This window comes from Culex quinquefasciatus, chromosome 2, assembly GCF_015732765.1.
Source record: "Culex quinquefasciatus strain JHB chromosome 2, VPISU_Cqui_1.0_pri_paternal, whole genome shotgun sequence".
Taxonomy (NCBI): domain Eukaryota; kingdom Metazoa; phylum Arthropoda; class Insecta; order Diptera; family Culicidae; genus Culex; species Culex quinquefasciatus.
This window is the reverse complement of record NC_051862.1, coordinates 68,886,382-69,174,739: the sequence shown is the minus strand read 5'-3', so window position 1 is coordinate 69,174,739 and position 288,358 is coordinate 68,886,382. Positions and strand designations below refer to the sequence as shown.

The 288,358-nt window shown below is 34.3% G+C and overlaps 1 protein-coding gene across 1 annotated transcript; it reads right to left on the bottom strand.

The window, feature by feature from the left end:
• Nucleotides 1-232,187: 232,187 nt before the first annotated feature.
• LOC6032389 (phospholipase A2) lies at nt 232,188-232,968 on the bottom strand. Its single transcript, XM_001842944.2, has 3 exons — nt 232,788-232,968; nt 232,420-232,729; nt 232,188-232,353 (listed from the first exon to the last, which is right to left on the bottom strand). The coding sequence occupies exons 1-3, from the start codon at nt 232,966-232,968 to the stop codon at nt 232,242-232,244; spliced, it is 603 nt and encodes a 200-aa protein (XP_001842996.2). The 3' UTR covers nt 232,188-232,241.
• Nucleotides 232,969-288,358: the final 55,390 nt, after the last annotated feature.

Here is a 288,358-nt window from a genome sequence, read left to right as displayed (position 1 = left end):
TGATACCCATATTGCCCCAACTCTTATGGTTCCGCAAATGTCCCCCCATCGGAACATCCGCGGGGCCTCCGGCCACTCCGGATTGTGGCCACTACTGCCGAAATGACAAATTTCATATCCAGTATCAAAAACCCTAAAGCTTGATACCCATATTGCCCCAACTCTTATGGTTCCGCAAATGTCCCCCCATCGGAACATCCGCGGGGCCTCCGGCCACTCCGGATTGTGGCCACTACTGCCGAAATGTCAAATTTCATATCCAGTATCAAAAACCCTAAAGTTTGATACCCATATTGCCCCAACTCTTATGGTTCCGCAAATGTCCCCTATCGGAACATCCGCGGCCTCCGGCCACTCCGGATTGTGGCCACTACTGCCGAAATGTCAAATTTCATATCCAGTATCGAAAACCCTAAAGTTTGATACCCATATTGCCCCAACTCTTATGGTTCCGCAAATGTCCCCCCATCGGAACATCCGCGGGGCCTCCGGCCACTCCGGATTGTGGCCACTACTGCCGAAATGACAAATTTCATATCCAGTATCAAAAACCTAAAGTTTGATACCCATATTGCCCCAACTCTTATGGTTCCGCAAATGTCCCCCATCGGAACATCCGCGGGGCCTCCGGCCACTCCGGATTGTGGCCACTACTGCCGAAATGACAAATTTCATATCCAGTATCAAAAACCCTAAAGCTTGATACCCATATTGCCCCAACTCTTATGGTTCCGCAAATGTCCCCCCATCGGAACATCCGCGGGCCTCCGGCCACTCCGGATTGTGGCCACTACTGCCGAAATGTCAAATTTCATATCCAGTATCAAAAACCCTAAAGTTTGATACCCATATTGCCCCAACTCTTATGGTTCGGATGTCCCCCCATCGGAACATCCGCGGGGGACTCCGGCCACTCCAAGTGGTGGCCAATTCCAATTCCCGCTCATGCCGGCTGGCATGTCTTGGCGTGTCCAAGCCTCCAGGCTATCTGCTCCCGGGCCTCCAGGCCGTCTGCAAATGGGCCTCCAGGCCGTCTGCTCCTGATGTGTTCTCGTCGACGTCCAGCAACAGAATGAATTTTCGGGACCGACCGAGCCGAGTTTTGTTAATTTAGATCGGGGACGTATGCCCCGCCTTTTTGCACCCATTCTCCTACATCTCCTTATTCGCTTTTTGCCGCGTCGACGATCCGAAAATTATGAGGTAGAGTGGGGGTGATTTTAGATACATCAATCTCACGTCTCTATATTGACTGATTGGGAAACGTTTGTTCAACCAACCAGCGTGTACCAAAAAGAGGGGAAATTTGCCGAGAGGGGAATTCGTTACGTAACGTTTTCGCTTCGCGAAAATTTTGGATTGACACCCCGTATAGAATCCTTAGGACAAAGTTCTTTGTCAAAATTGTTTTTAAAAAAATCATAACTTTTGTCCCTAAAATATTTCAATAATTCTGAATTACGGATTGTGAGAAATTGAATTTTGTAACAAAAAGTCAGCAAATCAGCAAAACAAAAAATACGAGTACCTACGTTTCATTTTAATTTGGACAGCCTTGTGGACAGCTGTAAAAATTGTAAGGAGTGTTGTATGGTTGAACCAATGACACAAAATGACTTCTTTTGGTTTGAATTTTTACACACGTTTCTGAATGCTGCTTGTTCAATGATATACATCTGTCCTCTGTGGTTCAATCGTTTCAGCACCACGAGCTTCTACACAGAAAAAAATCAATTCTCGAAACCGTGAAGTCAGTTCACGATTATGAGAACCACGAAGGAATATATTCACGTTTATGGTGCAAATGCACCATACTCATGAATAAATTCCTTCGTGGATCTCACATTCGTGAACTCAATTCACGATTACGGGAATTGATTTTTTTCTGTGTACAATCGGTAGTCTAGGTGTCATCGCTGGAAATTTTTGTTATTTTATTATTCCCGAATTTAACTTTTTTTCGATTCTCTTAGGCAATTGATTTAAATTACTCCTTTTCAATATTTCTTTAAATCCCTAATTGGACCGTTGTAAATTTCCAAACCCCATCAACACCAAATATCATATACGTTTACACACACACACATAGCCAAAACTCAATTGATTGCGGTTTGTCACATCGTAAATCCCACCGCGCTGGGCAAAGCGACAAGCTCGCGCGAAATTGGAACCAATTTTCGATTTCACCCAATTGGCCACCAGATGGCAGTCACACTATCGCGGCTCGCGAATTGTGCGTGTATATGTTTGATGATTGTCGTCACCCACGTATCAACTGACACAAGGAAGAGGAAATATGAAGGTTTAATAAAAACATGTGTGAAAATACTTGATTAACCCTCTACTGCCCAAATTTTTTTTTCGAGAATTTTTATTTTTCCCGTGTTCAGGAGGTCATTTTGAGCAACTTTTGTTCTACGAAAAACTTTACTTCTCTTGTTTTATGTTTTTCTTGTTTCATTTTTAGTATTTTAATTTGCATTTATCTTGTTTAGTTTATGTTTGTTTTTGGTAGTATTTAGCCTACTCTACCACCTCCTATCATTACATTTCGCCTATCTAATTTTTTCATGTTTTTACAGTAATTTTTTAAATTTTTTGCATGTTTTTCACATTTTCTGCTATAAAATGGAACCATTATCATTTAAATTGTAAATAAATGCGTAGAGGCATAGTCTGGGGCACTAGAAAAATTACTGCATACTTCTTTTTACTTAAAAGATAGGAAATGTTAGTAAAAAACACAGCCAAAGTTGACCCCTACACCCAACCGGCGGTCGCATGATTTTGATGCATGGCAGCATGAAAGTATATCAGAATCTGCATGAAAACTGTCCTCATGCATTTTTTGCGATATAGGGGTATGACATTTTTGCCCGTTACCGACAATTATCGACATTACCGACGGCAGATTGATTGTATTGCAGAAAAAAAATCTTAACAGAACAAGGATTGAACCATCAACTTCTAGGTTGCTAATCCGACACGCTACCACCGCGCCATGGACGCTTGATGATTGGTGAGGGACAGAGCGCGAACATAATGTTCTCTCTATAGTGTTGCTCGAAGACGCGCCAGCATTCTATGTGTTGGTGAGAACTGCAGATCGCTGACGTGTTTACACGCGGGCAAAAATGCTCTATGGGCTTGCTGCAAAAAATGTAATAAAATATAACATTTTCTGCAGCAAATCCACTGTTGCAGATTTTGAGATATATTTTTCGTTTGGGTGTAAAAAAATAACATTTTTAAAAACATTGGCAAAGTCACATAAAATAAGTCAAACTTCAAACCCTAAAATTTTCCAAAATTTTAAAAGTTCTTCTTTCCAATGCTTTTTGAAGATCAAAAATTGGTTGAAAAATGGATTTTTGGCGATTTTTTAAATCGAAGCCCGTCTAGAGGCGGGGTTGGGTTGTAGAGGGTTAAAATTAAAAAAAAAAACTCGACCAGAATCTTCAAATTACTATCAATATTTTCAATTTTTTCAGAAAGTAATTGTTTCGCAGCAAGATATTCGTGTTATTTTTGAAAAAAAATGTGTTCAAAAACAGCATAAAATATAATAAATATAATAAAATTTCAACTGCAGTTGATTCGTTTTTTAAATAAAATTATTAAGAAGAACAATAAACAATATGAAAGAGGCCATCAAGAAGAACCATTCTTTCATTCACAAACATCTCTATAATCCACAACCTGGTTCAAATTCCGTTCTCTAAACCAACTCTATCGTGTAGCAAACTCGCACACTTACACGCTTAGCTGATGATGATCAAAAACTCATAACCGATGACTGGCGCGATGACGACGCCACTGATTGTTAGAGATCGCGGTCGTTGAACTTACGAAATTTTTCGCGAATTTCTTTTCAACCACGCACACACACCGCGCCAAATTTCACCTTTTTTTCGCGCCCACCACCACCACAGTCGTAGCAACCTTAGCGCGACTTAGATGATGATCTAAATTTTTTCGACCTCTCTTTCGCTCTCTCTTTCCGAGCGTTCCCGAATGTTGTTTATGTTTTGATGTTGGTGTTGTTGTTGCGGTTAACGTACCGTTAATTCCGAGATTTTTTTACGCAACTTTTGTTGTGCGTCGGTTCCCGCTGACACACCTCCGCACGCACTTTTACTCTTCTTTGGCGGGGTTTCTGTTATTTATTTTTAAAAAATCTTTGGGAGGTGTACCTATTTTCGTCTTATTGAAGTTTGTTTCAATCTCTTTTTGGCTGTTTTGACAGTTAGTCGACTTAACAAATACAAAATAATGCGTTGACACTTTTGACATTCAACTTACAAACTATCAAACAAAGCGTACCTTACCTTAAGCGATAAAGCCGCGATGACGAATAGAGCCGTTTTTTTTTTGCGTGCAAAATTTTTCAGCTTTTCAAGGTTCTTTGCGTGAACTATGGCTCGTCGGAGTCAGCTTCCTCTTAATGTTTCTCTGCTGGTATTTGTGTGGAATGAGTTTTAGTGGATGGACTAGACAAGAAGATGACTGAAGAGTTGGCGCGGAGGAACGAACGCGCGCGCGAAAAAAACGGGAACGGCGTGTTTTGCGAAACGCGCAATATCTTGTCAAGGGCGTGCGTTGAACTCGTTTTCGTACACGTTAGAAGATTGTTTGGAGGTTCGTGTGAGTGTGTGTGATGTTGAGGGTGAGCATAGCTTTTTTTGTGGGTTTTTGCTGCGAATCACTTGTGTGCTGCCAAACTGTACGTCTTGTTCTTGGGTTTCAAGAATATTCGCGTCTTGATGGATGAAGTTTTAGTTTTGATGATGCTGTAAGAGTAAGTTATGATTTCTTTGTTGATGGGATCAGGAATTCGGCGTAATAGAGCATGGTATATTTTTGATTTTATTACTGAAATATGGAAGAAATTTAGCACAGAAATATTAGCGACAAAAATATGTTCTGGACTTTTTGAAGTATTTAACGAAAAAACTTGACACAATGTTTAATGTTTAATGTTTAATGTTTAATGTTTAATGTTTAATGTTTAATGTTTAATGTTTAATGTTTAATGTTTAATGTTTAATGTTTAATGTTTAATGTTTAATGTTTAATGTTTAATGTTTAATGTTTAATGTTTAATGTTTAATGTTTAATGTTTAATGTTTAATGTTTAATGTTTAATGTTTAATGTTTAATGTTTAATGTTTAATGTTTAAAGTTTAATGTTTAAAGTTTAATGTTTAATGTTTAATGTTTAATGTTTAATGTTTAATGTTTAATGTTTAATGTTTAATGTTTAATGTTTAATGTTTAATGTTTAATGTTTAATGTTTAATGTTTAATGTTTAATGTTTAATGTTTAATGTTTAATGTTTAATGCTTAATGTTTAATGTTTAATGTTTAATGTTTAATGTTTAATGTTTAATGTTTAATGTTTAATGTTTAATGTTTAATGTTTAATGTTTAATGTTTAATGTTTAATGTTTAATGTTTAATGTTTAATGTTTAATGTTTAATGTTTAATGTTTAATGTTTAATGTTTAATGTTTAATGTTTAATGTTTAATGTTTAATGTTTAATGTTTAATGTTTAATGTTTAATGTTTAATGTTTAATGTTTAATGTTTAATGTTTAATGTTTAATGTTTAATGTTTAATGTTTAATGTTTAATGTTTAATGTTTAATGTTTAATGTTTAATGTTTAATGTTTAATGTTTAATGTTTAATGTTTAATGTTTAATGTTTAATGTTTAATGTTTAATGTTTAATGTTTAATGTTTAATGTTTAATGTTTAATGTTTAATGTTTAATGTTTAATGTTTAATGTTTAATGTTTAATGTTTAATGTTTAATGTTTAATGTTTAATGTTTAATGTTTAATGTTTAATGTTTAATGTTTAATGTTTAATGTTTAATGTTTAATGTTTAATGTTTAATGTTTAATGTTTAATGTTTAATGTTTAATGTTTAATGTTTAATGTTTAATGTTTAATGTTTAATGTTTAATGTTTAATGTTTAATGTTTAATGTTTAATGTTTAATGTTTAATGTTTAATGTTTAATGTTTAATGTTTAAAGTTTAATGTTTAATGTTTAATGTTTAAAGTTTAATGTTTAATGTTTAATGTTTAATGTTTAATGTTTAATGTTTAATGTTTAATGTTTAATGTTTAATGTTTAATGTTTAATGTTTAATGTTTAATGTTTAATGTTTAATGTTTAATGTTTAATGTTTAATGTTTAATGTTTAATGTTTAATGTTTAATGCTTAATGTTTAATGTTTAATGTTTAATGTTTAATGTTTAATGTTTAATGTTTAATGTTTAATGTTTAATGTTTAATGTTTAATGTTTAATGTTTAATGTTTAATGTTTAATGTTTAATGTTTAATGTTTAATGTTTAATGTTTAATGTTTAATGTTTAATGTTTAATGTTTAATGTTTAATGTTTAATGTTTAATGTTTAATGTTTAATGTTTAATGTTTAATGTTTAATGTTTAATGTTTAATGTTTAATGTTTAATGTTAAATGTTTATTTTTAGAACAACTCATCTGTAGAAAAAAAAACTAGATCCCATTACCGCGCTAAGACTGCTTTCAAGAACGATTCATCAACGGGCACAAGCGTACCAGCTGAGCGCGCTCGTGACTGGTGAACTTGATTAGCGAACTGATATAATTAACAGAAATTTGTATTCATTGAATTTTAAGATCAGCCCCGCCAGATAGTCCTCCCTTAAGGGGAGCATTTCGTCAGTCAGCCGAAAACAGCCCAATCAGAGGGAGTGAAAGAGAGAGCGAACATCATTCAAGCTTTCGGAGTGCGAAAAGAGGAATGTGTCTGCCAAAGCACTAATTTCTATTCGTCTTTTAACAGACCAATAAATTCCGTCTTCGTTTTGTTCAACTGGATTAGATTGGAAGTCGGCAGGAGAGAGAGAGAGAGTGGGGTGCTGACTCTCCAAATCATAAACCAACTTGGAACGTGATGAATTTCGTGTGCTCGTGAGTGAATGAGAGAGAGAAAAAGAATGAATCTAGACTAGAACAAAATTGAGTAAGAAAAAAATGCCATAAAAATCCGAAAAATGCGGTCTTATCTCGGTAATTAGTTGCGACGGACGGAAAGTCAATTGAAGAAAGCATAACAACACTAGAAAAATAGAAGAACATAAAAAAGTGGCGCGAAATAGAGCAGTGAGTGTTGGAACAGAAGTAGCAAATTCTCTGGTGAAACGAAATTTCCCTCCGGTTCTTTTAATAGACTTTGAGAGGTTGAAAATTTATTGTGCAAATGATAACTGCGATTTGAATAAATTCAAACAGATATTCATAGAATAATAAAAGCTTAGTAGAGAGGTGTCCAAAGTACTTTAATAGGCACTTTCAGCAAATGTTGATATGTTTTGAAAGCAAGTTAACTGTTATTGCAAAACAGTTGTCAAAAAACATTATTTTGACTGACTGATTTTTGTTACTAGACAGATTGGATTAGTTTCTTAGGATAAGTTTTAAGTGTTTTTGATACAAAACATGAACAAATTGAAAGAGATTTTCAGTTTCTCAAATTAAATTGCCAATTAATTGCCAATGCTAACCATAATTTTCTTGGAAAAATTAATGATGAAAAATGCACTAAATTGCAACTTTTGTTAATTTTGCCTTTTATATAAATAATTGTTTATTAAAAGTTTATTGCTTGTTTTCAATGTCACTCAGGTTTATGGTACTTTATAATTAATTATGTTTTTTCTGACGTTTTACCTGTTGCTAATACCCAATATAAGATTTATTTCAACCCTCTTCTACACTTTTTTCAGTATTCAGTGTGTTATTCTGAGTAACAATATGTTTAATATCTATTTAAAACAATGTTTTTTTTTCTAGATTTATGATTATCTTATTTAACATCCCAAGTAACATTTTTTGTTGCGGATCCTTAAATGCAACTATTTCGTAACTCCCAAAATGTGCTATCACAACATAGTTAGAACCAGCCATGCCAGATATACAGATAAATCTGTATTATACAGATTTTTTGATCCCAAAAATCACAAAAATCTGTATATACAGATTTTGTAAAAATGATTTAATTTAAAAATTTTAATAATTTAGTAATTGAATTATGCTTTAATATGATCAAAAAGCTTAAATCTGTTGTGAAAAGTCTAAAAAAATCTTCTATGGCTTCGAATTTGACATAATACAGATAAAATACAGATTTATTTTTAAGAAAATACAGATTTCCTTAAAAATAATCTGGCAACGTTGGTTAGAACACTCGTGGTGCCCTAAAAAGCGCACGAAAATTTTGTGTTGGCAACATTTAGCCGTTTGTTTCAACTTTGTTACGACGAAGTTCCAGAAACAATTTGTTTGTCTAAATATGTCGGTAAAGTAGTTTGTTGTGTTGTCATGATGTTGCCATTATGTTGTCGTTTAATTTGCGCGAAACAAAAAAAAATCTATTTGAACAAAAAAACTAAAGTGCCCTTGTCGGGATTCTGGACTGGTACCTTTAGATCTTCACACCTTGCCTTTACCACTGAGCCACGGATGAATTGATGAAAGGGCATATGGTTGGGCTGAACTGTATCTGAGGATTTTTGATTTCAATATTATTCTTAGCACACAAATCGGGCTAAGTCACATGTTGCAACAATGGAACCAATAAGTTTTCAATATGTTTCGATTACAAAACGAAATGGATTGTTGCAAAGTTGTTTTCAGCTCGAAACGTTTGCAACATTGCAACGTATTGTTGCTAAAATGTCATTTTTATGTTTCTACAGCAAAACAAAACAAAAACTGGACTTAGTCAAATTTATCATGTTGCCAAATGCTACTTGGGATCTATCAATTTTTATATTTTCTGGTATTACTATAGTATCCTCCTCTTAAAATCATCCTTTGCCACTGCTTATGAAGTAGTTTTGATTTGCAATTCAAAATTTTTGAAAATATTGTATTCGAAAAGATCGGAAAATTTCACGAATGTTTCATGTTTTATAACATAGAAAATCGAACCCAAATCGAACCATTACACAGTGGTCGGAAACGCAAATTTAGCAGGAATAATTTATTTCCGCTTCAGGGATGCATTTTCGAGCTTCGGTGTCTAAGAAGCATTTGTTTTAAGAATAAAATTCTACATCTTTTGTTCAAAACAATGTTAGGTTGGTCCAACAATTTCTAATAAACAACTTTGTCGCAGACACCAAATCTCTATTTCTTAATCTGATCATTCTACAGCATTTTATATGAAAAGCAGTAGGGTGGCCCATCAAAAAAGTGTTTTTATTGCGTATCTTTTGCCTTCCTCACTCAGGTAAAACTATAATCCTGCTCGAAAATTGAACTTTTGAAAAACAGCTTGTAGACCTATATTTATGTATACCTATCGACTCAGAATCGAAAACTGAACAAATGTCTGTGTGTGTGTATGTGTGTGTGTGTATGTATGTATGTGTTCAAAATTCTTGCCAAGTTTTCTCAGCACTGGCTCGACCGATTTTGATCAAACCGGTTGCATTCAACTTGGTTTAGGGTCCCATACATCGCTATTGAATTGTTTGAAGTTTCGATAAGTAGTTCAAAAGTAATATATATAAATGTGTTTTCACATTTAACCGGATCTCACTTATATGCATGAAAACTATGTCCGGATCCACCATCCAACCCATCGTTGGTTAGGTAATCAAAAGACCTTTCCAACGAGTTCAAACATTGAATATCTGGCAACCCTGTCTCGAGATATAACCACTTAAGTAATATTTATGTACTTTTTGGAAGCCGGATCTCACTTAAATGTATGTAAACTATGTCCGGATCCACCATCCGACCCATCGTTGGTTAGGTTATCAAAAAACCTTTCCAACAAGTCCAAAATATTGAAGATCTGGCAACCCTGTCTCGAGATATGGCCACTTAAGTAATATTTATGTACTTTTTGGAAGCCGGATCCCACTTAAATGTATGTAAACTATGTCCGGATCCACCATCCAACCCATCGTTGGTTAGGTAATCAAAAGACCTTTCCAACGAGTTCAAACATTGAATATCTGGCAACCCTGTCTCGAGATATAACCACTTAAGTAATATTTATGTACTTTTTGGAAGCCGGATCTCACTTAAATGTATGTAAACTATGTCCGGATCCACCATCCGACCCATCGTTGGTTAGGTTATCAAAAAACCTTTCCAACAAGTCCAAAATATTGAAGATCTGGCAACCCTGTCTCGAGATATGGCCACTTAAGTAATATTTATGTACTTTTTGGAAGCCGGATCCCACTTAAATGTATGTAAACTATGTCCGGATCCACCATCCGACCCATCGTTGGTTAGGTTATCAAAAAACCTTTCCAACGAGTCCAAAATATTGAAGATCTGGCAACCCTGTCTCGAGATATGGCCACTTAAGTAATATTTATGTACTTTTTGGAAGCCGGATCCCACTTAAATGTATGTAAACTATGTCCGGATCCACCATCCGACCCATCGTTGGTTAGGTTATCAAAAAACCTTTCCAACGAGTCCAAAATATTGAAGATCTGGCAACCCTGTCTCGAGATATGGCCACTTAAGTAATATTTATGTACTTTTTGGAAGCCGGATCCCACTTAAATGTATGTAAACTATGTCCGGATCCACCATCCGACCCATCGTTGGTTAGGTTATCAAAAAACCTTTCCAACGAGTCCAAAATATTGAAGATCTGGCAACCCTGTCTCGAGATATGGCCACTTAAGTAATATTTATGTACTTTTTGGAAGCCGGATCCCACTTAAATGTATGTAAACTATGTCCGGATCCACCATCCGACCCATCGTTGGTTAGGTTATCAAAAAACCTTTCCAACGAGTCCAAAATATTGAAGATCTGGCAACCCTGTCTCGAGATATGGCCACTTAAGTAATATTTATGTACTTTTTGGAAGCCGGATCCCACTTAAATGTATGTAAACTATGTCCGGATCCACCATCCGACCCATCGTTGGTTAGGTTATCAAAAAACCTTTCCAACGAGTCCAAAATATTGAAGATCTGGCAACCCTGTCTCGAGATATGGCCACTTAAGTAATATTTATGTACTTTTTGGAAGCCGGATCCCACTTAAATGTATGTAAACTATGTCCGGATCCACCATCCGACCCATCGTTGGTTAGGTTATCAAAAAACCTTTCCAACGAGTCCAAAATATTGAAGATCTGGCAACCCTGTCTCGAGATATGGCCACTTAAGTAATATTTATGTACTTTTTGGAAGCCGGATCCCACTTAAATGTACAGTAAACCGGGGTGACTTTGATAGGATTGCAATTTGTTTTTTGAATATTTTTCAACAGGTAAGGTTTTACTCAAGATAATTATTTTTAAAACTTGTACTGGCGCAGGCCACACAAAGTCCATGCACTATTTTGGAAAAAAGTTTTTTGAATAGTGTTTAGAAAAATAGTTACGTTAAAAATTCTTAGTTTAAACTCCGGGGTGACTTTGATAGTCATAGTTTTTGTTGTTAAAATAATATTTAAGATGTTCAAACTTTATGTGTACGTTAAATGTACCATCACTGAAGTTGCTGGTATTGTTTTAAAGAAAAAAAAAATAATGTTTATATTTAGATATTTATGTTTATAAACTTTTTAACAAAATAAATATAAATTTTAGGTAAAATTGTTAAAAAGTCGGAATTTTTCCTGAAATTTGTAAAAACTAGTTTTGTTTATAAAATTATCGATTTATATTGCATTTTATACTGAATTCGAAGCACTAATCACAAATTTTCGCATTTTACATGAAATTTGTTCAACTGAAATTGCCTATAAATTTGGAGATTTTGTTAAATTGTGTTTCAAAAACACATATTATTTATTATTTACAAACTTATTTTACCTTCTCCTAGTGGAAAATTGTCCAAAGAATCCTAAAATGCATTCCGTTTTCCGATTCAAAATCATGTTCATTGAGAAAATCATGACACTTTGAGAAGTTTAAAATAATTACTTTTATCAACATTTTCTTAACTATAGTTCACTAACTTTTTAAAGTTTCCAAAATTTTATGAAAAGTTCTTTTTGAGGTTCTTTGAACACTTCTCTACCATAGTCAGAATGATTCTAAACAATTCCGTACGGCGTCATCCATAAAGTACGTACGCTCTTAGGGGAGGGGGGGTTATCGTAGGTGTGACAAGATGTGACGAAGGGGGGATGGGGGGTTTGCGAGACTGTGACGTCACGCTAGGTTTTTTTTATGATTACATAATATTAATTCGAAATGTACACAAATTAATTAAATCCTCTTTTCTAAAATTGTTTGCCTATTATTATTCAGATGTTTCACATTATAATTTTTTATATAGGCACATTTTTTTTATTCAGCTGGAACATCAATATATTTTGAAAATTCTTGCTCGATAAAAATAAATGCTTTGAAAGCAGGGTGTTAATAAAAAAAAACTCCTATAAATGGTTGGAACTTATTAGATACAAAGCTGTGAAAAACAGTTTTCAAGATTTTTTAAATACTTGAATGTTATACCAGGTCTTCTGATTTTTTAAAGATACAAAACTGTTTTTTTATACCGCATTGTTTATTCTAAATAATGAATGGTTAGAACACTTATTCTTTTTTTCATATTAAAATTGGCAAAAATACCAAAATTATGAGAGTCTAAAGAAATAAAAACTATCAAAAATCCCATCGAAAACAAGGGGGTCTGGTAAAATGTGACGTACTTTTTAGGGGGGGTTTGACCTTGCGTGACAAAGTGTGACATAGGGGGGAGGGGGGGTTAATTTTGGCCGGTTTTTGCGTGACATACTTTATGGATGACACCTACGTATTTTAATTATACTCTTCATTTTGCGGAAAAATCGCGAACCTATCAAAGTCACCCCGTTTTACGGTATGTAAACGATGTCCGGATCCATCATCTGACCCATCGTTGGTTAGGTAATCGAAAAACCTTTCTAACGAGCTCACAACATTGTTGATCTGGCAACCTTGTCTCGAGTTATGATGACTTAAGTTATATGTGTGTACGTATTTTTCTGGATCTAAAAAAAAATAGCTGAAATATGTATATAAACCACTCATATTACCCATTGTTGGCAAAAAGTGAGGAAGGCATCGACCACGTAGGTGGGTTAAGTTAGTTTTTTGTATTATTTTTGGCAATTTAAAACATAAAAATACGCGTCTTTTGAAATGTCATCGAAGTCGTTAGGTAAAAATTTTGGTAAAAAGTTACAGCGTTTTTAAAGTTTTTAATAGGCCTTTTTCAAATGTTTGTATCTTTTCGAGGGGGACACAAAAAAATACACTCCGCGATGCATCTGAAAGCTCAAAACTTCTTCTTTAATATGAATATAACATCTCAAAGGGTTTTCTTAAACCCAAGTTACAGCGATTTAAAAATGGTAATTTTATGAGATTTTGTACCATGCTTTATGAGAAAATTTACATGAATGTCGCATTAATCAGTATCAAAACTGCTCTTAGTGAGCTCAAATGCAGGTAAAATTGGTTTGTGGACAAACGTGGTCGAACCTGGGTTTTATGGCAACTAGGGTGGTCTTAGATGACCTAGGGTGGTTCATATTCGTTCACTCTTATATGATTTGATTTTTTTTAATTCGCATAGAAAGAAAAATAAAAAAAAAAAAAAACATTTAAACAAAATTAAAATACATAACCTGTTTTAAGCAGTAAAGCAGCTGAGGGTATGATATCTGTGGCTCATAGTCGATCACCTGTGGCTCAAATTAATTAGAAAATAAAAAGATTAAAGATTTTATTATTTCTCTACGTTTTCGTAAATCGACTGTGTGCATTAGTTGCTGAGAAATCGATATTAGAAAAGGGTGGCTTGTTTGTTTAAAATACATCAAATTTCCTGTTTCTTTTTCTTTATGCCGCTGTATCTCAGCAACCACAGGTCCAATCTTCAATGTCTTTTAGATAATTTTATAGACAATTTTCTGAACTTTTTAAATAACATATTTTTTAGAAATGGTCACTCATGGTCACTTTTTTTAAAAATCGAAAAACTGCAAATATTTCGCCAAAATCAAACTTTCGGTGGCAATATCTTGAAAACGGAGCTCTTTATCAAAAAATCTGTAAAGTACTTTTCGATTGCAAATTCAATTTTACATACATTTACTTTAAAAAAGATTTATATGAAACAAGCTCTTCCCGGCAAACTTCGTCTTGCCCTTTTTGGTTTCCTGACGTTTCCTGCTTGTTTGCTTCTTTAGCCTCCTGTGATCAAATTTTGATTTTACGTAACTTTTTCCATACTATCTGCAGATTTGCCGGAATCGGTTCCAGAGTGGCTAAATTTGTAACTTTTTGGTGTAAGAATCTTCCTTGGGCTTATACGAACCCAACGCAACAAAAAGCACCTCGATCCGACCTTCCGTGTTGAATTGATTCGCGTTCGAACAAAACCGTCGAATTTTTTTATATATATAGATTTCGATTTTTTCCAAAAATCACTTTTAAAAAAAAATCACATCTCGGCGGCGGATTTTTTACCATGCTTCTCTATGGCTCAAAAGTTGCGGATTTTTGTCCTCTTAAACATATCAAAAAATCTCGAAAATCAAAAAATAAGAAATTGAGTTTTTGTGAAAAAAAATAATGAAAAAATTGGTAAATTATTTTGTCCGTGTATCTTTTTTTTTCTCAATAGTCCTCAAAAATACCTACAACTTTGCCGAAGACACCAAATTGGTCAGAAAATTCTTTCGTATAATTTTTGTATAGACAGCTGTCAAAATTGTATGGAGACTTGTATGGGTGAACCAGTGACACAAAATAGTTTCTTTGATCATAGGCCAGTTCAGTTTGGAATGCTTAACAACTCTACAGAAAAAAAAAAACCGGTGAAATTTGCCCGGAAAATGGTAAATTTTTTACTTTTATGATAATCTCCTTATAAAATCCGGGTTTCGTGCTAACTATTTTGACAGCAGGAAAATCCCGCCTTACCTTATCTAATCTACATACCTTGGGTGTAATATTACATAATATTTTATATAATAATGCAAAATATATTTAACACGCTGTTACACGCTGATTCTTGACATTACCAAAACAATCCTGGAGTATTTTACTACTGTCACTACAAAAGTGTTCATCATAATTGTTTATCTTAGCAAGTATTTTATTTGAAATTTTTGAATGAGCCATTCCAATAAATAATTTCAAAGAAATTTACAACGCAATTCAATTATTTTATGTCATTAGGACAACATAAATTTAATTTGATGTTTAAATCTCCTCCACCATCAAAATTCTCTAAAAAAAAACATTGGGCCTGCAAAATAATTTTATAAACAGTTTAAATCAGTTTGGCAGTGCGTGGCCGAATGGTTACGCTGTCCGCTTTGTAAGCGGATGATTCTGGGTTCGATTACCATCTGCTGCAACCTTCCATCGGATGAGGAAGTAAAATGTCGGTCCCGGCCTTGGTTGTTAGGCCGTTAAGTCATTCGAGGTGTAGGAGTCGTCTCCATGCCATAAGTACAAACAACACACCAAAACCAAGCCTACTCCGGTGGAATCGCTGGCGGCGGTTGGACTCGCAATCCAAAGGTCGTCAGTTCAAACACTGGGGTGGAAGGTTCCTTGGAGTAGAAAGAGGTTTGGGTGCTCTCCCCATTCAAGCCTTCGGACTCATAGGTTCGAGCAGACACTTGCAATAGAGACCACAAAAGACCCGGGGGTCGTTAATGTGGATGGTTTGATTTTGATTTGATTTTTAAATCAAATAATAACCTGATTTGTTGAAGAATTCTCAAGAATGAAGAAAATCATATTTCCAGAGTGCGACCGCGCGGAGTACTGGCAATTAAACGTGAACGCAAATGTATACACTTTCAGGAGGGCAGCAACTGGAAAGAATTTCTGGCCCTGGGACATCCGTTTCGTTTTCCGGTGGCCTCGCCGCATAAGTCACGAAGCGTTGCAGCAAAAAAACGCTTGAATGAAGGATGGATGGATGATGATGATGCGGGAAATCAGCAGAAATGGCAGTTTTATGATCGCGTTTAGAGTTTTTCCCCCTTGCTTCCCCCCTTTTTGCGGATTTTCTTTTTGGGGTGGTTAGCCACATTTACACCGAGAGCAGGTGGAGATGGGGAGGTACTTGATAGAATTGGTACTTGACGAGCGGGAAATGAGTAAAACTTTGGGTGGAAATCAAGTGGAAATTATTGCCTCGAGGAGCTATCAGGCGTTGCTATCTAGCCGATATTGGATAATTGTTCTAGCGGTTTTATTGACGAACAATTATATTTTATGAGCGCGGTAATGATTTGCTTAGGTGAGCCAACCATAAATTTCAATATTCGTTATTATTTTGATAGCTTTTCGATCATGTATTTTTTAACCTTTCAGTCTTAGCATGTTTTAATATGATTTGAACAACATTAGTAAAACACTTATTTCAAAAGTAAATAACTTAACAAGAAAAACTACTTCTTCAAGAACACCAACTTCAAACACAAAAAAAAAATTGCAGAAACCCATTTCTCAAATCGTTCCAACTTAGTAATTTAGCTGTCTTTTTCCGGGAAAGTTTTGTTGCACCACACTTGCAGCAATTCTCGCGTCCCACCATTCCAGGCGAGTAAGTTCCTCCCCGCGCGTAGTTATAGTTGAACCGAATGTGGATTATTTGTTTTTCGTGCTTAATGGCCGCCACCGTCGCGTTCCCCGCAGACCAACGGTTGGACAACTTGGCCACTCTCTGACTGTTAATTCCACACACCACGCAGCAGTCAGGAGGAACTGCCGCAGCACGAACTGAAATAGTTCCGAAATTCTTTAAGGTCCAAAAACTTTTCCCCGCGCGAAAGTCCACGAAACCGGAAAGAAAGGCCTTTTTCCTCGGGAGCTGCACACCGGACCGGAGTGAGTAATTTAGTTTTGGGTTGGCTACTAGCTTCTAGCGCTAGTACAGTGCCCATTTCCGGGTGGAAATAAAATAAGGAAAAATCTACCATTACCTGGGAAACACATTAAAAAGAAATTTTAATTGTATACTTTCCGTTGTGGTTTACTGTACAACTTTTGAGTTAGTACTGGCAGTTCTTTTGATGATTTTTCTGGTCAAATTCTAAGTTCCTCTGGTCATGAGACAACCTAGTATCATCAAACACTATTATTCTAACAAGAAACCAAGCTTGTAGTGCTGTATGCACTGCCTACGAATTCTTCAAATAAAATTTGCTTAAAACCAACCCAATAATCAATAACTCATAAACGCTGTAATCCAAGCAACAAAACGATTTTACGCTACTTCAATTACCACAATCGCTATACTCAATTTCGTGGTAATTCGTGAGTGTGGCCAATTTGGGTATCGCGTCGCACTGCTAATTGGGCCGAAATTTTCGATAACTGCCATCAAAATACGGTTCATAAAACAACAATCTCCGCTGAACAGCGGCACCAGCGTAAAAGTGCCCATTCCGGGGATTATAAATTTATCGGCGTAACCGGAAAACTAATCGTGGCAAATTAATTTCTCTCCTCTCGAAAATCCACGCTCGTAAAAAAAACCTTAGGACGAGCGATTCGTTAGTTGTTACTTTGGATTGTTGGATGCTGACTTTTTAAATGCTTGAAAATGTTCTGAGAATGAAATGATTTTTAAACTAGTATTTTGCAGATTTTTCAAAGGTGATAAAAAAGGAGTTATTAGTTATTTATTCAAAACTGGGATCTTAAAATTCAAAAAATGGAATAATGAATTCTACAAAACATATGTCAATTATTTTTCATTCCATTGTACGTACAAATTTTAGTAGTGATGTGTACTTTCACATACAAGTTATTGGTATGATTTCATGGTATTTTACCATATATTGCTGAGCAACCAAAAGCACATTTTGGTCGCCGTTATTCCTAAAAAAACGGAAAAAAAATCTTTAAATCGAAAATGAAATAAAAAAGTTTCTTATGCAACAGAAACATATACACAGAAAAAAATAAATTCCCGTAATCGTGAATTGTGTTCATGAATTTGAGAACCATGAAGGAATTTATTCATGAGTATGGTTGCACTATAAACGTGAATACATTCCTTCGTGGTTCTCAAATTCATGAACACAATTCACGATTTCGAGAATTGACTTTTTTTCCGTGTACTCACTTGATGCTTGTCTTTAAATATATCCGATCGAATTCATCTGAATTGATGAACGACATTATTAAAATTTCTTTTTTTTCATCAAATACTTGTTTCAGGCTGGCATTATATTAATTATGACCCATCAGCATCAATTTAATTTTTGTTAAGAGATCTGGAAAATAAATCACGACGTGTTTTCTGGGCAACCTTAAGGAGAAAAATTAATCATCGCTACTTTCAAAAGTGTCTAATAGGAAATTTTCTCAGCTTTCCAATGCTTCTAAGAAATGTTTCATCGAGAAATTTCTGAGATATCTGCCAAATATCTGCAATTTAAAGTTTTTTGTTTTAAAATCCTTCTTCATTTAATGGAAACTTTTAAATAACAGTCCAGGAAACTTGTCAAATTATGTGATTAATGTGTCATTATCAAATGTTCAAAATAAGTCAAGAAACAACTTTGTAGAAGGTTGCAATTCGCTAAACATTTTAAAAATGAAGTTTTTACCGAATTTGTGAAGATTTGAGATTTATTCAAAAATTAAAATCATGAAACCGTATGGAAATATGATTTTTACAAGTTTTATAAATCTCATATTTTTAAAAATGTTTTACAAATACCTTGATTTTTGTTAAAATAGTTTGGAATAGAAGTTTCTTTTTTTTTGTTAAAATAATATTTAATATTTGTTAGAACAAAAAAAAGTTTGTAACAGTGTTTTCACCATTCTGAGTTGAAACACTCGAGTTTCATTGCTACTTTTAAGTGCATTTTCAACAGTAAACATAAAAAAAATTATCTTCAATTCATGCTCATGAAAATATGACTTTAAAAGCTTGCAACAGTAATATGTAAAACATTTTCGATTTTAAAACATGTTTGTATTTATGTTCCTGGTAAATGTTTGCTAAAGAAAATATCAAATATATTCATCAAAATCCAATAATACCACTAAAATACGCCGTGAAATAGTTCCGAAAAATATCAACATTTGAATTTTGAACAAATTTTGAATTCTACAAATTTCATAACGGTGTTATGAAGTAATAAATAAATCAAATTGAAATTTTTAATTTCGAGTAAAATTATTAGTTTTGAGATGCATTTGATGTAAATTTTATGGTCCTGTCAAAGAATTTCCATGGTTCCGGTGGAATTCTGAAATAAACTCCAAGCTTCGAAAGTTTTTGAAATTTTCCAATATCAGACTATTTTTTATTTAATTCGCGGTAGAAAGGTATTATATTGCAATTACCTTGTTATTTACCCGGAGCAGAATTTAGCTTTAAGCTTTCATAGAAATTTGGAAGAACTATTCCCTCGATAAATTTTGCACATAGATAACTACAATGAATACTGAATAGTCAAAATCGGTTTAATCAGTAAAAAAGGAATAACATTAAGGAGATTCCATGAGCAATTTTATTGATTTGTTTTCATTTCCCTCTCCCTGATTGGCCACTACAATTTGTTGTCAACTAAAAAAAATGTTATTCGATTTTAAAAATAGTGTTCATATCTTTCACTTGTTTTCGAAAAGTTGAGAAAATTCACCATAGTCAAACCCTGTTGGTTTGACACCAACTGTTGTCAAACGAACGGGGTCTCTTTTTAGTTTGACACCCCTTTTGCATTGAGTTCACACATACTACCAAACCTTTGATTTGATAGTGTGCGTGAGCGCCGTGTAAAAAGTGACAGTTCGTCACTTTTTAGTTTGACTTTGACCAACCAACGGGGTACAAACTAAAAAAGTGTCTAACGAAAAAGTGGCCAACCACCAGGGGTTGAGTGTAATTGTCCAATAAACATTGAAGAATAAACTTCTGGTTACTGAGGTACAGCGAATAAAAAAAGGTAACAGGAAAATTCTTGAAAAAATTAAGTTTTGTAAGTAATACCCAAATAGTTCCCTTTTGACAAAGAACTTTGTCCTAAGGTTTCTATACGGGGTGTCAATCCAAAATTTTCGCGAAGCGAAAACGTTACGTGACGAATTCCCCTCTCGGCAAATTTTCCCTCTTTTTGGTGCACGCTGGTTGGTTGAACAAACGTTTCCCAATCAGTCAATATAGAGACGTGAGATTGATGTATCTAAAATCTCCCCCACTCTACCTCATAATTTTCGAATCGTCGACGCGGCAAAAAGCGAATAAGGAGATGTAGGAGAATGGGTGCAAAAAGGCGGGGCATACGTCCCCGATCTAAATTAACAAAACTCGGCTCGGTCGGTCCCGAAAATTCAGTCTGTTGCTGGCCGTCGACGAGAACACATCAGGAGCAGATGGCCTGGTGGCCCGTTTGCAGACGGCCTGGAGGCCCGGGAGCAGATAGCCAAGACATGCCAGCCGGCATGAGCGGGAATTGGAATTGGCCACCACTTGGAGTGGCCGGAGTCCCCGGCGGGTGTTCCGATAGGGGGACTTTTCCCGAACCATAAGAGTTGGGGCAATTTGGGTATCAAACTTTAAGGTTTTTGATACTGAACATGAAATTTGACATTTCAGCAGTAGTGGCCACAATCCGGAGGGCCCCGCGGATGTTCCGATGGGGGGACATTTGCGGAACCATAAAAGTTGGGGCAATATGGGTATCAAACTTTAGGGTTTTTGATACTGGACATGAAATTTGACATTTTGGCAGTAGTGGCCACCACCTGGAGTGGCCGGAGGCCCCGGGGATGTTCCGATGGGGGGACATTTGCCGAACCATAAGAGTTGGGGCAATATGGGTATCAAACTTTAGGGTTTTTGATACTGCACATGAAATTTGACATTTTGGCAGTAGTGGCCACCACCTGGAGTGGCCGGAGGCCCCGGATGTTCCGATGGGGGGACATTTGCGGAACCATAAGAGTTGGGGCAATATGGGTATCAAACTTTAGGGTTTTTGATACTGGACATGAAATTTGACATTTTGGCAGTAGTGGCCACCACCTGGAGTGGCCGGAGGCCCCGGGGATGTTCCGATGGGGGGACATTTGCCGAACCATAAGAGTTGGGGCAATATGGGTATCAAACTTTAGGGTTTTTGATACTGCACATGAAATTTGACATTTTGGCAGTAGTGGCCACCACCTGGAGTGGCCGGAGGCCCCGGGGATGTTCCGATGGGGGGACATTTGCCGAACCATAAGAGTTGGGGCAATATGGGTATCAAACTGTAGGGTTTTTGATACTGCACATGAAATTTGACATTTCGGCAGTAGTGGCCACAATCCGGAGTGGCCGGAGGCCCCGCGGATGTTCCGATGGGGGGACATTTGCCGAACCATAAGAGTTGGGGCAATATGGGTATCAAACTGTAGGGTTTTTGATACTGCACATGAAATTTGACATTTTGGCAGTAGTGGCCACCACCTGGAGTGGCCGGAGGCCCCGGGGATGTTCCGATGGGGGGACATTTGCCGAACCATAAGAGTTGGGGCATTATGGGTATCAAACTTTAAGGTTTTTGATACTGAACATGAAATTTGACATTTCAGCAGTAGTGGCCACAATCCGGAGGGCCCCGCGGATGTTCCGATGGGGGGACATTTGCGGAACCATAAGAGTTGGGGCAATATGGGTATCAAACTGTAGGGTTTTTGATACTGGATATGAAATTTGACATTTCGGCAGTAGTGGCCACAATACGGAGTGGCCGAAGGCCCCGCGGATGTTCCGATGGGGGGACATTTGCGGAACCATAAGAGTTGGGGCAATATGGGTATCAAACTTTAAGGTTTTTGATACTGAACATGAAATTTGACATTTCGGCAGTAGTGGCCGGAGGCCCCGCGGATGTTCCAATGGGGGGACATTTGCGGAACCATAAGAGTTGGGGCAATATGGGTATTAAACTTTATGGATTTTGATACTGCACATGAAATTTGAAATTTCGGCAGTAGTGGCCACACTCCGAAGTGGCCGGAGGCCTCGGGGATGTTCCGATGGGGGGACATTTGCCGAACCATAAGAGTTGGGGAAAAATGACTGTTAAACTTCTGAAATCTGTTTCTGGAAATTTAGAATAACTATTTCGTAATCAATTAGAGCCCTGAATAGGGCAGTTCAGCTCCACTTGCAATTTTCATCCCCTTAGTTCGATAGGACGTTGATATTATGTCTTAAAACTTTACAAATCAAACAGCCTGTTTCAGAGCCACGAAATAGACCACAAAAGAGTTGTCTTGTGTAATTATAAGGGAATCATGGGGAAATTTGAATCGGACGTTCTAATCGAAAATTTCAACAATCATCTAGCAAAGTTCTTTGTCATACTGGTCATGTGTAACATAACCACCTGCACCTTTTTTCTTAAAAAAAATAACTCAAGGCAAACATTTCAAACGGGCCAACAAAAATAAATATTACGCCATTTAAAAAATAATACTTCATTTCAAAACTTTCAAATATATTTTTTTAATGAAACACTAAATTTCACAAATGTTTCATTTTTTAACAATCAAAATTGGACCATTAGTTGCTTAGATATTGACACTAGAGAATTGGGGGCCGTTTATGTAAGACTTACAAAACGTCAATTGTCCAGCAACTTTCCTGTGCCCTTTTAATTTTTATGCTGTATCTCAGTAATCAAAGTTTTAATCTGCAATGTTTATTAGACATTTTCATAGTTAATTTTATGAACTTTTCGCAAAAAGAAAGAAATAGACACTCATGGATACTATTTAAAAAATAAAAAAACTGAAATTTTTAAGCTAAAATCAAAGAGGAGGATAAAAAAACTGAACCTTTCGAATAACATATTTTTATAAATGGTCACTCATGGACACTATTTATAACAATCGAAAAACAAAACAGCGCACTTTATTGGAATTTCTACAAATACTTTTCGATTGCAAATTTGATTTTACATTAATAACTGAAGTAGGAAAAAAACATCTTTGCCGAAGACACCAAATTGATCTGAAATTGCTTCTTTGGTCACCCCTTGTGTATGGCCTTTTTAGAAGAATGCAAGGATAAATAGAAAAATGGAAAAAATAGTCAAGTTTGTAGAATAAAAAGTCGAATTTTGCTTGAACTAATTATATATTTTTGAGAAAATCTTATAACACAATTCATATTTTTTTGTTATAAATTGGCTGCCCGTGATAAAAAATTAAATAAAAATAGCACAATTTGCCAAAGTTTCACGAAGACACCAGATCAAAAAGAATCCTAATCAGTCCCTAAACAACTTCAAAAAACGCAATCTTCGCTCGCATCCATAAACCATATTGAACTTTACTCGTTCATTTCTAGGTCATCACCACACTCTCGCGCGCGTCAAAATTTGCGCACAAACCGAGCGTGCAAATAAAACAAAGTTTGCCACCAATTTCGGCTCCAACTTCAAGGTCTTTAAATATATACAGCCAAAAACACACGCAGCGAAAAAAAAAAGAACCCCGCAAATTGTGTGTACATTCGTACCCATGAAATGTTTCAAACACATGTGCAAATTTGGAGCTGCTTCCAAAGGCTTGTTAAGGTGGTGGTGGTGTTGGTGTGTGCGTTGTTTATTAACGCATCGAACGACGACGACTGTGTGTATGACCGTGTAAAATTTGGGCTATTTCTTGGGCCACCGCCGCCGACGAGCAGATCCACGAAAAGATAGAGCAAACAGTTTTTTTTCTTCTTTTTGGTTGCTCTGTGTTTGTGCACTTGTGGTGAGCCTCTCGTGGATGCCCTCATCGAACTCGCGAAATTTCAAGGTCTTTAAATTTAGCTTCAATTGAACGCGGTGGTGTTCTGCCATTTTTGCAGCCTAGTTGAGCAGTCGATATATGTGTTTGATATTTGCCAATTTTAGAGAGTTAGTTTAATGCTAAATCTAACAATCGTGTATAAAAAAGTAGCAACAAGTAGAATGTTTATGTTGGGCGTTTGGAACCACATATTGGATAATTGCAAATAGCTTACGGTATCATAACTGCAATCATTTTACTTTCAACAATGTATGATAATTTATTTTTTTTCAAAAACGTCAAAAATCTTAAAAAGGCTATAACTTTGGCAAAATTCAATTTAATTTCAAAATTCAAAATGCATCTGAAAGGGCTTAAAAAAAGCAACAAAATGCAGGGTAGAGCATCCCAATTGGTTAAATCTAAAGGGAGTTATTGGCATCTTAGTAAAAAAATAGCATAATTTTCAAACTCGAATAAAAAGTGTTCCATCCAGATATCAACTCGCTTCGATCTGCAGCTTGTAGGGGACATCTGGGATTACCATCTGAGACTGAGAACGCTTTGGGTAAGGCAGTTTAACATATTAAATAGACACCTTTACTTTTAGTAAATTTTTTGGTTGTAAATTTTTGCTCGGGAGACCCCTTAGATCCCATTTTCTGGTGATAATTTTATCATATTCGTGTTTCTGAGACAATTTCACATAAGAAACATGCATAAAAGTTGTTATTTTCATCAATTTTAATCATTTAAAAAATACAAGTTAAAAAAATCTTCGATTCACATTTATTGAAAATCAAGTTCGTTTCCAAGGATACTAGATGTCACCAGAAAAAAAGCAGCTTCTTATTTTTTTTGTCTTTCATTTTTTAAATGATTAAAATTGATGAAAATAACATGCATGTTTCTTATGTGAAATTGTCTCAGGAACACGAATATGATAAAATTATCACCAGAAAATGGGATCTAAGGGGTCTCCCGAGCAAAAATTTACAACCAAAAAATTTACTAAAAGTAAAGGTGTCTATTTAATATGTTAAACTGCCTTACCCAAAGCGTTCTCAGTCTCAGATGGTAGTCAGATGTCCCCTACAAGCTGCAGATCGAGCGAGTTGATATTTGGAACACTTTTAATTCGAGTTTGAAAATTATGCTATTTTTCATAATGCCAATAACTCCCTTTAGATTTAACCAATTGGGATGCTCTACCCTGCATTTTGTTGCTTTTTTAAGCCCTTTCAGATTTTTGAATTTTGGTCCTTTTTTTTAAGATTTTTGACGGTACTGGGACCTGGTTGGGACCTGGTTAGTCGGCGGCTTTTGTAATTACATTTGGCTTAATAATTACAGAGGATCTTGTGTGTAAATGTTAGTGGGAGGGGAGCCGATTACCCGCGGCCTACTCGGGGTTAGTAGGGAAGGGATTGATGTTAAAGACAAGGCGTGGGATGGGAAGGGGGATTGTGTAGGGGTCTTGGTTGGCTCTGCTGGCCTTTGCTTGTGTCCTCAGCCGCAACTCGGTGTCCAGCTGCTGGGGCGTTCTTGCTTTGCTTCCGGTGCAATCCAGAAACGACGGCTTTGTGTGAAGGCGAGTTATACTAACTGAAGGAAAACTAACTGAAGGAAAACTAACTGGAAGAAAACTAAATGGATATTTTGGAATCTACGAGGAACTGATAGATCGGATAGAGAACATCAAGGTCTAGTTGAGATAACGCGTCTCGCATCGGGATTTCTGGTGGTCTTCCTCGGGCCCTGAGGGTATCTTTCAACTTAATTCTGTGAGCCTGGTGATCTGGACACGCCCATACGAGATGGTCGATGTCCTGATAACCCTGCCCACAGTCGCATAAGTTTGTATCACTCATGTTGATACGGTAAAGATGAGCCTTGGACGAGTAATGGTTCGACATAAGGCGGGACATCGTTCTGATGAATCCACGCGTCAAGTCCATTCCCTTGAACCAGGCTTTTCTTTGCACCTTAGGTCGTATGGAATACATCCAACGTCCCTTGGTGTCGTCGTCCCATTGTTTTTGCCAATCCAGGAGCGTACGCTGCCTCGGCAAACCGTAGCATTCTTGTAGGCTAATTGGCCTTTCAAAAATGTCTCCACTCTCAGCACCCTTCTTGGCGAGCAAGTCCGCTTTCTCATTACCCGGAATCGAGCAATGAGCGCGGACCCACACCACCGTGATGCTGAAGGACTGAGCCGCCAGGTTGTTTAAAGTCTTGCGTATTTCCGTGAGGAAAAACGCAGACTCCCTGGTCGGCTTCAGAGACCGGATAGCCTCAACAGAGCTAAAGCTATCGGTGAAGATGAAGTAGTGGTCAGGTGGCATGGTCTCGATGATTCGCAGTGCGCAGTAAACCGCGGCTAACTCTGCGACGTAAACCGAACTCGGGTCCTTCAGCTTAAGAACAGCTGATAAGATTCATGATAAACACCGAAGCCCGTACAGCCGTCGAGCTTGGAGCCATCGGTGAAGAATCTGTTGTTTGGAGGAACATGGTTGTACTTTGATGCGAAGATCGACGGTACAACTCCCGCAGAAGATGGTTTGGGATACCGCGAGTATCGGCTTTCATGGACGTGTCGAAGCCAATCATGGTGCTGTTGGTTAACGGAGGCGTGCGCTGTACCGTTGTGCTCGGGCTCCACTCCCACGATGACATAAAGTCATAGTAAAGAAGCATGCGCCGAGACTCAACGTGAAGGTTCAGCAACGTTTCAAAGTTGTCAATTACCAGTTTATTCCTGTAATCACACCGGATCAGGAACCGGTAAGACAGTTCGTAGTAACGAGTTCGCAGAGGAATCATACATTGTTGAAAGTAAAATGATTGCAGTTATGATACCGTAAGCTATTTGCAATTATCCAATATGTGGTTCCAAACGCCCAACATAAACATTCTACTTGTGTCTGCATTTTGTTGCTTTTTTTAAGCCCTTTCAGATGCATTTTGAATTTTGAAATTAAATTGAATTTTGCCAAAGTTATAGCCTTTTTAAGATTTTTGACGTTTTTGAACCTTCAAACTTTGTGTCCCGATTTGCCCCACTTCCCGTTGACCTAGAGTGCTCATATTTTGGCGAGATGCTAGTTTTATATGTACAAACAACTCCTGAAAATTTCAGGCAGATTGGTGAGGTCCAAACGACGTCCCATACAAAGGGGTATGCCCTGTTCGTGGACTCGCTCTTAAGTTATGATTTTTTGAAAAAAAAAATGGAAATAAATCTAAAGTACTATCAAACAAAAACAACAAAAGAAAAAATCAAATTTGTTATTGAAAATTACTTTACACATTTTACGATAATGTGTACCGTTTTCAAGGGAAAGCAGCATTTTCAAAAGTCTAAGAAAATTTTCTACAATTTTCCTTTTATGACTTTGTTGATCGGACTGCTATTTGTTGTGATAAAGTACCAATTTCGCAAAAAAAGTTTTTCTTTGTAATCTAATTAGCCCTTTTCGCAACTTGCGTTATCTCGGATATCAGAAACTATTTGGTTTGAATTTTAATGTTGAAAATTGTATTTTTTGTTAAATTTGGTGCTCTTTTCTAAAAGAAATATTGTGAACTCTATCCAAAATTGGAAAATAAGTTTAAAGGAACACGATGGTGACGTCAAATTTCAAATTAAAATGTGAGGACTGAGAGTAATTAGCATTGCATGTTTTCATTAGCACAACACAGCTTGGAAACTAATTTTGATTAAAAAATTGATTGTATCGATCGATTGTTTGAAGAATTTTCTTTGAAATGATTCGGATTCTGGGATATCGCAAAATTTAAATGGAGATTTTTCATTTTACAAATTCACGAAAACGGCAAGTCTTTATTATTTTTTCTATTTTAATTTGCTTTTATCTTGTTTAGTTTATGTTTGTTTTGGTAGCATCTTTATTATTCTACCACCTTCAATCATTACATTTTGCCTATCTAATTTTTCATGTTTTTACAGTAACTTTTTCAATTTTTTGCATGTTTTCCACATTTTCTGCTATAAAATGGCACCATTATCATTGAGATTGTAAAAAATGCATAGAGGCATAGTCTGGGACACTACAAAAATTACTGCATACTTCTTTTCACCTTAAATATAGAAAATTTTAGTAAAAAAAAACACAGCCCCTAAAAAAATTTTTTTGAAAATTTTAGCAAAGTCACATAAAATAGTCAAACTTCGAACACGAAATTTTCTAAAATTTTAAGAGTTCTTCTTTCCAATGCTTTTAAAGATCTGAAATTTGTTGGAATATTGATTTCTGACGATTTTTTTTAGATCGAAGCCCGTCTAGAGGCGTGGGTAGGTTTGTAGAGGGTTGAAAAAATTGAATCTCTTTCAATTCACTATTAATTCGTCACATAGATCTAGGGTTTTTTTTCCCAAAATTTATTTTCCTTAAAAAAGCACTTAGCTAGCATAATCTAAACTTAGAAACAGGTCCCCTCCCTGTAAAGACTTATGAATTGATCTCAGTTGAAAGGTTCTCCAAATCTCTGAATTGCAAATGTAACATCCTGGAGCAGGACTGTTAAATTCTAATAAACACTAATTGAAATTGAAATCAAACTATTAATTCGTTTTGATTTCAGTTTAATAATTAGTACAAAACAGCTTTTTGAAAACAAATAGCTGAATTGTTATAGAAAATTAGTTAAAACAAGATTACTATCAAAAATCAAACATAAGGTCCCACTTTTCTGCGTAAAACATTTACCAAAGAGCAAATAGAAAGCCTTTTCCAAATAGTTTTCAGCGTTCCACAAACTCTGTGACTCTTTGCCCAAAGAGAGAGAAAGAGAGTGCAATAAAGCTAACGACGGTTGATTTACGACTTTGCTCCGCAATTGGAAGACCTTTTAGTCAATGAATGGGACACAGTCACAGTGTGACAGGAGTGCCGCCGCACAGGAAAATGGAACTTTTTCCTCTGTGGTGGTACCACACACACACACAAATAGTTGGAATAAACAATGCAACGCACTAATGTTTGTGCACGAAAAACCAGGCGAGTTGTGTGTAGTCAAATGAATCCTTGTAAACTATTGGTCTTGGGTGTGTGTGCGCTGTGCAGAGTTGTATTTCTTTGCTTTTGGGGCGGAAAAGTGCTTCTAAACAAAAAGTTGTACATATTTTTGTGGAAGCTTTTGGCAAGCGAATGCCTTTTTGTGAGTTTTTGCGAGAGAGAAAAAATATGTGCTTTGAATGGAGGCCAAAAAGGTTAAATAAAACTGAAGAATATCAATTTACGGATGAAGTACGCATTTGTAAGAAGATTTTGAATAACTAGGAATGACGATAGATAAAACTCTTTCAAATTTATTTAAAATGTCTACGTAATGTCTGATAATTAATTATCTTAGACTAGAGTCTTGATTTTTTTACATTTTTGAATTTTGATTTTGAATGTATTTTTATGAGAAAAAAAACTGCCAAGACTAGACATCATATGACAGTGTTGCCAGCTCTATAAAAAAAAGAAAAAAAATAATACTCCCAACCTGCCAACAAAATCATTCAAGTAGAACCAATCAATGGCACATTTCTGCGGACTCCCAGTCCCGCTGCTTCGCCTCAACTCATTGAAGTTCGACTCTCTCAAGGAAGTGATTCTTCTGCGCAGTAATTATACTTCAAATCCACGCAAAATGGTTATGCTACAGCCGAAAAGTATGAAGGCAGCAACATTTTTGGTGGGCTTACACAACTGTCGGAGAGCAACTGCTGCGTGATGATGGTCGTCGATAATCGCAAAAATGTGTGTGCGAATCGAGCATAAGGTAGAAGTTGACTTCAGCAGTAGAAGAGAAAAAAATCGAGATCTATTCGCGAATTGTGCGCTTTGTTGGTGGAAACCTTGAACGTTCACGTGGAGTTGGACGGAGAATCATGATCGTCGTTGGATGAGACTTTGTCGTATAGTTTTGGAGTTCAATCGTGAACAATTTTACTTATTTTTGGACTATTTAAATTCAATAATTTAAGTTGAATATCAAAATAAAACTTTTATCAACAAAATTCAATAAAACAAACCATGGGGGTACATTCGAAATGGCTTGTGGGGTAATTTGGACATACCTGAAAGACTTTCTGTCAGGCAGGAAAAAAAGTGTCTTTTCTGGTTGGTTTTAGACGAGTAAACAATCAAAAAGGAATAGGAGCAATGAGAACTTACACAAAACCCATAACTTTCTTTATTTAGATACATTTATTCTAATATCCAAATGGTTGAAAAACTGGATTACTGCACATTTAGCGTTGAACTTGACTCGAATATTGATTGTTTTGAATTATGAAATTGCTATGAAATTTCTATTTGTGATTTTAAATAATATTTTATTTACAGGGCTACTGATTTGAAAAAAAAATCGATCTTTTCAGGTTGACTACTTCTTTTAAAGACCTGTTCTTGAGTTTTAATAGAAATTTGTTTAGATAAATCAAAACTAACACTCAGAACTATAAATCTAGAGTTTTTTTTTTCAGAGAACCTATAAGCTATTGTCTATCAAATGTTTATAGGCCCTTATAAAAAAAACTCTAGAAATGAGCCAGATCAAGAATTAAAATGTTTAAATCATTTTAGAAATATGAATGTCTAAAATATTAATACTACACTGAACATTTTTTTATCCTCCTATTAAAATATAACTCTTTCACAAAGTCTTTATTTAAACACATGATGAAATGGTGTGATAAAAAAAATACAAAGCAGAAATCAATTTTTTCATTAACTACAAGACTCACTACAAGATGAATTCCCGTAATCGGTTTGCGAAATTTTTTAATTTTTGTTATGGGACCCAAAAAGACATCACCATAATTTATTTAAAACTGGATCAAATTTGCTGGATCAGACTTTTTCTTAATAAAAATTAAGCTATAACCAATTTTTGAGTATTTATTTTCGATTTTTCTCAAAAAAAAAGCACATATTTTAAAAAGGCTGAGAAATTTTCCAATCATTTTTTATCTGAGATTTTGGAAATTATACAATTAATTTCTGAAAATCGATGAGAATGAGCTTTTTTGATTGTCACCTAATTAGCCTGTAATTTTCAACTGACGAGATCTCAGAAATTATCGGTTCGATTTTTAATGATAAAAAATGAAAATTTTGCGAAATTTTCTGATCTTTCCAATAAAAATAATATTAAAATCAAAATTTTAAAATTAGGCGTTATTTTCTGAAAGGGTCTTAAAAAAAGATTATTTTCCTTTTTCATATTTCAAACCAATTTTTTTATATTTCAAAAGAATTTTGATTGAAAATAATAAAAGAATAAAATATATAAATGTAATAAGAGATTTTTTAACCATTAAAATTTTTAACCAAATGCTTACGCGATATTGCCAGTTGAAAATTACAGGCTATTTAAGTGACACTTTAAAAACACTATTTTTCATCGATTCCCATGCTATCTCAGAAACAAATTGTCCAATTTTAATAATCAATGAGAGATAGTTTTAGACATTTTCTCAGCTAATATCTTTTTGAAGGTAAATTATAACATAAAGTGATTATAACGCCAAAATAGTACACTTATCAAAAATTCGGTAAAGTAAGGTAGAGCAGTCATCAATGAGACACTTATGGGTTGAGCAATTCTCTACAAAATCGGTCTTTTTTCTTCAATTTTAATTTTTGTATTTTTTAATCCGGCTGAAACTTTTTTGGTGCCTTTGGTATGCCCAAACAAGCCATTTTGCATCATTAGTTTGTCCATATAATTTCAATGTTAAATTCAATGTCGATATCTCAGCAACTAATGGTCCGATTTTCAATGTTAAAATATGAAACATTCGTAAAATTTTCCGATCTTTTAAAACAAAATATTTTTAAAAATTTTAAACCAAGACTAACATTTGACTTGAAATTTTGAAAATATTGTTCTCGAAAAGATCGGAAAATTTCACAAATATTTCATATTTTAACATTGAAAATCGGATCATTATTTGCTAGATATTTGGAGATATCGACATTAGAAAATGATGGATTTTTTTAGTGAGACTTAGGAAACATCAATTTTCCTGTTTTGAAACCTTTGCATGGCAATATCTCAGCAACTAAGGGTCGTATCAACAAAGTTCAAAAAAGCAAAATTTAGAGAATTTTCTCAGCTTTTCAAAAATATTTTTTTCAAAGGTGGGTAAACTTGTGTACTCATTTTAAAAAATGAATAACTGCGACTATTTCCAAAAAAGTCACCTAAAAATGGATTTAACTTGAAAACGGTGCAGTTTATCAAAATTTCACTAAAGTACTTTTTGGTTGCAACTTTGAATTACATCGAAAAATACAGTTGAAATATTGTTTCGATTGTTTGAAAAAAATTGTATTGATTCAAAAATTCATAACTCGCTCAAAGATTTTTTGCACAATCTGGAAATTTCTGAAAAGTTGGCATTTTATGTCCTCTAAAACATGTATAAAAAAAATTAAAAATAGTGTTTTTTTTGCAAATCAAGTTTTAGTGACAAAAAGTGAAATTAAAAATCACCAAAAAAATTTTACCATGTATCATTTTTTTTTTCAGTGTAGTCCATATCCATACCTACAACTTTGCCGAATACATCAAATCGATCAAAAAATTCCTTCAAAAATTACAGATTTTTGAATTTTCACATATCATTTTTGTATGGACAGTTGCCAATTTTGTATGGAAAATTATATGAACGAACTAATGATGCAAAATGGCTTCTTTGAGCATACCAAAGGCACCAAAAAAGTTTCAGCCGGATTAAAAAATACAAAAAAAAACATCGAATGACCGAAATCTCAGAGAATTACTCAAATTTAAAAACCCTCGAAATAGTTTGTGAACAACACATTTCTGAATTTACAGGGGAGAAAGAAAAGTGGGGATCCCCCGATCACGTTTCTGTTTGTTAGAGCGATTAATAACCATGTTAAAATGGTGCTTCGGAATCCTCCGGGATGGGACATAGTATTTCGACAAATGCCATGGGAATTTTCAGTATTTTTTTTTTGTAATCTTCTATTGTAATTTAAAAATAATTCTTAACAGCAAAAAAGTTCTTAAACATTTTTTTTTTTGCTACACCAACCTAATTCTAGCAAGAAATAAACAACCCAATTCGGCTAATCCATCACCATCATCCACCTTTTTGAAACCATGTGACCACCAAGTCGTTGACAATACTCTTCACGCGCCAATTTACGAAGTCGATCAACGTTTGCGGACAAACATTGCTATTAGTAACGGATCGCCCTGGCTGGCTCTCTGGTCAGCTGTGTGAACGCGTTACCCAAATGTGTCAGCGCCGAGTTTGAAGGTAGATTCGCGTGTGACGCACGTCGTCACAAGCGAGTTTTTGCAAAACCGTGTGAGCTTTCTTTGGAGACACCTTTCTTCGTCACATATTTTGCTACTGGAGTCACTTTTTGAAAGGTCACATTTTTTGATGTTTTTTATTGATAGTTAATTTTTAATAAATTTCAACCCGAAATGTTATTTTTTGTTAATTTCATAAGCCCTTTTGAAAACATCACAACAAATCTGCAAGTTGTTTATCTGCCTGTAACTATCAGTTGGAAATCTATTTCTCAGAGGTTCCCTCCACTGACAAAGTCCTACGTGCGAACACAAAATATGTCACACAAGACAGTAGTAGGCAGGCGCGCAGTATCGTTGAACCTGTCTGACTTGAATTCCGTAGTAGGCTGGCCTGGCCATTGCAATCTCTGGGGCCGGTGGTGGACACTTGCCGGATACATACCCGTTACTAGCGCCATTTGGGGCGAAGACCCGGGCACATTCCTGCGAAGGTAGTTCAATGAATGAGGGAGTTGTTGCAATTGTTGGACTGAGTATTGTAGGAAAGAAAGTTGATTTGGAATTAATTCTTGGTCAAACACTCTGTCACTTACCCTATTCAGGTTGTTTTGTTTTCGATCACAACTTATTTGCAAACCGGCAACTTGATAATAGTTGCAACATTGTTGCAAACAGTGTAACGTAGAGATTTTTTCTATTTTTTTTTTTTCAAAGATCATGTGGTAGCCAAACCACTAAAGACTGAACAAAGTGACGTCCTTTTCTCAATTCAGTCTTAAATACACTTGTGACAAGATAGCACTACACTCAATTCCTAGTGGTTGGTAACTTTTTTGTTTGACACTCCGTTGGTCGGTCAAAGTCAAACTAAAAAGTGACAAACTGTCACTCCACAGATTCCCAAAAATCTATTTTGATCCTAAGATATCCAATAAAACCAAAAAACTCCATAAATTGTCATCACTCTTCATATGACACAAGTCTTGACACTCCCTGAAAATTGCTGCAACAACTGGACAAAGGGATTTCAGATCAGAACGCTTTTGACACACGTAGATGCCCGACTACCGTAAACATTTGTAATTACACGCAGAAAAATGTTTAGTAGATTCAGCCTGTATGAGGTTTGTTTCAACAAAAAATTTGTTGAATATAATCAACGCCGATTGTGCGTTGAAACAAACCTTGATTTTCTCAATTCCACAAAAATCTTTTGTTGTTTTGAAAAAGTTGCTTTGACGTTTAGCGTTGATTCAACAAAAATGTTGATTTTCAAATCAACAAAATGTTTTGTTGATTCAAATATGCCTTATTTTTCTACGTGTATAACTCGGGACTCCAAATTCAACCAAACTTCGGGACAAAGCACAGAATGGTCAGCCAAACAAAACTTGTTTGTTATTGTTTACATTGCGTGCTATCGTTTTTGTTTGTTCAAGGTCAAACATTAAAACGCACTATTCTTGGAACGTCAAAAAGCGACATGCGACAAGTTAGCACGACAACGTCGAAGTCACGTTTGTGTTGTCAAGCCTAACCTAATCTACATTTAGTACATAGTGCCAAAATTTCACTGATTCATTCAAAATATTCCATGTAAATTTTCCATAGTTAATCTCCACCAAAATGACGTAATGTCTAGCCACGTCAGCCAAGGATCTGCACACGCCAACTCGAAAAGCTCAGAATCGCCGGGTGGGATCATTCGACTTGCAAAGGATGTTTGTCCTTCAAGTGTCCCCTCGTTCGAGGTTCCCGGAGAGCGCCACCAGAGCTGACTCTTGATTTGGCGACGATGTCCAGAAATAATCCGCTGTCGCCGGACGCCGGTGATCGCTAGAACTCAGGAATAACTCAGGAGGAGGTGAATTATTGATCGATCGATCGTGTCTAGGCACTCGATTATTCATACAACGCCGCTCTGTGGGATTGGGATTCTATATCGGGAATATCGCGCGAATGTGTGGTGATTAATTCGGTTTGCGAGGATCACTGGATGCTCTTTGGACTCTCCGGTGAAGAAAGCTGCCTTTCAAGGACAACTTTGACATGATTGGATTGGATTATTTGGATGGCAACTGAGTGGGAATACATTTGCCGGTACCGCAAGATGATTAATAAAAACGTGCATTGGCAAAGTTCTGTTTTGATGAATATTGAAAGGTTTGGCTGAGCACTTTGAGTGAAATGTTCTTGCATCAAAAGCAAAACAAAAAACAATAAAATAAAACCAAAAAACAAAAGAAACAAGAAACAAGAAACAAGAAACAAGAAACAAGAAACAAGAAACAAGAAACAAGAAACAAGAAACAAGAAACAAGAAACAAGAAACAAGAAACAAGAAACAAGAAACAAGAAACAAGAAACAAGAAACAAGAAACAAGAAACAAGAAACAAGAAACAAGAAACAAGAAACAAGAAACAAGAAACAAGAAACAAGAAACAAGAAACAAGAAACAAGAAACAAGAAACAAGAAACAAGAAACAAGAAACAAGAAACAAGAAACAAGAAACAAGAAACAAGAAACAAGAAACAAGAAACAAGAAACAAGAAACAAGAAACAAGAAACAAGAAACAAGAAACAAGAAACAAGAAACAAGAAACAAGAAACAAGAAACAAGAAACAAGAAACAAGAAACAAGAAACAAGAAACAAGAAACAAGAAACAAGAAACAAGAAACAAGAAACAAGAAACAAGAAACAAGAAACAAGAAACAAGAAACAAGAAACAAGAAACAAGAAACAAGAAACAAGAAACAAGAAACAAGAAACAAGAAACAAGAAACAAGAAACAAGAAACAAGAAACAAGAAACAAGAAACAAGAAACAAGAAACAAGAAACAAGAAACAAGAAACAAGAAACAAGAAACAAGAAACAAGAAACAAGAAACAAGAAACAAGAAACAAGAAACAAGAAACAAGAAACAAGAAACAAGAAACAAGAAACAAGAAACAAGAAACAAGAAACAAGAAACAAGAAACAAGAAACAAGAAACAAGAAACAAGAAACAAGAAACAAGAAACAAGAAACAAGAAACAAGAAACAAGAAACAAGAAACAAGAAACAAGAAACAAGAAACAAGAAACAAGAAACAAGAAACAAGAAACAAGAAACACAAAAGAATCATTCAAATTATCATCTTTATGAACGAGCTATCCAAAAAAAATCGTTTTTGTAAAATTTGGTCCAGCTGAGGTGGTCTCTTTTCCTCTTTTTGGATAATATTCATAGAAAATGAAATCTTTTTTGGGTGGACAATCGCTGAATTTATTAAACCACTGCACCAAAGCTTTACGATCAGTAAATTTATAAGGACACCGCGCTGCCGAAACCCAATAAACAATCCATCAATAATTAATCGAAATCGTATTGCAGCTTTCCGTTAAACGTGCTCATCACGCGCAATAAACACACACGAAAATTGCAAGCAAGAACATAAAAATATTACATAAAACGCACAATCACACTCCACCCCAAAGGTCCCGCGATCGAATCCAACCATCATCGGCTTCCTTTTTTGCCGCCTCAGAGCTCTTCCGTCTGATACGCGCCGTGTTCGTCCTTCCGTACGCTGCCAGGGCGAGAGAGAGAGAGAGAGAGTGAGAAAAGGATTGGGGCAGAAGGTTCGCGGAAGCGGGAGAGGCGCAAAAATTTCGCTCACCTTCTCGCTCACACCACAAGCACGCGTCGCTCAAAAGTCATAAATCTTTCGCTTTTCGCTGCAGATATCGCCCCCCATCCCGTCCACCTTCTGCCACACCGTTTTTCCAACCCATCCACCCAAATGACGATGATGACAAGCCTTTTGCACACTCTTTCTCCTTGTTGAGTCGGTTGAACACTCTCTCTCGTTCGTGAGTGACCCGAGTTGGGGGTTCGGTTCTGTTCGGTACCACCGAAAATTGACGACTCCAAGTTCGGGGAGACACGCATGATGCCGAAGGTTTTCTTCGATGATGATGATGATGATTCGGGAGTATAAAAGGATGATGGCTCCTCCTGGAAGATGGAGTTCGTTAGGGATGGTCTAATGATATTCTTGTTTTCGTTGATAGGTTTAGAAACGTTTATCTCAAATCTGGAGTTTTTTTTTGAAAAGGTCCAATGAAACAAATTTCCAGTTTTTGCTTTTTGGGTGTTTTTGAAACCGCCGTGAGTCAGGGGTATTAAAAAACACCCAAAAAGCAAAATCTGAAATTGGACCTTTTCAAAAAAAAGTTGAAGTTGACATTAATCCAAAGGTCCAAACTCCAAGTCGTGAAAGTTTTGAACAATTTGTCGTCTGAATTCCCAATAATGTAATTGTAAACCATATTTTTCTATGGCTCAAAAGTTGCAGGATTTGGTCCCCTGAAACCTTGCCTAAAACATAGAAAAAAAAACTTGAAAATCATTAAATAAGTATTTTGAGTATTTAGTTTTTGTGAAAAAAGTTAATTTCAAAAATCGGCAAAAAAAATTCAACTATCTATTTTTTCTCAATAGTTCTCAACAATATCTACAACTTTGCCGAAGACACCAAATTGAAAAGAAAATTCACCCAAAAGATAGAGATTTTTGAATATTAACGTACAATTTTTGTATGGACAGCTGCCAAAATTGTATGGAGACTTGTATGGGTGAATCAATGAATACAAAATAAAAGTCCCCACAAAGTTTGAGCCAAATAAAAAAATACAAAAAATAAAAATGGTTGAAATCGGCCTATTTCGTCGAAAATTGCTCTACTTTAACATGCTGTCAATGAAATATGACGACTTCCTGGATCAACATGAATACATAACTTTATTGTTAGGACTCCTAACTATGATTTAAAGCAAGGGTGACCAAAGTATGGCGGTGGTATTTTGTGGCCCGAGGACTCATTTTTAATGATCATGTAAAATGGCCCGTTGACCACTTGTGAAGTGATTTAATACATTTTCAAAATTAAGGTTTATTTTAAACTTTTATATCTTTTTTTTTTTAATTTTTTGTTAATACATAAAACTTATTATTTATTAATATTTTGATTCCTACTTTAGGATACAAATAATTTGCTCAAAAAAATTTAGAATTAAAACAATTTTACATGTTTCAATGTGAGTGAAACTAGTAAATATCGTCAAAACTTTAATCAAACATTTTTGGAAATATTTACAAGTTTAAGTTTGACTTAGGTAGAATTCTGTAATAGCACTTCTTTCGGGATTCGAACTCATTACAGTTAGATAACGAATCTGATTGACTACCAACTGATTCAGGCAGACAAAATGTGGAAATCGGAGGATCAAGTTGGTTGCAAATATTTTACATGCCTTTTCAAAAAACTTCAAAAAATGAAATTTAAGTGCAATCAGCTGAATTTAATTAAATATGCATTCCTTTGCATTTAGAATCATTTGAGCATATTTGTGTTTATTAAAAATAATTTGACTTTAGTGAATTTTCGATGAAATAAATAAATGTTTTTTCGCTAAAATGTTTTTTTTTGTCAAATTTTATTTTTTTAAATAATGTTTGCAGTTCAACTATACGGAAGCTTTAAAAAATTTCTAACATTTTTTTCATTGAAATGTTGAAATTATGGCTCTCAACGATTTTTTATTAGCCACATATAACTTATAGATAAAATTACGCCTTTAGAAGAATTGTTCATTATGTAACCATTTTCGTAATAATAATTAATTTTTTTTTGAATACACAAGTACATTCAGCAAGACATTCAGCTAAAAAACTTTTTTTTTTCAAATACCTTAACAATAAAATCAACAATACCGATAGAAAACCGTTATTTTGTGGTTTCTATTATTTTGAAATGATTAAAAAAAATAACAGAAATTGAATCTTTTAAATTAAAATAACGTAATTTTTTAAATAACCTTGTTTCGTAAATTTGGCCTGCAAGCTCATTTGAGCTTCAAATTTGGCCCGGCCTCCAAAAACATTGAGCACCCCTGATTTAAAGTGAAATACGGGGCAAGTTGATCGTTTTTTCAAGGTTTTTGAAAAAAATATGATATTTTGTTATGAAAACAGACAATTTTCAGCAAAAGTTTAAAATATTTATGATCGATCCCAGACATGCTTAATATGATTTTAAGGCTCTGGAAGGCATCATCCCCGATCGGCCATTTGGAGGCCATGTTTGTTTTAGAAAAACATTCAAATCTTGATTCAGAATGTTTCAATACAAAAAATGGGTTTCTTTGTGTTGTTTGTAGAACCATTTTACATATAGTGATTATTTTTTCATTTCAATTTACTGTTTCTGGACCCTGAATACAGACATCATTGACAGTCATTGCCCCAAAAGTGAAAGACACCATCACCACCTTAAACACAAGAAAATGCATTTCTAATTGTTTTAAGTTGGTTAGACTTCTATTTCCTTTAAGAGCGAGTCCACGAGCAAAGCATACCCATCTCGCATCGACCTCACCAATCTGCCTGAAATTTTCAGGGACTGTTTGTACATATAAAACTAGCATCTGGCCAAAATATGAGCACTCTAGGTCAACGGGAAGTGGGGCAAATCGGGACACAAAGGTTTGAAGGATCAAAAACGTCAAAAATCTTAAAAAGGCTATAACTTTGGCAAAATTCAATTTAATTTTAAAATTCAAAATGCATCTGAAAAGGCTTACAAAATGCAACAAAATGCAGGGTAGAGCATCCCAATTGGTTAAATCTAAAGGGAGTTATTGGCTTTTGAGTGAAAAAATAGCAAAATTTTCAAACTCAAATAAAAAAGTGTTCCATCCAGATATCAACTCGGTTCGACCTGCAGCTTGTAGGGGACATCTGGGACTACCATCTGAGACCGAGAACGCTTTGGTAAGGCAGTTTAACATATTAAATAGACACTTTTACTTTTAGTGAATTTTTTGGTCGTAAATTTTTGCTCAGGGGACCCCTTAGATCCCATTTTCTGGTGATAATTTTATCATATTCGTGTTCCTGAGACAATTTCACAATAGAAACATGCATAAAAATGTTTATTTTGGTCCGTTTTAACCCTTTAAAAAATAAAAGTTAAAAAAAATCTACGATTCACATTCATTGAAAATCTAGTTCGTTTCCAAGGATACTAGATGACACCAGAAAAAAGCAGCTTCTTAATTTTTTTTTAACTTTCATTTTTCAAAGGGTTAAAATGGATGAAAATAAATTATTTTATGCATGTTTCTATTGTGAAATTGTCTCAGGAACACGAATATGATAAAATTATCACCAGGAAATGAGATCTAAGGGGTCCCCCGAGCAAAAAATTACAACCAAAAAATTCACTAAAAGTAAAAGTGTCTATGTAATATGTTAAACTGCCTTACCCAAAGCGTTCTCAGTCTCAGATGGTGCTATGCTATTTTTTCACTAAAAAGCCAATAACTCCCTTTAGATTTTTACCAATTGGGATGCTCTACCCTGCATTTTGTTGCATTTTTTAAGCCTTTTCAGATGCATTTTGAACTTTAAAATTAAATTTAATTTTGCCAAAGTTATAGCCTTTTTAAGATTTTTGACGTTTTTCAACCTTCAAACTTTGTGTCCCGATTTGCCCCATTTCCCGTTGACCTAGAGTGCTCATATTTTGACCAGATGCTAGTTTTATATGTACAAACAACCCCTGAAAATTTCAGGCAGATTGGTGAGGTCCAAACGACGTCCCATGCAAAGGGTATGCCCCGTTCGTGGACTCGCTCTTAAAATTATAATGCTTAAAAAAACATATTTTTTGCGTCCTGATTTTTCGAACTAATTAAACTATAAAAACGCTCCAAAAAAGAAGTTCTTAATTCAACTTCCTAAACGCACCTTGGCGTATACAAATTGCCTCAGAATCAAATTCTAAGCAAATATCTCTGCATTTTTACCAGCATGTTTTAATGAGCTTTTTGTTGCATTTAATATATTTTTATGTGTTCTAACATTGACCAAAATATGAGGTCGATCTTACTTCTACAGCCAGATTTATTCAACTGTCTCATTATAGACGCACTTGGCAGGAACAATGAGACAGTTGGGGAACAATGAGACACTCTACAAAAATCAATTCTTTTCTAGTAAACCATCATGTTTTTATATTTTTCCATTTCGGGTGACTTGCTTTGAACATTTCCAAGAAATTTTGTCAACACGAAACTTCAATTAACAAAAGTTATACTAAAAAGTATATAAATTTTGTGAAATTCATAAATTTTACCAAATAACTTAATATTTTTAGTAAAATAGAGTTAAAACTCAATGAATATTCCAACAATCACTTTCAATTCATGTTTTGAAAGATTTACATAGATTTTGAAAAGTTTAATGAAGAAAAATCAAAGTGTCTCATTGTTACACATGGGATGAATGAAGTGGGGAACAATGAGACAGCCCTAGATTCTGGGTAAATTCTTAATTTTGGTCAAACCTAATAAAAGGACATTGTAGCCCAACTTATTCCGTATGGACAGTTGAAAGAGAAACAGTGTAAGATTTTATTGAGCTGGAATCGATGACCGATTCAAAGTTGGGGTAAACAAATCTCAAGAAACTGGAGTCTGAGTCGTTAAAAACGTTTGACCAACCTTGTAACACCCCTGGCACCAAGATCATCATCACCAAGCTCTCACGCAGAAGCCATCATCATCATCGATCCCGAACTATATTTTTCGCGAACCGCTCGGCTCCTTGGATCTAAACGTGCTGTTCAACTCTATCGACCGCGTGTGCGTTCCGTTCCGCTCTCTTGGCGCGCTTATTCTCTCTCTCAATCTTCTCTGGAGAAGCGAAACGCTGCTCTTGAAGGTTGTGCGAATTTTTGGCAATTTGGCAGATGAAGAGGTCGATGATGATGATGACAGATAATGAGTGACCAGCGAGCGAGACAGTGCGAGTGAGTGAGTGAGAGAGAGTGCCTAGTCGGCGCAGGGTCGCGGTGCCGGTGCGGTCAGGTCGCGGATCTCGGAATCGTTCGGGGGCCACCCGACTACTCGACTTGTCTCGTCGGACATAGTGTGGGTCTACCAGTGGCAGTGGCCAGACCATCGCCGGCAGTCGCGCTCCGTCCGTGAAACAGTCTGGTAGTCTTGTCTCCAGGGCTTTTCCAGAGGTTTGGGAGAAGACTTTGAGAAGGCTTTTTGGGAAAGAAGTTAATCAACTTGAGAACACTTGTGCGCGGTTGAGGTGTGTGAAGTCTGGTTCTATTGTACCACCCAAGTGTAGTGTGTTGGTGTAGAAGAGTCGCTACAAGAAGAACAATGCGAAGCGAAGGTTGGAAATTGGCGAAAATTTGCGCGAGGCCATCTCCAGCAGTGTGAGTGAGTGTGTGCGAATAGTTGAGAACGTGTATTACAATAGTTCGCACGGTGTACTCTTTTTTTTCGGGGGCTCTTTTCGGGTGTAGAGACAAGTGTAGACAGGCCTGCCTGCCACAATCCGGACAGCCTTCGGTTCTTCAGTTGTGTTCGTGCGCGCGTTCGTTTGCGTGTTCCTTGCGTTACGTTCAGTTCGGTTTAGTTTTTTTGGGTTAAGTTTTTTTTTGTGTTGGAGTATTAGACAAGGCTGACTTCAGAGGCTAGACGTGCTGGCGAGAACCCGGAAGCGACAAGCTGGTTCTTTTGACGCATCGGCTTAACCACTCAAGCAATCTCCAGACATGGAGTTGGGACAACCAGCTTATCAACGCGGCCACGTAGAAAAATGGGGCACCGATTTTGGCAGAATGTCGCAAGTCCTGATAACGACCCCCCTCATATCAAACCAACCCACACAACCAAGTCTTCCAAGACAGTTGCGAATACTTAAGCCACCTAACCTTCAAACACGGTCCAAGATGAAGAGCAAATATTTGGCAACACCAACACCACCACCGAAACCCAGCTGGTTAGGAGAACCCCCCCAAAAAAAGAGGTCACGCACACAACTCTACACGCAGTAGTGTGTGCGCGCCTGCGATAAGTGACTTGGCTCATCTGGTTCCTCGCGAATTCTTCTACTTCTTGATCTTGAACCGGGTCTTCGACTTGTTCGGCGATTTTTTGCCCGAAATTGGCGCGGCCGCCGTTCGAGACTGTTCGAGTCGACTACGCAATCATCTAGCGAATTATTATAGCAAACTTTTTTTTGCTACGCTACGCTCCATTGGAGGAGGACGCAGAGATCCGGCTAACGACGAGTTGGACAACCAGCAAACTATTCAAGGAAGTCAGAGCAAAGTTTTTTTTTCTTCTATCCTTCAACGGCATCCGCTGCGCGAACTTTTCGAAACATTGTTGATTTTTGTATCCATTAGTTTTGGTTCAACAACTATCTCCCGTTCTCTGCAGAAAGCAAAAGAAACGTTGCAACAATGTCTGCAGATAGGACAAATCCCGGACAAAACTTAGTTTTCACTTAGTTTGTTGTGCGATGAAACGTGACCGAACTTTTTTTTTGTTGCGAATTGAGATCGATTGGCCTCGTGGATAGCGTTCGGTGAAGCTGTAGACGAGTGGGCACCTCAAGGAGACGATGAGAGGTAAGTTGACCCCCCTTAGAACAAAACGAAATCCGATTAAATTGCCATTCATCATCGAGTTACGGTAGCTCAGCAGGCATATCTGCAATGCGTTAAGAGTCGTTGACCTTTTGGGGTGTCTGTTGGGTGGGGTTGGGTTGTGGGAAGAGGTCCGGAAACCGGAGACCGAATGAACCAGTTCCCTCCCAGCCGGTTTCCGGGTGACATGCGCACCACCAGTTATGGCAAGCAGGGTGAGTTGACAAGCTAGCGAGCTGGAAGTGGGTGCGCATGATGGTAAAAGTTAGTCCAGCTGGATGTAGGATATGTATGTGGAAATTACCACACCATTTTAACTTTAATCTTTTTTTCATTTTTTTCTAATTATGTTTGGCAAAATCTTCAACAACGTGATATCTGCCCAAATTGTAAAAAGTTCTTATATTTAACAAAATTCAGATATAAGACAGTTAATTGTTAAACAATACGTTGATTCAGTGTAATTTTATGTAGCATTACATCCTACACTTTTAAGTATCATTTCTAGTTAGTTAAAAACGATACTGCATGTTATTTCAATTATAAGTGTCTTTTCAAACTGAATCGTAGCAAAAATGATTATTTAGACTATCTTTTATCTGAAGTCCACTTTTATTCTTTTTTTTCCATGTAATTTTTTCATGTATTTGATGGTTAATTTCAAACTTACGTATGAAAACAAAAACATTTTTGTGAAGTTTGAAAAGTTTAAAATATCGCTTTATTTGATATTATGATTTATACTACCTTAAACTGAGTCGAATCGGAACCACTGATTCGCCCCTTTATGCCAGTATATATTTTTTTCGATTGTATTTAGCTTAGTTGTAAGAATTAATCAGTAAGTGTCAGTTTTCAAACTTACATGAAGTAAGACAAACTATAATCCCATACTACTATTTAAAATAATAATAAAAGTGTGAAAATTTTCTTTTAATACTTTTCAAAGAAGTGATTTATAGAAATTACAAAGTTTAATATTAATATTGTTTTAATTTGAACGGTAAATTGAAGAAATGGAGCTCATTTGGAGTGGTTTCAGTTTTGAATTTAAATTTGTATTGATTTATTTTTTGATAATCGTTTAACTCAACTAATGATATTATTCTCAAGGTAGGTAGGTTTGATCCGGAAATAACTTTGTAGAACATGCAAAAGCGTTGGGAATCGATCCTGTAAAAATACCGGCTGTTTTTTTTAAAGTTTTTTTATATTTCCTTAAGGGTCTGCAAGGCACAAATTTCTCAATCTACATTTCGCTCTTTTGATTATACCAAAATATAAATTTTACAAACTTTAAATTAACTTTTTTCCGCAAATACCGTATGGGGAAAAATGCCGCCAAGTTCTTTTTATACTCTCAAATGTTCAATATTACGCCCTTTTGAATTATGAGTCATGATACAACATTTTAAGATTTTTTTTTCATAATACCATTTTTTTTATAAATGTTTAACTTTTCAACATCGAAAATTTGACAATTAGTTTTAATTGGTTCATTTGACAAGAGTCACTTAAGTTTAAAATAGTTGTGCAAAACTGTCGTTATTCAATCCTTGAAATTGTTTTCAATGCAGCAAAGCACGAATTCAACATTGTGTAGCTAATTGGATGCCGGGATTGTTTTTCGTTTTTACCGGAGGCAAATTACTGCCAACTACAAAGCACCTGCTCAACAATTCCAATCAGTCAAATATTGCCAAAAAGCAAACTGACACCCGGCGATCCAAATCGACTAGATTGGTTCAATCCAAGTCAATCAAGTTATTTTTTTGTCTTTTTTTGCTGCTCTCTTCTCACCCTTCTGTCTGATTATCCTGGGTGAATCTGCCCCCATCGATTGACCCACCTTTCCTGGTCCTGGTGGCGACCTCTCTCTAACAAACACTTCCCCCCTCCACAAATCCCCTTCCTCCTGCTAACTGAGGAGAGTGCACAAATTGCCTCACCCACCCCCACCCTCGTCGATTGAATTCGTGACATGCGATTGAACAACGCGGACATGACTAAAATTTTCAAATTGGATTCATCCTGACAAACACCTCCGCCGCCATATTGGATCGTGGTTCTTGTGAACGAAAACAACGCGCGGGCCTGGCCTTTCCTGCTGAATATATGACGAGACGACGTCATTTGAGCCCCCTGGAAGTGAATAGTGACGCAGAGAGTCATAGACAAGTGGAGGATTTGCTCAGTGGGAAAAGTAAATGGGTGATAGAATAAAGTATCATTTGATGATTCTTGCACCGAAACATCAAAAGGAGAGCGACCGTCACTGTAGCTTGTGAGTTCTCTTCTTTTATCTCGTGTTTGCCAGCAAGTGTGGTCTCTTCCTATCACTTCTTCTCTTTTCCTCATTCACGCACACTCGCCGAAGATTCTTTTGTTTTCTCACAGACCCGCAATGAATAATCGCGAGATGGGGATTGGGAACCGTTCACGTATTTCAACCCGTTGGCGAATTTTGTTTTGTGGCTATGTTCTGTTGAGAATCTCGCGACGGAAAGAAAAAAAACGAAGTTGACTTTATAGCTGTCGGCCACCATTGCTAGTACCAACCACTAGTGTCTTCCTTTTTATCTACAAGGACTTCGCCGCCCTGGGCTCCTAAGTGTATGAAAGTATGGCACGGAGCGACGGCGCCGAATACCCATACCCGCGACGGAAAGAAGTACAGTGAAAATTGAAAAATGAAATTTCGGGCCTGATTATTGTAGTCGCTGCAAACCAGTGTTGAAAATCCGACGACTATGATTAATTTGGCGATTAATCGCTGCCTGTTACACCTCACGAATAAGACTGCTGAGAATAATCTTTATTCTCAAATTGCCACGACTAGCTGTCATTCGTCAAGCGAGCAGACGATGATTGTAACAACCCATGACTGCTGGTGTTAAATGGGGAAAATTATAATCAGATCGCAGCAAGTTGACGACTAAACCCAATCATTGAAATTTTTATTCGTCTATGCCACAGCCAGCGATCAAGTGTCAGTCGGGAAAGAAACGATCAAAGCATACTCAGAGGGCCTTTCTTCAGGCAATCGTTATTCGCTCGAAGTGATTTTTTTTCAACCTTGCTGCAAACTGAATGTTGGATATTTTTAGAACACTGGCTATGACAGAAAGTGTCCCATCTGGGCAAATCCGCAATAACTTTTCAAAAGGTTACGCCCATTTGGGACATTATTATGTTATTTAAGATATCAATACAAAAAATGATAAAGCACAAGATTCAGGTCAGTCTAGTGAAAGCATGAATAGAAGAACAAAACAATTTTTTTTAACTTTTTTCATGTATCCATAAGTTTGAAATTTAATTTCTTTTAATACGAAAAGAAACATTTAGATCAAACATTTTCTTCGTTTCGGTTTTTTTAAATTATTTATTTTTCCAAATAAAACAATAAGTAAAGTTTTTTGTATCCAGAAACAAAAAACAAACTAAATTTAAATATGTACCAATCACTCAATAATTTGCTTTTTCACTGCTACGAGCAATGCGTTTTGAAAACATTTTTAAATTTAAATTTAAGTGTTTAGTGAGAAAGCCTATTTTTATAAGATTCATGTCTGAATTGAAAATGTAACAGATTTAAAAGAAAACCTTACTATAGTATGGCCCATAAAAAATGCGACATGTGCATTTTTTCACAGAAGAAGTGATGCCATTCTTAATAGTAGTTTATGCAACAAGTTGCAAAAAGAGGATTTTTTCAGCACGAGTCGTACATTTATCCAACGAGGTTCACCGAGTTGGATAAATACGAAGAGTGCTGAAAAAATCAAGTTTTGCAACGAGTTCCATACAACATTTTTTGCAATTCCGAAAAACACTCATAGAGTGAAATTTTAGGTCAAATTTTCATGTATTTTGTCAATAGATCGTTTAAATCAAAAAAATGTTGAAAAGTGTTACTTTTCGAAACAAGTGCTGAAAAGTTCAACTTTTCAGCACCCATTTCAGTGCTGAAAAGTAGAACTTTTCAGCATTTATTTTGAAAAGTGTTGCTATTCGATTCTGTTATTATTGGTACAGAAAAGTAGGCTATTTCATCGTTCAAGAATGACAGGAAAAGTAAGTAGTTTCACGACGGAATTGCAAAAATTTATTTAACAATCTGATTTTTTATGTATTATAGTGTTAGTTTAGTATGTTTTGAAGATATCGTCATGATAGTTTTTTGCAGTTCACCAAAACTGTGTACATGCGGACTACAATTATGAATGTATTTTTGGAACAATATTTAACCTAATTAAATATTTTATTTTTCAAAACCGAAACAGTTTAAAATATCCAACAATGTGCCGAAAGCATAATTAGAAGTCCTTCTTAAATACGCCCAATCAACGAAGTTTTTTAATTTTGTTTAAATTGGTAATTTGTGTGAAAAATGCCATTTTGGTTATTATTTTGTGTGATTCTGTCAAAATAAATCAATAACTTAAAACCGTTGTCGATGGCTCAAAAGCGTGCCCAGCGGCTCTATATTTTTAAAAGTCGCATCAGAGCATCTGTTAGTATCAATTACCATCATTAAAAGCATTTGTTTTTTTCGTTGAAACATTGCAGGCTCCAAAAAATCACAAAAATTGATGCATTTTCAGAATCGGGATATTTTTGAAAAGTTCACTATTTTACTATAACTGGTAAATATAATGTGTAAAATTCGGTGGAACTAACTCTTACAACTCTCAAAAACAGTAATCTTGAAGGCTGTATACTTTTTAGTCCATAAAAATACCATAATAGGCTATCCAGATCGACCAACATGAAAAAAGTATGTTTTTCTTTATATGGCCTGGGCGTAGAGCAAATTGGGAAAATTATAAATTTCAATGAGCTGTAACTTATTGTATGCTAAGGGAATGGTTTTAAAGGCCTTGATTGTTTGTTTTGAACCTATTTAACATGTACCGTAAACTGGGGTGACTTTGATAGCCCGGGGTGACTTTGATAGGTTTTTCAAATGCCCGTCAAATTAATATCTAAACATTTTTGAGAATTTTGAGTATGTAAACATTAAGGGATAGCATATTATCGAACATATATGCAAAAATGAGACTGTTACATCGGATGTATCAAAATTAGTGGCCAAATCAAATTTCTATCAATGTCACCCCGGGCTATCAAAGTCACCCCAGTTTACGGTACACATGCTACATACATCATAAATAGTAAAAATAGTCCCGATTTACACCTAATAACAATGTCGCATTTTTTATGGGCCATACTGTAGATCTCATATCTATGACAGGAGGATCCCATCGAGGCAAATTCTACTTTAAAACCGCAATGAATGAAAGCAAATAATAGAAAGAAAAATTGAAATCATAAAAAAGCTCCACCCAAACCACCCCCAACTTTACCAATCCACAAAACGAAGCCATTTACTGGCGCAAAAGTTTGACTGAGCGCGCGAACGCCATCGTCGTCGTCGTCGTGTTTCTGACATTATTTTATAGGACTTCTTTTACTTATTTCTTTTTTTTTTCCTCCTGCCTTGCATTGTCGTTTCACAAACTGGCTTAAATAACTGTCAGTTTGTGGTGCTGGTGTGCAGGCGGCCAAGCCAAAATAGCCAAACTTGGAGCCGCAGTGAAAACATCCTCGTGTCCCACCCACCCACACACTCACACACACCCACCACATGCTTACAAGAGCGGTTTAAAATATGATCTAATAACACGAAAATTTCATATCACATGACTCAGATGTCGCGTTTCGTGGCCGGTTTCTGACGGGGTTTTCGTTTGTTGTGAAGAGAGGGATGTCATTGTACCTGCAGGTGTGTGTGTTGGTGTGAGGTTGTGTTGGATCCCGAATATGGGAAACAGACTGTTGGAAAGTTTGGAATCGACTACAGCTGTAATATGTCATCCGGGTACTAATGTGACAGGGTTGAACGATTGTTAGGCAGACATATTTTGAATGTATTATGTCAACTTCTAATATTAATGAAATTACTTTGTTTGCCTTAGATATCTATTCACGGTTTTGAACATCTGAATCATCTGAATCATCATCACCTCCTCCCTTCATTATCTCATTTAAGTACATGCTCATAATCATATATCAAAATCTAAATTTAATTTTCACTAACTGACTATAAAATATGGTCAAAATTTGCACTAACATCCCAATTCTTGCCAAATGGCATCTAAACACAGATAAGCGATGCTTTGTGTTAGATAAAATTAACCTACTCCCATCAGTGTCTTGCGAACCTTCGTGGTGAACGGACACTAGAGCTGCGGTATTTTTTACTACCTAAGCTCAGAGTTATTTCAAACAAAATTCACAGTCTTTTTAAAGACTACCTGAGTTACTTTCCAAAATTCTAAACAGTCTTTTCAAGACTAACCCCACCTGAAATTTTGTTGTATTTTACAAACGAAGCCATCTTTTAAAGAGAACTTTGCTTGCAAAATGCGTCAAAACAAAGGTAAACGCAAATCTTCTGAAGATTTGGTCGTTACGTCGGTGAAGCGTTTGAACGCTAAATCGGCTAACGGAAACAGAAAAAGAAAACAGCCTCATCCGAGGTCTGATTCTGATTCTGAAAGTGAGGTCAATCCTCCAATTCCATTGGCAAACAGTTTCGGTGTTTTATCCGAAACTGTGACAAGGATCCTTCTCCTCGTACTGAGCCTTCTGCCGTCGAGAAACGAGTAAAGGCTCCGCCAATTGTAGTGACTTCCGTCTCCGATTTGGCCAGCTTTCGAACGCAACTGAAGAATTGCAAGGAAACTTGCAATTTGAAGGTTTCGTTCCAGCTTGTCGAAGAGGAGAATGTCGCTTGTTGACGGAATCTTTACAAGATCACCAAACTTTTGTTGGTTATTTGAAAAACCACAAACACAATTTCTACACGTATGAGACCAAGAATGCTCGTCCATTCAAGGCGGTCCTGAAAGGTCTCTCCAACGACTTGTCGGTGGATGAGATCAAAAACGAACTTAAGGTGTTGCTTGGCTTTGCCCCATCCCAAGTAATACCAATGAAGAAAAAATCAAACGGGAATATTTCTCGCTTTGGTTTGACTTCACAATTTTATCTGATTCATTTCAACAGAAATGAAATCAACAATTTGAAACTTTTGGACAAAGTTCAGTTTTTGTTCCATGTACGGGTAAAGTGGGAGCATTTTAAGAAACATGGCGGTAATGGCCAGAATCTGACCCAGTGCCGGCGTTGCCAGGCATTCGGTCACGGTACTGATCATTGCGCCATGGTTCCAAAATGCATGGTTTGCGGGGATTCTTCTCACGACAAGGACAATTGTCCCGTGAAAGAAGTCACCCAATTTAAATGTGCAAATTGTGGTGGAAATCACAAATCAAATTTCTGGGATTGCCCCATCAGAAAAAGGTTTTGGATTCTCGTGCTAAGCATCAGCCGAAATCCAAACCGAAATTTTCTCAAAGTCAGGTTGTACCTGCATCTTTAAATCAAACGTTCGTGCTGTCTCACTCGAACAATACCCCTACCGTGGAAAAGTTAGGTAACAGCAATGGCATTTCTTATGCCAACGTCGTTTCGGGTTCGGGTTCATCCACGAATTTTAAATCCTCTACCAATTTTCAAATTGGGCAGGTACCTCAAATTTCATTTGAAAATTTTTCTGCTGGCAACGCTTTGGGATCTTCTGATCTCGGCGATGTTACGTTTGAAAAAATGACTTTTTTGCAAAACTCACTGTTTGGTTTGATTCAAACAATGAGTAATGCTACATCCATGATGGAAGCAATCCAGATTGGATTAAAATTTGCGAATGATGTTGTTCTTACCCTGAAGTTTAATCATGGATCTAAGTAATTCCATCAATATTATGAATTTTAATGCTCGCTCTTTAAAAGCGAAAGAAAATGAATTTTTCAACTTTTACGAGTTCATAACGTGCATGTTGCTGTTATAACCGAAACATTTTTAAAAACTGGCACTTATTTGAAAAGTGATCCAGATTATAAAGTTATAACCAATAACAGAATGAATCGAAATGGCGGTGGAGTTGCAATAGTTATCCACCGTAGTATGACTTATAGCACGTTACGTGACTTTAAGTTAAAAGTTATTGAAAGTTTGGGCATTGAACTTGAAACTTCTTTTGGGAAAATTATGATTGCAGCTGCATATTTGCCTTTCAATGCACTGGGGAAAATAAAAATTATTTCAAAGGGGATTTGAATAAACTTACTCGGCATAGATCTCGATTTTTGATCATCGGTGATTTTAATGCCAAACACCAATCTTGGAATAATTCAAAAGTAAATTCCAATGGTAAAATTCTATTCAGAGATTGCACTTCTGGTCTTTATTCGGTTTTATACCCGAATGGGCCAACTTGCTTTTCTTCTGTTAGAAATCCATCAACAATTGATTTGGTTTTGACAAATCAAAGTCAGTATTGTGGTCCTTTAGTGACTCATGCTGATTTTGATTCTGATCACCTTCCAGTAACTTTTTCACTTTCTCATGAAGCAGTTACCAGACCCAATAGTTCTGTGTTTAATTACCACAAAGCTAATTGGGACAGGTATCAGCATCATATTGAGAATAATTTAAATCATGATTTTGTTTTAGAAACCAAAGCTGATATTGATTCAGCCTTGGAATCTTTAACTAATGCAATTTTGGATGCTAGGAATATTGCTATTCCTAAAGTCCAAGTCAAATTTGATTCTCCCATTATTGATGACGATCTTCAGCTTCTGATTCGTCTGAAAATGTTCGCCGAAGACAGTATCAACGTTCTCGTGATCCTGCACTGAAGCGAATTCAAAAGATTTGCAAAAGGTTATTGACCACAGATTCACTCTCCTGCGAAATGAAAAGTTCGCAAGAGATGTCGAACAAATTAAACCTTATTCCAAACCTTTTGGAAACTTTCAAAGGTTCTTAAGAAACCTCAAAACCAATCCCTTCTTTAAAAGATGGTGATAATATTCTATTAACTAATGGGGAGAAAGCTCAAAACTTGCTCAGCAGTTTGAGAGTGCTCATAATTTCAACTTAAATGTTTTGAGTCCTATTGAAAATCAAATTTCAATAGAATTTCAGAATATTGTTGAACAAGAATTTTCATCAGATGAAGTTTTTAATACGGATCTGAATGAAATAAAATCTATTATCAAAAATTTAAAAATATGAAAGCCCTGGTGAGGATGGCATTTTTACATTTTAATTAAAAATTACCAGAAGCAACTTTAAGTAGCTTGGTCAAAATTTTCAACAAATGTTTTGATTTGGCATATTTTCCCAGTAGTTGGAAAAATGCCAAAGTAGTTCCGATTTTGAAACCGGATAAAAATCCTGCTGAAGCCTCAAGCTATCGGCCCATTAGTTTGCTTTCATCTATTAGTAAATTATTCGAAAGAATAATTCTTAATAGAATGATGACGCACATTAATGAAAATTCAATTTTCGCTGATGAGCAGTTTGGATTTCGCCTTGGGCATTCAACTACTCATCAGTTGTTGAGAGTTTCAAATTTAATTCGAAGCAACAAATCTGAGGGCTATTCTACTGGCGCTGCTCTTCTAGACATAGAAAAAGCATTTGACAGTGTTTGGCATAAAGGTTTGATTGCGAAATTGAAAAGGTTTAATTTTCCGATTTATATCGTGAAAATTATTCAAAATTATTTGACGGATCGTACTCTGCAGGTATGTTATCAGAATAGCAAATCTGATCAACTACCTGTACGTGCTGGCGTCCCTCAAGGAAGCATTTTGGGTCCAATTTTATACAATATTTTTACTTCTGACTTGCCTGATTTGCCCCCAGGATGTCAGAAATCACTTTTGCTGATGATACAAGCATCTCCGCCAAAGGTAGAAGCCTTCGTGTCATCACAAGAAGATTACAAAAAGCTTGGATATTTTCAATTCTTATTTGAAAGAATGGAAAATTACTCCAAATGCTGCAAAACTCAACTTATTATTTTCCCTCACAAACCAAGGGCTGATTTTCTTAAACCAAAAAGTCATCACATTATAAAGATGAATGAGGTAAATTTAAAGTGGGAGGATCAAGTGAAATATCTTGGACTTGCTTTTGACAAAAACCTTACTTACAAGGATCACATTGAAAGTATCCAGGTTAAATGTAACAAATATATTAAATGTTTGTATCCACTTATAAACAGGAATTCTAGACTTTGTCTCAAGAATAAACTGTTAATTTATAAACAAATTTTCAGACCTGCCATGCTTTATGCTGTGCCGATCTGGACAAGCTGTTGCTTAACCAGGAAGAAAAACTTCAGAGGATTCAGAACAAAATTCTGAAAATGATTCTGAAACTTCCTCCCTGGTTCAGCACCAGTGAACTTCATCAATTAGCCGAAGTTGACACTTTGGATGTTATGTCCAATAAGATAATTGATGCATTTCGACAAAAATCATTGCAGTCTTCAGCTGCATTGATCCGCTCTTTATATAGTTTATAAGTTAGTTTTAAGGTATCCCTTTTCCCTTTTGTACATGTAGGACCTCCTACATTTGAAATCACTGAATAGCGAAAGCTACAATATTTCATGAATAAATGAAAGTTGCTAGTATTTAAAATTGAGGTGAAAAGTCATCGATTGTGATTGGACACTCAATAATATTTTAACTGAATGAATGTACATGGAAAAGAAAAACTGAATAAATATAAATAAAAAAAAAAAAAAACCTACTCCCAAGTACAGAGTAGGGATGAGCCTGGGAAGTCCAACTAATTAACGCGTTCCCCCTGAACGAGCATTCCAGCGGTGTTTGAACACTTGTTTTTGCTGCACTTTACAGGTCATGTTGGGTTTAATTCCACAAGCTCAATAAAAGTTATCTTGTTTCGGTCAATTTAAACTAAAATTAGTTGTGACTGAAACTGGACAAAAATTGGCCCTTCTACCCTAATTTAGTTCCATAAACGAGCATGTTCGTGGGCGTGTTGGCTCCAGTGAGCAATTACCAATTCAGCGAGAGCTTATTTAATGTTGATTAAATTTATGTTCTGGCACTCACCTTTTTTGTGATAAGCAACTGCCCGAGAGCGCAAATTAGACAAGATTATATTCATTGAACCCCCGGCAAACACTTTAATGCCAAATCACGTGCGCCAACGTGAATTGGATTAGTTTTGAGCAGCAGCCGCTTGAATCAATTAATTAAGGGCTTGGAAATGAGGTGAAAATTGGCTCAGCAAAATCTGCATACGTGCCCGATGATCCGTGGGTGACACGTGTGTGAGCGGTCGTCGTTTATCAATTTGTTGTGTAATGGTTTTCTTTTTTTTTTGGTTCGTTTGTGGTTTAATTGGCAATTTCTGGAGAAGGCTTCCAGGGGAGGTTTACATAAGATGCACTCGAGCGGTGATTATTTAATCAATTTGTGTTCAATTATTGGCAGGTTTTCTGGAAGTGAGCACAGCGATTGCTCTTAATCGGGTGAAGAGCTGATTGACAGTTGAAATGTATTGTTTTAAGTTGAGATCATCTTGAAAAGCTGCAATTTTTCAATAATGAAGAACAGCTGATTCCCACTTATCATTAAGAAGTTATAAGAATAATTGTATTATAATTATATATGGAACTGAATTGACTCAATTTTCTTCGATTCAATTATTAATCTGTTACGATTTTTTTTGCAAATTGTCACGATAATTTCAAATTAGAAAAAATAATCAAATGGCAATTTTGAAAACCTTAGGTAAAATTTATATGCTAGCAGCAAATATAAACTTCATGCTCTTGAATGCAAATTCGATTCAAAGTTGATTTAATTCTGCAATACAATAATGTTTTAAATTGTGATTTCAGGATTACTAAAACCAAAAATTTAAAAACTAGCAATACATAGTCGGCAACTCATGAAAATTTAAAACATTGTGGGGATCTCCAAAAATCCTCCAAAAAGTCTTTTTCAATCGCTTTAGTTTCTCCAGCAAAGTTGTAGGTAACAATTAAGTCAACTTAAAACAATGCTTTAATGAATTCTTTTGTTATATTTAATATTTTTTTCTTGGTTCTAAATTCAAAACCTTTATTCATATTTTGAAGACCCTATTTATAAAAACTGGAAAAATTGAGAAAGTTCACCTCTAATTTTGATTTCACCTTCATACGAATTAAAAAATTTTCTTTTAACGTTTCCAAATGGCCCTTTATTTTTCAGCAGATTTCAACTGTAAAAACTGAAATCTTTTTGTAACTTTCAAATCTCTACAAATATTTTGAAAATTCCAAAGCCTGCCAAACCATTTGAAAAGGTGAAAACCCCCAGATTATTTCCTTTTTTTTAAATGCTTGGGCTGATTTTGAAGGTTTTAGAATATGTTCACAGATTGAAAAAAAATCACATAGATTTTCATGTAAATCAGTCAAAAAATCATCCATAGATTTCGTTTCATGAGCAATTCTCTGAGATTTTGGTCATTCGATTTTTTTTTTGTATTTTTTAATCCGGTTGAAACTTTTTTGGTGCCTTCGGTATGCCCAAAGAAGCCATTTTACATCATTAATTTGTCCATATAAGATAACTTTCCATACAAATTTGGCAGCTGTCCATACAAAAATGAAATGTGAAAATTCAAAAATCTGTATCTTTTGAAGGAACGTTTTGATCGATTTTGGTGTCTTCGGCAAAGTTGTAGGTAAGGACTACACTGAAAACAAATGATACACGGTACATTTTTTTTGTGATTTTTAATTTCACGTTTTGTCATCAAAACTTGATTTGCAAAAAAACACTATTTTTATTTTTTTTTATTTTCTGATATGTTTTAGAGGACATCAAATGCCAACTTTTCAGAAATTTCCAGAATGGGCAGAAAAATTTTGACCAAGTTATGATTTTTTGAATCATACAATTTTTCGAAATATTCGTCGCAAAAAATTTTCAATTTCGTTTTTCGATGTAAAATTGAATTTGCAATCAAAAAGTACTGAAATTTTGATGAAGTGCACCGGTCCCGTCCGTGTGGATCAATCGGACCGCGCACTGGACTCACCATCCAGAGGTCACTGGTTCGAATCCCGCGGCGGGCGCTCTAAAATTCTTTGTGTAAATATGGGTATTCGGTGCCGTCGCTCCGTGCCATACTCTCGTACACTTAGGAGCCCAGGGCGGCGAAGTCCTTGTAGATAAAAAGGAAGACACTAGTGGTTGGTACTAGCAATGGTGGCCGACAGCTATAAAGTCAACTTCGTTTTCGCACCGTTTTCAAGTTATAGCCATTTTTATGTAACTTTTTTTCAAAATAGTCACTGTTATTGATTTTTTTGAAGTAGTGCTCATGTTTGCCCACTTCTGAAAAAAATATTTTTGAAAATCTGAGAAAATTCTTTATATTTTATTTTTTTTAAATGGCAGAGTTTAAAAAATGGTGTTTTTTTCCGATGAAAAATACGCTTTTTTTTTTAATTTTGAGTACGCCATCAAATCGGGCTTCCAATTTTAAACACAATCAAATCAAAAAACTTTTCATGAAATTTTCAAGGATAAAAAGCCCTACAGAACTATGCTTTCTTTTCTAATTTTGTAATTTTGTTTATTTTTTTAGTTTCAATTTCGCCTTAAAAATTCTTTTCAACTGCCATAATTTGTCACGAACCTATTAAAAATCAATCGATCAAGCACCTTCGCACCTGTTTAAGTACTCATCAAGCACCCTTCACCTGACCACTCCATAATCTGCGGTGGCCACCAACAATCCGGATTTATGGCACCCTCCCTCCCGCGAGACGTTAATTGCCTCCGCCAAGACGGATCACACTTCAAAAGTTCTTCAACAGCTCGTACAGCCCCGCCTGAGTTTGCAGTTTTGCTCGCGGAAAATCGGCTGAAAAAATGCGAGCAAGCACAACCTGACCAAGATTGATTCATCTACCTGGGTTGCGAGGGAGGGGTGCGGATTTATTGCTCTCAAGGATCAAAATGATTACGCAAGACAATTTTCGTTTCGAGGTGTGTGCCAAAAGGGGCCATAAATTTTATTGATGGATCATCAAGTTTGAACAACTCTTGTCGAAACAAGGCAGGTCGAACTTTTTTTTTCACTTGAGCCTTGGGAAATGTTTGAAAAATTTATATTTCGACACGTGTGCACGTGGAACAGTGGTTTTGAAGAACCCTCAAAAACACACACACCCACACTTTTTTCTTCTCCGTTTTCGCGGGAATATCTGTTATTTTTTGTTGTTTTCTGAGGGTTGAACTTTTTCGCGAAACCTTGCGCCAATAAAAAACGACGTTCAAAAGTTTTGAGCGCAAATACACGCGTTCAAACACACCTGCCCAGCTGTCCAAAGTGGGGGCGCGCCATTAAATTCAAAGTTTTTCACGCCACCCAGGGGGGGGGGATGTTTTTCCAGCACCGGAAACACAAACCAAACCACCACCGCGAGTCCGGAGGGGGCGTTTTGGCGTGCGGTTGACGTTGAGGCTACTCCACTAAGAGGAAAAAGAAATATTTACACCTCAAATAAACCATGATTGCCCCCGAGAGGACAACGACGGTGTCCGACGGTGGTGGTCAGCGTAGACCAGGTCCAGGACATGCTTCAATAATTATGCTAAACAAAATTTCAATGTCCTGTGTGGTGGAATTCTTGGTTGAAGGTGGGCGGAATCTGGACGGTATGAAATTAAATTTTAATCAAAGGGAATGAGATAAAGTTTTTTTCTACCTTCGGGTGCAATATCTTCAAACCACCAGGTGAGCATAATTGGATGACCCTGTTTAGAAAAATTGTGAAATTGAGTGATTTGTCATTGATGCGTGAAACTAATAAAACGGAAAGTGGTTTCCTGTGAAATAATCTAAGATAGGATCCTGTACAATTTAGGCAACTGCACCAAAATCGGATTTTATTTATATAATATAAAATTGGAATTTGTAATTTTGAAAGTTTGAATATTATCTCTTTTATGATGTAATTTTACCTCAATTTAGACTGAAAAAGTGACATTACACCGGAAAGTGGTAAAATTACACATTTCCAGAGGTTAAATTACAACTTTCTCTGACATAAAAGATGTACCCCTTCCCAGATGTAATATTACCATGATTTTTTATTTCTGTTTTTCTTATGACCAACAAAGCCATTTTGTGTCATTGGTTCACCCATACAAGGCTTCATACGATTTTGGCAGCTGATCAAACAAAAATGGTACGTAAATATTCGAAAATCAGTAACTTTTGAAGGAATTTTCTGATCGGTTTGGTGTCTTCGGCAAAGTTGTAGGTATTGATAAGGAATATTTAGAAAAAAAAGTTCACCGACAAAAAAATATTTGGCGATATTTTAATTAACTTATTTTACAAAAAAGCATAATTTCCCAAAATCTTTATTTTATATTTTATGATTTTTATTTCGAAGAGTTGAGAAAATTTCAAATAAAATTGCATATGAGCAATTCTCTACCAAAACCGGAAATGGATTTTATTTGTATTTTTTTATTTGGCTCAAACTTTGTGGGGGCCTTCCCTATGACCAAAGAAGCCATTTTGCATCATTAGTTTGTCCATATAAATTTCCATACAAATTTGGCAGCTGTTCATACAAAAATGGTACGTATATATTCGAAAATCTGTAACTTTTGAAGGAATTTTTTGATCAATTTGGTGTCTTCGGCAAAGTTGTAGGTATTGTTAAGGACTATTTAGAAAAAAATAGGTACACGGAAAAAAAATTCCCGATTTTTTTATTAACTTTTTTTTCACAAAAACTCAAATTCCCAAAATACGTATTTTTTGATTTTCGAGATTTTTTGATATGTTTTAGGGGACAAAAATCCGCAACTTTTGAGCTATAGAGAAACATGGTCAAAAAATCTGCCGCCGAGTTATGATTTTTTGAAAAACTGGTGATTTTGGAAAAATCGAAATTTCATACATAAAATTTTTGACCTCATTTTTAATGCAAAATTTAATTTGCAATCGAAAAGTACTTTACAGATTTTTTGAAAAGGGCTCCGTTTTCAAGATATAGCCACCGAAAGTTTGATTTCAGCGAAATATTTGCAGTTTTTCGATTTTTAAAAATAGTGACCATGAGTGACCATTTCTAAAAATATTTTTTTTGAAAAGTTCAGAAAATTTGCTATAAAATTGTCTAAGAGACATTGAAGATTGGACCTCTGGTTGTTGAGATACAGCGGCTTAAAGAAAAAGAAACACGAAAATTGAAGTTTTCTGAGTCTCACACAATCAGCCCACCATTTTCTAATGACGATATCTCAGCAATTAATGGTCCGATTTTCAATGTTAATACATGAAACATTCGTGAAATTTTCCGATCTTTTAGAAAAAAATATTTTGAAAAAAATTAAATCAATACTAGCATTTTTAATGTTCATAATATTCAAAGTTTGGCCCTTTTAAAATGTTAGTCTTGATTTAATTTTTTTCAAAATATTTTTTTCGAAAAGATCGGAAAATTTCACGAATGTTTCATGTATTAACATTGAAAATCGGACCATTAATTGCTGAGATATCGTCATTAGAAAATGGTGGGCTGTTTGGGTGAGACTTAGAAAACTTCAATTTTCGTGTTTCTTTTTCTTTAAGCCGCTGTATCTCAGCAACCAGCGGTCTAATCTTCAATGTCTCTTAGACAATTTTATAGCAAATTTTCTGAACTTTTCAAAACAAATATTTTTAGAAATGGTCACTCATGGTCACTATTTTTAAAAATTGAAAAACTGCAAATATTTCGCTAAAATCAAACTTTCGGTGGCTATATCTTGAAAACGGAGCCCTTTATCAAAAAATCAGTAAAGTACTTTTCGATTGCAAATTCAATTTTGCATTAAAAAATGAGGATAAAAAAATTTTATGTATGAAATTTCGATTTTTTCCAAAAATCACCAGTTTTTCAAAAAATCATAACTCGGCGGCAGATTTTTTGACCATGTTTCTCTATAGCTCAAAAGTTGCGGTTTTTTGTCCCCTAAAACATATCAAAAAATCTAGAAAATCAAAAAATAAGTATTTTGGGAATTTGAGTTTTTGTGAAAAAAAAAGTTAATAAAAAAATCGGGAAATTTTTTTTTTCCGTGTACCTATTTTTTTCTAAATAGTCCTTAACAATACCTACAACTTTGCCGAAGACATCAAATCAAAAAATTCCTTCAAAAGTTACAGATTTTCGAATATTTACGTACCATTTTTGTATGAACAGCTGCCAAATTTGTATGGAAATTTATATGGACAAACTAATGATGCAAAATGGCTTCTTTGGTCATAGGGAAGGCCCCCACAAAGTTTGAGCCAAATAAAAAAATACAAAAAATAAAAATGGTCGAAATCGGCCGGTTTTGTAGAGAATTGCTCATATGAGACAAAATTGAAGATTGGATCTCTTTCTGGTTGCTGAAATACAGCGCATAAAATTGAAAGAAACAAGAAAAATTGAGTTTTCTTAGTCTCATCCAAACAGATTTTAAATGTTTAGTACCAATATCTCTTTTTCAATAAAAAAAATGGAACATTTGTGAAATAAAAAAATAGAGTTATTCTTTTTCGATTTAAGACTTCTAAAAGGCCTCAGAACATATTGTCAACTGCACAAAAACTATGAAATTGCGTTGAGTTATTGTAATATATTTTAAACTTTCCTGCAATGCAATATGCTTTTATTTAATCTTGAGAAAAAGCAACATGACTTATATTTTAAAAATTCCATTCCATTCATCCACTTAAAACAAGATTGTCCCCCTTCGTTTTGCATTCCTTCCGCAACCAAAAATGCTCCCCATTCATTCAACTTTTCCCCAATGTTCCCACTTCCTGACTGCAGCAGCAGCAGCAACAGAAGCCCACTTTAGAGACGTTTCTTCCTTCACCGCAAGCCCGGCATAATCGTACAGTCGTTAATTTTAATTTGCGCACGATATCTTCGCCCCTGCGCCGCCCAGCAGACCTCGGACCCAATTCCCCAAACTATTCGTTATACTTATGTTGAGGAAAACTTTGTACACTCTGCGAACGTGAGGCCGGAATTTTCTTATTGTCAAGGGGGTAGGGGGGAACCCCCCCTAGGGAGGGGGAGGAAACATTGCGGCAAATTAGCCAACTTTAATGAGGATTGGATTTGATTTATTCGCTGGGTTCGATTGCACCATGTGCGAGTGTGGGCTAGAAGTTTTGTTTTAAAATTGTTCGGAGAAAATACTTTTTTCCCACTTTTAAAGTTTCTCGGAAGAAGTCCAACCTCTAACCGGTTCTCTCTCTCTCGCTCTCGAAAAACACCAGGGAAAACCCGCAGCAATTCCCCACGCCAAATACCTATAATTAAGTTATGAAAACGTTGTTTCATTCATAAAAGGAAGCAGCAGCAGCAGCAGCAACCAGTTGAGACGCCTCCTCTACTGGAAGCGAACATTTTAAGCACGCTCCTCTGCGCATCGTTCTTCTTCTTATCAGGCAAAGGAGTGAAAGAGCTGCCGCAGACCAGGGTTGCAAGTTTTGGGGTTATGTCACTCGAAAACTATAAAAAATTTAAGAGCTTTTGACGTTTGTCTCAAACATTTGAAGACGTAAAAAGCGTTCAGTGACGTTCGAAATGATACGCTTTCGACTTGAATTTGGAAATAATAACTCTGGAATAACTGAAAATAATAATTAATAACTCTACCATTATTTCTAAATCGAACCAACAGATTCCGAGTTATAGTTCTTTATCGAGATAACTTCTTTTTTCTCAACATTTAAGCTGTAAGAGGCTGTATCTCGTATGAGAAGAAACTTGCAACAGAGACCACAAAAGACCCGAGAGTCGTCAAAGTGGATTACTTTGGTTTTTTTGTATCTCGTCAAACAGCAATCCGATCAACAAAGTCTAAAGAAAAAAAAAGTTGGAAGTTCTACCCTTCAATTTTTTTTGCATGGGTGCTTTCTTTGATGAAATAAAATTCAATAAAACTAAACCTTTTTTGAAAAAAAATAACCTTAAATTGTCATGTAACTTGAACGGTACAATTAGAGGGTGACGAGTGGTAATTCCCGGGAAATCGACCATTTTTACTTCTCGATACCCAGGAAATCCGGTCGAGCCTCTCGGGAAATTTTAAACTTGAAAAATTCTAAATTATGTAGAACAATAAGTAATTTTGTGTTTCATGTCAACTTCAATATTCAATTATATTTTGGAAAAAAAACTTTTGCTATCTTTGTAAATTTAAGGTCCACAAATTTTAAACATTCGGGTTTCCTGATAACTGTAAATAAAAAAAAACAAGTTTTAATTGCTGTTTAGAATCGTTATTTATCATATTGCATAAATCCCGATACTTGAAAATTTATCAAAATATGCGTCGGGCTAAAAAAAATTATTGCTTAAATTTTGTTTGACAATATTTAAGATTTTTTTTCAAAAATTTGTAGCATCGGTACCAGATTTTGTACCGTCCTAAACTCTAGCGCAAAAGATTTAATTTTTATTCCCTCAAATCATAAAAAAAATCGAAAGTTAAAAATACGTACCGTAAACCGGGGAGACTTTAATAGGATTTCAATTTATTTTTTTATATTTTCCCACTGGTAATGTACTGTACTGGGGTAGCTCACACAAGGTCCATACACCGTTTTTGAAAAAAAGTTTTTTTTAAATAGTGTTTAAAAAAATAGTTTCGTTAAAAATTCTCAGTTTCAATTCCGGAAAACTTTGATAGTCTTAATTTTTCTTGTAAGAATCAGATTAAAGGTGATCAAACTTTATTTTTACGTTAAATGTACCATTACTAAGGTTGCTAATATAGGTTTCAAGGAAAAAAATCAATGTTTATATTTAGTTAACTTAGTTTATAAGCCTTTAACGGTACACATCAACCATAGCTTTTGCACCCAGATTCCTGTTACATGCATTTTAGTATCTTCAATACAACGGGAACTATCGATATAATTTTTTATTCATCCCCTAAATTACTGTCTTCGTAGTTATTTACAACAAAGTTTGACTATTTTTACAATCAGATTCCTGCAGGATTGGGTCCGTAAGTTTAACAATTTTGGAATAAGAAGATAACAACTTCCTTGGTTGCTGTGTACCCTTAAACCAAATACATATAAATTTTAGGCAAAATTTTGTAAGTGTCAAAATTCTGCTTCAAATTCGTTAAAACTAGTTTTGTTTATAAAATTATCGATTAATATTGCATTTAACGTGAAGACTTCCATCATTGACATGATTTTTCTTTCAAAGATATAAATTTTGCGTCGCTATCAATATTTTGACAAAATTCCTTCCAAATTCCTTCTACAAGTTGTTTAGAATAGTGCCCTACACATGCTGATTCCTTTTGGTAACGATTCTCCCATTCCTTGCAAAGTTATGGAAATCGTCATTAATCAATGATTGCCAACTAGGACGTCAATGATTGTACCACAAAATTATATAAATTTTGAAACACATTTGATTTAGACCAAAAATTCTTTCAGTGGCTTCAAGAAGGCAAAAACCGGCACATCGTCGCCATCCTGCTAACTTGTCGTACGTGCATTTTGGACCAAATTGAGTTAAGAACGCCATTTTGTGCAGCTCACAATGCCACTATCTTTTGACCTTCACAGATCCCCAATATTCGATTTCAATCCTGAGATAATCAAAGAAAACAAAAAAAAGCTCCGAAAATTTTTGTCACTTTTTATATGAAAGTAGTTTCAATCTTGTCGTGCTATCTTGTCACTCCCTGAAAATTGATGTAAGTGCGACAAAGGGCAAAGGGATTTCAGGTCAGGATGCGTTTGACGCACGTACAAGTGAGACTACCGTAAACATTTGTAATTATAACTCGGGACTCCGGCAACCAAATACATCCAAACTTCGGGGCAATGCACAGAATGGTCAACCAAACAAAACGTGTTTATTATTGTTTACAATGCGTGCTCTCGTTTTTGTTTATTCAAGGTCAAACATTAAAACGCGTTTTTCTCGGAACGTCAAAATGGCGGGTGCGACATGATAGCACGACGACGTCGACATGCTGATTCATTTTGGTGCAGAAATTCGTTAAACTGAATTCAATACAGAGCATTTTAGAGTGATGATCAATTTTCTTCGAAAATGATCAACGGCTTCACCTTTAAACTGAATTAGAAGCAAAAATCGAAAGTTTTTATATTTTATATTAAATTTGTTCAAAATGCCTAAATATTTGGAGATTTTTTTTTATTATGTTTTAAAAACAAATAATATTTATTATTTACAAACTACATTATCCTTATGGAAAATTGTCCAAAGAATCCGAAAATGCATTCCGTTTTCCGATTCAAAATCATGTTCGTTGAGAAAAACTTGACATTTTGAGAAGATTTAAATAATGCTTTTCATCAAAATTTTCTCAGTTATAGTTAACTAACTTTTTGAACTTTTCAAAATTTCATAAAAAGTTATCCTTGAGGTACTTTGAACACTTCTCTAACATGGTCAGTATGATTCAATACCATTCACTACGTATTTAATTTGTACTCTTCATTTTGCGGAAAAATCTCAACCCAATCAAAGTCACCCCGACTTTCAAAGGACTTTATGGTATTTAATAAATTAAATTCTAGAGTTTTTTTAATAGGTCCTATAAACATATGAAAGATAATAGTTTATAGGTCGTTTTCAAAATACAATCTGGAATTGACTTTTTATGTTAAATAAAAAGGACAGTTTTTTTCTTTGTGCTTTTTATAATCCTAATCAAAAATACAGCTTTAAGGAAAACCCAAACCTTCAGAAAATTCTTTCTCAAGATACCGTTTGTCGAGTATTCACAGGCCAAAAAATTGCATGGAAAAACAATTTATGCAAAATTGTATCTTTTGCCAAAAGGAAGTCAAAAGTTTCAACTAAATCCAAAGATGTAAAATTTAAAATCACAAAATAAAAAAAAAACTATTAAAATATTTAAAAAAAAAATTTGAGAATGGATTTTTGGATCTATTTGGTATCTTCGGCAAAGTTGTAGCTATTTCTTAAAAAGAAAATAGATAGTGCAAAACAAACACTGATAGATATAATTAAGATAACAAAAAATGTATTCATTTATTTTCGACCATATTAAATGTTACAGTTAATCTGAAGTTATTTGAATATTTTTATTCCAAAGCTTGAAAAAAACTCGTTTTTCTTGTGTGATTTCCTTTCGGAGGTTGTATCTCAGCAAAGGGTTGTTCAAATATATCACATTCAAATATTTTCGGGATTTTAAAACCCCCTCCTCCTCCCTCCTAAACAGACTAAATTTTAAAATATTAGTAAATTGAAAGCGCTTGGAAACATTAGATACTTAAGGACTTGATAATTCTCATTGATTCAGGAATGACTGATTGAACTTGCATCTTAAAACTATTCTTCCGAATTGATACCATTTTCAACAATCCCACAAAACTGGCAACCCTGGCCACCATATTGCCAGGCAAGTTTCCTCTCAACGGTATGCTTTTCTCTACCCTCTCGACCAAACTTAAGCGCCACTTTTGTGGCTCTATCGCTGAAACACCACAGCACAACCCACCCACCCACACAACCCTTTTTCCTCACAAATATCCAAATTTCGTCATTTTAGCCTGTAGGACGACAGCTTATCGAAACGAGTGGGATGTGCTCTAGCTTTTTTTCGCTCGACGAAAATCAAATTAAAAATCTGTCCCAAACTCTGGCTGCTCTGCAGTCGTTGTCTTAACGTTATAGTTTTTTTTGCCTTGGTCATAAAGTGAAGGGGGTTGGGAAAAATAAATTCTGGATAGTTTTCACTGTTTGCCTGTTTCGAGCAGACAGGAAGGATTTTTGGGTGGGTTGTCAGTGATGGCAGTTGAAGGAAAATAGTGCTTCTGCGGTGGTCATTTTGGGAGAGTTTGCCTTTTCGTTATCTTACTGTCGTTGGTTTGGCCTGGTAACTTATATCTTGCAGTTTAACTTTAATGGCACATGACAATAATTATTGTAAAACTTTTGCAACTGGCAAGTGGCTAAACCAAAATCGGAATGAATTCAAATTATATAAATAATAAAACTGAGTGCACACAAGTTTTTAATTCAGGTATTTTTTTCTATTTTCAGCTCTTAATCTAATCAAGCATGTTCCTTAAGGTAAATAAAAATAAATCGGCTATTTTCTTTATAAAATCATATTGTGTTTAGCTATAACATAACTTTTAACTAAATGTGATGAAAATTGTGTGTGTGTGTGTGTGTGTGTGTGTGTGTGTGTGTGTGTGTGTGTGTGTGTGTGTGCAACCAACCAAACGGGACCACGCGGCAACTTCTTACAAATTGAGTTGTTTCCATGTATTTTTAGATCTTCATTCTATACATGCAAATAACTCGCATAGGCATTTGGAAGGTGTTAGCTCTGCCGAGCTTCGGTGACCCATTTCTACGCTGGCTAGCCGAGCGCGAGGTACTTCAGCTTTATCGACAAGCCCCGCCCTGAAGAACGTTTGCACCAATCGGGTTCAAACGTTATTTAGAACTTCCGAACCCTTGTCATATGGACAAGGACCCAGCGCGTATATAGTTGATAGTAACAGTATACCTAATTCCAGTCGTAGCTTACCAAGTCGTGATGGCCTAGTGGTTAGCATTTTAGCTTACCAATCCAAAGGACGGGGGATCGAACCCCGTCTCGGGCGACTTTGATTTTTTGTTCATGTTCAGAGTTTCAAGATTAAAATTTCCTATACTTTCTCGTTGGGAGCAGATGGGAATCGAACCCAAGACCATTCGCTTAGAAAGCGAACACCGTAACCAGTCAGCCACGGCCGCTCCAACTAAATGTGATGAAAATTGTTGCGAAAAATTAATTGTACAACCTTGTTGGCATAAAAAAAAGATAGTGGACATTTTCCCCAAGATTGAGGCCTTTTTATAATTTCAATTAATTTTAATAGAGAAAAAAAAGTCTCAATATCCGATGCAAATATTTTCAAAAGTTTATTTCTAAGAACACTGGCAGAAGTCGAGAACATAAACTTTGAAATATATTTGCAAAAGTCTAGAAAACCAAAAAAAAAAATAGTTGAAAATTTGCTTTGAACTAATTCTTAGAATACTTTCATAATTGTTCGACCAAGTAATGCGTGTTTTATATTGTCATTGTAAAAATACAATTGTGATGCCAAACAAAATAACATAAATATGCTCAGTGGATTGTATCAAACCTGAAAACGGCCGAAAACGAAAGGAATCAAAGCTTTTTTTTATGTTTCATATCTCAAGAAATCAACAAGAAAATGTTGTTAAATCAAAGCATCTGGTGACCTCACATTATTTTACAAATAAATTTGTTCTGTTTGTTCTGCTATCAAAATAAACTTAATTTTACGATTTATGATGGATTTTGATTTGATTATGATTTAAACATATAGAGCAATTCCAGCCCAAAACAGGAATTTTTCAGGTACTTTTTTCTCGACCCTCTCCGATTTTAATGAAACTTTGTAGACATGTTATCCTACGCTTATATAAGCCATTTTTGTGTATATGGAGCCAGTTCCACTCGATAATGACATTTGAGAAGGGCGTAAGTGTTTTAAATATTTATGTAATTCGGAATTTAAAAACAGCAACTCACCTAAAAAAATACAAAATCATTTACTGAAACTGTTTTTTTGAAAAGTGCTCTAAACGCCAAAATTTTCACAAACCGATAGTGGGAATCGATTCTCCAGACAATTTTACATAAAAGTCTCCATATTGACTACTGTCCTAAGTCCAATCCTTGTGAAGTTACAGCGGTTTTAAAATTAAAAATGTTGAAAAAATAGGTTTTTTGATGGTTTTTTGCAATTTCTATGTGACAGACTTAATTTTTCGGTCTCGAAAATATTTTTACCGGAAAGCTCGTCCAATTTCCCATAAGTTTGTCTTTGACTACTTTTCAAAATAACTCATTTTTTGATGATTTAAGCTAATTTTACTATCTAGGTTACTATACTACACTGAAAAAATATTATGTTTTAAGTTATGAGCAATGTAATTAGCTTATATCTGTAAGCCCATACATCTAATTGAAATGTGGTCAACGACAAACTTATGGGAAATTGGACGAGCTTTCCGGTAAAAATATTTTCGAGACCGAAAAATTAAGTCTGTCACATAGAAATTGCAAAAAACCATCAAAAAACCTATTTTTTCAACATTTTTATTTTTAAAACCGCTGTAACTTCACAAGGATTGGACTTAGGACAGTAGTCAATATGGAGACTTTTATGTAAAATTGTCTGGAGAATCGATTCCCACTATCGGTTTGTGAAAATTTTGGCGTTTAGAGCACTTTTCAAAAACAGTTTCAGTAAATGATTTTTGTATTTTTTAGGTGAGTTGCTCCATCCTGCATTTTCGTGAGTCTTTTTGTAACATCTTAGGCTATCTTCACAAAAATTTTGAGCGAAAAAAAATCGTGGGCTCCCCCTCAAATTTGACTTTTAAACTTAAAAATCGAAAAATCTCGTAAAAGTAGAGTGTTTTTTTCTTTCAGTGTATTTTTTTCGAAAAGCCCGTCAAATTTCCTACAAGTTTGTCTCTGACTACTTTTTGATACGATGCAACGGCTTCGAGATACAGAATTTTTTAAATTCCGAATTACATAAATATTTAAAACACTTACGCCCTTCTCAAATGTCATTATCGAGTGGAACTGGCTCCATATACACAAAAATGGCTTATATAAGCGTAGGATAACATGTCTACAAAGTTTCATTGAAATCGGAGAGGGTCGGGTACAACCGATTCCCTATTTGGCATGGAATTGCTCTATAAGGCTAACTGATTTTCTCGAAGCTTTGAATGAGTTGAATGAATTTTAATTAGAATGAATTGCTGATATTTGGTTCATTTTACGGAGTCTTTGAACATTATGTGTATATTCTTCATTCCATTTCAGAGAGTTTTGATCTATTTGCAATTAAAATCTGGTGTTTATTATGTTGTGTTAAAATTGATAGAGAAAATATCTCGACTTTTTTTGATAAGGTCCTATAAAAAATTGAAAAACAATAGGTTATAGGACCTTTAAAAAAAACTCAACTTCGGTTCAACATATTTTTAACTGTAACTATAGTTGTTTATTAGCTTTTTTTCTATTCATAGCCTGATACAATATGTTGTAACTTTAAAAACTAATGACAAATATATAACGCAAAAATAAGCTTTTTATCGATTTTTGATTTTTTGTCATTTATATCCCCTTCATAATCGTCTGACATTTTTTCATAACTGTAAGAATAATTTTTAAATTGAGCAATTCCAGCCCAAAACAGGAATTTTTCAGGTACTTTTTTCTCGACCCTCTCCGATTTTAATGAAACTTTGTAGACATGTTATCCTACGCTTATATAAGCCATTTTTGTGTATATGGAGCCAGTTCCACTCGATAATGACATTTGAGAAGGGCGTAAGTGTTTTAAATATTTATGTAATTCGGAATTTAAAAAACAGCAACTCACCTAAAAAAAATACAAAAATCATTTACTGAAACTGTTTTTTTGAAAAGTGCTCTAAACGCCAAAATTTTCACAAACCGATAGTGGGAATCGATTCTCCAGACAATTTTACATAAAAGTCTCCATATTGACTACTGTCCTAAGTCCAATCCTTGTGAAGTTACAGCGGTTTTAAAATTAAAAATGTTGAAAAAATAGGTTTTTTGATGGTTTTTTGCAATTTCTATGTGACAGACTTAATTTTTCGGTCTCGAAAATATTTTTACCGGAAAGCTCGTCCAATTTCCCATAAGTTTGTCTTTGACTACTTTTCAAAATAACTCATTTTTTTGATGATTTAAGCTAATTTTACTATCTAGGTTACTATACTACACTGAAAAAATATTATGTTTTAAGTTATGAGCAATGTAATTAGCTTATATCTGTAAGCCCATACATCTAATTGAAATGTGGTCAACGACAAACTTATGGGAAATTGGACGAGCTTTCCGGTAAAAATATTTTCGAGACCGAAAATTAAGTCTGTCACATAGAAATTGCAAAAACCATCAAAAACCTATTTTTCAACATTTTTATTTTTAAAACCGCTGTAACTTCACAAGGATTGGACTTAGGACAGTAGTCAATATGGAGACTTTTATGTAAAATTGTCTGGAGAATCGATTCCCACTATCGGTTTGTGAAAATTTTGGCGTTTAGAGCACTTTTCAAAAAAACAGTTTCAGTAAATGATTTTTGTATTTTTTTAGGTGAGTTGCTCCATCCTGCATTTTTCGTGAGTCTTTTTGTAACATCTTAGGCTATCTTCATAAAAATTTTGAGCGAAAAAAAATCGTGGGCTCCCCCTCAAATTTGACTTTTAAACTTAAAAATCGAAAAATCTCGTAAAAGTAGAGTGTTTTTTTCTTTCAGTGTATTTTTTTCGAAAAGCCCGTCAAATTTCCTACAAGTTTGTCTCTGACTACTTTTTGATACGATGCAACGGCTTCGAGATACAGAATTTTTTAAATTCCGAATTACATAAATATTTAAAACACTTACGCCCTTCTCAAATGTCATTATCGAGTGGAACTGGCTCCATATACACAAAAATGGCTTATATAAGCGTAGGATAACATGTCTACAAAGTTTCATTGAAATCGGAGAGGGTCGGGTACAACCGATTCCCTATTTGGCATGGAATTGCTCAATTGTTTTTTTTCGATAAGCAAATAAATTTGTTTCTTTTTCAAAAATCTAATAAATCGTGTTTTTTATCATTTTTCCTTCTTTGACTCGTGTTCTGTTATCTATTTCTAACAAAATTATTTATATTATCAAGTTAAAAAAACTATTGTGCAATTCTCTACGAAATTGGCCGATTGTGCCTTTAAATGTATTGTATTATTAAATTTGGCTCAAACTTTGATTCACTATGACCAAACAAGTGATTTTGTGTTTTGTGGTTCACCACAAGGCTGCATAAAATTTTGGCAGCGCTTTTTATTAAAAAAAATCTGTGATGTCCTTTGCGATTAAAAATTTGACTTTTTTTTTGTAGTCAACAATACAACTCTAGGATTAGTTTTCAAAAAGCCGTAAGAGCCACCGTGACCTCTGACACTAATTTTCGTTTTTCTCGAAAATGAAACAAAATTTCATTTATTTTGAGTTAGGGGCACTTGAAGGACGAAACGAAACGAAACTATTGGCACTACGCCCCCCGGGGCATGGCCTTCCTCTAACGTGGGATTTCTGCTCCAGCGCCTCTGACGAGACAGGAGAAACCGGGACCGACGTTTTACTTCACCATCCGATAGAAGCTCAGTGGATAAGGCGGGAATCGAACCCGCGTCTCATAGCATCATCGGGATCGGCAGCCGAAGCCGCTACCCCTGCGCCACGAGACCCACAAAGGAAGGACGAGTAGATGTATAATCTCGAGCATTTCGATATTGGTTTTTCGAAAGTAGGTCGAATACCGATGCAAAAAAGGACTTTGTTTACCAATGGCTCTTACGACTTTTTGAAAACTAATCCTAGAGTTGTATTGTTGACTACAAAAAAAAAATCAAATTTTCAATCGAAAAGGACATCACAGATTTTTTTTAAATAAAAAGCGCCGTTTTCAAAATATAGTTAATATTTTTTATCACTACCGAAAAAAAATGTTTTCCTTCTTTTAAAAATAGTGTCCATAAGTGTCCACATCTAAACCAATTTTTTTTAAGTTTAGAAAATTTAGAATTTAGAAAAAAGGTCAAATAAACAAAAAAACACAATAGCTTATGGGACCTTTTTGCCTTCCTCACTGAGGTAAGGCTATAATCCTGCTCTAAAAATGAACTTTTTATTAAAAGCTCAAAGACCCACCTTCATGTATACATATCGACTCAGAATTGAAAACTGAACAAATGTCTGTGTGTGTGTATGTGTGTGTGTATGTGTGTGTGTATGTGTGTGTATGTATGTATGTGACCAAAATTCTCACTGAGTTTTCTCAGCACTGGCTGAACCGATTCTGACCAAACCAGTTGCATTCGACTTGGTTTAGGGTCCCATACATCGCTATTGAATTGTTTGAAGTTTCGATAACTAGTTCAAAAGTTATGTATAAAAATGTGTTTTCACATATATCCGGATCTCATTAAAATGCATGTAAACGATGTCCGGATCCATCATCCGACCCATCGTTGATTAGGTAATCGAGAGACCTTTCCAAAGAGTCCACAACATTGAAGATCTGGCAACCCTGTCTTGAGTTATGACCACTTAAGTGATATTTATGTACTTTTTTGAAGCCGGATCTCACTTATGTCCATGCAAACGATGTCCGGATCCATCATCCGACCCATCGTTTGTTAGGTAATCGAGAGACCTTTCCAAAGAGTCCACAACATTGAAGATCTGGCAACCCTGTCTCGAGTTATGACCACTTAAGTTATATCTGTGTACTTATTTTTCTGGATCTTAAAAAATAGCTGAAATATGTGTCCAAACCACTCATATTACCCATTGTTGGTAAAAAGTGAGGAAGGCATCAACCACATAGGTGGATTAAGTTAGTTTTTTTTTAAAAAAAAACTCTAGAATTGTAAAATGTTTTTTTAATATAGGAAATTTTCTCTGAAAAAGTATGGTAAACATTTATCAAAGTTTTATTGCAAAGTAAAATATTTTTACCAAATTCCACCAATACCAATTTTATTAATTTTCTTGGTGGAAATTCTATAATTCATCTGAAGATAATGCCTTGGATTAGTACAATGTAATGCAAATTCAAGATGCCTCTCATCCTCGAATATCCTCTCAACTTCCAAACAATAACCTTCTTCAACCACAATCAATAAAGAGACAAAATAACACAACAATGACGCGACGGATCGCTGATGATGACGATGACCCCAGGCAGGGGACGAGTCGAGGTAAAACGCTTTTCCAACCGATTGAAGTGACAAGACGAACGAAACACAGATTGACGAGTCCGGCGTTCCGTGACCACGTAATCCGTCCCCCGATGTCATTTTCCAGAGGAAGGAAGGATGGAAAAAAAATCTCCGCGCAGCCACCGGAACCAAACCACGAACCCGTGAAGACCCCTCGATATTGGAAATCAATTTTCCATTTTCCGATACCCTGTCCCACCCAACTAAGTGCTTAGGGGGATGATGATTTCGTGAAATCTGCTTCACGTTTTTGCTCGCGCGGGGGGAAAAGCGGAAAATCGCTGCCAATATCTTTGAATCATTATTTGTCTTCAATTTAGTTTCAATTAAGTTAGCTTAGGTTTTTTTCCCCCAGCTTCTTCCGCCAAACCACAAGTTCTGACTCAAAGTGATGATGATCGGGCAGGATCCCGACGAGCGAAACTCATTTGTTCAAACGCTAATTGATTTGTATTTGGATTCGATTATCGGATTTGGTGCGGTTTCGCTCAACTTATCCCTCCGCCAGCGGACAGACAGTTTGGCGAAAAAGCTGAGCAGACTGAGGAAAACTCTGCCGCCGCCGCTCTCGTGTTAAGTAATGAGATTTTCTCACGTTTTTCGACCATCGGCGCGTGGGTGGTTGGGGAGGGATGAAAATCTATGCTCTAGCGTGGCAGCTGCTAAGTGGGTTGTTGTGGTTAGTCAAGGAAAAAAAAAGTTGTTCTACGGTGGACCTGGTTAACCGATGGAATGGGGTGAATTCGAATATGGGTGCACTTAAAGTTGCTCCTTACTTCAATTTGCAAGCTGGATCGACTGGGAGTCATTAACGAGGTTGAATATCTGGCAGTTTAGAAACTTTGATAAATAGAAAAGTGATGAGTTTGGGGAACTGGCAATGATGCATTTTGCATTGAATTATACAACCAAGAAACATGATCTGACTGTATCAATGGTAGCCATTTTACATCATTAGTTTTTCCATACAGAGTTCCATACAATTTTGTGGGCTGATCGTACAAAATTGGCATGTGAAAATTAAAATATTTGTATCTTGAAAAGCGATTTCTTATCGATGTATTATTATTATTATTATTGGTACCTTTATCATTGTAGGTTATAATTAGGACTTTTCAGAAAAAATATTTCTCTATTTTTCTTTTCATCACTTAAAGTTCAAGTTTTCCTTTTTTTCATTTAAAAAATATTTTTTTTTGCGCTCAAATTTAGGATGGTGCAAAATCTGGTACGGGAGTTATAATTTTTGAAGATAAAATTGTTTTTTGGAAAAAAAATCGAAAATCTTGTCAAACTGAATTTCAATCATATTTTTTGAACTTAAATCAAATTTCAAATTGAACATTACACATTTTTTGATAAAGTGCACCATTTTCAAGATAAAAGCATAAGAGGGTATTTTTTTTGAAAAATGTTTAGCTTTTTTTGGAATTTAAAAATAGTTCACCCCTGTAAAAAAATCGATCAGCTGAAAAAAATTAAAAATCAAAATGTTTTTTCATAGTTCAAAAGTGTTCAATATGAATAAAAATGATTTTTTAAATTTATTTATCCTTATAATTTACAATCGGTTGTACAAATTTTCTATTATTTTTTTTATCATTTGCTACCCCCTGATTATTTGAACAAAATGTTAGAAATAAATTTATACATTTTTGGGTTTTGATTCAATAAGCGATGCAAAATGTCATTACAGTCCAGACTCGATTATTTGAATCCCAGATAACAAATTAAAAAAAAAAATCACTTTAAAGCATTTTTGTGGACTCAACGACCCAAAATAAAACAACGAAAAAATAATCTAGAATTTTAATTGAAAAGGTTTTATATACGTAGGATTACTCAAGGATAACTTATAGGAACAATAAAAAAAACTATAGAATTTTCATGATTTAATCATCCGAAGTATTTTTTTTTTATATAATCGACTAAAATAAATCAAAAAAACAAATTGGGATCACTTTTTTAATTTTTGTTTTGTTTTTTTTTTACATTCTAGCAAAACATTAAATTATCAGCTTTAAAGTTGTAGCAAATTGCAAACCGGTAGAGGATTTTATTTAGAAACACGTTTTGATTGTGTTTTTTTTTCGAAATTTCTGACAACAAAATAAAAAAAATACTAAGGGTGAGGATTTAAAAAAAAATAAGTATTACAAAACGGTTTAGCCATAATTAAAGAACAGTACGATCAACAAATTTAAAAATATTTAGGATTTTTTTTGTATCTATTTTTTTTGTTTTTTCTGACCCATTTTTATTTTCAATTGCCAAAAAGTGTCAATTTAAATTGGTAAAAATCTAAATTGTTGAAAGTAGATAGTAGAAGTTCTCAACAAAATCTAAAAAATTCAAAATCATTTTTATGCCAATCTGTTGTTTAATCTGTTATTTAACTCTAAATTTGTATTTGGGTCAATTCCAAGTATGTCATTAGCAAACTTGATAAGAAACATTTTCCGTTCAAACATTTTAAATGACACGCTGAAAATAAAAACAACAGCCTCATAATTGCGACAGTTATTATTATTGCTTCTTAAAGTAGACGGCTTTCGCCGTACTTTAAACCCCACGATAAGACAAAAGTAAGCCCATTATAAGAGGCACGAATTCGGGAAACAAATTACAACTTTGTCATTTTCGTACACGCGCTAATCTAATTCCTATTTAGGCACACACACACAGTTTCAGTTCTGAGCAGACACAGCTGAATTCGGCGTACATTAACATAATACACACTCACGTTATGTCGGTTAGGAAGGAGTACCTAAGGGAAAGGAAGAATCGCGGAAAGGGGGGAAGAAATTAAATTAGCACATTTACATCCGCGAAATAAAGCGATGATAGCGGGGGTCACGCTGGTGTGAGTGAGTGTGCAAATTGGTTTTGTTTGCCTGTTCGTGACCGAAACACCTTGTCGTGAACCGTTGAGTTACGGTCCAGATGATTTGTGTTAACGATTTTTATCAAGAAAAATAAGTTAGAATGTTTCAAAATATCAACATATTAACCATCCTTGTCTCAACTTTTAAGAGTTTATATTAATTTTAATTATTCTTGAATTACTCTTTTAGAAATATTTTTCATGCAAACTTATTTTAAAAAAAATTAAAATACTTGTACTTTCACATGAAGGTGTCGACATGTCACATTAACGGCGACGGTGGCTGGTGACGGGCCCTCTGCCTCCAGACATCATCGTCGAGGCTGGATTATCTTGCTCATTGCCCGTATCACGACCCATTCGCGACTAGTACGAGCTGCTAGACACGTACGACTCGGCTGTGGAGCGTAGAGTGTGTATTTGAGCTGGTCTAACATTCTACTCTGTGCTGAAATTATACATTTTTCAAGGAGGGAGAGGTTAGGGTGCAACGGGGAAGAAGGAGGGTTAGCAAAATTTGCAATTTTATGTCGTTATGTAGAACATTTTAAACCGATAGCAATCAGCACCTACTTTAAATCACTTTTAACATGTGTAGAATTGAGTGAAAGCAGAAGCATCATTTTCATGTGTTTGACTGCACAGAAAACTTCATGACTCTGTAATTTAAAATTTTGAACTTTATAATAAAACATAACATATAAAATATGTAATTTTTTTTATTTCCAAGAAGCAAAATGGGTTATCAGATTTTGCGAAAAATATAGATAAAATTAAAACAAAAATGTTCAACACTCTTGTTAAATGTCCTAAACTCTCAATATTCACAACATTTATGCCAAATTTAGTATCCAGTTACTAATGCATTGTATATAACTACAAAACAGTATTTTTATCTTTTATTACATTCCACCGCGTAAGTAATGACAGCATTGAAAATATTTCTCGCACAATATTTTATTGCAGCATACAATGTTTTATTTTATCTTTCAAAACCAATAGACAGAAATGAAAAGGTAGCCATATCAATTGAATAAAATATTTTAAATGAAAATGATGGTTGATAAATTTAATGATTTTTCATTGAAACACTCTCTATTTATTTTTCTTTTTATGGTATTTATGTAAGTAAAATAATTGTAAAAAAAACCATGAATTTCCTGTTCTTTAATTTTTACTATCAAAAGCTTAAAATAAATCAATTTTGAAATGCTTTATATTTTGTACTAAACTAATTCGTTCAAAAAATAGTTCTGCATGATTTTTTAAAAATTATTAAAAATCCCCTAAAAGAGCACTCAGCTAGCAAAATCTAAACATAGAAATATGTACCTTCCCTGCAAATGCTTATGAATTAATCTCAGTTGAAAGGTTCTCCAAATCTCTGAATTGCAAGTGTAACATCCTGGAACAAAACTGCTAAATTCTAATAAAAACACTAATTGAATTTAATAAAAATCCCCCAAAATTCAAGGAGCAAAAAAATATAGCTGAAAATGAAAATTTATATTGAAAATCTTTTAACAATTGATTTGTAGTTTTGCTCAAATATGACCCTTATAGTTTTTTTTTGCAGATTTTGAATTTTTGCATCACAGGAAAAAACACATCAAACTTTAAAAAAAATTAAAAAAATAAAAAAAATGATATTTTGCAAATGGTTGTATCATAACAGTTAATAAAAAAAGCATTTTATGAAAGTTTTTGCTTAAATTTTTAAAAAATTGTGCAAAAAAATTTAGATAAAGTATTCATTTTTGACCTGAACCGAGGGAGAACAACTTTCGTTAAAATTTGTATAAAATAAATTGGGTTGCACTTGGGAAATTTTTTTTTTCTTCATTTTTATTCCTTGCAAGGCTGCAATAAGCATTCGGATCAATAACGTAAAAATAGTCTAGAATTTTCACAGCTAATCTTTTTCTTAGAGACGGACACTACAAATATCATGGATGGATACTTCTTTTAAAATGTTGAAAAAGACTAATTATTCGAAAAACCCAAAAAATGGTTTTAAATTAACAAAGGAGCAGTTTACCAAAATTTCATCAAAACACTCATGGATTCCTAGCTCAATTTTACATCAAATAATGATTTTGGAATATTCTTTTATTTTCTTCAAGACTTAAAAAAACTTTTAAAAAATCGTGACTTGGCCAAGATAGAAATGTCTGTCTTGTAAAACATAAATTTAATAAGAAAAAAGGGGCAAATATTTTCAAAATCGAGTTTGGGAAACAAAAATGTAAAATAAAAAAAACTGTTTTTTCAGCGCTCTTTTTGTTTAACCAAATCTACAATTTTGCCGAAGATACCAAATCCATCAGAAATTTCCTTCTTAAGATACTGAATTTCGAACGTTTCTAAGCACTCTTGTATGGACAGCTCCCAAGTTTGCATGGAGACATGTAATGATGAAAATGGTTAATTTGGATAAAGGTTCTGCCAAATAAAAAAAAAATCAAAATTAAAGTTTCTTAACAGTGGTAGAAAGATAGAGAATTATTCTATGGTAACTTATAATAAAAATAAATTATTTTTAATGTAATCAAGTTTTCTTGTTGCTTTGATGATTTAATACATTTGTCGATATTTTTGACATTTAAAGTAAAACTACCATTAAAAGTTTTGCAAAGGAAACAAATTTTGGGTTTTCAAAAAATCCATTTTCAAAAAATCCTTAACATTTTGGTTTTTGTTAGGAAGGCAAACACATTTTTTTTGCAAAAAATACCCTCCCTCAAACTGCCACACAAATTCAAACTAATCAGCACCGAATGACTTGCACTTCCTACCGGAAGTTTCCCATCACCTTTCTCCAGTGTGCTGCAATAAGTAAAACAAATGACCAAAAATGATACCCGCACCCGACAAAAATTTGCATTCCACCCACCAAAAAAACGCGATCTCAAAATTACACTAGCAAGAGAGCCCGAGTGTCAAAAATGGGGTTCCCTCTAAAGTATCGCCATAATTAATCATTTGTTCTGTGACCGGGTTTTTCCACGCTGATGGCAACCGTAGCATCGGGCTGATGATGGGGTCCATTATTATTAAAGGTGTTTGCCGGTCTTAGTCGGAGAACGGGGAAGCAAATAGGGTCTTCCGTCAAACGCCTTGGACGTGAGGTGCAGGTGAAATTGCTGGCGGAATTTGTCATTTTCGTTAGGTTGGAGAGCGTGATGAAGGCAGTGTTGCCAGACAAAGGGGGTGACTTGACAAAGCTTGAGTCTTTTTGCTAATTTATTTGAGTCTTTAAAATCAAGTTCAAGTCACGATTTCAAGTCAGAAGTTCTTGTCAAAAGTTTAAGTCTTGAATCTAAGTCATGTGATCTTGTCAAGAGTTCAAGTCAAGAATTTAAGTCACGAGTTCAAGTCAAGAATTTAAATCAAGAATTCAAATCAAGAGTTCAAGTCAAGAGTTCAAGTCAAGAGTTCAAGTCAAGAGTTCAAGTCAAGGGTTCAAGTCAAGAGTTCAAATCAAGAGTTCAAGTTAAGAGTTCAATTCATTGATTCAAGTCAAATGTTTAAGTCAAGAATTCAAATTCAAGCCCTTCTATTAGTCACAGTCGCGATGAAATAACCGTTCCATGACTTCCAGCCCAGTTGGCAACCCTGCCCAAAGGTACGCCCTAGCCCAAAAGGACGGCGCTAACCGTTTTTCACGTGTCATCAAACAAGCTTCCACTGGCCGGGGTCGTCCGCCTGTCAGAGGCCAATCTGTCGACCAGTTCCGGGTGGCAAGTCCTCCACCTCCTCCACAACTTGACGAACGGTTGACGCGCCAGTGTGTGTTGCCAATCTGGCCGGGGTTTCCAATTAATTTCGATTCAAATGAAAGACAAATTATGACGACGTGTGTGTGTGGGGAGCCCCCATCGTCATCCAAAAATGTATCATGTTTTCGAGAGTGACCGCCGCCACGGAGCCCGGAATGCAATTGCGGATTCCGGAATTCCGGAAGTGTGTTTATGCTGTTATGTGATGCGCACAAACATAAACAGAACTACACGCACTCACACGGTTAGTGGGAGGCACTCACCTACCACACTCAGTTAAATATCAATCAATGGGGCTGTTGATGAGGAGCGTTTTGTGTACGGACACACACAAACACACTTAAGCGAACACAGCCGTATCACATGAGGGCAATTTGCTTTGCACTATAGAGTGAGTGTGTGGTGATTTAGGAGCGAAAATAGAATAATGATTAATTCAGCCCGGCTAATGTGTATTTAAACGAGGCTTAAGTGTGATGGAGAAGAATTGCAGCGAATTGATGTTTAAATGTTTGAACTAAAATATAATTTAACAGTGCTGAAAAGGAAGCAATCAATTACATCTTAATATTATTCAGATTGTTCTTTTTTCCAGTATTATTTATGATTCTTACATTAATGTCAAAATTTAGTTAAAAACTTTAAGACAAGAACCATTGACTTGAACTCCTGACTCAAATTCTTGATTTGAACACTTGACTTAAAATCTTGACTTGAACTCTTCACAAGAACACATGACTTGAATTCTTTATCTGAACCCTTAACTTGGATTCAAAACTTGATTTTTTGACAGGAACCTCTGACTTGAACTCTTGACTTAAACTCTTGACGTAAACTCTTGACTTGAACTCTTGACTTAAATTCTTGACTTAATTCTTGACATGAACTCTTGACTTAAATTCTTGACTTGTACTCTAGACTTAAACTCTTGAATTAAATTCTTGACTTGAACTTTTGTTAGGAACACAAGACTTCTATTCAAGACTTGAATTTTTGACAAGAACTCTTGACTTAAATTCTTGACTTGAACTCTTGACTTGAACTCTTCACTTAATTCTTGACATGAACTCTTGACTTATAAATTCTTGACTTGAACTCTTGATAGGAACACAATACATGGATTCAAGACTTGAACTTTTGACAAGAACTCCTGACTTGAACTCTTAACTTAAATTTTTGACTTGAACTCTTGACTTAAATTCTTGACTTGAACTCTTGACTTGAACTCTTGACTTAATTCTTGACATGAACTCTTGACTTGAAATCTTGACTTGAACTCTTGACTTGAACTCTTGACTTAAACTATTGACTTGAACTCCTGACATAAATTCTTGACTTGAACTCTTGATAGGAACACAAGACTTGGATTCAAGACTTGAACTTTTGACAAGAACTTCTGACTTGAACTCTTAACATAAATTCTTGACTTGAACTCTTGACTTACATTCTTGACTTGAACTCTTGACTTAAACATTTGACTTGAACTCTTGACTTGAACTCTTGACGTAAAGTCTTGACTTGAATTCTTGACTTAAATTCTTGACTTGAACTCTTGACGAGAACACATGACTTGGATTCAAGACTTGAACTTTTGACAAGAACTTTTGACTTGAACTCTTAACTTAAATTCTTGACAAGAACACATAACTTGAATTCTTTTTCTGAACCCTGGAGTCCCTTGAATTGGATTCAAGACTTGAATTTTTGACAGGGACCGACTTGAACTTTTAACTTGAAATCATAACTTTGTTTCCTGTTTTGAACAAACAAATCAAAACAATTAACACAACTTTTTTAAGTTGTATCAGTAAACCCTTCCGTTCAGTAAACCACCCGAGTAACATTTTTAAACCAACTAGCCACCACCTAGTTTTACTGAGGTTTTATGGTAGCATCTTGATTGCTTGTAAGTTTTATGCTGGCTTTCACAGCAACCAATAAACATGAGCTGATGTAATGGTTCTAAGAAGGTTTTATGCCTCGGAAATAAAACCTGGTGGCAATAAAAGCCAAATGGCTTTCAATAAGGTTTTATGAAAGTTTTAAGAGAGTTTTGATAACCCGATGGCAATGTCATGCCTAATGGTTTTATCTCACGCTTCTTTAAAACCAAGGGTGTTGTAGCTGTCAATTGCCTTTAGGCATGCAAAAAGCTTACTTAAAACCATAAGCTCCTAAAAAAGTTTTTAGCGCGGCCAAATAGCAATGCATAAATATGGCGATAAGCGCGTGGTTTGATTGATTGTGATTGACCGCCATCTTGGTAGAAAAAGTTGGAAAAGCAATAAATTTGATTAAAAATTGTAATCACAAAAGAATTGTTTTTGATGAAGCGAGTTGATTTTTTTGGCTCTATCATCCCCACATTTATCGATAAAATTTTAACCACAGTTGAAATTAAATCACCAACTGCGAAAAATAATCTTTCAAATTATTATAATTACCTCCAATATATATTATTTCATCATCGCCATTTTCGCAAATCATCTCCATTATATCATTTGGCAAGACCAAGACTATTTTTTCCAGAATAAAACTGTCTTGCATAAGACGTTTGAAGACGTATGAAATGTCATTTTCCATAACTCCTAACTGGGTTTTAACAAAGGTTTTATTAAGGCTTTGAGGAGGTTATTAGGATTCAATGTTAAAGCCTTGAACTCCTATGTAGGTTTTATAAACACATAAAAAATCATGTAAATTTGGAAGGTGTAATTTTGGAAAGTTTAATATTACTACTTTTATGATGTAATTTTACCTCAATTTAGACTGAAAAAGTGACATTAAACAAGAAAAGTGGTAAAATTACTAAATTTCAGAGATAAAATTACACATTTTTTCTGACATAAAAAATGTACCCCTTCCCAGATGTAATATTACCATGATTTTTTTTACTGTGAATAGGCCGTGACAACCTTTTGCGGAGGTCCTTTTGGGTTTTAATAGAGACTGTTACGACTTAGTGGTTTTAATGTTGGTTTTGGCTTATAGGCTTTATAGCGGTTGTGACAGCCTTGATAAAGCTTAAAATGTTACTTGGGCATTCCGTTTCATCAAGGTATGATATATAGATTTGGGCTTCCTGAACACGCTCTAATCGCCAGAATTTAATTTGAGTTAATTTCTTACGAATGAATAATGTTGTAAATTTCGAGTATAAATCTACAAAATTTCGAGATTTGTAATTATATCTGATCTAGGTTTTTAAATCCAATTCAATACAAAAAAAAACAAAACATGTCTAAATTAAACGGAAAAATCTCAGCACAAAGAATAAAAATAATCCAAAAACTTTCCCTCAGGAAATTCCAATACTTCACTCTGGACAAATCTCCGTTTCCTCGCTCGCTCGGAAAAGCTGCGAGATTTATTTTAATTTCCTTCGTTTTCCCGAGGAAAACCAAGCCATCGTGTCGCTTTCAATATTTTTTCTCCGTTTGGCAGGCCCGGAAATCCATGCTTGAGAATAACGAGTGAGGATTTTCCGTTTTGTATCCATTGCTTTTCCCACCGAGGGATGAGAGTTTCCAAGCACTTGAAGGCTGAAGTTGTGTAAGAGGGAAAAACTCGCTTCGCACAATGGCATCATCATCGGCGTCATTGGTGACGGCGTCGTCATGTGAAAGTTGACACGACCAGGAATCGTAAACATATGTTGTGAAAGAGGAGGACTTTTTTTTTTGCTGCTCTGAAAAACTCTCCGTCAGTCACAGGCTGTTTGGCGTATATTGGGAAAGTTTTTTTTGTCCTTCCCCGCTTCGAATGGTTGAGTATTTTCTATTCTTGGAATGTTGGAAAATCGGTCAAAACATAACTGGTTGTTGAAACTAGGGCAAAATCTGGTCTTTGTTAAAATTTTAAATTGAAGTCCATATCATAACCAATTTTTTGAAACATTTTGAGACAAAACTATTTAGGTCGAAAATCAACATAAAAAAAGAACAAGATAACTGCTTCATACATTCAGCCTATAGAGCATTTATCCAACTTTTCCTATTATTCCTAACGGAATTACCCCCAACGAGTATCCTTTATTGCTACCGGCAGTCACACTACTAACATTCCCACCCAGGAACTTCCCCCTCATCTCCAGTCAAACTGGCCACCAGTCTGTGCTGCTGCTGCTGTTTTGATATTTATTATTCAATGAATAAATGAATTATCATGCAGAGCTTCTCTCTTTCCCTCTCTCTCTCTCTCGACTTTGAGCAAAAGTTGCTCCAAACTCTTTTGGAATTATGTTATGTTATTTTCCTGCTGATGTCCTTCCTCCCGCAAAAACCGGAGGAATGTTGTTGCGGCATCAAATTTTCCTTTCGGTCATTCAAAGAGAACGAGAGTGAGTCCTTTACGGTTCTAGGATTTCCCCCCCCAACATCCGCCCTGGTGGGAGCAATCATGATTGTTTGCTGGGTGGGTTTGTATTTGTGTGTGCTGGTAAGAGTGAAAGATGTGACAGTGTGAGGGTTTGGGGGGAAATCCTTGACATTCCGGGTCGGTCGTTGGCTTTGGTGCTGGCCAACGCTCCGCATGTCTGAAGTCCTTGAAGGAAGATTGTCCATAAACGAGGCATTAAACTTGAATGATGATCAATTTTGAGAGAGCAAGAAGCGAGACCTGGGACTGACTGGGGAAGATTGGGCAGGTCATGTTTCATGTTTTCAGAGGGGCGAGGGAGGAGTTCGTTAATTATTCAGTGTATCGTAAATTGGCGTTTGTGATCTGGTTAGCAATGGTTAGGGGTGGAACCATATCGTTTGGAAGGTACGGGGTCGGAATGGTAGAGCTTTTGATTAGCATGATGGGAAAGGTTTTTCCTTTTAGAGACTTTAAATCTTGATTAGGGGAAAGAATAAGCTTTGGGACTGTGTTCAGAAAGTTGGCATATGAAACTTTTGACTTCATCTTGTCTTAACAGATTATTATAGGAATTATCTGACATTAAAACCTACAAGTAAACATATGAATTTTTGATAATGGGAATCGTTGAAGGCACATAATAGTAGTTTATGCAAACAAGTTGCAAAAAAAGATTTTTTCAGCACTAGTCGTACATTTATAATATTTATAATAAATACGACGAGTGCTGAAAAACCCGCTTCGCAAAGCGTTGCATACAACATTTTTTGCAATTCCTAGAAACACCCTTAGAATGGAATTTTAAGTCAAATGCCCATGTGTTTTGTCAATTCTCCGTTCAAATTAGAACAATATTGAAAAGTATTACTTTTTGTTACAAGTGCTCAAAAGTTTAACTTTCAGGACCTATTTCAGTTCTGAAAAGTTAACTTTTCAGCCCTTGTATCAGAGAGTATTACTTTTCGTTTCGGTTGTTTTTGGTTAATACAAGTAGGCTGTTTATCGTTCGAGAGCGACAGGAAAAGTTAGTAGTTATACTACGGAATTTTTGACGGAATTGCAAAAAAATATATTTTTAAGTTTAAATGAAAATATGTGAAAAGTTCTCAAAAAATCTTAATCTTAACTGAAAAATTATTAAAAACAACAAAAAAAGAAAATAGTTGAAGTTTGAAGTATAGACCCTAATGTTTCAATAGAAATCAAATAATTAGGCTTAGTGATTTTTCACGCTCATAAATAACAAATTTCACGGGGACCTTAATTTCAAAACTCCAAATTCCGCGAAATTTCGCGAAACGTGAAAAATATTAAAGTACTTTGAAAATCTTTATTGTAAATCATTTTTTATTAAAATAAAAAAAAAATCTTAACTTAATTTGAACGTGACAAATTTTTTTTTACTAATTTCATTAAAAAAGCCACTTGGTTTATGGATATAGAGCCCATATATTTTGAAACCAAAATGTAGAGTATACGTATTGTCATTTATAGAGCTGTTTTTTTAAGTTCGATTAATATAGCTAAAATGTTTTTGCTGATTTGCTTCTATTTTATCTTTTTTATATTTTATTGAATATCATCTAAATATCATATATTAGCCAAATTTAACAAAGCAATCTAACAGTTAAAATGACTTTTTTTGCGAAATTTTGCCCAGAAAAAAATGTTTTAAGGTTTTCATTTTACTTTTCAAATACTAAAATAAAATTAATATGTTTCAATTTCTTTTAACATTATATTCTCCAAATTTCAAATTTAATAATAGTTAAATAATTGTTATTACGGAGAATATTTTTTTTGCTAAATTCAGTTCCTAAGAAAAATTGATAAACTATTATTTAGAGTATCTAGAAAATAGAAATAAATTTTCTCATCATTTTTCTTCACTCGGATGGAATTAAATTTTTCAATATTTTTTTTTTTGCTTTTCCGGTTATATTATTGACCAGCGGAAAATGGAAAGACTACTATTTTCACTGAATGTTACTTTTATATGAATGTTTGCTTTTAGTTGATTTCTAAAAATAAATCAATACAATTAAAAAAATCTGTGCAATCTTTAACAATTTTTCAAATGGTTCATATCACCCTTTTCAATTGAAAACTAATAAAATTTACCTCAAAAGTCTTAATGAATGAAATATTTATTATTTTGTTATTTTACGGAATTGATTTGATAAAATTTATAAATTTCACGGGATTTCACGGATATCTTCAAATTTCACGAATTTCACGCTGTCCGCGAAATCGTGAAAATTCACTAACCCTACAAATAATGAATAAGATTTAATATAACTTTTATCATAATTGAACGGAATGTCAAAACTCTACTGAGCAATTCTCCACCAAAACCAAAATTTCTATTTCGAAAAGGTCGGAAAATTTTACGAGTGTTTCATTTGTATCATTGAAAATTAGGACAAATAGATGTTAGGATATTGGTGCTTGATAAAGAGATATGTTTATAGATGATAGACAACATCAATTATTTCATTTATTTTTGTTTTTATGCGTGTTTCAGCAATCAGATCTCAAATTTTCAGTACCGTACACCGGGGTGACTTTGATAGGTTTGAATTTTTTCCGCAAAGTGAAAAGTACAAATTAATAACGCACGGAATGAATGAAAAATTACTGACCGTGTCAGAGAAGTATCCAAAGTACTTCAAAAAAAGTTTTCATAAAGTTTTGAAAAGTTAGTTAACTATAATTAAGAAAATGTTGATGAATTGCATTCTTTTTTATATTCTCAAAGTATCATAATTTTCTGAATGAAAATGATTTCGAATCGGAAAACGGAAAGCATTTTCGGATTCATTGGACTATTTTTCACTAGGAGAAGGTCAAATATGTTTGTAAATAATAAATATTGTGTGTTTTTGAAAAATAATAAAAATCAATCTCAAAATGTATAGATAGTTCCACAAACAAAACTAGTTTCAACAATTTTTATTGGCAACATTTTGACTTTTTAACAATTTTATCTGAAATTTATATAATTTTATGATAAAAAGCTTACATACTCAGTTAATTAACTGTAAACATTGGCTTTTTTTCTGAGTTGCTTTGGAGAATTTGAACGTTGCGCGTCGCGGTCAACACGCCGGATTTTCGTTGCCGTTTCCGTCTTTGTTTTCCCCCCGATTGTTTGTATCTCGACCCGGACGATTTCGCGTTTTCGCATTTTATTTGGTTTTATCTTTCCACAGCCGGCTGTCTAAGATTGAATCATTTATGCTAAACTCAACACCAAATAACCGGGAATAGTCTCATCCGCATACTCCGACTGTTTGCCTTGAGAATGCATAATACATCACATCATTAAACAAAATTTATTGATTATTGGGTCACATCATCATCCTCTATGATGAATCCTGGCCATTACCCTTTCCCACTAACAAAATCCCAAGTAGAAGTAGTTTTCCGGCACACGTGGGGTGTGGATATCGTATAGAACCCACCCTTTGTAGCAACCTGTGCTAACTAACATTCCCGTCCCACTCCCCTCGAGATCTACAAACTGACATGGCGGGCGCCGTTGGTGGCCAATGACTGTTACCTATTTGCTTCAGATCTAGTTTTAATGATCTTGATGTTTTATCTTTTCAACGCATTCATACATGCTGTTGATAAGGGAAACACCATTAGATCGTTTAAGCGTATGGTCAGTTGTATTGATAGGATATTACGGCCCTGTTCAGCAACGGAGAAGGACAACCATGGGTGGTCTCTCATGCTCATGCTCATGCTCATGCTCATGTAAACATTGGCTTTTTTTTCTCAAAAATTATATCAACAACCTAAGTTATGGTTAATGGTATCTCTTATGCATATTGATTGAAAATTTTCCGATCTTTTTGATGAAAATATTTTCAGGTATGGACAATCATGAACACTATTTAAAAAAATTGAAAAAAAGCAAGAATTTTTAGATTAAATCAAACCTTAAGTGGCTAGAACTTGAAAACGATGCACTTGATCAAGAAATATGTAATATACTTTTCAATTGCCACTTTGATATTCCAATAAAAAGATAATAATTTATCTTAGTAAAATTCCTATTTTTTCCATAAAACACCACCTTAAAAAAAATGGTTAAACATTTTTTACATGCTTTTCTATACCTCAAAAGGTGCCGTTTTTTGTCCTTTAAAACATATGAAAAAATCTAAAATAAAAAACTGAGTTTTGTAAAAAAATGTTTTTGTGAAAAAAATATAATTTCAAAATCGGCTATTTTGCTGAATAGTACAACTTTGTCTAAGACACAAAATCGATCAAAAAATTTAAAATTTTTCGAATATTTATGCACCAAATAAAAAAATTACAAAAAATAAAAATGGTCGAAATCGGCCGATTTCGAAAAGAATTGCTCTATAAGGTCACAAAAATACGAAATTGTGGATGAATCGTTTTATTATGAAATTAATTAACTTGAATTTTATTTGAATTGTAATTGAACAAGAAAAAATCCTATAAAAAATAAAAACATAAAACAAGAGAAGTTAAGTTTTTCGAGACCAAAAATGCTCAAAATAACCTTTTGAACAACGTTGAAATGAAAAATCGAGACAAATTGTTTGTTTTTTTTGTTTTAAATAGATCAAATATTTTTAATAGATATTTCGGATGCTATCACTAAATTTTTGTTAACAGACTGACTCCAGACTGATTTTTATTTCAACTTATTTTTGAGAAATTATCAGATCAGTCTTCTTTTTACTGAAGTATTTATTTAGAGCTAATGAGTCTAGCTAAAAATAACAGTAACAAATTCTGCTCTGTATTCGTGCCTCGCTACAATATTTAGTAGCATTGTTTAACAAAACTCTGTGAACAAAGCCATTATTCTGCTCTAAAGCAGCACCGGTGGTCACACACAGCTAATCAGCCCCGCAAATTTATTGAAAAACATAAATCTGTCGTCAAAGCCCACCGCTACTAGCAGCAGCAGTTTTCCCATTTTCTCCCTAATTTTTCCCCAGCTCTAAAACGCCAGAGCTGCTCCCCGTGATAACACACGTTTTCCCGTTGCTTAAACATTCTGAAAAGTGGTTTGCGCGCGTGGACCTGCCATTTTTCAACAGCCAGAAGGGGGGCATTTTCCGTGAAAAACTGCCACGAATTAATAAAGTTTTTCCACGAGTGCACGCGCGCGTGCACGTGCAATTTGCATTACAATCAAACAAGTTTTCAGGCGAAAATAATTAAAGTTTCGACGAAAAAAGGAGGCTTGTCACGTGAGCTGCGAGTAGTTTGAAGGGAATTTTAAAGATTCGATATTTTTCTGACGAGAACGTTTCAAGAGGGTTAAACCCTCGTAATTATTCGATTTCATGTAGCAGCGTTTTTCAGCTATATAATCAGAACCAAAGAAGGTTCAAACTGTAAAGAACATGCCAAGATCCACCCACACAACCCAAAATGCTACCTCCTCTTCACGTCAGTTTTCCCAGGTGCAAAGCCCAGACTTGAACCTCACTAGCTACACACTACCACACTATCGCGCGCGTCAAGTCGTCTGCATAATTGAGTCTCTTCTGAGCTGAGCTGCTAAGCCTTCAACGACATGGTCATAAGAGTCTCGTCGGTTCTCCCGGTCTTATGTAATACGTAGCAAGTTGCAAGAGGTGAGCTACCTACCACCAAGAACCATGAAGGAAGTTCTTTATTCGCTCTTTTCGTGTCGTGCGAAAAATGACTCCGGTGTGTAGTAATTTTATATGTAATTTGCATTTTCGGTGTGCAATTACCGAGGACGGGTGCTGCTGCTGAGCTGGCTGGCTGACTGGCTGGGTTGGAAGTTACGTTGCACGTGAGATTTTAAATTTCTTCAGTTTTACATGGAGTTCTAATGTCAGTGAAAAAATGTTTTCGATCAATATTTTTAAGATGCATTCTGATTCCAAAGACAGATATGCTTGGACTTCTTTGTTAAAAGATTCAATATAATGTTTCCATTCTCCTTAAACGAATTGTAAACGTTCACAATTCAATCAAAGAATGTGTAAAACGTTTAGCTTGAAATACCACTGCGACCATAAATCAAAAACCTTCCTCCTGAATCTAACCCACAAATCGTACAGATCTGCTGCCAACGAGATAACTGCTCACCTCGTTGCATTGCTACTTCCTTCAACGGGATAATAGTTTAAACTGAATTCAATTAAAGTTCCAATGTTGGGAAAAGCTCACAACCAACAGACCGACCCGACCCGAGTGACCACAAACCTCCTAACTCAAACAATTTGCTCTATTATCTCAACGTAAAGCTCAAGCTCTTTGTACGTACGTGTGTGATGTATGTGTGCCGTCTGCCAAAAATCCCTTCGGATGGGCCCAGACTTGGCCTTCTGCTGTGGCATCACCGAAAACCCCAAAACTTTTTCCGGATCATGTTCACACACGTGTTCCTCGTTTTTCCCTGGACCAGGACTGGGCCCAGCCGGGACGACGAGCCCTGGCTCGGTAAACCGAAAATTTGAAATTAATTTATAGTGGACCTCGGACCCGGGGACGGACCGGGGCCATTTTTTTCAAAACCCCCCTTTCAGCTAGTTTTTTTTTAAGAGGGGAAGAGCGTTTTGTTGGCACAGAAGAGGACACGTTGTGCCGATAGTTTTGTGATAAATCATGATGATGCAGTATGGTGTTTGGAAGGACTAGACTGGACTGGACTTTTGAGCTGGAGAGAGGTGATGCTTTAGCGCTGTATCATTGGGATCATTTTTAGAATTTTTAAGCTTGATGAAATTTAAAGGGTGAAAACAGCAAGTGATTTCTAACGACTTGTTCTATCATTTAGCATGTTTATTTGAGGCCGCTAACACACAAACATTGAAAAATATGCTCATCGAAAATAAATTAACAATTATATAAAATACTTTCAATTTGTAGCCAGAAAAAACTGATTTAAACAGATTTCATATAAAATCGGGTGGTCCGAACCCGAGCTGCCTCGGTTGTTCGGTTCTTACCATTTCTTAGATGTAGAACATGCATTAAATGTACACGGAGAAAAAAGAGTTCCCAAATTCGTGAACAAGCGTTCATGAAAATGGGAACCTCGAACAAAGTGTTCAAATCCCATGGTACGATTTTGAAAAACGTACCATGAAATTTGAACACTTTGTTCGTGGTTCCCATTTTCATGAACGCTTGTTCACGATTTTGGGAACTCTTTTTTCTCCGTGTAGAACAACTTTCCTCGAGACACCATATTTTAAAGGATTTTTTCCCGCAAAGTTATAAGCGCCCAAAACTGACCATTTGAGAGTGGCCACATTTTTTGAATAGATTTTAACTGAATTATAATTTTTATTGTAAAATACTTAAATTTTCACTTATTTTAAATACTCGTATTTTAAAACACTCAACCCCCGGTGGTTGGTCACTTTTTCGTTTGACACTTTTTAGTTTGTACCCCGTTGGTTGGTCAAAGTCAAACTAAAAAGTGATGAACTGTCACTTTTTACACGGCGCTCACGAATACTATCAACACAAACATTTGGTAGTGTGTGTGAACTCCGTGTAAAAGGGGTGGTGTCAAACTATCGGGGTTTGAGTGTAGTAGTATTTTCACCAATATTGAGTTTTTTTTAGTTTTTTTTACTAAAACATCCAAACATCCAAGCTTTGTAATACTATTTTCAAAAGTCGCAAAATCTGGTGAAGTTTTTAGTTTAAAATATTCAAATTTTTATAAAGTGAATAATTTAGTTTAAAATAAGCAAAAAAAAAAAATTCGAACGACGCCAAATTTTGTATGGATTTTTACAGTTTATTTGATTTAAAGTCTAAAATTTACTCAAAATACTAAAATTTTCATGATTTGCCACACAGCAAAAAAAAGTTGAATTTTGGAAGGTTGAAAATTTGGTAGGTTGAATATTCCTTATTTTTTGAGTAATATTACATAAAAAATGTGTAAAAATGTGAACCTGATGAATATTCATCAAAAACTGATGAAAATTCATCAATTCCTGATGTAATATTACACATTTTTTTCGCCACAAAATCTGTCACCATTTCTTGATGAATATTACCATCATTTTTCTTTCTGTGCACATGGTAATCAAACAACGATTTTTGGTGTGTTAACATTCACTGCATTTTAATGAAAATTCTAATCTTCAGATATCGAAAAATACTACAGTTTTTAAAGTGTTAGTTAAGTGTTTAAAAAAAAGTAATTTTATTTAAAAAAATTAAAAAAAGCCAATCTATTGAAAATACATGCAAAATTTGCGTCATTTGATAAAAAAAAACAAACTTTTGATATTTGGCAGAATTGAGAATTCCAAAAAAGTGTCCAAGAGGTTTGTGGATGGTCCCTAACAACATTAGACAATATTCTTTTTTATTTTTATTGGTTTTAAAAATTTTAGAGCTGATTTCAAATAAGGATAAATTCTTGAATTTTTTAAGCAATAATTTTACAAACCATTTTTGAAAAATATAGACTATTGGATTAATAGAGACTAAAAGAGGTAAAATATTTCAAAAATAAATTACTATAACTTCATTAATAACTTTTATAAGTTACATCTGTCAAATATATCAATTTTGGTAACCAAGTCAAGTACGTTTCAACGAATTTATTCGAAGAACTAGTCTCCAAAAAATCGTAGCACTACTGGACAAAATATACAACTTATTGGATGTAATAAAGACTCCATTTTTTTTAAAATAAAGTTAGATAAAATAAAAATAAACACGCATAATTATACTTGATTAGACACATTTAAGCTTGAAAAAGTTTTTTAGTGGCAAACAATCAGCCATGTAGTCAGAATCATGCAGTGTTACATATTGGGTTGGCTTTTGTATGATCAAATAATTCACAAGAGGGTTGGAATATCCAAAAAAAAAAGCCCACACGTTTTTGGTGGATGATCCTTTGGGTGCCAAGAATATGGGACTTTTTCTCAAAATTTCGCTCCACAAGCTGCATATTATTCCTTGAGCTATTTTGGGACTCTGGGCTAAAGTGAGCAAAATCGGTCTACATTATGGGAAATTAAAAAAAAAAAAACGTATGGAAAACCCAATTTTCTTACGGTTTGGTCATTTTTGCATGATTTTTTTTTTCACCGGCTTTAGGCTCGGAAATCAATGGGTGTTAATATCAACCAATTGATTTGATTTTATGATTTGATTTGATGGGATAACCAACAGGGCCACAAGGATGACCTATGTAGCGGTTGCCTAGAACTACAGTGGCTCAGACTAATATCAACCAATTTCACAGAAAATTTGCACAGATGTTTAAATTAACCCAAAAACCCGGACCCATAAACTTGACAACTCCATAGCTTATAACACTTAAAAAAAAGAGAGATCAAAGAAGCATCGAAATACAATCGATTTTCTATTATTCAATATTGGATTGGATTTCTTTCGTCAATATATTCTTTTATCCATTTAAATTTCCTTTAAAACACAATATACCGTTATGAAAGTTTAAAATTGTTTTTCAAGCCGATTTTTTTAGTTTCCAAAGAGGCAGCAGAGTGCTGGAATCCGTAAGCTCATCTTAAGTAAAAAAATCTATTAAATTGCAGAAAAAATATCAAGAACGGCGTCCTCTTCAAATCCATCATCACCCTCCCAAAACCCACAAGCACATTGTGTTTGCCGCAGAACTTGTCCTGTCAGAACCAACCAAGCCCCCCTTTCACCGCTGTGTTCAACTTTTTACCAATGACAAATTACCAATTGACCTGACCACCACCCCATCATCGACATCTGCACACAAAAGCTGATGCCAAACCAAAACAGCTCTTTTTTCATCTTTTTTAAAAACGACCTCCTGGTATTGTCTCTTCCAGTTGGCAGTTTCTGACCGATCTAAAGTCCGCTTTTTAGGTTTTTGAAAGATGGGTCTATCTATCGGTCAAAATACTTGAGCTCGGTTGTCATAAATTTGCTGGAGTAGCTTCAGCTCAGGTTGAAAAATTTCCGAAAAACCGATAAAGGAAAGCCAAAGCCAAATCCTGTGGCATTGCACCGGATGTTCACAAAGACACACACATGCTCCAAACTGGAGAGTGTGTTTCAAGTGTGCTAAATTATAATCAGCTGCTGCTGCAGCTACTGAAATTCAGTGTGTTTGTATGTGTGGGGGTGGAAATCCGGAAGATAACTAGTGCCCAAAAAAGTAGGGGGAAATTAATGTGAGAAAAGCTTAAAAGTTGGTCTATCGTTCAGCCAGATTGGAGTGCCAAAGTGGAATTAATTGGTGCAATTGTGTGGGCGTGTGTGGAATCAGTGTGCTGGCGATGCAGCTGTTTCGCTCGACCAACTTTTGAGAGATGGCTTTTGAATGAGTAATTATGCACTGCTTGGATAATCGAGATAGTGAGGGAGGATCAAGAACTTTGAAGAAGTTTTTTTTCCAACAATTAGAATCAATTGAAGAGCATTGATATCGCTAGCTTAACAAAACTTTAAACTAATCATGTTTAATTTTCTTTCCTTACAGGTAACTAATGCTGCAGCAATTTTTGGAAACACAACTCAAGGTGATGACGCATCTTCTAACAAGTTTATGTTGATAGGCTCTAAACTCAATCTAGGAACAACTTGGTAAAATAATTATCCGAAAATATTAATTACAAAATCCTTCCTGGGCTTCTCACATTCTCCTACTCGCACACACCCACACATCTGTCGAATGATTACCTAATTTGGAAAACTTTACAAAACATCTGCCCTTTTCCCTCAAACCCCACTCTTTCACCCCCTTTAAAAACTTCACGTGTACGAAGGACTTGATTAGATTTTGCTTTTTCCGTTTGGCAGCCAGCAACTCTGGCAACACTTCCTCACATCACTGGTTCTGCTTCTGGGTTGGTTGGTGGTGATTCGGCTGCTCATCTTTCCCAGGAGGGATGAAAAGTTTTTGATCACATTTGTGTGCTGCGTGCCTTCCCAACCCTTCTTCTGGGCTACATTTTAATTGCCCACACGAACGCACACCCACACGCCGAGGGAAAAGTCATGAAAAGTGCGACGTCGAACATGAGATGTGTTGCGTCGCGCGCGTTGGTTTTTCCTCAGAGAAAGTTCTGAGAAAACGCGGCGGTAACGAGACTTTAGGATGACGGTCGGTGGTTACGAGCCGTTGATATGGTAACTCGTTCTCGAGAGAAAATCGACACACAGACACACGTGGAATTTGGGGTAGAATTCAGTCTGTTGTTGTGCCTGGTTGTGCATAACCAACCTGACAACGGAGGACCGAATTTGATCGGGTTAGGTAACGGGAGGGTTGTTCTTGGAAGGTTTTTATTTTCAATAATTATAATTAATTTTTAATTCTAAACGAATTTTGACAGCTGATTTCTTCAAACAACGTCCTTCAAAGTTATATGAGAAAATCAGTTGTTGTTTTAAATTTTTCGACTATGAATAACCAACTTTGAATTATTTCTTCAAATTTTCAAATCAAATAAAATGTTTCCTGGTTTGTTTTTTCTTTGAATCTTTGAAATTTTAGGTCATTACACAATTATGTGAATTCTTGTAAAACATTTTTTTCTAATATTAAATCCTTTTCAACATTCTACTGTCACTTTTTATTTTTTTACCTTTCCCATGTTCATTAGGTCAACTACTTTTGTTTTATGAAAAACCCTACCTTAGCGGATTTATGTTGTCTTGTTCAGTTTTTTGTTTTATATTGGTAGTTTTAGACCTTTTCTACAGACTCCAGTTATTATCTTTTGCCTTTTTGTTTTTTTGTTAATAATTTTCCTGTCACTTTTTTGATATTTTGGGTGATTTCCCATTTCTTATTTTATCGCATTAAAGTGTGTCAAAATATAATTTGGGACTTGGCAAAGATTACTGCATACTTATTATGACTTATAAAATTTGATATTTGTTTAAAACACGGCCAAGGTTGAACCCTGAAAAATGTCATAACATTGACAAAACTAGTAAAATCGTCATAAGAGTTGTCCTTTCCAATGCTTTTTGAAAATTATAAATTGGTTTTTGAAATGAATGTTTTGGCGAATTTGTGGATCAAAGATCGACTAGAGGCTGGACTAGGGTCTTGGAGAGTTGAGCCAATCCCAGCATCCAGTAGGTGGTCAACAAAATCTCTGATTTCCAAGCAAGCTATTTAAGAAAGCGCTTTTTCTGAAAATAATATCCAAATATTATAGAATAAGTGACTCAAAACAATCAATTTAACAGAAAATTGGTAGACTTAATCAACATATATCAACAAAATTATAAAAAAAATCGACAATATCTTTCAAAAAAAATCACCCTGGCACGAACATTTGCGAAGGCAATTTGCTTACTGAATATTTTTACAACATTTTATATCCCATTTTTATATGTGTTCGGAATTGGAGGTGTTAAGTCAGAAAAATATTTGAAAACATTAAATAAATATATAAAAAATCGGCATACAAAAATATCTCAAATATAAAAAGTGGAATTCTATTCATTCAAAATTTCATCTAAATAGTTGCATATTCTAAAAAAAAGCTAAAAAGTAAAAAAAAATCCAACTATCATTGATGTCAATTCATAATTTTGATCATTCAAAGTGTTTTGAATGATCGACAGTTCATAAATCAAAAGATTAAAATAATTTGGAAAACTTAAAGGAATAGTTTTTCAGGAGACATTTTAATTTTAGTTTTATTTGCCTAATTCAATTGAAATTTTATTACTCTTTTGAAACTAAAAGTTTCCTAACTATTAAGTTGCAATTTAACATAAATTTTCTAGACGGAAATATTTTCAATTGAAGAAATTTAACAATAATATAATTTTATGATAAATCCAACACTAATTATACTTTTCTTTTTTTTTTTTCATTGATCCAAAAAATCATGATTTTAATGTATTTGCATACGCCATATTGGAAACCATTTTGCTAAGACCAATTATTTATTTAAACAACCCAATAATCATATTGACAATTACGTATTTTCTGAAAAATACTCAAAACTTCAGATTTTTCCATGTTGTAAAAATCTGAAGTATCAAATGATCGAGATTTTTTTTACATTTCGATGGTAACATTTTTTTTTGTGGAAATACTCAAAATTTTCACATAACTACGAATTTTCTGAAAATTCTCAAAATTTCAGTTTCTTACATTATAGATATTAAATGATCGGGATTTTTTCATACATTTCGAAAGCTTTAACACAAATTTTTGAAAACACTCAAAATTTTACCAAAACTACGTATTGCAATGGGTCTCGTGGCGCAGGGGTAGCGGCTTCGGCTGCCGATCCCGATGATGCTATGAGACGCGGGTTCGATTCCCGCCTTATCCACTGAGCTTCTATCGGATGGTGAAGTAAAACGTCGGTCCCGGTTTCTCCTGTCTCGTCAGAGGCGCTGGAGCAGAAATCCCACGTTAGAGGAAGGCCATGCCCCGGGGGGCGTAGTGCCAATAGTTTCGTTTTTTACGTATTGCAAAAAAAAATACTAAAAAATTTTAGTTTTTTACAAACAAAAGTCCGATTATATTATACCCATATAATAAAACCTGAAATTTTTAGTTTTTTTTTCAAAAGTACGTAAATCTGTGAAAATTTTCATTATTTACTAAAAAATTCTATCGAAATGTATGAAAAATTTTCGATCATTTTATACTCACTTTAAAAAAAATAATTTTTTTTCAAAAATTTCTTAGCTATGTGGAAAAATTTGAGTATTTCACAGAAAATTTTATTATTATCAAAATGCAAGAAAAAATCCCGATCATTTGATACCCATATTGTTAAAACTGTGTTTTTTTTTGTATTTTTCCGAAAAAAACGTAGTTTTGTGAAAATTTTGAGTACCGTAATCTGGGGTGAATCGGGACTACAGTCTGAATAGGGACAGCAGTTTTTAGAGCACTTAAAGCTTTTAAATTTGGAAATGGACGTACACATTATGTTGGCCTGAGTCTGTTCTAACCGAAACCAACCAGAAAAATCAAAATATTGTGCTCCAACATGGATAAAACTGCTGTCCCAATTCGCCCCATGTGTCCCGATTGACCCCAGTTTACGGTATTTTTAAACATGTGTGTTACAAGCATCGAAATGTATGAAAAAATCCCGATTATTTGAAACCCATGTAGCAAAAACAAGAATTTAGAGTTTTTTTTCGAGAAAAATTGCATTTTCAAAATACAAGAAAAATACGTATTTTTGTAAAAAAAAATCATGTAAATATAATTGCAATGGATAACTGACATCAACCCGATTCCGAAACAATATAATTTTTTGAAGTTTGGATGATTTTTCATAGGATTATAGCCAATGTCTCCCATATAGCCTAAATTTCATATGCTCTGCGTCTCAGTTATGCACGCCCCATTCCCCATATACGGTGCTAAACCGAGGCATGACTGTATAGCTTAAAAATGTTTACAGAAGTCGAGCGTGTACGTGTGTCAAACGCGTTCTGACTAAAATCCCTTTGGTCAATTGTCGCACTTGCAACAAGTTTCGGGGTGTGTCAAGATAGCACGACAAGATTGAAACTTCTTTCATGTTAAGAGTGACAACAATGCATTGAGTTTTCCAGGATTTATTGAAAATCTCAGGATTGGATAAAATGGCGTTCTTAACTCAATTTCGCCCAAAATCGACGAGCGACAAGATAACACGATCATGACGGAACGGTAAACAAGTAAACTAGGATGACTGCCGAAAGGAGCTCTACCATAAGCTATGAAAAATCTCTTTTTGTAATCTAAGTATATCTCATGAAAAGCAGAACAGAAAAAAACATCTTCTTTAAATAGGAAATTTTCAGAAGATAAGAGTTTTAACAAGAATAAAATTCTTCGCAGAACCACCTCACAATTTCAATCCCCAGAAAACCGCAAAAGTTGTGTTGTCCCCAGCTTCGAGTCGTCATGATGGAGAAAGGAGTTTTCACCAGAAACCTTGGCGAGAAGAAGGGAGGAGGGGATTATTTTCCCAGGTGTTTCGCCAGGAAAACACGGAAAACATGCCACACCGCTCACACACATAAACCCACACAGAGTTCCATTCACTGCAGCAAAATTGTGTACGTGTGACTGTGTGTTGTGTAGAACGAGTCAATGAAAATTTGAAGATTGAAGTCGTGTTCATTTCTGTGAAAACTGCCAAGGAAGGGAAAGGGGAGGGTGCGGTGGCATCCACGTGTCCTTTTTTCGATAAATTGAGGAAACTTGGTGAACGAGACACATTGGACGGATAGGATAACACAACCAACTTTTCACACGTGCTATCAATTTCGAACTGAAACTAGATGTCAGTTGGGGATTTGCTGTCGGGTTTGGAGTTTTTTTTTGGTGAGGGGACGAAATTGTGTCATTCTGACTGATTTGAATTTGAGAACTTTTCACGATAAAAAAACGGGGATGAAAAGCAATTTCAATAACTATTTTGATTCGGTTAGATGATTTCACCGAAATAGCAACCAAATATCCTACAATTTGTCAACTAACGTGTACATCAAAGGTTTGCTTTGAAATCGTAACTTGCCAATTTGGCTTGATTCAAAATTGAAAATGCCCAGTCAAACGTTTACTGAATTTCACAAAAGCAGAGACGCAGAATGGCCACATTTCCATCGAACCATGATTGCAATATCCAAATTCAATCAAAATGTCCCGAAAGCTCGTTACGTCAATCGATTTCCTGCGCCGAAAATCGGCCACATTTCAGGCCCAAACTGGGAGCTTTCAACAGATTGCACATTCCGATACAAAACACACAAACGCACACAATTCTAAGGGTCCTTTTTTCCGAGGAATGTGTGAATGTGTGGCCACGTGGTGGGAGGACCCACCCCATCCCCTCCCAGGCTTCAAAAAACGGGTTTAACTTCCGGTACCACTTCATCAGAGGCTCGGCAAAAGGCATTCCTAAAAGGATGGCTGACGCGTGGGCGGTGGATGCCTGAAAGTGTTTCGGGCTTTGGCTGGCAGTCAAAACGTTAAAACGTTTTCTAGCACATACCACCGCCGCCAAAAGGTCACGTCACGAGCTGTTTTTGGCGGGAAATGTTGTAAAATGGGGTTGGTTTGAATGAAAAAAATATAATGTTGGAAATATTTTAGGATTTACAAATACGTTCCAAAACATTTTGTCTGCAAATCCCAAAACTATAAAATGTTGAAAAATAGAAAAATCAAAGCAAAAAAAAATCAATTCCATTGCACATAGTTGTCAAACTGTCACGGTTATCAAAAATATCTGATATTTCAAAAAATCAACAGATGTAAACATTGTTTAATTTGAGAAAATTTATTTGCACACATCCAATTTGAATCGTGTTTTTTTTTGCTAAATCATCAAATAACTTAATAACCTTTTCAAAAGGAAACAACTTTTCACTTAACTGAGAAATTTTAAATTTTTTTGACTTTTTAACCCTTTACTGCCCAAATTTTTCTTCGAATATTTTTATTTTTCCCGTATTTAGGAGTTTATTTTGAACAACTTTCGTTCTACGAAAAACTTGACTTCTCTTGTTTTTTGATTTCTTGTTTTATATTTAGTATTTTAATTTGTCTTTATCTTGTTCAGTTTATGTATGTTTTAAGTAGTATTTGGCCTATTCTACCACCTTCTATAATTACATTTTGCCTATCTAATTTTTTCATGTTTTTACAGTCACTTTTTCAATTTTTTGCCTGTTTTTCACACTTTCTGCTATAAAATGGCACCATTATCATTTAATTTGTAACAAAATGCGTAGAGGCATAGTCTGGGACACTAGAAAAATTACTGCATACTTCTTTTTACTTAAAATAAAGGAAATGTTAGTAAAAAACACAGCCAAACTCGACCCCTAAAAAAATCACATTTTCCAACCCATAAATTTTCTAAAATTTTAAGAGTTCTTCTTTGCTTTTTAAAGATCAAAAATTGGTTGAAAATTTGATTTTTGGTGATTTTTTAAATCGAAGCCCGTCTAAAGACAGGGTTGGGTTGAAGAGGGTTAAAAAAATTCAAAGTAAAAAGTATAAAACGGATCAAAATTAAAAAAAAAAATAAATAAATTAAATGTCAAAATCTATGTTGCACAATTTCTTTCAATATATTTGACTGAAAACTATTTTTTTATATAAAATAATAAATTTCTTTATTATTTGCCCTTTGCTCGCGATTTTCAGATAAATTTGAAGGGATTTAGAGAAATATGGCAAAAAAATTCTTATTAGTGCTCAATAAATCGAAATTTCATACCACAACAAGTAATTTGTAATTCCGAAAAACACTTTTGTATATGATTTTTCAGCGAATCTTTTGTTTCCTCGCTAAAACTTGGCGTTCGTTAACTAGAAAATGAAATCAGTGTCTAAAAATTTAACTATTCGAAGCACGTGCTGAAAATTTAAACTTTTCAGCATTATTATTTTTTTGATGATGAGTAGGCCAGTTCGTCACAGTAAAAAGCAAAGAAAAGTAAATATTCTACACAGCGGATTAGCAAAAAGAATAACAAAGAATTACTTTTTTTACATTTTAGTTGAATATAATCTACAACTATGTGCAATAGAGTTGAACATGTCATTGATTTCATGATAAAAATCATTTTAATTAAAAAAATAACTTCAAATCTGTTTACAGCAATTTATTTTTTTCAGGTTCAAAATTCAATTGAATACGTACATTCACTAAGATTCTTCTAGAAAGAGAATTAATGACTCCAAATCACTGCCAATAACAGTTATCTGACATACAAAAGGCTTCAAAATCTCTTGTGTGTGTAACGGTGTTTTGTGCAATTTCCTAATCTGGCCAGACCATGCGTTGAAATCGTCGTCTCCGGGTGGGATCAAACATTTGGAACCAATTCTCACCGAATCGGAAGTCAGCTTAGGGATGTCATTTAAATTTTTTAAGGGAATTCTGAATAATTTAATGAAAATTTTAAATTAAAAGCATCAAACTGAAATAATCTGAATAAAAATAAAATGGAAAAATAAATTTGATCACCCCGATTTCCAAAACCTTCACACCAAACAACTTTTTATCGAACTTTGCGCCCTGCAAATACCGAAAAACAAATCGGAAGTGCGAGTGCCTTTTAGGTGGTGCTCACTATTTGGGAGGCCATTATTGGATCGTTTTGGACGCCGTTGTTGCATCAGTAGGACGTCGGAATGGACCGGAACCAAGGTTCCATCGATTTCCATCGCGCTGGCAGCAGGCGCGAGCCGTGAATGGTGTGAATTTGGAGAATTTTGCGCCGAACATCACCAAACACCTGATGGTGTGAACACATATGCCCAAGTGGGAATGTGTGTGGTGATGTTGTTGTTGTTTGTATGTGTGAATGGTTTGTTCCGGCACCCCGTGCTGCAATTGATGCGTGAGAACGTTTGATTTATTGCCATTTAGATTTGATTATGAATGGGTTTGTAGGAGGGGGTGAAAAATCCTGTTTTTGGAGGGGCTTTTACCAGGTGATGAGCAGCGTATGATAGATTAAAATTATTTTATTAGGTCCTTTTCGTTACTGGGACCTGGTTAGGACCGAGTCAGCTATTGTATTTACATTTTTCTTAAAGCTAAAAGTAATTACAGAGGATCTTGTGTGTAAATGTTAGTGGGAAGGGAGCCGATTACCCGCGGCAATCTAAAAAGAGTTATTCCTAGAGTTATTCTCAATTGAATTTTCCACTTCAGTATTTTGATTCGAAATTTGATGCCAAATTTAATGATTTGATTTCATAACAGAAATTTGAATCACGAATACTTTTAAATCTTTCGGACAAATTTCAATTAAAAAAACGGGCTAACTCACTCAAAATCGGAAAAAGTTGCCCATGCCATTTCAATAACAAATACTGTTAAAATCACACAAAGTGATATGAAATCTTCTTGAAAAATCCATTTTTGCATAAGAGTTAAATAAAAGTTTATGTTATCATAACAAAATTTGTTATTGGTCTGATATTGGTAGAAAGCCAAAACAACTTTGGAATAACATATTTTGTTATGGAAGAATAACTCCAACTTTTATTGGGATGATCGGATTAGCTGTTAAAATAACAAAAAATAATAACAAAGATTTGTTCGAAGAATAACTAAAAGTGTTATTAGTCTGTTATAATAATAACAATCCAATAACAAAAAAAATCAAAGTGACGAATAACAAATCTTGTTCTAAATAACATAAAATGTTATTGGTCTAGTATTTTCAAATATCAAAAAATGTTATTCTAAAGTTATTTCCGTCTGCTCGGAATGCCATTTAATGTTAAATATAAGAACTTTTCAAATGAGCAATAGCCTCGAAATGTATTTTTTATTTAAAACAAATATCATTTTAAAATTACGCGTAACAAAAACTTGGCAAGCATAATTATTAGATTATATCAATGTTTTACTAAGTTTCAGAGAAGACAATTACAAAAATACTGATGTTGAAACATTAGGGGGTTTCATGTATTCTTAACGAATTATCTGAATTTTACAATAAGGTTTTTTTTTTAAAGTGACGATTTTGACAATTTTTATCAGTTTTTCAAATTTTTAACCCCTAAAACTCAACTGTGTGCTTTTGAAAGTATTTTTTCGAAAAGTTTTGCAAAATAATGATCCTTTGTCGTTTCTTGTGGCTTTTGCATTGCAAGAATGACAGGATTTTTTTTCTATAAAACTTATTTTAAGATAATCGGCAGTATCTGCGTAGTATCTTTATTTTAGAAAAATCCCCACTTTCAAGCTTTGCACGAGACACATTATATAACCGAACGGTCATACTTATGCAAAAAAAATATAAAACCTATAATTGCTTTTTTACTTCAAATAAATATAACATCTTATGCTTAAAAAGCTTCAAAACAAAAATTGAGATAACAGATCCAATAAATAAAAAAATAAATAATTAAGTCAATTTGAAAAAAAAGAAACTGAAAGTCGATTAAAAAAATCGTTAATAATCAATTTTTAAATCAGTTTTTGATCTTCAAAAAGCATTTTAAATAAGAAATCTTCTTTTTTATAGAAAATGTAAGGTTTGATTTTACTCATTTCACATTTACAGTCCAGACTCAATAATCCGAAGTTTCGATTATCTGAAAGTTTGTATGAGTTTTGGGGTCAAACTTAAGATCGACAATCAAAAATATGACAACAGATATTTTTTTTGTGATTCGATTATCCGAAGTGAATTTTTTCCAAGGATTCGGATACTGTGCTACAAAAAAATGCCCCTAGTTTTCATGACAATATAAGTGTGCAGTAACTTTGGTTGTGTCTAATATTTTGTTCAAAGTTATATTAAATTATTCGACTTAAAAGCTAATGGTTTAAATTTTTATCAAAAAACTTAATAACTACTGGGAAATTAGAAAAGTAACTGGAAAATATTTAAAAGCAGCAAAAAGCCGAAAAGATTTTTTGAAATAAATTAGCCTAAAACAACCAATTCAAAACAAAAACTTAACAAAATAAATGCATTTGTAAAGCCGTTGCAAATATTTTTTGAAGTTTATGTCTCTCGACTCTGACCAAATACCAAAAGGGGGCAAAAAAATAAAAAAAAAGTTAAAAAAAATTAAATTACAGGCCACGGATTCAACATGTGAATGGAAAAAGTGTTTTGAGATGCATTATACACCTGTCCAGTTGTTTTGCAATCATAAGTTTTCATAATTTTTAAGTATTGACGAAAATTTTATTTTTGTGAGAAAAACAAGTTTTTGAGGTGCTGCTCATTGTAATTTCACAAAAGTTCAAAATATTTTCAAACCAACTAAATATGCTAATCAATGCAGAAAACGGCATTTCAGAATGTTTTGAGTTGATTAGGTTTATATTTCCATTGTCATTTTTCAGTCCATGAAAAAAAAATTTTGCCCCCTGATTTTTCGAACCTATTTTGAAGGAGGGGGGCGACCAAAGCTTTGAAAAATATTTGCAACGGCCTTAAAAAAAAAACAGAGGGCAATAAAGGGTTAATATATTCATACCAACAAAAGAATCATTGTTTATATGGACCTAGGAGAGTCGCTTATTCCTCTCCCCTGAAATGACTACTATTACATTTTTAGACTCTCTATAGATAGCACTCTTTTTTCAACATTAAACATTTTTATAAAGAACAAGTTGCAATTTTTGTAGTCAAGCTTTAATGTTTAGTCTGTAACCTCTTTGATTCATAACCAAGAATGTGGGGACGAGTTAACTTTCCTTTTTTTCATGTATATTTGTTGTAAATTTTTTGCTAAACGATATTTTTCAGGAAGAAAAAAACTCCTAAACATGTTTGATAATTTGTTTTATAAAACATTTCTTTTTTTTCGGGAAACCAAAAACTTTGAAAAAGATTTAATTTGAACACTACATATTTAAATATTTGATTAAAGAAATGTGAACTCATTCAAAATTGAATTGTTAATGTATATTTTCCAATATCTTAAATCCAACGAAGAATGGAATTGGAACTTGTACTTTATTTCACTGTGTGTGAGTATGTGCTTCTCTTCTCCGCTGTAAACACTCGGCAAGAGTTCAATTCTTTCCATTTTCCACAATAAATTTTATTGCCCGTTGGCAAATAAATTTTCGCATGTACTTTCCCCGTCTTGTCGGTTGCAGCTTTGGCAGCTCTTCCTTTTAAAGGCACACTGGAAAGGCTCCTCCTCCCAGCACTAGAATTTTCTCCCCCATAATGCTAGTGTAGTGCTACTGCTGAACTATTTTCATTTTTTTTCTACCAGCGACTGTTGGTTGTACCAAAAAACGAAAGTTGTGCAAAACTATTTTTTTCCTCCTGAAGAAAAAAATACTTGTCCAACAAAACTACCACCACGTGTGTAGCTGTTTGTTTGAGTGTGCACGTGTGCAAATTGGTGTGTGTATGTGTCGGCATTTTGTCTGAAACATGAAACAACAACGACTACGACGAAGGCTTGGGGAGGGGGGTTCTAACTGTGTTCAAATAGTGGGTTGAGGGGAATTCTCTATTTTGCATTCTATTATTTTACCCAGCAAAATGCGCGTGCGAATGCACGTGGTTATGACATGTTTGTGTGAGTGTGTGACTGTGTCTGTGTGTGTTTTCTCGTTGTTTGCAAGTGTATGCGAATAAATTGAAAACGCGAATTGCAAAAGTGTCGTTTGATAAATGGTTGGGATTATTTATTGGTTGTAAATATTACAGTTGCCGAACTGTTTGAAATCGGTGGCGGCTGTTTTTGTGTTTTTAGAGCTGATATTTATAATTTATTAGAAATAGAGACAGTTAAATTGAAGGATTAGAAAGCTGAGTGTTGTTGGTTTGGTTTTACTAGAACCTCGAAACAAACAATATTTTTTTTCAATAAAACTCTCACTAACTTTAATGATCAAAGCCTTTATCTTTGCTTCTGTTTCCTTGCTTTTTTTTCAAAATCATGGACACTAGCAAAAAACAATCTATTTTTAGCGATTTGATTTTCAATTCCAGAGTTTTTTTAAAGTTCAACACAATGGTTTATAGGACCTTTTAAAAATAAAAGTAAAGAATTTGTTTTAGATCAAAATTTAATATTTTCTTGTGTATTCTCCCCTTTAAACTTTTTTTCTCAAAATTTCCATGCAATCAAAAATAAAGCCATTCCAGTGCCACGGTCACGTTTTCCCAAATGGGACACTCATGGCACTCTTACCGGCGCGGAAGGCACGACCCGCCCTCCCCCGAATCGAATTTAAATTTTCTATTTGCACTTTTCCTTCGGGGTTCCGAGAGCTGCCATGTTTTAGACAAATTCCAGGTGTGTGTGTTCCTCTGGCAGCAGCAAATGTTTGCAGTCGGTAGAGGAAAGTGGTGCACAACGATGGTAAACCAGATTACGGTAGTTCCGACCTCCTCGTACTCTTGATCCCTTTTCCAAGGGGGGAGTGTTTGCCGAGGGTACAACAAATAGCCAAAGTGAGAGTAAACACTACACCTGGAGTGGTAGTTCTGGAGTCCACGTGGTCTAAATATAGGAACGTGGGTTCCTGGAGCAGCTTTATTTTTTGCTTCTTTTTCGACCAGGAAGTTGTACTAGAAGTAGTGCAGCTACCGGTGCTGCTACCCAGGGTTTCACAAGTTAGGTCCAAAGCGGTACAAAAAATAAACGGTGGACGAAGCCTTCCCACGTGGCGTTGCAATGGTCGTGTGCACATTTGTATAAAACGCAAAAATCAGGTTGTAACTGCATTACAGCAGTCCAGCAGCAGAAATGGGCCAAATGTTACAGCTGCAGGGTCACTTCGTAGTGTCAAATTGTTCATATTTTTTCTCAATCTGCATTTCTAAAAGTTTAAAGATCGCAAAATGCTTCAGGCATGACTGCCATAACATTAGAGAACCTCTTAGAAATCATTTAAAAAAAAAACATGTTTCTTCCTTAAGTTTTTCGTAATATTCTGATCCCAGTTACACATTTCAATCAAAAAATCCTGTTATAACTGTTGAAAGCGAGAGAAGCAATTCTCCACCAAAACTGCAAATGGATTTAATTTATATATTTTTTTAATTTTGTTCAAACTTTGTGGAGTCCTTCTCTATGACCAAAGAAGCCATTTTGTGTCATTGGTTCTCCCATTCAAGTCTCCATACAATATTCAGAAAAATTAGGAACATAAAATCAATTTCACGAAAATCGGATGTTTTAATTTAAAATTTAAATTTTAACTATTTGATGAGATTTAGAAGTCAAAAATTGCAACTTTTAAGGCATAGATAAGTATGAACAAAAATTTAGAATCCGAGCTATGATTTTTTTTAAATGTGTTTTTTGAAAGGAAAAAATAGAAATTGTAGTCCAAAAATTTAGATATTTTGATAAACAGCACCGTTTTGAAGATAAAACAACTTAAGGTTAAATGTTTATCTGAAATATTCCCATTTTTATTTTTTTATTAGTTTTTGTGATTATTCATCCCTAAATTTTTTTTTCAAATTCTGAAAATTTCCAGTACAAATTGGCGTAATATTGAATGTTTGTCCTTTTTAAAATGCTAGCCTTGTTTTCAAAAAATCAAAATATTTTTTTCGTAAAGTTCAAAAAATTTCCATTAAATGGTGTAATATTGAATGATTTGCCCTTTTTAAATTGTTATTCTCGATTCCAAAATTTTCTAAAATTTTTTAATCGTAAAGTTCCGAAAATTTTCAACATAGTTGGCGTAATGGGCTTAATATGGAATGTTTGTCCCTTTTAAAAAGTTAGTCTTGAATCCAAAATTTTCAAAATCTTTTTTTATCGCAAAATTCCGAAAATTTACAACAAAATTGGCGTAATGGGCGTTATATTGAATGTTTGTCCCTTTTAAAATGTTAGTCTTGATTCCAAAATTTTCAAAATATTTTTTTTTATCGTAAAGCTCCGAAAATTTTCAACTAAATTCCAAAGTTTTCAAATATTTTTTTCGTAAAGTTTACAAAATTTCCAATAAAATTTGCGTAATATTGAATGATTCCGAAATATTTTTTTATAGTAAAGTTCCGAAAATGTACAGCAAAATTGACGTAACGGGCAACATAGTAAATGATTGGCCCTTTTAAAATGTTAGACACGATTCCAACATTTTCATAATATTTTTTTTATTATAGAGTTCCAAAATTCACAACAAAATTGATGTAATGGGCGTATTATTGAATGTTTGTCCCTTAAAAAATGTTAATCTTGATTTCAAAATCTTCAAAATATTTTTTTCGAAAACTTCAGGAAATTTCCAATTAAATTTGCGTAATATTGAATGATTGGCCCTTTTATAATGTAAGTCTTGATTCTAAATTTTCAAAATATTTCTTTTGAAATGTTCAGAAATTTCCAATAAAATTAGCGTAATGGGCGGAATAGTGAATGTTTGTCCCTTTTAAAATGTTAGTCTCGATTCCAAAATTGTCAAAATATTTTTTTGGAAATGTACAGAAAATTTCCTATAAAATTGGCGTAATGGGCGTAACATTGAACGTTTGAACCTTTTAAAATGTTTGTCTTGATTACAATATTTTGAAATTATTTTTTTATCGTAAAGTTCCGAAAATTTCCAATAAATTGGCATAATGGGCGTATTATTGGATGTTTGTCCCTTTTAGAATGTTATGATGTCTGGGTTTGTCTGGATTCAAAAATTTTCAAAATATTTTTTTTCGAGAAGTTCAGAAAATTTCCGATAAAATTGGCGAAATATTGAAAGATTGGTTGGAAAAAGTCCAACAAAATCGAAGTAATATTGAATGTTTGGTCATTTTGAAATATTAGTCTTGATTCCAGAATTTTCATAATATTTTTTTCGGAAAGATCATACAATTTAACAAATGTTTAATTATTCAACATTGAAAGTTGAAACATTAGTTGCTGAGAAAATGTAAATTTTACTGTTTCTTTTTCTTTTATTCTCTGTTTACCAGAGGTCCAATCTTAAATGTTTTTTAACACTATTTGAAAAAAATCGAAAATCGGTTTCAGTATAAATTAAATTTTAAATGGATTTATCTTGAAAAGGGTGGATTTTATCAAAAATTGTGTAAAGTACTTTTCGATTGCAAAATTGATTTTTCATTAAAAACTGAAGTCATAAAAATTTTCTGAATAATCCTCATCAATACCTACAACTTTGCCGAAGGCATCAAATAAATCAGGTAATTTTTTCAAAAGTTTTCAAAATATTTTCGAATTTTTACGTACCATTTTTGTATGGACAGCTACCACAATTGTACGTAGATTTGTATGGGTAAACCGATGACATAAAATGGCTTCTTTGGTCATAGGGAAGGCCTCCACCGAGTTTGAATCAATTAAAAAAATGAAAAATTGGAAGCTTATAAATCTAAAAAAAAAGTGTGAAAATTCTCCCAATAAGAACAGCATATTACAAGTGGTGCAACGCTAACCAGAACAAACCCCCGAACGATGCGTCTGCAAGGCAACCTGGCCTTTTGGTGCACTAACCTAAATACAATTGTAGCATTAATATAAATTTAAACTGGCGAACCCACCCCCCAGGACCGTGCTCTTTCTGGGATGGATGGTGCTCAACAAGACCCGCACCCCTGGCGAAATGTTTTTTGAGCACAGCAGTGTTGCCATCCATCGCGTCGGTCAGCTTTTTGCGTTCCGAGAGTAAAATGTAATAAGGCTTCTGAGCGGGTGCCCCATTTATTACATTCGACCTGGCTGAAGTGTTCTGGCGATGGAGTAGTAGTGAAACAAAGATTTATTTTGTCCGGAAATGGGGAAACATTGCACCAAAGCTGCTGGTACAACACGCTTATTTTCACTAGATTGTTGGTGTTGTGAGGGATGAGCCCCCGGTCGTGTTGCGAGTGATAGAGAATTTAGTGCTTGTCAAGGCGCCGGGAATTAATAAAGCTCTGCGGGTGCACGGTTGTGAGTGACAATGTAGAGAGGGCATCAGTCTTGAACAAGAGATAGCTACTTTGAAATGATGAACATGGTATTATCAAATAAAAAATAGCACTTCCTTAAACCAGTGGTTTTCAACCTTTTCTTGGCTGTGTACCCCTTTTCGTTTTAATTTAGCTGCTGGTAGCCCTTCCCTTAGTATTCTAGTATTTCATTGAATTTTTGTTTTCATTCGTTAGATAATGACTTTCGAAAAAATATCTTTTAAAATTCCCTCGGTCCAACTAAGGGTGATTGTAAAGTTTTATTAAGTTATTTAAAAGTTATGATAAAAAACTATATGACTATAACCGCTTTAAAAAGGGGTGTTTTTCAACATAACCTCAAAAAATTCGAACTCAAAGCTTTTTTCTTGGTAGGCTTTTTGCATGTATTCAGGCGCAATCATACAATCAGCAATTAATTTGTTAGGAAGGCATCAATCACTTTGGTGATACAATTTTTTTTAAATTGGATTTTCTTTGCATAGATTTTTTGATTTTTAGAAACTTTTCTGTCGTCATTTTTTTTTTCATATGTTTTCCTCGAATTAAATTGCAAACCAATATCAATAGTGTTTGATCAACGATTGCTATGAATTTTTGAAACAGTTTTTTTTAATAAATAAAATCAAAGTGCTAAGAAAATTCTACTATCTTTTTTAAACATTTTTGATCAATTTTTTCGTTACTGAGATACCAGGCTACGAATAATATTTCAAAAGAGTGTATTGTTTAAAAATTTTGAAGAAAAGTCTTGATCCTAATGTTTAGAAAAAATGTTGTTTCTGTAACATTAAAAATAGGATCCATTAATTCCAAGAAAATTAACGATCATTTAGGAAAAAAAATATCCGTTCACTAAATAAAACCGGGATTTTAGAATAATAATTATCTTGGAATTAATGGATCTTATTTTTAATGTTGCAGAAACAACAATGTTGCGATTTTTTCTAAACATTAGGACCAAGACTTTTCTTCAAAATTTTAAAACAATACAAATTTGTTTAGAAAACATAATAGATCATGAAAAAAATATTTTAAAATCAGTTCTTTCTTGACAGGAAAGGTTCTTCATGACATCAAAAATCCTACTTTTTAATGGTGGCCAAAATCCCGATGCATTTTGTTACTTTGTAGGCAATCAATTATTCAAATTTGAATAAAATGAGGTTGCAGAACTCGAATTTGATGTTAAAAGTTATAAAATATGGGTAATTCTCCGCCAACTCACACAGCAGTTGCCCCGACCCCTCTTCGATTTGCGTGAAACTTTGTCTTAAGGGGTAACTTTTGTCCCTGATCACGAATCCGAGGTCCGTTTTTTGATATCTCGTGACGGAGGGCGGTATGACCCTTCCATTTTGAACATGCGAAAAAGAGGTGTTTTCAATAATTTGCAGCCTGAAACGGTGATGAGATAGAAATTTGGTATCAAAGGGACTTTTATGTAAAATTAGACGCCCGATTTGATGGCGTACTCAGAATTCTGAAAAACGTATTTTTCATCGAAAAAAACACTAAAAAAGTTTTAAAAATTCTCCCATTTTCCGTTACTCGACTGTAAAAATTTTTGGAACATGTCATTTTATGGGAAATTTAATGTACTTTTCGAATCTACATTGTTCCAGAAGGGTCATTTTTTCATTTAGAACAAAATTTTTCATTTTAAAATTTTGTGTTTTTTCTAACTTTGCAGGGTTATTTTTTATGGTGTAACAATGTTCTACAAAGTTGTAGAGCAGACAACTACAAAAATTTTGATATATAGACATAAGGGGTTTGCTTATAAACATCACGAGTTATCGCGATTTTACGAAAAAAAAGTTTTGAAAAAGTTGGTCGTCATCGATCATGGCCGTTCATGGTCACCCGCGACAGACACGGACGACGAAACAAAGAGAAACGCAAAAAGTAACTTTTTCAAAACCTTTTTTCGTAAAATCGCGATAACTTGTGATGTTTATAAGCAAACCCCTTATGTCTATATATCAAAATTTTTGTAATTGTCTGCTCTACAACTTTGTAGAACATTGTTACACTCTAAAAAATATCCCTGCAAAGTTAGAAAAAACATGAAATTTTAAAATGAAAAAATTTGTTCTAAATGAAAAAATGACCCTTCTGGGACAATGTAGATTCGAAAAGTACATTAAATTTCCCATAAAATGACATGTTCCAAAAATTTTACAGTCGAGTAACGGAAAATGGGAGAATTTTTAAAACTTTTTAGTGTTTTTTTCGATGAAAATACGTTTTTCGGAATTCTGAGTACGCCATCAAATTGGGCGTCTAATTTTACATAAAAGTCCCTTTGACACCAAATTTCTATCTCATCACCGTTTCAGGCTGCAAATTATTGAAAACACCTCTTTTTCGCATGTTCAAAAATGGAAGGGTCGTACCGCCCTCCGTCACAAGATATCAAAAACGGACCTCGGATTCGTGATCAGGGACAAAAGTTACCCCTTAGGACAAAGTTTCACGCAAATCGAAGAGGGGTCGGGGCAACTTTTCCCGATTTCGTGTGAGTTGGTAGAGAATTACCCATATACAATTTCTTAATTTCATTTTCTGCAAAACTAATATTTCAGAAAGGTTGGATTAACAATAATCAAGAAAATAACATTTTGAATTGATTTAAAAGATGGCAGTTTGGCTAAAAAAATCTCTAAAACACTGCACTTTATTCAAATTCATCAATTTTTTCGAAAATTTTCTGAGTGTTTTGTCGATACTTTAAAAAAATCTTTTTTTTAGAAAAAAGGCCTATAACAATTCACTAGTCATTCACCATCACAAGGTAAAGATTTTTGAATAATTTCTTGAACTCAATACTGCAAAATAGCTTATTTGATTATAAGAAATCAATATACAAAGTTTCATACAAATGAAAATCGATTTGAAAAAACGAAGAGAGTTGAATACTTTGTTGAACATAAATGATGGGTTTATTTGCTTGCTTTAAATTAGTTTGTTGGGTTTTGTCTCAAATATTTTATTTAAAGTATTTTTCAAATGTACGCCATTACGGGGCTGTAAGCCATCTTGAACCATATTATAAATGTTTTGTATTCAAGAATCATCAGCTGTTGAAAACATGCTCAATTTTGGTTTAACTATAAATATGTTAAGCTTTATTTTTTTATGAAAGCTTAATAAGTTTTGAACATAAAAAAAAAAAATTAATACTTAGTAAATTAATAGAAGATTAGTTTTACTTGATATGATACACTATGAAATTAAAGAGTAAAATATCTTCTTCATAATTAATCACATGTTTATATTTTTATAATTTATATTTATACCAGTAAAAAAATGTGCATCTTTTTATCCTTTTTTCTTCTGTCATTACAATACAAGTTCCAAATCCAATATTTATACTTTGATTCATATGAAGAAACATCACACAAGAAAAACTTTCATGCATCATGATTATTGCCAAATGTACTTATTATGTATTGTATCAGTACGATTATAATTTAGTTAACTATGCTTTTAATTGTTTTTTTTTATTATTGTGTTTTCTAAAGCTCATTATTGCGGTTTGCAGGGAGAATCTACAAATAAAATCATGAAACTGTTACATCTGGAATATGAAATATTGCCTTAATAAAAAAAAGGGCGCTAATCCTGAAAAATCATCTGCAAAAAAAAAGTCAGGCATTTTTTATCTATCAAATTATTTCAAGATTGGGTTTAAAAATCTAGCAATTTTGGAAGATTGATTTCTATCAGAATAATTATGTTTGAAACTCGAAATGTACAAAACATCTGTCTCCTACGCCTACGAATTTCAAGTTTGACACTTTGATGAATATCTTTACTAATTTATCAACTCATCAAAAAGTAAACCCATTAACCTAACATCACACTTCCTCCCATCAATCAACAAGCATCCATTTTATTATTGAAGAGAAGAACAACACCTCCGCCATACATCAACTTTTGTCCTCCATCGTCGCAGCATCACTCTAAATCTCATCACCACAAATCTGTTTATGGGCCCCCACCCAACCAACCCTTTCTGCCAGCTCGACACCCAAGAAAACCTTGACGAAAAAGCCCCCATCAAGCGTATCTTCAACACCCGACGCAACCTGTTTGGTTCATTTTCTCACCCCCGAAAGAAATTCTTGAGAAAAGCAACCCCTCCAACCTCAGGACCACCAACTTTCAAGCGATCTAATTATGTTCTGTTTATATTTCCACCACGTCGTCGTCGTCGTGGGCGCCAGTGGGCTTGGGGTTGATTCCATCAACATTATCGTTGGCACGAGACACCGAGGACCATGTCGAGCGTTTGGAGCTCGTGGTTTTTGGGCACCTTCAGGGCAGTGTCAGAAGTTGGGGTTGAGCAAGAACTGCTTCTTCTTTAAATCAATTATTTTAATTAAAAATTTTAGCGCATTTGCACACAATTTAAAAAAAAAATATAAAATTTCTGTCAATTTAAAAAAATGGCATTTTAAAAAAAAAAATCAAAATACCAAATTTCATCACTTTACCCTAATCAAACCCCCCGCACAGGATGTAACTTCTGGCCAGAAGGAAGCAGTTTCGGCCGGTTGGAGAGGGCGTTGTAAAGTGATAATGGCGGTAGTTTGGCGTTTCTGGCCCGTTTAAGTGGCTGCCCTTGTAATGCCACCAACGTCGCCACCGTTTCCGTGTTACTACAGGAAGGACGCGCAGACCAACAGAGAACAACAGAGCGATGGTCTCAGAAAGGACCAGGATGTGTGGCGTTTTGATAGTGGTGCCAGGCAGCAATGTTACCAATTTAGCAAAGTTCTAGGGTGAAGAAGTAGTTCTAGGGTGGGGATGAGTAAAGACTTCCGTTGGACCGCGGTGAAATGTTTGGTGGTCAGAAGTTTTAGATGAAACACGGAAAAATGTTTGTTACTAATTTTGTTTTCTGAATTTATAAGACATGTTTAAGCAACTTCGTTTTTCAAATCAAATGAAAATTTAATCAATAGTCAATAGTCATCAATTATGAAATATTAAAAATATATTCCAATTTGTTACAAATTATTTTTATGAACAGATTAAACAATTTGATTTATTCAAGAATATTTTAAATTTTGGTGATGTTTTAATATACAATACTGAAACAAGATTTTTTGCATTATATTTTTTGGTTAAATTTATATTATAGAAAATTAATATTTACTTGGCAAATTGTATCGTAAATAATGCTCAGTTTAACCGGCTCTTGTTCCATATGTTGAAAGTGAATCTAGGAAACTTAATAATATATTTGTCCCCAACATCCTCGATCTCACTCATAGCAAAGGAACAAAAATTTCAACAAAATAATCAATTTTGCAACATTTTTTAAACCATTCGATTGCAAAAAAATTTTTTTTTTAAAAAGAGTTTCTTTTAATGAAGTGTCAGTTAAAATTATATTTTGTGACTATATAAAATGTACTGGCAATTAATTTGAGCTCCCGAGCCAAACCAGCGGTAATGGTTGAAAAGTTCGGACATAATGACTAAGCAAGTTTGAGCTCAATCTCCCTATAAATTCTATAAATTCATTCCTTGATATTTTTCCACGGTGAAATTAAAACTGTCTTTTATTTGGAAAATTAAAAACTAACGTTTGAAAAAATGAAAAATTGAAAATAAGATTTAAAAAAAAATTTGGTATCTTTTCCTGATTATTTTGTTTGAATCATCACCATAACATTAACTTAACATAAATAGAAGTAAAATTAAATAAAAAAAAAATATATCTGATCCAAAAAAACGTGAATTTTCAACGAACTCATAAAAAAACCCTTTTTATTCGTTTTGTAGCGATCAGTGATCCCAAATCTCAAACGGAGTCGTTATTTAATAATAATTAATCATGAGTTTTTCTCAGTGTTATCTAACTACACCCAAAATTCCGAGTCGAGAGAATCGTTCCCTCAAAATTTATTGAGGGCTCAGCGCCAAAATCGAGAGAATAGTTCTACCAACGCACACCACCATAACAAATGAGTTCACCAAAAAAGCAGTATACAACCGATTGAACCTGAGCCAAGCAGCAGTAAAAGCAACAACAGTAAACCAGAACAAAATGCAATGGAAAAAAGTGCAATCGACGAAGAAGACAACGATGGATTCGAGACCGTGCTTTCTAAGCACACTCGCAAATCCCGGAAGCGCTTACAGGCATATTTGGATGCGGATGACAAATTGACAACAAATCGACGAGAGATGGCTGAAGAAGAAACAACAGATGAAGAAGATGAAGATGTCATTAAAGCGAAATATTATAAGAAAAAGTGTTGTGAAATAACTTCTAAATCCCTGGAAGAAGAGGACGAAGATAAACTTGAAGAACTTGATAATTCACTCTCTAAATACTCCGCTAAATATTGGAAACATAGACAGAAATGGTTAGAAAAAAAAGCACCATGCAATGATCAATAATTATTGAAAGTGATTTTAAACTCTGTAATCTTTCCTCTTTCACTATCCACCTTGAAGAGATGAATGCACAATGGTGTAAAGTCTCTATAATAAAAAAAAAAAAAAATCTCCAACAAGTGCCATACATTGACATCTGACCACTCCTTGTTCACCAAGTTGTGGTGGCCGAGGCAGTTAAGTCATTGAGTTAGTGTGTCAAAGGTCTCTGGTTCGATTCCCGTAGTCGACACTTTTGGTTTTTTGTTTTGACGGATGAACTTTTTTTTGCAAATGAACCTCGATAGAATAATTCTCTCGCCAATCTCGAGCTGTGTTCTCTGTGTCCGTGAATGGTACCACTATTCTCTCGACTCGAGGCCATTATTCTCTCGGACAAGCGATGCCCAGTTTTGGGTGTACTCAACATTCTTTCAACTCGCGATACCTCGGTAACTATTGGTTCAATTTAAAATGCTAAAAAATGAAAATTTTGTGAAATTTCTTGCTCTTTTCTGAAAAAATAATTCTTAATTTTATAAAAAATAATGCTAAAAGACCTACATTTAACCCCTTCCCGCCCAGAGCAAAATAGAGATTTTTACGTTTTTCACCATTACTCGTAACTGGATCGACAAAATTGTATGATTTTTTTTTGGTTAAAAGCTAACATTCTATATAAACTAACGCAGCTTGAACCAAGTTGAAAAATTGCATGGCTGCAGAAAAAAATAATTTTTGAGACAAAAAATAGTAGTGCCCTGGAGTAACCATGGGCGTTAGAGGGTTAAAAAATGAATTTCGAAAATATGGCGCCTTCAAAACGTTACTCTTGATTTTTAAGATCAACATTAGCAAGAAATTTTACCAAATTTTGATTTTTCACATTGATGATTGAACTAATAGTTACCGAAGTGAAGCGAGTTGAAAAACGAAAGCTATTTATAAATACTTAGTTTTTACTAAATTATACAAAAGTTTCATTTGTCTATGAAATTTTACAAACATTTAAAAACGAACCTATAGTTTCCGGGATGTCTGCGAGTTGAAGCATTTGGTCTAATAAGATAAAACTGAGAAAAAAGGCTGTAATTCGGCAACGAGCAGTCGGGCCAATCAAGTCCAAAAAAGAAACCAGTAAAAAGTTATCAGCTTTAGAAAATATTTTTTGGTGTGGTGCATTTCCTTCATGAATTTTTTTAAAATAGCAAATAAAAATATGTTTTTCCAAATATGTACCTAAAAGATTTTATAAACTTAAAAACGGCGCTCTTTATCGAAAAAAAGTGAAAACTCATTTTCGATTTCAAATTTGATGTTGAATCTAATCATTAAAAAATAACATCATTATCCAAAAGTCGTTCTTTTTTTAAATATGTAGAACATTGGTACCGTAAAATGGAGTAACTTTAATAGGTTTAAGATTTTTCCACAAAATAAGTACAAATAAGAAGTAGAGAAGTGCCCAAAGTACATCAAGAAGGACTTTCATTTAATTTTGAAAAGTTGAAAATGTTAGTTAACTATAATGAAGAGAGTGTTGATAAATAGCGTTATTTTAATCTTCTTAAAAGGTCATGATTTTTTCAATGAACATAATTTTGAATCGGAAAACAAAAGCATTTTCGGATTCTTCGGACAATTTTTTATTATTCCATAATAAATTTTATGTGTTTGCTAACTTGAAGTATCTTTGAAAGATATTCAAGTAATTTTTACAATTTTGGTGACAAAAACATGTTTTGAAATAATGTTTTTCGTAAACGGATAATATTTTTTTTTCTGAGTTATTTTTAAGTTCAATTTGCAAGCATTTTAGCCCTAGTTTAGCCTATCAAAATGAATATACAAACTTTGAGTCCTTTATTTATATTACACGGACATTGAGGAGCGTGTTCAACATTTGCATAAATTTCTCAATATGTATATTTAATTTTCTTCATTTCTGATAATCCAAAATAATTCTTAATTTCTCCTTTAAACTGTCATCAAACTGTTTTTCTCCATAATTATATTTAGCGGAGTTTCGTTAATTAATTTACCCCTGCTATCAATTTATGTTGTCCTGTCCAAATTAAATTCAACAAAAAAAAATCAAAAAATATTGAAAATTTTTAAAATCTAAGAAATACTTATTCATGAAATTGAAACAATTACTAATAATTCATTTTTCTTTTTAATTTCAGATCAATCTTGGAGTAATCAAAGCTACAATCAGTCAAAGGTACGTCAATTCCACAAAAAAAAAAAACAAAGTTCCAACTTTCTGTGTTTCCCTAACAAGTAAGCAGCACCATGTAATGAGACTTCCATGTGCGGCTTGCGGTTTTCCTGGCCGGGCGATCCAAATTGTTTACGTAAACAAACCACACTCGCTCACAACTCCCAAGCTTACTCCAGTATAGTAAACTAAACTGCCAGTCCTCGAGGGAGTACGGTCGCGAAAACCACGTGGCTTCTGGTTAGTGGGGTACTTCCCCTCCATTTCGGACGTGTTTGGCGATGACAGGCTCAGGGAAAGCTTTTTACGGGTTGTTTGTCTTGGACTTGGCCCACGGGGAGGAAGATTTATTTGTTTGTGCGAGCCGGCGAAGTGCGCTTCCTGGAAATTTCGGTGTGTGATTTCCAAACGTGGGTTATCTTCATCCTTGAACGAAAGTGAAAAGTGTTAATAAACATGCTTGCTATGGGTGTTAAGTTTTTGATGCATTCTTGGAGTGGTTTCTTCCGGCACGCCGGAAATGCACCGTCATCCAACCGTGCAAGATATCCGGTGATGAGGTGCTTAAAAACTTTGTCTGGAAATAGTTGGAAGTGTTTTGACTCCTTGAGGTTAAACGCAGTTTTTGGTTAACGATGATAGAGCAGGAAATAAGCTGTTTGTTTGAGTTGTTGTTACGAATCAAGTTTTGCAGAAAAGTTTAAACTTTGTTACGTAAAATGGTGTGATAAAAATTACATTAAAATGCTTACAGCTATTTTAACATAATACCTCGTTATAATTTTCCCACACACCCATTTGTCTCGAAATCCCGCCACCTCACGCACGCACGATGATAATCATTTTCCATTTGATAAATTGGGTCACACCTGTCCGGTCCGGTCCGTTCACTTCTTCCGCATCCGACCAGCGACGACCTGTCCGAAAAGCGGGCACAGGCCAAAACCCAAACCAACCTTCCAAACAAACAGCTTGGTCACGCAACCTCCACGGCAGCAGCGCAATTTTCCGGGGGTAGATTTTCCGAAGCCTACGGGGAAAAGCACCGACTGCAGACTATAATTAGTCCCTCTATTCATAAAACATTTTCGCCTCAGCAGAGTTCGTCGTCCCTCGGGGAGGACCGTCCTCCACGTCCGTGGGACGGAACGCAGAATCACGTACAATTTTTTTTTTATTTTTCAGCCATGAATTATTTTGCGAGCGGGGTCCCCCTCACTTTGTGGCCATTCTCGCAAAACATTATTGTGTCCTTTGGGGAGATTTGGCTGCCGTTGGAGCATCGGAACAAAAGACGCAGCGTAGGACATCTTGGTCCCACAAGAACCTGGTACCTCCTCTGGGGTCACAGCGCAAAACGACATTAGTCTAATGAGAAACCAACCTAGCGGAGGCTGGCCGGCGAGCGGTGATTAATCATTGAGGGAGAAAAACAACCTTGCATCTCCTCCGTTGGAGAAATGAACGGTTCGGGCCAAGCAAATTAACTTCAGAAATGGGGCATCTTCTGTAAGTTGAGTGGAGGAAAGGACAGGTTTAGTGCAGTGGGAAGTTTCTCTTTGAAAATGAATTAGGAACTTCTAACTGTTTTTTTTTAACAGAAATAGGAGTTTCTAACTTTTGTTTTAGAAATTTAATTCAAATGGAGAAGGATCTCTAAATCCCTCTACTGGACAATTTATTATATTATTTTTATTTATATTTTCATCATCACTCACTGATAACATACTGGAAATTAAAAACTATTTAATTACGTTGATTTTTTTTTTAATTTTTATCAATTCAATCTCTAAACATTGTTTGATTACCTAGAATTTAAATTTATCTGGATTACCTTTGGAATGCTGATTAGCAAGATTTCTGTAATTTTTTTTATAATTTTCAAGTACAGCCCAACTCGATTACATTTTATTTTCTTAATTTTAACATCATATTACAATATTTCGACCCTATTTTAGTCAAGGCTTGATTGCTAGGGCTATTGATTTTTCGCGATTTCGCGGATGAAGTTCGATAAATAAAGTGAAACGCCTTGAAATTTAAAATATTAAATTGATGAATCGCTGCTCTGTGCGTCTAAGTTTTATTTTTTTTTTATTTAAAAACTTCACAAGATTTTGAACAAGCATTTTGGAAGCAATTTTTAAAATAAATAAAATTTGCAAGTCTTTTTCAAGGCATACAGCGATTTTTTTTGCCTTGCAAAAACACTAGGCCGAGTATCCTGACGGGAGCCGGCATGTATCCGGTAGAATAATATCATATATCTCCCACATCTGACAGTAAAACATATGGAAAATTGGAATCTTTTGCTACACAGAAATGATGGTAATATTCATCAGGAAATTGTGACAGATTTTGCATAAAAAAATGTATAATATTACATCAGAAACTAGGGGACCATCCACAAACCACGTGGACACTTTTTTAGAAATCTCAACCCCCAACCCTTTCCATAACAAATAAAATCTTTTTTGTACAATCTTTATTAAAAAATATTAAATACTTGAGCATTACACAGTAAAATATCATATAAATATTACATCTACAGGCGGGGGGATTTTATTTCTGAAAAAAAATTATTTTACTTCTAAAAATATGTAATTTTACCACATTGCTGGTGTAATGTTACATTTTCAGTCTAAATTGAGATAAAACTACATCACAAAAGAGGTAATATTCAACCATCCCAAATTACGCCTGAGCAGTTCTCTAAGATTTCGGTCATCGATTTTTTTTTGTATTTTTTAATCCGGCTGAAACTTTTTTGATGCCTTCGGTATGCCAAAAGAAGCCATTTTGCATCATTAGTTTGTCCATATAATTTTTCATACAAATTTGGCAGCTGTCCATACCAAAATGAGGTGGGAAAAGTTATCCCGCAGATGGTTATCCCGGGAATAATTTATGGCGCTATGGCGGCCATCTTTATGGCATGTGGGATAACTTGTCATGGTTATCCCAGGAACAATTTTTAAGAGAGATTCCAAAACTTTAAAAAAACGAACAATTAAAATAACCTGGACCTGTTTCTTGGCAAATCTTGTTGCCCTTCATATCTGAGAGCAAAACATATCTCATAAGGCCATGTGGATGAAAAATTCCAGAAATATTTAAACATCAGTTATTTTAATTCAATATTTAATAAATTTAAAATTTCCAGGATGGGATTCTGAGTCATTTCTGGACATGTATCTTGACATACTTGTTGCCCTACATTTCGGAGCATAAAAAATACAACTTGCATAGCCATGTGGATGAAAAAATTCCAGAAATATGTAAACATCAGTTATTTTAATTCAAATAATTAATAAATTTAAAATTTTCCAGGATGGGACTCTGGATCATTTCTGACATGTATCTGACATACTTGTTGCCCTTATTTCTGAGCATAAAATATACTTACATAAGGCCATGAATGAAATTCCAGAAATATTTAAACATCAGTTATTTTAATTCAAATAATTAATAAATTTAAAATCCTTCTAGGATGGGACTCTGATCATTTCCTGACATGTATTTATTCAAAACTTGTTGCCCTACATTCCTGAGCATAAAATATTTGCATGGCATAAGGCCATATGGATGAAAAATTCCAGAAATATTTAAACATCAGTTATTTAAATTAAATAATTAATAAATTTAAAATTCATTCAGGATGGGATTTGAGTCATTTCCTGACATGTATTTGACATAACTTGTTGCCCTACATTTCTGGAGCATAAAAATACAACTTATAGCCATGTGTGGAAAAATCCAGAAATATTTAAACATCAGTTATTTTAATTCAAATAATTAATAAATTTAAAACTTCCAGGATGGGACTCTGTCATTTCCTGACATGTATCTTGACAAAACTTGTTGCCCTACATTCCTGGAGAATAAAAATAACTTGGCATAAGGCCATATGGATGAAAATTCCAGAAATATTTAAACATCAGTTATTTAAATTCAAAATTAATAAATTTAAAATCCTTCCAGGATGGGACTCTGATCATTTCTGACATGTATCTTGACATAACTTGTTGCCTATTATTTGGAGCATAAAAATACAACTTGGCATAAGGCCATATGAATGAAAATTCCAGAAATATTTAAACATCAGTTATTTTAATTAAATAATTAATAAATTTAAAATCCCTAGAATGGGACTCTGGGTCAATTCCTGGACATGTATTTAGGCAAAACTTGTTGCCCTACATTCCTGGAGCATAAAAATATAACATGGCCTCATGCCAAGTTGTATTTTTATGCTCCAGGAATGTAGGGCAACAAGTTTTGCCTAAATACATGTCCAGGAAATGACCCAGAGTCCCATTCTAGAAGGATTTTTTAATTTATTAATTATTTGATTTAAAATAACTGATGTTTAAATATTTCTGGAATTTTGTAGTTGTATTTTTATGCTCCAGGAATGTAGGGCAACAAGTTTTGTCAAGATACATGTCCAGGAAATGACTCAGAGTCCCATCCTGGAAGGATTTTTAAATTTATTAACTATTTGAATTAAAATAACTGATGTTTAAATATTTCTGGAATTTTTTTCATCCACATGGCCTTATGCCAAGTTGTATTTTTATGCTCCAGGAATGTAGGGCAACAAGTTTTGTCAAGATACATGTCCAGGAAATGACTCAGAGTCCCATCCTGGAAGGATTTTTAAATTTATTAATTATTTGAATTAAAATAACTGATGTTTAAATATTTCTGGAATTTGTTTCATCCACATGGCCTTATGCCAAAATGTATTTTTATGCTCCAGAAATGTAGGGCAACAAGTTTTGTCAAGATACATGTCCAGGAAATGACTCAGAGTCCCATCCTGGAAGGATTTTTAAATTTATTAATTATTTGAATTAAAATAACTGATGTTTAAATATTTCTGGAATTTTTTTCATCCATATGGCCTTATGCCAAGTTGTATTTCTATGCTCCAGGAATGTAGGGCAACAAGTTATGTCAAGATACATGTCCAGGAAATGATCCAGAGTCCCATCCTGGAAGGATTTTTAAATTTATTAATTATTTGAATTAAAATAACTGATGTTTAAATATTTCTGGAATTTTTTTCATCCACATGGCCTTATGCCAAGTTATATTTTTATGCTCCAGGAATGTAGGGCAACAAGTTTTGTCAAGATACATGTCCAGGAAATGACTCAGAGTCCCATCCTGGAAGGATTTTTAAATTTATTAATTATTTGAATTAAAATAACTGATGTTTAAATATTTCTGGATTTTTTTTCATCCACATGGCCTTATGAAAAGTTGTATTTTTATGCTCCAGGAATGTAGGGCAACAAGTTTTGTCAAGATACATGTCCAGGAAATGACTCAGAGTCCCATCCTGGATGGATTTTTAAATTTATTAAATATTTGAATTAAAATAACTGATGTTTAAATATTTCTGGATTTTTTTTCATCCACATGGCCTTATGCCAAGTTATATTTTTATTCTCCAGGAATGTAGGGCAACAAGATTTGCCAAGAAACCTGTCCAGGAAATGACTCAGAGTCCCATCCTGGAAGGATTTTTAAATTTATTAAATATTTGAATTAAAATAACTGATGTTTAAATATTTCTGGAATTTTTTTCATCCACATGGCCTTATGCCAAAATGTATTTTTATGCTCCAGAAATGTAGGGCAACAAGTTTTGTCAAGATACATGTCCAGGAAATGATCCAGAGTCCCATCCTGGAAGGATTTTTAAATTTATTAATTATTTGAATTAAAATAACTGATGTTTAAATATTTCTGGATTTTTTTCATCCATATGGCCTTATGCCAAGTTGTATTTCTATGCTCCAGGAATGTAGGGCAACAAGTTATGTCAAGATACATGTCCAGGAAATGATCAGAGTCCCATCCTGGAAGGATTTTTAAATTTATTAATTATTTGAATTAAAATAACTGATGTTTAAATATTTCTGGAATTTTTTTCATCCACATGGCCTTATGCCAAGTTATATTTTTATGCTCCAGGAATGTAGGGCAACAAGTTTTGTCAAGATACATGTCCAGGAAATGACTCAGAGTCCCATCCTGGATGGATTTTTAAATTTATTAATTATTTGAATTAAAATAACTGATGTTTAAATATTTCTGGATTTTTTTTCATCCACATGGCCTTATGAAAAGTTGTATTTTTATGCTCCAGGAATGTAGGGCAACAAGTTTTGTCAAGATACATGTCCAGGAAATGACTCAGAGTCCCATCCTGGATGGATTTTTAAATTTATTAAATATTTGAATTAAAATAACTGATGTTTAAATATTTCTGGATTTTTTTTCATCCACATGGCCTTATGCCAAGTTATATTTTTATGCTCCAGATATGAAGGGCAACAAGATTTGCCAAGAAACATGTCAGGAAATGACTCAGAGTCCCATCCTGGAAGGATTTTAAAATTTATTTATTATTTGAATTAAAATAACTGATGTTTAAATATTTCTGGAATTTGTTTCATCCATATGGCCTTATGCCAAGTTGTATTTCTATGCTCCAGGAATGTAGGGCAACAAGTTATGTCAAGATACATGTCCAGGAAATGATCCAGAGTCCCATCCTGGAAGGATTTTTAAATTTATTAATTATTTGAATTAAAATAACTGATGTTTAAATATTTCTGGATTTTTTTCATCCATATGGCCTTATGCCAAGTTGTATTTCTATGCTCCAGGAATGTAGGGCAACAAGTTATGTCAAGATACATGTCCAGGAAATGATCCAGAGTCCCATCCTGGAAGGATTTTTAAATTTATTAATTATTTGAATTAAAATAACTGATGTTTAAATATTTCTGGAATTTTTTCATCCACATGGCCTTATGCCAAGTTATATTTTTATGCTCCAGGAATGTAGGGCAACAAGTTTTGTCAAGATACATGTCCAGGAAATGACTCAGAGTCCCATCCTGGATGGATTTTTAAATTTATTAATTATTTGAATTAAAATAACTGATGTTTAAATATTTCTGGATTTTTTTTCATCCACATGGCCTTATGAAAAGTTGTATTTTTATGCTCCAGGAATGTAGGGCAACAAGTTTTGTCAAGATACATGTCCAGGAAATGACTCAGAGTCCCATCCTGGATGGATTTTTAAATTTATTAAATATTTGAATTAAAATAACTGATGTTTAAATATTTCTGGATTTTTTTTCATCCACATGGCCTTATGCCAAGTTATATTTTTATTCTCCAGGAATGTAGGGCAACAAGATTTGCCAAGAAACATGTCCAGGAAATGACTCAGAGTCCCATCCTGGAAGGATTTTAAAATTTATTAATTATTTGAATTAAAATAACTGATGTTTAAATATTTCTGGATTTTTTTTCATCCACATGGCTTTGTGAAAAGTTGTATTTTTATGCTCCAGGAATGTAGGGCAACAAGTTTTGTCAAGATACATGTCCAGGAAATGACTCAGAGTCCCATCCTGGAAGGATTTTTAAATTTATTAAATATTTGAATTAAAATAACTGATGTTTAAATATTTCTGGATTTTTTTTCATCCACATGGCCTTATGCCAAGTTGTATTTCTATGCTCCAGGAATGTAGGGCAACAAGTTATGTCAAGATACATGTCCAGGAAATGATCCAGAGTCCCATCCTGGAAGGATTTTTAAATTTATTAATTATTTGAATTAAAATAACTGATGTTTAAATATTTCTGGATTTTTTTTCATCCACATGGCTTTGTGAAAAGTTGTATTTTTATGCTCCAGGAATGTAGGGCAACAAGTTATGTCAAGATACATGTCCAGGAAATGACTCAGAGTCCCATCCTGGAAGGATTTTTAAATTTATTAATTATTTGAATTAAAATAACTGATGTTTAAATATTTCTGGATTTTTTTTCATCCACATGGCCTTATGAAAAGTTGTATTTTTATGCTCCAGGAATGTAGGGCAACAAGTTTTGTCAAGATACATGTCCAGGAAATGACTCAGAGTCCCATCCTGGAAGGATTTTTAAATTTATTAATTATTTGAATTAAAATAACTGATGTTTAAATATTTCTGGATTTTTTTCATCCACATGGCCTTATGCCAAGTTGTATTTCTATGCTCCAGGAATGTAGGGCAACAAGTTATGTCAAGATACATGTCCAGGAAATGATCCAGAGTCCCATCCTGGAAGGATTTTTAAATTTATTAATTATTTGAATTAAAATAACTGATGTTTAAATATTTCTGGATTTTTTTTCATCCACATGGCCTTATGCCAAGTTGTATTTTTATGCTCCAGGAATGTAGGGCAACAAGTTATGTCAAGATACATGTCCAGGAAATGATCCAGAGTCCCATCCTGGAAGGATTTTTAAATTTATTAATTATTTGAATTAAAATAACTGATGTTTAAATATTTCTGGAATTTTTTTCATCCACATGGCCTTATGCCAAGTTATATTTTTATGCTCCAGGAATGTAGGGCAACAAGTTTTGTCAAGATACATGTCCAGGAAATGACTCAGAGTCCCATCCTGGAAGGATTTTTAAATTTATTAATTATTTGAATTAAAATAACTGATGTTTAAATATTTCTGGATTTTTTTTCATCCACATGGCCTTATGAAAAGTTGTATTTTTATGCTCCAGGAATGTAGGGCAACAAGTTTTGTCAAGATACATGTCCAGGAAATGACTCAGAGTCCCATCCTGGAAGGATTTTTAAATTTATTAAATATTTGAATTAAAATAACTGATGTTTAAATATTTCTGGATTTTTTTTCATCCACATGGCCTTATGCCAAGTTGTATTTTTATGCTCCAGGAATGTAGGGCAACAAGTTTTGTCAAGATACATGTCCAGGAAATGACTCAGAGTCCCATCCTGGAAGGATTTTTAAATTTATTAATTATTTGAATTAAAATAACTGATGTTTAAATATTTCTGGATTTTTTTTCATCCACATGGCCTTATGAAAAGTTGTATTTTTATGCTCCAGGAATGTAGGGCAACAAGTTTTGTCAAGATACATGTCCAGGAAATGACTCAGAGTCCCATCCTGGAAGGATTTTTAAATTTATTAAATATTTGAATTAAAATAACTGATGTTTAAATATTTCTGGAATTTTTTTCATCCACATGGCCTTATGCCAAGTTGTATTTTTATGCTCCAGGAATGTAGGGCAACAAGTTATGTCAAGATACATGTCCAGGAAATGACTCAGAGTCCCATCCTGGAAGGATTTTTAAATTTATTAATTATTTGAATTAAAATAACTGATGTTTAAATATTTCTGGATTTTTTCATCCACATGGCCTTATGAAAAGTTGTATTTTTATGCTCCAGGAATGTAGGGCAACAAGTTATGTCAAGATACATGTCCAGGAAATGACTCAGAGTCCCATCCTGGAAGGATTTTTAAATTTATTAATTATTTGAATTAAAATAACTGATGTTTAAATATTTCTGGATTTTTTTCATCCACATGGCCTTATGAAAAGTTGTATTTTTATGCTCCAGGAATGTAGGGCAACAAGTTTTGTCAAGATACATGTCCAGGAAATGACTCAGAGTCCCATCCTGGAAGGATTTTTAAATTTATTAATTATTTGAATTAAAATAACTGATGTTTAAATATTTCTGGATTTTTTTTCATCCACATGGCCTTATGCCAAGTTGTATTTTTATGCTCCAGATATGAAGGGCAACAAGATTTGCCAAGAAACATGTCCAGGAAATGACTCAGAGTCCCATCCTGGAAGGATTTTTAAATTTATTAATTATTTGAATTAAAATAACTGATGTTTAAATATTTCTGGATTTTTTTCATCCACATGGCCTTATGAAAAGTTGTATTTTTATGCTCCAGGAATGTAGGGCAACAAGTTTTGTCAAGATACATGTCCAGGAAATGACTCAGAGTCCCATCCTGGAAGGATTTTTAAATTTATTAATTATTTGAATTAAAATAACTGATGTTTAAATATTTCTGGATTTTTTTTCATCCACATGGCCTTATGCCAAGTTGTATTTTTATGCTCCAGATATGAAGGGCAACAAGATTTGCCAAGAAACATGTCCAGGAAATGACTCAGAGTCCCATCCTGGAAGGATTTTTAAATTTATTAATTATTTGAATTAAAATAACTGATGTTTAAATATTTCTGGATTTTTTTTCATCCACATGGCCTTATGCCAAGTTATATTTTTATGCTCCAGATATGAAGGGCAACAAGATTTGCCAAGAAACATGTCCAGGAAATGACTCAGAGTCCCATCCTGGAAGGATTTTTAAATTTATTAATTATTTGAATTAAAATAACTGATGTTTAAATATTTCTGGATTTTTTTTCATCCACATGGCCTTATGAAAAGTTGTATTTTTATGCTCCAGGAATGTAGGGCAACAAGTTTTGTCAAGATACATGTCCAGGAAATGACTCAGAGTCCCATCCTGGAAGGATTTTTAAATTTATTAAATATTTGAATTAAAATAACTGATGTTTAAATATTTCTGGATTTTTTTTCATCCACATGGCCTTATGCCAAGTTGTATTTTTATGCTCCAGATATGAAGGGCAACAAGTTTTGTCAAGATACATGTCCAGGAAATGACTCAGAGTCCCATCCTGGAAGGATTTTTAAATTTATTAATTATTTGAATTAAAATAACTGATGTTTAAATATTTCTGGATTTTTTTTCATCCACATGGCCTTATGAAAAGTTGTATTTTTATGCTCCAGGAATGTAGGGCAACAAGTTTTGTCAAGATACATGTCCAGGAAATGACTCAGAGTCCCATCCTGGAAGGATTTTTAAATTTATTAATTATTTGAATTAAAATAACTGATGTTTAAATATTTCTGGATTTTTTTTCATCCACATGGCCTTATGAAAAGTTGTATTTTTATGCTCCAGGAATGTAGGGCAACAAGTTTTGTCAAGATACATGTCCAGGAAATGACTCAGAGTCCCATCCTGGAAGGATTTTTAAATTTATTAATTATTTGAATTAAAATAACTGATGTTTAAATATTTCTGGAATTTTTTTCATCCACATGGCCTTATGCCAAGTTATATTTTTATGCTCCAGATATGAAGGGCAACAAGATTTGCCAAGAAACATGTCCAGGAAATGACTCAGAGTCCCATCCTGGAAGGATTTTTAAATTTATTAATTATTTGAATTAAAATAACTGATGTTTAAATATTTCTGGATTTTTTTTCATCCACATGGCCTTATGAAAAGTTGTATTTTTATGCTCCAGGAATGTAGGGCAACAAGTTTTGTCAAGATACATGTCCAGGAAATGACTCAGAGTCCCATCCTGGAAGGATTTTTAAATTTATTAATTATTTGAATTAAAATAACTGATGTTTAAATATTTCTGGAATTTTTTTCATCCACATGGCCTTATGCCAAGTTGTATTTTTATGCTCCAGGAATGTAGGGCAACAAGTTTTGTCAAGATACATGTCCAGGAAATGACTCAGAGTCCCATCCTGGAAGGATTTTTAAATTTATTAATTATTTGAATTAAAATAACTGATGTTTAAATATTTCTGGATTTTTTTTCATCCACATGGCCTTATGAAAGTTGTATTTTTATGCTCCAGGAATGTAGGGCAACAAGTTTTGTCAAGATACATGTCCAGGAAATGACTCAGAGTCCCATCCTGGAAGGATTTTTAAATTTATTAATTATTTGAATTAAAATAACTGATGTTTAAATATTTCTGGATTTTTTCATCCACATGGCCTTATGAAAAGTTGTATTTTATGCTCCAGGAATGTAGGGCAACAAGTTTGTCAAGATACATGTCCAGGAAATGACTCAGAGTCCCATCCTGGAAGGATTTTTAAATTTATTAATTATTTGAATTAAAATAACTGATGTTTAAATATTTCTGGATTTTTTTTCATCCACATGGCCTTATGAAAAGTTGTATTTTTATGCTCCAGGAATGTAGGGCAACAAGTTTTGTCAAGATACATGTCCAGGAAATGACTCAGAGTCCCATCCTGGAAGGATTTTTAAATTTATTAATTATTTGAATTAAAATAACTGATGTTTAAATATTTCTGGATTTTTTCATCCACATGGCCTTATGCCAAGTTGTATTTTTATGCTCCAGGAATGTAGGGCAACAAGTTTTGTCAAGATACATGTCCAGGAAATGACTCAGAGTCCCATCCTGGAAGGATTTTTAAATTTATTAATTATTTGAATTAAAATAACTGATGTTTAAATATTTCTGGATTTTTTTTCATCCACATGGCCTTATGAAAAGTTGTATTTTTATGCTCCAGGAATGTAGGGCAACAAGTTTTGTCAAGATACATGTCCAGGAAATGACTCAGAGTCCCATCCTGGAAGGATTTTTAAATTTATTAATTATTTGAATTAAAATAACTGATGTTTAAATATTTCTGGATTTTTTTTCATCCACATGGCCTTATGAAAAGTTGTATTTTATGCTCCAGGAATGTAGGGCAACAAGTTTTGTCAAGATACATGTCCAGGAAATGACTCAGAGTCCCATCCTGGAAGGATTTTTAAATTTATTAATTATTTGAATTAAAATAACTGATGTTTAAATATTTCTGGATTTTTTTTCATCCACATGGCCTTATGAAAAGTTGTATTTTTATGCTCCAGGAATGTAGGGCAACAAGTTTTGTCAAGATACATGTCCAGGAAATGACTCAGAGTCCCATCCTGGAAGGATTTTTAAATTTATTAATTATTTGAATTAAAATAACTGATGTTTAAATATTTCTGGATTTTTTTTCATCCACATGGCCTTATGCCAAGTTGTATTTTTATGCTCCAGATATGAAGGGCAACAAGATTTGCCAAGAAACATGTCCAGGAAATGACTCAGAGTCCCATCCTGGAAGGATTTTTAAATTTATTAATTATTTGAATTAAAATAACTGATGTTTAAATATTTCTGGATTTTTTTTCATCCACATGGCCTTATGAAAAGTTGTATTTTTATGCTCCAGGAATGTAGGGCAACAAGTTTTGTCAAGATACATGTCCAGGAAATGACTCAGAGTCCCATCCTGGAAGGATTTTTAAATTTATTAATTATTTGAATTAAAATAACTGATGTTTAAATATTTCTGGATTTTTTTTCATCCACATGGCCTTATGCCAAGTTGTATTTTTATGCTCCAGGAATGTAGGGCAACAAGATTTGTCAAGATACATGTCCAGGAAATGACTCAGAGTCCCATCCTGGAAGGATTTTTAAATTTATTAATTATTTGAATTAAAATAACTGATGTTTAAATATTTCTGGATTTTTTCATCCACATGGCCTTATGCCAAGTTGTATTTTTATGCTCCAGGAATGTAGGGCAACAAGTTTTGTCAAGATACATGTCCAGGAAATGACTCAGAGTCCCATCCTGGAAGGATTTTTAAATTTATTAATTATTTGAATTAAAATAACTGATGTTTAAATATTTCTGGATTTTTTTCATCCACATGGCCTTATGCCAAGTTGTATTTTTATGCTCCAGGAATGTAGGGCAACAAGATTTGTCAAGATACATGTCCAGGAAATGACTCAGAGTCCCATCCTGGAAGGATTTTTAAATTTATTAATTATTTGAATTAAAATAACTGATGTTTAAATATTTCTGGATTTTTTTCATCCACATGGCCTTATGCCAAGTTGTATTTTATGCTCCAGGAATGTAGGGCAACAAGTTTTGTCAAGATACATGTCCAGGAAATGACTCAGAGTCCCATCCTGGAAGGATTTTTAAATTTATTAATTATTTGAATTAAAATAACTGATGTTTAAATATTTCTGGATTTTTTTCATCCACATGGCCTTATGCCAAGTTGTATTTTTATGCTCCAGGAATGTAGGGCAACAAGTTTTGTCAAGATACATGTCCAGGAAATGACTCAGAGTCCCATCCTGGAAGGATTTTTAAATTTATTAATTATTTGAATTAAAATAACTGATGTTTAAATATTTCTGGATTTTTTTTCATCCACATGGCCTTATGCCAAGTTGTATTTTTATGCTCCAGGAATGTAGGGCAACAAGTTTTGTCAAGATACATGTCCAGGAAATGACTCAGAGTCCCATCCTGGAAGGATTTTTAAATTTATTAATTATTTGAATTAAAATAACTGATGTTTAAATATTTCTGGATTTTTTTTCATCCACATGGCCTTATGAAAAGTTGTATTTTTATGCTCCAGGAATGTAGGGCAACAAGTTTTGTCAAGATACATGTCCAGGAAATGACTCAGAGTCCCATCCTGGAAGGATTTTTAAATTTATTAATTATTTGAATTAAAATAACTGATGTTTAAATATTTCTGGATTTTTTTTCATCCACATGGCCTTATGCCAAGTTGTATTTTTATGCTCCAGGAATGTAGGGCAACAAGTTTTGTCAAGATACATGTCCAGGAAATGACTCAGAGTCCCATCCTGGAAGGATTTTTAAATTTATTAATTATTTGAATTAAAATAACTGATGTTTAAATATTTCTGGATTTTTTTCATCCACATGGCCTTATGCCAAGTTGTATTTTTATGCTCCAGGAATGTAGGGCAACAAGTTTTGTCAAGATACATGTCCAGGAAATGACTCAGAGTCCCATCCTGGAAGGATTTTTAAATTTATTAATTATTTGAATTAAAATAACTGATGTTTAAATATTTCTGGATTTTTTTTCATCCACATGGCCTTATGAAAAGTTGTATTTTTATGCTCCAGGAATGTAGGGCAACAAGTTTTGTCAAGATACATGTCCAGGAAATGACTCAGAGTCCCATCCTGGAAGGATTTTTAAATTTATTAATTATTTGAATTAAAATAACTGATGTTTAAATATTTCTGGATTTTTTTCATCCACATGGCCTTATGCCAAGTTGTATTTTTATGCTCCAGGAATGTAGGGCAACAAGTTTTGTCAAGATACATGTCCAGGAAATGACTCAGAGTCCCATCCTGGAAGGATTTTTAAATTTATTAATTATTTGAATTAAAATAACTGATGTTTAAATATTTCTGGATTTTTTTCATCCACATGGCCTTATGCCAAGTTGTATTTTTATGCTCCAGGAATGTAGGGCAACAAGTTATGTCAAGATACATGTCCAGGAAATGACTCAGAGTCCCATCCTGGAAGGATTTTTAAATTTATTAATTATTTGAATTAAAATAACTGATGTTTAAATATTTCTGGATTTTTTTTCATCCACATGGCCTTATGAAAGTTGTATTTTTATGCTCCAGGAATGTAGGGCAACAAGTTTTGTCAAGATACATGTCCAGGAAATGACTCAGAGTCCCATCCTGGAAGGATTTTTAAATTTATTAATTATTTGAATTAAAATAACTGATGTTTAAATATTTCTGGATTTTTTTCATCCACATGGCCTTATGCCAAGTTGTATTTTTATGCTCCAGGAATGTAGGGCAACAAGTTTGTCAAGATACATGTCCAGGAAATGACTCAGAGTCCCATCCTGGAAGGATTTTTAAATTTATTAATTATTTGAATTAAAATAACTGATGTTTAAATATTTCTGGATTTTTTTTCATCCACATGGCCTTATGAAAAGTTGTATTTTTATGCTCCAGGAATGTAGGGCAACAAGTTTTGTCAAGATACATGTCCAGGAAATGACTCAGAGTCCCATCCTGGAAGGATTTTTAAATTTATTAATTATTTGAATTAAAATAACTGATGTTTAAATATTTCTGGATTTTTTTCATCCACATGGCCTTATGCCAAGTTGTATTTTTATGCTCCAGGAATGTAGGGCAACAAGTTTTGTCAAGATACATGTCCAGGAAATGACTCAGAGTCCCATCCTGGAAGGATTTTTAAATTTATTAATTATTTGAATTAAAATAACTGATGTTTAAATATTTCTGGATTTTTTCATCCACATGGCCTTATGCCAAGTTGTATTTTTATGCTCCAGGAATGTAGGGCAACAAGTTTGTCAAGATACATGTCCAGGAAATGACTCAGAGTCCCATCCTGGAAGGATTTTTAAATTTATTAATTATTTGAATTAAAATAACTGATGTTTAAATATTTCTGGATTTTTTTTCATCCACATGGCCTTATGAAAAGTTGTATTTTTATGCTCCAGGAATGTAGGGCAACAAGTTTTGTCAAGATACATGTCCAGGAAATGACTCAGAGTCCCATCCTGGAAGGATTTTTAAATTTATTAATTATTTGAATTAAAATAACTGATGTTTAAATATTTCTGGATTTTTTTTCATCCACATGGCCTTATGAAAAGTTGTATTTTTATGCTCCAGGAATGTAGGGCAACAAGTTATGTCAAGATACATGTCCAGGAAATGACTCAGAGTCCCATCCTGGAAGGATTTTTAAATTTATTAATTATTTGAATTAAAATAACTGATGTTTAAATATTTCTGGATTTTTTTTCATCCACATGGCCTTATGAAAAGTTGTATTTTTATGCTCCAGGAATGTAGGGCAACAAGTTTTGTCAAGATACATGTCCAGGAAATGACTCAGAGTCCCATCCTGGAAGGATTTTTAAATTTATTAATTATTTGAATTAAAATAACTGATGTTTAAATATTTCTGGATTTTTTTTCATCCACATGGCCTTATGAAAAGTTGTATTTTTATGCTCCAGGAATGTAGGGCAACAAGTTTTGTCAAGATACATGTCCAGGAAATGACTCAGAGTCCCATCCTGGAAGGATTTTTAAATTTATTAATTATTTGAATTAAAATAACTGATGTTTAAATATTTCTGGATTTTTTTTCATCCACATGGCCTTATGAAAAGTTGTATTTTTATGCTCCAGGAATGTAGGGCAACAAGTTTTGTCAAGATACATGTCCAGGAAATGACTCAGAGTCCCATCCTGGAAGGATTTTTAAATTTATTAATTATTTGAATTAAAATAACTGATGTTTAAATATTTCTGGATTTTTTTCATCCACATGGCCTTATGCCAAGTTGTATTTTTATGCTCCAGGAATGTAGGGCAACAAGTTTTGTCAAGATACATGTCCAGGAAATGACTCAGAGTCCCATCCTGGAAGGATTTTTAAATTTATTAATTATTTGAATTAAAATAACTGATGTTTAAATATTTCTGGATTTTTTTTCATCCACATGGCCTTATGCCAAGTTGTATTTTTATGCTCCAGGAATGTAGGGCAACAAGTTTTGTCAAGATACATGTCCAGGAAATGACTCAGAGTCCCATCCTGGAAGGATTTTTAAATTTATTAATTATTTGAATTAAAATAACTGATGTTTAAATATTTCTGGATTTTTTCATCCACATGGCCTTATGCCAAGTTGTATTTTTATGCTCCAGGAATGTAGGGCAACAAGTTTGTCAAGATACATGTCCAGGAAATGACTCAGAGTCCCATCCTGGAAGGATTTTTAAATTTATTAATTATTTGAATTAAAATAACTGATGTTTAAATATTTCTGGATTTTTTTTCATCCACATGGCCTTATGAAAAGTTGTATTTTTATGCTCCAGGAATGTAGGGCAACAAGTTTTGTCAAGATACATGTCCAGGAAATGACTCAGAGTCCCATCCTGGAAGGATTTTTAAATTTATTAATTATTTGAATTAAAATAACTGATGTTTAAATATTTCTGGATTTTTTTTCATCCACATGGCCTTATGAAAAGTTGTATTTTTATGCTCCAGGAATGTAGGGCAACAAGTTTTGTCAAGATACATGTCCAGGAAATGACTCAGAGTCCCATCCTGGAAGGATTTTTAAATTTATTAATTATTTGAATTAAAATAACTGATGTTTAAATATTTCTGGATTTTTTTTCATCCACATGGCCTTATGAAAAGTTGTATTTTTATGCTCCAGGAATGTAGGGCAACAAGTTTGTCAAGATACATGTCCAGGAAATGACTCAGAGTCCCATCCTGGAAGGATTTTTAAATTTATTAATTATTTGAATTAAAATAACTGATGTTTAAATATTTCTGGATTTTTTTCATCCACATGGCCTTATGCCAAGTTGTATTTTTATGCTCCAGAATGTAGGGCAACAAGATTTGTCAAGATACATGTCCAGGAAATGACTCAGAGTCCCATCCTGGAAGGATTTTTAAATTTATTAATTATTTGAATTAAAATAACTGATGTTTAAATATTTCTGGATTTTTTTCATCCACATGGCCTTATGCCAAGTTGTATTTTTATGCTCCAGGAATGTAGGGCAACAAGTTTTGTCAAGATACATGTCCAGGAAATGACTCAGAGTCCCATCCTGGAAGGATTTTTAAATTTATTAATTATTTGAATTAAAATAACTGATGTTTAAATATTTCTGGATTTTTTTTCATCCACATGGCCTTATGAAAAGTTGTATTTTTATGCTCCAGGAATGTAGGGCAACAAGTTTTGTCAAGATACATGTCCAGGAAATGACTCAGAGTCCCATCCTGGAAGGATTTTTAAATTTATTAATTATTTGAATTAAAATAACTGATGTTTAAATATTTCTGGATTTTTTTCATCCACATGGCCTTATGCCAAGTTGTATTTTTATGCTCCAGGAATGTAGGGCAACAAGTTTTGTCAAGATACATGTCCAGGAAATGACTCAGAGTCCCATCCTGGAAGGATTTTTAAATTTATTAATTATTTGAATTAAAATAACTGATGTTTAAATATTTCTGGATTTTTTTTCATCCACATGGCCTTATGCCAAGTTGTATTTTTATGCTCCAGGAATGTAGGGCAACAAGTTTTGTCAAGATACATGTCCAGGAAATGACTCAGAGTCCCATCCTGGAAGGATTTTTAAATTTATTAATTATTTGAATTAAAATAACTGATGTTTAAATATTTCTGGATTTTTTTTCATCCACATGGCCTTATGCCAAGTTGTATTTTTATGCTCCAGGAATGTAGGGCAACAAGTTTTGTCAAGATACATGTCCAGGAAATGACTCAGAGTCCCATCCTGGAAGGATTTTTAAATTTATTAATTATTTGAATTAAAATAACTGATGTTTAAATATTTCTGGATTTTTTTCATCCACATGGCCTTATGCCAAGTTGTATTTTTATGCTCCAGGAATGTAGGGCAACAAGTTTGTCAAGATACATGTCCAGGAAATGACTCAGAGTCCCATCCTGGAAGGATTTTTAAATTTATTAATTATTTGAATTAAAATAACTGATGTTTAAATATTTCTGGATTTTTTTTCATCCACATGGCCTTATGAAAAGTTGTATTTTTATGCTCCAGGAATGTAGGGCAACAAGTTTTGTCAAGATACATGTCCAGGAAATGACTCAGAGTCCCATCCTGGAAGGATTTTTAAATTTATTAATTATTTGAATTAAAATAACTGATGTTTAAATATTTCTGGATTTTTTTCATCCACATGGCCTTATGCCAAGTTGTATTTTTATGCTCCAGGAATGTAGGGCAACAAGTTTGTCAAGATACATGTCCAGGAAATGACTCAGAGTCCCATCCTGGAAGGATTTTTAAATTTATTAATTATTTGAATTAAAATAACTGATGTTTAAATATTTCTGGATTTTTTTTCATCCACATGGCCTTATGCCAAGTTGTATTTTTATGCTCCAGGAATGTAGGGCAACAAGTTTTGTCAAGATACATGTCCAGGAAATGACTCAGAGTCCCATCCTGGAAGGATTTTTAAATTTATTAATTATTTGAATTAAAATAACTGATGTTTAAATATTTCTGGATTTTTTTTCATCCACATGGCCTTATGCCAAGTTGTATTTTTATGCTCCAGGAATGTAGGGCAACAAGTTTTGTCAAGATACATGTCCAGGAAATGACTCAGAGTCCCATCCTGGAAGGATTTTTAAATTTATTAATTATTTGAATTAAAATAACTGATGTTTAAATATTTCTGGATTTTTTTCATCCACATGGCCTTATGCCAAGTTGTATTTTTATGCTCCAGGAATGTAGGGCAACAAGTTTTGTCAAGATACATGTCCAGGAAATGACTCAGAGTCCCATCCTGGAAGGATTTTTAAATTTATTAATTATTTGAATTAAAATAACTGATGTTTAAATATTTCTGGATTTTTTTCATCCACATGGCCTTATGCCAAGTTGTATTTTTATGCTCCAGGAATGTAGGGCAACAAGTTTGTCAAGATACATGTCCAGGAAATGACTCAGAGTCCCATCCTGGAAGGATTTTTAAATTTATTAATTATTTGAATTAAAATAACTGATGTTTAAATATTTCTGGATTTTTTTCATCCACATGGCCTTATGCCAAGTTGTATTTTTATGCTCCAGGAATGTAGGGCAACAAGTTTTGTCAAGATACATGTCCAGGAAATGACTCAGAGTCCCATCCTGGAAGGATTTTTAAATTTATTAATTATTTGAATTAAAATAACTGATGTTTAAATATTTCTGGATTTTTTTCATCCACATGGCCTTATGCCAAGTTGTATTTTTATGCTCCAGGAATGTAGGGCAACAAGTTTTGTCAAGATACATGTCCAGGAAATGACTCAGAGTCCCATCCTGGAAGGATTTTTAAATTTATTAATTATTTGAATTAAAATAACTGATGTTTAAATATTTCTGGATTTTTTTTCATCCACATGGCCTTATGCCAAGTTGTATTTTTATGCTCCAGGAATGTAGGGCAACAAGTTTTGTCAAGATACATGTCCAGGAAATGACTCAGAGTCCCATCCTGGAAGGATTTTTAAATTTATTAATTATTTGAATTAAAATAACTGATGTTTAAATATTTCTGGATTTTTTTCATCCACATGGCCTTATGCCAAGTTGTATTTTTATGCTCCAGGAATGTAGGGCAACAAGTTTTGTCAAGATACATGTCCAGGAAATGACTCAGAGTCCCATCCTGGAAGGATTTTTAAATTTATTAATTATTTGAATTAAAATAACTGATGTTTAAATATTTCTGGATTTTTTTCATCCACATGGCCTTATGCCAAGTTGTATTTTTATGCTCCAGGAATGTAGGGCAACAAGTTTTGTCAAGATACATGTCCAGGAAATGACTCAGAGTCCCATCCTGGAAGGATTTTTAAATTTATTAATTATTTGAATTAAAATAACTGATGTTTAAATATTTCTGGATTTTTTTTCATCCACATGGCCTTATGAAAAGTTGTATTTTTATGCTCCAGGAATGTAGGGCAACAAGTTTTGTCAAGATACATGTCCAGGAAATGACTCAGAGTCCCATCCTGGAAGGATTTTTAAATTTATTAATTATTTGAATTAAAATAACTGATGTTTAAATATTTCTGGATTTTTTTCATCCACATGGCCTTATGCCAAGTTGTATTTTTATGCTCCAGGAATGTAGGGCAACAAGTTTTGTCAAGATACATGTCCAGGAAATGACTCAGAGTCCCATCCTGGAAGGATTTTTAAATTTATTAATTATTTGAATTAAAATAACTGATGTTTAAATATTTCTGGATTTTTTTCATCCACATGGCCTTATGCCAAGTTGTATTTTTATGCTCCAGGAATGTAGGGCAACAAGTTTTGTCAAGATACATGTCCAGGAAATGACTCAGAGTCCCATCCTGGAAGGATTTTTAAATTTATTAATTATTTGAATTAAAATAACTGATGTTTAAATATTTCTGGATTTTTTTCATCCACATGGCCTTATGCCAAGTTGTATTTTTATGCTCCAGGAATGTAGGGCAACAAGTTTTGTCAAGATACATGTCCAGGAAATGACTCAGAGTCCCATCCTGGAAGGATTTTTAAATTTATTAATTATTTGAATTAAAATAACTGATGTTTAAATATTTCTGGATTTTTTTCATCCACATGGCCTTATGCCAAGTTGTATTTTTATGCTCCAGGAATGTAGGGCAACAAGTTTTGTCAAGATACATGTCCAGGAAATGACTCAGAGTCCCATCCTGGAAGGATTTTTAAATTTATTAATTATTTGAATTAAAATAACTGATGTTTAAATATTTCTGGATTTTTTTTCATCCACATGGCCTTATGAAAAGTTGTATTTTTATGCTCCAGGAATGTAGGGCAACAAGTTTTGTCAAGATACATGTCCAGGAAATGACTCAGAGTCCCATCCTGGAAGGATTTTTAAATTTATTAATTATTTGAATTAAAATAACTGATGTTTAAATATTTCTGGATTTTTTTTCATCCACATGGCCTTATGCCAAGTTGTATTTTTATGCTCCAGGAATGTAGGGCAACAAGTTTGTCAAGATACATGTCCAGGAAATGACTCAGAGTCCCATCCTGGAAGGATTTTTAAATTTATTAATTATTTGAATTAAAATAACTGATGTTTAAATATTTCTGGATTTTTTTCATCCACATGGCCTTATGCCAAGTTGTATTTTTATGCTCCAGGAATGTAGGGCAACAAGTTTTGTCAAGATACATGTCCAGGAAATGACTCAGAGTCCCATCCTGGAAGGATTTTTAAATTTATTAATTATTTGAATTAAAATAACTGATGTTTAAATATTTCTGGATTTTTTTCATCCACATGGCCTTATGCCAAGTTGTATTTTTATGCTCCAGGAATGTAGGGCAACAAGTTTTGTCAAGATACATGTCCAGGAAATGACTCAGAGTCCCATCCTGGAAGGATTTTTAAATTTATTAATTATTTGAATTAAAATAACTGATGTTTAAATATTTCTGGATTTTTTTCATCCACATGGCCTTATGCCAAGTTGTATTTTTATGCTCCAGGAATGTAGGGCAACAAGTTATGTCAAGATACATGTCCAGGAAATGACTCAGAGTCCCATCCTGGAAGGATTTTTAAATTTATTAATTATTTGAATTAAAATAACTGATGTTTAAATATTTCTGGATTTTTTTTCATCCACATGGCCTTATGAAAAGTTGTATTTTTATGCTCCAGGAATGTAGGGCAACAAGTTTTGTCAAGATACATGTCCAGGAAATGACTCAGAGTCCCATCCTGGAAGGATTTTTAAATTTATTAATTATTTGAATTAAAATAACTGATGTTTAAATATTTCTGGATTTTTTTCATCCACATGGCCTTATGCCAAGTTGTATTTTTATGCTCCAGGAATGTAGGGCAACAAGTTTTGTCAAGATACATGTCCAGGAAATGACTCAGAGTCCCATCCTGGAAGGATTTTTAAATTTATTAATTATTTGAATTAAAATAACTGATGTTTAAATATTTCTGGATTTTTTTCATCCACATGGCCTTATGCCAAGTTGTATTTTTATGCTCCAGGAATGTAGGGCAACAAGTTTGTCAAGATACATGTCCAGGAAATGACTCAGAGTCCCATCCTGGAAGGATTTTTAAATTTATTAATTATTTGAATTAAAATAACTGATGTTTAAATATTTCTGGATTTTTTTTCATCCACATGGCCTTATGAAAAGTTGTATTTTTATGCTCCAGGAATGTAGGGCAACAAGTTTTGTCAAGATACATGTCCAGGAAATGACTCAGAGTCCCATCCTGGAAGGATTTTTAAATTTATTAATTATTTGAATTAAAATAACTGATGTTTAAATATTTCTGGATTTTTTTCATCCACATGGCCTTATGCCAAGTTGTATTTTTATGCTCCAGGAATGTAGGGCAACAAGTTTGTCAAGATACATGTCCAGGAAATGACTCAGAGTCCCATCCTGGAAGGATTTTTAAATTTATTAATTATTTGAATTAAAATAACTGATGTTTAAATATTTCTGGATTTTTTTCATCCACATGGCCTTATGCCAAGTTGTATTTTTATGCTCCAGGAATGTAGGGCAACAAGTTTTGTCAAGATACATGTCCAGGAAATGACTCAGAGTCCCATCCTGGAAGGATTTTTAAATTTATTAATTATTTGAATTAAAATAACTGATGTTTAAATATTTCTGGATTTTTTTCATCCACATGGCCTTATGCCAAGTTGTATTTTTATGCTCCAGGAATGTAGGGCAACAAGTTTTGTCAAGATACATGTCCAGGAAATGACTCAGAGTCCCATCCTGGAAGGATTTTTAAATTTATTAATTATTTGAATTAAAATAACTGATGTTTAAATATTTCTGGATTTTTTTCATCCACATGGCCTTATGCCAAGTTGTATTTTTATGCTCCAGGAATGTAGGGCAACAAGTTTTGTCAAGATACATGTCCAGGAAATGACTCAGAGTCCCATCCTGGAAGGATTTTTAAATTTATTAATTATTTGAATTAAAATAACTGATGTTTAAATATTTCTGGATTTTTTTTCATCCACATGGCCTTATGAAAAGTTGTATTTTTATGCTCCAGGAATGTAGGGCAACAAGTTTTGTCAAGATACATGTCCAGGAAATGACTCAGAGTCCCATCCTGGAAGGATTTTTAAATTTATTAATTATTTGAATTAAAATAACTGATGTTTAAATATTTCTGGATTTTTTTCATCCACATGGCCTTATGCCAAGTTGTATTTTTATGCTCCAGGAATGTAGGGCAACAAGTTTTGTCAAGATACATGTCCAGGAAATGACTCAGAGTCCCATCCTGGAAGGATTTTTAAATTTATTAATTATTTGAATTAAAATAACTGATGTTTAAATATTTCTGGATTTTTTTCATCCACATGGCCTTATGCCAAGTTGTATTTTTATGCTCCAGGAATGTAGGGCAACAAGTTTTGTCAAGATACATGTCCAGGAAATGACTCAGAGTCCCATCCTGGAAGGATTTTTAAATTTATTAATTATTTGAATTAAAATAACTGATGTTTAAATATTTCTGGATTTTTTTTCATCCACATGGCCTTATGAAAAGTTGTATTTTTATGCTCCAGGAATGTAGGGCAACAAGTTTTGTCAAGATACATGTCCAGGAAATGACTCAGAGTCCCATCCTGGAAGGATTTTTAAATTTATTAATTATTTGAATTAAAATAACTGATGTTTAAATATTTCTGGATTTTTTTCATCCACATGGCCTTATGCCAAGTTGTATTTTTATGCTCCAGGAATGTAGGGCAACAAGTTTTGTCAAGATACATGTCCAGGAAATGACTCAGAGTCCCATCCTGGAAGGATTTTTAAATTTATTAATTATTTGAATTAAAATAACTGATGTTTAAATATTTCTGGATTTTTTTTCATCCACATGGCCTTATGCCAAGTTGTATTTTTATGCTCCAGGAATGTAGGGCAACAAGTTTTGTCAAGATACATGTCCAGGAAATGACTCAGAGTCCCATCCTGGAAGGATTTTTAAATTTATTAATTATTTGAATTAAAATAACTGATGTTTAAATATTTCTGGATTTTTTTTCATCCACATGGCCTTATGCCAAGTTGTATTTTTATGCTCCAGGAATGTAGGGCAACAAGTTTTGTCAAGATACATGTCCAGGAAATGACTCAGAGTCCCATCCTGGAAGGATTTTTAAATTTATTAATTATTTGAATTAAAATAACTGATGTTTAAATATTTCTGGATTTTTTTTCATCCACATGGCCTTATGAAAAGTTGTATTTTTATGCTCCAGGAATGTAGGGCAACAAGTTTTGTCAAGATACATGTCCAGGAAATGACTCAGAGTCCCATCCTGGAAGGATTTTTAAATTTATTAATTATTTGAATTAAAATAACTGATGTTTAAATATTTCTGGATTTTTTTCATCCACATGGCCTTATGCCAAGTTGTATTTTTATGCTCCAGGAATGTAGGGCAACAAGTTTGTCAAGATACATGTCCAGGAAATGACTCAGAGTCCCATCCTGGAAGGATTTTTAAATTTATTAATTATTTGAATTAAAATAACTGATGTTTAAATATTTCTGGATTTTTTTCATCCACATGGCCTTATGCCAAGTTGTATTTTTATGCTCCAGGAATGTAGGGCAACAAGTTTTGTCAAGATACATGTCCAGGAAATGACTCAGAGTCCCATCCTGGAAGGATTTTTAAATTTATTAATTATTTGAATTAAAATAACTGATGTTTAAATATTTCTGGATTTTTTTTCATCCACATGGCCTTATGAAAAGTTGTATTTTTATGCTCCAGGAATGTAGGGCAACAAGTTTTGTCAAGATACATGTCCAGGAAATGACTCAGAGTCCCATCCTGGAAGGATTTTTAAATTTATTAATTATTTGAATTAAAATAACTGATGTTTAAATATTTCTGGATTTTTTTCATCCACATGGCCTTATGCCAAGTTGTATTTTTATGCTCCAGGAATGTAGGGCAACAAGTTTTGTCAAGATACATGTCCAGGAAATGACTCAGAGTCCCATCCTGGAAGGATTTTTAAATTTATTAATTATTTGAATTAAAATAACTGATGTTTAAATATTTCTGGATTTTTTTCATCCACATGGCCTTATGCCAAGTTGTATTTTTATGCTCCAGGAATGTAGGGCAACAAGTTTTGTCAAGATACATGTCCAGGAAATGACTCAGAGTCCCATCCTGGAAGGATTTTTAAATTTATTAATTATTTGAATTAAAATAACTGATGTTTAAATATTTCTGGATTTTTTTCATCCACATGGCCTTATGCCAAGTTGTATTTTTATGCTCCAGGAATGTAGGGCAACAAGTTTTGTCAAGATACATGTCCAGGAAATGACTCAGAGTCCCATCCTGGAAGGATTTTTAAATTTATTAATTATTTGAATTAAAATAACTGATGTTTAAATATTTCTGGATTTTTTTCATCCACATGGCCTTATGCCAAGTTGTATTTTTATGCTCCAGGAATGTAGGGCAACAAGTTTGTCAAGATACATGTCCAGGAAATGACTCAGAGTCCCATCCTGGAAGGATTTTTAAATTTATTAATTATTTGAATTAAAATAACTGATGTTTAAATATTTCTGGATTTTTTTCATCCACATGGCCTTATGCCAAGTTGTATTTTTATGCTCCAGGAATGTAGGGCAACAAGTTTGTCAAGATACATGTCCAGGAAATGACTCAGAGTCCCATCCTGGAAGGATTTTTAAATTTATTAATTATTTGAATTAAAATAACTGATGTTTAAATATTTCTGGATTTTTTTCATCCACATGGCCTTATGCCAAGTTGTATTTTTATGCTCCAGGAATGTAGGGCAACAAGTTTTGTCAAGATACATGTCCAGGAAATGACTCAGAGTCCCATCCTGGAAGGATTTTTAAATTTATTAATTATTTGAATTAAAATAACTGATGTTTAAATATTTCTGGATTTTTTTTCATCCACATGGCCTTATGAAAAGTTGTATTTTTATGCTCCAGGAATGTAGGGCAACAAGTTTTGTCAAGATACATGTCCAGGAAATGACTCAGAGTCCCATCCTGGAAGGATTTTTAAATTTATTAATTATTTGAATTAAAATAACTGATGTTTAAATATTTCTGGATTTTTTTCATCCACATGGCCTTATGCCAAGTTGTATTTTTATGCTCCAGGAATGTAGGGCAACAAGTTTTGTCAAGATACATGTCCAGGAAATGACTCAGAGTCCCATCCTGGAAGGATTTTTAAATTTATTAATTATTTGAATTAAAATAACTGATGTTTAAATATTTCTGGATTTTTTTTCATCCACATGGCCTTATGAAAAGTTGTATTTTTATGCTCCAGGAATGTAGGGCAACAAGTTTTGTCAAGATACATGTCCAGGAAATGACTCAGAGTCCCATCCTGGAAGGATTTTTAAATTTATTAATTATTTGAATTAAAATAACTGATGTTTAAATATTTCTGGATTTTTTTTCATCCACATGGCCTTATGAAAAGTTGTATTTTTATGCTCCAGGAATGTAGGGCAACAAGTTTTGTCAAGATACATGTCCAGGAAATGACTCAGAGTCCCATCCTGGAAGGATTTTTAAATTTATTAATTATTTGAATTAAAATAACTGATGTTTAAATATTTCTGGATTTTTTTCATCCACATGGCCTTATGCCAAGTTGTATTTTTATGCTCCAGGAATGTAGGGCAACAAGTTTGTCAAGATACATGTCCAGGAAATGACTCAGAGTCCCATCCTGGAAGGATTTTTAAATTTATTAATTATTTGAATTAAAATAACTGATGTTTAAATATTTCTGGATTTTTTTCATCCACATGGCCTTATGCCAAGTTGTATTTTTATGCTCCAGGAATGTAGGGCAACAAGTTTGTCAAGATACATGTCCAGGAAATGACTCAGAGTCCCATCCTGGAAGGATTTTTAAATTTATTAATTATTTGAATTAAAATAACTGATGTTTAAATATTTCTGGATTTTTTTCATCCACATGGCCTTATGCCAAGTTGTATTTTTATGCTCCAGGAATGTAGGGCAACAAGTTTTGTCAAGATACATGTCCAGGAAATGACTCAGAGTCCCATCCTGGAAGGATTTTTAAATTTATTAATTATTTGAATTAAAATAACTGATGTTTAAATATTTCTGGATTTTTTTCATCCACATGGCCTTATGCCAAGTTGTATTTTTATGCTCCAGGAATGTAGGGCAACAAGTTTTGTCAAGATACATGTCCAGGAAATGACTCAGAGTCCCATCCTGGAAGGATTTTTAAATTTATTAATTATTTGAATTAAAATAACTGATGTTTAAATATTTCTGGATTTTTTTTCATCCACATGGCCTTATGAAAAGTTGTATTTTTATGCTCCAGGAATGTAGGGCAACAAGTTTTGTCAAGATACATGTCCAGGAAATGACTCAGAGTCCCATCCTGGAAGGATTTTTAAATTTATTAATTATTTGAATTAAAATAACTGATGTTTAAATATTTCTGGATTTTTTTCATCCACATGGCCTTATGCCAAGTTGTATTTTTATGCTCCAGGAATGTAGGGCAACAAGTTTTGTCAAGATACATGTCCAGGAAATGACTCAGAGTCCCATCCTGGAAGGATTTTTAAATTTATTAATTATTTGAATTAAAATAACTGATGTTTAAATATTTCTGGATTTTTTTCATCCACATGGCCTTATGCCAAGTTGTATTTTTATGCTCCAGGAATGTAGGGCAACAAGTTTTGTCAAGATACATGTCCAGGAAATGACTCAGAGTCCCATCCTGGAAGGATTTTTAAATTTATTAATTATTTGAATTAAAATAACTGATGTTTAAATATTTCTGGATTTTTTTCATCCACATGGCCTTATGCCAAGTTGTATTTTTATGCTCCAGGAATGTAGGGCAACAAGTTTTGTCAAGATACATGTCCAGGAAATGACTCAGAGTCCCATCCTGGAAGGATTTTTAAATTTATTAATTATTTGAATTAAAATAACTGATGTTTAAATATTTCTGGATTTTTTTTCATCCACATGGCCTTATGCCAAGTTGTATTTTTATGCTCCAGGAATGTAGGGCAACAAGTTTTGTCAAGATACATGTCCAGGAAATGACTCAGAGTCCCATCCTGGAAGGATTTTTAAATTTATTAATTATTTGAATTAAAATAACTGATGTTTAAATATTTCTGGATTTTTTTTCATCCACATGGCCTTATGCCAAGTTGTATTTTTATGCTCCAGGAATGTAGGGCAACAAGTTTTGTCAAGATACATGTCCAGGAAATGACTCAGAGTCCCATCCTGGAAGGATTTTTAAATTTATTAATTATTTGAATTAAAATAACTGATGTTTAAATATTTCTGGATTTTTTTCATCCACATGGCCTTATGCCAAGTTGTATTTTTATGCTCCAGGAATGTAGGGCAACAAGTTTGTCAAGATACATGTCCAGGAAATGACTCAGAGTCCCATCCTGGAAGGATTTTTAAATTTATTAATTATTTGAATTAAAATAACTGATGTTTAAATATTTCTGGATTTTTTTCATCCACATGGCCTTATGCCAAGTTGTATTTTTATGCTCCAGGAATGTAGGGCAACAAGTTTTGTCAAGATACATGTCCAGGAAATGACTCAGAGTCCCATCCTGGAAGGATTTTTAAATTTATTAATTATTTGAATTAAAATAACTGATGTTTAAATATTTCTGGATTTTTTTCATCCACATGGCCTTATGCCAAGTTGTATTTTTATGCTCCAGGAATGTAGGGCAACAAGTTTTGTCAAGATACATGTCCAGGAAATGACTCAGAGTCCCATCCTGGAAGGATTTTTAAATTTATTAATTATTTGAATTAAAATAACTGATGTTTAAATATTTCTGGATTTTTTTCATCCACATGGCCTTATGCCAAGTTGTATTTTTATGCTCCAGGAATGTAGGGCAACAAGTTTTGTCAAGATACATGTCCAGGAAATGACTCAGAGTCCCATCCTGGAAGGATTTTTAAATTTATTAATTATTTGAATTAAAATAACTGATGTTTAAATATTTCTGGATTTTTTTCATCCACATGGCCTTATGCCAAGTTGTATTTTTATGCTCCAGAATGTAGGGCAACAAGTTTTGTCAAGATACATGTCCAGGAAATGACTCAGAGTCCCATCCTGGAAGGATTTTTAAATTTATTAATTATTTGAATTAAAATAACTGATGTTTAAATATTTCTGGATTTTTTTCATCCACATGGCCTTATGCCAAGTTGTATTTTTATGCTCCAGGAATGTAGGGCAACAAGTTTTGTCAAGATACATGTCCAGGAAATGACTCAGAGTCCCATCCTGGAAGGATTTTTAAATTTATTAATTATTTGAATTAAAATAACTGATGTTTAAATATTTCTGGATTTTTTTCATCCACATGGCCTTATGCCAAGTTGTATTTTTATGCTCCAGGAATGTAGGGCAACAAGTTTTGTCAAGATACATGTCCAGGAAATGACTCAGAGTCCCATCCTGGAAGGATTTTTAAATTTATTAATTATTTGAATTAAAATAACTGATGTTTAAATATTTCTGGATTTTTTTTCATCCACATGGCCTTATGCCAAGTTGTATTTTTATGCTCCAGGAATGTAGGGCAACAAGTTTTGTCAAGATACATGTCCAGGAAATGACTCAGAGTCCCATCCTGGAAGGATTTTTAAATTTATTAATTATTTGAATTAAAATAACTGATGTTTAAATATTTCTGGATTTTTTTCATCCACATGGCCTTATGCCAAGTTGTATTTTTATGCTCCAGGAATGTAGGGCAACAAGTTTGTCAAGATACATGTCCAGGAAATGACTCAGAGTCCCATCCTGGAAGGATTTTTAAATTTATTAATTATTTGAATTAAAATAACTGATGTTTAAATATTTCTGGAATTTTTTTCATCCACATGGCCTTATGCCAAGTTGTATTTTTATGCTCCAGGAATGTAGGGCAACAAGTTATGTCAAGATACATGTCCAGGAAATGACTCAGAGTCCCATCCTGGAAGGATTTTTAAATTTATTAAATATTTGAATTAAAATAACTGATGTTTAAATATTTCTGGATTTTTTTCATCCACATGGCCTTATGCCAAGTTGTATTTTTATGCTCCAGGAATGTAGGGCAACAAGTTTGTCAAGATACATGTCCAGGAAATGACTCAGAGTCCCATCCTGGAAGGATTTTTAAATTTATTAATTATTTGAATTAAAATAACTGATGTTTAAATATTTCTGGATTTTTTTCATCCACATGGCCTTATGCCAAGTTGTATTTTTATGCTCCAGGAATGTAGGGCAACAAGTTTTGTCAAGATACATGTCCAGGAAATGACTCAGAGTCCCATCCTGGAAGGATTTTTAAATTTATTAATTATTTGAATTAAAATAACTGATGTTTAAATATTTCTGGATTTTTTTCATCCACATGGCCTTATGCCAAGTTGTATTTTTATGCTCCAGGAATGTAGGGCAACAAGTTTTGTCAAGATACATGTCCAGGAAATGACTCAGAGTCCCATCCTGGAAGGATTTTTAAATTTATTAATTATTTGAATTAAAATAACTGATGTTTAAATATTTCTGGATTTTTTTTCATCCACATGGCCTTATGCCAAGTTGTATTTTTATGCTCCAGGAATGTAGGGCAACAAGTTTGTCAAGATACATGTCCAGGAAATGACTCAGAGTCCCATCCTGGAAGGATTTTTAAATTTATTAATTATTTGAATTAAAATAACTGATGTTTAAATATTTCTGGATTTTTTTCATCCACATGGCCTTATGCCAAGTTGTATTTTTATGCTCCAGGAATGTAGGGCAACAAGTTTTGTCAAGATACATGTCCAGGAAATGACTCAGAGTCCCATCCTGGAAGGATTTTTAAATTTATTAATTATTTGAATTAAAATAACTGATGTTTAAATATTTCTGGATTTTTTTTCATCCACATGGCCTTATGAAAAGTTGTATTTTTATGCTCCAGGAATGTAGGGCAACAAGTTATGTCAAGATACATGTCCAGGAAATGACTCAGAGTCCCATCCTGGAAGGATTTTTAAATTTATTAATTATTTGAATTAAAATAACTGATGTTTAAATATTTCTGGATTTTTTTTCATCCACATGGCCTTATGCCAAGTTGTATTTTTATGCTCCAGGAATGTAGGGCAACAAGTTTTGTCAAGATACATGTCCAGGAAATGACTCAGAGTCCCATCCTGGAAGGATTTTTAAATTTATTAATTATTTGAATTAAAATAACTGATGTTTAAATATTTCTGGATTTTTTTTCATCCACATGGCCTTATGCCAAGTTGTATTTTTATGCTCCAGGAATGTAGGGCAACAAGTTTTGTCAAGATACATGTCCAGGAAATGACTCAGAGTCCCATCCTGGAAGGATTTTTAAATTTATTAATTATTTGAATTAAAATAACTGATGTTTAAATATTTCTGGATTTTTTTTCATCCACATGGCCTTATGCCAAGTTGTATTTTTATGCTCCAGGAATGTAGGGCAACAAGTTTTGTCAAGATACATGTCCAGGAAATGACTCAGAGTCCCATCCTGGAAGGATTTTTAAATTTATTAATTATTTGAATTAAAATAACTGATGTTTAAATATTTCTGGATTTTTTTCATCCACATGGCCTTATGCCAAGTTGTATTTTTATGCTCCAGGAATGTAGGGCAACAAGTTTTGTCAAGATACATGTCCAGGAAATGACTCAGAGTCCCATCCTGGAAGGATTTTTAAATTTATTAATTATTTGAATTAAAATAACTGATGTTTAAATATTTCTGGATTTTTTTTCATCCACATGGCCTTATGAAAAGTTGTATTTTTATGCTCCAGGAATGTAGGGCAACAAGTTTTGTCAAGATACATGTCCAGGAAATGACTCAGAGTCCCATCCTGGAAGGATTTTTAAATTTATTAATTATTTGAATTAAAATAACTGATGTTTAAATATTTCTGGATTTTTTTCATCCACATGGCCTTATGCCAAGTTGTATTTTTATGCTCCAGGAATGTAGGGCAACAAGTTTGTCAAGATACATGTCCAGGAAATGACTCAGAGTCCCATCCTGGAAGGATTTTTAAATTTATTAATTATTTGAATTAAAATAACTGATGTTTAAATATTTCTGGATTTTTTTCATCCACATGGCCTTATGCCAAGTTGTATTTTTATGCTCCAGGAATGTAGGGCAACAAGTTTTGTCAAGATACATGTCCAGGAAATGACTCAGAGTCCCATCCTGGAAGGATTTTTAAATTTATTAATTATTTGAATTAAAATAACTGATGTTTAAATATTTCTGGATTTTTTCATCCACATGGCCTTATGCCAAGTTGTATTTTTATGCTCCAGGAATGTAGGGCAACAAGTTTTGTCAAGATACATGTCCAGGAAATGACTCAGAGTCCCATCCTGGAAGGATTTTTAAATTTATTAATTATTTGAATTAAAATAACTGATGTTTAAATATTTCTGGATTTTTTTCATCCACATGGCCTTATGCCAAGTTGTATTTTTATGCTCCAGGAATGTAGGGCAACAAGTTTTGTCAAGATACATGTCCAGGAAATGACTCAGAGTCCCATCCTGGAAGGATTTTTAAATTTATTAATTATTTGAATTAAAATAACTGATGTTTAAATATTTCTGGATTTTTTTCATCCACATGGCCTTATGCCAAGTTGTATTTTTATGCTCCAGAATGTAGGGCAACAAGTTTTGTCAAGATACATGTCCAGGAAATGACTCAGAGTCCCATCCTGGAAGGATTTTTAAATTTATTAATTATTTGAATTAAAATAACTGATGTTTAAATATTTCTGGATTTTTTTCATCCACATGGCCTTATGCCAAGTTGTATTTTTATGCTCCAGGAATGTAGGGCAACAAGTTATGTCAAGATACATGTCCAGGAAATGACTCAGAGTCCCATCCTGGAAGGATTTTTAAATTTATTAATTATTTGAATTAAAATAACTGATGTTTAAATATTTCTGGATTTTTTTCATCCACATGGCCTTATGCCAAGTTGTATTTTTATGCTCCAGGAATGTAGGGCAACAAGTTTTGTCAAGATACATGTCCAGGAAATGACTCAGAGTCCCATCCTGGAAGGATTTTTAAATTTATTAATTATTTGAATTAAAATAACTGATGTTTAAATATTTCTGGATTTTTTTCATCCACATGGCCTTATGCCAAGTTGTATTTTTATGCTCCAGGAATGTAGGGCAACAAGTTTTGTCAAGATACATGTCCAGGAAATGACTCAGAGTCCCATCCTGGAAGGATTTTTAAATTTATTAATTATTTGAATTAAAATAACTGATGTTTAAATATTTCTGGATTTTTTTCATCCACATGGCCTTATGCCAAGTTGTATTTTTATGCTCCAGAATGTAGGGCAACAAGTTTTGTCAAGATACATGTCCAGGAAATGACTCAGAGTCCCATCCTGGAAGGATTTTTAAATTTATTAATTATTTGAATTAAAATAACTGATGTTTAAATATTTCTGGATTTTTTTCATCCACATGGCCTTATGCCAAGTTGTATTTTTATGCTCCAGGAATGTAGGGCAACAAGTTTTGTCAAGATACATGTCCAGGAAATGACTCAGAGTCCCATCCTGGAAGGATTTTTAAATTTATTAATTATTTGAATTAAAATAACTGATGTTTAAATATTTCTGGATTTTTTTTCATCCACATGGCCTTATGAAAAGTTGTATTTTTATGCTCCAGGAATGTAGGGCAACAAGTTTTGTCAAGATACATGTCCAGGAAATGACTCAGAGTCCCATCCTGGAAGGATTTTTAAATTTATTAATTATTTGAATTAAAATAACTGATGTTTAAATATTTCTGGATTTTTTTTCATCCACATGGCCTTATGAAAAGTTGTATTTTTATGCTCCAGGAATGTAGGGCAACAAGTTTTGTCAAGATACATGTCCAGGAAATGACTCAGAGTCCCATCCTGGAAGGATTTTTAAATTTATTAATTATTTGAATTAAAATAACTGATGTTTAAATATTTCTGGATTTTTTTCATCCACATGGCCTTATGCCAAGTTGTATTTTTATGCTCCAGGAATGTAGGGCAACAAGTTATGTCAAGATACATGTCCAGGAAATGACTCAGAGTCCCATCCTGGAAGGATTTTTAAATTTATTAATTATTTGAATTAAAATAACTGATGTTTAAATATTTCTGGATTTTTTTTCATCCACATGGCCTTATGAAAAGTTGTATTTTTATGCTCCAGGAATGTAGGGCAACAAGTTTTGTCAAGATACATGTCCAGGAAATGACTCAGAGTCCCATCCTGGAAGGATTTTTAAATTTATTAATTATTTGAATTAAAATAACTGATGTTTAAATATTTCTGGATTTTTTTTCATCCACATGGCCTTATGAAAAGTTGTATTTTTATGCTCCAGGAATGTAGGGCAACAAGTTTTGTCAAGATACATGTCCAGGAAATGACTCAGAGTCCCATCCTGGAAGGATTTTTAAATTTATTAATTATTTGAATTAAAATAACTGATGTTTAAATATTTCTGGATTTTTTTCATCCACATGGCCTTATGCCAAGTTGTATTTTTATGCTCCAGAAATGTAGGGCAACAAGTTATGTCAAGATACATGTCCAGGAAATGACTCAGAGTCCCATCCTGGAAGGATTTTTAAATTTATTAATTATTTGAATTAAAATAACTGATGTTTAAATATTTCTGGATTTTTTTTCATCCACATGGCCTTATGAAAAGTTGTATTTTTATGCTCCAGGAATGTAGGGCAACAAGTTTTGTCAAGATACATGTCCAGGAAATGACTCAGAGTCCCATCCTGGAAGGATTTTTAAATTTATTAATTATTTGAATTAAAATAACTGATGTTTAAATATTTCTGGATTTTTTTTCATCCACATGGCCTTATGAAAAGTTGTATTTTTATGCTCCAGGAATGTAGGGCAACAAGTTTTGTCAAGATACATGTCCAGGAAATGACTCAGAGTCCCATCCTGGAAGGATTTTTAAATTTATTAATTATTTGAATTAAAATAACTGATGTTTAAATATTTCTGGAATTTTTTCATCCACATGGCCTTATGCCAAGTTGTATTTTTATGCTCCAGGAATGTAGGGCAACAAGTTTTGTCAAGATACATGTCCAGGAAATGACTCAGAGTCCCATCCTGGAAGGATTTTTAAATTTATTAATTATTTGAATTAAAATAACTGATGTTTAAATATTTCTGGATTTTTTTTCATCCACATGGCCTTATGAAAAGTTGTATTTTTATGCTCCAGGAATGTAGGGCAACAAGTTTTGTCAAGATACATGTCCAGGAAATGACTCAGAGTCCCATCCTGGAAGGATTTTTAAATTTATTAATTATTTGAATTAAAATAACTGATGTTTAAATATTTCTGGATTTTTTTTCATCCACATGGCCTTATGAAAAGTTGTATTTTTATGCTCCAGGAATGTAGGGCAACAAGTTTTGTCAAGATACATGTCCAGGAAATGACTCAGAGTCCCATCCTGGAAGGATTTTTAAATTTATTAATTATTTGAATTAAAATAACTGATGTTTAAATATTTCTGGATTTTTTTTCATCCACATGGCCTTATGAAAAGTTGTATTTTTATGCTCCAGGAATGTAGGGCAACAAGTTTTGTCAAGATACATGTCCAGGAAATGACTCAGAGTCCCATCCTGGAAGGATTTTTAAATTTATTAATTATTTGAATTAAAATAACTGATGTTTAAATATTTCTGGATTTTTTTTCATCCACATGGCCTTATGAAAAGTTGTATTTTTATGCTCCAGGAATGTAGGGCAACAAGTTTTGTCAAGATACATGTCCAGGAAATGACTCAGAGTCCCATCCTGGAAGGATTTTTAAATTTATTAATTATTTGAATTAAAATAACTGATGTTTAAATATTTCTGGATTTTTTTTCATCCACATGGCCTTATGAAAAGTTGTATTTTTATGCTCCAGGAATGTAGGGCAACAAGTTTTGTCAAGATACATGTCCAGGAAATGACTCAGAGTCCCATCCTGGAAGGATTTTTAAATTTATTAATTATTTGAATTAAAATAACTGATGTTTAAATATTTCTGGAATTTGTTTCATCCACATGGCCTTATGCCAAGTTGTATTTTTATGCTCCAGAAATGTAGGGCAACAAGTTATGTCAAGATACATGTCCAGGAAATGATCCAGAGTCCCATCCTGGAAGGATTTTTAAATTTATTAATTATTTGAATTAAAATAACTGATGTTTAAATATTTCTGGATTTTTTTTCATCCACATGGCCTTATGAAAAGTTGTATTTTTATGCTCCAGGAATGTAGGGCAACAAGTTTTGTCAAGATACATGTCCAGGAAATGACTCAGAGTCCCATCCTGGAAGGATTTTTAAATTTATTAATTATTTGAATTAAAATAACTGATGTTTAAATATTTCTGGATTTTTTTTCATCCACATGGCCTTATGAAAAGTTGTATTTTTATGCTCCAGGAATGTAGGGCAACAAGTTTTGTCAAGATACATGTCCAGGAAATGACTCAGAGTCCCATCCTGGAAGGATTTTTAAATTTATTAATTATTTGAATTAAAATAACTGATGTTTAAATATTTCTGGAATTTGTTTCATCCACATGGCCTTATGCCAAGTTGTATTTTTATGCTCCAGAAATGTAGGGCAACAAGTTATGTCAAGATACATGTCCAGGAAATGACTCAGAGTCCCATCCTGGAAGGATTTTTAAATTTATTAATTATTTGAATTAAAATAACTGATGTTTAAATATTTCTGGAATTTTTTTCATCCACATGGCCTTATGAAAAGTTATATTTTTATGCTCCAGGAATGTAGGGCAACAAGTTTTGTCAAGATACATGTCCAGGAAATGACTCAGAGTCCCATCCTGGAAGGATTTTTAAATTTATTAATTATTTGAATTAAAATAACTGATGTTTAAATATTTCTGGAATTTTTTTCATCCACATGGCCTTATGAAAAGTTATATTTTTATGCTCCAGGAATGTAGGGCAACAAGTTTTGTCAAGAAACATGTCCAGGAAATGACTCAGAGTCCCATCCTGGAAGGATTTTTAAATTTATTAAATATTTGAATTAAAATAACTGATGTTTAAATATTTCTGGAATTTTTTTCATCCACATGGCCTTATGCCAAGTTGTATTTTTATGCTCCAGGAATGTAGGGCAACAAGTTTTGTCAAGATACATGTCCAGGAAATGACTCAGAGTCCCATCCTGGAAGGATTTTTAAATTTATTAATTATTTGAATTAAAATAACTGATGTTTAAATATTTCTGGATTTTTTTTCATCCACATGGCCTTATGAAAAGTTGTATTTTTATGCTCCAGGAATGTAGGGCAACAAGTTTTGTCAAGATACATGTCCAGGAAATGACTCAGAGTCCCATCCTGGAAGGATTTTTAAATTTATTAATTATTTGAATTAAAATAACTGATGTTTAAATATTTCTGGATTTTTTTTCATCCACATGGCCTTATGAAAAGTTGTATTTTTATGCTCCAGGAATGTAGGGCAACAAGTTTTGTCAAGATACATGTCCAGGAAATGACTCAGAGTCCCATCCTGGAAGGATTTTTAAATTTATTAATTATTTGAATTAAAATAACTGATGTTTAAATATTTCTGGATTTTTTTTCATCCACATGGCCTTATGAAAAGTTGTATTTTTATGCTCCAGGAATGTAGGGCAACAAGTTTTGTCAAGATACATGTCCAGGAAATGACTCAGAGTCCCATCCTGGAAGGATTTTTAAATTTATTAATTATTTGAATTAAAATAACTGATGTTTAAATATTTCTGGAATTTGTTTCATCCACATGGCCTTATGCCAAGTTGTATTTTTATGCTCCAGAAATGTAGGGCAACAAGTTATGTCAAGATACATGTCCAGGAAATGATCCAGAGTCCCATCCTGGAAGGATTTTTAAATTTATTAATTATTTGAATTAAAATAACTGATGTTTAAATATTTCTGGATTTTTTTTCATCCACATGGCCTTATGAAAAGTTGTATTTTTATGCTCCAGGAATGTAGGGCAACAAGTTTTGTCAAGATACATGTCCAGGAAATGACTCAGAGTCCCATCCTGGAAGGATTTTTAAATTTATTAATTATTTGAATTAAAATAACTGATGTTTAAATATTTCTGGATTTTTTTTCATCCACATGGCCTTATGAAAAGTTGTATTTTTATGCTCCAGGAATGTAGGGCAACAAGTTTTGTCAAGATACATGTCCAGGAAATGACTCAGAGTCCCATCCTGGAAGGATTTTTAAATTTATTAATTATTTGAATTAAAATAACTGATGTTTAAATATTTCTGGATTTTTTTCATCCACATGGCCTTATGCCAAGTTATATTTTTATGCTCCAGATATGAAGGGCAACAAGATTTGCCAAGAAACAGGTCCAGGTTATTTTAATTGTTCGTTTTTTTAATGTTTTGGAATCTCTCTAAAAATTGTTCCTGGGATAACCATGACAAGTTATCCCATATGCCATAAAGATGGCCGCCATAGCGCCATAAATTATTCCCGGGATAACCATCTGCGGGATAACTTTTCCCACCTACCAAAATGATGTATAAAAATTAAAAAAAAATATGTATCTTTTGAAGGAAGTTTTTGATCGATTTGGTGTCTTGAGCAAAGTTGTAGGTATGGATCGGACTACACTGAAAAAAATGATACACGGTAAAAAAAATTAGTGATTTTTTATATAACTTTTTGTCACTAAAACATGATTTGCAAAAAGCACTATTTTTTTTTATTTTTTTTAATGTTTTAGAGGACATTTAATGTCAACTTTTCCGAAATTTCCAGGCTGTGCAAAAAAATTTTTACCGAGTTATGAATTTTTGAATCAAAAATGATTTTTTCAAAAAATCGAAATATTGGTAGCAACATTTTTTCAGCTTCATTTTTCGATGTAAAATCAAATTTGCAATCAAAAAGTACTTTAGTGAAATTTTGATAAAGTGCACCGTTTTCAAGTCAAATCCAGTTTTAGGTGACTTTTTTGAAAATGGTCGTAGTTTTTTATTATTGAGTAGTGCGGTGCCTGTGTGGACGCGCAGTCCTGTTTTTTCGTGTTATTTTCCGTATCTTTTGTGTCAATGTTCGAGTGCATGGGGTGATTGGTCATTATAATTAAATAATAGCATCATTAGTGTGGTGCTTTTCGGGACGCGCAGTTCTGTTTTTTTAGCTTATTCTTTTTTTTCATTGTTTTTTTTTCACTCGCGTTCGTTGGCCGATGAGTTTTTTTCGTGTTGTTCTCTTTTTATAGTTTTCTATAAAAACGTACCTATTTTTTTGAGACTAGCAAGTCGTATTGCTGGATTAAGTCCTTTCTATATCATCGATGATTGGAAGGCACGCCGTCGAATATTTTTTAAGGCTTATGATATAAAATCATTTCAATTAATGAAGCCCTTCCTACATCACCGTTGATCGGAAGGCACGCCGACGGAGAATTTCTGGAGAATCGCGGTCGAATTAATACTATATTTAAATCCCTAGATAGCTATCTTTCCGCAGCCGGCTGCCTAAGATTTTTAAAATTTCAACCGATAATTAAATTGCTTATGGTCGCATCACCTACCACAGTGAATCCTGACCTCATACCCATCTTACTAACCCCTCAAAACTCATGTGATACTTTGTCGGAGACGCAGCTGATTTAGCGGTCCCATCACTCAAGAATCGGCTAACATTCCCATCCACTTCCCCGTGTCTTACCTCTGGTCGTGGCCGGCGTCGGTATTGATCAGCACGATAGGGACCTTTGAAAATTGCGAAGGGGTGATGATTGGTTCCTACTTTTCATCTGTGGTCCACGGAGCAATGTTTGGGGGTCCTGGTCAATAACGAAGTAGCAGCTACGGGTAGACACCAATGCTATGCTATGCTATGCTATGCTATGCTAATGGTCGTAGTTTTTTATTATTTAAAATTAATGCACATGTTTGCCCACTTTAAAAAAAATATGTTTGAAAAGCTAAAAAAATTCTCTATATTTTGCTTTTTTGAACTTTGTTGATATGACCTTTAGTTGCTGAGATATTACCATGCAAAGGTTTAAAAAAAGGAAAATTGATGTTTTCTAAGTCTCACCCAAACAACCCACCATTTTCTAATGTCGATATCTCAGCAACTAATGGTCCGATTTTCAATGTTAAAATATGAAACATTCGTAAAATTTTCCGATCTTTTCGAAAAAAATATTTTCAAAGTTTTTAAAAGGGCGTAATCTTGAATGTTTGGCCCTTTTGAAATGTTAGTCACCTTCCAAAGTCTTCACAATTTTTGACAATGTAATTAACCTAGCATTTTTTATTTTGTTTCAAATGAAACATTTTTGAATAGAAAGTATGGTTTCATCATAAATTTGAATCCAAGTTCTAAAGTTTGTAAAAAGGTAATTCTTGAAAACCTATTTCAAGTAGAACAACCACTACCATCAGTACAGTTGCTTTGACTCAAACACTTGAAAAGGACAGAACCTCAAATGCAGTGGCATCAGCAAAAGTGGAAAAACTACCCCCTGAAGGACGACAACCGAACACAGGACAGCTCAGAACCGGCTCAGACGATAATGGGTGCAATTTTACGGATCTTAAATTAATTACCACTCTCGCTTAAATTTAATTCACACTCGAGCAGAAGGAGAAAAACGAGGGAGGGTTGGGAAAAGCTGCACCAAATTATACGGTTATTGGGAGTCGGAAAATTCGGGTGTTTTGAAAAGCTGTCCGGAATTCTTTCGTTCGGCCCGAAGAAAAGGATGCCAAAATGACTTCTCCATTAGTAGGGGCAGGAGGTGTTCAGGGGGCGGAATGCCAAGAAGTGAGTAAATATGAGATTGGACGGACAATAAACCACTGTTTAAGATTGGCTTGGCTCCTTCTTGGCTGTTGACTGTCTTCGAAGGGGGGGGGGAGGATCTTTGCCCCTTCTTGGAAACACTTATCAGAAGTGCCTTTTGCTGAAATGTTGGAACGAGACGAAAACCAATGAAGATATCCGACCAAGCGTTGGGTTTAAGATTTTTGTTGGTTTCTGCAAAGCATTAAATTGTTGGTTAAAAATATTGGGATTTTCGATAATCTTGATGTTTGATTGAAGCAATAAATTTCTGATTCGCCATTGTTTTGTGCACATGGATTTAGCATATTAAATTATTAAAATTAAAAAATTACATTTATTTTGAGAAGGTATTTTCTTGTTGATTGATACTTACAGAAAAGTTTTGAAAACCAGCTTTCAATTTACCACCGGATTTGCATTAAACGTGACACCTACACCTGTTTTCCCCGTACAAAAAAAACTGTCACAAAGCACCTATTTCATTACAGTATCAACAAAAAAAGCCCACAAAAACAAACCAACAAGTCATCCTCGGAGAACAACCCACCTCCGGTGGTGGCCACAACCAACCAGCAAACGAGTAAAGCTTTCCCACAGGAAACAACACAATAAAAACCAGTTATTCCCTCTCCCTCCAGCTGGTGTAATGTTGGTAGAAAACTCCTCTGAAAAAAAAACCCTCACCAGAATGCACCTGCAGCGAAATTCTTGGCATCGAGCAGCATTCATGCTGGAATGTCCAACGACAAACGAGAGTACGTGCTTCGACCACGGTCAAAGTACCATCATAATCAATAATAATCACAGAGAGAAAATCCCCCTTATTCTTGTCCACGACGTGGGTTTGTTGATCTTGGGGCAACAAAAGTGCAGTGCGGCGCGTTTCTCGGGGTATACGAAGTAAGCGATAACCGAGCTGGTAGTGTACACAAGAACCGGCGAACCAGGTGAAAACCAAACAGAAAGTGGCGAAAAAGAGCTGCAACAGCTGTGCGGTTCTACCGGGAAGCGGACTCAGCGTTTCGACAAACAGTTGGAGGTTCCGAGAGTTGTGAACACTGGGTTGCAAAATAATCATTTTGCAGAAAAACAAAACAATACAACAACAGAACAACAGAACAACAGAACAACAGAACAACAGAACAACAGAACAACAGAACATCAGAACAACAGAACAACAGAACAACAGAACAACAGAACAACAGAACAACAGAACAACACAACAACAGATTTTGTTGTTCTTCAACAGAACAACAGAACAACAGATTTTGTTGTTCTGTTGTTTTTTTCTTATGTTGTTCCGTTGTTCTGTTGTTCCGTTGTTCCGTTGTTCTGTTGTTCTGTTGTTCCGTTGTTCTGTTGTTCTGTTGTTCTGTTGTTCTGTTGTTCTGTTGTTCTGTTGTTCTGTTGTTCTGTTGTTTTGTTGTTCTGTTGTTCTGTTGTTCTGTTGTTCTGTTGTTCTGTTGTTCTGTTGTTCTGTTGTTCTGTTGTTGTATTGTTTTGTTGTTCTGTTGTTCCGTTGTTCTGTTGTTCTGTTGTTCTGTTGTTCTGTTGTTCTGTTGTTCTGTTGTTCTGTTGTTCTGTTGTTCTGTTGTTCTGTTGTTCTGTTGTTCTGTTGTTCTGTTGTTCTGTTGTTCTGTTGTTCTGTTGTTCTGTTGTTCTGTTGTTCTGTTGTTCTGTTGTTCTGTTGTTCTGTTGTTCTGTTGTTCTGTTGTTCTGTTGTTCTGTTGTTCTGTTGTTCTGTTGTTCTGTTGTTCTGTTGTTCTGTTGTTCTGTTGTTCCGTTGTTCCGTTGTTCTTTTGTTCTGTTTTTCTGTTGTTCTGTTGTTCTGTTGTTCTGTTCTTTTTTCTCTTATTTTTTCCTGAAACATTCAGTAACTTTTGCAACCCAGTGTAAACCAGCATCCAAGGGAGGTGACGATGACGTGAAGCCTTACTGAGAAACTTAATTCAGTTTGCAGCTCGGCTTTTTCCCTTTGCTTGCTGATGTGCTTTGCACGGTACACAGCAGACAGTTGCAAACGTCACGTAAGTGCATCCATCACCACCCACATCTCGACCCGGCCTGTGGCGGCATTTCACAACATTGTGTCTCAAGTCAGGTCCACACTTGGGGGATGTTTGCTGTTTGTAACTTGTGATGGTGATAACTTCAGGCTCGAGTGACAAAACAGGAAGATGGACAAGATTTGTGGACATTTTACAAACAGGGATGAGCGTCAATTGTGGTGCGATCTGGTGAAAACAATTAAAAGTTGAGCAATTGACGAACTTCTCCGAGATGATTGTTCTTTGTGATGGATAGACCGGGCCATAGATGTCAGATTAAGTTTGTGTTCTTCCGACAGAATGATGGAAACTATTTTGATGCGATTATTTCTAATGGGAAAACGGATTACACAGGATAATGGGAAGCAATTAATAACGTAATTGAATTTATTCTTGTCCAGATTAGGTTGTGACTGATGCCTACAAGGTATATTGTTGTTACTTCTTTGTTACAAGGAAGTTATTCTTGCATTGTAATTGAAAATAAAAAAAAATATATAAGTGATTTTTTTTGAGCAAGGAAACAATTTTAATTTTAATATCTATTAGTTTCAAAATAAATTCAAATGTTGTTCTTTCAAAAAGCCTTCTAAAGAAAATTTACGACGAAGTAATCTCCAACTCTTAAGCCAAATTTTAACTTCAATCTCCTCAATCCTGCCTTTAAAAATGTCACTCCTGTCTATTGACCAATTAAAGTTTCCTTCTGGCAGCAAATAATCCCTCATTAGTTAAATCGACCTTTTCCAACAGAGCAACATCTCCCCAACATACCAGAAATCCTGCGGTCTGCCATCAGAAAATCCCTTTGCTGCTGTCTTTTTCGCAAACGATTTCTCGATCTCGTCTGCTGCTGCTGCTGCTGCCGGAAAAAGCTCGTCTAATAATCTTCAATTTTGTGGAAAATATTCTTCAAAGTGAGCGGGCCCCAAACCAGACTCGAGCAAATCCCAATTCATCGTGTAAATCCGACTTGAGCTTACATGAAAAGTTGAATTTTCCCCCTCTGCCAGATGGCACAGATGACGCGACGAAATGGTTATGATTAAAATCATCGCCGTAATTTAAGTAGAATCGCGCGATGATCCCCAAATTGCAGGAGTTTCTCGTTTTGCTTGGTATCGATAAGCTTGAAGTGTTCTGCAGGAAAATCCTAACCCCCTCAAAACCTTAGAGTCAGTGTGTGTGCTTTCTTCCCGGGGGCAATATCAATTATCGTTACCATTACTAGGGGGCTTTGTGTCAATGTGTGTGTGTGTGTGTGGGGGAGGGGGGGGCAAAAGTGTACAATTTCTGCCAAGAGTATGAATATTCATGCTAAACTCTGTCGTCTTTAGTTTCACCCAGAGGGAGAGAGTGTCTCATTTTCATACAATCTTAATATTTACCCCCTTTTTTGCTCGTTCGGTTTTGGCGAGGTAAGTTTAATGTGTAAACAAAGTGGTAAGTTTTCGTTTCTACGAGAGCTTGAGGAAGCAAAAGTGTGGATGGCTCCTGCTGTTCAGGAAAAGCTTTGAGATTAGTAAGGGTACACAAATGCGCTATACAAAAAAATATCATCAGACAATTCGTCGCCGTCGTGCTAACTTGTCATAGGTGCATTTTGGGCCAATTTGAGTTACAAACGCCGTTTTATGCAGCTTTTGAAATTCACAGATCCCTAAAATTCGATTTCAATCCTGAGATATTCAATAAAAATCAAAAAACTCCATGAATTGTTGTCACTTTTCATATGAAAGAAGTTTCAATCTTGTCGTGCTATCTTGACAAAGCCTGAAAATTGATGTAAGTGTGACAATTGGTCGAAGGGATTCCAGGTCAGAACGCGCTTGACACAAGTATGAGCTCGACTACCGTAAACATTTTCAATTATAACTCTGAACTCCAGCAACCAACTTCAACCAAACTTCGGGGCAATGCACATAATGGTCAACCAAACAAAATGTGTTTGTTTTTGTTTACATTGCGTGCCCTTGTGTTTGTTTATTCAAGGTCAAACATTAAAATGCGTTTTTCTCGAAACAGCAAAAACCGACGTACGACAAGATAGCACGACATCTTCGAATTCTTAAAAACATAAACGGAAGAAAGCAAATCCCGAAATCGTAAATTATGTTCAGAAAGTTAAGAATATCGAAGGATTCACATTTGCAGTGAAAATGTATTTATAAGTTTCTGCGTAGTTCTCAAATTCAGGAACAATAATTCACGATTACAGGGTTTTTTTTTCTGTATAGATCAAAAATAAATTTCTGTTTGCAAATCTTTCTTGCAAGGCTGTGAAGAAGGAGCCTAAGTTAGGTCTTTTTGAGGACCCGGAGTTGGAGTCGTCAAATTCTGAAAAGCTAGAAGCGGAGTCCCGAATTCTTCAAATGCTGGAGTCGAAGTCGACTATAGTTATTTTTTTATTCGGATGGTAGTTACTATGGGAGTCAGCCTCAGAGTCGGTGGAGTCGATTTTGTAGAGAGTCGGTGTTGGGGTCGGATTTGCTAATAATTTTTATCTTGATCTTTGATACAAACTATACTTTAGTATAACTTCGCCGGCTAGCGGCTTAAGAATTGGAACAAACACACACTGTCGTCAAATTTGTTTTTTTTTTTTGTAAGAATCCGTGTCACATCACTTTCTTTAAGAAATTTTAAAATGCTCTTAAAACCATACCTAGGGTTTTTTTTTTTTGAAAAAAAGGTCCAATCAACCACATTTTGATTGTTTGCTTTTTGGGGTGTTTTGGAATACCCCTAACTCTTTGCGATTCCAAAAACACCCCAAAAACCCAAATATAAATATTGTTTATTCGACCTTTCAAAAAACTAAAAATAATATCTTTTTGATTTAGGCTTCATCCATTAAGTACGTCACGCTAAAATCAGCCAAAATTTACCCCCTCCCCCCCCTCTTGTCACGCTTTTCACACTTGCTCAGACACCCCCTCCCCCCCTAGAGCTTGACATAGTTTATGGATGACGCCTTACAACTTAGAAGAGATTAATATACAGAAAATGACCTTGTTGAATTATTTTAATAAATCATCAAAAAATGCATCAAAATTGTGAAAAATATTCTAAATCTAAGCTTAATAATACTCCAAATTAGCTTAAATAAATAAATTTCAAAGCAATTGTAGACAGTTGCGTAAGTACACATATTTTTTAAAGCTTGTTTTCGAATGATTTTTCAACAAATTTTTTTTTTTTTTTTTAATGGACTTTGATGTTTTAAAATGCATTACAGTGGACTCTCTGGCTGACGATCTTCTCGATATCAATATTGCTCCAGCTGTCAATTGAATTTTCAGTCCATTCAAAAAGATTGCTTCGATTTTCCGTTCTATATTTGATAACTTCCTCTCCTGACGGTCCCTTCAATATCAACAACAAGAGAGTCTTCTGTAATATTAAAAATTTCGTTTTATTTCGAATCACTTTATGGGACGTTTAATTCAAAATCACCATTAAGTCATAAATTGAAATGGGTTAACAACATCTTAAAATAAAATTATTTAAACCCTGCAATGCCCAACTTTTTGGAATGCATTTTTGATAAATTTCAGTTGATTGCACTTTAATTTCCATAAAAAATTTTACTAAATAACTGTTTAGTTGCATAAAACTAAATCAAGAATTGATTTTGAACGTAACATAAGATGCTGCTTCCTTATTTTGACATTTATAGCTAAGAATATTATTAAAAATTAGTCCAAAGATGACATCGAAAAAAATACTTTTTTGTGAGAACATTGGCAAAATCACACGATACAAGTAAAATAATCAAACCCATGTTCAAAAAAAAAAAAGTTTCCTTTCCAATTTAAGGAGAAAGATTCAAACTTGGCTTTATGTTTTTTTTCTTATTATTAAAAAAACTTGAAAATTTTGAAAATAAATGTTTAACTCACTTGCACCTATCTCAATATATGGATTTAGTTGGTATCTATATCATTTATATTTAAATTTGTTTTGTCGTTGTAAATTTTTCCTGAATTATTATTTCAAATTAAACTCAAACGACCTTATTTTTTTAAACGATTACCTTTTATTGTTCTCTTAAAAAAATAAACCGAAATCAGCTGGATGATCCACACTACCAGCAGGACTTCCCTTTGCCAAACAAAAAATCAGAGTGAAAGAGAAAGAGAGCTGAACAAATACAGCCGAATATTTGTTTTAATTATAATGGCTTAACGGGCAAACAAAACGGGCCAAATGTGGCGAAATGAGAAACATCGTGGGTGGAAATTCTGGGAGTTGAGAGGAGGGCGCGAAAATATGATGGCTTAACTTGTGCTAGTAGCAGCCACTAGCGTCGTCGGTTGGTGTTGACTTTCCCAGACCAAGTAGCTGAGATTACCCCCCCCCCCTTCGAAGAAAGGGATCATGGCAGAGTTCACGACGACGTTGCATGCGATTACCATATTGAACGACAAAATGTATATTTGTATGCTGGGAGGTGTAGCAGTAGTAATACCGGCGCGTGGTTAATTTGGGGTTAATTTGAAAGTCAATTGGGTGATGCTTTTGAATACTTATTGAGATTAGTTTCGCGTTATTGTGCGAGGCTGTAATTGGAGGATCTACCTTTATGGTTGAGATGTTTATGGAGTAGCTTCAAAAGATTTTCAAATGCTTTTTATGTGATTCGGATGATCCTTTACTTCGAGACAAAATATATAATTCATGTAATTTCAACCTATGTACAAATAATGTAATTTTCTATATTTTATTCTTTTTACAGATTTCAATTGAAGAACACAAAACATGGATAACTTTGTGATAAAGAGGTAAGTGATAAATAATACAAAGCTTTTTGTGAAACTATTATAAATATTAAGAATTTTATAGACTAAGGTTATCTTCTGGAAATTATCAAAAAATCTAAACATCTCTTGTTGAATTTTGAAAGGCTGAAAATTGTATGGTTGAATATTGCCTCTTTATTTTTTTTTATAAAAGAGAAGTACATTCGATGCAACATGATAAATCTATTGAGATACGAAATCTGTGAGCTACTACTAATCATTCAAATTAATCAAAGAAAATACATTTTATGTAATCTTCAAAATTATAATAATCATTCGTCTTGTTTTCTTCCCAAAATCTAACATATAAATGTTTAGTAAACATTGTTTACATCTCAAATAACCTCAAAAACCCTCCTCACTCCCTAGAAAAACTTTGCCAAGATCCCTCTCAAAATAGATTAATCTCACTTGGGTGTCCTTCCTTGAAAAATACACCCATTAAAATGATAATTAGTCTCTGTTTAACCTCAGAAGGAAGGGGAAAAAACTTAGTAAAAAAAACCACCCTCTTTAAGCGTGCAAAAAAAAACCCCGACCCCAACTTTTCCCCAAAGTAGCTCTTCCACCACGGCAGGCATATTAGAATAATTTTAATTCCCACTTCCTTCCCGGCAATCTCCTGTGCAACTTCCGGCTGCTGCTCCCTTCGTCTTCGACAACCAGCAAAACCACACGCGATACACCGTGATGAATTTATTGTCTTGCCCAGACTTCCGCTTATTGTTCCTTTGAGGGTGGCGGATTCCCCCCTCTCAAACCATACTTTTCTTTTATTTTCACTTTTCCTTTGTCTGATGGGCCTATTTGAGAGAGAGAGAGGGGAAGAATAAAAATGGAAAGAAAAGCTTCTTTTTCTTTGCTGGGTGCCGCCTTCAGCCAGCACACAAAGGTTGATGGAGGGTGGGATGGTCGTGGGAAAAATGGTTGCCTCCAGGGTTCGTCGTTGCTCTTGTTCGCCCGGAAAGAATTGCCTCCCAGGGAAATTGTGCCAAGTAAGGAGGAAACTCGAATAAAGTACTCGAAAGCTTCGAGAAAGGAGTCTCGTTTCGGGATGGGGGAAAAGTGGGGTGAAATGAGACTTTAAAATTATTTATCTCAATATATTTTTTTTTGCAAAAATCAGCGTTGTAAGATATTTTGTCGCTCTTTTAAAAAAAATCATCTGAAATCCAGTTACTATTTTGAAAAATTTCTTTTAAAAATATTTCAATAACAACTCTGAGGTTTCGGTCATTCCATACAAAAATGATATATGAAAATTTAAAAATCTATATGGGTAATTCTCCGCCAACTCACACAGCAGTTGCCCCGACCCCTCTTCGATTTCCGTGAAACTTTGTCCTAAGGGGTAACTTTTGTCCCTGATCACGAATCCGAGGTCCGTTTTTTGATATCTCGTGACGGAGGGGCGGTACGACCCCCTCCATTTTTGAAGATGCGAAAAAAGAGGTGTTTTTCTTCCAATTTGCAGCCTGAAACGGTGTCAAAGGGACTTTTATGTAAAATAAGATGCCCGATTTGATGGCGTACTCAGAATTCCAAAAAAAACGTATTTTTCATCGAAAAAAACACTAAAAAAGTTTTTAAAATTCTCCCATTTTCCGTTACTTGACTGTAAAAAATTTTGGAACTTGTCATTTTATGGGAAATTTAATGTACTTTTCGAATCTACATTGTCCCAGAAGGGTCATTTTTTCATTTAGAACAAAATTTTTCATTTTAAAATTTCGTGTTTTTTCTAACTTTGCAGGGTAATTTTTTAGAGTGTAACAATGTTCTACAAAGTTGTTATCGGGATTTTACGAAAAAAAGTTTTGAAAAAGTTACTTTTTGCGTTTCTCTTCGTTTCGTCGTCCGTGTCTTTCGCGGGTGACCATGAACGGCCATGATCGATGACGACCAACTTTTTCAAAACTTTTTTTCGTAAAATCGCGATAACTCGTGATGTTTATAAGCAAACATCTTATGTCTATATATCAAAATTTTTGTAATTGTCTGCTCTACAACTTTGTAGAACATTGTTACACTCAAAAAAATAACCCTGCAAAGTTAGAAAAAACACGAAATTTTAAAATGAAAAATTTTGTTCTAAATGAAAAAATGACCCTTCTGGGACAATGTAGATTCGAAAAGTACATTAAATTTCCCATAAAATGACATGTTCCAAAAAAAATTTACAGTCAAGTAACGGAAAATGGGAGAATTTAAAAAAAAAAATTAGTGTTTTTTTCGATGAAAAATACGTTTTTTTCGGAATTCTGAGTACGCCATCAAATCGGGCGTCTAATTTTACATAAAAGTCCCTTTGACACCAAATTTCTATCTCATCACCGTTTCAGGCTGCAAATTATTGAAAAACACCTCTTTTTCGCATGTTCAAAATGGAAGGGGTCGTACCGCCCTCCGTCACGAGATATCAAAAAACGGACCTCGGATTCGTGATCAGGGACAAAAATTACCCCTTAGGACAAAGTTTCACGCAAATCGAAGAGGGGTCGGGGCAACTTTTCCCGATTTCGTGTGAGTTGGTAGAGAATTACCCATATTTTTTGAAGGATTTTTTATCGCTTTGGTGTCTTCAGCAAAGTTGTAGGTATGGATAAGGACTACATTGAAAAAAAATGATACACGGTAAAAAAATGATTGGTGATTTTTAATTTCACTTTTTGTCACTAAAACTTGGTTTGCAAAAACCACTATTTTTATTTTTTTTTATTTTCTGACATGATTTATGGCCATATGAAATAGGTTGAAATATGGCCAAACATTCAATATTACGCCCTTTTGAAATGATAGTCTTGATTCAAAAAAATGAAACTATGTTTTTCGAAGTGATCAGAAAATTTCACGAATGTTTCATATTTTAACATTGAAAATCGAACCATTAGTTGTTGAGAAATCGACATTAGAAAATGGTGGGTATCATTTTTCCTGTTTGTAAATCTTTGCATGACAATATCTCAGCAACTAAGGGTCGTATCAACAAAGTTCAAAAAAGCAAAGTATAGAGAATTTTCTCTTTTTTCAAAAATATTTTTTTCAAGAGTGGGCAAACATGGGCACTAATTTTAAAAAATAAATAACTGCTACTATTTTCAAAAAAAGTTACCTAAAACTGGCTATAACTTGAAAACGGTGCATTTTATCAAAGTTTCACTAAAGTACTTTTTGATTGCAAATTCGATTTTACATCGAAAAATTTAGTTGATATTTTTTTGCCGCCAGTATTTTGATTTTTTGAAAAAATCGGTATTGATTCAAAAATTCATAACTCGGTCAAAGACTTTTTGCCCATTCTAGAAATTTCTGAAAAGTTGGCATTTGATGTCCCCTAAAACATATCAGAATATAAAAAAATTAAAAATAGTGTTTTTTTTTTTTGCAAATCAAGTTTAAGAGACAAAAAGTGAGATTAAAACTCACCAACATTTTTTTTTACCGTGTATCATATTTTTTCAGTGTAGTCCATATCCATACCTACAACTTTGCCCAAAACACCAAATCGATAGAAAAATTCCTTAAAAAGATACAGATTTTTGAATTTTCATAAATCATTTTTGTATGGACAGCTGCCAAATTTGTATGGAAAAGTATATGGACAATAGGGTGGGTACGTTTTTCAAAAAGTTCTCGGATCAAGTTTTAGTATGGTTCCCCTTGTAGGGCATGCCCATAGGGACTTTCATGCCAAATATCAGCTCATTTGGTTGTAAACTGGCTGCGCGCATCAGTGTTAAAGTTTACATGGGAATTACTATGGGAAAATTGACTTTTGTTCAAACGCTCCTACAGGTCTGGGAAAATAACGCGCTTCTGGTATGGTCAGGCCTATGGGGAATGGTCTGGAGAACACTTTTCCCGAAGAGAGCATATGGATTCGTTGTCCCTAGACCTGGCGCATCGGCAAACAATCCGATGTCTCCGGAATCAACGGTTTTCCCTCAAAAAGCATCAAATTTCCTTAGCATGCTATGAAAGCTCGATGCACACGGCGACGCCATACGTCAGGCACCTACCACGTGGTTGAAATATTTGCAAAAAAATGCAAATTTGCTATGCAAACATTCTGAATTCGACTTAATAATATCAGGATTGCTTGAAATGATCATTTTCTAGTTAAAAGAAGGTTTGCAATTAAATATTCCAGCCGTTTTTCACCCACGTGGTAGCTGCCTGACGTATGGCGTCGCCGTGTGCATCGAGCTTTCATAGCATGCTAAGGAAATTTGATGCTTTTTGAGGGAAAACCGTTGATTCCGGAGACATCGGATTGTTTGCCGATGCGCCAGGTCTAGGGACAACGAATCCATATGCTCTCTTCGGGAAAAGTGTTCTCCAGACCATTCCCCATAGGCCTGACCATACCAGAAGTTGGCGCGTTATTTTCCCAGACCTGTAGGAGCGTTTGAACAAAAAGTCCAATTTTCCCATAGTAATTCCCATGTAAACTTTAACACTGATGCGCGCAGCCAGTTTACAACCAAATGAGCTGATATTTGGCATGAAAGTCCCTATGGGCATGCCCTACAAGGGGAACCATACTAAAACTTGATCCGAGAACTTTATGAAAAACGTACCCACCCTAATGGACAAACTAATGATGCAAAATGGCTTCTTTGGGCATACCAAAGGAACCAAAAAAGTTTTAGCCTGATGAAAAAAAAAACAAAAAATTAAAATTAATAAAAAAAGACCGATTTCGTAGAGAATTGCTTCAAGATAAATTCAAATCAAAATACTAAAAATTAAACAACATAATCATAAAACAAGAGAAGTTATGTTTTTAGTTGAACAAAAGAGGCTCAAAATGACCTCCTAAACAAGGGAAAAATAAATATTCTGGAAAAAAATTTGGGCAGTTGAAAGTTAACCGTAAAAATGGTCTAGAATTAATGTCTCCATTTTTCGAAAAATCCATTTAATCCCACTCTTCCCTTAACAATACATTACGCAAGAGCTAACGCAGGTGGTGGTTTTGTAAGCCGAACTAAATTTATTAACCTTCGCCAGACTCAGACTGAATGACTCCACTCCACTCTCATTGAACTCGAGCAATAATAAGAGAAAAAAAAACGCAGAAGAAGCCGTCATCCTTACATGTGATGCCTTTATTTTCCCAACTTTCTGTTTGACTGGCTTGCGCTTCTTAAAAAGTCTACCAAACGCACCCCACTCAAAAAGAAAGCCCCCTCCAGCTCTTTGCCATCTTCAATGAAATAGGTTGAAAAATTGCTCCAACGTGAAACTGAACGTTGATGCGTGCGGCGCTGCGCTGTCTTCGTGTCTTTCTAAGAAAAGCTTTCGAAAATGTGCTAACCGTCTTTTCCTTATTTCTTGACATTTTTCTCTCTTCGGGAAGAGGAGAAAATCCGCCGCCGCCAGAGGGTCGACCGTGTGCGTGACGAACTTGATGAAAAGCCTATCGACACGGACGAGATCTTAATTTTTCACGGTGAAAATGTGATGGAAAGGGGTGTGAAGGGGAGAAAAGCTCGTGCGCGATTTTCTCCTGGAAAGGAAATTTGCTGAATGGGTAGCATTTTGTTTGATTGAGCTGCTCGTCGTGAGCCTGCATGCATTATAAATGAAGTTTGATTTTTCTGAAGGTTGCCGAAAGGGATCTCTTGGAAAAGGAGAAAATGGTTCCTGGAAGTATTAGCTAGGAAAAGATTCTATTCAGGGGGCACTAAATGTTAATCAATTTACCAGGAATTACAAGATCAATTTACCAGGAATTACAACATTTGTCAAAAAGAAAAACATGCATCAAAAAGAGGATAATCTGCATCCTGCGAAAAGTCAACAAATCACCATCGCAAAAACAGCCATTTTCCATAACACAAACTGTCACTCGATTAAGTAATTGAAATATCTTTTTGTTCCGCTTTCCAGCTTTCCCGATCCCAGTCCAAGTTGGACAACCAATAAATATAATCGCGAGCACTTGTCCCCCCCCGCCACTTGGCAGAGCGCTCGCGGAAAAGCGATGAAAAAACTTAAAGAGTTGATCCTTTTCGCAAACTTTAGCGCTCAGCGACGATTTCTCATCCAAGAGGAGACAGAAAAATTGAGGATTGGAAAGAGGGATTGGGGGAGGGATTGTAAGTTGATTCATATGCAGCGCAAGTTTGTCGTATTTCATCAGCGGTGAGGATACGGAAATACTAACGATGAAGATCCGCGTTTTTTTAGTTTCAGCAAAAAACACGCCAATGCCTTCTGAGTTTGATGAAAAACTTCATCTGTTTTTCTTCTGGTTTTCATGTTTGTTCATGTTTGTCTTTTTACTTCGGTGAAAGTCTAGGTAGCGATTTGTTTTTTATGCTAAGTGCTAAAATTATTGAATTTAAGATTTAAAAATGCAAAAACTTGTGAATAAAACATTTTACTGAATCGGTCATTCCATGTTCTACCCGGTTGACTCGACCTTCACCGATATGGACCAAACTTGGAGGAAAGTTTCCGGAAAATCCAAGTTTGGACCAACCCCTATTTTTGGAGCTGCCCAATTTTTTGCGTTTTTTATTCTAAAAAACGATTTTTTCTTCCAAGGAATCCGCTTAAAATAAAATTTTAACCCACAAATGCACCCCAATCTTATTTTTTAACACTTTAAGTTTTAAACTGTGGTTTTGACTAATTCCATTAACGAGAAACAGCGATTTTAATGTAAAACGATTGGTTGTGCGTAATAAATCTGATTTTGACATTCTTCTTTCGTTCGTTTCACACACAAACGAATGAGTGCTACGCAAAGTCACTCACAAAGTCATTGACCTCCCTCTAGAAATAAATTTGCTCAGAGAACGGTCGACCGACATTTTACCGAGAGTCCGATCATCTCTCCCATGATCGCATTCATATGACTTCTGTCACCCCGCATCAAACTCAACGAAGAGAGAGACGAAAACGAGAGAAAAAGAAAGAGCACGTTGTCTCGATCGGGCGACTGCTTGAGTGGTGCTCATTTTTTGTTCGTTTTGGCTTTGTGTTTAAATTCTCCGACCGTCACCAAGCAAGCGTGATATGCGCAGAGTGTGAGCGATCAAATTTCGTTTTCGGAAATGATCGCTAAAGTTCTTTCAAATATCGAGCAATCCCATTCAGCGACAGATCTCTTTTCGAGCATTGTTTGGCTCTGCTCTATTTTTGCGTATTTCTAAAAAGAGTTTTTTCTTTTCATCATTTTATTATTATCATATTCATCATTTCAGTCATTAGGTAATTTGGTCGTTACATTGTAAGAAAATCTCAATTTTTCATGAAATGCTATAAAAATATCTTTTACATTGAAAAGAAGACATCAATAAAGCGATCGAAGGCCTAATTTTCCCAAATTGAACATTAATACGGTTCAAAACGACTCAAAATGAAAATATTTCTAATTATGAGCTGTTTCAAATTTAACTTATATTTTTTCTTAATTTTTTTAATGTTGGGGCGAGTTAAAAATTAATAATAATAAGAAAGCAATATAAAGCAATTTTTGTGCAACAAACTGTATCCTTGAATTGCAATTGTTTAACAATCAAACTTTTCAATAAAAATTTAGACGAAAATTTCTTCAAATATAGGTTTATTTTATTTTTGTATTTTTTGCATAATTTTATAAAAGTATATGAAATAAATAATGAACATTCTAGGTATACCATAAAACGAGATTTATATTTTCAGTAAACTTTGAAACTTTTTTAAAGTACTATTTCCGTTTGTAGAAAAAATTTAAGTTATGTCTTGCGACTCAAAAACTAACAGTTTAATTTATATTTAAGAAAGTGAATACACTCAAAAATCGGAAAAGTGACTAGAAAATTTAAAAAACGGAAAATTTTGCAAAATTTATTAACAGTTTTGGGAATTATTGTGGGAATAAATAACAAGCCATATTTTTTAATATTTGGTTGAAAAAAGTCCTTTAAATTTATTTTTTTACTGATTCAGTTATTTTGCAATCAAACAAAACTTTTTGCGGTACTGTTCATTGAAAATTTACAAAATTCAAAAGATTTGTGAATACACCCAAACATGCTTTAAAATGATTATTGACGCAGAGGAAGCATTTTGAACTGAATTCAGCGGATTGCATTTCTCTTCGAAATTTTTAGGTTTGTTGAAAACACATTTTTTGTCCCTGAGTTTTTCTCGGGCCTCTTTTGAAGAAAAAACTTTTGAAAATATTTGCAACAGACTAAGCAAAAGATAATAATTGGAGATTGAAGAATAGGCACTAAATTTGAAATAAAATACATCATAACCTTAACAAGATGTATTAAAAAATAATAAAAATGAATGATGAAATCATTAAACAAGAGAAGTAAAGTTTGTCTAAGTACAAAGTTGCATAAAATACGGGGAAATTGAACTTTTCGAAAAAATAGGCAGCAGAGGGTTCATTAAACGACAGTTCTTAATGAAATTTAAAAGTCCAAATTTTAAAATGGATCAAGGTCAAATGTAGGTTTTTCTTGGTCCAAATAATTGAACGCGATGTTTTTTATTTGTCCCTTATGGTGGTTCTAGGCAAGTCAGGATGATTCCATTTTTTTTAAATCCTAATTCTATGTAAAATAAGGTACGATTTTGGCAAAAATACAATTATTTAGTTATTTTGAATCAGCACCATCAGAAATTAAAAGTTATTTAAAGTGTTTGAGTTTTCTTCATACAAAAATGTATGGATCTTTTAGTGCGCACTTTCACCCCGCAAATTTTTTTATAGGAAAATGATAGTAAAAAATAAGAAGAAGAGGAATATCAAAAAAATTTCAAGCTTTAGGAAGATAATTTTCTAGTCTAAACACTAGTTAAAAGGTTACAAAAAATTCGTAAACCTGAAGTTTTGCAAAGTTAAAATATTAGATCAAAATGGCCCAAAAGTGACTTTTCCCAACAACTTTCACAAACTTAAATTTTGAGCTTTACTTAATAAATACATAAATTTAACAATAAAACAAGTCAAAACCCCAAATATGAGCTTTCTAGGTTAAAATTAAGTATTAAAAAGGGAAATTCATATCTGTGATAACTAAAATTTATAAAGAGTGTCCACGTGGTTTATGGAAGGTTTCTAAACAAAAAAAAAATTTCTGATATCGAAAGTGAGAAAAAATTCAACATAAACATAAAAAGCCAAACTTCCAAAATGGTATAGAAAACGGCATCATTTTGTAACAAAATCATCTAGAATTATTTTCAATAACTTTTGTCTCATTTTTTTTAATAATTCAAATTCAAGAAATATATTTTAATTTAATTTAATTTTTGTTTTGATTTGGGCACACAACTTTTATTTTCTCTCAACAGAAAGTAACACTTTTCTGCTTTCATGTTTGCCAACTTCCAACCGGTCCGCGACGCAAATCTTGACGACGGGGTGCCATGACAGATTCTTTTAAAGTGTCCTCTTTTACAGCACTCATCAGCGGTTATTCGTTCGTCAAGTTGGCTCGCTGGCTTTTCCTTTCTGGGTGGCTGCTTTCGCCGGAAAATCTTATCCTTGTCGCGGCGGAGAGTGGCTTTCGGATGTTTCTCACTTTTTTTGTGGTGAAGTTGGGGTACTGTTGTGTAGGGAAATCTCTTTCAGTTAATCTGTGAGATTTTTACATTTTATCATAAATTTTAGAGCCATTCGAAATTATGTATTTTGCACAATTTCGACTAAAAAAATTGCATTTTTCAATTTCACCTCCTTAAAAAACAACCTGAAGGACTTGACACACTTCAACACTTTTCAAGAAGCTCGCAAGTCGTCCCCCAAGTCAACCCAAGTCATCGCTGATAACGACAGTTGATGTTATCCTTTGGAGGGGTTTTTCCTTCTCCTTCTTTTTCCGCTCAACTCCTTGGATACTGCTGGCTTCAGCAGATCTGGAAGCCCAAAGCCCCGGGCTTCAGTTTCAATTTTAAGACCCTTTTCTGATATTCTACGCCCGTTCCGAGATTGCCGGCGGTGGTGGCGCCAATATGGCGAAAATGACTGCGGAAAAATTTTGCTCTTCCGTTGCACAAATCTTGAACTTCAACAGGACGACTTCACGAGTGATGAGGGTTAAAAATTGAAGATTTTTCTTTTTTTCTTTTGACTCGAGCTCGAGGTGACTTGGGTTTGGGAAACACAATTTTTCCTTCTCTCCTTCTGATGATTGTTATTCCGATGGCGATCGAAAAATAATTGTGGCCAACAGCGTCGTGAGAAAACTGTTTTATTGGTGGCCATTTGGCTGGCAGCAGATGGTCCATGACTTCTGGTCGTCGTAGTCGTTTTTGGTCAGTTCCGAGGCAGCCAATAGATGGTTTTGTGGGAGAGGTCAGATGGTCACAACGATGGTGGTGACCGGCGTCTGTTGCGATGATAGCACATGCTTTATGAAGTTAGTTGAGCTAAACGAGTTACTAGCGGAAGGAATTTGTTCTTTTATTCACTCCGCTGGGATTCCGTGACAAATTGAATTGCATTATTACGATAGTAAATCGGATTCCTCAGAAGAATAGGGCTTATTTAGTCAGAGTGATATTGAGAATAGATTTTGAAAAAAAGAAGAAAAGTATTAAGAAGAACAAACAAAAGCAACACAAAACATTCAAAAATCATGGTAATATTACATCTGTACATCTTTTTTTGTCAGCAAATCTCTCAGATTTCGGAAATTCGATTTTTTTTGTAATTTTTAATTCGGCTGAAACTTTTTTGGTGCCTTTGGTATGCCCAAAGAAGCCATTTTGCATCATTAGTTTGTCCATGTAATTTTCCATACAAATTTGGCAGATGTCCATACAAAAATGATATATGAAAATTCAAAAATTTGTATCTTTTGAAGGAATTTTTTGATTGATTTGTTGTTTTCGGAAAAGTTGTAGGTCCATATCCATGACTACACTGAAAAAAATGACACACGGTAAAAAATTTTTTGGTGATTTTTTATTTCACTTTTTGTCACTAAAACTTGATTTGCAAAAAACACTTTTTTTTTTTTTTTGATATGTTTTAGAGGACATCAAATGCCAACTTTTTCAGAAATTTGCAGAATGGGCAAAAAATCTTTGTCGAAGAATTTTTGAATCAATTCTGATTTTTTTTAAATCGAAATATTGGTCGCAAAAAATTTTCAAATTCATTTTTCGATGTATAATTGAATTTGCAATGAAAAAGTACTTTAGTGAAATTTTGATAACGTGCACCGTTTTCAAGTTACAGCCATTTTTGTAACTTTTTTGAAAAAAGTTGCAGTTATTCATTTTTTAAAATAAGTGCCCATGTTTGCCCACTTTTGAAAAAAAAAATATTTTTAAGAAGCTTAGAAAATTCTCTATATTTTGCTTTATTCAACTTTGTTGATACGACCCTCAGTTGCTGAGATATTGCCATGCAAAGGTTTATTCAATTCAATTCAATTGTGTTTTTATTAGAATTTAACAGTTCTGCTCCAGGATGTTACATTTGCAATTCAGAGATTTGGAGAACCTTTCAACTGAGATCAATTCATAAGCCTTTGCAGGGAGGATACATATTTCTAAGTTTAGAGTTTGCTAATTGGGTGTTCTTGTAGGGAAAATAAATTTTGAGAAAAAAAAACCCTAGATCTATGATGCAAAGGTTTAAAAACAGGAAAATTGATGTTTTCTAAGTCTCACCCGAACAACCCACCATTTTCTAACGTCGATAACTATCTCAGCAATTATTGGTCCGATTTACAATGTTAAAATATGAAACATTCGTGAAATTTTTCGATCTTTTCGAAAACAATGTTTTCAAAAATTTTGAATCAAGACTTCAAAAGGGCCAAACATTCAATATAACGCTCTTTTGAACTGTAAGTCTTGATAAAAAAAATGAAAATATTTTTTTTTCGAAAAGGTCGGAAAATGTCATGGATGTTTCATAATTTAACATTGAATATCGACATTACAAAATGGTGAGTTGTTTGGGTGAGACTTAGAAAACATAAAAAAAATTTAAAGGTGGGCAAACGAGTGCACTATTTAAAAAAATTAAAAACTGCTACTATTTTCTAAAAAGTTACAAAAAAATGGCTTTAACTTCAAAACGGTGCACTTTATCAAAATTTCACTAGAGTATTTCTTGATTGCAAATTTGATTTTACATCGAAAAATGTTTTTTTTCGAAAAAAAAGATTTTTTGCACAACCTGCAAATTTCTAAAAAGTTGGCATTTTATGTCCCCTAAACGATATCATAAAATGAAAAAAAAAATAAAAATAGTGTTTTGTTTTTGTAAATCAAGTTTAAGTGACAAAAACTTTAATTAAAAATCACCATTTTTTTTCGTGTATAATTTTTATCAGTGTAGTCCTTATCCATACCTACAACTTTGCCGAAGACACCAAATCGATCAAAAAATTCCTTCAAAAGATACAGATTTTTAAATTTTCTTATATCATTTTTGTATGGACAGCTGCCAAATTTGTATAGAAAATCATATGGACAAACTAATGTTGCAAAATGGCTTTTTTGGGCATACCAAAGGAACCAAAACAGTTTCAGTCGGATTAAAAAATACAAAAAATCGAATTACCGAAATCTGAGAGAATTGCTCTTGTAGTAAATCTTTCAAATACCTAAGTTTTTTCATAAATGATTTGAAACTTAACTAAACTTTCGCTCCATTTAATGCATTGACCATTACAACGATTTTCATAATATGCACCATAATGCTCAAATAATCTCTCACCCCAGTGTATCGCTTCATTGTTTTAGCTAGAATCGTTCAAAGCGATCTGAAAATGTGGAAAACCCCCGAAAAACCCACCAGCACAACATGCACAAGCAAGCAAAATTGTTCAACCCCTCTAAATTATACATGCACGTGTCTCAGACTGTGTGTGCTTTTGCGCCACCCACGCCCAAAGTCGAGCTCCACATCCACGAAGATTTATATCACCGGGAGAAAATAAATGCGATTTTAATTTCAGATAAAAACTTTATTGAGCTTAGTTTTTCGGCAACGCTGCCGCCACCCTTCATTGTTGTTTCTTTTCTGTGAGGGGAGCCAGCGCAGTGGTCTGCCATAACTGATAATGCTCTGGCAACACTGACAACTTTGGACGCTGAATTTTCTGAATAATGTTGTTTGAGGAAAATTTGGGGAAAATGTGACTTTTTAAATTAAAATTTTTCCTAATAATTTAGAGCTCTCACTAAAATAAAATGCAACAATTTGATTTGCATCATTTCTTCATAACAAACTTTGCTCCAATTACGTTATCTCAATAAACTTGAAGCTTCCAATAAAAAAGCACACCTCGTTCGAACTCCTAACCAAATTCACTCCACCAAGTGGAAGCGAGGGCGGGGGCGTAATGTTTATATGTATGAATGATGCATTGCAGATAGCATTATCTTATTATCGATTTGCTCGTTTCGGTTGGCCATCTTTCATATTTTTTTACTCATACAACTCGTCGTAGCTTAATCAGCTGGGGTAAGCTTTACAAGTCACGCTCCCGGGAAAAAAAACGGAGCTATTGCTAATCGAAAAGAAAAAGAAAATATGAAAAAGAAAAAAAAACTATTGCAGGTTCAAGAAACTTTTGCCAACCTTCAGGCTAGACTGATTGATGTGCAGAGCGAATACGAGGTAGTAAAAAAGGATGAATCCGAAAAAAAACTTGTGCGAGCTTACCCCTGCGGGGTTCGAAAGGACCTTTATCGCAGAGGGAGGAAGGGTGGTGAGATATGCGGCAGTACTTTTTTATGATGAATTGCTCAGTGACGGACGCCGAGATCGGGACGTCGAGGTGGATTTTGCCTGACATTCTGATGCTGACGATAGGTGGCAACACTGTTGGCTTGTCTGTCCTTGTCACTCGGCTGGTTGAGATGTTCAACCAGTAGCACGGAGCTGAACGGATTAGTATGCATTCGAAGGTGCTGTCAGATTGGATGGAGTCTTGCTTGAAGGGGACATGATGAAAATCGGATGAAACATTGGAGAAATCTGGTTTTACACATTCATTTATAAGCAAAATACTGACTTATTTTGGAACTCTTGATAATTTTTATATTTATATAAAGTCACAAGGTTTATACTCGGTTTATTTTTTCATTAAACTAATACCGTCAACTAGGGCGAATCGAGACTACATTCTGAATAGGGACAGCCGTTTTCAGAGCATTTGAAAGCTAGAAATTTTTAAAACGATGCACTTATTTTGATGTTTTGTGTCCGTTCTAATCGAAACTAAACAAAATTATCCAAATATTGTGCTGTAACAAGGCTAAAACAGCTGTCTTACTTCCCATGGTCCCGTTTCACCACAGATGACGGTACTTGTAATTTCCTAATATTTTCATCATTCTTTTGTCTAAGCTGAATAAGCAATTACAAACAAAAAATATTAGTTCAGAAATGCTCCTAATTATTGAAAAAAAAAGTTCTTTCAATCGCTGAATGTTTCACAAAATATTTAATAATTTAAGCAAGATATTGTCAATTTAAGTCAAAATATTAGATTGATAGATAGATCAAAATGGCTAAAATTTTGGGTCAAGTCAAGATTATTCCTGTGTAAATAAAGAAGCTGGACTTTTATATGTCACTTTTGAATAATAAAAAAATCTTTTACGTTCCTTGACATGAAAACAAAAAACAATGTTTGAATGAATTTTTAAATGAACACAATGTACATCAGAGCTGATTTGGTTAACGCATAAGATATCAGAACAGCCAATTTGTAAATATGTTATCTTAAAGTTCTCACATCTCAGTCAGTTTTGACTAAATGTCATGAATTAAAAATGTAAAGCAAATTTTTGATGCCTTCAAAAAAGATATAAAATTATTCAAATGTAAGCTCTTGTGTCAGAAAAATTGTTCAGCATTAAATCAAAAATATGTAAATTTACATCATTTTCTATGTAAATGCACATTTTTCGTTCAAATTGAGGTAAAATTACACGATAAGAGGTTATTTCACACCATCAAATTCAACACTTTTAAAATGACACTTTTTACATTGCATTCATAAATTTTGGTTATATTATATCAAGGATTGGGAATAAATTTGGTGGCATTTGTAATGGAATTTAACCTTAAAAAAGTTTTATTTGTTACCAAAACAAATTTGAGGACATTTGGTTGTATCATTGCCGAGATATAGGTATTTGAAGTTACCAGTTTCAAAAAACGGGTGCCACGATATCTCAACACTGCTTTGACCAAATCGGCTCATAATTTTGGTGAAGACTCGTTAAACCGGTCCTGTGTGCATGACGAAGCCCGATTTTCAAAAAGTTTATTTTTAAAAAAGATAAAAATATTTTTTATGTTTTTCATATAAAAAATTGAAAGTTTTAGATTTTTGTATTTTTTTAAAATACAAAACTTCAGAATCGGGCTTCGTCATGCACACGGAATATGTCTTGCGAGCAAAAAAAAAAATCAAATTATTCGCTCTACAGCATTGCCTTGGCGTTCTCGATTGCGAGATTCCTACTCGAAACTAGGTGTCCGAAGGCTTGATTGTTGAGGCAATTGCAAACCTCTTTTTACACCTTAGCTTCCATCCACCCGGGATTCGAACTGACGACCTTTGGATTGTCCAACTGCCTACCAGCGACTCCACCGAGGCAGGACCCAGGGAGACGACTCCTACACCTGGACTGAGCTAACGACCTAACCTTTTTAGGTTAGTCCGAGGCCAACATTTACTTCCCTTCCGACGGAAGGCGTGATCAGACAAATCTCGTCTCGAAAAATGCCACTGGGACCGTCTGGGATCGAACCCAGGCCGACTGGTTGAGAGGCAATCACGCTTACCCCTACACCACGGTCCCGGTCTTGCGAGCCTTCACCTAAAATTTCAGCCAATTTGGTTTATCCAATCTCGAGATATCGTGGCACCCGTAAATCAACTCGCTGTTCAGAGAAAAACGCTCGCAAAGTTTGACAGTTCGCTTTGCGCGTGGCAAAATTTTCAGCTAAAATCGTCTGTAACTTACTTTAATCATAAAATATTTTCATGAAACTTTCAGGAGTGATGGATAATCAACTTATAAGTGTTTTAATAAATTTTCTGTGACATGATTTTTTTTGATTTTCTACATGTATGTAACCCCTTAAAAAGCATTGGAAAAACAACTTTTTTGAATTTTGACTTGTTTTTTTTACCAATTTTTTTAAAGTTTAATTTTTTTTCTGGGGTCATATCAGAAGTCTTTAGCAGAAAATGTGAAAAAAACAAGCAAAAACTAAAAAAAGGGACTGTGAAGACATGAAAAAATCAGAAAGGCAAAATGTAATGGATAGGAGATAGGTAGAATAAGCCAAATACTACCACAAACAATCAAAAACTAAACAAGATTAATGCAAATTAAGATACTAAAAATAAAACAATAAAAAGTAAAGTTTTTCGTAAAACAAAAGTTGCTCCAAATGACCATTTAAACATGGGAAAAAAGCATCGAAAAAAATAGGTAGTAAAGGATTAACTCAATGTTGACATGTTATGGATAATGTTAACATTTTATAGGTCACCTTCCTAAGATGTTGTGATAAGGTCCAGCTTGTGATGGCACACTACCTTCCCTTTGCTGAGCAATCGAATAGAAATAAAAATTAAAAATGCCCTCTAACTTTTTTAAATTATTATAATTCTCACTTCTCCCTGAAAATTGAAAAATAGCCTTCAAGAATCAACAGAATAGAAGGATTTCAAATTCAAAAATTATATTATTATTTATATATTATATTACTTCTTCCTTGTAAGAGTTTTTTATCATTTTTTAATCAAAAATGATGTAAATTTACATATTTTTGATTTAATATTGAGCAACTTTTCATTTTTATTGTTATAACAATTGTTTGTATAGCTTAAAATATTTTTCTTGAAATCAAATGGTGCTTATTAGTATTTTTAACCGGTTAATTTGTTTGTTAACAATCATTTGAATAAAAAAAAATCAATCAAATGAAACGCTTGAGTTTTTTTTTTAAATTTGTAAATATGGAACCACAATTTGAAAAAAAAAGACTTCTGGAACAAGTTAACGATTTTTTATATTTATTTTTGCTTGAAAATTCTTCACAATATTAATTGGAATCTAGTCGTTTTTTTTTATCTAAAAAATGAGGACTTGTTACTTAACTGTTTTCTACACATTACTATATATTTTGATAAATAATATTTCGCTATTTAACCCCTTCCCGTCCAGAGCAAAATCGAGATTTTTACAGTTTTCTCCATTACTTGTAACTAGATGAAATTTTATGGTTATAAGCAAACATTCCTGATAAACTAACGCAGGTTGAACCAAGTTTTTAAAACGGTTGGCTGCAGAAAAAAATATTTTGAAGACAAAAATTTGTGGTGCTCTGGAATAACCATGGGCGTGAGAGGGTTAGTAAAAAAAGAGTTTGTTTTCTTTTTACCCTTTCTGGCCAGAATTTTGAAAAAAAAAATATTTATTGATAGGAGAATTATTTTAAGGACCATACGAAAATCTTATGCAAGCTTAGGAAATTTTGTTTTTTGGTTAAATATGACCCATCAGGCCTGAAATGGTTGGGTAAGCATCAATCCTTTCAAAGCTAGCGCTTCAACTCTACTTCGCACCATGCACCCATTCAATGTTCCCGGAAAAGGACTGGAAAAGTAATCAATTGCAGACATCGAAAGAGAGATGACTCCAAAGTGAAAAAGAACATTTCCACTGTTTATCGCCACTCTTCTGTGTGCCACACCAAAGTCTCCCAAATTTTAAGTCCCACTTTTCCACTCTCCCCCAAATCTCCCCCCGCCACAGTCGTCGGTGCCACATTCCGGTCCCGCACATTAATATCAGATTACATTCCGGAAAATTAAGCGCATTCATAAAACAATCATAAAAGCGTAAAAATGTGTAAGCGCGCGCGCACGCCCGGCTAATGAAAACGAATAAAGCATTTCGTGTAGCGCGAGAGCTTTGCCACAAAATTCCGGGTTCGGTTGGGTTGGGAAATTCTGCAGCAGAGCCTATAACTTTTCTGTGTTTTAGGGGTGGTGGGAGGGGGTCACGACCCCGGAAAAGCTTTTGTCCAAAAATTTTGTTGAGGATCAACAAAAGTAAGGGAGGGAAGTAGGGTAGAGGGTAACATTTAAAATTCCACCACGAAACGAAATCACTTCCGATTGCCCTACCTCCTCCCCCTTCGACAAATGTAACCCTGCCTCTCTCATTAGGACCCCAAAATTGGCCCCTCTCCCCCCAACCTTCCTTCAGGAAAAAAAAAACCCCTAAAATGGCTCGTTTTTCCGTGTAAAATAGCTCCAAGGATAATCCCCCTTAAACAACGATAATTCGTGTGCTCACAAACACTTGCAAAAGTCCCCCCCCCCTCCTCTTACCACCTCACCTCCCCCAAAACAGCTCTGTTGTTGTTATTTTCAATGTCCTGTGTGAAAAGGACCCAGGACAAGAGGGGGAAAAGTGAGCATGGAGAGAGGTCAATAAAATGTAGCAAAATTGCAAATTAATGCCCTCGCCCCGGTTTCGCGAATGACCGTTGAGGCGGGAGAGGTGGTGGCGCCCTCAAAATTGGCCTCCACGTGGATTAGTCAACAGCGGAAAAACGAAACTGCCGGTTGAAAGTGGGATTTACGGTAGAAGGGAATGGTAATTTTTTTAGAAATTATTGTTTTAGAAAATACTTTTTTTTAACAATATCTTTGAAAAATAATTTTCAATTCCTAGAAAAATTAATCAATTTCAAGATTCGAAAAAAAAATTGGAAGATACAGCATATCAGGTTTAAAAAATCCAATAATTCAACCACAGTACAAAAGCAGTGTGCACAGCTGCTGGTCAGATGTTTTCGGGTGTAACGACCGTCATCCACCCCCCAGAAAGAATGGCGTTTGCTGCTGGCAACAATGCAATGCGTAAGTGGCGGGGGCGGGGGGAAGGTTTGGTCGTTTCACGATTTGCGATTAAAATCACAACCAGAGGAATTGTTTTGGGTCGGGCAACCAAGCGCACGCCATGCCAAAAAGCCGTTTGTTAGGGGATAATGCACACTCGCTGGCAACATTGTTAAAGTGTGGGAGTAGGAAAGGGCTTTTGCATAATTGATGTTAAAGCTTACTGACCTTTTTTTTGTTGAGTGATATTGCGGGATGCATTTTGCATGCATTTTAAAGTACCTTCAAATTGGAAGGCATCACAGCTTAGAATATTGCAATTGAGTATTATGCTGAATTTACACAGAAAAAAAAATATTTAATCTTCATCAAGAAATGATGACAGATTTTGTGTCAAAAAATGTGTATTATTACATCAGAAACTAGTAAATTTTTCATCAGTTTCTAATGAATTTCCATCAGGTTCACATTTTTACGCAATTTTTAGGTGAACTAACTCAAAAAAAGAGTTAATATTCAACCAACCAAATTTTCAACCTTCCAAAATTAAACTTTTTTTTCTGTGTATACAAATGCAATATCATAAAATTGTGGTGTGTCCTTTTTAGGAAAAAAAAAAACAAAAAAATTCTGTAGATTGGTTTATTCAAATTAATCATGTTAGTGACATGATTCCAAAATCATTCATCTATATGAGTTATTGGATTTTTTTTAAGTTATTCAAAGTGAAAAATTACCATATCCATCCATAAAAAGTATCATAAACTATCATGATTTCTAATGGAAGTATTTCTGGTCATCATCAAACCTAATATTTCATCGGAATGATGTTTTGGATATCTCTCCTGAAATATATATAATTGTGCTTCTAAAATCATCAAATAAACCATAAATTTTCCTTTTTCGAATCATGTTACTAAACCATTATGTTATTGTAACCCACAAAAACCGAAAATCGAATTTAATTGATTTTTATTTGTGATACTTTTATGGGGGATTCTGATCGACAAAGTGTTTTCAGCAAAGTTGTAGGTAGTGAGGAGGACAATTCAGAATAAAAAATAGTTGCACTCCAAAAAAAATCTCACTTCGATTTTTTTTCAAGAAATATATTCCCAAAACTCGTATTTTTTCATTTTCATATTTTTAGGGGAACACAAAATGTAACTTTTGAGCCAAAGAGAGATATTTTTTAAAAATCATATTTGCTCAAAAATATTTAACATGAACCAAAAAATAATTTCAAAACTCATTTTTGAAAGTTAAATCAAATTGGCAATACATTTTTTTTTCTTTTTGTCGATAAATCCACCATTGTCAGTGTTTTTGTATGTCTTGTTATCCATTCATGAAAAAAAAAAAATCAAGTAGATAGCTTCAAAAATTTTCTGCTATTTAAATTTTTGTACATGAAAATCGCTCAAATAGATTAGAAACAAGGTTGTTAATCGATAAAAATTATCGTCGATAATATTATCGTCTATCGATAACGATAATGGTTATCGTTATCGTCGGAACTATTACGATAATCTATCGTTATCGTCATCGCTATTTCGATAATTCTATCGGCGATAATCTTATCGCCGATAGTGGACGATAACTCATTTTTAAAATCTTTCTAAAATCGATTAATTCAACCATATCGTGTTAAATTTTCATTGCTTTCACTGAGAATATATTTTTTGAAAATGTAGTAAGATTCAAAGCATAAATACTCAAAACTGTTCACAAAATACCGTATTTTTTGGAAACTATTCAAATTTTTTTAATTTGCAATATATGTATCAAACGAAGTGAAACTTTGTATGTTTTTCATTTATTAAAGTATTTTTTCGAAGGTACTTAAATTTTCATAATTTGCATCATGGGTATCAAATGAATTTAAATATCAGATGCTTTTTCAGTTTATTAGTTTTTTTTGAATACAATAATTTTCACAAAATACCGTAAACCGGGGTGACTTTGATAGGATTTCAATTTATTTTTGGAATATTTCCCAACTGGAAAGGATTTTCTCAAGATTATTATTTTTAAAACATGTACTGGGGTAGGCCACACAAAGTTCATACACTATTTCCGGAAAAAAATATTTTTCTATAATGTTCAGAAAAAAAGTTACGTTAAAAATTCTCCTTTTAAATTCCGGGTTGACTTTGATAGTCATAGTTTTTCTTGTTAAAATCAGATTAAAGGTGTTCAAACTTTATTTTTACGTTAAATGAACCATCATTGATGATATAGTTTTCAAGAAAAAATCAATGTTTATAGTAAGTTAACTAAGTTTTAAGGCTTTTTAACAAAATACTTATAAATTTTAGGTAAAGTTGTTAAAAAGTCGGAATTTTGCCTGAAATTCGTTAAATCAAGTATTGAGCATAAAATTTAAAATTTTTATATTACATTTTAAACTGATTTCGAAGCACGAATCACAAGTTTTCACATTTCATATGAAATTTGTTCAACTGAAATTACCTATAAATTTGGAGATTTTGTTCTAATTATGTTTCAAAAACACATATTAATTAATATTTACAAAATTAGTTTACCTACCTAGTACAAAATTGTCCAAAGAATCCGAAAATGTATTCCATTTTCCGATTCAAAATCATGTTCATTGAGAAAATCATGACACTTTGAGAAGTTTGAAATAATGCCTTTCATCAACATATTCTTAATAATAGTTAACTAACTTTTTAAACCTTTCAAAATGTTATGAAAAGTTCTTCTTGAGGTACTTTGAGTACTTCTCTACCATGGTCAGTATGGTTCCAAACCATTCCGTACGTATTTAATTTGTACTCTTCATTTTGCGGAAAAATCTCAAACCTATCAAAGTCACCCGGCTATCAAAGTCACCCCGTTTTACGGTACCGTATTTTTCGAAAATACTCAAATTTTTAAAATATGAAATATGGGTATCAAATGAATCAAAATTATGTATGCTTTTTCACTTTGTTTGAGTTTAGTTTTTTGTTAAAACTGAACATTTTCACAAAATACCGTAATACTCAAATTTATTGGTGCTATATTTGTTTTCATTAAACATTTTCGTGACTTTCCTCATATAGAATATATTTACCATAAAAATTAATCTGAACTCCCTTTAAAAATTACCGCTTATTACCTAGTTTTCAATATAATTTCATATAAAATTGGTAAATTATTTCATTGAAACCCGAAAAATTCAAATTGAGATATCTAATACCAGAAACCGAAATACACTGAAATGTAGTTAAAAGTGTGTCCTTTCAGTACTTTGTTTGGTTTTTCTCCGAAATGTGCCATTTTGAAAACAAAGCGACTTTTAAATTGGCTCCAAACCACTTAAAAACATTGAAAACTCCTCATGAAGGCTTTACACATTTTGCTGTATTTAAAAAAAAATAATGGTATTTTATGTTATAAACAACTCTCCAGAATGTTCTGGAGGCAAAAATGCTAAGATTTTGGTATATCTCATGTAGATCAATAGCTAGAAATTTGTCATTTTCGAAAAATAAACATCGTGACATCGTGGGGGGCACAAAGCCCTACAACTAATTTGAATATATTTTGGTTGTCACCCTGGATGGTTTTTTTCCAACTAGGATCACAAATTGATTTTTTTTTTTCATTACGGCAAACTAGTTTTTGCCTCAATTAAATGATATATACTTGTAATTACTTAGTTGGATATAACAATTATTTAACGTTTATTTTTTTCTCGAAAATGCCATGAAAACAAAATTAAGCAAAATTGTCAAAATTTTGGATTTTAATTTTAACATGGCAGTCAGTTTGGCAACTGAAAAAAACAATGTCCCAATTACGGAATCTCAATATAATAGTCACAGATAAAAAAAAAAACAAGTGATAAAAGTTAAATGTGTAATACAGTGGACTCTCTCGCTGTCGATCTTCTCGATATCAATATTGCTCCAGCTGTCAATAAATTTTTCAGTCCCTTCAAATAGATTGCTTTGATTTTCCGTTCTATAATTTGATAACTCCCGCTCTCGACGGTCCCTTCAATATTGACAACGAGAGAGTCCACTGTATTGTCATGTTATTTTTAATGCCATAAAATTATGAATCATAAATGTTTTAAATTATGATTTACTGAACCCGAAATTTAAAATTTTGATGATCAAATAATCTAGGTTTAGTATTTTATAAAATTGGAATTACATAGGAAAATCATCAAACTTCAGCTTCAGCATATTTCCTTTCATCTTTTCAGCATTTTGCTATTGTTTATGCCAAAATAAAAGAAATAACAAATAAATTAAATTCATCTCATATCATTTTCAATCAGTACAAGCTTGAAAAGCAAGGAACAAATTTATGAATACTTTTGAGATTTTTTTTCTAGTTTTTGTGTTAAATCATGATTTATTATTATTGCACACCGTCTTTGCAGACTGAATACTAATATTAACGGGACAAACATTGAACGAAAAGCTCCAGGAGGATAAGGCGGGAATCGAACCCGCACCCCATAGCAACTTAGGGATCGGCAGCCGAAGCCACTAACCACCGCGCCACGGGGCCCCCTATTAAACTGATAACTAAGGCAGTGCATATTTTTAATTTACATTATGATTTACAAATAGAAATTCGTGAAATGGAAAAAGGTTTTGGAATATATCAAAGTGATCAGAAATAGTTTTTAATCTATTTTTTACCGTTGCACAGTGGTCCAGATCGCAATGGATTTTCGTTAAAGAGAAGAGTTGTTGCATATGCAACTTTTGCTTGGTTGGTTCACGATTAGGGTGATTTTGAAATCTAACTTTACAGGAATATTTTGGGAATTTTTGTCTTCAGCTTGCCATCCAAGCAACTTTGTCGAACATCACGATCACACGCGCCTACGACCAAATTTATAGAAAGCATCTGAGCAAACCTTCAAAAATCAGTTTTTTAACGTGGCAATTCAGGGTTAAGTTTCAGGGTTAAGTTTCTAAAAAACAAACATTTTCATTATCTGACAATGCAATTTGGACTTAAGGGTCAAAAGTTACAGCGGTTTTAAGGTAAAAAAGATGCAAATTTAAAACTTAAATATCTCGAAAAGGCGCAAGCCAAATTTTAAGCGCCAGGTTGCATTTGAAAGAGGAGATCCAGCACTACAAACGCTCAGGGTGTTTTTCTTTAAACTCGAGATATCTTCATTTGAAAAGTCTAATTTTCAGGGAAAATTCCACCCTAACGAATTTCGAAAATTGTCCATTTTTTCCATGCCCGCTGAATTAAATCTGCCCTCAGAATTGACCCAAAGTGTCTAAAAATCGATTTTTGGTCATATTTTGGGTTTCCATGTAAAATTATCATTTAAACCCAAAATATGACCAAAAACCAATTTTTCGACACTTTGGGTCAATTCTGAGGGCAGATTCAGATTCAGCGGGGAAAAATACATGGAAAAACATATATTTGGACAATTTTCAAAATTCGTTAGGGTGGTCCCATAAGGTTTTTCCTTGAAAATTAGACTTTTTCAAATGAAGATATCTCGAGTTTAAAGAAAAACACCCCTGAGATTTTTTCAGCGTTTGTAGTGCTAGATCTCCTCTTTCAAATGCAATCTAGCGCTTAAAATTTGGCTTGCGCCTTTTCGAGATATTTAAGTTTTAAATTTACATCTTTTTTACCTTAAAACCGCTGTAACTTTTGACCCTTAAGTCCAAATTGCATTGTCAGATAATGAAAATGTTTGTTTTTTAGAGCTCTAAAAGTGCCCCGAATATCACTTTTCTCTGAAACTTAACCCTGAATTGCCACGTTAAAAAAACTGATTTTTGAAGGTTTGCTCAGATGCTTTCTATAAATTTGGTCGTAGAAGGCGTAGATTACGAGATAAAATTTTGGTGTCTTCGACAAAGTTGCTTGGATTGGCAAGCCTAACAACTTTCTAGAAGACAAAAAAAAATCCCAAAAATATTCCTGTAAAGTTAGATTTCCAAAATCACCCTAATCGTGAACCACCCTAATTTTCAACCAAGCCAAAAGTTGCCTCTTTCCATATGCAACAACTCTTCTGAAGACACCAAAGCTCCAAAACTTAACCATTTTTCGGAAAATCCATTTTCCACTTAATTTTGCGATCTGGACCACTGTGCGTTGTACATAAAAATTAACATGAGGTTCTGGACCCAATTTGAGGAAAATACAAAGGCAAATATTCTTTTCAACCATGAAGAACTTGAATTTAAAACATTTCTTTCCCTCCGTAATTCTACCATTAGCATATTAAAGTTTATCACACAAGCCCACAACCAAACCACGAAAAAATGCCCAACTTGCCCATAGCATGACCCACATTCTTGACCCATCGTTAAAAAAGGTCCATTTCGGCAGAAGCTCGCTTCGGCCAACATTTCCGGTGTGTCCCAAAAAAGACAAACAAAAAACCTTACTGCCCAACCAATGTTGTTGGTTTAGGGTTCAATGTTTTTCCTCTTGCTGCACAACAAAAAAGCAAAACCTCTGCGGATTACATGCTTATCGGTCGCATAATCTGACTTTTAATGTTATATACCGCCACTGTGGACAGGTTTTGGTTCGCTCGCCGCATTTTTTTGTTGTTCTTCTCCACCGGAACTCATTCCTCATTTGTCCGTTCGATGATCTGGGGGGCAGCAGTTGAGGGGAGAGTCATATTGCAGAGCTTTTTTACTCTCTCCCTCCCCAACACACACCCGAAGCATAACGCATAACTCAACTGGCAGCTTTTGCGGATAACATTAGCGGTGACAGCGAGCCAAACCGCTTCGTTTGTGAGTCGCGCGGTGTGCATAACTTTCGGGGGCAGCAGCTCGGGGTGGCCATAATTCATTTATTTCCAACCGCCGAACCGCCACGTGGTGGCTGCTACTGCGTAAAACATCGGGCCTCTTCGCTTCTTCACACCCCCACTGAATCGCGCCCGCAAGGTATGCAACCGGCGTTACACGAGCTGCCTGTTGCCTACGCTGCAGGCGCAAAGAAATAAAACTTTTTTTCCTGCGGTAGTGTGCCGAAATTTTTGGCACTGTTTTCTCGCGGGAACTGTGGATTTCTGCTGGGCGCGTGAGAGATCTTTGGCCTGCGGCGGGGGTGTGCGCGCCCCGTACAACTTGTAATCCAATCGTAAAAACAAATGTTTCGGGCGAAAGTGCTTGCGGGGCGGTGGCTTTGCGACATGGGCACGACCCCGAAAGATGTTGAAAAATTTGAATTTTTTTCGCCGTTTGTGGAGTTGAGGGGGAGAGGGAAATCCAATTTCACAAAACTTTTGGGAAAACAATTTGAACTTCACAGGGTATGTTGGGAATAATAATTCAATTCGGGGATTTAAAGCTTTGCGGAGCTTTTTGCAGATTTTGGCACGCATTTTTTGTGGGGAAATTTGGCAGGCGATTTGGACAAATTTGAGCGCCCAAAACTTTGTGGTTAGACCTCAAAAGATTATTTTAAGACTTCATCATTAGTCTTCAACGTACAACTTTTCCGACACCAATTATGTCCTCTATTAGGCAACACACACTCACATCAAGAGTAATTACCATCTGACACTTCTCTGTCCTCTTTCCGACAGCCACCTCCGATCTCTGCCAATTGATTATGTCAACAAATCTAATGATCTTGTTTTTCTCCACTCTTGTTTTTTGCAGCTCACGTGCGACCAACCCAGAAGAAAACACACGTTTTCCCCCCGGTAAGCATCCCACTTTTCACGTTTTTCTGTCCAACTTCGGCCCAACATCATCATCATCATCATCATCAACGCTTTCGTGATCGTCTACAGTGGCAGACGAAGTTGGGGTCGGACTTGGACAAGTGAGTTTCGTCCTTTTCCCCCCACCTTCCTCCCCCCTGGAGGACAACCAGCATTACACAATGGTCCTTAAACCAGCTGCTTTGCTTCTTGCAGAAAAGATTTATTATCCTTTGGCAGATGAACAAACGAACCGACTCCGAAACCGGAGGAGGAAAAAAATCTGTCCATTTTCCATCCGCCCATTTCTCACACCCACAAACACACACATTTGTCCATTTTTGCTATTCATGACAAGGTGTCAGGCTTTTTACCATCCCCCTTTAGACAAGTGTGAGGCACTCTTTGAGAGAAGCAACTTTTGAGGCACATATTTTGACTCTTTTTTGTTGTTGCTGTTGCTAACAGAGCTGACTGATGTCGGATAAAAGTGGGTCCCAACGTCCCAAACAAGAAGAAGAACCCATCATTTATATTAGCACCATCGTGGCCGGAACTGCTGCTCTGAGACGTTGTGGGGTGTCGTGACAGTTTGGTGTCATTTTTCAGCAACGTGCTTTTCTCACTTCCTGTCTGAAGGGACTTTTTTTTTCGAGTGAGGAAATGGCCTCACTTTAAAGTTTTGGAATGTTGTCCTGATTTAAGAAATGATTTGATGAAATCAAAATATTTTCTGATTCAAAAATCATGTTATCTTATCAACTTTCATTTCTTTTTTTAAATTGACAACATTAAAACAAGAATTCAGCCATTTCACATCAAACAGGAAGGATTTAAATCAAACGTGCTCCGATTAGGCTCAAATTTGGCAAAGGAGTAAAATTTTTGCCCAAAATAATTAGATTCGATTTTTTTTTTGGTTTGGCGATTTGGGTGATCCTATCCGAAATAGGGTCGTCCGAAAAATTGCGTTTTTTTGTGGATTTTCGCAAAAACTACATTTTTCTACAAAAAAAAAACATATCTGGGTTGGGCTTTTAAGGATAAAAAATTAGGTCCAAAAAAGCTAGCTGAATATTTGAAAAGGTACTATGATTTTTATTTTGGATCAAAGAGATATGATTTTTTAAATAAAATAATTGATTTGGTTTTAATTAGGGCTCTTCGAAAATAAAAAATGATATTTAAATTTACCACAAAAACTTTTAACCCCTTCGAATTTTCTAATTTTTCATTGTCTTAGTGCACAAATAGAGCCAACTTTTGACTAATTATTTTTAAAAGAAAAAAATAGGTATTTTTTAAAGTATCGAAAATTCACCGAAAAAGCATTCAAAAACCATTTTTGCACGTTAAATTTGGAATCATATGATTTATATAAATTTTTGATAAAATGCATTTTTTGTGTAAATATGGCCTTGCTAAGTATTAAAAATTACGTAAATATAGTTTTTCTAAGTGTTACCAATTCGATTCTCAATACAAAAGATATATAAAACTTGAACTGACAAGCCAGGATTTTAACATTGCAATGCAAAACAAGTAATGAAATAGTAGTTTATGCAATAAGTTGCAAAAAGAGGATTTTTTCAGCACGAGTCGTACATTTATCCAACGAGGTTCACCGAGTTGGATAAATACGAAGAGTGCTGAAAAAATCAAGTTTTGCAACGAGTTCCATACAACATTTTTTGCAATTCCGGAAAACACCCATTGAGTGAAATTTTAAGTCAAATTTTCATGTATTTTGTCAATAAAACGTTTAAATCAAAAAAATGTTGAAAAATTTTACTTTTTGATACAAGTGCTGAAAAGTTCAACTTTTCAGCACCCATTTCAGTGCTGAAAAGTAGAACTGTTCAGCATTTATTTTGAAAAGTGTTGCTATTCGATTCTGTTATTTTTGGTACAGAAAAGTAGGCTATTTCGTCATTCAAGAATGACAGGAAAAGTAAGTAGTTTCACGACGGAATTGCAAAAAAAAGTATATGTTTTATTGGCCAACTAGAGCCAACTTTTTATTAAAGCTATGATTTTTAAAAGAAAAATATAGTTTTTTTTTTTGGAAAGTATCCAAAATTCACCGAATAAGCATTTAAAAATCATTATGGATGTTAAATTTGGAATCATACGATTTATGTAATTTTTTGATAAAATGCATAGTTAGCGAAAATATGGCCTTGCAAAGTATTGGAAAATTACGATTTTTTTTCAAAGTTCTACTGATTCGATTCTGAATACAAAAAAAATATAAAAACCCGATTTAATCCCACCTGGGGTGAGATAGAGCCTTTCTTACAAAAGGAAAATAACGTCAGTTGATTTTTTTTTTTCAAAGAAATAGCAAAATAAAGAATGATCCATTCATGAATCAATTCAAAAATCAACCTATTTTGTCATATAACTGAAAAAGGGCTGGTTTTTGCCCCATTTGCCATGGCCGGGTGTAAGCTGTACTCGCACACAAGCATTTTCGATTTTTAAAATCAGAGCAACTTATTTTTAAGGCAGATAATTTGCTCACAATTTGCGATGTCCGTAATGTTTTCTGCCTATCGCAAAATTGTTCGTTTTCTCTGAGTGTTTTTTCACTTTTCAAAATATCCAAAATTAACGAGAAAACAAAATAATTCCGTCTTGCTCCAGAGTGTTAAAGTGGTTATAAAATGAAGAACACCCGAAATTTTGCCGTGTTGTAAACGATGTAACGGTAAAGCCGCTTAAAAGTTCTTGAAAGCTTTAAAAAGCCTACTGGAATTCACTAAACTGACATTTAGGCGTTAGGCAAAATTGTGAGCTTTTAATAAGCAAGCCAGAAAATTATGTAGTATGCATTTAGGCATTTTTGGGATTGCGAAGCATACTGCGACTGTGCGCTCGGTGAGACTTCACTACAACAAACGCTGGGTTCATTTTAAGACGAGCCGACGCGTGTCTTGGTGCGCTGGTACGATGAACCAAAATACTAACACACAAATAGGCTCGTATCGAAGCTAGAAAACCAAACCCGCGATATGCGTTGGCATGGGAAGCTTGGACGCTCTCCAGAAATTCGTTCGCTCAGAGATCGATCAGAGAATGAGCAAGAAAAAAAAAGAAAGGCAAAAGAATGAGCATGGGGCTTCAGAACGGATAGGACAACTTGTACAAAAATGGGGTAATCTAGTATTAAAACTCTATATGCGCCAGCATTACTCGTGTCTGCATGTTGAGCTCTGACTTGACATGATTTTTTGCAGATTTTTCGAATGAATATTTCTCGAGAAATGATTGGATTACGAAGCTTGATTTGGAGTCGGAGCCAAAAGCAAACTCTATACCTTTCTTTAGTAAGAAAGGCAAAAATAACATGCCAGGATTTTAATATTGCAGTACAGTCGATTAGCTATAATTTGTTTCAAGAAATTCAAAATCTCAAAGTTTTTTTTGGGCACTGTACACCAAAAATTTACAAAAACTCAAAATATTTTTGAATTAACTCAAACATGTTAAAAATGATTAAAAATCCAAGAGAATGCAGCGAATTGCACTAAAATTGCATTGAAATTTTAAAGTATTTTGAATATTTTTGCCCCCTGATTTTTTGGACCGTATTTTAAGTGGGGGGGACACAACAACTTTTCAAAATATTTGCAATAGCCTGATATGATGTATAAAAATAAGATAAGGTACGTTTTAGATTGAAAATGACATCCCGATAAATTATTGTTTGTTTTTTTTTTTTTTTTGATTCCTTCAAAACATTGTGATTTTAAGTATGATACTAAAGTTTGTCATTTTTGAACCGACATCATGATAAATAGCATCATCATCATGTCCACTAGAATCATCAACTCAGCGTTATCTTCAATGCAAAATATGTTTACACCGCACCTTCCAACTGTCCGGACAAATCTGGATGATAAATTTACTTTTTTACAGCTGATTCATTCAACCATTCTTCATCTCGACAGTGAACAGTGAAAAACTACCTTAATCCGTGCCCAAACCTTGAAAACATCCTCCCCCCTCCCCCCTTCGCTCCCACTCGATGCCACGTGCGGTGGCTCAAATCACGTTCCTCCCAACAACCCAACCAGGTCCAAGCCAGACCCGGTTCAGCGGGAAGACAAACGGCTTGAAGAACTTGGCCCGGTCACTCACACACGCTCGCTTCTTCTATTCATCCTCAACATACTCGAGCTGACTTGGCTATGGCAACAACAATAGCGGCAGCAAACAATGTGGCTGTCTCGGCCGCCAACCACATGTGAAAGGAAAAAAAGTGGGTGGAAAACATGTCGTAATCCTTATGTCACACAATTGTTTTCCACGACCTTCCCCCTTCCCACACATGACTAATGGTGAAAAATGCTTCTGGGGCGACGGCGTGTGTGGCCTTTGCTCGACAAAACTTCACTTTTTACCATCGCTCAATCTTCATTTTCACGGGGGTTTTCCTGGAGAAGCGGTGATGCTGCGAAAATGGTTCGTTACTTGCGGAAGTTGTTTGGAAAAGTGTTGTGGAGATTATTGACAGAAATAGTTTGATATGTTCGTTTATCATATTATATTTAAAAAATGTAAATAATTACTACTTAAGTACTCATCAAAATTAAAAAAAAAACCTAAATAAAATGTTATTAGCTGAGTATATTACAGTCCAGGCTTAATTATCCGAAACCTCGATTATCCATGGTTTCTAAAGAACTTCGAATAATCGAATCAAGAAGAAAAAATGGTTTTTGTACTTGTCTATTTTCAAATTTTGAGCCTTTAAATTCGAGTTTGTGATTGATTACAATTGTACCAAATGAATTTTCTCAATATTTCGTTGTTACATATTTAACTTTTCATGACATATTTAAGCTCAACGACCAAAAATGATAACGTAACGAGGATTTCGGATAATCGAGTCTTGACTGTATTTAGAAACAAATGCCTACATAATGGTTGAGTCAGCATTATTGAATTAGCAATGAAGCTCAAAATGTTTTGATTATTTTTTCTTAAGTTATGCTTGATGATTGATTTTGGGAGAAATAGTCCAGAAGATTGCAAAACATATTGCCATGATTTACACTTAGTTTGTCGCTCGAAAACTTTGAAATTATAAAAATTAAGATATTTTTTTAAGTTAATGTTGTATTGGACAAACAAAACAGTAAAAAAAATCATGGTAATATTGCATCTGGGAAGGTGTCAGAAAAAATGTGTAATTTTACCACGGAAAATGTGTAATTTTACCCTTTGCTGGAGTAATATTACTTTTTCAGTCTACACAGAAAAAAATATTTCTGAATGTTACCCCTAATGATGTAACACTTTTGCACGTAATTAATCATTCAAATTTGAATGCGATTTAATGTAGTTATACAACAAATCGTACGTAAAAACATGATTTTACGTGTGATACAGACGATTACATCGAATCATAAGTTTAAATCAACCGAGTTTACAAGTGGTTCATTATTTCCGTGTCGAGTAAATTTACACATTTTTTCTGTGTAAATCGAGGTAAAATTACATCATAAAGAGGTAATATTGAACCTTCCAAAATTACACCTTCCAATTTTAAACATTTTTTTACTGTGAAGTGATATTACACATGCTCGCTCTCCTTCGAAAACCCTCAAATCATATCGCTTGTTGATCATACTCAAAAAATCAGCCAACTTCTTACCCTTTATCACGGCGTCTCAACCAAATCCCCATTTGAGTGTCTTCCGTCAAGAGTCCAGAACGTCCAGATATTTATGGCTTTCGTCAATAAACTCAACCCACTGCAACCAGCCAGCCAACCAGCCAGCAGTGACATAATAAACTCGACCGTTGTTTTCTCAGCTTTATGGACTTGGCTGCTTAAGGGTCAGCCTTCTGCCACTGACCGTTCCAGCGTCGGGGTGGTCGGGGTTGATGGGTCGGTGAATTTCCGGCGGGCGATTTTTTACTTCGTCGGCAAATGTTGATGTGCCGTAAATTTGGGAAATCCGAATAAAAACGGGAGGGGGAGAGTGGGCTGGATTTGGATGAAAACCTTTTTTTTTTTGGGATGGGATCCATTGCCGGACAAGCGAAGAGAGGTCGGTTGTCAATTATTAAAAGTCAATAAATGTTGCTTTTCATTTGGAGCCCGACGGTCTGCGGATGTATTTGGGGTTCGCTGGTCAAGGAGCTACTTTGGGAGTGGGAGGAAGAGAGATTTTTTGCTGTGTTTGTTCAACGTGGGAAGAATTGGAGCGGAAGGGAGGATTTTCCGGAAAGTGACGGATCGTACCCGGGTTTCATGGTGATTCTACACAACGATACCATAACAGGTTGTTTTACGGTCTGGGGAAGTGTGTTGTTTATTGAGGACGTGATTTCAGAGACTTGCTCCCTCCACACTGTTTTATGCTTATGGGATAAGGTATTATAATTCATGATGTACCGGGCAGCTCCATAAAACACAGGCAATGACCCTCCCAGAACCAGTCCTTTTCGGTGTGAATAACGATTTTATATAATAATACGTTATGTCCCTCCCCCTCCCCCAGAACCGGACCCAAGGATCCGTCCTAATTCCGTCCCATACATTATCTGTCAGAAATAATCTCGTCTGATTAGTAACACCACTCAGGTTCGACTCAGTCTTTCGGTCGAATATTGAATCTGTCCGTCCCGTGTGCCCGGAGGGATAAAGAAAAGGTCCATTGAAGGCGTCATCAGTATAATCAAGGTTAATCAGTTTCCCTGCTGTTGCTGCTGCTAGCTGGTAGTCCGTGATGGAAAGCATCGCCAGGGTGAAAGCTTTTAGGAAAAGTACACCCGCCCACCCCGAAACTGAAAGTAATTTCGATCAAACGGGGCATCATCCGCTGGTAGATTAAATTTTGCTGATGCAAACCGGAAAGGACCGAGGACCAAGTCCGTTGGCTTTGTCAGTAGCGGTGTTGGGTACTCTCCTCGGGAGGAAAACAATTAGCAAATGTAAGATGCCAGGGCACGTAGGTCATGCTTGAACGGAAAACGTAAAGGAAGAGACTACCCTATGTTGAAATATTAGAATTATAAGGTTAATTTATTTGAACAATGAATTATTTCAATTAAGTTCAAAAAAAGTATCGAACAACGAAGCTGATTGAACCTATGCTTTAAAAAATAAAAATGTTGCTAGCTTAGCACTGATATGTGGAAAATAAGACTATTTGTGGTCCATAATTTAAAAAGCATTATACAGCCATTCCACGTCAAACAGGAAGTCTCCAAATCAAAAGTGCTCCGATTTGGCTAAAATTTGGAGTGGGGCTTCTTTGGCCCAAAAAATTAGATCCGTATTTTTTTGTTTGGCGATCAGGATGGTCCTATCCGAAATAGGGTGGTCCAAAAAAAAATGCGTTTTTCGTCGATTTTCGCAAAAACCACATTTTTCAAAAAATCATATCTCCGGTTGATTTTTACCCGTTTTCGTCATTTTCCCGTTTTTGCGCGCGGCGCGTCGAAAAACCCAGTTTTAATGTTAAAAAAATCATATCTCCGAAACGTGTTAATGGATATTCGCAATTTTTTGATATGTTATGTAAAATATTACAAGGAATCAGGGAAAAACATTTTCAGACATGGGCTCTTTGGTCCCGAGACCTTGAAATCGGCAAATGAAATTTTCATAGGACCTTTTTAAATATTGAGCTAGTTTTTTTGGACCTCAACGCATTTTTCCTTAAAACCCCAACTAATAACCTATCTTTTGAATTGTGGCGCCCCAAATTTGGTTCAGCCATTCCGGAGATATGATTTTTTGACAAATCTGGTTTTTGCGAAAATCGACGAAAAACGCAATTTTTTGGACCACCCTATTTCGGATAGGACCACCCTAATCGCCAAACAAAAAAAAACGGGTCTAATTATTTGGGCCAAAGAACCTCCACTCCAAATTTGAGCTAAATCGGAGCACTTTTGATTTGGAGACTTCCTATTTGACGTGGAATGGCTGATAAATATGTGAGAAAATAACTTCAATGGAAAAAAAGTACTGAGAGTGTAAAAGCTTTACCCCCAGTTTGCAGTTGGATTTGCAACTTCTTTAAATGGAATGTCCATAACAAATGTTTATAAACAAGAAATCAAACATCTCTTAATAATTTAAGAAGTTCAATTTTATTTGTGCCATTGAACATTGCAATTTATGGATCAAAAACGACTTTCCAGGCTTCAAAAGGATGAACATTTAACTAGCTAATTAATACCATATATAAAGCACTAAATCAGTTTAAAAAACATCAAGCTTCTAGTCAAATTTTCCAGAAATTATAAAAACATCGATTTTTGCTTGAGAAATAATCATACTTAGAGCGTTCAATTTCCCGTCCATGAAAATAACTTCCCTGGAATTTCTTGGACTTCCCGCAAAATAATATTTTTTTGCAATTCCACTGTGAAACTGTCAACTTTTCCTGCCCTTCTGGAGAAACGAAACGGCCTACTTTTCCCTACCAAAAATAACAGAATGGAAAATTAATACCTTTCAACAACAGTGCTGAAAAGTTCTACTTTTCAGCACTGAAATGGGTGCTGAAAAGTTGAACTTTTCAGCACTGGTATCGAAAAGTAACATTTTTCAATATTGTTTTGTTTTGAACGATGAATTTACTAAACACATGAATGTTTCACATAAAATTCCATTAAATAAGCGTTTTTCGGAATTGCAAAAAATATTGTAAGCAACTCGTTGCAAAACTTGATTTTTTCAGCACTCGTCGTATTTATCCAACTCGGTAAACCTCGTTGGATAAATGTACAACTCGTGCTGAAAAAATCTTCTTTTTGCAACTTGTTGCATAAACTACTATTATATATTTAAAACTATGTTCGTAAAATCACATAAATATTAAAAAGCAGCTATAGAAAGGTGTTTTGAATGGTTTTCATTATTTTATTCTTGAAAATTCAGAGGTCTTCTGACTAAAAACATACCCCGGATTGTTGGAGACTTTTTGAAAAGGGAGGGAGAGGGGGGTTATCTTTTAAAAAATAAATAAATACGATCGATATTTTTATATATTTATTCATTATACAGCTTTATTTTTGAAGTCAGATTTTGCTAAGGATCTAATTTGACCATGAAGGATAGATTGAAAAAGGATGAAAAACCTGTAACAATTTTTAAGAAGCAAGTCTTTTTCATGTTTCGAAACTGTTTACATTTGAAAGAATGTCAAAATCACTTAAATATTCGAACTATTATTTTTAATGAATAAAATAAAAACTTATAAAATATCTCAGATGTAGTATTTTTAAAAAGAACCGCTAATATTCAAAAAAATAAAAAATACATAAGCATTACGATAAACAAGAATAGGTTGTTATAAAAATATTTCAGATCATGATTTTTTTTTGGAAGAACCTGTCTTATTAGAAAGAATGGAAAAACTATCAAAAACATCACGACAGTCATAAAAAGGTTGCTTAATAAAAATATTAAAGTTTTTTTGGAAGAACTACCCGAGTAGGGGTAAATCTCACGGGAATACCAAATTTTGGTATTACTTAAGCAAATAACAGGGACCAAAATGTGCCCTTGGTTGCCCAGTAATAGATGGTAAAATACCATAAAATCATACCAAAGTCTTGTATGTGGAAGGGCACAACAATACCAAACCATGTTATTCCAAGGGTAAAATAATACCTCAAAATAGAACCATTTCAATACCAAATTGAGGTCTTCTGGATTTTAGAACATTGCTTGAATACCAAAACTTAGTATTGCCATGGTTTTATTCTTAGGTATTCCCGCGCCCTTGGAAAATCAGATTCTGGTATTCCTGTGGTCTTCCACATACATAATTTTGGTATGATTTCATGGTATTTTACCATCTATTACTGGGCAACCAAGAGCACATTTTGGTCGCTGGTATTTGCACAAGTAATACCAAATTTGGTATTTTCATGCCATTTTATAGTGCAGCAGTTGCAGTTAGTGAAAAAACGGAAATGATCCATATGCAACAGCCAAATCTACTCACCTGCTGATTCCATGTTTTTCTTAGTGATATTCTTCACCACACCGAATGCATTTGTCATTGATGAACGGCCTGTGCTTGAAGTTCTAGAAGCTTCTAAAAAATAACAAGATTGAAAAATAAGTGTTATTAAAATGAAACTGGATTGAAATTCACCAACATTCAATAATCTGTTGATTGACTCGTTTTTCAAAGTATTTGGTTATCCCGACTTAGAGAAATTTCAACGATTTAAAAAAATCAAGTTTCAAGTCATTTTAGCGCAAAATTAATTATCTCGTCAAAATTTAAAAAAAAATCCATTGCTTCAGAGCAAATTGATGCAACCTTTCAATACCAAAATGTGGCATCCTGACTTAGAAAATTTCCCACAATTTCAAGTAATTTCTGTAGGGGGTATATCAAAAATGTTTAAAATCAAGTTTGAAATTTCCGGTTTTCAATGAAAGCATTCGCTTTGAGACATCATTTTAGCGCAAAATTAATTATTTTGTCAAAATTGGTCAAAATTTTCCCATAGTTTCAGAGGAATTTGGTAAAACACTTTAATACCAAAATAAAACCAAAATGTGGTGTTCGACCATTGACAAATTCTGCAATTTTGCAATATCAAAACAATACCTTAAATTGGTATGATACCACATTTTGCTCTTGCATAATCCTTAAGACAAATTTTAAAGGGTCCAGGAATACCAAAATGTGGTATTGATACCAGATAAAGGTATTATTACGCATTTCCCTTGTTATTTACCCATGCTCGGGTTATGTTTGAAAGAATGGAAAAACTCACAAAAATATTACGACAATCAAGAAGAGGCTGTTTTTGGAACATTTTGTCAGCAGTCGCATTTTTTAAAAGAACTGTTCATATTTGAAAGAATAGGATAACTCACAATATTATTACAAGAGCAAATATTTTTTAGGGAATGGAAAACTCGTAAAAAATAGTTTGGAATACATTCTGTTTATTTGAAAAAAAAAATCAATGCTAAAAGAATGATAAAACTCTCAGAAAAAAATCGGATTTGTTTGCAACAAAAAAATATTCAAGAATATTTTAGATGTTTATAATTATTAATATTAGTTTCATTTTTTCACATTCGACGTTTTGTCCATTCGACCTTTCGGCATTCGACCATTTGTCCATTCGACCTTTTGTTGCACATCCATTCTGAGTACGCCATCAAATCGGACGTCCAATTTTACTTAAAAGTCCCTTTGAAACTAAATATCCAAACCATCACCATTTTAAGCTGCAAAGCTTGAAAAACACGTCAATGAGATATTAAAAAAATGGAGCTCGGATTCGTGATCAGGGACAAAAGTCACCCCTTAGGACAAAATTTTACGCAGACTTATCGGGCAACTTATTTTGAATTATTGTGACTTGGTGATAAATTACCCAAATAAAAATGAAAACATCTTTAAAAATCTCCATTCCACGTCTAAACATTCAATAAATATCAATCCGAAAGTTTATTGAAATACTCTCAACCAAACTCGATTTCACACCCGCAGCCATTTCAAGCACCCTTCAAAAACGAATCAATTCCACTAAACCAAATTTCCTCCTCCATATCTATGACGGTTGTTCCACCAGAAGAAAGGGGACTTTCCACAACCCAGCAGCAAAGAAGCCCCGTTTGATATGATTTGGGCAAATAGTGGTTGTCGAAAAAGGGTCAAACATAATTTCACACCCCAACCTCCTTTTTTCTGCGACACGACATTTAGCTACGGGTCTGCGCCATTTTCTAAGGGTTTGGTCGAATATGATTTCGCAACCCTCGTTAGAATCGTTGATTTTTATTTGAAATCGTTCCATTCTCCCGATAACCGTTTGCGGATGACCCGCAGAATATGGTGGCAAAAGCTTGTTTGGCTAGCTTTAAAGTTGCTTTTAAACTGGCAACGCTGAATGATTTAAACTTCCCCCGTTCGGTTAACCAGCTGGAATTTATTTGCGTGTGAAGTGAAATTTAAAAATTAAAAACTAACAGCGCCTGCAAAATAAAACTGCGCCAAAAGTAATAAAATATTTAGACCCGACCATTTATCACTCCGCAACATCTACTTCTCTGGCACCGCAAAGCTCCGGCCGGGGCAAAGTCGGGCCAAAATCTGCACCAGCTGCACAAATCCCGTTCCCCTCAGTCCCGAAAAAAACAAGTACCAAAAAAATCCGATTTTCCACCATGGGGTGTGTAGTTTGGTGGAAAACTCTATCAAAATAAAATCAGCATCACTCTCCGGCACGAGCTCCGAGAACAAAATACCAGAAACAACAAAAAATTGTGATTTTATTTGTATTAAAAATTCATACGATCCGTTTGTTTTTATTTCACGATTTTCCCCTCCACACCCGCAGACTCAATGCATCATTCCCAGGATTTTGAACTCTGGCTGCACAGCTCAGCTGCACTCTCCGCGGGTTATCCGGGGTTTGCGGGAGTTCCGAGAGTGGAAAGCGATTTAGTCGAGTTTTTTGTTTCGTACAGATTTTGTGAAACAACATTTGAAAATGTCTTCCAGCGACAATTTTATGATTTTTTTAAATTTAATCAGATTTGACCACATTTGAACGTTAGTCTCGAAATTTTCCACCACAAAACTTCAATCCTGAGCTCCGCTCAGCAAGGATTGGCCGGGCTTGAATTGTTCTCGACTCTGTTTGCTGTCAGCTGGAACTAACGGATAAATAAATAACACACAGACACACACACACACACACACACACACACACAAACAAACATTCACACCGGACAGGAAAAATGAGATGACTTAAACTGTCCTGATGCTGTCTCGTTTCGCACATTTTTGCCCGGCAAAATGGATGAAATATGCCAACGAGTAGCAACAATACGCGGACGATGACGACGACGACGGGTTGATATTTTGCGCCCGATTCATATCAATGATTGGAATTGATTTTGATGATAAATTAATGGGATTGTGTTTGCTGGATGCAATGGAGGTGGAGCGGAAGGATTTTATTTTGCAAAGGATTTCATGCACATTCGGAATTGTCTGTTTTACGGTCAAAGTTAAATATTTTCCAAGAATGCGTTTTAGAGATTTAGTGTCATCGGGAAAGATTAAAATTGTGCTAAAGACGCACATTTTGACGTTACGTTGTTGATTTATCTATCTGGGTAATTCTCCGCCAACTCACACAGCAGTTGCCCCGACCCCTCTTCGATTTGCGTGAAACTTTGTCCTAAGGGGTAACTTTTGTCCCTGATCACGAATCCGAGGTCCGTTTTTTGATATCACGTGACGGAGGGGCGGTACGACCCCTTCCATTTTTGAGCATGCGAAAAAAGAGGTGTTTTTCAATAATTTGTAGCCTGAAACGGTGATGAGATAGAAATTTGGTGTCAAAGGGACTTTTATGTAAAATTAGACGCCCGATTTGTTGGCGTACTCAGAATTCCGAAAAAACGTATTTTTCATCGAAAAAAACACTAAAAAAGTTTTAAAAATTCTCCCATTTTCCGTTACTCGACTGTAAAAAATTTTGGAACATGTCATTTTATGGGAAATTTAATGTACTTTTTGAATCTACATTCACCTAGAAGGGTCATTTTTTCATTTGGAACAAAATTTTTCATTTTAAAATTTCGTGTTTTTTCTAACTTTGCAGGGTTATTTTTTAGAGTGCAACAATGTTCTACAAAGTTGTAGAACAGACAATTACAAAAATTTTGATATGTAGACATAAGGGGTTTGCTTAAAAACATCACGAGTTATCGCGATTTTACGAAAACATTTTTTTGAAAAAGTTGGTCGTCATCGAACATGGCCGTTCATGGTCACCCGCGACAGACACGGACGACGAAACAAAGAGAAACGCAAAAAGTAACTTTTTCAAAACTTTTTATCGTAAAATCGCGATAACTCGTGATGATTATAAGCAAACCCCTTATGTCTATATATCAAATTTTTTGTAATTGTCTGCTCTACAACTCTGTAGAACATTATTACACTCTAAAAAATAACCCTGCAAAGTTAGAAAAAACACGAAATTTTAAAATGAAAAATTTTGTTCTAAATGAAAAAATGACCCTTCTGGGTCAACGTAGATTCGAAAAGTACATTAAATTTCCCATAAAATGACATGTTCCAAAAAATTTTACAGTCGAGTAACGGAAAATGGGAGAATTTTTAAAACTTTTAATGTTTTTCGATGAAAATACGTTTTTTTGGAATTTGAGTACGCCATCAAATCGGGCGTCTAATTTTACATAAAAGTCCTTTGACACCAAATTTCTATCTCATCACCGTTTCAGGCTACAAATTATTGAAAAACACCTCTTTTTCGTATGTTCAAAAATGGAAGGGTCGTACCGCCCTCCGTCACGAGATATCAAAAACGGACCTCGGAATCGTGATCAGGGACAAAAGTTACCCTTAGGACAAAGTTTCACGCAAATCGAAGAGGGGTCGGGGCAACTTTTCCCGATTTCGTGTGAGTTGGTAGAGAATTACCCATCTGTAATTTTGACAGTAACAAAATGGATGAAATTAAATCATAATACAAGCATTTTTCTAATCAAAAAATTAGAAAATGCATTATTCTCCAGAACTTTTTTTTACAATTATTACTTATAAAGAAAAATCATGTTTCGACGATTTTTTTTTTTTTCAAAAAAAAATAACTTTTTTCGTACTGTACATTGAAATTTCAGAAAAAAAATCAAATATTTTAAAACCAGTTCAATTATGCTAAAAATAATTATCAACGCAATAAAATGCATTTATACTTCTTTTCTTTTGATTGCACGTGAATTAAAATTTGAAAGTTTTTTTAATATGTGTTTTGACCCCTGATTTTGAAAAAATATTTACAGCAACCTAATAGGGGCTGAAGTTTACCTTGATTTTATCCTTGAATTCGATTATTTCTTTGTAATTTTTTGTGAAGGATTACTTTAATTGTAACACTAAATTTATCATGGTTGATTGATTTCTCCTGCCAATTGTTTATTAATTTGACAAAGCAAAATCTGCAAATTAAAAACTGTGATTTTCACTTTTATTTGAAAATAAAGATTTACAGAAAAAAAACACTACCTCAAAATTGCTGGCTCAAAAATTAATCTGATAAAATAAGACACTTTTTAAAACCCTTCTGTAAAATAGTTACACATTTATTAGTTTGCTAAAAAACCATATTTTAATATTAAAAACTGAAACGGTATTTTGTCACAATGGAGTAAAGATTTATAGTTTTTTTATTAAAAATATAATTTTAAAATAAGGGGGAGCGGCCGTGGCTGACTGGTTACGGTGTTCGCTTTGTAAGCGAATGGTTCTGGGTTCGATTCCCATCTGCTCCCAACGAGAAAGTTAAGAACACATAACTTTGAAATGATGAATATGAACGAAAAATCAAAGTCGCTCGAGGCGGGGTTCGATCCTCCGTCCTTTGAATTGGTAAGCAAAAATGCTAACCACTAGGCCATGAAGGCTTGGTGAGCGTGGACTGGAATTAGGAATACTGTTACAGAGAGCGAGTTGTGGCGCTATAACCACGGAAAATAGTGTCCAGGGCATTCGTGGAAATACAATGTCCCATCCCAGAGGGTTCCGGAGTACCAAACCTTCTTAGCATGGTGCTCCCAACGAATACAACCAAAAATCTCGGAGCGTATGGTGGTGTGTCCCCACGCTTCTTCCTCCCCTGTCGATTCAGAATTGTGTTGTTGTTCGAACACTCAGTGCTCAAACTCAACCCAATTACGAATCATCTCTGCGATACGGCTTTACGCAGTAGGCCTGGCCGCTTTAACGCTTGTGATGTTTCAATGCATTCTGATGCAATGGCGCACTACAAATGTTAATAAATGACAAGAAGAGTGCTAGGCGTCATCTAACCTAAGGCACTCTCCAGGATCCCTTCGAAAGATTGGCTGCGCTAGGGTCTGATTAGATTAGATTAGATTAGATTAAAAATATAATTTTAAAATAAGTAAGCATTCAAGCTTCTGAAATTGGCATGGCAGGCGTTGCTCTTTACATAGGTATGTTCAATTTGCTCAGTTTTTTTTTCAAAAATGGCAAATTACTGAAAATTAATTTTAAGACAAACTTTTTATGCTATTCAGTTTTAATTAAATTTTGTTTTATATATTATTTGTTGAAATAATATTCTGACAAAAACAGACTTATGCCCAATATTTTCGAAAGATTGTGAAGTATTGAGAAATATTTTAAACGATGCAATCAGAAATTTATTTATTTGCTTAAGGGTTAACGGGAGGGCAACGCCATACTGACACCACGACTCTAGTTTTGGGAAGCACCTTACGAAGTTCTGTTTTATTCTGACGCTAAATAGGTCGATAGCTAGTAATCTGTCGAGTTCAGAATTTGATTTAAGTTGAACAAAAGATGTCCAAGAACTGGCGTCCAGTTTCACCTTAAGGAGCTAATACACTGCGGCAAACAAACAAACTCACCCAAGCACAAGCAAAACGAATGCAGGTTGACGTTTCTGCAAACAAATACAGCCAAACTGTCAAACACGAAAAAGTGCGAGTTTGTTTGCCATAGTGTAATAGCTCCTTTATTTGATTCGATAAAAAATATTTTACTAATCTAGGTCAGTAAGAGGAATGGACAAACTTGAAGACAAAAGCTACAAACCTTTTGCCACATGGTGGATAGATCCAGACAGATCACTGGCAATTGTAACGGAAAAGAAGGTGAAAAATCTAAGGGTCATTAATTCTAAGTGTAACATTAAGTTGAAGTTGAATGATCCACTAATTAAGTGTATAAAGTGAGTTTGATTGAGCTTGCTTTTTGGGGGTTGTCCAATAGATGCCAATAATCGAATTGCGGTATCCCCAAATCAAGTAACATTTTTTCAAGGAAAATGAAATATATAATCCCAAAAAACTTTATACATTATAACAGTCATGTAACTGCAACAAATTCTAAATTAAATATTTATGTAAATATTTTTTTTCCTAAACTATTTATTGTTCTTAAACATTAAAGTTTTAAGGTTCTCTATTTGATTAAAAATACAAAAAATAATGTTGTCCGATGTATCCCAACAACCGATTGCAGAAGTTTTATATTTTTATATTCTCTTTGCCTCGGAAAATTCCAATTTTTGAAGGTTGTGGGAGACAAACATTTGAAATAAAATTTGAAATTGCCTAATCACTGATCCTTTACTCAAATCGATAAATCCTTTCCCTGAATCAGGAATAAGATCATGTCACTATCAATGCGGTTCCAAGCACCAACACTTTGCCACAAACAGTTTCACACACCACCACCAGATCTACACCATCATCATAATCATGCAGTGGAAGGGATGATGTGTGTGTGGAAAGTGTCATCAAATCGGTACTAGGAAAACAGCTGTAGCAGAACTTGGCCGCACATTCCCGTACAAACACACCACACACATTCATCCCGGCTTATCCGGAACGAGAAACCGTGTTTGTTTAGGGTGGCGACCGTGGACTGTTTGCCAGGAGGCGCCATAACCGGTAGCAGAAGCAGCTGCTTCTGCTATCAGCCGGATGGATACTGTTAAGCTTTATTAGTTCGACGATTTTTTTTAAATTACTTTTTTAATCCACTTTTTTTCTCGCTTTGTTTACGATTTACAGTGTTGCCAGTTTATCATCTTTTTGTATTATTTGAAAAATTATTCAGCATCTATCTTGCCATGTTCAATTAAAGGTTCTGAGAGACAGTGTTGCGAGATATACAAACATCAGGACTAATAAAAACATAATTTAAACAGAAACCCAAAAAATTATAAAGATGTGGTTCTAGTTTGATATAAGTGTTCACAACATTATACAGTGTTGCCAGCCTAAACTTTGTAAAAACAGTATCTTAAAAAAATCAAACTTCCGGAGTTTCACTGTTCGCCTGGAAGTACCTAGTCATGGCTCAACACTGTTCAGGACGGATGTGGATTTTATGATTTACCACATACACACAAACACGCACACACACACCCCCTCGCCCACATTGGCCCCATTTATGCTTCGTTAGCGGCGTCAGTGTGTGTGACGGACGGACGGACGGACGTTTGCGGGCCTGCGGGTGTCTTCGGAAGTGCCGTCTGCGTGCCGGCGCAGGTTCTCCAAGACCGATCGGTTCAATTTATATTCACGCACTGCGGATATCGAAGGATGACGAATCTAGAACCACTCACACGCAGCAGGACCGAGGGGGAGAGGGGGGTTTAGTATCAACACAGCAGGGGGGGGGGGGGCAGTTTGAATGAACATCCGATTAAGGGCTATCGTACGAGCAGAATACAGCCGGTACAAATTGGCCCAAGTGCGGTGCTGTGTTGCTTGTCTGGGACAAGAGCTCTTGCATGGCCGCAGGCCTTATACGGAAAGCGATTGTGTTGAGATATTGCTACACAACTAAATTGGCACCTGTGGAAAGTGCGGGGTCCTGAAGTGCAGAGAGGACAGTCAACAGAGTAATAATGGTAGTACTTTAGTAGATGCATGGTGATTACAGTTTGCTGGAATGGCTCTTCTATGAGCTTAAACTGGGGAAATTGTGTTGCAAAACATGGTAATTTTTGTCAAACAGAATAAATTACACAGATTGTCATATTTTCTCAAGTTGCAGAAATCCTTATTATATTTAAAATAACCTCACGTCATTTTTCACTGGCACAAATCAGCAAAAAAAAAACATATGTATCTCCATACGTTACAATCTCACACATATCCATCATCATTACGCTCCACAACCCACTAACGCAATTTTCTCTCCTTCCAATTTCAGACCAATTCCAGCTCAAATTACCGGTAAGTTGCCTCATCTGTGTCATCGTGCCAGGACTAGCCATCCTTCCCTCAACACTCTGTAACGACCAAATTAGATCTTCCCTCACTCACGTGCACCTCTCTTACCCCACCCCACTCCATCAAAACAATTTTCCTCGACATGATAAATGCCACCAGCTGGCTCCACGACCACCCACCCCAGCGCAAACAACATAAACTGCCGACAATGTGTACCACACGTTTTTCCCGAGGCTTTTCCCCGCGGCTCAACTCCATTTATTCAATTTTCTCCACTTTTTAAGACAACATATTAAATCACGGCAAATCCCCAATCTACACCCCACCCACACCCAAAATAAAAGGCAGAGCGAAAAAACAACACACCAATGACACACAAACATACAAATCTTTCCCCCGAGGGGGGAGGGTGGAAAAGTACCCCCTTTGCCATTCAGCCGTGAAAAATTCATACTCTCTTTTGCAGCGATTTAAATTTTGGACCACCTTCCCTCCCCCTCATCCCTAGAATGAGCGGCGGGAGAAGCCCCACATAAAATTTCCATTCTCTGCCACATATATCATCTCACAATAACACGTCTATAAAATGCGCCATTTATTATCAGTCATAAAAAGGCAAACGAGGCTGGGGCTTCTTCTTTTCTTCTGAAGCTTTTTTTTCACGACGCGTTTTTTTTTGCGCCAAGGGTGGTGAGGGTGGCTTTTTTTTTCTTCTCCCGGTCAAACCAGAGAGCTTTTGCGTGGCTCCACATGGAGTGTAACCCTGAAGTGGATATTTTTAAGGTGTTTTCAAACCTTTTTCATTTCGAATTTCTGATTTTTAAATAATGTTCTTATTGAAAGGGATATTGAAAAAAAAGTCACTCCTATTTTTGCTTATTAATTGCAATATATAGTATTTTGTTAAAATCTCAATTAAACCTTATGTTCTCAATTTTGAACAATGAAAATACATGGAAACAATCAATTGTTGCATAGAAAAAATGAAAAAAAAAATCACAATTACTACATACAATTTTTTTTTTAATAATAATAATATTTTATTTCAGTTGTACAATAATATTACACCGCCATAATATCAATCGCTCTCCCCATTGAACTTGAAATTAAATATTCTGTGAATATAGAATGATAATAAAATAAACATAACATAAATGAATTTATTCAAAAATAGTTTTTTTGATATTTTCAATACAAATACAAATAAAATAGGCAGTCTAATATTTCATTTATTAAAAACTTTAATGTAAGAAGTGCCTTAAATTCAATTTGTTTCTATTTTCAAATTTTATTTTGTAAAACTGTTTGATAGTAATTAAACATATTTGTCAAAATATCTGAATTTGATATGAAAGTTGTTTTGGCAATCCTTATTTTGAAAAAAAAAATCATGTTTGATAACACTGTGCAGTTTTTAAGCACATTGTTAAACAAAAAACATACATAAAAATGCCCTCAGATTCAGGTGCATTTTGATTTTTTATTGTTGCCAAAATTTGTTATGAGGGCTGAATAGTTTTCTCTAAGGTTGAATCAAGATTAACTTGTTAAAAGGGCAAAAACCTTTTATTTTGGATTTTTTCAAATGTAAATTACGAAATTATTTGTTTGAATAAAGCAAACAATTTCACAAAATTTTAATTTTTATTATTGAAAATCAACTATGGTTCGAACATATCACGAGTTAAAAAAAAGGGCTAATTAGATGGCACTGGGAAAAACTAATTTTTCATCAAATTTAAGCTTTAGGCATTTTTATTACAGCAACCAGCAGCCAATCTACGAAGCTAAAAAATGTAAATTTCGCAGTTATTCGTCAAAAATTTGCATTGGAACTATTCCTTCATGGAGTCTTTTTAAATTGCAAAATTGAACATTTTTCGACAAAATTAGAAAAAATTGAAGAATGGGAGGGCTTTGAACATTTGTAGTAATAAAGTGTTTTAAAATGCATTATTCACCTGTCCAGTTGTTTTGCAATAATCAGTTTCCAAAATATCTAAGTACCTATTGACGAGAATTTTATTTTTTTTTCAAAAAAAAGTTTCAAAAAAATCAAAATATTTTAAATCTATTAATCCAAACATGTTCAATGCAGAAAAATGCATTTAAGATTGCTTTCAGATGATTTGACTTCTATTTTCATTAAAATTTTGAAGGTTTTTGAAAAAATATTTTTTTTCCACTTGATTTTGGGACCAATTTTGACATAAACTTTGAAAAATACGGCCTAAAGACTTTTCCAATTGCAAAAAAATGCATTCAAAAATGATATTTCAGATTCTTTTCCAAAAATCTTTTTTTTTTCAAGAAATCATATCTCCGATACCAGGTTTGCATCATCACAAACTTTAGCACAAAAGATGTCTTTTTTTTTTGTCCTTTAAAACATATACAAATTTTCGAAAATAAAAAATATAAATTGCATCTTTTAGTCATCAACAATCAAATGAAATTATTAATCATAACTTACAACTTTTCCAACGACCAATTCGATCCGAAAAAATAAAGATTTACGAATAATTTACAGACTTACTCAGTTTGTTTAATACCATCAAAATTGAACCAAAATCCAAAATAAAAGCTTAATAAAATTTTAAAGATAAAAGTCTCATTTCTAGATTTTGGCATGAAAATTCACAATGAAGTGTTTATAATTTCTGTTCTTGTCATTTCTCTGATAAATGTTCTGAAAATCTGTAATTTGTATTGTTTCATTAAATTTATAAAAGTGATTTCGATTTTCTTTCCCTACTAATCATCCGTAAAATTAATAACAAATCTAAAATAAGTCAAATCACCAAAGCAGAACTTAACAAAATAAAATGTTCTTCTTTCCATTGCACCTTTGTTTAAAAATGCCCTTTTTTGTTGTTAAGTCCCTTTGAAATATTAGTCTATTACAACTGACCCTTTTTTCAAATAGGTAGTAATACAAAAAACCAAACCAAAAAATTTTAACCAAACCAAAATTTTTAATTTACACAGAAAAAAAAATGATGGTAATATTCATCAGTAAATGGTGACAGATTTTGTGACAAAAAAATGATTAATTTTACCCCAGAAAATGATGAATTTTCATCAGTTTTTGATGAATATTCATTAGGTTCACATTTTTACACATTTTTATGTAATATTACTCAAAAAAATAGGTAATATTCAACCTACCAAATTTTAAACATTCCAATATTATACTTTTTTTCTGTGTAGAAACGCCATAAAATAAATTAATATAGTAACCTATGACTACAACTTCAATTTAAAATCAGAAAACGAGATTTGATTGTATTGTTAAATCAAATAAAACAAAATTAAACTTGTCAAAAATATTGCCTTTATTCACTGCAGCTCAAAAAATGGCAATTTATGTCCCCTAAATATATAAAAAATAAGTGTGAAAATTTGTCAAATCGACTTTTTGAGAGGAAAACTTTGTTAAAAATTAAGATTTAACTTTTTGCCAAGATACCTCATTTTTAACATTCTGGTTGAGCTTCTGTATGGGCCCCAAATTTGTATGGACAAGTCAAGGCAAAATGGCTCAGGAAACGATGAACGGATCAAAATAATTTAATTTTAATTTAAAATTGCAATAATAGATTGATTTTCGATCATTTTGATGAAAAATTTGAACAAATATGTTTTTTACAGAAGAAATTTCAATTTGTGTAAAAAATTAATTAGCAGAGATTCGGAGCAAAGCAAAAATATACTATGTTCCAAATTTCTGGAATTATTTCCCATTTTTATTATAAATTTAACTACCGCACATTATCGAGAACTTTTTTTCCAATGTCTCATCACGAGTTATCGCGATTTTACGAAAAAAAAAAGTTTTGAAAAAGTTGGTCGTCGTTGATCACGGCCGTTCATGGTCACCCGCGACAGACACGGACGACGAAACAAAGAGAAACGCGAAAAGTAACTTTTTCAAAACTTGTTTTCGTAAAATCTCGATAACTTGTGATGATTACAAGCAAACCTCTTATGATTATGCATAAAATATTTTTTAAATTGTTACACTCTAAAAAAAATCATGCAAAGTTGGAAAAAACACAAAATTTCCATATGAAAAATTTTAGATTCGAAAAGTACATTAAATTTCACTTAAAATGACATGTTCCAACATTTTTTACAGTTAAGAAACGCAAACGCAAAATGGCAGGATTTTTAAAGTGTTTTTTTCAATGAAAAATACGTTTTTTTTCGGAATTTTGAGTTCGCCATAAAAATGGGCGTCCAATTTTACATAAAAGTCCCATTGACACAAAATTTCTATCTCGTCACCGTTTCAGGCTGCAAATTATTGAAAAACACCTCTTTTTCGCATGTTCAAAAATGCCCCTCCGTCACGAGATATCAAAAAGCAGACCTCGGATTCGTGATCAGGGAAAAAAGTTATCCTTTAGGACAAAGTTTCACGCAAATCGAAGAGGGGTCGGGGCAACTGCTGTGTGAGTTGGCGGAGAATTACCCTGATTTTAATTCAGAAGTTAAAAATCCAAATCTTTATTTGTTTGAAAATAACCATAAATATTATTACTTGACTAAACATAATTTTCGCAAAACACCCAAAAGCTCCCACTTTCCCTTGTCACTAGAAGGTTACCCCGAGCACGACTGCTGAGAACGGCACAAAAAAAAAAAGAAAATGTACCGCCAATTTCCGGCAGTCACTCGGCGCGTCTCAATCGCTTTTCCGCCGCAGGCTGTGTGAGACGACGAGAGGGCGGAAGGTAAGGTGGAAAGCTGATTGTGGGAAAAGATCTTTAAAGTTGGCAAACGAAACCAGACCCCGAGGCAGGACGAAAAACATATAAATTCTGTCAATTTTACCGGGGTGCTGCACTTTTGCTTAGAAAACGACAAACCGGGTGGATGACAAACGGAAATGGCACAACGGGCCTGCTGGTTTGGGAAGGGGAAAGAGAGGAAGAATTGTCTAATGCAAACACTTGTGGGAGGAGGAAATGGGACAGTAGAGAAGAAAATAAAGAAAAAGCTCCACGAGAACCAGATTTGATTGCTGCAGCTGCAAAATCAAATAATGCGCAAACTAGGCGTCATAAAAAGGTGTAAACGAGTGTCGTTTTCTGCGCTTTTATTTCGTTTGCGTTTTTTTGGGTTGTTTTGTTTGGGAGAAAATTTTGCATAATTTAGGAAGAAATTGGCCCAGTTTTAGTGTCTAGTCAGCATTATTTGAGATGTCATAAAGTGTGTATTGTGAGTTCATACAATTAAGTTGATTTTTTGAAAATTATAATTACTTTTTGTGCAATTCAATTCTTAATTCGTTGCTATCGAGAAAACCTAAAAAAACACACGAACAGATGTAAAACTGTGAACAGCCAGAAGAAGCACTTTTAATCACCGTCTGGAGACTGTGATAACGGAAACAGCTTGTTTGTGTTTCTCCATCTAATCTGAGCGATCTCGAACGAAGTTCCGCCAGTCAGCATAATCACATTCCGCCGTCGTCTATGTAATCCATCTCGTTTGGAATCCAGCGCCAAAACGCATTACAAGTCCTTCACACAGGGATCTCTCGCACAACATTTCGCTTATCACTCCGAAGAGCGCAACATTCAAATCATTAAAAGTGCTCTCCGAGTCATGTGTGTACTCTGCTTCTACTTCAAAGCTCCGCCACTACACATGACTTATCCAATTCTCGCAACAAGGTCTTCCTGAAGCTACCTCCACCCTGGCTTCCCCTCAGTCCCAACTCCGAGAGCGTTATCAGTCGGCAATAATCGCTAGAAGCATAAATATCAAAAGTCTATAGTCATGTTTCCGGGCTAATCTGCCTGCCTTCCACCACCGTCGACGTCAATTTCCCGGACTTCCTCGCGTGTGCCGGCTGCGGAATCCGGCCATTAGAGAGAAGCTTCCTCATACTGTACCAGCCCCCATCGTCCTACTCTGTTGTTGGATAAGGATCACCGCCCGGTGGTGCTGGGGAGTTTGGGTTGGCAAAATATCATCATCCGTCGGCAGAGAGGAACTGCGGCAAAACACACGGGTCGATGGCGGCGGTGGTGCGTCCCTCGGAATTTATGGGTAACGAAGTAAGTACACATAAACCGATTATCCAAAAACATCAGGTCGCGCAGCACGAGCGGAGGCGAAACTGCGGGGGAGAAGGGTTCTCTGTAGAATTAGAAATTGCTTAAATTTGGCTTAAATCGTTTAATTATAGTATGACAATCAGTTTCAAAACTTGTAAAGTGACCTTTACACAAGGTTTACTTCATCAAGAAATTATATTCAAAAACGAAATATTCACTGAAAAAAATATAAAAACTGTTTTTGGAGATTCAACTTTTTTCAAGTAAAGTAAAAAAAAATCAAATCCCAAGCCTTATTTTCATAATTAAGTATTTACTTTTCCAAACAAGATAATTTTCAAAAAGGGACTTTGGGAACCCCAAACTAGACCGAATGGAACATATACGGCGAAATTCCCGTTCAGCCAGTCCAGACAATTTCGAGTGAAAAAAATCATATCGCACAGATATTTGCTTAGAGTTTTATGCAGAGTCAATTTTTTACGTGAAGGTCTACCTAGAAGACTTCTTGAAAAAGTTCAATTTTTCGAGTTATCCTTCCCTCAATTTGTTGACTTTCTTCAAAGATGAAGTCAAAAAATTAAATAGTTAAAAAATAAAAATTCACTCAAAATGGTCGAAACTACTACTACTATTAAATTGGGGAAGGTTAGGCAAGACGATACGATCGTTACTCTTACAATTTCCAATATTTCCAATATGAAGAATTGTTACTAGCAAAGCAAATAGTTAATGCTACTACCACAGAACCGCCAAATCGTCATAAACGCCACGGGACACAAAATTGAATAGTGTTTTTTTTTTTCAAATTCTTTTAACTAATTTAATAAAACTTAAATTGATTAAACTTAATTTCACTTAATTGAACTTCATTTAACTTAATTTCTAACTATATTTAACACTATTTTTTGATGTGCTTAAAAGGCGTTAGGTGCCCTATTTGTTCGGATTTGTCAAACATCGGCCAATCTATGTCTAGACATTCTGTACCAGCCGCCCCTCCAGGTGGACAGATGTCCATACAAAAAAGTAGAGTGTGGACAATTGCCAGTCTCCCCTTTCCCCTGCCAAAGTGTTCACGTGGTTTAGGGATGCCCCCAATTTATGTTAAGTACATGTTTTTACCTACGCATCCTCCAAACAGTAACGAGAGGCTCAACTTCTAACAACTTTCCTCAACACAAAAACTTCTCACCTTATCAACTGAAACATTCCTTCAGGTGCCGATCCGCAGAAAATCTTCCTGGCTTTTAATTTATTCACTCACACAACACATTCTATCACCTTTTGCACTTGCACTTGCAACACACATCCCAAGTAGCACTCATAACTTGTCGACTGTTGAATAATAGTTAGATAGTTGTTTTTGAATAACATACGAGAAAAAATCGCAACATAAGTTAAATAACAGTTTGTTTAACTACTTGTGTAACTGGCTTATATAACTATTTAGCTTTGTGCCACACAAGTGTTAAAACACAGTCAACTTCACTCTTTTCCAACTTTAACACACAACATAGGAAAAATACTCACATGTTTGGGAGGTTAAGCACTCGCTCCTAACTCCATTCAATTTGCTGATTTTCACTATTTAAAAAAACTTAATTTGGAAAACTTTTGATGGAAACTTGCTTGCTCACTTCCAATTGAGGTTTTTTTCACTAGATATCAGTTGAAAACGCTTTTTTTTGAGCTGTAATTAAACGTCAAAGTGCTGATACGCCAAGATGCTTAAGCAAATTTCTCTCATCGGCAATGTTATCCTCGAAAACAGTTTGTTGAATAAGAACAATATTGCACTGTTTACTTTACTGCTTATCTAACATTGTCATGTGACGGCATCTTCTGAAAATGGGCGTGGCCTATATTCTATAAATAACCTTAGATTTTCTAGCTTTGTTACACAAATGTTTTCGGAGATCATTTTATATAACTGATAATCAACATACATATTCAACTTGACATTGCGTGTTGTTAGGTGGTGTAAATTTGTACGTAAGGAATTTAGAGTTTAAATAATGTTTATTTATCGATGATTGCAATAATTTTAATTGTTGACCGATTAGTTTGTATACATATAGCCGGTAAAAGCTACAAAAATCATCAGCTTATGGAGTTTATGACAAACAACAAATTAAAATCACTCCGATTTTCAATATTACTCCGTGGTACGGTAATCGAAATGACAGATGAAACCGACGATCGTCGGATGAAACGGTTTGTTATAACAAAGTTATATAATGGAGTTATAAAAACTGTCATGAAACAAACATATAAAACTTCGATTTCAATTCCAGTCACTGTTGGAGTCAAGTTCTTTAGCACACTGCTGCATAACAAAGCTGACAGCAGCCTTCTTATTGACGATTAGGTCAGCTTATTTATATGAAGCCCCGTGGAGCGATGCGGAAGGGCGCCTGGACCTGCCGTGGAGATAACAACAAGTCGTCGAAGTCGTCGGATCAAATCTTGGGGAAGGGGAAGTTCATCAAAAAAGGAAAATCTAAAAGTTCGCCATGTTATCCTGTCCAAATGAAGAGAGATTAACAGTATTCACAGATAGAGAGCTAGTGTTTGTTTTTTTTTTATTCAATTTTAAATTATTTTTGAACGAATCGGGCAGAAACAAGCTTTTCAACATAAACAGAGATTCTATTCTTATTGGCCTCATCGAAATTCCAATAGGAATTGTTTGTTTACATGTAGGTTGGTCAACGGTTAGATAGTTGATTTCAATCTAACTTTCCTTTTCAGTGTGCGCTTTGATTTGACAGCACAGCCGCAAACCACGCCCCTTTTTTTTCGTCGAATCTCTTGTTAGATAGCACAGTGTTGTCAATTACAGTTGTACAACTTACTCTGATAACTTGCATCCTGTTCTGACAAGTTATATAACAAAAAAAAGTGCGCTTTTTCCAGTTCACAGGAGTTGTAGAACAAGTTGGGGTAACATGGCTGATCGGTTATACAACCAGTTAGGAAATACGTTTATCTGACAAAGTGTGTTGCTTGGGATAATCATCAAAAAAAAACTTCGCGAACTGAGCGGCTCAAACAGGATCGAACACGACACAGGACGTTGCTTTGTTTTGTTCTCGAACTGATGATCTGTCAAAATCCATGCTGCCGGTTCCAGCTAGTTTTTTCGGTAATTGTACGCAAAATTGTGCTGAAACACGATTATTTTGGTAAAATCTCTCCTGTCATTTTGGTTTGGGCTGTCAGTTTTGGAAAGCAAATCAGCAATCAGGGTTAGCTATTTCACCAATCCCAGATTGGTAAATTTAGCTGAAATTTTAGCTGATTCAACCAAAAAAATCACTGTTTCACCAATTTGAAGCCAGCTAATTTGAATTGTTAAATTTTAGATGGAACTCCTTTCCGTGTTATAACATTTAGAAAGCCCAAAATAAGACTTAGGGTTCGATTGTAAGTTCATTTTATCAAAATGTCATTTTTACTAGATCAGTAGTGTCTCTACCAATGACTTGCACCTATTATAAAGAAAGATTTAAATTTTGGTTATTTTTCTTGAGAGCTTTTAAAAATTGTTCAAGTGGGGCAAGTGTACCATATGGATTTTAAATGGAAAAAATTAAGAATTGCTGCAACAACATATTTTATTGGAAAAAATACATAAACGTACTGAAAAACTGATAAATGATTGTTAAAAAAAATCCATAGAAAATATAGTGATATTATGAAAATTTACTATTTAACATCTATGTAATTATTTTTTTTCGTAAAATCGATCAAATTTTTAGTAAAATATCATTATTTTACTTTAAAATGAAAGGAACTTTTCTAATCTGATGTGTCTAAGTGATAACAGTTCAATTGTTAGCAAATTAACATGTTGTTTCATGCATTGTTCCTCTTGCCCCAACGGGTTGGTCGTCTTGCCCCACTATTTGAGTAAAACGTACGGAAAATCAAAAAAATTAAAATCATTTTTACATAAAAACAGGACTTTTTCAAAGTTTGTTTTATCAAAGTCTTTGTCAAGATCTGGAATAAGATGATGATAAAAAAAATCCGACAGATTTTTTTACGTTTTCAGTGGGTTTGAACGAACATTTCCTTAGCTTGTTACACTTGCCCCACTTTCCCCTACGTCACATTTTTGCTTCAATTTTTTTTATTGTAGTTCGATCTAAACCAATTGGTTTTTTGAGTTTACCATCTAAGCTTTAGACTTTGAGGGATTGTTCAAATATTACGTGTAAGGATTTCCGGAATATCAGTGTTTTGAAAACACTCAAAATTTTTACTAAACTACTTTTCTTCAAAAACAATACCCAAAAGTTCACTTTTTTAAACTATTTCTTTGTGTATTGTTTAAAAATACGACGTTTTGTGAAATTTTTGAGTTTTTTCAAAATAAATGTTATCGAAATGTATGAATAATTTCTATTTTATTGAATAAAAACAGAATTTGAGTATTTTTTCAAATAAACATAGTTTTGTGAAAAATTTCAGTATCTTACAAAAAAAAATTTATTACTATCGAAATGTATGAAACAATCCCGATCATTTGATACAAAGCAAAGCAAAGTAATCCACTTTAACGACCCCCGGGTCTTTTGTGGTCTCTGTTGCAAGTTTCTGCTCATTTCTAGGCGTCCGAAGGTTATGTGTGGTGAGTCACTCAAAACCTTTTTTACGCTAATGGACCGACGTTTTACTTCCCCATCCGATAGAAGGCGTGGTCAGGCAAATCTCGTCTCGAAAAATGCCACCGGGTCCGTCTGGGATTGAACCCAGGCCATACTGGGGTTTAGAGACTACCACGCAAACCACTTAACCACCGGACCCGGCTATTCATTTGATCATTTGATACCCATATTGTGAAAAAACTTTTTCAAAAATACTTATTTTTGTAAATTTTGATTTTTTTCTCAAAATGTGTGTTTTAACTTTCAAAATGTATCAACAAATTCCGATCATTTGATACCAATATAACAAAATCAATCATTTTGAGTATTATTTCGAGTTACATTGCATTTTCAAAATACAGGAAAAATACGTATTTTTGTGAAAATTTTCATGTAATTATAATCGCAATGGATAGCTGACATCATCCCGGCTCCAAACACTATATATTTTCTTTGAAGTGCAGTGCTTAACCGAGGCTGTAATATGAAATCCGTTCAAAGCTTTTTTTTTTGTAATTATTTCCAACTCACAATTTTAATTAATTGATCAACAATTAAGGTAATACATCTGTAACAATACTAATATCAATCTCTGATCAAACCTTTGTTTCTGAGTAAAAAAAGTTAAATAAAATCGCCGGTGTAGTTTTCGAGGAATCTAGCTTTTTAAAAGAATCTGATGAAATCAAAACGATTTCAACACTTTTAAGAATGAAAATTTTCCAAGGTTTTTACTCTTTTGGTTCTGATAACTCTGGGTCAAGTTACAGAATGTTTGGTGGTGTAGGATCTGAGATAGAACCATTTTTAGAAAGGTTTTCAACCTTTTCATTTAATTGAATTTATATTTGTAAAATATCATGATGTTAAAAATCAGCACTCCCAAATTGAGTTGATTTTTTTTCTTTTGATAACTGTTCTTAATCTGTGGGCCAGGTTACAGAAAGTTTTGTGATGTTGTTTTATATATAAAGCCATTTCGAAATGTTATTTCTTTGAATTTAGAAAAAGTCAAAAATAACAATTTTGAAATGGCATTGACCTGAAAAAAAAAATCAAACCTTCTAAACCTTTAGCCACAGATAGATCATAGTTATAAGAAGCAAAAAAAAAAGGCATTAGTTTTTCATAGTCGAATTAGTTTAATACCTCCATAAGTCTTAAAATGTATTTTTTTTTAATGATGATTTTAAACTAATTTCATTAATGCTTTTTCGGAAGGAAAGCTGAAATCCCATCAGCAAACTTTCTAAAACTTGAACAAAAAATACTTTACAGACTTCAGAATCTAAATACATCATAACTTTGGAATGTTCTATTTTCAAATTGATGTAATTGTGTAGAATTTATTAATTTTCTCATGCAAAATCGGATTTTTTTTTATATTAGGCCGTTGCAAATATTTTTTGAAGTTTATGTCCCTCGCCTCTGACCAAAGTCGAGGGGGGGGGGGGCAAACAAATAAAAAAGTTTAAAAATTGAATTTACGAGCCATGGTTTCAACATTTGAATGAAAAAAGTGTTTTAAAATGCATTATACACCTGTCCAGTTGTTTTGCAATCATTAGTTTCCAAAATATCTAAGTATTGACAAACAAATTATTTTTCGCGAAAAAAAAAGTTTTGCGGTTTTGTGCATTGGAACTCCATAAAAATTCAAAATATTTTAAATCCAGCCCAAACATGCTAAATATGATTATTAATGCAGAAAAATGCATTTTAGATTGTTTTCAGTTGATTTTTAACTTCTGTTTTTATTGAAATTTTGAAGTTTTTTGAAAATATTTTTTTTTGCCCCCTGTTTTTTCGGACAAATTTTGAAGGGGGGGGGCGACATAAACTTTGAAAAATATTTGCAACGGCCTTACATAATTGTAATTCCTCATTTTTTATCATATTTTCTTCTATTTATCTACAGGTAATACCTGTTAAATACAGGTATAAGGCCGTTGCAAATATTTTTCAAAGTTTATGTCGCCCCCTTCAAAATTTGTCCGTAAAATCAGGGGGCAAAAAATTTTTTCAAAAACTTCAAAATTTCAATAAAAACAGAAGTTAAGAGCGAGTCCACGAGCAAAGCATACCCATCTCGCATCGACCTCACAAATCTGCCTGAAATTTTCAGGGTTGTTTGTACATATAAAACTAGCATCCGGCCAAAATCTAATTTATTTTTTGTTTTTGAGTGTTTTTAATCCGCATAACTAAAGTAAAGGTTATTCAAAAACACAAAAATAGCAAAAAATAAACTCCAGATATGAAGATTACAGATTTAAAAAACGAATGCCAAGATATCTCATCACTGCGTTGAGCAAACAGGGGTGAAGACTCATCGAGTGATTCTCGTAAACATGGCAAAGTCCGATTCTTATAAAGTTTACTATGAATAATCATAAAAATATGCTACGGCTTCACAGAGAACTCTTCCCAAATAACGAGAGCTTTTGAAGCTTTACGTAACATCGCGCCGAAACATCGCCTCGCAATCCTCCCGTTCGGTAGTGGATTCCACGCAGGATTCAGCGGGACAAAAACGACAATGATTATTTGTGCGTGTCGTGCCGTGTCTGGCCACCATCGACTACGACTCCGAAAATACGAATCCAGGAGGTTACCTTTCCCAGACCATTTTGAAGAGCGACGAAAAATAAAACAAAACTGCGTTAAAAGTCCTGTCCGGGTCTTAATTGAAGGAGGGGTCTCATTTGCTGAAAAGTTACAAGTTTTGTCCTGAGGAATGCCCTGGATCACTCTCGTCATCAGCCTAAACAGCTGGGACAAATCAGCCGTCACTCGTCGGCGAAACTTTTTTTTTAGACAGCAAAATTAACCCTTGTCAAACACAACGGGCGACCGTTATCGTTATCCTTCTTAACAAGTTTTTGGCGGAAGGGAGGGGGGGCAGCCGTCAACGGTCAGATAAAAGTTTTCTTAAGGGGAAGGAGGGGGAGGGTCACGAAATTGCCGCAACGAACGGCAATAGTTTCCGACTTCTTATGGCGTGTGACGACTTTCCCCGGAATCGGCTCCCTGGAAAGTTATGGGTTGTGGAAGGCTTGTCATCGGAATGTTTTGATGGGTTTTCGGGGCAAGGAATTTCCCGAACAGAGAAAAATGGAATATGAGGCTGCCCGACGACAGTGTAAATGAAACCACGGGCTTTGTGTCGGGAGAGAAGAAGTCAGCTGGGCGGAAATTATTTGTAATTAAATTTGCGGTCGGCAATTTCCAGGAAATGGAAATGGACGACCACAATAGGGCAAGCTGGAAGACTTAAATTGGCGGAAATATGTTTGGCGAACAAATCACTGGAGTTTATGGAGAAAAATCTAATAAAATGGAAACGAGTTCAGGCTTTTAGAATAAGTTAACTTAATTCAGCTGGAATGAATTTTGAATATGGGTTAGTAAATCTTAAACTCAGTTGGAATAATATCATAAATTTATAAATTCGAGAAGGAATGGAAAGCGATTTTAAACGAGCATTATCCTAAATTTAAATCCTAAACAAACAAAATTCAATGCATTCGATTCAACTCCAACGCAAGCAAACGCTTCAAGACTGATCGAAAAGACACCTTTTCCTTGTGTCAGCATTCCCACAGCATCGAAAGAGCTGTCCTCAGATGTGCCACACCGACACACGATGTCAAAGAGATAATCGAGCTCGTTCCACAATTAGCATATATTGAGCAGCAGCCTGCCGAACCATACCCACTGCTGCACTGAATTGTTTAAACAAGAATCTAATTTATTCATTCACCATATCCTTGGGCTGCCCACCACCTCCTCCACAGCCGAAAGCTCACCCAAGTGCATCATCCGGGGAGAGAGCTTTCGCCGAGAATGATATCCCACTTTACCGGAGCAATCTCGGCGAGCTGCACGTTGTCTGCAAGTCTGCAGTCTATCTCCGATACATGGTGCAGACTCCTTGAGGATGTCTCCAAGATTCTGAGTGTAAGAAAATGTGTGCAAGTGTGTGTGTGTGAGTGCATTCTTACGGAGCGTGACTCTTATTTAATCGGGTCTTTCTGAGTTTAGCACACACACTGTTGGGTGCACAGTAAGAAATTTTGTTTGAAAGTTGCAGAAATTATAATTATAATATTTTAGATTTGTTATCAGTTATATCAATTAGTGGACCCCTTTCCTATAGTGGACCCTCTGAAGGGTTTTTGATGAAAAATTCAATAAAAATCACAATTTCAAGCGTGTTGTTGTCTAGAAATAATTTATTTGGCATGTTCAGCATCATTTAAAACAATGTTGGCTGTTATTGACGTGTCCTTTCAGCCAAAATAAGTGTTTTGAGTTCGACATCTGAAATCAGCCATGGCCACTAGCATTTTCACAACAAAACTGCATTTATATTTTATGATTGAATTAACCATCCAATCATTTTTGACTGATTATTTAACTTCAGCAAGTCGAAATAATGTAAGTTTAAGGATTTTTACTAAAATAAAGCGAAGAACTGCCATTTTCGAACAAAAATTAGGGGGTCCAATATAGGACAACGAAATCCAAACTTTTCCAAAAGTGGACCCCTGTTAATTTAACCTTCAAAAATGAAGAAAACTGTGTATTCAAGCAAAAGTTTCTCTAAAACATACAATAAATGCTTGTTGTTATCAACCTAAACGCATATTTTTCAATTATGAGTATAAATAGAGCTGTTTTCATGTTAAAAGTACCAAAAATGCTGAAACCGTAAAAATTATAATTAATCAAAACTATAGTTAATTGTACTTAACTGAAGCATCATAATTGCAGTTTGAAATAATATTTTATAATAATAAATCAATAACAAAACATTTTTTAAATAAATATGCGTGGTTTTATCAGCAACTGTAAACAAATCTATTATATAGTTTCGGTCAACCATTTATGTAATTAATATGGAAAAATTTGCATCAAGATTACTTTTTTAGTTATTTTTATGTTTATAGTGGTTTTTGAAACGTTTTCTCTGATCTTTTTCGGAAATAAATGTGTTTAAATGTCTGTTAGGTTTTTTGTTGTTTAAAGCCAAATTTGTTAACAAAACATATTTGTTTATAATGAAAAGTGAGCAAAATCCATCTTTTATTCATTATATCTATCATTAGACCTACACCATGCATCAAAACATCAAATATCGGTTAAATTTGGTATAAAAATAACAGTTTGCCTATAGTGGACCCGGGTCCACAATCGGATTATGGACCCGGGTCCACTATAGGAAAAGGGGGTCTATAACAGGCAAAACAACTTTTTTTACAAATGGCTATTTTTCTGCTCAAAAACAAATAAACTGATGAAACAAATAGTCAAAATTGTTCAAAAGACTTCAGATTTCATTGTTTTATACAAAGGGTTATGAAAAAGGGCTTAAAATATTGAAAATTTGTGAAAATGTGCTTCGGCTCTACTAGGGGTCCACTAATGGTTAAAATACCCTACATACAGCTATTGAAATTTTTATTCTGATATCCCTTCGAAGAAAAAAACAGATTTTCGGAAACAAAATAAGGCCCATGCAAATATTCTTCAAATTTTTTGTCTCGGCTCTAGCCGGGGTCGAAGGGAGGGGCGATACTGCGATACTAAACATCGAACATTTTCAAAAATTCAGATGATTTTTAAATCAACCCAAACATGCTAAAAATGATTCTAAACGCAGGGGAATGCGATTTTAATTGATTTTAGCTGATTATTAAACTAAAATTTTTATTGATTTTTTTTGAAAAAAATTTTGCCTCCTGATTTTTTAGGCCAGTTTTGAAGAGTGGTTGACATAAATTTAAATAAAATTTGTACCAGCCTAAGGACAAGAAATCAATAAAACTTAAATCCTTGAAGAAGATCACACAGTCGGTCGAAACGTTAAATTAAAAGTCATAAGGGTGACAGTAAAAAAAATGGCATAGACCAATTCCTATGACTTGTTTACCAAGCAGTCATTTTTCAAGTTGAACTTTGAATAGATCTGATAATTTTCCATGTTTTCCAACTATTTGAACCACACAAAAACATATTTCCATACTAAAGTACATTTTCTAATTATATTTGTGAGCAAAAGTTGTAAAATGTATAAATGCTTGAAAATTTTAATTTTTGACAACATTTTTTTAAAAAAAAAGCTCAAATCAATTAATGAATTGCACATATTTAATCATTCTAAACGGAATTTCATAATAAAATGACTCTTTTTGAAGCCCTCTTATGGATAAAAGCAGATACTGTATATGATATAGTATAAAATTATACAGGACTTTTAAAAAGGGCGTATTTGTAAGCCATTTTGAATTAAAATTTAGATGAATTTGAATACAACTATTATTGAAATAATAAGTAAGAGTTTAATGTTGTATAAAAACTGTTTTTAGGAGCTTCTGACAATTGCTTCATTTCGTGACGGGACAACTCGAGCAAAACCCCTTTTTTGAAAAATATCTTTGTTGTCCCGTCACAAAAAGAAGTATCTGTCAAATCAACAAAATTGGACAGAATTGCTTGATTCCGGAAGCAAAACGATCGTTTTTCTATTTCTAAACAACTGGGAAAAACTAGGAGAGCAGAGTTCTTCACTTTTGTATAAAGAAATCAAAATTATCCAATTTTAGGATGTTGTCCCATCAAGTTACATTTTTATTTCTCTTGACTCAAAGCTTGTGTTTTTTATGTTTTTTGGAGTGATCTTGTGAGAAATTTGAGGTACTTTCCGAAATTCAATAAAAATTGGTAACTTTCCAGGATTTTTTTTGTTCATTTGTTGTTTTTTTTACTCGTACAAGCTAAACGTCTGATTAATCAAATATAATACTTAATGTCAGGTAGTCAAAACAACCGGAAATGTCAGCTTGCGGCATGTCAATGAACGTGGTTTTGCATCGATAACTTCAATGAAAATTTTCAAGTGACGATTTGACCAAATATGACCATTTTGCATGCCCCTGGAGTATCCGGAATCCGGTTCCGATGGACCATTTTCACAAAAACGGCCATGTATAGCTTGCGACATGTCAAAGAACATGGTTTTGCATCGATAAGTTCAATGAAGTTAGCCAAATGATGCTTGGACCAATTGTGGCCTTTCTCACAAAACTGCCAAGTATAGCTTGCGGCATGTAAAAAAAAAATTGTTTTACCTGTTTTCAACGATTTACGATTTTTTTTAATTACGCAGTTTTTTACAATTAAGTAACGACAAATGGCAGTGATTTGAAACTATTAATGCATTTTTTCGATGCATTTTTTTCAGATTTTACGCCAAAAAAAGCATCCAATTTAACATAAAAGTCCCTGTGACACCAAATTTTCAAAACAACACCATTTCAGGCTGCAAATTATTGAATTGCACGTCTTTTTTTCGAATGTTGAAAAACGAAAGGGATGACGCCACTGTCAAGAGATATCGAAAAATGGACCTCGAATTCGAAGGAAAAGATTTGGCTGGAGCTGGTGGAGAATGATCCATTTAGGTTGTGACTGTGATTGTTCTGTTAAAAACATAGTATGTTTTAAACTTATGTTCAAAGTATCGGAAAACACGTTAAATTGAATGTTGTAGGCAACGAAACATTTATTATGTTAAACTTGACGTCAGAGCAATTAGTAGAAATCATTAATCATGTTATCGTCATAAAACGGTAGATCGAACCACTGCCACTCACGTGATGCCGAACTGTTGACGACATATCGAACGCATCGTCGCAGAAAAAGCCTGAAAATTAAACATATGAAAAGATACCAATAAAAATTATCAAAAAACAAAAACAAAATCACTCACATATTTTTCTTCTCGCCACAATCCACAATCGGGTACTGCTTCTTGTAGCACTTGTCCCTCACAGCAAAGTAAAAACTGCCCAGCCTGTTCGATAGCGTAGTGTTTATCTTCTTCAGGCACTGCTGAAAGTCTCGATCGCACTTGCAGTGCAGCCGCGTGAAATAATCGTCGTTCGTCAGGCCATACTTCATCTCCCCAGCCGGGATATTGTCACAGTGATCGTGATCACGGCAGCATTTGTCCTCCTCCTCGTGCTTGCCCAGATCCTCGTAGTCGTCGGCCGTGTTTCCGGGACCGCACCATTTGGTACCTTGTCAGGAAATGTTTTTTTCATATTCAGAAATTCTTAGGAATATATCGAAACTCACCCGGTAACGTCAAGTTGATCCTCTCAACGGTGCGATTCGAACGCGGTTCTTCGCTGTTGTTCTCCGAAATTTCGTTAGCTTCCGAATCAAACGGTTCAAAGTTCCTCAACACTTGCCTAGCGGATCCATTCCCAATGAGAACGAAACTCCAAAATATTGGTAAAATACTTAAAATTAACATTTCTTCAAACTATTGCTAACAATCCGTTAGAATGCCTCGTGGTCGATTGAGTGAGTGCCAGAACTAATGACGGACTCGACGGAACTTGAGCATTTATACATACCGGAAGAATTGGCCACCCGCGGGAACGATCGTTGGAACATCGTTATCAAAGTTTGGCGAACCCGGTTCAAAGACATCTCACGCTGGGTGAAACAATTGAGGCGCCACATGTAGAATGCAAAATAATTCGCTAACTAGGTAGAACGCGATAGTTGATTTTGAAACAAAAGTTGCTCCATAGTGCTCCATACTAAATGAAATGCCAATTTTTTTTTGTGAACTTTTAGAGGTTAAACTTTTGGTCATTGTCAAGGATGGTACCCAGTTTGTATCAGCCGTTTCCCTAAAAAATTATTTCTTCGCTGCTAGGCGAGCATCGATCATAAAAATCACCAAAAATCCATTTTCCAACTACATTTTTTGATCTTTGAAAATCATTTGAAGGAAGAACTCATACAATTTCTAAAAAGGGTTTGAAGATTGGATTGTTTTTTGTAATTTTCCAATGTTTTTAGAAAATGTTATTTTTTCAGGGGTCATCTTTGGCTGCGTATTTTACTAACATTTATATCATCGGGAATATCATCGAGATTTACTAAATACAGTAAATTTTATGCAAAATATGTATTTTAAACAATTTTCCATCAAAATTTGAAAATTAAAATTACTGGTTGTGCTTCGAATCCCGGACACTGATAAAAACTGATGATTCTAAATCCGGACACTTTTGTTTCGAATTCCGAACACTCGTTTTTGCTAATGACACAAATTTAACCATAGTTCATAAATCTGGCAACTCTGGTTTAACATGTCATCTGGAAAAATGTTATAATAAACTTCAAATTTGCCAACGTTTTCAAAATCAAAATCAATGATTTTTTGAATTAAAATTTACATCGCAAAAATACTAAATAATATCTTGAAAAAGAGAAAAATAGTTTGTAATTCCAAACATGGCTAAATTTAAACAAATTCATGTAGAAAAATGGCCATCACATTTGTGGTATGAGAAAAAGAACGAATATATATTAAAAACACTTTCATCAAAGTTGAAAGATAATTTACTTCTTAAAGATGTGTTTAATCGATTCAGAATCCTGTATAAACTGCTTCCATTTCTATGCACGTTATGTAAATTTTCTTGTGCATCCTAAAAAATCCTAAGTCCCTTAATTTTGACCTTTTGATTGGTTTGGATTGGTATTCAAATTGCTCAACCCTCTACTGCCCAAATTTTTTTCGGAAATATTTATTTTTCCGTGTTCAGGAGGTCATTTTGAGCAACTTTTGTTCTACGAAAAACTTTACTTCTCTTGTTTTATGTTTTTCTTGTTTTATTTTTAGTATTTTAATTTGCATTTATCTTGTTTAGTTTATGTTTGTTGTTTTTTTTTTTGGCCTATTTTGCCACCCAATATAATTACATTTTGCCTATCGATTTTTTCACGTTTTTACTGTAACTTTTTCATTTTTTGCATGTTTTTCACATTTTCTGCTATTGAATGGTACCATCATAATTTAAATTGCAAAAAAATGACTAGAGACATAGTCTGGGACACTACAAAAATTACTGCATACTTCTTTTTAATGAAAATATAGGAAATGTTAGTAAAAAACACAGCCAAAGTTGACCCCAAAAAAATTACATTTTTCGAAACATTGGCTAAGTCACATAAAACAAGTTAAACTTTCAACCCTGAAATTTTCTAAAATTTTAAGAGTTCTTCTTTCCAAAGCTTTTTAAAGATCAAAAATCGGTTGGAAAATTGATTTTTGGCGATTTTTTAGATCGAAGCCCGTCTAAAGCTTTTGCACTCAGATTTTTCTTACAGACATTTTAGTATCTTCAAAACTACGGGAACTATCGATATATTTTATTATTCATCCCATAAGCTACTATTTCCATAAAGATTTAAGGGTTACATACATGTAAAAATCTCAATATTTCATATTTCCGAATATTTATCAAATCCTTTAAAAAGATGAATTTCAATCACTCCTGAAAATTCACGAAGATATGTCATGATATAAGCGAGAAGAAGACTTTTGAATTTTAAAGTTTTGCCATGCGCAAAGCGGACTGTCAAACTTTGTGAGCGTTTTTCTCTGAACACCAAGTTGATTTACGGGTACCACGATATCTCGAGATGGTATGGACCAAATTGGCTGAAATTTTGGGTGATGACTCCCAAGACATATCCCGAAGCCCGATTTTGAAATCTTGCATTTTCAAAAAATAGAAAAATCAAAAACTGGCGATTTTTTTATGAAAAACATAAAAATATTTTTATCTTTTTTCAAAATAAACTTTTTGACAATCGGCCTTCGTCATGCACACGGAACCGGTTTAATGAGGCTTCACCAAAATTTTGAGCCGATTTGGTCAAAGCAGTGTTGAGATATCGTGGAACCCGTTTTTTGAAACTGCTAACTTCAAATAGCTATTTATCGGCATTGTTACAACCAAATGTCTTCAAATTTGTTTTGATATTAAATGAAAATGTATATTTCAATGCCTTGAAAACAGATTTAAAAAAAGTTTAATTGTGTGCTCATAACAGCCTCTGCCATTTTTGGCGATTTACATATATGTAACCCCTTAAAGCAAAATTTTTAAATTTTTATAATCAAATTATTTCAGAATTGGGTCCGTAAATTCAACAGTTTAAGAATAAGATGGCAACAACTTCCTTGGTTGCTGTGTACCCTTAAAGAGTATCGCAAACATTACAACTCCAAGCGAAATATATTTGGAGATACCGTGGAGAATTTCCCTTATCCTCTTATAAAACTTGTTTCCCCCCCCTAGGCGGTGGAGTTGGAAGCGACTGCTTTGGACGATCTCCTCAGTTGGAAAAGTTGTTATTTCTTATTATAAATTTCTAGGAAAACCTGGGGAATCAATTTATACACATGACGAGATCCAGTCTGTAATACACCAAAATCAATGCCTTGAAGTGAAGCGAAAATATTTGTTTCTGATCATTAAGATTACAGTTTGTTTTATTTTTTAAAATTGAAAATTGGATTACTAGTTGTTGAGATATCAGCATTAGAAAAAACAAGTTTATCTTTGAGTCAGTTCAGCAAAGTTGTTTTGTTTTTTTATTAGGAGAATGTATGTCAACAAATATTGTTTCAATTTTCCAATCGATTTAAGGAAATTTAGTGAAATGTGAAATCAGTTGAATTATTTGTCAAAACGGTTGAAATTATCTCAAATTGTGTTTAAATTACTTTTTTTTCACCGTGCCCTGCACAGACATTAGGAGATTGCTTAAGTTAAAATCCCATCGAGCGTTAAACACGAGACCAGGTTATCTGTGACACGATAGAGAGAAGTTCTTCGCCATGATAGCATAACATCCCCAGACTTCTGAGAGAGAACAGAACTGTCACCGGATCCTTGTAAAAACTCAGCATCCGGAGACAAGGGGATGATGGATGAGTGATGGCTAACAGACAGTTTCAATTTGCCGGCTGTCATGATTCTAATGGCCCCTGCCGCATGCTAATTTATTCCGATTTCCACTTTGGGAAATTTCCTTTCCAACAGCGAGGGGCGTCATTATCCTGTGAAAACAAAGCACAAGATATTTGAAAAAAAAAAGTCGAGCAAGAAAAGCTGAAGAATTTAAATGTGTGTTCAACCTACATTATCCAGTTATCTCGGTGTATGTCGTTCGGAGATTATTCGAGATTTCTTCTTGCGAAAAAGTTGTCTTAGTTTTTTTTCTCTTCCTCTCCATGTCACAGATAAACTGCTCATGCAAATCGTATTACTCATACCGGGGACGACGGGAAGGAATGTGAAATCTCGCCGGAAATGTAGATCATTTGGTGTGTGCACACACACACACTCGCACACCCCAGGAACAGACCATTTCGGAACACGACGTGAGGTTATGTCTCCTGAAGACACTTCTATCTATAACCGTATCGCGCTCCGTTTGACTCCGTATGGGGATAAGCTTTCCCGGGCAGATAGAGAGAGAAGAAAAATACGAGGAAAAATCCTTGGTCCTGGAAAAATTCCAGCACACACACGCACGCGACGAGCGAGAAGGGAAAGAGTGTTCATTCATAGTCACACGCTTAGCTGCCTTCGAATGGAATAGTTCAACATCCGTATTATGGATGCTGGTTCTTTGGGGAAGAGCAGCGGAAGTTGCTGCTGATGAAAGGAATATCTTGGGTGGGAATCTTCTCTGTGTAAACGTGGAAAAAAGGGAAATGTAAAGACTTGCTTCAAGAGTTGAACTCTCCAAGTATTTACATTTCAATTTGCGAGCATTTTTGATTTCGTGTATTTTAAAGTAACTCTTTTGCAGCACGACTTTCAGGTTTGATCAAAATGACATGGATTTTTTAGATCTGCAATTTTTGTGATTATTTAAAAGTTATGAATATTTTTAGTAATGTAATTTTATCTTGATGATGAATGTTTATGATTAAGTTGACTTTAATTCGTTCAAAAGCTATTTTATATTCTTCAGCAACCATGGAAGTTGTTGTATTCTTATTCCAAAATTGGAATACTTACGGATCCGATCCTGTAAAATCCAAAACTATAAGGATTGTTTCCGTAAAGGTCTGGTTGATGTGCACCGTTAATTTATGTTTGTAATTTATTCAAACTAAAGCAAAACCGAAGAATATGTATTAAAATAAATGAACTGAGTTGAAAACATTCAAAGAATTATTCTCTATTCTGCAAAACATAAAGAATCACAATATACTAAAGACATGAAAAAAAGTTTTGCTACTCAAATTCATTCTCAAAATTGATATTTTTTTTTTAATTTTGTAAATCATATTTCACATAATAATTCTTGATTGAAATGTAAGAATAAATCTTAGTTTAAATAGTGCTTCAATTTTCTTAAATAAGAAAAAAAAAACCTAAAAAATCATTCTAACCAGTTCACTTTCGACATCGATAACATTTTCTAGTCTAAAATTAAATAAATTGCAGAAAAATATGTTGAACTGCATTTACTGCAATTTCATGAAAATTACCTTATTATTTTTTAAGGTAGACTGACAAAAACATAGAAAAATATTTATTTTTTGTAGATTTCCAGAAAATTAAAAGTTTTGTCAGGGCTATTTAATTCGTTTTTTTTTCTGTGTTTAATTACTATTTTTCGGGCTGGAAATAAAAAATGGCCATGTAAATATTCGAAAACCTGAACATTGAGATGAGATTTTCTGATCAATTTGGTGTCTCCGACAAAGTTGTAGTTTATAATTGAGACTTTTCTGAAAAAAGGTACATAAAAACTAAATCCCTATTTTTATTTGACTTTAAAACTCTATAATTTGAATACGCATAATACGTATTTTATATTTTCCTAATTTTTATATGTTTTAGGGGGGACTTAAAAAAAGCAAAATTTACAATAGAGTATACTGCCCATGTTCGCATAAATGTCCCATATGCAAAAACAGCAAGCTGAGAAAAACGCATTTGAAGTTTGTCCCATACATAAGGCTACGTGTTAAGTTTTCATGAAAAAAACTGGATTTCCTCTTGATTTCTAGAACAAAGTACTGGATGTTATAGGCTCTTTTGAAAAAGCACATAATTTTGAACTAAACTGCAACAATAACTCGAAATCGATGAAAATGCATATGGGACATTTATGCGATCAGGGGCAGTATAGGATGGTTCAAAACCTGGAACCGGGTTTTTTTTTGAGAAAATTATTTTTTTTAATATTGTAAAACAAAATTTTAAATATCATTTTTCTGCATAATTTTATTTACAATCGATTTACTTTACATTTCAAAGTAAACTTATGTTTACCATTTTGACGTTATAGGCATTTTCTAATCTAATCATCTAATCAGACCCTAGCGCAGCCAATCTTTCGAAGGGATCCTGGAGAGTGCCTTAGGTTAGATGACGCCTAGCACTCTTCTTGTCATTTATTAACATTTCGACGTCGTCGTGCTATCTTGTCGCACCCGCCATTTTGACGTTCCGAGAAAAACGCGTTTTAATGTTTGACCATGAATAAACGAAAAGTAGAGCACGCAATGTAAACAATAACAATCGCGTTTTGTTTGGCTGACCATTCTGTGCATTGTCCCAAAGTTTGGTTGAAGTTGGTTGCTGGAGTCCCGAGTTATAATTACAAATGTTTACGGTAGTCTAGCTTGTACGTGCGACAAACGCATCCTGACTTTCCTGGCCTGAAATCCCTTTGGCCTTTTGTCGCACTTACATAAATTTTCATGGAGTGACAAGATAGCACGACAAGATTGAAACTACTTTCATATGTAAAGTGACAAAAATGCACGGAGTTTTTCGGTTTTTGTTGAATATCTCAGGATTGAAATCGAATTTTGGGGATCTGTGAAGGTCAAAAGGTGAGGCATTGTGAGCTGCACAAAATGGCGTTCTTAACTCAATTTGGCCCAAAATGCACGTACGACAAGTTAGCACGATGGCGACGATTTGTAGTGCGCCATTGCATTAGAATGCATTGAAACATCACAAGCGTTAAAGCGGCCAGGCCTACTGCGTAAAGCCGTATCGCAGAGATGACTCGTGATTGGGTTGAGTTTGAGCACTGAGTGTTCGAACAACAACACAATTCTGAATCGACAGGGGAGGAAGAAGCGTGGGGACACACCACCATACGCTCCGAGATTTTTGGTTGTATTCGTTGGGAGCACCATGCTAAGAAGGTTTGGTACTCCGGGACCCTCTGGGATGGGACATTGTATTTCCACGAATGCCCTGGACACTATTTGCCGTGGTTATAGCGCCACAACTCGCTTTCTGAAACAGTATTCCTAATTCCAGTCCACGCTCACCAAGTCGTCATGGCCTAGTGGTTAGCATTTTGCTTACCAATCCAAAGGACGGAGGATCGAACCCGCCTCGAGCGACGTTATAGGCATTTTCAGGTGATTTTTTCAAAATGTTTAATTTGTTGCCATTAAAAGATACTTCATTTTTCTTCAAAATCCTAATAATAACAACTTGGCGAAGACACCAAATCGATCAGAAGATTCTTTCTCAAGATACAGATTTTCGAATGTTCACATTCTCATTTTGTATGACCAGCACGGAAAATCGTTTGGAGCCAGGGTTGCCAGATTGCCAGATAAATATGGGAATGCCAGATTTTTAAAGTGTCAGCCAGAATAAAGATTCATCTTTCTCAGTGTCAGATATTGACTGATTTTGCCCGATTTTTCACTTTATGCTAATTTTGAACAACATTTTCGATTTTTATATTGAAATGAATGAAATTAGTTGAAAATAATGCCAATATACTGTATTTTTCCATTTAAAAAAGTAAATTCAACATTTTTTTGAATCCTTCCCCTTCACCATTCAGAATTATCAGATTTTCAACTGCCTAATCGATAATTTGCCAGCTTTTCATATTTTGACTTGGTAACCCTTGCCGTGATAGAACTAATGATGCAAAATGGCTTCCTTTGACAATGTTTCATCCAAATCAAAAATACAAAATTAAAAATCTCGAAAAGAAAAATTGTATTACTATGGATTTCCATTCCATCTGTAGTGTTCAGTTCAATAAATCCAATCAAGCTAAAACCACACATTCGAATAACATTTCATCCCAAAATTATCCATCCTGACCTGCAGCGTACCCAAAATTCAAATTCATCTTAAAATTTCCCACAGCATCCCGGCAAATGCTCGGCCGCACCGTTTAAACTTCTCTCATTATCAATTCCTCGTCTTCTGTGTTTCTTCCAGGTTCCGCCTCCCCTCTCCATCATGCATTGTCTCTCCTGCGCCGGAAATGGCTAGATAAACATTTCACTCTAAAGGATACAACACCACACTCCGGCCGGGCGACTGGCTGGCCAAACTGTGAGTATGCGACCATCTTCCCAGACCGTCTTCCTGCGGCAAAGTTTTGCTCCACAGCACACTTCCGAATTTAATTTGAATTTATTTTGTCCCTCTGCCAAGAGATCACAGCCCTCTTCCTCCTCCCACTTTCTGCAACTGCACTCGAAAATTTATCCTTTATGGCGGTATAATGTCCCACACAAAACAACTGTGCGAGAGAGAGAGAGAATCCCTGCATCGCCACTTCCGGCACGTCCAACTTTCTCCCACCTCACCCATAGTGCACGTGGCTCCCTCAAAGCGGGCGAGAGCAAAATAAACTTTATCGTCTTCGTTCCGGGTTTAAGTGAGCGAAAGCTCGTTCGTCTCGTTCAGGAAACTTTCCTGCTGCTGCTGCTCCACCTCCCTTGGTGATAGTGAGATAATTGTAAGAAAAGCACTTACCTGGCCCAACTACAGCACTCGGCGAGCACCACTTCCTTCTTCAAGATATTCCAGTTCCAGGAGTACTCTTGTGCGAAATTGGTTTCATGAACTTCGGAGCGAAGGGGCTCGTGTGTAGATACTTATTAGCAGGATTTAATCGTGTTAAAATGTAATCGATTGAGTAAAAGATTTGCTTCAACTTCAACGAGAAAAAGTTGTTAATGGGAAAACATTGGAATTGATTTAAACCACGTCTGAAGAATAAAAATATGAAGATCTAGAATGATCTACTTCATTTTAAGCCATTCAAATGTACGAAGTTCAAACTTATAAAGTGAGGTAAAAATACTTTTATAAAATCACTAACGAGGAAACACAGTTACAATACACGGCAAATTTGCTGCAGGATAGTGAACATGGATCATAATAAACTCATCCAAGCGTTCGAAATGCAATAAATTTCCGCTCAAAATGCATTCCCAAATGGCTCACTCTGTTTTATTATAATGTGAATCAAATTTGCATCATACTCCCCAAGCGTCCCAAACAATTGATTCCACTTCCTCCCCTCTCTCCTCCGCTCCACTATTTAACAACCCACCATAGTCTCATTCACGTGGAGCCCAAATTAACCTAATAATTCATCCAAAACCTCATCGCCTCCCTCCCACATTTTATGCATCCAGCTCACGTGACACGTGAAACTCCTCCCAGCAGGTCACTGAGGAAAAATTAAAAGTTGACTGACTTTGGCGTGATGAAGGGTCCCACTGCGGCATATTTTCATTGGGCTTCATTGTTATCACACGAACTCACACACACACACACACGGCTGCCTCGTTCATCGTGGTAATTTACGACAAACGACACGTAAAGGTGCCCCACCTTCCCCACCCTCCGTTTTGTTACTCTTGGGTTACACGGTTTAACGGAGAAAAATGGTTCGTTACTGTTGAATTTAAAGAAATTGAACTAAGGGGTTACATGAGCATTTCCAGCTCAAATCAGGATTTTTTCTGGTACTATATAAGCCATTTTTGTGTATATGGAGCCAGTTGCTCTCGATAGTGACATTTGAGAAGGGCGTAAGGGTTTTAAATATTTTTGAATTTTGTAAATTAAATATTGCTGTATCTCGAAGCCGTTGCACTGTATTAAAAAGTGGTCAAAGACAAACTTGTAGGAAATTAGACGAGCTTTTTGAAAAAATACACTGAAAGAAAAATACACGCCAATTCTATAAGATTTTTCAATTTTTAAGATTAAAAGTTAAATTTCAAGGTGATGTCACGATTTTTTTCGTTCAAAATTTTTGTGAAAATAGCCTGAAATGCAAGCTTCCCATGCGCCAGTGCCAACGCACACCGCGGGTTTGGTTTTCTAGCTTCGGTACGTGCCTGAACCCATTTATGTATTGGTATCTTGGTACATCGTACCAGCGCACCACGACACTCTCGGCTCGCCCCATCGGTTTTGTGTCTGGCACTCACCCATGGCATGAACCCAGCGTGCCGTGGTACGTGTCGTGGTATTGAACCCGTTTTGTACCGCCAGCGCATACCACGGCACGTACCTCGGCTCGTAATGAGTGAAGCACCTTGGCTCATATACCGGGTTCATGCCATGGGTGAGTGCCAGACACAAAACCGACGCGGCGAACCGAGAGTGTCGTGGTGCGCTGGTACGATGAACCAAAATACCCTCGGTTCGTGTGAGTCGGGTACGGGTGTAAACCGAACAAAGCAGGCGCAAAGCAAACCCGAGGTGCAAGTGTACCGCGTGTACCGCACGGTGCAGGGAAGCTTGCTGAAATGTGACAAAAAGACTCACGGAAAATGTAGGATGTCTCACCTTAAAAATACAAAAATCATTTACTAAAACTATTTTTTTGAAAAGTGGTCTAGACGTCAAAATTTTCAAAAACCGACAGTGGGAATCGATTCTCCAGACAATTTTACATAAAAGTCTCCATATTGACCATTTTCCTTTGTCCATTCCTTGTGAAGGTACAGCGGTTTTAAAAATAAAAATGTTGAAAAAATAGGTTTTTTTGGTGGTTTTTGGCAATTTCTATATGACGGACTTGATTTTTCAGTCTCGAAAATATTTTTACCGAAAAGCTCGTCCAATTTGCCATAAGTTTGCCTTTGGAGTATTTTTTTTTTTCGAAAATACGAAGTTTTGTGAAAATGTTGAGTATTTACCATTAAAACATTATTACTATCTAAATTTATGAATTTTTTTCAATCATCTGATATTGTAAAATACTGAAGTTTTTGAGTATTTTTCGAAAATACGTAGTTTTGTGAAAAAATAGTATTTTACTAAAAAAAAATTATTTCTTTCGAAATGCATGAAAAATTTCCAATCATTCGATACCCATATTGTAAAATACTGAAATTTTGAGTATTTTTTTCGAATATACGTAATTTTGTGAAAATTTTGAGTATTTTACAAAAAATAGATACATTTCATTTTCAAAATATAGGAAAACAGGTGTATAATGCAGTTTCACACACTTTTTCATTCAACCGTGACTCGTAGAAAAATTTTGAACTTTTTTATTTCCCCCATGTCTCCCATATAGCCAAAATCCCATAAGCTCTGTGCTTCAGTTAGGCACTGAGCCGTGCTTAACCGAGGTAACTGCACGAATCAAAACCGAGGCGTGCAAAACCGGGGCATGACTGTAAATGTAACCCCTTTTAAAAACATGTTGAAATTTTCATAATTTGGAAGTTTTGAAAGGTAGTTACTGGTTGAAAATCTAATTTTAAATTAGTGATCAAAATATAAACGTCAAAATATAGGATGCAAGAAAACATTCATCGTGTATCGTGTGCCTAAATGTGTCTTTAAATATTTTTTTTAAATTTATTCCCGAGATAATTTCATCAAACAACAACGCAAATCCCATACATTACTCATCATGAAATTATTTCATATGGATATTTCAATCTGGAACATGTTTTTTCGCAACAGCATTTTTTCGTTAAAATTTAGATTTTTGAAATCCAATGATTGTGAGACAACCGTACGTGTGTTTTGCATTCTACAATTAATTTATGATTAGAATAATTAACCACCTTGGTCAGAGTCGAGGGACATAAATTTAAAAAAGTATACATTTTCCTAAAAATAAACAGAATTGATTAATTTCATAATCTTCAACAAGCCATGCATGCACGGTCTGTCATCCTGACGCCATCAACCATTATTTTTCGGAAACTACCACCTGCAGTTTCGTGCTAGACCAACGACAGTATGACGCCTAAAGGCTTCAAAACCAACAAGTAGCAGATTCTTCCACAGTAAAAACCGCTTAGTTCTTGAAGATTCAAAATTTAATTGTGTTTATATTACATCTTTTAGGTGTAATTTTACATAAGTTTATTCACAGGAGGGTATAAAACTACCATGTTTTTTTATACTGTGTCGTTTTGTAGCTGTGATGGCCGTTGACAGGTCCAATTTGGGTGAACGACACGTGCAGCAGGGGCTAGACAACGCTATTACTTTAGCCAGCATAAAACAAATGCTCTGAAAGCGTGCTTCCCCTTAATACTTTGTTCGAACGGAAATTAATTTCAGGGGTAAGCTTTTTTGCCTTTGAGTTGATGAAAGCTTCATGTTATTAGATTTTTTTGAGAAGTTTGCTTTGTTTAGTAGATTTTGGAGAGTGATTGATTTCTTTTATTCAACATCTGCCTGCCAAATCTATTCAAAACATCAGAGACAGTTAATCTTTTCAATACGTCTACTTATACAATTGCGATTTTCAACCTTTTCACCACACGAACCAACCAGCTGAACCGTTCTATCTAATGCTAACGCGGCAGCCACGCGATAATGCAGATTCGTGACTGAATGAATTAACCCTTGATATAAAACATTTATAATTTATTGTTTAATTCTAGTTTTAAAATTGTTTTATTTGAAAAACGTGAAAAATATAAAAAGTACACTTGGAACATGAATAAAAATTAAATTGAAGCAAAGTTAACAAAACAAAATAAATAACGTAAAAGCTAAGGGTTACCTCCTTGGCAACTGCGATCCAGCGAGCTGCAAAATTCCAAGAGCTTCCGTGTGCCATTTCGCCAGCGATGCATTGCGATTTCATATTTTTCATCCGCTGATTAATTAAATGTAGAATAGGTCGGAAACTGTCGGAAAGTTCTCCCATTAACGGGGCGAAACGGCTGGTAGTTGACAAACTGCGACGAGCTTCCAGCTAAAAGTTAGAGTTATTAGAGTAGGAAAGTTGGTTTTCACAAGTAAACGAAGACATGCCAACTTGCACAATGATAAATTCGAAAAAAATGATTATGTAAATACAAATTGAATAATCTTTAATATTTGCATTCAAATTTATCTGTTTTTATTACAAAACCATATTTAATTGCTTCAAATTTAAGTTTTTCCGTTTTTTACTGTCGTGACAAGTTCGAAATTTACATTTTCGAGAATGGGCCAGAACTGGCACGGAGCACGCGATTGCAGTCAAAATGAAGTTTTAAAGAAAGGAGTAAAAAAAATTATCGCACATAACCTCTATTGCCTTGGTGCAGGCATGGCCCGGCCTTGTCAACTCTGATGGGTTGCAATAACGATTATCGGAACGAGCTGAAACCATGCATGTGCACAGTGGTTCAAAAGCCTGTTTTGACGAACTTAATTGATTAGAGCAAAAAGTAAGCATTTTCGTGCTTCGACATGTTCTACAATTTTGTTCAACTTTGTCATGGCCAACTTTTGATGAAATTTGTTTTTCAAAATACTCATCACAGTAGGCTATGGAATTTCTAACTTTTGACAGTTAAGAGATAGAGCTTTGGTGTCTTCGGCAAAGTTGTAGGGCTGAAAATTTCCACAAACTTTGTTGAAGACGCCAAAGCTCTATCTTTGCGTTGAATACCAGTTTTGGAACCTTTTTCATAAATCCCTGCCAAAAAAACAGTTTTTTGACTAAAACTATGTTGAACATTGATTTTAGCCGATTACAATGTTCAGAAGAGTTGTCAGTAATATCAAAACAAACAACTTTGTCGAAGACGCCAAATTGATAGGAGCTATTAAGATGAGTTATAACAAGATTTCGTGATAATTTAGCTAGTTTTCGAGCTCGGTATACAAATCCTCGGGCAAATTTGGGCAAAAACCCATACAATAGGCTTTAAGTATGACTATTCCACTACAAAATGTCGGGTGAATCATTCGGCCGAAGGTTTACGGTCATAGATTTCCGAGCATTTGAATTTATTTTATTTTTGATGACTATTTAAATGCATTTAGGACACTTTTAAGGCACATAAGCCATTTTTGCGATTTATTCGGACACACGAGGCGTGTAGGCCAGACTCTTGTGAAAATTTTGATGCATTAGAAGTCTGTTTTTGAGGCTATCCAGTGTATTTTTGGGAATATCTTCGAGAAAAAATTCCTTCCAAAAGAGCTAATCGGCGAATCTAGACATCTAGTCAACGTCATAACGTTAGTGTTGTAAAAACAGTAATTTATTTGAAACATTCATATTATTAATTAGCCAATAGGTTCCAAAGATAGACTACCAATACATCAAAATTTTCACAAGAGTCTGGCCTACACGCCTCGTGTGTCCGAATAAATCGCAAAAATGGCTTATGTGCCTTAAAAGTGTCCTAAATGCATTTAAATAGTCATCAAAAATAAAATAAATTCAAATGCTCGGAAATCTATGACCGTAAACCTTCGGACGAATGATTCACCCGACATTTTGTAGTGGAATAGTCATACTTGAAGCCTATTGTATGGGTTTTTGCCCAAATTTGCCCGAGGCTTTGTATACCGAGCTCGAAAACTAGCTAAATTATCACGAAATCTTGTTATAACTCATCACATATAGCTCCTATCAATTTGGCGTCTTCGACAAAGTTGTTTGTTTTGATATTACTGACAACTCTTCTGAACATTGTAATCGGTTAAAATCAATGTTCAACATAGTTTTAGTCAAAAAACTGTTTTTTGGCAGGGATTTATGAAAAAGGTTCCAAAACTGGTATTCAACGCAAAGATAGAGCTTTGGCGTCTTCGACAAAGTTTGTGGAAATTTTCAGCCCTACAACTTTGCCGAAGACACCAAAGCTCTATCTCTTAACTGTCAAAAGTTAGAAATTCCATAGCCTACTGTGATGAGTATTTTGAAAAACAAATTTCATCAAAAGTTGGCCATGACAAAGCTGAACAAAGTTGTAGAACATGTCGAAGAACGAAAATGCTTACTTTTTGCTCTAATCAATTAAGTTCGTCAAAACAGGCTTTTGAACCATTGTGATGTGGGGTAATAAAACTGGAATAAAATGAGGGAAATTAAAGCAACCGGAAGAATTTGGGATCGTTCGGTGGAACTGTTCACAAGCTTAACATAATTCTCGTAAGCAATCGCTCCTAACTGCATCCGATTTGCTGATGTGAAACTATTCAAACAACTAATTTTGCAAAACTTTAGGCACGCGTTGCGTTATTTTTTTTTAAACTGATAACTAACTTTTTTGCAGTATTTTACGTATTGTTCTTTATTTAAAAAACTTACAATTTCGTATGTTTTTTTAGATTTTTTAATTTTAATTCTATGATTTGGATGAGAGTTTATCCATGCATTTGCTGTGTCAAACAAAAGTAGGCTGTATCTCAGAAACAAATTTGCCCGATTTTCAGAGAGTCCCAGAGAGAAAATTGTTGGAAATTTTCTCAGCTTTTCAATCATTTTTTTTTAGAGTTGCTTTTCTGTCAAGAACGATAAGAAACCTATAATTTATATCAAAAAGAAGCTATAACTTAAAACTTTTATTTTCTTGAAAAAAAATAATCTTCATTTTGAAATAAGAATAAAAAATTACATCACTTTCCAGATCGCAAAATTAAGTGGAAAGTTTATCGATATAATTATCGTCGATCATATAAGCGTCTCACGTTATAGTTATTCTGATTATTTTATCGGCGATAACCTTATCGATAACGATAACGATTAATAAATTATTTTTTAAACCTATCTAAAATATACTTGACCAATCGATATCATGTTAAGTTTTCAATGCTTTTACTTAGCATATGTTTTTAGATAATGTAGTAAGTTTCAAAGCATAAATAATAAAAACATCACAAAACATCGTTTATCAAAACTACTAAAAAGCCCTACAACTTTGCCGAAGACACCAAAGCTCTATCTCTTAACTGTCAAAAGTTAGAAATTCCATAGCCTACTGTGATGAGTATTTTGAAAAACAAATTTCATCAAAAGTTGGCCATGACAAAGCTGAACAAAGTTGTAGAACATGTCGAAGAACGAAAATGCTTACTTTTTGCTCTAATCAATTAAGTTCGTCAAAACAGGCTTTTGAACCATTGTGATGTGGGGTAATAAAACTGGAATAAAATGAGGGAAATTAAAGCAACCGGAAGAATTTGGGATCGTTCGGTGGAACTGTTCACAAGCTTAACATAATTCTCGTAAGCAATCGCTCCTAACTGCATCCGATTTGCTGATGTGAAACTATTCAAACAACTAATTTTGCAAAACTTTAGGCACGCGATACACGATGAATGTTGTCTTGCGTTATTTTTTTTTAAACTGATAACTAACTTTTTTGCAGTATTTTACGTATTGTTCTTTATTTAAAAAACTTACAATTTCGTATGTTTTTTTAGATTTTTTAATTTTAATTCTATGATTTGGATGAGAGTTTATCCATGCATTTGCTGTGTCAAACAAAAGTAGGCTGTATCTCAGAAACAAATTTGCCCGATTTTCAGAGAGTCCCAGAGAGAAAATTGTTGGAAATTTTCTCAGCTTTTCAATCATTTTTTTTTTTAGAGTTGCTTTTCTGTCAAGAACGATAAGAAACCTATAATTTATATCAAAAAGAAGCTATAACTTAAAACTTTTATTTTCTTGAAAAAAAATAATCTTCATTTTGAAATAAGAATAAAAAATTACATCACTTTCCAGATCGCAAAATTAAGTGGAAAGTTTATCGATATAATTATCGTCGATCATATAAGCGTCTAACGTTATAGTTATTCTGATTATTTTATCGGCGATAACCTTATCGATAACGATAACGATTAATAAATTATTTTTTAAACCTATCTAAAATATACTTGACCAATCGATATCATGTTAAGTTTTCAATGCTTTTACTTAGCATATGTTTTTAGATAATGTAGTAAGTTTCAAAGCATAAATAATAAAAACATCACAAAACATCGTTTATCAAAACTACTAAAATTTTCATAATTTGCAATTTGGTTATCAAACTATGCGAAATTTTGTACATTTTTACTTTTATTATTTTTATTTTTTTTGTAAAATACTAAAATTTTCACAAAATACCGTAACTTTTAAAAGTACTTGAATTTTCATAATTTGCGATGTGAGAATGAAATAATTTGAAATTTTGCATGCATTTTCATTATTTTAGAGTGTTTTAAAGGAAATACTCAATTTTAATGGTTTGCAATATGGGTATCAAACGATATGAAATTTTGCATGTATGTTTACTATTTTAGATTCTTTGAATGAAATTTAAAATTTTCACAAAATGAGTTTTTTTACTGAAAAACTAAAATTTTAACAATTAAAGTATTTTTAAAGATACTTACATTTTCATTATTTGCAATATGGCTATCAAACGATTCATAATTTTGCATGCATCTTCACAGTTTTAGAAATACTCAAAATACCATATGTTTTTGAAAATACTAAAATTTTCATAATTTGCAATATGGGTATTTAACGGTTTGAAATTTTGCATGTATATTGCAACTTATGAAAATTTGAGTTTGTTTTTTTTTAAATAACCTTATTCACCCACATTCAAGCAGTTATGAGCCACAACAAACGTTCAAAGTGTCATTATTTTGTAAAATTTGCTGAACTTTTCGAAAAAAAATACTTTTAAATGCATACGATTGAGTTTTAGGGGTGGAAACTTTCAAAAACCGGTAAAAATGGTCAAAATCACCACATTTTCATAAAACTTTTTGTCAAATTCTGATAATGCGTGAAGAATTGAGCGACCAATTTTACACAAAAGTACCTTTGGCACCAAATTTCTATCTCTCCAGCAGGGATGCCACTTGGTTTTTCAAAATGTCTGTAAAAAAGTCTGTGTATGTCTGTGCATTTCTCTGAAATTCAAAAATATCAATTTACAGTCATGGGAATCCATCAGAAAATGCGTTTTTAAGAATTTGAAGACTAACGAAATATGCTTCGGCTTATATTTTTATAAAATATTAATTTAATGAAGTTTTTAAAAAGTCTGGCACTACCACAAAAGTCTGTGAAACACCGACAAATCTGTGCATCTGGCATGCTTGCTCTCCAGTACACGGTTTCGAGCTACAAATCACTGAAAAACCTAGGACACAAGTACCGAATTAGGTTAAGAAATCTAAGTGATTGTTATTTTACTTAGAAATCTGGGGGCGTGTTAATAACTTGCTTAGAATATGTTAATATTATTATTTTACTAAGAAATCATTGATATGATGACATCTAAAATTCCCTTCTTTCAAAGCAAAACATAATTGAACTACAAATGTTCGATTTTGAGGTCAAGGTGGATATTTTTCCAGAATAGCTCCACATTTCGTCCAAACCCATAAATGTGATTGATTTTCCACAATTTCATCATCAAAAAGAGCATTTTCCTGTTCCAGAATGGCTTTGATATGCAAATTTTCGGTCAAGAAACGATTCCGCACAGCATCACAAAATCAGCGCGCACAAAAAATTCTCGGGAAGAACTAGGTCATCATCACCAGTGTCTGCCATTGCAAAAAACTGAGGACGAGAAAAAAATCAAATTTCCATATCACATCCATCAAACGGGGTGATTTGATGAGAAGCGTTTGTTCCTTGTTTTTTTCCCCCGCTCGTTTTTGACAAGCATGACAAGTCTCTATTTCATCAAAAGCACAATCAACGACGCACTCATCGAAGCTTCAGAGGTCCTTGATTGTGAGGACTCCTTCTTCAAGGATCTTCCAGAACGAGGAAGAGGGAGACTTCATCTGTAAGTTTTGAAGTGGCTCATTAATTTTGATTACATTTCACCGGTTGCGCCCGATCCGACCCTGCTGGAGATTGCTCAAGAAGGTGTCTTCTGCGTCTTCCCGACCCTGGCAAGAAAGTTTAATTAAAGTGCCCTGTAATGGGCGTTTGTCGTCGGCGATGATGATAATGTGCTTGGGTGGAAATTTTGTAATTTCAACTTTATCTGCTTACGGTTCAAGATCTGAGGAAATCTTCAAAATCTTCCCGGTGTTATTGAACTCCTTAATTCGTGGCAAATTCCGCGCGTCTTTTTCCACCCGACAAACATAAACTCTCAAAAGATCAATAATCCTCATGATTTAGTCCAAATGAGTTTTTGCTCCTGGATCCTAATGTATACGAATCATCCAGCATAAACAAACAAAACTTGAAGAAGGAAGAAGTAAAAAGCTTCACCCCAGACCTGGGAAACCCTCATACATCACCGCAGCCCAACTTCCAGCCCCGGGGAAAAGTTATTGATGAAAATCCACTTTCAATATGCCATCGCTTCGTCGTCTGCAACCCACCACCACCCAAAATCCAACAACTTTTTCCTCCGAAGCTCTTTTCATCGAGGGAGCTTACGCCATTCCGGTATTTGTTCTCTGATTATCACACAGAAAAAAATAATGTAAATCTGGGAGCTTTAATTTTGGAAGGTTGAATATTACCTCTTTTATGATGTTATTTTACCTCAAATTAGACTGAAAAAGTGACATTACAACAGAAAAGTGATAAAATTACACATTTCCAGAGGTAAAATTACACATTTTTTCTGACATAAAAGATGTACCCCTTCCCAGATGTAATATTACCATGATTTTTTTTTCTGTGCATCATCGACGGCCAAGGTTTCGAATGATGAGAAAAAGAAAAAAAACGGAGGAGAATATCCGGCCAAGGCGCCGCCGGTGGTCGCGGCATTGAAAAGAGGAAATCTCCCTCCGATACACAGCAGAACAAATCCGGCCGCTCAAATGCCTGACGGTGCCCAATTCATTCATTCCGGAACATCATCCTATTCTGGTGAGGAAGGGTGAGAGAGTGGGAGACATTCTTTCTTTTTTAAGACTTAAGAAAGAAAGGAGTTGGACAGTGGGAAATTGTTTGGCAAAGAAAGACTAAAAGTCAACAATTCGAAAAAAAAATATTTCCAATAAATAAATTACATCAACAAAATAAAAAATTATCATTCTGAAAACAAATCGTAAATGTGAAATTGACATGAAATGTCACCAAAATAGTCTAGAATTTTAGACTCAAATGGTGAAAAAGAGAAAGCTTGTTTTTTTTTAAATTTAGCAAATTTAACTTTGTTCGCGTTTAAAAGAACTACTATTTTTCAATATACTTATATTCTTCTATACTCAAGAAATTCTTGAAGATAACATATTTTTTGTTTTTATTTACTTTAAAAAATTTAAAACATATGCATTTTTTTTATCAAGGTCGATGCAAACATTTTTCAAAATGTTTGAACATAAGGTATCACAAAATGCTTTGATTTAATTTGTGACCAAAAATTAGCAAAATGTCAATAAATTTTAAATAATATTTGGGTGATTCTCCACAAACTAACACGAAATCGGGAAAAGTTGCCACGACCCCTCTTCGACTTTAGGGAAACTTTGCTCTAAGAGCTAATTTTGGTCTCTGATCACGAATCTGAAAAAAACGGTCGGGGCTTCTTCATACTTAAAACAAATCGTAAATATAGAATCAGCGCTTGAAATGCACCAAAACAGTCATTTTTGACACAAATAATGAAGAAGAGACGACTTTAATCTTTCAATTTAGCACCATACAATTTGAACAGATTTCTAAATGATTCCTGAAGCCATGAACTTTGTTCGCGTTTTACAAAATTAGTTTTTCCGTGTAAAATATTTTTTTTTTAATTTTATAAAAGAAAATCTTAAGCGTAACAAGGTTGTTGCAAATATTTTACAAAAAAATCTTTTCAAATAACTTAATTTTTTTAATTTTTTTAACTTTTATTTAGTTTTGTTCTTATTGAATCCATAAAATCTTTATTCTTTGGAAAAAAAATAGCAAAACATCAAATTTCAAGCTAAATTAAAAAAAAATTAAACGAAAAGTATCACAAAATGACTATTTGTAAAAACTGATAACATCATTTTTAATGACCTAATTTTAGAAGGTAAATGAGTCGTTATAAAATGTTTTTCTGAAAAGCAGGTACTGAAAAAAGTTGCGCAATTTTTTCTATTCAAATTTCCATTTTTCGGAATATTTCTTGCCAGATGGTTTTTTTGCCAAAAAAATAAATTTTAATTGAACATTTTTGAGTAACTGAATTAAGACTGTTAAAAATACGTTTTGTAACAAATCAGTCACCATTTTAAATAAGACCGATGCTTATTTTATTTCCAGATTTTGTATCGTACGCGTACCCCATCATAATATCCACAAAAAATCAAGAGGGGAAAATATAGCTTAGTGTTTAAATATGCATTGAAAAAGTTGCCTAATTTATCAAAAATAAGTTTTTAGAATTTTCCAAATAGTTGGTTTTCTAGTTAATTATCTTTTTTGTTTTGAACAGAAATATTTTATAATGAATTTTTCTTTACCTTGCAAATTATAATTTTATTAAAACTGTTATCTTTAAGTTTATTTTTTATCAAAAAATCGAAGAATAGGGAAGAATTTGGACTAAAATTGAAACTATATTATCATTTCCAGTAACTTATGGTAAACAATCACAGACTTCATAATAATCCTTATAATTTGTTTATCAGACTTTACTTTACTGAAAATTGAACAATAGTGTTAGAAATAAAATTGAAACAGCAACAGGAATTTTAAGCTACAAACAGTTTTAATTTTTTTTTTCGAAACTCATCAATTTTCAGATATATTTATTTTTTAAAAGTTTTAAAATTATTAATGCATTTTGTGGGAAATAAAAACTTAAACATTTCAATGTTTAATTGGTATTATTCTGAAAATAAACTATAAATTATCACATGTTGGTCATAAAAATTGTACATGTACCACGTACAGAACAACAAATAATCATGAATTGAAAAAGATGAATACATTTTTCAATCATCTTTTTGAAAAAAAAAATTTTATAATAAATTTACATGGAGAAATGTCATATTTATATTGAAATTACAAATTCAACCCACTATTCATTGTTACCCTTTCCGATTAAGAAGGAGCGAATGGTCAAACATAAAAATCTTTTCACACACCAAATTTCTCCGCTCGTTCCCCATTTTTTCCCCGTCCTTTCCCTCAACTTCGAAAAAAGACCCAACACAATCCATCGGAAAAGTGGTGGCAATAAATCTTTATCTGTTTCGCGCGCGCGTTCTTCGCCGAGGAGACGAGCGCACAAAAGCTCCTCGGAAAGCTCCTTATTCATCAGTTCTTGGGACCGAAGCATAAAGGAGAAAGCTATGAAGAAAAAAAAAGTTCACTGCTTTCGACGCTGATGGCATTCTTATTGCCTTTTTACACACACATCAATACCCCCCCCACACACACACACACACTGAAGCATATTTATTTATATGCTCAAAGTAAAAAAAGAAGAAGCAGCAGCAGTGATTTACATTTCGATCTTGATGGCAGCATCCTCTCGACTAGATCGGAGGGAAAGGTATCGTCCGAACGACTGACGAAAAAAAAAGGGATAACTGTTGCTCTTTTATTAAGGGGGGACTGTGAGAACCTTCGTCAGGATATCAGAATGCTTGATAAAGTCGCTTTTTGGATCGTGTTTGGTCTTGTTGACTCACCGAACAAAAACGTGACCGAGTGGGCTGTAAAATCTTGATTGCTCACGTGTCAATGACTGGCTGGATTTCAATTTGATGTGGGGAGAAATGAGCTTACATAAAATTTGAATGCAAGATAAAATCAATGCAGCTTTTTATTTAGAATTTGAATCTGCTGATTTTTTTTTTGTTCAATTTGAACTGGAACTGTTGTCCATCCTGTTGACTATTACAATTATAAAATAAAATATAATAAAATATGGTGAAAGAAACAAGTCAGAGTTAAATCAAGTTGTAAGTTGCGCCAAAGTTGTGCGTGATTTTTTTTTAATATCCTTATTTTTAAAGATATTTTTGCATTTTTTAATTAAAATTCCACAATTCCGAGTCTCCCGATTTATTTGTATTCAAAACTCGACTACCCCATTTTTAATTTTTAAAAAATCACAACTCCATTGTGAGACTACTTAGACTTTTCCTGTCATTCTCGAATGACGAAATTGCCTACTTTTCGTCACCATAGATAACAGTACCGTGGAAATTAATATGACCCAATTTCATTGCCCAAACTCCATATTTGAGTGCTAAAAATGTCAACTTTTCAGCACTTGTATCGAAAATAAGGCGTCGTCCATAAAGTACGTACGCTCTTAGGGGGGGAGGGGGGTTATCGTAGGTGTGACAAGATGTGACGAAGGGGAGGGGGTTTGCGAGACTGTGACGTTACGCTAGGTTTTTTTTAATGATTGCATAATATTAACACTGGAACGCCCAACGCATGTCCAACTTACACGGACGCCCAAGCCTCCCAAAAAAGTTGGAACGGTAACTTCAACTCGCTGGTTCTCGGGCATAACTCAACCAATCAAGGTGATTATTTTTTCCAGTGATTTGTTAGAATGTCTAGATGATCCTAGAACTTTGAAGAACTTAATTTGATCAAATCTGTAATTTCTGCGACAGAAAACATCGTTCCACCTTTTTTCAAAACGACTGCCTCCGCGGAATTTTTGGCGAATTTGTTTTTACACGCGAAAAAAAAAAGTTGGAACGATGTTTTTGATCGCAAAAATTACAGATTTGATCAAATTAAGTTCTGCAAAGTTCTAGGATCATCTAGACATTCTAACAAATCACTGGAAAGAAGAATCATCTTGATTGGTTAAGTTATGCTCGAGAACCAGCGAGTTGAAGTTACCGTTCCAACTTTTTTGGAGCCTTGGGCGTTGGAATGTTAATTTGAAATGTACACACTGCCCATGTTCGCATAAATGTCCCATATGCAAAAACAGCAAGCTGAGAAAAACGCATTTGAAGTTTGTCCCACACATAAGGCTACGTGTTAATTTTTCACGGAAAAACTGGATTTCCTCCTGATTTCTAGAACAAAGTACTGGATGTTATAGGCTTTTCGGAAAGAGCACACGATTTTGAACGAAACTGCATCAATAACTCAAAAGTGATGAAAATGCATATGGGACATTTATGCGATCAGGGGCAGCACATCTAAATTAAATCCTCTTTTCTAAAATGGTTTGCTTTCTATTATTTAGAAGTACATATCACTATAATTTATTATATAGTCACTTTTTTTCAGCTGGAACTTCAATATTTTGCAAATTCTTGCTTGATAAAAATAAATGCTTTGAAAGCAGGGTGTTCATAAGAAAACTGCTATAAATGGTTTGAACTTATTAGATACAAAGCTGTGAAAAACAGTTAAAGATTTTTTAATATTTTAATATACCAGGTCTTCTAATTTTTATTTTTTTTTTATTTAGCTATGTTGATTCTAGAAAATGAATAATTCGAATAATTAAAATTATTTTTTTTTCATATTAAAATTGCCAAAAAAAAACTAAATTTTGAGAGTTTAAAGATATAAAAACTATAAAAAAAAATCCCATCGAAAACAAGTGGGGGGGGGTCTGGCAAAATGTAACGTACTTTTTGAGGGGGGTTTCACCTTGTGTGACAAAGTGTGACATAGGGGGGGTTAATTTTGGCCGATTTTTGCGTGACACACTTTATGGATGACGCCTAATGGGATTTTTTTGTTTTGGAGTTTGCCAATTATCTTGACGGCAAATAACATTCAAGTTGGGATCCCGGAACAAACTTTTCATGTAAAAACCCAAATCAAAGGGTGTTTACCGAAAGTTCGAAAAAAACGTTTTCAAATTGATGTACAACTTGATTTTTCCAGCACTTGCCGTATTTATCCAACTCGGTAAACTTCGTAGGACAAGTGCGCAAAAAAAAAATCTTCTTTATGCAATTTGTTGCATAATAGTAATTTATGCAACAATTGTTAAGTTGCAAAAAGAAGATTTTTTCAGCACGAGTCGTACATTTATCCAACGAGGTTTACCGAGTTAGGTAAATACGACGAGTGCTGAAAAAATCAAGTTTTGCAACGAGTTGCTTACAACTTTTTTTTGCAATTCCGAAAAACGCTTCTTGAATGGAATTTTCTGTCAAACATTCATGTGTTTAGTAAATTCACCGTTCAAAACAAAAAAATATTGAAAAATGTTACTTTTCGATAATAGTGTAGCAAAGTTCAACTTTTCAGCACCCATTGCAATGCAGAATAGTAGAACTTTTCAGCACTGGTATTGAAAGGTATTAATTTTCCTTTCTGTTATTTTTGGTACGGAAAAGTAGGCCGTTTCGTTTCTCCAGAAGGAAAGGAAAAGTTGACAGTTTTACAGCGGAATTGCAAAAACGCCCATTTTGGGATCAAATTTCGCCATGTTTTAAACTGATGATTATTTTTTTTTTAAATAAGTTTGCAGTAGTTTTTGTTTCCTCCCAAACGTTGGTTTGATGCAATTTGTTGCAAATTAAAAGCTATTGATTTCATTTATGGAATTTTTTTAAGGCTAAAAAATGCAAAAGAGGCTGAAAACAAAATGAAAAACACCAAACAGGCAAATTATAATGAAACTTTCCAAGATAAATACAAATATTTTCAATGGATGTAATTAAAAAAAACATAAGAAGGAAAATTAAAAATTGTCGCAAACCAAAAGTTTCTAAAACAACATCCTTAAAAGGGAAAAATAAAAAAACAGCAACATTTTTTTCAATCACAAAATCAAAAAAAAAAACAACTGATTCCGTGATATCAGGTTTGTATGGGTTAAGTTTTTTTCCTTTTATTATTTAATTTTTTATTATTTTTCTTCTTTTTCATGTTTTCATTTTAAATTTCAACTGTGGTATATCAAAATAATGATGAGCTTGTTTGCATGAAATGTTACAAAAAAAAAAATGGAAATTTTAATTAAAAAAAGAATGTGTTTCAAGATTTTGATTTGATTTTACTTAATTTTTAATGCCATCTTTCAAATGAAACTAAAATATCAGAAAAAAGTTTAATGGATGGCCCCTGCGTTGATAACGAAACTTAATATTTAATTATGTAATTTACGAAATTTTAACTAGTCTAATTTGGTTTATAATATGTTCAATTTTATCTCATAACTAGTCAAATAATCATTTTCAAGCAAAAATTTACACATTTTTAAAATAACATTACTAACCATAAATTGATGTAAAATAACATCAATAAAGAAGTTTAAAAAAAATTGCATAAAACAACATTTAAAAAGTTAGATGAAATTACTAAAACAATTTCAAAGATGTTTTAAGCAAACAACTGAGAAGTGTCATATTTATTTTAGTTTTATTGTAGAAGATAAGAAACAAAAATACAATTTTTATCAAATTGCATATTTTATTTGATTATAAATTTAAAATTCATTTTAAACAAAATCATAATCATTTATTCCACAATGTCCATGTTTCATGATTTAAAAAAGAATATTTCAGTATTACATTCTTGAATGTTTAAACCATGCAAGAACATTATTGCTTCACACTAAAATTTTCCAAAGCTACTGTAACTGTTTAATATTATTGTCGTGTTGCATGAAAGCTATCAATTACCTCTAGTACCCGAAAGTTCAAACATGCCTGGACGCATAATAATGGGGTCTCGCTCAACCATAAATTCAGCCCTCCATCCCCGCCATAATCCTGACATTCCTTCCCTCCCCTCCTGTCCCCTCACCATAATCCCCAACTCATCATCACCTTAAAATATCGCGCGCAAACGACGTGTGCTGCTGTTCATTAAGGGCCCCCCGATCCGAACAATTAGATTCTGCAACCGATGCCAAGATTTGAGCCCATTAAGCTCAACTTTTTTATCGGGACTTTTACAGCCCCTGCTCAATGCACCATTAAGAAGAAAAAAGAAGGAAGGTACGGCTCGCCCCTTAAAACAAACTTTAAACTACGACCTCCCATTAAAATTCATTTAGTCATTAGCCGCAACGACGCGACGCGAAACTCCGGGGTGACATCGACCCCGGGACCTGCCACACAATCTGGACTCGGGTTGAAAAAAAAAAGCGCCAAGCCGCAGCATGGGTCATTGTTCTTCCGGGGGACTCCAAAAACCATTAATTTCAGCTTGCCCCGCCCCAACCCTCTCTTCCCCTCGAACTTTAGAGGGGCCAAATTACGACCGAAGAAGGTCCTTGGCACGGCATCAAAATCGCAGAGGACGTTGGGAAAAGTGAGGCAGGCAAAAAAGGTGGAGACCTGCACTTTGGCGAGCCTTTCCGTGACGACCTGTTTCGTCGCACCACCACCACCAGGTTGGTCCTGGGGGCTACGCTACGCTAATGTCCGATATGGTGACCGAATTAAATCGCGATTAACTGTTGGGCCCGAAATAGTGAAGAGTACGGAGGAAAAAATAACACACACAATATGGTACGCTTTTCCGCATTGTGTGTACTCTGCAACTACTTTTTTTAGAAGGAAAACCTACTAACTTAGTCATTGCTTGAACAAAGTAACTAGCAGCCAGGAATGGCCATCCAGGGGATGTCAATCACAATTTAAAAATGTTTGTTGATTCATTGAGTTATAATTATAAATGTTTACGGTAGTCGGGCATCCACGTGTGTCAAAAGCGTTCTGACCTGATATCCCTTTGGCCAGTTGTCGCACTTACATCAAGGGTGTGTCAAGATAGCACGAAAAGGTTGAAATTACTTCCATGTGAAAAATGACAAAAATGTACGGAGTTTTTTCGGTTTTTCTGGAATTTCTCAGGATTGGAATTGATTTTTTGGGGATCTGTGCAGGTCAAAAGGTGAACATTGTGAGCTGCACAAAATGGCGGTCTTAACTCCATTTTGCCCAAAATGCACATGCGACTAGATAGCACGACAGTGACGATATAATATTTTCAAATTGTCCTTTTGAGCTCTTCTAACTTCAAATGAATGACACCTTTCTTGCTGGCTTTAATTTAATAAAAAAAAATGAAAAATGGATGGTTTGATTTATTTTGATGCGATTTTTTAATACCCGTTCCCAGATTAAGAAGAAAACACAGCTAAGCAATTTTTTAACATCATTGGATCTGAATTAAAAGAGCCGTGAAAGTATACCTGGGAGTATTATTTAAGAAGTTCATTTTTCAATGGATTAATAGCATTTGCTCAGTGAGGTAACGCTTCCGCCTCGTAAGCGGTAGATCGGGGTTCAAATCCCGGCTCGGACCAACACAACTGGTGATCTTTTCCCTTCTGGAATCGATTGCTTAGTAAAGGGAAGGTAGTGTATCGTCACAAACTGGACCTTATCACGACACCTTAGAGAGGCAACCTATGGAATGTTAACATTAACCTTAACATGTTAACATTAAGTTGAAAATGAAACTGCCACTGAATCCGCTTTGTAAATGCCGGCCCCGATACTCTTCAAGGGTGTTCCCCTCAGGAACTGGGAAAGATTTACTTTCAGTGAGGAAGGCGAAAATAATTTATAATATTTGATAAACTGGAAACAATGTCTTACGATACGACATCCTTTTTCTAACATCAGTATTTGGTCTCCAAATCATTTTAGACAACTTTCCAATGTTCGTACCATAATTTGGCAAAAGTGGTTCAAAAATATTCTAGATAAAGTTTTTTTATTTTTCAGGCAATCAACCTAGCAAAATCTGAACTATTCAACCTTTCATTACTGAGCAATTCCATGCCAAATGGGGAATCGGTTGTAACCGACCTTCTCCGATTTCAATGAAACTTTTTAGACATGTTATCCTACGCTTATATAAGCCATTTTTGTGTATATGGAGCCAGTTCAACTCGATAATAACATTTGAGAAGGGCGTAAGTGTTTTAAATATTTTTGTAATTCGTAATTTAAAAATTTCTGTATCTCGAAGCCGTTGCATCGTATCAAAAAGTGGTTAGAGACAAACTTGTAGGAAATTTGACGGGCTTTCCGAAAAAAATACACTGAAAGAAAAAAACACTCCACTTTTACGAGATTTTTCGATTTTTAAGTTTAAAAGTCAAATTTGAGGGGGAGCCCACGATTTTTTTTCGTTCAAAATTTTTGTGAAGATAGCCTAAAATGTTACAAAAAGACTCAAGAAAAATGCAGGATGGAGCAACCCACCTAAAAAAAAAAAAAAAGCATTAACTGAAACGGTTTTTTTGAAAAGTGCTCTAAACGTCAAAATTTTCACAAACCGATAGTGGGAATCAATTCTCCAGACAATTTTACATAAAAGTCTCCATATTGACTACTGTCCTAAGTCCAATCCTTGTGAAGTTACAGCGGTTTTAAAAATAAAAATGTTGAAAAAATAGGTTTTTTGATGGTTTTTTGCAATTTCTATATGACAGACTTGATTTTTCAGTCTCGAAAATATTTTTACCGGAAAGCTCGTCCAATTTCCCATAGGTTTGTCTTTGACCACATTTCAATTGGATGTATGGGCTTACAGATATATGCTAATTAACTTGCTCATAACTGAAAACATAATATTTTTTCAGTGTAGTATAGTAACCTGGATAGTAAATTGGCTTAAATCATCAAAAAAATGAGTTATTTTGAAAAGTGGTCAAAGACAATCTTATAGGAAATTGGACGAGCTTTTCGGTAAAAATATTTTCGAGACTGAAAAATCAAGTCTGTCATATAGAAATTGCAAAAAACCATCAAAAACCCTATTTTTTCAACATTTTTATTTTTAAAACCGCTGTAACTTCACAAGGATTGGACTTAGGACAGTAGTCAATATGGAGACTTTTATGTAAAATTGTCTGGAGAATCGATTCCCACTATTGGTTTGTGAAAATTTTGACGTTTAGAGCACTTTTCAAAAAAAACCGTTTCAGTTAATGATTTTTTTAATTTTTTTAGGTGAGTTGCTCCATCCTGCATTTTTCTTGAGTCTTTTTGTAACATTTTAGGCTATCTTCACAAAAATTTTGAACGAAAAAAAAACGTGAGCTCCCTCTCAAATTTGACTTTTAAACTTAAAAATCGAAAAATCTCGTAAAAGTGGAGTGTTTTTTTCTTTCAGTGTATTTTTTCGGAAAGCCCATCAAATTTCCTACAAGTTTGTCTCTGACCACTTTTTGATACGATGCAACGGCTTCGAGATACAGAAATTTTTAAATTCCGAATTACAAAAATATTATATATAATTTACGCCCTTCTCAAATGTCATTATCGAGTGGAACTGGCTCCATATATACAAAAATGGCTTATATAAGCGTAGGATAACATGTCTACAAAGTTTCATTGAAATCGGAGAGGGTCGAGAAAAAAGTACCTGAAAAATTCCTGTTTTGGGCTGGAATTGCTCTACTATGAACAGACATATCAAATACATATTGTGCAATTTGATGATATTTCAAGGCTAACTTGATGATTTTTTCAAGATAACTGAAGAAATTAACATACAATAGAAAAAATCTAGAGTTTTTTTTAAAAGGTCCTATAAGCTATTGTCTTTCATATGTTTATAGGACCTATTCAAAAAAAAACTCTAGAAATGTACTTTATGACGTTTCATGTATGATCAATGATCAATCAATCATGCTTCATTATAAATTTTCTGCATTTGTTTTTACAATTATTAAACTTAGATACAAAAATTCGAATTTACAAAATATATTTTTCAATAATTACATCATAAAAAAGGCAAAGCAATCCACTTTAACGACCCCCGGGTCTTTTGTGGGCTCTGTTGCAAGTTTCTGCTCATTTCTAGGCGTCCGAAGGTTATGTGTGGTGAGTCACCCAAAACCTCTTGTACGCAAATGGACCGACGTTTTACTTCCCCATCCGATAGAAGGCCAGGAGGATAAGACGGGAATCGAACCCGCGCCCCATAGCAACTTAGGGATCGGCAGCCGAAGCCGCTAACCACCGCGCCACGAGGCCCTTACATCATGGAATAATTTAAATTTATGTTATTTATTATCAATATTAAAAAAAATACAAAATAGCAATATGAAATGAACTAAAATCAAGAGAATTTATCGCAAATGGCTCCAATATTCCCAATAAAAGTCAAATTCTAGTTTGGAGATTCTGCAAGTGTATTTTTTCCTAATTATTGGTCCAAAATTCGCATTCTATCTCATTTTACAATGAGATGTATAACTTTTTCTTTAAAATCTTTAGAAAAAAAGTTGAATTCGACGAGTATATAAAAACAACATCTCTTACACCAGAAAAACGATGTTTTGAGACTGTATGGATAATCGTGAATAATATTTTTGAAAAAAAAAATTGTGGCATCAAAGTGTAAGATGATAATTGAAAATTAAAGTAACAAAAATAATGGTTTAAAATAAACTATTGCAACTATAGCAAAAACTAAATAATAAAAAAAATTAAAGGGATTTCAAAAAAATCTATCCAAAACTGATCCTAAATTTGGGTTGTTTGTATAAATTGCAAACTACATGAAACAAAGAAGCCAACTTCGGTATTTGTGTCAGAAATGTTTGAATTTATAACTTTTTATGTATTATTTTACTCTTTCCATAAAAATATGATACAAAGTAAAAATACATCGAAAAATAAGAAACAAAACTTATTCCTTTAACATTTTGTTTTACAAAAAAAACATCTTTCAATTCATAAAACAAGGATTGAGCTTATAGAAAAGAATGAACCATTATTTTTCAAAAATGATACGAATTTAAAAAAATGTACTTAAAAATGCATTTCAAAAAATCCAAAAATCACATAAATCCAAATGTTTTATCAAAGTACTAAATAGTATTCGATATAATATATAATATTCGATTGACAATATAGTTTTACTTTCAAAGGTGGTTTTGATTTTCTGTGAGAACCTTTTTAAGAACAATATTGGAAATTCGTATCTCATTGAAAAAATAGTTACGTTAATTTTTTTAAAGTTATTTCTGGTAAAAATAAGAAAACTATGATTTACAAAAAAAACTAATTCTCATGTTTGGCATTTGAAAATCGGACAAAAAGTTGCTAAGATGAAGCATTGCAAAGAAATGAATTCGGGAAACAAATGTATCTAAGTGACTTCAATTCTCGCTTACTTTTCCTAAAGGTCCTATGAACATAGGAAACCCATGGCACATTTGATGTTTTGAAAAATTTATCTAGAATTGACCAATGTTAAAAAATTAAATCTATGCGACATTTTGCAATCTTTCGAATGAGAATATCTCCGAGATTTCAAAACTAAGCAAAAAAAATCAGCAAAACAACTCGAATCATGGCTATTTTGAATCCATTGTCACACAGTATCAAAAATATCAAAAGGAAAATACTGTTATATGAATTTTTTGGGTAAATTGTAATGGAATGATTACCTACACAGAAAAAAAAATCATGGTAATATTACATCTGGGAAGGGGTACATCTTTTTTTTTTGTTTTTTTTAACATCATCTTACATGTCAGAAAATCTTTCATGTCAGAAAAAATGTGTAATTTTACCTCTGAAAATGTGTAATTTTACCACTTTTCTGTTGTAATGACGTTTTTCAGTCAAAATTGAGTTAAAATTACATCATAAAAGAGGTAATATTCAACCTTCCAAAATTACTCCTTCCAATTTTACACAATTTTACTGTGACTGTGGTGTATGGGTAAGCGTGATTGCCTCTCACCCAGTCGGCCTGGGTTCGATCCCAGACGGCCCCGGTGGCATTTTTCGAGACGAGATTTGTCTGCTCACGCCTTCAGTCGGAAGAGAAGTAAATGTTGGCCCCGGACTAACCTAAAAATAAAGGTTAGGTCGTTAGCTCAGTCCAGGTGTAGGAGTCGTCTCCCTGGGTCCTGTCTCGGTGGAGTCGCTGATAGGCAGTTGGACTAACAATCCAAAGGTCGTCAGTTCGAATTCCGGGGTGGATGGAAGTTAAGGTGTAAAAAGAGGTTTGCAATTGCCTCAACAATCAAGCCTTCGGACACCTAGTTTCGAGTAGGAATCTCGCAATCGAAAACGCCGCTGTAGAGCGAATAATTTGATTTGATTTTTTACCTAATTGTATCGTTATGAATTTCTTAAATAATTGAATATTTTCACAAAAATAACCAATCTCTACGAATAAGTTTTAAACAAACCTTTTTTGAGAACCACCGAGTTTAAAACCATAAAGCAAGCCTGTGCCAGCGCAATGAGAGGAAGTAAATCACATCCATTACCCGCCCTCAGTACTCTCCCCTCTTCACCTTTCCTTACACTTTATTTTACAATCACACACACAATCACTTCCCGAATCGCGTCCCCACCCGAAAAAAAAACCAAGAAGGTCTTTCCCGGTACAAAAGCTGCCTCTCCGCGTACAATGGCAAAGTTTCATGCAGAAAATGTGTATATTTAAAAGTTTCCTTTCTTTACTTTCTTTGCAGGCCCCGCCATAACTCATGCGAGCGCGGAACCTGGTCCACAGGAACACACGGACCATATCTGGCCAGGCGGCCACAAATGGTGCCTTACGCGGCGGTGTCGTCCTTCGGAACAAGTTTATTCGTCGGCAGTAGGTCTCCGGAATAAAGTTAGGTTTGGTAACTTGGAGTGTGAGTGTCGGAATGGCCGTCACCGCATGTTCCCCTCAGTTGGGGGGCATTTTGGGTTAGTCGTCGATTTATGCCAGCTGGTCAGGCCGAACTGAGCGGAGCGGATATTAAGGCCATCTTTCTTCTTGCTGCGGAGCGGTCGATCTATCGATAGTTGTTCCGACTTTGGGAAGGATGGGGGTTTTATAGATTTTGGAACTGGTTTATTCGGTGTTATTCCGGATTATCTATAATTTGGTTTCACATAATCTGGACGCACCTGAGTCTCGTTCCTCATCACCAAATTGAAAATGAAATCATTTCAATCCTTTTAAAAAATGCCCAAATGATTCTTTCATTATCGGGAAAAAGTAATCTCTTTATTGAAATATCTGCCAAGTACTTTTTCAATCTAATTAACTTAAAAAAAAAATCCTGCTCGGAACTTGTTAAAATAAAATTCTCACAAAAATTAGCAAATTTTAAGATTTTTTTATGTTTCTTAATTACATGAAACTTTGTGTATATTTTTCTATGACCAAAGATTTCTTTTGCATTATTTGTTCATCCTTACATACATCCATACAGCCCAGATCTTCTGATCGTTTTAGAGTCTTCGGCAAAGTTTTTTGAACCTTTCAGAAAATAATTTAACTCCAAACAAAATTTTAACAATGTTTTCAATTGGTCTTTTCACACAAAACTGTAGTGAGCAAAATAACCTTTTTGAAAATTCTCATTTTTGGATATGTTTTAAATGATAAAAATGATCTCTTCTGAGTTATGTCACAAGTTGGTCAACATTCATTTGGCAGTGCTGTCAATTCTTTAAAAAAGTGATTTTATCAAAATGTTGAAAAAAATAAATTATATTTTTTGACTTATTTCATGAAGTGAGATTAGATTTGCTATTTAAAAGTACTCGACAATTTCGATATCGTGCACCTTTTTCAAGTTAAAGCCACCCAAAATGGATTGTTTTTGATAACGTGACTTTTTTTTGTAAAAGTCATGAACAATAATAACCATCTCAAAAATTATTTGTATAAAAAAAGACAGAAAATTATGTTCAAATATATTGAAAATTGGACCAAATTGGAAAAATTTGATTTTCCGGTTTTCATTTTTAAATTTTCAACAAATATGCGTCCGATTTGCAATGTGGAATTTGGTCATACATGTGTGACCTAATCTCACCCCAAACCAAATGTAATTCCAGATGACGGTAGTTGTCATTTTAATGGTTTTTTTTTGTGGGATTTTTTTCTTTTCTTAATTCTTTAAAATATTTGAAACAATTTTGTATATCTTTGATTGTTTAACTTTACTCCTTTTGTTTCATTTTTTTCTTGTTTCGTTTTTAATAATTTTTATTTGTTTTTATCTTGTTTAGTTAATGTTTGTTTCTGACAGTTTTTGGCATATTCTACCACCTTATATGCTTGTTTTCATTTTTTTCTACTGTATAATTTTGGGGAGTGCATAGCCAAAGCTGACCCCAGAATAAATACTTTTTTAAACATTGGCAAAGTTATATAAAACATGTGAAACCTTTTTTTCAATATTTATAGTTTTTCTTTCCAATACTTTTTGATTACGGAATTAAAACTCTGTTTTTATGGAATTCACTAAAAATCGTTGTAAAATTAGAACATAAACCAATGATTAACCAAATTTGATTCGGTACATTGATTTTTCAAAAACAACAATTAATTAGTAGAAAATTCCTAATAATTTGTACATAAAATATAATTTAAACATGAATACTAAAAAGAATAGATTAAAAATCTAGATCAAAGTTTCACAGATAAGCTCTTATTTTAATCTTTTCCATTTAATCTTACTTAACAGAAATTTGAACAAAGAAATGCTTGTATCTTTTTCACATTCAAAACCAATTGAAACGTTACTCGAAATCGTCAATTGAAGTTATAATTTACATGGGCAAAATTTAGAAAACCTCAATTTTCAAAATATTATTCTTTGCAACAGTCAGCAATTCAACCTCATCCAACGTGTCACAAGTTAGTACACGAGCGACAATACATAGAAATTGAAAATGACAGAGGTGATCTGCATTCAGCAATGTTTTATCTGAAAATGAACAACAAACATTAAAACTTGAATTATTTAAATTTAAATTGCTTCTTTTTTTTATTCACATCCTGGTAAATATCAATTTATCAAACAATCGCTATCACTCAAAGCAGGCCCGTAGCCAGGGGGGGGGCTACCGGGCTGCAGCCCCCCCCGAAATTTTTCCCATTTTTTTTTAAATTGTACTACCTTAAAAAAATATCAAAATAATGATTGTGTGTACCACCTTAAAAATAATCTCAAAACAAAGATTGTGTGTTCTCTCCACAGAAATAATTTGTAAGATAGAGAATCAAGAATAGATTGATCAAACGAAGTAATTTGCCTGTCCATTGCCGAGCTCAGTTTTCGTAGATTATGGATCCAATATTTAAAAATTGAGCTGCAGATTTGAACATCGTTCCATTCAGTAACATTTCATTTATCCCATAGTTTTAGGATTACATTGGTTAGGGTGGTCCAAATCTGGGCTTTCTTGAGGCTACCCCCTAAAATCATTGATCACTAACCTAAGTTCCAAATTTGAGCTTTTTATGACCACTGACCACCAAGTTTGGGAAAAATCGTCAAAATGTATGGAGAAAAGCAACTGTTTCAGTTTTTGACCTGTGGAAGGCGCAATAACTTCCCAGTTCTTACCAATTTTCATAACTAATATCTTCTTCGAAAATAGCAATATCCGGGGCTACATAGAAATAATTAATTTTTAAACTCATGTCTGTGCTAGCTTGCCTGGCAATGCACCTGTTATGTTGCGCAAAAATTGCCATTTTATGAAGCTAATAATGTTTTAGCAAAAATCCTTAAATCTCGTTGTCTTAATTATGATAGTCGAACATAAGTAAAAAAAAAATTATCCACTTTAACGACCCCCGGGTCTTTTGTGGTCTCTGTTGCAAGTTTCTGCTCATTTCTAGGCGTCCGAAGGTTATGTGTGGTGAGCCACCCAAAATCTCTTTTACGCAAATGGACCGACGTTTTACTTCCCCATCCGATAGAAGGCTCGAACTTAAGTATGACCCCTGCAGAAACATAAAATAATTTAGAATTTTTAGATTCAAAGTGGCGGCCAAAATGGTGGCCAAGAAATATTGTTCAAATCTAACTCAAATGTGGTTGCAGATGCCGAATTTGATGTTAAAAGCAAGCAAATAAAAAAACGTTTTAAATTTGTTCATGATTCGATTATCCGAAGTCCTTCGAACTTTTGGAAAATCGGCTTGTCGAATTTGGACTGCAAAATTAATAACCCTTCTTTATTTGCATTAAAACCCCTTATATTTTTGAGGACCTTCATACTATTAACAAATGATTTTTTATACATTTTTCAAAATATGCCATAATTTCTACAAAATTCAGATTTTGTTTTCAAAATCTAATTTCGACTATTATCAGAAATACACTTCTAATATTATCTTTTTGGTTTTTAGAATATGGTTAGTTACATATGAGTTGCGTTCGTGAAGTTGAACGGTGTGCGTCGCGGTCATCTCGCAAGATTTTCGTTGCCGTTTCCGTCTTTGTTGTCCCCCCGATTGCGTTTGTTTTTCTATCCGGGCGGTTTCGCGTTTTTGCTTTTTCGAATATTATTTGGTTTTATCTTTCCACAGCCGGCTGTCTAAGATTGAATCATTTATTCTAAATCAACACCAAATAACCGGGAATAGTCTCATCCGCATCATCCGACTGTTTGCCTTGAGAATTCTTAATCCATCACACTATTAAACAAAATTTATTGATTATTGGGTCGCATCATCATCCTTTATGATGAATCCTGGCCATTACCTTTACCCACTAACAAAATCCCAAGTAGAAGTAGTTTTCCGGCACACGTGGGGGTGAGGATATCGTATAGAACCCACCCTTGGTAGCAACCTGTGCTAACTAACATTCCCGTCCCAATCCCCCGAGATCTACAAACTGACATGGCGGGCGCCGTTGGTGGCCAACGACTGTTACCTATTTGCTCCAGATCTAGTTTTGATGATCTTGATGTTTTATCTTTTCAGCGCATTCATACATGCTGTTGATAAGGGAAACACCATTAGATCGTTGAAGCGTATGACCGGTTGTATTGATAGGATATTACGGTCCTGTTCAGCAACGGAGAAGGACAACCATGGGTGGTCTCTCATGCTCATGCTCATGCTCATGATTTAGAATATGGTTAGTTACATATCTGAGACCTTAAAGAAAAATGCTTAAGAAATAGCTGTGTGTAATTTTTATAACTTTTTCGTAATCCTTTTTCCCGAAACCACTCGTCCAAAATGCTTACTTTTGGTCACATTTATTTGTTTCCACCGTGGCCACTCTCCAATTTTTATTTAATATATCAAAAATCGAAAGATCAACTAAGTGAATCCTTATTATCAACTAATTTTCGATTGGTGCATGAGGTTGCGATTTTTGAAGCAAGACTTAAAATGATAAAAATATTCAAAATGTAAAAAAAATAAAATTAAATCTTGGATTCAAAAACTCTGCAATTAAATTAATTAAACATTATTTTCAAATTGTTAAATTTCTGATAAATAATTCATTTTTAAACTTTTTCATTTCAAATTTTTGGATTTTATGGATTAGAATTTCCATTATGAAGATTTTAAAATTTCTTTATTATTGTATTTCATTGTAAATATTTTCCAAAGTTTATGTTGCCACCCTTTCAAAAGGGGCAGAGGGCAAATGCAATATTTTTTTTTAAATAGCCTCTTAGCTTCAATGAAAATGGAAGTCTAATCAACTGAAAACAGTTATTTTTGTATTCTTAACTTATTTCGATTAAGTCCTTTTAGGAGCAGTGACAACAAATTTGAAATGTTTTTTTCTGCATTGATAATCATGTACGACATGTTTGGGCTCGTTTAAAAATATTTAAAAATTTTGTAACATTTCGTTGAACCGCGGCAAGTTTTTTTTTCACGAAAAAAGCTTTTCGCCAGCAACTAGATATTTTGAAAACTAATGATGCAAAACAACTGTACTGATTTAAAGTGAGGTTTTGAAACACTTTTAAAATGATAAACCAATGGCTTATAATTTAAATTTTCATATTTTTCATTGTTTGCTCTACCCTGTCGACTTTGGCCAGAGTTTAGTAACATAAAGTTCAAAATAATATTTGCAACGGTCTAATTGAGAATTTAAAAATTTTACTGCTTTTAAATTTCTAAATTTTAGATTTCAAATATTTTGGTATAAGACAAAAAAAAGCCAGAAATCAAAAATAACAATAATAAAAAAATCACAAAATTTATAATAACAATTAAACATAATAATTTAAAAAAAATCAAAAGAACAAAAAACAAAAACTAAAACATAAATAAAATAATTAATATAAAAAAATATCAAAATTTTAAAAATACCATTATTGTCCCATTGATTATTGTAATGACTTTTCTCTTATTTTAAACTTAATTCTGAGCAAAAAACAAAATCCATTCTTAACATATTCGGCATTTTAAGATTCAGCATTTTGACAGCCGGCTTCATGTGGCAATTCTTCAATATTATTTTAGCGAATACATTTTTTTACACGTTATTATCAGTCGCATTCAAATAAACAAATCAAAATCTCATCAACACATATTGCACCCGAAGAAATATCCAAAGCCGTTTTTTTCTGTTCCTTTTCAGCTGCGTACCGCTAAAGCAAAATCTTTCCGTAAATCTTTTCTTGACTGTTTCTTGAGTATTTTTTGGATGAAGTTTTAAGAGTCTCCAGGACATTTTTTTTTATTTTCATTTGAATGTAAAATATGGTTCTTGTAGCAAAATTCATACTAAGATTAGATTTACAGGAATAATCTACTTGGTTGAGGAATTCTTACATAAAGTTTTCTTTACTTTTAAAACATCATAAATTTAAGATTACAATAAACACATGATAATTTTAAAAAATCAGGAATTGAAAATAACAAAAACTAAAAAAATAATAAAATAATTAATGCTAAAAATCCTGAATTTTTATAAAAATAAATTTTAATCATTTCAAAATAAAGATATTCAATAAAAAATATTCAAACATTTCATTAAATATTTTTTTTTAATCTTAATTTTATGATGCTTCAAATATTTTTATGTTTGAATTCCAGTGCAGACTAAGATTAGATTTTCAGGAAAAATCTAATTGATTTATGAATTCTTACATAAAGTTTTCTTTACTTTTAATTTAGCAAGGTTTCTCGAATATAAAATTTCTAAACCATAAAATGTGCAAGATTTTGTTCCCAGAGTCAAGATATTTCTTGAATGAACATCGATTCTAATAAATGGTTACAATTCTATATTATTCAACACAATTTTTATTAGTTAAATCTCATAAATCCAAAAAATTATTTCATTTGTGTTTTTGTTTTTGTTCAGAAAGATACAGAAAGGCTTTCTATAACCAGCACAACCAATTCACTTTTACGTTATTTTCCTCCTTTATCTTTTAAAATCATATTGGTTATCAACGCTTATTTTAAAAATTAATTCAGTCAAACTGTCAAAAGTCATTTCAAAATAAAGAAATAAGTAAATTGAAGATTTTAATTTGTTAATCGAGTTCGCATTTATATTTTTTATCGTACAAGTTTATTTTTTATTTCAAGAAGATGTGTCTCAGGAACTAATGGACCAATTTCCAATGGTTCTTAGTCCTAACACGATAAAGAACAATACAAACTTTGCTTGAAGTTGCTGTTATATCATTTTCATTGAAATTACTTGTTAAACAGTTTGTACACTAGTTTCAATAAATTTGATAATGTTAATTTTTGCGTTTTAATGAAATACGCACTTCAAAGCACTGTACATTTAATTTTTTTGCCGATAAAAAAAATCAATTATTTCTATGAATTCATGGACTTTAAAATATGTTGACTCTGGATATCACTGGATAAGAATGTCTTTAAGCATTTTTTGATACTCGTTGGTTGAAATTTAACCGTTTATTCGATCGGAAAATTTATTTTAATTTTTTTTAATTTCAAAGATAAGCAACACTGAAACGATACATTGAAATTTTATTTAAAAATTACCTTTAATTAAGATCTGATTTATTTTTTGTAAATTTTTTAAATCCTCAAATTCTGAAACAAATTTGTCAGATAAACCATCACAGTGATCACACAGCTGAAAATGTAAATCCAGACGGTTTGAAATTTGATAGTTCAAATTTACCAGTTTGTTCGTGGGTTTTTCTCTCAGTATAAAGTATAAAAATATAATACTTATGGTTAGATAAATCGATATTTTTTTAGGATTTTTTTTTGTTTAAAATTTTTTAGTCAAGTTATGTATATTTTAAATTTAGCGACAGTTTATCACGAAATTCAATTACAATTAAACAATTCAAGAAAATGTAAAAAAAACACTTTCTTCTCTACTCCTTTAATACAAACTAGCTGTATGAATAAAGAGAAACTTTTGACGAAGGAGTTTCTTCAATAAAGACATTGAAAACTTAAGAAGAAAATCTTTTTAAACCTTTTTGCATACATTATTTTACAATTTTACAATTCATCTTAATAATTATACCATAAACCAAGTGATGGTGAAAATAATTTGCTGGTTTCTATACTCTTTGAATTTTTGCACCCAAGCCTCCCCCCGAACAAAAATCCTGGCTACGGCCCTGACTCAAAGGCCGGCATGTTTTGATAACTGAAAAATTTCAAAAATTAAATTATGTTGTCAAAATCGATTTCTTTAGAGAAAAAGTGGACTTTAATACATGGTAGTTTTAAGAGTGCTACCTGTTTTCTTGAAAACACCTGGAGATTTATATTGAGAATAGGAACTATCGATAAAATATTGGTTTTATATTTGCACAAAACTAATGAGGATTTATTTTAATTATTTTTTCGGAATGAACGCTCTATTCAGGCTAATTTGAATATATAATTTTCATAACAAAGGTAATTTGTTTCAACATTTCTTTTTTAGGAAAATTTCTTCTTAAAGAAAACGAGACCTCAATGTCAAAACGACCACCAATCTGTGCAACTAGCAATTTCCTTCTCCTTCCCCACTTAAGAAGTTAATCTCTCCGCTACACTCGTGCAATAATCTAATTATGTTCACTTGGGACCAAGCTTAAGCGGTTTTTTATTTGACCGACTCCACGGTACTACAGCTAGCCCAACAACAAGCCGAGCAAAATCAAGCAGCGGAAACGAGTTTGCGTTTTAGTTGTTTTTTTTGCTGCTGTTACTGTTTAATTGCTACAGAGAGTCCTGTTTCAAACCAACGCGAATTGCGGTACAGGATGTGACCAACAGCAAAGTGGTCATTACGCACAGTGGGTATGAAATTTTAATTGTATTTTAAATAAATTAAATAAATGAAATTAATCAAAAAGCAAACTGAAGAAATAATTGGGAGGTTTTGAAACATTAAAAATTAGAAGTTTACATAAAAAATACAAAGAAATTAAGTAAGTAAAGCCAAAAATCAGAACCACAAAAAATACGCCTTAAAATTGCTTCATTTTCCAGTCATGCTTGCACACGCGGAAATATGAAACAAACATGCACTTCTTTTCGTTTGACTTTTTTTCTTCTGTCATTCGTCATAATACAGTTTTTTTGGGTGGGAGGGGAGGGTGGAAAATACTGCAGCATTTACTGGAGGGGCTGGTGGGCGTTATGTTTAACCTGCTTCTGCTCAACTACCCTACGAGAGAAAAAAAGGAAAAACTGAAACGACTAGCTCTTTAAGCACACCAAATGTGGGAAAATGAGCAAAAATTTTCACACAGTGAAAGAGAAAAGGGAAAAAGAACGCTAATGATCTTCGCTTTTCTGGCGCGTTTTTCCTCGTTTTTATATCTCTCTGAGAGGGTGAAGAGGGTGGGGGTAAGGGGATCCCCTGGGAAAGGATGGCCAGATCGTGACTTTTTCCTGTCGGTGTTATCCAGTTAAGTCACAGAAGGAGGACAGTCAGTGCATTTATCACACGTCGAATGAGACAAATTAGCTCCGGAGAAGTTTGTTGTTAATTAGGTGAAACACAATTACGAAAGTATATTCGGTTCGTTGCTTCTTAGAAATTTCTCAACAGTTTAATACCATGTAAAAATTAAAATTTGAAAAAAGACATTATTTTTAGAAAGCAAAATACGAATTAAACACAATTTCAAAAAATAACGCATTAAAGCTACCCATTCTAAAACAAACCCCCATCGTGAACCACCAAACATTTGCATTCGAACTTTATTGCTCAATTTCAGTCCGAGCCCGTTCGAGCGTAAACGTAACACTTCCTAAAAACCCACAAAAGAAAAAAAAAACTTCGACGCGCGTTTCAACGATTTGTGCACGGTTTGCCGAATTCCGCTTCTTCACGACACGGACGCGGAGCAGAGATTCCACGCGCCGGCAACATCCACCAAGAATGTGGTTCCGATTCAATTTCTTAGGAAAAAGAGTAAAATAAAATGCTTTATCGTATATTTTGTCCGGAATCTCGCGCGCTTGGGGATGTGGACTCAACGCAACCAAGTGGCGTCAGTAAAGAACCGATGAGGAATTCTCTGAAAAAAAAGATTTTTAATGAATTTCAATTGAACATTTGGCTGGCTTAGTACAATTAATATAAATGGTCAGCTTAGAAAAGAATAATTCCAAAAATTCAAATTCATTTTATAACTGCTTCATTTTATTTTTATGCAAAAGATTTTGCTCAAAGATATCAAAATAAAATTATTTTTTCTAAACTTAATTGCAGTTCCAATCAAATCCAAGCATATTAGTAAATTTTATTTGAACTTTTTTCCTTTGAAACTATTTTTTTTAATCAAGGTTCAAGACCAAATTAGACCTAGTGGTAGACTGAAAAAAGTTTGAAAAAAAAATCTTTTTTCTTCATTGACATTACGTAATATCTTGTTTTTACGTCCCAATTTAGTTAAAATTAACTTCAGAAAGTACTTGTTTTTATCAAGCATGCAATGAGATTTAAATTGAATATATTTGAATTTCACAACATGGACTATACTTCTTTTTGTTTGTGTAAACTTCGACACTATTAAAATCCTTTGGTTTCGCAATTTGTTGTTATTTATATTGCTTGAATTGCGTGAAAAATAAACAAAACAATTTTTATTGATATTTGTCTGTCGAAAAAAAATCAGAAACGCAACTTCTAAAACACAAATACCTCAATTTATCGAAAAATTTATGTGATTCGTTTTCTGAATTATTTTTAAATATTTTGTTTCTATGAAATGTCATTGAAACTTCACACATTTTTTTTAATTTCTTCTTAAATATTTGAAAAAATAACATAACAAAAAAACATTTTAAACATATTTGTACCAAATATTTTTAGTAGCTGATTTTTTTTAGTTCAATGCATTTTGTTTAGTTATATTTAACTAAAAAACATTTTTACACTGGTTTTAAAATTCTCTATATTAAAATTATTTATTTATTTTTTTATTTTTTTATTAAATGAAACTACTTTTTTCCTGTCATTCTTGAGTGACGAGGTTCCTTCCAAGACTTTCATTTCTGGCGATGAAAAGAATGCAATTTCGTCACTCGAGAATGAGTTTAACTGATTTGAAGTTTGATACTTATTTTAACGACAAAAAAAATCAACCGAGGAAACAACAGTATCTCTGAAAAAAAATCAACTCAACCTCTCTTCTCTAAAGCTGTACAAAATTGTATTCGACTCATTGAACCTCGTTAGATAAATGTACGGCTCATTCTAAAAAAGTCATCTTACAATTTTGCTCTGTCCTTTGTGAAACCTGAAAGATTGTTGAAACGGGGTTCAAACTGGTTTGAAAAGTGTTTGGTTAAAAAAAATCCCAATATTTTCATCGAAATTAGTTATTTCATAAAATATTTTAAAATAATTGAAAATTCGTTTTACATAAGGATAATTTTGGTTTAGAATTTCTTATTGGGTTTTTAAAAATGCTACTTAGTTTTCGAAACAGGTTTTTTTTAAATGATTAATAAGTTAAGGACATTCCTAATTAAACTCTGGCCATTATTAAATAAATTTTAGCATTTAATTATTTTTTTAACTTTGATAGTTGGCTTACAATTTTTATAATTTTTGATTGCTTTCTAATTTCTAACGATTTTTCTTTGTCTGAATTTTTGTTGAGTTTACTTTTATTTTTATACATATTTCATTTATTTTTTTCCGTATTTTTAAACAATTTCTTGTTTGGTGGTTCATTCTAACATTTTATTTTTTATTTTATTTTTGGTTTCTCTTATTTTCTTTATATTCTTCTTTAACTCTTTATTTACTTTGAATCTCTTTTCAATTATTGTTGATTTTATTTTTTTGTTCACTTTCTTTTTATTGTTAAGTTATCTTTGTAGTGTCATTTTTTTATGATTTTCAATTCAATTGTGTTTTTATTAGAATTTAACAGTTCTGCTCCAGGATGTTACATTTGCAATTCAGAGATTTGGAGAACCTTTCAACTGAGATCAATTCATAAGCCTTTGCAGGGAGGATACATATTTCTAAGTTTAGATTTTGCTAACTGGGTGTTCTTTTAGGGAAAAAAAATTTTGAGAAAAAACCCTAGATCTATGTTTGGCTTAAAAACTAATATCACAGTTGTTGACGGAGGAGTGCTTCGATGAGCGGATTCGTTGACATCCCACATGAAGTCCTGAAGGTTCTCGTTGCCTTTTCGATGCTTGCGTCGATGGTGTCGACGCCGGCCAGCTTGTGTAGATCGTCGGTCGGGTACCACGGGTCTAGGTTGTGCACCATCTTGAGCAGCTTGTTCTGCTTCACCTGGAGTCGCTTTCGGTGCGATTTGGCGCAGTTGCCCCAGACCGCAGTTTTTTTTTTTTTTTTTTTTATGATTTGATTTAATTTTTACACTTTATTCTTTTGAAAATTAATATAATATCTAATAAGTTTTTTTTCCCGCCCGTGTGTATCAATCGGACCGCGCACTGGACTCACAATCCAGAGGTCGACGGTTCGAATCCCGCGGCGGGCGCTCTAAAATTCTTTGTGTAAATATGGGTATCCGGCGCCGTCGCTCCGTGCCATACTTTCATACACTTAGGAGCCCAGGGCGGCGAAGTCCTTGTAGATAAAAAGGAAGACACTAGTGGTTGGTACTAGCAATGGTGGCCGACAGCTATAAAGTCAACTTCGTTTTTTTTCTAATAAGTTTTCGAAAATTGTAGTCTTGAAAGATGTTTTTTAATACAAATAGAAATATTCTTTTCAAGTCTTCCTAACACTAGTACAAATATTATTTGAAGTAATTATACCTCGGCTCAGCTGAGAAGAGAGCGACCAACACATAAAACGACCTAATTACAAAGTTCAAACCCAATTATCAAATATTTTAAACAATATGAGTCACGAAATGCATTATACATTGTAATAGTCATGTTACTGTGTTTGTTTCAAAACATCAATAAATGTATAAGAAACTGAAAAATTACAATAAATTGTACAAGGTTATTAAATGAAAATTTCAATTTTATTTATTTGTCTTGCTCCCTAAGTTTATTGGAAAAACGGAAGACAAATACTTTGCAGTTAAACTTGTATTACACTAAGTTTGAAAACAAACAATTCAATGTAGAATGCTCTCATAAAAACAATTTGATCTGATTTGATTTCACAAAGAACTGAACGTCTTGCAGAAACCCCGGAAAAGCAAGTCCTTTCCCGTACTGTGTTCCGAAACAACAATCGCGTGTTTCTGACTTTCTCCGGCTCCGGAACTCTTTCTCTACACTCCTCGTAGCTTGGCCTACACAAGAAAGGAAAAGAAAAGAGAGCAATGTGCAGCACGCGGAACCCAAGAATCCACACCAAATCAACCCCCAAACCTCATCCAAGAACCAAGACCGTAAGAAACAACTCCAATCTTGGAGGACTGGACTGGTTTGAGCAACTTTAAAGAAGGGAAACGTGTGTACAACAACAGCTTTTCCTTGCGAGACTTTTCACCGCCATGGTTTACGAGAAAATGGAGGGAGGCTATAATAAAATGTATGCTGCATTCAGCTGAAATGTGACAAAGTGGTTTGTCGTTTCCAGCCAGCCAACCAACCAACCAACAAACCCCCTTGGACAGGGAGGCCAAACAAACAAATAACCATTTACTGAAGGCTGGAAAGCCAGCTTGGCCAGGGTTTGCATGATAAATAATAACGGTGGTAACGGCGACTCGAACCGACGGTTATTTAGACCGGGGCCAACTGGAAAATTGCAGGGCATTTTTGGCGCGGCCTTTGCCGTAATGGCTCGTTTGCTCAGCCGGGTTGGAGCCAACCGACGAGGAGGACGATGGTTTTATCACTTTAAGATTTGGTTTTTGTTTTGATTGAATGATAAAAAGTTGAAATAAACCTGTCAAAAATAAACGTTTTAAACTCCTAATACCTCAAATTTCCCCCCCAGAAATTCCAACAATCTAAATTTAATCGACCTGACCACCAGACTCAAAGTTGTTCGTCATCGTTCACCGGAGCAAAGACCATCATCCATCAAGTTGGCTCGGTGCGAAGGAAGTCCAGCCTATGCTGCTGCAACCACGTGCAATCAACCTCGACCACCGCCATCTGGCACACCTGAGATATCATCTTTCGTCTCATCTCGTTGGGACATCGTTCGGTCTGGTCGTCTGACGGCGGCTGGACCACGGTATTGCGGTTTCCGAGCAGTGCCCAGATTGGTCACTTTGTACGTTCCAACTTCATCCGCATCAGTTGTGCAAAAAAAACTCTGTGAAATGAGGAATCAAATGCATTTTGGAGAATTTTGCTCTATTTTCAAACTTTTTTACTTTAATTCTGAAAGAGTTAAGCTATCAAACCTGTTCATCTGTTTTCTAAGAAAGGGCCTTGTTTTTTCCGTTACTAAAAGTATACAAAATTCCACATCCACAGCATCACACATTTTTATCTTTTGTTTTATGTTGAAACTCCGTAAAAATACCAAATGCATGTAAAATGAACAATAAATCGAAAATCATTTCTTTAATGTAAAAAAAACCCTCTGGGTAATTCTCCGCCAACTCACACAGCAGTTGCCCCGACCCCTCTTCGATTTGCGTGAAACTTTGTCCTAAGGGGTAACTTTTGTCCCTGATCACGAATCCGAGGTCCGTTTTTTGATATCTCGTGACGGAGGGGCGGTACGACCCCTTCCATTTTGAACATGCGAAAAAGAGGTGTTTTTCAACAATTTGCAGCCTGAAACGGTGATGAGATAGAAATTTGGTGTCAAAGGACTTTTATGTAAAATTAGACGCCCGATTTGATGGCGTACTCAGAATTCCGAATAAACGTATTTTCATCGAAAAAACACTAAAAAGTTTTAAAAATTCTCCCATTTTCCGTTACTCGACTGTAAAATTTTGGAACATGTCATTTTATGGGAAATTTAATGTACTTTTCGAATCTACATTGTCCCAGAAGGGTCATTTTTCATTTAGAACAAAATTTTCATTTTAAAATTTCGTGTTTTTCTTTGCAGGGTTATTTTTAGAGTGTAACAATGTTCTACAAAGTTGTAGAGCAGACAATTACAAAAATTTTGATATATAGACATAAGGGGTTTGCTTATAAACATCACGAGTTATCGCGGTTTTACGAAAAAATGTTTTGAAAAAGTTGGTCGTCATCGATCATGGCCGTTCATGGTCACCCGCGACAGACATGGACGACGAAACAAAGAGAAACGCAAAAAGTAACTTTTTCAAAACTTTTTTTCGTAAAATCGCAATAAGTCGTGATGTTTATAAGCAAACCCCTTATGTCTATATATCAAAATTTTTGTAATTGTCTGCTCTACAACTTTGTAGAACATTGTTACACTCTAAAAAATAACCCTGCAAAGTTAGAAAAAACACGAAATTTTAAAATGAAAAATTTTGTTCTAAATGAAAAATGACCCTTCTGGGTCAATGTAGATTCGAAAAGTACATTAAATTTCCCATAAAATGACATGTTCCAAAAATTTTTACAGTCGAGTAACGGAAAATGGGAGAATTTTTAAAACTTTTTTAGTGTTTTTTTCGATGAAAAATACGTTTATTCGGAATTCTGAGTACGCCATCAAATCGGGCGTCTAATTTTACATAAAAGTCCCTTTGACACCAAATTTCTATCTCATCACCGTTTCAGGCTGCAAATTGTTGAAAAACACCTCTTTTCGCATGTTCAAAATGGAAGGGGTCGTACCGCCCCTCCGTCACGAGATATCAAAAAACGGACCTCGGATTCGTGATCAGGGACAAAAGTTACCCCTTAGGACAAAGTTTCACGCAAATCGAAGAGGGGTCGGGGCAACTTTTCCCGATTTCGTGTGAGTTGGTAGAGAATTACCCCTCTACAATTGTGTAAAAAATAATGCGATCGATGCAGTGGGTAAGCTAAAACTATAAAATTCAAGCCAAAATTTCACAATTCTATAGAAGAAAATGTTGAAAATTAAATACACAATAACACAGTAACAACCAGAGCTAGTTGTTTAAAAATTAAAATAAAAAAACTTTTAACACAAAAACTGAAATCAAGACTTTTTGAAATATTAGTCCGGATACTATTTTAACAAAAAAATTAAAACAATTCACGTTAGTTTTTCATTCTGACATTTGAAATCGGATTGATAGTTGCTGACAAATCTATTTCAAAATTGGCAATACTAGAAAAATAGAAAATACTAAATTTTCACAAAAAAAAAACAATATTTAGGTAAGGCCGTTGCTAATATATTTTGAAGTTTATGTCCCTCCGCTCTGACCAATGTCGAGGGAGGGGGCAAAAAATTAAAATTTAAATTACAAGCCTTGGTTTCAACATTTGGATGAAAAAAGTGTTTAAAAATGCATTTTACAGGCGTACAGTTGCTTTCCAATCATTAGTTTTGAAAATATCGAGGTATTGACGAATTTTTTTTTCGCAAAACATTGGTATTTTATGAAAATTTAAAATGTTTTCAAATGAGTTCAAACATGCTAAATATGATTATAAACGCGGGAAAATGCATTTTAACTGGGTTTCACTTGATTAAACTTTAATTTTCATTTTATTTTGAAAATTGTACACTTGATAAAAACTGTAAAGTACTTTTCTATTTCAAATCCGATGTTACACTTCAAAATGCGGTTAAAAATATTCAAATCCATGTTTAAGAAGTTTCCCAAAAATCATAATTTTATTAAGGATTTGGCAACACTGCAAAATGGCTTTTGCTCAATATTTAAGATTAATTATACTCCAATTTTGTAAGGGTCAAATTTGTATTAAAACTTGTATGGACCTTTTTGGTAATAAGAAAGGACCCTACAAAGTTTATGGCAAATAAAAAAACAACAAAAATCGATGGTCGAAATTCCACTGAAATTTAAAAAAAATGATCAAAATATATTAAAGTAAAAATTGCAGCAAAAATTTGAAAAAAAAACAGAACAAATGAACTTGGAGCAACTAAAACATTTGAAAAAATCGAGGGGTAAAAAAATATTATTGTTACAAACGGTTTCTTTTCTTGGAAAACATTTACAATCAATTACTAACTATTTAGAATACATTAATTTTTGTTCACTTGTGCATTTTTAAACAAATAGAAAACTTTCAACCATTTTTTTCTTTGAAAAAATCAGCTGTGGGACAAGAAATTAAAAAAAAATGGGAAAAATATAATTTTGATCAGTTTATTGTGACATTGATATGTTTGTTTTTTTTAGCCTTGCAGCAATATTTTAAAGTATTTGTTATTGTTAAATGTTTTGGATAGTTATGCTTCAAGTAAAAAATTTGTACTTTTTAAAAAACTGAAACAAACTTCATTAGAAGCTTCTTGTTCGGTTTACATTTTTCGCAAAAAAATCTAATTCAGTAAGAAACGTAAAATAATTGTTGGAAAATTTACCTTCTAAACCCAAGATCATTAAATTCTTCAACAATTGTTTTCACCAGTTTAAATCTTAAAAAAAGTTAATTTTTATGGGACAAATTTGGATAGGTTTCAAACTTATATACTCTACTATTCATTCTATCATTTTTGTCATGTCTAAGGAGATGTTTTGAATAGTGATGGAAGAATCTTCATCAAGATAAAATCTTTTGACGCTCATCAAGATTAAAATCCTATGGGAGTATATCTCTCTTCTCTCTCTCGCACGAAAGATCGGTTAAAAGAAACTTACTAAATCATCACCTGGACTATTCGGCGGAACATCGATTTCACTACTACACTTGCAAGTGTTAGGTCTTACGTCAAAAAAATGTCACTATTCGTAAATGCAAAATGTTTGATAAATTATCTTTTACGTTATTCGCCTCCTCCCTCTTTTGCGGAAGAAGAAAGTTCTCAAACGAAAATATTGTTGCGATTGTTCCATCCCTGTTTGATACTCCTTATTTCGATTTAAAAGCAAAATGTTTAGGATTATATTTAAACAAAATTAAAAATTTTAAAAAAAATTGACAAAAAAAAACCAAAACTAAACAAGCACATTTTAATAAAAATACAAAAAATGATTGAAGAAAAACATAAAACAAGAAAAGTAAAAAAAGATCATACACACTACGATTTTTTAACCGAATTCAGTAGTTGAAAAATCGGTAAAGTTTAGATCGGTAAACCATCTGTCAAAATGAACAAAATTTTACCGAATTTCAGTTGTACGATGAGCAATAATGAGCCTGATTACCAAATTTCGGTTAGCTCTCACCGAATTCGGTAGTTTTCAGTTTACCATCAGTTGAAAAATCGGTAAATTTTTCCGAATTTGGTAAAAAATCGAAGTGTGTACAATAAAAATTAAAAATTTATAATTCAGAGCTTGTTTTTCTTCTCAGAAATAAAAATTTATCAAAATGGATTCTTTGATCAAATTTTTTGTGAAAATAACATTTAAAACAATAAATACCGGATCTATTTTTCCAGAGAACAGCTAATCACCGTCATCCTCATCAACGCAGCTGCCGCAGTAACAACAACATCTTCGCGTCCATCATGAATGAATGGACCTTCCAGCGCAAAAAACACTGATGAATCCAAATTCTGGTCTTGGTGCGGACGGACGACAGTCTTCAGCGACCGTGCCATTTGAAAACCCTTTGGGTCGGTGGGACTTTCGTCCGTTTGTAACCGCCAGTTGCAACGAGGTGCAGCAGCAGCAGTTTTGAATTTCAATTGAGTGCAAATGTGATTTGGTGAGTGCGCGCGCGCTCGGAAACAGGTGCAACAACGTGACACCTGATGCCACCCCTCAACTTCGACCTGCACCAGAAGCAACAACAGCAAAAAAAAGAATCGTGCTCAGTGAGACAAGTTTTACGTCAATGCAGTGAAATATGGTGATAAATCTCGAACGAGCTGATTATGTAAATTGTGAACGATTCAAAATACCTGGGGGATGAGCGATGATCCCGGTGCCACCGGAGGGTTGACAAGTGCAAAACGGATACACAGAATGGAGCTTTTTCATAATTTGTGGAGCGTGATAATTAATCTAACAATTTATTGCAACCTTTTTTTCGCGCATCCTGGATAAAGTGTAAATTATGTGTGAAATGATTTAGAATTTAGAGTGATTCATTAGAGTTGGTCATGTTCATAGTGTTGAATGAGTGGAAAACAAGTGTTAAATTTAGTGTGAAAATAGTGTTTGTGAATGCATAACAAATCAGATGATTTATCGATTGAATTATGTCCTAGAAATAAATATATACTTGCAATACCACGAATATTATTCATCCCTCTAAAACCCATCCACACCTTTACAGCTATCATATGCGTATAATTATCTTATATTTCAAAACTTGCAACATCGCAATTGAAACTTTTACTCTCCTGCTCATTTTCTACGCATAATTGCCCCAGCTGCCCCGATTCATCCTACATTCTATATGATTTTCTAGCTATAGACTTGTAAAACCAATAAATTGGTTTTTCATATAAACTATATATTAGGGTGTTTCAGCCGAACAAAAAAGTTCTCAGATTACGGCAAACAGAGCTTCCCCTTGTAGAGGATACCCATAGGGACTCTCATGCCAAATATCAGCCCATTTGGTTGAGAATTGGCCTGTCCCCAGCGAGTTGAAATTTACATGGAAATTCCTATGGGATTTTTGTGTTTTTCGTTCAATCGTTCCTACAGGTCTGGGGACAACATGGATTCACTCGGAATAAAGACAGGTGTGTAGGGGATGGTCCAATGAACAAATTCCAGAAGGAATTAGCGTTGTCCATTCTGTCCCCAAGGTGCGCATTGGATCGACGTCCGGTGTCTCCAAAACCAACGATTCAACCTTCAAAAGCTTCGCATTTCCTTAGTATGCTATGACGGCTAGGTGAAAACCACGACGCCCCATATCAGACGGTGAACACGTGGAGAGGCATCGATTGCATTATTATTACAAAATCATCATGCTACGTTATTTAGTAGAGTTGATATCCTTACAGGAACATCATTAATTATAATTGTATTACTTTAAAGAATGTTTCTGAGCCAAAACTTTAGTGTATGCTCTGCCACGTGTTCACCGTCTGATACGGGGCGTCGTGGTTTTCACCTAGCCGTCATAGCATACTAAGGAAATGCGATGCTTTTGAAGGTTGAATCGTTGGTTTTGGAGACACCGGACGTCGATCCAATGCGCACCTTGGGGACAGAATGGACAACGCTAATTCCTTCTGGAATTTGTTCATTGGACCATCCCCTACACACCTGTCTTTATTCCGAGTGAATCCATGTTGTCCCCAGACCTGTAGGAACGATTGAACGAAAAACACAAAAATCCCATAGGAATTTCCATGTAAATTTCAACTCGCTGGGGACAGGCCAATTCTCAACCAAATGGGCTGATATTTGGCATGAGAGTCCCTATGGGTATCCTCTACAAGGGGAACCTCTGTTTGCCGTAATCTGAGAACTTTTTTGTTCGGCTGAAACACCCTACTATACTGCCGTTTTACGGCGATATGATGTATACGCCATTTTGAACATTTTCAATTTTATTGTACAGTCTGATAAAGAATCTTAAAAGCTACCTCCTGACGAAAGAATTTTTCAGAATACTGCTCTGGGGCCCATTTTATTAAGCAAACAAACTATGATGTATACGCCAATTTTACTCATCATGATGTATGTATACATTGAGAATTGCTAGAAGTCAAATTCAATTCTGTTTGAATGTTGATTTTAGGTTTTGGGACCAAATCAAGACTTGGCAATATTTTATTACATTATTTCGATTTAATTCTTAGGGGACGTCCAATAGGCGTCATCCATAAAGTACGTCACGTTCTGTGGGAAGAGGGGGGTTTTGAGTAAGCGTGACATTGCGTGTTAAAAGCATAGGGAAATCGTAACAAAGGGGGGGGTGGAGTAAATTTTGGCTGATTCTAATGTGACGTACTTAATGGATGACACCTTATCCACATCCACGTAGATACTTTTTTGAAAATTCTAAATCCACCCACGTCCCTTGTGGACAATTGTTCATGCAAAAAAATGTATTTATGGAGCGTAGACAATCGCTAAGGGAGCGTTCTTTTATTACGTAACGCAAAAATAACGGATTTTTAGACCCCCTCCCCACTAGTAACAAAATTTCCATAAAAATTTTAAAAATTTTGTATGGAGCGTAACACGGCCTCCAACCCCTCCTCCCTCCAACTGCGTTACGTAATAAAAGAACGCTCCCTAATACCCTCCCCCGCCCCTTCAAGTATCCACGTGGACAATGCATTAAGGGATCCGCTCAACTGTCAAAATAGCTGGAACAAAAAATATAGCCAGCCTAGTAGCCAGCTTTGATCAAGCAATGTATACATACATCATTGGGAAGTAAAAGTAGTGATTTTTTATTGCTACTTTTTCGGCCAAATGATGTTTGTGGTTTAAAATCGTAGAGAATAGGAAAAAACAAGAAATTTTGTAAGGGCCACATTTTTATTGTACTTTTTAACAGTTTCTACAGAGCAGACCTTAAATTTGTCATTTTAAATTGAAAAAATGAACAAAAACAGAAAATCGTGTCTACAGCAAAATCACCTCGATGGCGTATACATCATATCGCCGTAAAACGGCAGTATATATGGTGGGAAAATTATGCGTACAAAAGCTGGTAGTTTAGTAAAAATCCGAAATTGATTTATTTTATCCCCATTAGTTTTTTCATTATATTTTTTCTCAAGAATTCCTTTTTTTTGAATTTTGATTTTGAATATTGTTTATTTTTTTCAAAGTTGTCCAATGAGTAATTCCATGCTAACTAGAGAATCGGTTGTATCCGACCCTATCAAATATTAATAACGCCAACTTGAACTATCGCCTGACAACTGTATAATAAGCTTGATTATAATGCTCATAACTGAAAGCAAGTTATTTTTTTAAACTTATTTAGTTAATTTGTTGGACTGGATAATAAATAAGCTTACATCATTAAAAAAGGGATAAATTAAAATGCTGTCACTCACAAAATCATTGACTTCCCTCTAGAAATTCGCTCAGAGATTGGTCGTTTGACATTCTACCGAGATTCCGATCATCTCTCTCATGATCGCATTCATATGATTTCTGTCACCACGCAACAAACACAAGGAAGAGAGAGACGAAACACGTGAGAAAGAGAAAGATTAAGTTGTCTCGTTCAGGTGACTGCTTGAGTGGTGCTCATTTTTCGTTCGTTAGTCTTTGTGTTTACGTTCAACGACCGTCGCTGTGTGTCAGCGATCAAATTTCGTTCTATCTAGCACGGATACTTTTTAGATTGTATTTTATACAAACAATCAAAAATATGGTTTAAACAAAATAACATGATACAGTGGACTCTCTGGCTGTCGATCTTCTCGATATCAATATTGCTCCAGCTGTCAATAAATTTGTCAGTCCCTTCAAATAGATTGCTTTGATTTTCCGTTCTATAATTTGATAACTCCCGCTCTCGACGGTCCCTTCAATATCGACAACGAGAGAGTCCACTGTACATTTGTAAAAAGGTGAACCGTTTCAAGTCATTTCATGATAATTTTTCGAAAGTGACCTTGCAAAACCTATTTTTGCAAAATTGGCTGACCTTTTCAAAAAAAAATAACTTTCAAAAGCACACGATTAAGTTTTAGTAGTGAAAACTTCGAAAAACTGATCGAAAATGGTCAAAATCATCACTTTTTCAAAAAACTTTTTCGTAAAATTCTGATAACTCGTAAAAAATCATTCCTTATGTTTACATATCAAAATATCTGTTTTTGTCTGCTCTACAACTTTGTATAATATTGTTACACTCAAAAAAAGTGACCCTTCAAAGTT

Bases quoted from the DNA above. Each gene is read 5' to 3' on its own strand.
- LOC6032389 (XM_001842944.2), bottom strand. From the start codon at position 232,968: ATGTTAATTTTAAGTATTTTACCAATATTTTGGAGTTTCGTTCTCATT. The intron at 232,730-232,787 runs GTGAGTTTCGAT...TTTCCTGACAAG, and splicing joins GATCAACTTGACGTTACCGG to GTACCAAATGGTGCGGTCCC. The intron at 232,354-232,419 runs GTGAGTGATTTT...TTTAATTTTCAG, and splicing joins TGTGGCGAGAAGAAAAATAT to GCTTTTTCTGCGACGATGCG.